The 215,964-nt window shown below is 40.2% G+C and overlaps 10 protein-coding genes and 1 non-coding gene across 26 annotated transcripts; 8 read left to right on the forward strand and 3 right to left on the reverse strand.

Moving 5' to 3' along the window:
* Positions 1–29,981: 29,981 nt before the first annotated feature.
* Positions 29,982–46,503, forward strand: ankrd6a (ankyrin repeat domain 6a). Of its 2 annotated transcripts, none has more exons than XM_035946759.2 (16): positions 29,982–30,172; positions 32,495–32,665; positions 34,747–34,898; positions 35,031–35,129; positions 36,416–36,514; positions 37,976–38,074; positions 39,753–39,851; positions 40,041–40,118; positions 40,300–40,404; positions 40,601–40,648; positions 41,713–41,847; positions 42,060–42,212; positions 43,583–43,696; positions 43,885–44,179; positions 44,379–44,659; positions 45,489–46,503. In XM_035946759.2, exons 3-16 carry the CDS (start codon positions 34,749–34,751, stop codon positions 45,657–45,659), a joined length of 1,926 nt encoding a protein of 641 aa, XP_035802652.1. In that variant the 5' UTR covers positions 29,982–30,172; positions 32,495–32,665; positions 34,747–34,748; the 3' UTR covers positions 45,660–46,503. The 2 variants fall into 2 exon arrangements, with proteins under 2 accessions (XP_035802652.1, XP_035802653.1); XM_035946760.2 differs by having other exon boundaries at positions 43,888–44,179.
* Positions 46,504–47,276: 773 nt separating this feature from the next.
* Positions 47,277–57,598, forward strand: LOC111566494 (gap junction alpha-10 protein-like). The gene is made up of 3 exons (XM_023267105.3): positions 47,277–47,463; positions 51,511–52,981; positions 54,288–57,598. The coding sequence occupies exons 2-3, from the start codon at positions 51,548–51,550 to the stop codon at positions 54,324–54,326; spliced, it is 1,473 nt and encodes a 490-aa protein (XP_023122873.1). The 5' UTR covers positions 47,277–47,463; positions 51,511–51,547; the 3' UTR covers positions 54,327–57,598.
* Positions 57,599–77,873: 20,275 nt separating this feature from the next.
* Positions 77,874–128,728, forward strand: tulp4b (TUB like protein 4b). Of its 2 annotated transcripts, none has more exons than XM_055005533.1 (16): positions 77,874–78,188; positions 111,732–112,017; positions 114,900–115,169; positions 116,338–116,466; positions 116,556–116,717; positions 116,851–117,031; positions 117,124–117,231; positions 118,107–118,273; positions 119,521–119,745; positions 119,994–120,228; positions 121,067–121,190; positions 121,364–121,508; positions 122,479–122,572; positions 122,663–122,806; positions 122,932–126,308; positions 126,519–128,728. In XM_055005533.1, the coding sequence occupies exons 2-16, from the start codon at positions 112,000–112,002 to the stop codon at positions 126,633–126,635; spliced, it is 5,496 nt and encodes a 1,831-aa protein (XP_054861508.1). In that variant the 5' UTR covers positions 77,874–78,188; positions 111,732–111,999; the 3' UTR covers positions 126,636–128,728. The 2 variants fall into 2 exon arrangements, with proteins under 2 accessions (XP_054861508.1, XP_023122884.2); XM_023267116.3 differs by lacking the exon at positions 77,874–78,188 and adding an exon at positions 110,977–111,116.
* LOC111566491 (putative nuclease HARBI1) lies at positions 91,153–93,468 on the forward strand. The gene is made up of 4 exons (XM_055005534.1): positions 91,153–92,270; positions 92,373–92,485; positions 92,571–92,682; positions 92,766–93,468. The coding sequence occupies exons 1-4, from the start codon at positions 91,835–91,837 to the stop codon at positions 93,140–93,142; spliced, it is 1,038 nt and encodes a 345-aa protein (XP_054861509.1). The 5' UTR covers positions 91,153–91,834; the 3' UTR covers positions 93,143–93,468.
* Positions 105,881–110,903, forward strand: LOC111566502 (myc target protein 1 homolog). 3 transcript variants are annotated; one of them, XM_023267118.3, is made up of 2 exons: positions 105,881–106,426; positions 108,789–110,903. In XM_023267118.3, the coding sequence occupies exons 1-2, from the start codon at positions 106,372–106,374 to the stop codon at positions 109,277–109,279; spliced, it is 546 nt and encodes a 181-aa protein (XP_023122886.1). In that variant the 5' UTR covers positions 105,881–106,371; the 3' UTR covers positions 109,280–110,903. The 3 variants fall into 3 exon arrangements, with proteins under 3 accessions (XP_023122886.1, XP_035802659.1, XP_035802660.1); XM_035946766.2 differs by having other exon boundaries at positions 105,882–108,116; XM_035946767.2 differs by having other exon boundaries at positions 105,882–107,292.
* Positions 128,729–130,080: 1,352 nt separating the features above from the next.
* slc18b1 (solute carrier family 18 member B1) lies at positions 130,081–149,535 on the forward strand. The gene is made up of 14 exons (XM_023267114.3): positions 130,081–130,316; positions 130,446–130,585; positions 137,524–137,619; positions 137,700–137,773; positions 138,866–139,013; positions 144,184–144,340; positions 144,435–144,571; positions 144,661–144,762; positions 144,841–144,932; positions 148,107–148,202; positions 148,306–148,380; positions 148,467–148,560; positions 148,669–148,718; positions 148,811–149,535. Exons 1-14 carry the CDS (start codon positions 130,286–130,288, stop codon positions 148,860–148,862), a joined length of 1,344 nt encoding a protein of 447 aa, XP_023122882.1. The 5' UTR covers positions 130,081–130,285; the 3' UTR covers positions 148,863–149,535.
* A 447-nt stretch (positions 149,536–149,982) lies between these two features.
* Positions 149,983–161,890, reverse strand: ahi1 (Abelson helper integration site 1). Of its 4 annotated transcripts, none has more exons than XM_055005762.1 (27): positions 161,746–161,890; positions 160,416–160,494; positions 159,838–159,956; positions 158,939–159,519; positions 158,762–158,850; positions 158,493–158,679; positions 158,063–158,255; positions 157,880–157,975; positions 157,605–157,790; positions 157,296–157,448; positions 156,924–157,056; positions 156,608–156,731; positions 156,091–156,320; positions 154,916–155,025; positions 154,690–154,808; positions 154,380–154,510; positions 154,140–154,280; positions 153,782–154,002; positions 153,667–153,712; positions 153,507–153,559; positions 153,055–153,172; positions 152,696–152,754; positions 152,552–152,617; positions 152,306–152,468; positions 152,137–152,222; positions 150,709–150,797; positions 149,983–150,559 (listed from the first exon to the last, which is right to left on the reverse strand). In XM_055005762.1, the coding sequence occupies exons 2-27, from the start codon at positions 160,423–160,425 to the stop codon at positions 150,379–150,381; spliced, it is 3,684 nt and encodes a 1,227-aa protein (XP_054861737.1). In that variant the 5' UTR covers positions 160,426–160,494; positions 161,746–161,890; the 3' UTR covers positions 149,983–150,378. The 4 variants fall into 4 exon arrangements, with proteins under 4 accessions (XP_054861737.1, XP_023122880.2, XP_023122879.2 ...); XM_023267112.3 differs by lacking the exon at positions 161,746–161,890 and adding an exon at positions 160,884–160,948 and having other exon boundaries at positions 153,809–154,002; XM_023267111.3 differs by lacking the exon at positions 161,746–161,890 and adding an exon at positions 160,884–160,948.
* LOC111566496 (uncharacterized) lies at positions 161,799–168,613 on the forward strand. 2 transcript variants are annotated; one of them, XM_023267110.3, is made up of 13 exons: positions 161,799–162,026; positions 162,331–162,450; positions 163,041–163,160; positions 163,335–163,454; positions 164,721–164,840; positions 164,945–165,153; positions 165,240–165,285; positions 165,727–165,860; positions 165,960–166,091; positions 167,464–167,578; positions 167,683–167,817; positions 167,904–168,029; positions 168,169–168,613. In XM_023267110.3, the coding sequence occupies exons 1-13, from the start codon at positions 161,837–161,839 to the stop codon at positions 168,321–168,323; spliced, it is 1,722 nt and encodes a 573-aa protein (XP_023122878.2). In that variant the 5' UTR covers positions 161,799–161,836; the 3' UTR covers positions 168,324–168,613. The 2 variants fall into 2 exon arrangements, with proteins under 2 accessions (XP_023122878.2, XP_054861739.1); XM_055005764.1 differs by having other exon boundaries at positions 163,059–163,160.
* Positions 168,447–174,214, reverse strand: map7a (microtubule-associated protein 7a). 3 transcript variants are annotated; one of them, XM_023267108.3, is made up of 15 exons: positions 173,744–174,214; positions 172,973–173,077; positions 172,699–172,773; positions 172,437–172,600; positions 172,257–172,356; positions 171,982–172,098; positions 171,632–171,756; positions 171,366–171,502; positions 171,036–171,274; positions 170,786–170,951; positions 170,534–170,702; positions 170,281–170,385; positions 170,100–170,150; positions 169,728–169,956; positions 168,447–169,357 (listed from the first exon to the last, which is right to left on the reverse strand). In XM_023267108.3, exons 1-15 carry the CDS (start codon positions 173,856–173,858, stop codon positions 169,347–169,349), a joined length of 1,908 nt encoding a protein of 635 aa, XP_023122876.1. In that variant the 5' UTR covers positions 173,859–174,214; the 3' UTR covers positions 168,447–169,346. The 3 variants fall into 3 exon arrangements, with proteins under 3 accessions (XP_023122876.1, XP_054861738.1, XP_023122877.1); XM_055005763.1 differs by having other exon boundaries at positions 171,632–171,780; positions 173,744–174,212; XM_023267109.3 differs by lacking the exon at positions 171,982–172,098 and having other exon boundaries at positions 173,744–174,212.
* Positions 174,215–178,671: 4,457 nt separating this feature from the next.
* LOC111566490 (otoferlin-like) lies at positions 178,672–205,402 on the forward strand. 6 transcript variants are annotated; one of them, XM_023267101.3, is made up of 43 exons: positions 178,672–178,893; positions 180,042–180,112; positions 180,539–180,665; positions 180,746–180,800; positions 180,883–181,014; positions 181,111–181,173; positions 181,267–181,351; positions 181,451–181,610; positions 181,686–181,872; positions 181,967–182,153; positions 182,687–182,910; positions 183,256–183,364; positions 183,629–183,806; positions 184,067–184,187; positions 184,276–184,376; positions 184,487–184,577; positions 184,671–184,787; positions 184,881–185,033; positions 185,795–185,984; positions 186,168–186,292; positions 186,397–186,531; positions 188,346–188,507; positions 188,590–188,709; positions 188,801–188,962; positions 189,068–189,230; positions 189,413–189,486; positions 190,560–190,586; positions 190,695–190,826; positions 190,964–191,036; positions 192,034–192,146; positions 192,261–192,398; positions 192,526–192,657; positions 192,779–192,906; positions 192,990–193,160; positions 193,388–193,548; positions 194,402–194,544; positions 194,657–194,745; positions 194,949–195,047; positions 195,216–195,457; positions 195,683–195,861; positions 196,859–196,959; positions 197,652–197,859; positions 199,536–199,667. In XM_023267101.3, exons 2-42 carry the CDS (start codon positions 180,067–180,069, stop codon positions 197,830–197,832), a joined length of 5,376 nt encoding a protein of 1,791 aa, XP_023122869.1. In that variant the 5' UTR covers positions 178,672–178,893; positions 180,042–180,066; the 3' UTR covers positions 197,833–197,859; positions 199,536–199,667. The 6 variants fall into 6 exon arrangements, with proteins under 6 accessions (XP_023122869.1, XP_035802665.1, XP_035802663.1 ...); XM_035946772.2 differs by lacking the exons at positions 197,652–197,859; positions 199,536–199,667 and adding an exon at positions 204,917–205,402; XM_035946770.2 differs by lacking the exons at positions 197,652–197,859; positions 199,536–199,667 and adding an exon at positions 203,227–203,847.
* Positions 205,403–206,316: 914 nt separating this feature from the next.
* trnaa-agc (transfer RNA alanine (anticodon AGC)) lies at positions 206,317–206,389 on the reverse strand. Its single transcript has one exon. It is a non-coding gene; the product is annotated as a tRNA-Ala (tRNA).
* Positions 206,390–215,964: the final 9,575 nt, after the last annotated feature.

Here is a 215,964-nt window from a genome sequence, read left to right on the forward strand (position 1 = left end):
ATATATATATATATATATATATAGAGAGAGAGAGAGAGAGAGAGAGAGAGAGAGAGAGAGAGAGAGAGAGCTTGTCAGAGAGGACAAGCTCCATGTGGCAGACGAGGACGGGGAAAGGTTTGGGACTCGGAGTGAAACGTTTGAATGCTCAGCTTAAACAAACAAAAGAGAAAAAAAAATATTCCTGATAAACAAAAGCCGCATGTCCTGTGACCAAGCATGAACTGTACGTGGTTTCTCATTTCTAATTTAATTGTGTATGTCCCCCATGTTAGAAGGTAAATTAATGTTTTTTTTTACTATATTGATTGAAAACAAGTCAGTTTTTCTGCACTGGGCAGAGCACAGCTACCTCAATATGATAAAAGAATTTTTTTTGCTCATCTCTAGATGCTTTTCCTCAATAGTCTTGCTAAAGCGTAACATCTGAGGTGTGCCCTATTTGCTTGTGCAGAAAACAAAGAACAAAATCTTCCTTCCCTCTTAACATTTTTAAGGATCTATACATATATATATATATATATATATATATATATATATATATATATATATATATATATATATATATATATATATACCTTGTGAACTCACTAGGTCTAGGTTATAAGGTACTAACTCAAAATAATGTGACACTTTATCAAAATAATCACTATCTCAAGTTAGGAACTGTGTCAAAGCAATGTGATATTTTCTCCAAATTATGGCCCATTTTCTCAAACGAATAAGAAACAGTTTCAGAATATTGACTTACAGTCGTTATGTACTGTGAACTATATTCATAAATTTACTTTTCAACTAGATTTTGTTTTAGAACAGTGAAGTTGTTTCATCTGCACCACAATCATCCTAACTCAGAAATACATCATCTCCAACATGATTTGCTCACTAATAAAGAAATGTTCCTTCAATGCAACTTATCATAACATGGCAGATAATTGTTCACTGTTCAGTGACTTATGTCTAAAGCTATACTTTTAATCAACTGTAAATGTATAGATGTTATTCTGAGCTGAGAGTAGATCCCAGGAGCAGAGAAAATCAATATACAGGTATACTATACTTGATACTTCTATACTATGCTGCATTCATTTAACCTCTACTTACAAGCCCGCTAGAGCCTGCTGCTGAGAAGCATCACCAAATCATGATGCTGTCGCCACCATGCCTCATGTGGGTAAGTTGCTGTGTGCACAGTATCTCCTATCTCACAAACTGAAACTTCTAACTTCACAGGAGTCATCAGCATCTTGGTGGCTGTCCTCGCTAGTCTCTTTCTTTCAGTTTTGATAACAGCCTGCTCTTGGCAAATTTAGGTATGTGCTGTATTTCTTCCATTTCATAATGATGGACCCAACCTTACTTCAAGGGGTATCCAGTGGCTTTGATTATTTTCTGTGTCCATCCCCAGATTTATGCTTTTCAATAACATTTTCACAAGAATTGCTTGGAGTGCTCTTTTGTCATCATCCTGTAGTTATAGTCCAGAGTTGATCTTCGAGATACAGGTCTCTTGTTACTAAAATCGCTTAAGACACATTCTTTGCACTCACAGGATAGCCCTTTCACTAAGTGTTTGATGTCTCTCACCACTTGGTTGCACCTCTGTTGATTTATGTCAGTTTTTTACATGAGGTGATTACTTGAAATTAGTCCACAGATTCCTGATGGATCTCGATGGGAACTAGTCTAAACTCTTAATTTTGGCCTAATTCTGCCATTTCTTTACCATTTTTATGTGTGTTTGAGGTCATAGTCTTGTTGAAACACTTCTGCATCCACAACCCAACCTTCTGGCTGATGATTTTAGGTTTTCCTGAAGAATGTGAAAGTAAACCTACTTCTTCATTATCCCATATATTTTGTGTAAAACACCAGTACCACTGCCACAAAAACAGTGTCAGAGCATAATACTAACACTACTATGATTGACAGTTTGTTTGGTGTTTTTCAAGTCAAAGGCCTTATTGTCTAAACATATAGCATAGCATATATGCATAGATGATTTGGGGATTTGTAGCTGCTTTGAAATGGCTCCAAGTGACTTTCTTGACTTGCTCAAGTCAATGATTTGCTTTTTCAGATCTTTCCTGAGCTCCTTAGACTTTCCTGTTATGGCATTTGTGGCAGAATCTAGTAAGTGTATCAGTGGCCCCTATTTAAATTGCCTTAGAGCAGTCACTAGCTGTAGTCAGTTGTCATTACTCAGGAGAAGTTAAGAGACCATGCACTTAAAAAAAAAAAAAAAAAAAAAAAGATTAACACAGCGCTCTACATCACCAAAACTAATAATTCAAGTTGCTTTGTGTATATTTTTGACCCAGCTGATTTAGTCAAATTTCTGCTAGACCTAGAATAACTCTATGAAAAACCAAAAGCAATGAGTGTATTTTTGTTATATAGATACATGTTTTTTGTGACTCCATCATAGAAATTTCAGAGTTGCAGGAGTCATTGGAAACTCAAGACTGCCATGATACATATGGTCTTTACAAGTGTATGTAAGCTTTTGTTCATGACGATATTTTAAAAAAAAAAAGTCCCCCTCTGTTTGTCTTCTTCAGCTTAGGTCCTGGGAGTTGGAGGGCTCTGTGCAGTATCTTAGTTGTACCTTGCACTGCACTCTTTTGGGCAGACATCCCCGTTTGTTGCACCTCTAAATCTGTTGGAGCCACTCTCCCAGTTTCAGGGTCCCATCCACTTATGCTGCTATTACCACTGGGACCACTTTGACAGTTACCTTCCACATTTGTTCCAGTTGTTCCTTCAGCCCCTGGTACTTCTTGATCCTTTTGTTCTCTTTCCCCCTGATGTAACTGACAGCTGGGATAGTCACAACTACCACTACTGCCCTCTTCTGCTCCTTGTCAGCCACCACTATGTGCGGTTGGTTAGCCAGCAGCTACATTTCGGTAGTGTTTTCCCTCCAGGACCTGGGGACTTCTAGTCGATATTCAGCAAAAAAATTTCCTATACACTGCTACAGTCACTGTATTGTGCCTCTTGGTGTATGCTGTCCCAGCTTGCATCTTACATCCTGCTTCCATGTGCTGGACTGTCTCAGGGGACCACTTTGCACAGCCTGCACCTGGGGTCCTGTTTACTGTGGCAGACCCCTGCTTCTATGGAGGCTCTTTTTCCGCAATGATCAGAGCTTGATCTGTGCTGTCATTCAAGCCAGATTTTTATTTTTTTTCAGTGATAGGATTTTTTGAAGTCAGCTCCCAGTCCCTTTCAAGGGGAGGGGTTCAGTCTTCCATATTATCTCCTCTTCTTCCTCATTACCCTCTGTCTTCTGCTGCCTGAGGCACCCTCTCAGCAGGTTATCCAAGGAATCTTCCTCATGTATTCTTGGATGCTTCTTGTTTGATCCTAAATTGTGGTTCTGACACTCATTAATCCTCAACTAGCCTCTACGAAGCGCATATTGAGGCTTCGTTCATTTAGGGGAGGAGCCAAAAATGATGACGTTGGAAGCCTCGCGAGCCGGTTGTACCGCGTGACTGGTTCAGGAACTGGTTCGCAGGTTTGACGTGCAGTTCAAAATATAAGGGGCAGCAAAATGCAATGGATTCCCCGTTCACATTTGTTGGATTTTTAACCTGTTGTATCTTTGCATTCAATCGGTTTGAGACTCTTTTTTTATAGAACCAGCCAGAAAGAGAAGATTTTCCCCTGTCTGGGAACACTTTGACCTGATTTCTCCTAATAAAGTAGGCACATAACAAGTGAAGTGTAATATGAATAACTGTGACAACACCACACACCGCTTGTTCGACTTTCTTTTTTTTCTGGTATTTTAAAAGGTGAAGTGTCTGTTGTGTTCCAAGGAGTTAGAGAAATATTGTCCCAAAAAAAAGAAGCCGCCTCAATCCCAGCTCTGTGGAAAAATTGATATTTTTGAATAAAAACAAATAAAATGTTGTCCCTACTTTTGTTTTACAGGTTGTCACTGGTACCACACGCACAGTCACAAAACAACAACTAGCAAAAGCACAATAAATTTTATTTGTATAGCCCTTATTACAATTAAAAGCATCTAAGCACTTTACAGAAAGCCAGAACCTGACAATCAAGCAGTCAAGCTACAAATCTCAAATCTCTCTCCAATTTGTTTCCATTTCCCCCTCTGTCCCTGCTATCAGGAAAAGCAGACACTATATTAAGTATATTACTTGTTTATTGGCATTATCATTTAAGCATAATTCAAAGCTTCACATAGCAATGCTAGTGTGTCATTATAGGCACTCTGCCTGTTTTACTTTTATTTGTCCAGTTGATGGCACAATAGAGCAAATGAAGCGCCTTGAAGCTTTGAACCATGAGTGAAACAATTGGATGGAAAGCCTCAATGCTTCATGAAACTTCATCTCGCCATCACTACATCTGGTGGACAACTGAAGCCATAGCAAATTCTCAAGAGAGCGACTGAAGCACTGACTGTTTCAATTCCATATCAGCAATAAAAGTTCATAAAAGAATGTGTGGTCATTCATGTGTTTTGTTCATTTATACAAAACGATGATTATATTATCAATACACGTTAAAATAAATGATGCTTGTTAGAAGTACAACTGAGTTCTTTGTTTAAAGGAGTAAAACATTAGGTTTAAAAAAAAAAGAAAGAACCAAAAACTAATATGCAGACACACTCACCCAAACTCTAAAACATATTCCAGATGAAACTAAAGAATAAATCTAAATGACAGAATATGAAGTATTAAATGTTGGTTCAGGTTCATTTGGAGCTTTATGCTTTGTTTTAAAATAATATTTTTGGCTGTTGCAGTGGAGACAGGCAAGGAAAGGAGAGTGTTAGGGTTAGGGGGTTAGGGTTAGAGTTGGGGGAAGACATGTGAATCAAACCCAGGCTGCTGTGTCAAGCACCAACCGCTTAACCTGTTGAGCTATCCAGGCGCCTGGGGCTCTAAGCTTTTTTTAAAAACTGGACTAAAAGTCCGTAATGGGATAAGCGATTCTTCCTGCTTTCCAACTGATCACATATTATTCAAAAATTGTTTCCTGTTGCTAAAATAACTTTTCAAGCAGTTCAATGCTACTCCTTTTAAGCCATACCTTTACAATTTGATATTTTAGGATTTATAGTATCGAATGCTTTTTTAAAGATCTGTAAAAACTCCTTGTCAGTGGAAGTTGTAATTTCTACTGTTAGCCAATAATGCCATTGCTGTTGATCTGTTTCAGTTAAATCCATACTGACTGTCCATTAGTGTTACATTTGTCAATAAAATTGTCTCATCTTTTAAAAACTGCTCCAATAACTTGGAGAACTGTGGAAGCATTGACATTGGCATGTAATTATTAAAAATGTTATTGTCTCCATTTTTAAATAATCCTATTACTTTAGCAATCATCCTTCTATTTGGGTAGATCCTATAGTGAAAAGACATTTCATGTATGTTACGAGGGGAAGATGGAGAACCCAGGCGCAGGCACAGAAGCAGACAAACGGGTTTTGGCAGAAAAGGGAATTTTATTTAGAACAAACAAAAATCTAAGGATACAAACTAAGGGGGGACTAGAAACAGGAGGGATAGCTGGGCAGAGAGGATGGGCTAAAATCTGAAAAACCTAACCTAATTGAGAAAACAGGCAAGACTACAAAAAACAACGAAAACTCTAAACTAACTACAGAGGGGAAATCCAACAAAAACCACAGATGAATAAACTAAAACTGATCCAACAAAACTGGGTACTCACAACAGGAAAAAACTAGACAGAAGGGGTAGGAAAACAGGGTCAGGGAATCTGTGTGTCCATTGTGTCCATGAAGCTGTGGTGGTCAGGAGATGGCGGAGGATATCGGAGTCTATGGTCCGGCGGGGAGTCAGTGACCGAATTGTGCTTATACAGCTGGAGGTGTAATTGTAGACAGGTGAGCTAAATGGGCTGATCACTCTCATAGCTGTAATCAGCAGAGTGCAGGCAGGTGAGTGAGAGAGACAAGTGAGACAGGCAGAAAGACACAGAGACCAACAGATGCAAACAGAGGGAACCAGAGGGACAAGACAAGGAGAGAGAGATGACATGGGAAAATCTTCCTCCTTGGTCATACAAATTGTATGTGGACGACCTGCATCATCATGGACGGACCAGTACTTTGTATCTAGCTGGACAAAGATTCTTCTGGGCTGACATGGAGCATTGATGTCAGAGACTATGTGAAATATTGCAAACGCTGTGTTGTTAGTAAAACACCGGAGCCTGAAGGGAGGGCAAAGCATCAAGACTACAAGCCCATTGCAGCTGGTTTGCTTGGATTTCTGGTCTGCAGAGGACTCCAAAGGGAGGAGTGTGGATGTGTTAATGGTGACAGATCACTTCACCAGAATGGCCCATTCCTTCAAATGCTCTGATCAGTCAGCGAAACAATTTGCACGTCAGATGTGGGATCGATACTTCTGTGTCTATGGTTTCTCCCAGAGGATCCAAGATGCAACTTTCGAAAGTCAATTGATTCAAGAGCTGTTTCAAATAACTGGAGTGAAAAAATCAAGAACCACCATTTGTCACTCAGTGGGGGAACAGCAGCACTGAGAGGTTCAACAGAACACTTTGCAATATGATCAAGTCTCTATCTCACAGGGACAAGCAGAGATGGCTGCAGATGTTGCAAACATTGACCCTTCCTTATAGCTGCACAGCTCACAAGTTGACTGGTTATGCCCCCTTTTATCTGATGTTTGGACAGATCCCAAGACTCCCAGTGGATGTTGTGTTTCACAACTTGGAGATTAATAATGACATCACAGACTATGACAACTACGTGAAGAGGATGAGAGAAGACCTCAAAAAAGCTATTCCTGTGGCTCAAGTTAATTCAAATATCAGCCAGCAGAGACAGGCAGACCAGTACAACACTTTTTACACCACCTTTGACGGTGGTTCTGAATCAAGTCTGAAGCAAAGTGAGGTTGATGGGAGTGTCAGTCTGGGTGAGTCTGAGTTTGATCGGTTGGCACGCACTGCCGTCTGGGTAGCTGAGTCAGTTTCCCCGGAAGACACTCAAGAGAAACAGAGTCATGAGTCTCACTAAATCCCTCTTGACAATACCAAACCAAGCATTTGTGCCTGTGATATGAGACAAACTGTCAATCTGAACAAGATGAAGGCAACAGTAGTGAAATAGGATCTGAGCACAGTTTGAATCAGCCAGCACCTATTGTCAGTCATTCAGAGAGTGCAGGAGCCAAGAGTGATGCCGGGGTTGCCTCAAAACCTGACAAGCTATCACCAAGTAGCTCAATGAGTCATATTAGGACAAGAGTGGGCAGGATAGTCAAGCCGGTTAACAGGCTCATTCAAAACGTGATGCAAAGGCACAAAGGAACAGGCTATTTGGTCAGTGAGGTTGCCAAAACTTTATTCGTGTAAGTTAAATCATGAGAATATTCATAAGCCATTGTGAATGTGCATTATTTTCAGAATGATAAAAATTAAGGTAACAGTCATTCAGACATCAGTATGAGAATGTGTTCACGGCACTTTTTTTTTAGCATGTGAATATTGGAAGTCTGGCCAATTTCTTTGCTTTACTTTCAATTTCATTGGGAGACTTGTGTGTCGCTTTTTGAGATGTATGTTAAGAATAACAATGAGCTACGTTTGTTACCATGATTCCAGCTATTGACCCACATCTGTACAGTTTTGAGAAGTTCAGAGGGGAGTATGTAGCTGAGTAAATAATTGAATAAAATGTATTTTATTTTGGTGAACATTCTCAAAATGTGAATATTATTATTTTGGGTTTTTTGTGTGCGTTTCTTTAGCCGAGTAGTCTGTAGGTTTTTTTTGTATATGGTTCCAGATTACCTGTTGTAGCAGGGGGGTCGTTACTTAGTGACACACACGCCCAAGGCATGTGTGACAAAGCTGTGTGTTCCCAGCAAAAGTTGGACAGCTTCTGCTGTGGTAAGACAAATGGGGATGCTTTCCTCTAATTGTTAAGCTAGCGGCCATAAAATATTGTTTAAGCTGTTTAAAGGCTTCTTCAAACCTTGAGTGAATTATGTAATTTATGACAAAATATGACATTTAAGTGAATTTTAATTATGATTTTAACTGGTAAAACTTACATTTTCAAACATTTTGTATGATAATTACTGCGGAGTTTCATCCTTCGCATATGTGTTTGGCCTGCTACAGGAGAGAGATTACACTGCCTGCCTGTGTGTTTCTGAGTTGTGACCTGTGCCTCTCCTTTATAGGAAAATAAACTTGCTGATCCTGTGAAGCGTGAGCAATCATTTTAACACTGCTACACTTCAATGGATGTTGTTTCACACCGGGCATGTAATCTGACTTTGAGTGAACCACAATGAGTGAGGCTCCTTTGATGAGCCTCACATCATATTTGCGCTTGGCTCACAAACAAATGGGCACCTCTGATAGTTCAGTCATGTCAACAGACACACTCTGACACCGTGTATGTGTGTGCACGTCACAGTGAGCTCAACTGTTCTTTTAACCAACGCTGTGTATGTTACCTGGGTCTTGTATACATCACCCTTCCTGCTGTACAGCGTTTTGGGGTCCCCCTCCATTGGACAGAAATCAGTCATGTTCGGTCTCTTGTGGAGCTCGAGTTCCGGGTCTTTCCACTCCCACTCTGCTGGTTTTGCCAATAGCACATATGGAGCCTCCCTTGGAAACAACTTATCTTGTGAGAGAGAGACACAAAGACGGCAGCAGTAGACCTTGTCCAGAGAATAAATAGCAGATTTAATCTTTCAAGTCTTTGATCATGTCTATACCACTGTTCTTCAAACCTGCTAGTTGGTCTATGTGTCACGTATGCAGTGCAGTGTAATGAATCAGCGGGCAAACAGCTGTGTGCAATGTGTGTGTAAATGATGGGAGATGTTGTAGCAACGAATTACCACCAGATGGCAGCAGAGTCCATTCGAAGGCATACAGCAGTGACTGTGGGCTGAATTTCACCAACTTCAACTTTAACTTCAAAGTCATTTATATCGTAGGAGAACCCCTGTGGGTAGTTAATCAAAGGAGTAAATCCTGCAAATCCAAAGGGCAAAGAACTGCTGAAGAAACCAGCAATGTACGTAGTACACAATTAAACGAAATGACGTTTCTCGCATCTATTTCACAGTGCAGAAATGAGGGTAATACTATTAAAAAAAGTTAAGAATAAATATAAGGTAAAGATAAATATAAGATAATTTAAAAAGACTAAACTAGATAAGAAAACAAAAACAAAAGCACAAGCTTACATCAGACACAATCATACTCACTACTGGGGTGATAATGGGTGAGATTAATGTGACTGCAGTTTTGGGTATGGAGGTGATGGGTGCAGGTCTACATGTGTTGTAGCCGCAGGGTGTTCAACAGTCTGATTGCCTGTGGTAAGAATCTACTACAGAACCTTGATGTGTGGGTTCTGATGCTGCGCAGTCTCTTTCTTCATGGAAGGGCAACAAACAGTCCATGTGAGGGGTGGGAGGGGTCTTTCATGATGGAGGTGGCCCTGCGTATGCAGCGTTCTTGGTAGATGTCTTGGAGAGCTGGGAGGGAGGCACTAATGATCCTCTCCGCCGTCCTGACCACACGTTGCAGAGATCTGCAGACATTTGTGCTGTTAGAGATTTCTAACCCATGATAATGAGAAACCAATATTATACTAAATCTGCACATCAGGCCTCTGCCCATCAGGTTAATTGGACAATGATTGGAAAGTAGAAATGAGCGTTTTCATTGTGGTGTTACCAAGTGCACAACGCAGTGGAATGATGTATGGCTCAGTCACAGGAATACCAGCAAATGAAACAGTTTTCTCTTTTCTGCCACTCTCTTTAGGCTTCATTGATAAGCACCAGAATCCACTATGAATTCCACATGTTCACCTGATACCATTAAGGCCAGCTGTGGTAACTTTCTGAAACCTGATTCATCTGCACAGATGGGGAAAATAGGTTTAGATCTCATTTTTACAATTCTGTCTTTAGCCTCAAGATGACTTTTTGCAAATGGTATTTTATCATGGTCAGAAAAATGTTGACTCACCCATTGTGTCATGTTATGTGTCGTGCATGTAGGAAGTCTGACCCGTCTCTGGTGTCCGCTTCCCCGCCTCCTGCTCCGTCAGATGGTTGATAGCTGGTCTTTTTCCTGTTTCTCAGACACCCTTCCTTCCAGTATCCTTTCTGGCCACATCAGAAACAAGTGTGCTTGGGTGTGTTTCTTTTCTCAGTGCGACATGGCTACCTCTATGTACCCTGGGGAAGACCCACAACTTAGAATGGCGAATGAAAAGATAGCTGACCTGCTGGAAGATGTTCGCCGTCTCTCCGCTGAGCTGAGGGACAAAGACGCTCTGCTGGCCAGGTCTATGGAGTGTCAGCGACTTCCTGCTCCAACGACCCGGCATCCATGGGCCCGGCGGCTCCCCCTCCGCTGCTGGACACCGAGACGGCTGTACACACCGCCGGATCGGCGTCCCCGCCGGTTGCAGTCCCGGATCAGCAGCTGTCATCCCGGGCAGTTTGGTTGACGTCATGCATGAGCATGACGTCAACCAAACTGCCACGTTGGCGGTTTTGATTTTACCCCGTAACTCCACATATAAGAATGCTGCCGCCTAAACTACCCGTTTTTAGATTTCGCCTGAGTGAATACACTTGAGCTGTAGAAAGTGTTGCTTGTACATGTTGAATTATGTGATTATTTGTTTATATTTGCCTGAACGTTAAATATTTCCCCGAAGGTGCCAGCAATCAACACCTGCTGACTGACTGCCCACAGGCCACGCCCACTCACCACACACCTCCCCTCTGCCCACGGAGACACGGGACAACATCACCCATAACATCCCAACTGTAGTTTTTAACAGATCACACAGAACCCGGACTGTTTTTAGACCAAGAACTTTGATTCCTTTAAAACGCCAGGAGGAGCGCGCGTTTGGCACGAGCATCAATATGGCCGTGCTGAACGTGCGCTCTCTTTTAAACAAAACTTTTATTACTAACGACCTGATTTTGGATAATAAATTGGATAGTCTTCTCCTGACAGAGACATGGCTTGGCACTGATGCACCTGCTGTTCTCACCGAGGCTTCCCCACCGAATTTTAACTTTTTATTCTCCACCAGACAGGGTAGAAGAGGAGGCGGAACAGCCTCCATCACTAGAAACGCTCTCACCCCAACTGAAGTATCTTTTAACAGTTACTCATCATTTGAGCATCATGTCTTTGTTTTTAGCAGCACTCAGATCCTCTGTTTAACAGTGTACAGACCACCCCATCACTCCAGCCTTTTTATCAGTGAATTTTCAGAACTTTTATCAATCATTCACACCAAATACAACTGAATTTTAATAACTGGTGATTTTAATCTGCACGTAGTGATGGCTGATCGAGGCTTTGTTGAAGCTTCGACACTTCATTCAAAACATGGTTCATTACTCGAGGCCTCAATGACACACAGTGCTCGAGTAGGACATCTAGTGGTCAATAATATGAAGTGCAATCAAGACGTGGTCAGTTCATGGATTGTTTTGGATTTGATTCGCCATGCACACATTCCTGTTTGACTACACTAGATGATTGTATGGGTTCTAGTGGACACAAAAATAATATTACTAGTAATAATAATGACAATAACTATTGAAGAGCATGTTTCTTATTTGCCATGTTTGTCTGTAACCCCTATATACTCTTCACTTATATTCTGTGTTATGAAACATTAAACGGTGCTGCTACATTCATGAGATGCTCTACAAATACAGACTGATGTCATTTTCACATGGGGCTGGTGCAAATAAAGATTATATGGGTTATTATGGATTTTGGCAAAGTATGTCTTGGGGTTTATTGGTAAAGAGGTCAGTAAAGAAGGTGTGCTTATGTAACTGGTTATGAGTTTTTATTGAGAAATAATTTATCAACAGTTTTGGGATTCAAGCAATTCCTTCTTTTACTCACTATCTCCCCAGCCTTAGAAAAAAAAACCTGTTCACACGGCACAGATGAGGCTGAGGTACACAGGAAATGTTTGGCTCAATTGTACAAGTTTGGGTAAACGGTTTTGTGGGTTGCCCAGTAAGCCAGTGGGTCTGCCGTTGTTTCTACAATTGCATTCGCTGTGGCGCTTTGCATTTGCCAGGCTCTATTTGCATCTTCGTCCAATGGGCTCCACAGTTGAACTGAAAAATATTGAAGATCATCATCATCATCACCAGAAATGTCAGTCATTCCCTATTCAGAAGAGGAAAAAAATACCTGTGGAAGGTGCTGCTGCTGGTGGAGGATGAGGCTGCGGTGGTGCTTGTAACGTAGATGACTGCTGCTTGGCATTCTTTATGTCAATTGTTGTGCATTCTGTTATTAAACATTCTTTCACACTGGCTGCCACTCTGATTGGTGAATCCAAAAGTTTTGAACTGCAGAGCCACAAGTGTTGCAACAGCTAGTGAACTGTTTTTTTCTTTGGTTTGTAGTCTGTCAGCTAAGCACCTGACAAGGTTCTGTGCCAGGTGTTGTGGCATGGGGGTGGTGAGTTGGGAATATATATATATATATATATATATATATATATATATATATATATATATATAAATATATATAATCTATCTATCTATCTATCTATCTATCTATCTATCTATTCTCTACGAGATACGAAATCTGACATACTAGTCTCTCAAAGCAAATCACAGCAACAACAGGAAAGAAAAACAACCTACTCTGCGAAAAACAATTCAAATGAACGACACTAAATAGGGATCTCTTATCCCAGAACACTCGATCCTGCTGAGTGATTCACATAACAAACCGAACCAATCAGGTGATTCGAAGCAGTTCAGTGCTTCAAACGTCACTGAAGTGGTTCAAACGTCATGAGTCACGTGACCAAACCACACCTCGGCACAGTGGCTCGATACGTTTGCTTCATGAGCTACAGCGCATGTGTCGAAGCCTCAGGTATCAGAGGACCATCACTATCTACACGTCGATAACACCTCGGACCCAATGTCAAGAGACTTTTTAAATCTTTTAAACTGCCTTGATTTTAAGCAACATGTCACGCAGCCGACTCACAACAGGGGACACACCCTGGACCTGGTTCTAACCCATGGCCTGTCCATTGGTGTGTCCTCTGTTGTGGACCTGGCTGTGTCTGACCATTACTGTGTGTTTTTTAATATCACCAGTTTTAACCAGCGGGAGGCCCCGGTGAGAATGGTGAGGAAGCACTACCTAACTTCTGAAGTGGCTGCAAATTTTATTGAGATTTTACAAAGCACTCCTGCCGAAATTTTACCTGCACTGTGTGATTTTATCGTTGATAATTTTAACAGCAGACTGAAGTCAACCCTGGACTCAGTAGCTCCACTTTTAACTAAAACAATCAGAAGAAAACTTATACCCACGTGGAGAAAAAATGATAAAATCAATCAATTAAAAAGAAACTGCAGGAGTTCTGAAAGGAGATGGAGGAAATCAAAATTAACAGTTCACTACGAGATCTTATGTCAACAACTCAAAACCTACAATAATGCAATCAAACAGGCAAGAACTTCCCATTTTGCAAAGCTTATCACAGACCATAAAAACAACCCCAAGTTCCTCTTCTCTACCTTTAATGTTTTAGCAGGCACTAATTTTAATAAAGCTTTTAAGACGCCATCTGACGCCTTCTGTGAGAACTTTGCAGACCACTTCAGAACCAAAATCAAGGACATCAGATCCAGCCTTTTATCCCTACAAGTTTTACCTGTTACCACACCTGATCTGCTGTCCTTTCCTGAAGAAACGCTGGAAAGTTTTGCCCTGGTTGATGCAAGGACGCTTGGTCGAGTTTTCTCCCAAGCGAACCCAACAACCTGCCTTTTAGATCCAATTCCCACACCTCTCTTAAAATCATTTTATGGATTCTTTGAGGAACAGTTTTTAAACATTATAAATTGCTCTCTTCAGACGGGTGTCTTCCCCACTGCCTTTAAAACGGCGGTGGTGAAGCCCCTTCTGAAGAAGAGCAATTTAGATCCCAATGTTCTCATTAACTACCGTCCTGTATCCAACTTACCATTTTTAAATAAAATTTTAGAAAAATTGGCTTTTAACCAAGTCAATGACTTTTTAACCAGAATTAACATTTTAGAAAAACATCAGTCTGGTTTTAGAATGAACTACAGTACAGAGACAGCACTTTTAAAGATTTTAAATGACATCAGGTGGAATTTGGATAATAAAAAACTCACAGTGTTGGTTCTACTGGGTCTAAGCACTGCTTTTGATACAGTAGACCATCATATTTTGTTAAACAGACTCAAACACCTGGTCGGCCTCTCTGGTACTGTTTTTAACTGGTTTGATTCCTACCTCACAGACCGTTGTTTTTGTGTAAGTATGGATACGTGTTCCTCAGGAACCCATGAAATTAGGTGTGGGGTTCCCCAAGGGTCAATTTTAGGTCCCATTCTTTTTAATCTTTATATGCTTCCTCTTGGGGACGTCATCAGGAGACACAGCATCAGTTTCCATAGCTACGCTGACGATACACAGCTGTACATTGCCGTGTCTCCTGATGACACAGGGCCAATAGATACCCTTTTAAACTGTATTTTAGACATTAAGTCATGGATGGCAGCGAACTTCCTACAGCTCAACCAGGACAAAACTGAAGTTTTAGTCATAGGTCCTGAAGGCCAGAGAGAGAAACTTTTATCTAAACTACAAGATTTTAAACCAGCAAAATTTGTAAAAAAACCTGGGCGTGATTTTCGACTCTGAGCTGAATTTTATTATTTTGTTATATTCTTATTAAGAATATAACAAAAATAGGTTTTTATTATCTGAAGAACATAGCCAGAGTCCACCCGTTTCTCTCTCAGGCCAGCACGGAGGTGCTAATGCATGCTTTTATCTCTTCTCGTTTAGACTATTGTAATGCCCTGCTCTCTAGTCTTCCTAAAAAGAGTATTTTAAATCTACAATTATTGCAAAACTCAGCCGCACGCGTGCTGACGAGGACCAGAGGGCAGGAACACATTACACCAGTTTTAAAGTCGCTGCATTGGCTCCCCGTCCGCTTCAGGATCGATTTTAAGGTTCTTTTATTAGTTTTTAAATGTCTTAACGGCCTTGCGCCTTCTTATTTGTCTGATCTCCTTTTAACATATCGACCCTCGCGGATCCTGAGGTCCTCTGGCAGTGGCCTTTTATCCATACCACAAGCCAGGACAAAAACCCATGGTGAGGCGGTATTTAGCCACTATGGCCCCCGCCTGTGGAACAGTCTGCCAGAGAACCTCAGGACTGCAGAGACCGTCAATATTTTTAAAAGAAGGTTAAAGACTCACCTTTTTAATCAGGCTTTTAACTAACCTCTTAAATCTTTATGTTCTTATCATTTTGTATTTATTTTCGTATTTATTTTTACTTTTTTTTTAACCTTTCACCTTTTTACTTATGTTATAGGTCTTTTATTCTATCTTGTAGTTTTAAATTTTTAGTTATTTAACTCCAGTGTTTCCTCAGGAGAGTCCTCCACACTGGGGGCTGTATGCGGTTTGCTGCTGAGGGTGCTGTCCATGAGTCCCTTCAGCCGGCTGGTTGGGGGGGCTCCCCACCTCGGTGTGGGGGTCCCCCTGTCTGTCGGGGTCGGGGGGTCTGTGGGTTTGGATGCCGGCACCCCCAGTGGTCATGGCCTGCAACTCCTCCCAGTGTGGATGACCCCAATTGGAGGCGTTTTCCACAATCATCAGTGCCATGCCATGTCTCCCTACTGTCAGTGGTGGGAGTGTGTGTCTGTGGGCGTGTGTACGTGTGCGTGCTTCTGCAGTTGTGTGCATATATGTATATATGGAGGGAGGGAGGGATGGGTTTTCTTGTTTTTAATGTTGTAAAGCACTTTGCGTTGCATTTTTAACTGTATGAAAAGTGCTCTATAAATAAAGTTTGATTTGATTTGATTTGATTTCTTCTCGCAGCCTTTCCCTTTGCCCTGAAACCTCAATGCTGTGTTTTGTTCAGCTGTACTATGTTGTGATAAATAGTCAGCTGAGCCTTCTCCAGTCTGTCCTTCTTATTCTCCCACATGTCCAAGTATCCTTTTTCAGCACATCTTCTGCATACCATGCATGATCCAGGATCAGAGAGAGATATCGACTGATCTCCATCCAACACAGCTTCTTCTTCTCTGCCTTACAATCTTTGGCCTCATTCTCTCCAGAAAAAGAGATTGAAGATATAATTCATAGGGCTCTAGTGGTGTCGCCCCCATTTGTCCATTTTCCTCAACCCACCATGCAGGTCAAATATGGCTGTGAGACAGCCCAGGAATGTGCTGCAGGTCTCACCTACCTCCTGGGTCGTGTCTTTGAATTTAGACAAGATGTGATTATGTTGTGACCAGTGTCAAGCACCAAGGTCTGACAGTGAGTGTGAGAACTCCTCCACTGAGGTGTCTGTGTTGTCTTCATGAGAAAAGCATTGCTGTGCTGTGTGAAGGACAGATACTATTATAAGTTTGTGTTTTAGGTTGTTTACAGGTGTAACAGGCCAGCATAACCCCCCAGCCAAAGTATACCCGAGTATAAACTGTCCTAGACCAAAATATACCCCGGGGTATACTCTGGCCTAGGCCAGTTTATACCCATTGACACATAAAAGATTAAGCATGTTAAACTTTTAATTGTTGAGTTATTTAGGTTGCTTGTTTTTTGTTTTGTTTTTTACAGAGAGTTATGCACAGCAAGCAAATCATTATGAAAGACCATAAGTAGAATGTCCTTGCGCTAAGTGCAATTTTAAAAAGTTCAAATCAAAGCAAAATCTGAATAGCATACTAAGATAAAACTATACTGTGTGCAAAACATTATCAAAGAAGATCAGTATTGGCTGCTGTTCATTTAAAATGTTACTGTATAACTGATTTCAGTACAATATCTATTAAAATTACCTTTGTATTGTGCTTAACCCTTTGATGCGCAACATGGGTCAAAAACGACTCAAATCCAATGGAAAATCGCTATCTCCTGACCCACACTGCGCATCAAAGGGTTAAATAAAGACTGGTTTGACTTGTGCTCCATAAAAAAACATTACATCAGCATAATATCTCATAGTATATTTTGCCTAAAATCCATCTATCTATTATCTAGACCGATTAATCCTCACTAGGGTCGCGGGGGGCTGGAGTCTATCCCAGCTGACTTAGGGTGAAGGCGGGGAGCGCCCTGGACAGGTCACCAGTCTATCACAGAGCTACACAGAGAGACAAGCAAACACACTCACATTCACACCTACGGACAATTTAGAATCACCAGTTAACCTCAGCATGTTTTTGGACTGTGGTAGGTGTAGCGTCCCCGGTTGAAAAGATGGTCTCTCAAACTGATGGTTCACAACCTTTATTTCAGCCTTGTTGTAAACACACCGTAAGAGCTACAATGAAAACAAACCAAATTATACAATTAATAACTAACAGTATGTTTCCTTTATCCCTTTACCTTATTTATCAACCCATTGCTGACTAAGCACGGTTGTTTACCAAAGTGTGCAAGCACCATCTAGTGGTTACAATGCAGCTGAAATACCAAGTAGCAAAACATAAAGTCAGAAAATTATAACTAAATACATTTACAGAACAAAACCTTTAATACTAACCTTGTTCCCTGCTCAACCAGGCGCTAAGAACCGTCAGTAGCTTATATAAACGTGAACCTTTTCTTTGCTCTTGCCGCGAAGCACACTTTTCCATTTCCTGTTAACGCTCCCTTTTGCGTCTGTTTACTTTGCAGCAGTCTCTACGGATTGCAGCGCCTTACCGTCTTTCATCCTTCAAAATAAAAGCATCATTCCATAACTGTAGTAAAATATGAACCAAATCAGTAATACATAAAAATAATAAGGTCATTTACACTCCCACCAAATCATTATAGCCTAGCTGGTGACTAAACGGAGAGATAATGATTTCCTAATGAAGAAATGACCTGTAACCTTTAACGTCTGTGACACACACAGTCCATATAAAAGAATAAACCTTAAACTTTAGGATGTTAAAGAGTCTCTAGGAGCAGAACCAGTTTCTGCACCGGGCGTTCCACGATGGAAGGTTTTCCAGAACATTGTCCTTTCTCCATCTTCCTTTCTCCAAAACGAATCTTTACCTTTCTTACAAGTCCATCTTTGTCAGTTACAGTGTCCGTTACACGTGCTAATCTCCATTCATTGCGGGGCAAATCATCCATCTTCTCCATGACAACATCTCCAACCTTCAAGTTTCTCCTGGGAGTGTGCCATTTCTGTCTTGTTGCGATGTTGGATAGATACTCCCTTTTCCAACGGGACCAAAACTGTTCAGACAAGTACTGCACCTGCCGCCACCTTTTGCGTGCATAAACATCCTCTCTGCTGAATTTACCTGGAGGGGGCAGGGCTGCCTTTGACTTCATTGTAAGCAGGTGATTTGGAGTTAATGGCTCTGGGCTGTTTGGGTCACTGAGATTGTCCACTGTAAGAGGCCTGCTGTTCACAATTGCCATTGCCTCATAAAAGAAAGTCCTTAGAGATGCGTCGTCCATTCTGCCAGATGAAACCGAAGCTGTTGAGCGCAGAATGTTTCGGACTGTCCTGATCTGTCTTTCCCATACACCTCCGGTGTGGCTGGAATGAGGAGTGTGCATTTTGAAATCACACTGTTTCTCAGCAAGAAATGTGATAATACGGTTAGAGTCTATCTCTTTTAAAGCTTCTTGTAGTTCGTTTTTAGCTCCGACAAAGTTACTTCCTTGATCACACCTTATCTCACTGACTGCTCCTCTTAGAGCTATGAAACAGCGGAGTGCATTGATGAACGCGTCGGTAGTCATGTCGTCTAACATTTCTATGTGCACTGCTCTACAGCAAAGGCATGTAAAAAGAAGTCCATAACGCTTGTGCACTTTGCGAGCTTGTTTAGTTAAAAAGGGACCAAAGCAGTCCATTCCACAAAATGTAAACGGTGGAGTTGGATCTAACCGCTGTGTTGGGAGATCAGACATTTTCTGTTCCTCTGTGCCTCTTCGGAGTCTGCGACACGTCACACATTGGTGCACAAAGGTTGCTACTGCTTTGTTTATGCCTGGAATCCAGAATCCATTTGATCTGATCTCATTTATTGTCAGTCCTTTCCCTTGGTGTTGCACTTTACTGTGGAAATGAGCGATTATAAGTTGAGTGACATGGTGATTCTTTGGAATGATCACTGGATGTTTCAGCATGGAGGAACATGATGCATGTTTGAGCCTTCCTCCCACCTTGAGGAGTCCATCATTGTCAAGAAATGTGTCCATTTGAGACAGTTTGCTTTTGTGAGGAAGCGCCTTTCCATTTTTGAGCATCTTTATGTCCTCAAGATACTCACTTGCTTGTATATCCTTTAGAATAACATACTGTGCATTTTGTCTTTCTTGTATTGTACTGTGGCCAGTTGTTTTATCTCTCTTGGCACGGCGAATGAGTCGAGCAACGGCTTGAGTGACTTTGTACCATGAGGAAAACCTTGTTAACTTGTCTGATAATCCTTTCTTTTCTGTCTTGAGCGTGTTCAGTGCATGCACCCTTTTCACCTCTGGATCTCCGAGTGGTACTTCTGTGTCAATGTCTGCAGGTGGAGGTATTTCTTTGTCCCATAGAAACTGTGGCCCTTTAAACCAGTCTGAGGTGATGAGCTCGCTTGCACTTGAACCTCTGGAGGCAATGTCCGCAGGGTTTTGTTCAGAGGGGACATATCTCCACTGCTGGGGGGAGCTGTTGAGCCTTATTTTTTGAACTCGGTTGGAGACAAATGTGTGAAAACGGCGTGCTTCGTTATTAATGTAGCCTAAAACTACTTTAGAGTCTGTCCAGAAATACTCATCAACCTGTGTCAATCCAAGCTCATCCTTTAGCATATTACTTACAGTAATGGAGACGGCAGCAGCTGTCAGTTCAAGTCTTGGTATTGTGGTTACCTTAATAGGAGCAACTCTGGTTTTTGCTGTAACTAAAGCACAGTGTACATTATCATCCTTGCTGACATGCCTCAGATATGAACACTGACCATAACCATATGAGCTTGCATCAGAAAAATGATGCAACTCTGTTTTCACTATTTGGCCAAAGTCTTTAGGAACATAACAGCGTGGAATTTGTATTTTCTCTAGGTTCTTCAAGTCGCCTTTCCATTTGTCCCACACTGGCCTTAGTTCACTGGGAAGGGGATCATCCCAGCCTGTGCCTTGTTTGCATGTCTCTTGGAGCACTCTTTTGCCTGAGAGTACAAAGGGGGAGATGAATCCCAGTGGGTCATAAAGAGATGCAACCATGGACAGAACACCACGCCTTGTAGCAGGTTGGTTGTTGGGGTGAAAGCGAAACCTGAGTGTGTCTGATTCAATGTGCCAGTGTATGCCTAGTGCTCTTTCAAGTTTAAAGTCATTGAAGGCTAGGTCACAGGCTTGCTGTGGTTCGGCACGTTCAGAAGCTGGGATGCTTTCTAACACCGTTTTGTCGTTACTTACAAACTTGTGCAGTCTGAGGCCGCCTGATGCGCAGAGTGTCTGAGCCTCCTGTGCGAGCTGAATAGCTTCCTTGATGCTCGCTGTACTTGTTACACCATCGTCCACATAGAAATCTTTCATTATGAACTGTGCACCAAGAGGAAACTGTGTTTCGTTTTCTTTGGCAAGATGCTTTAAGCCATAATTTGCACAACCTGGCGAAGATGTGGCACCGAAAAGGTGTACCTTCATTCGGAACTCTTGGGGTTCAGTGTTCAGGTTGCCATTTTTCCACCACAGAAATCTTAAATAGTCTCTGTCTGCTTCATAGACATGAAATTGGTGGAACATTTTCTCAATGTCACATAACAATGCAACTTGATGCCTTCTGAATCTGATGAGAACACCATTTAGATTGTTCAGCAAATCTGGGCCTGACAGCAAATGATCATTGAGACTGTTACCTTTGTATTTTGCTGAGGCGTCAAAGACTACTCGAAGTTTGTCTGGTTTTTGAGGATGATATATTCCATGGTGGGGAATATACCACTTTTCTCCTTCCTTTGCTTCACTGTGCACTTCCTCTGCATCATTCCTTTCTATGACTTCACTCATAAACTTTACATATTGCCTTTTGTACCTTTGATCCTTTGACAGTTTGTTCTTGAGGTTTTCAAGTCGCACAGTAGCCATTTGCTTATTGTCCGGTAAGTGTGGTCTCTCCTTAAAGGGGAGCGGCATTTCGTAATGTCCGTTTGTGTTTTTGTAAATGCCTTCTTTTAATGTGTTCAGAAAAAGAATGTCATCTTGAGACACAGCCTTGTTGTCCTTGTTATCATCCTTGAAGTCAGACTCGAGAACCTTGAGTGCATCAGCCGGAGTCACTAGGGGGAGCTCTTTAACTGCAACTCTGTGACACACAGCGGACATGCTCAAAGAGTCATTGTGAGATGATGTGGGGCCTACAATACTCCAGCCCAATGCGGTACGGACTGCATAGGGTTCATTCCCTTCTCCTAAAATTACCTGCCTTGGAGCCAGTGCCTTAGAACAACTGTAGCCTATTAACAAACCAACTTCGCACTCCAACTGTGGAGGAATCTCGTTCACTATTGCTTTGAGGTGATTCCAATGCCTTGCCGTTTCACAGGTAGGAATGTGGGAGCGGTTCACTGGTATACAGTCTTTAGTATAAGCAAGAGGGAGTTCGATCATTTCTGAAGAGTTGTAGCCTCTAACTTTGAGACCTGAAACACGTTCACTTGGCACCACGGCATCTTTACCAAGCATTGTAGTGAGCCTTAACCTTATTGGGGTGGACTCTGCTGCGAGACTATTAGACACATCTTGGTCAATGAACACTGTGTCACTTTGGGTGTCTAAGAGTGCATAAACTAGCCTTTCCATACTTGGATGTGGCTCTGAAGAAACCCATACTGGTACAATCATGGAGGTGCTGACACACTGTTCGTTGGGTTCTGCATAGAGAGACAGGGTAGTTGCTGCCTGTTCTGTGTTGCTCTGAGTTGAGCTTGTAGCTGATTTGTCATAGCTGAAGTCGTGTAGACAAGTAGGGTGTTTTTTGTTACATATTTCACATACAAGTCTGTAACGACAGTTCTTTGCATTGTGTCCGGGTTTGAGACAGCCATAACAGAGTTTTTTCTCCCTTATGTACTTCCTTCGTTCCTCAAGTGATTTGCCTTTAAACTGTAGGCAACTGTGAAGTTTGTGTGAGTTGTCTTGACAGAGCAAGCATGGTGGTTTGACATTTGACCTCTGTTTTGTATTTTCAGTCTCTGTTACTGCCTGCGTGTGGAGAACACTGGAGGTGGGTCTTTTTTCCTTTTGATAACTTTTACCAGTGCTTGTGGTGAAGTCTGTTGAATGGAGAGCATGAAATGATGTGATGGGGTTGCACACAATCTCTGCTTCAGATGACAGGAACTCAGCAAAGTCCTTTAAACTTGGAAACTTCCCCGTTTCTTTCATGAACTGAGTAGCTTGACGATTCTACCTTGCAGCTGCCCAGTCTGGTAACCTTTGAACAAGCCTTTGGTTTTCTTCACAATCGTTTAAAATATTCAAGCCTTCAACGTGGGGCATAGCTTCTTGGCATGTTTGAATGAAATCAGCAAATGCCCTAAATCCTGTAGAGTCCTTCGTTTGTACCTTTGGCCATTTTGCTAGCCTTTCTCTGAATGCTTTCTGTATGACAAATGAATGTCCATAACGTTGGTTGAGGCGTTCCCATGCATTCTTGTATGCATCACTGTCATTCCTATAGAAAATGCCATCAAGGATCTTACGAGCTGGACCTCCTACGTATTTCTTTAAGTAGTGCAGTTTGTCAGCAGGTGAGATGTTCTTTTTATCTATAAGTGTAGTAAATGAAGCTTTCCACTCGATGAACTGTATTGGGTCGCCTGTGAATATGGAGGGCTCTGGCGTTGGCAGTCTGTTCATGCTGATGCTGTCCTGTAGTGCTTGCGCTAAATAAAGGATGTCTGATTGTGGAAGTGAAGTGGACACCACATTACTGTTAGGAGCTTGAATAGGAGCAGAAATTGTGGAAGGTCGCTGGACTTCTCTACTTGCGTCTACAACGATGTGAACACTGCTCTCACTGCTTATTTCTTGATCATATGTCCTTAGTCGAGCTCGAGCAGACTTTACATCCTTTTCTGCCTTTAATCGTTCTAATTCACGTTTTTGAGTTTCTAGTTCCTTTCTTTGCTTTTCCTCTAAAAGCTGAATCTTTTCTCTTTGTTCTTCTTCTTTTAATAGCACCTCATACTCCACTTCTTTGGCTGCTAACTCTGCTGCAGCCTCTGCTCTCTTTGCAGCCACTACAGACTTGGCAGAATATGACTTACTGGCAGTGGAGCGTTTGCTCGAGAGTGTGCAGGAGGAACTGTAGATGGATTGAGCATAGTCTGGGTTGAGAAGTTCACGGAGACGTGTCTTCATATTGTCACCATCATAGTCATCTATGCCTGAGAGTCGTTCGTGTGCAACCTTGATAATGTCTCTGGTGACTGCTTCACATGCATCTATGAGTCGCCTTGTGTCACTGGAGGGAGTAATGCGGTCCCTGATTTCCATATATAACTTAATGACACTGTCCTTTTCCTTCTCTACAATGTCCATGAGTGAAGCTATTTGACTGTTTGATATGTCTCCTTTTAATTGCTCTCGTGTAGTACGCACCTGTTTTTTCCATTCGTCATAAACTTTAAGAAGCCGTTTTTCCTTTCTATGGGTTTCCTCCTCCTGATATGTTTGCATCTTTTCTGTAGGTCTCCTTTGACGAACCGAGCGTGAAGATTCCTCTTCCTTGTGGACCTGGAGGTCCTCCGTGTACTCTGTTTCCTTTTCGGATGCTTCCATGCTGAGGATAGGGCGATGCTGTTGACCATCGGATCCCAGATGACCTTGATTGGAGCTGTGGAGCTGGAACGTTACTGGGGTGGATCTCACTGGGACCTCGATGCTGAGTTGGGTGGAGCTTTTCCTCAGCTTGGGTCAAGCTCTTACTGTAGCGTCCCCGGTTGAAAAGATGGTCTCTCAAACTGATGGTTCACAACCTTTATTTCAGCCTTGTTGTAAACACACCGTAAGAGCTACAATGAAAACAAACCAAATTATACAATTAATAACTAACAGTATGTTTCCTTTATCCCTTTACCTTATTTATCAACCCATTGCTGACTAAGCACGGTTGTTTACCAAAGTGTGCAAGCACCATCTAGTGGTTACAATGCAGCTGAAATACCAAGTAGCAAAACATAAAGTCAGAAAATTATAACTAAATACATTTACAGAACAAAACCTTTAATACTAACCTTGTTCCCTGCTCAACCAGGCGCTAAGAACCGTCAGTAGCTTATATAAACGTGAACCTTTTCTTTGCTCTTGCCGCGAAGCACACTTTTACATTTCCTGTTAACGCTCCCTTTTGCGTCTGTTTACTTTGCAGCAGTCTCTACGGATTGCGGCGCCTTACCGTCTTTCATCCTTCAAAATAAAAGCATCATTCCATAACTGTAGTAAAATATGAACCAAATCAGTAATACATAAAAATAATAAGGTCATTTACAGTAGGAAGCCGGAGAACCTGGAGGAAACCCATGCATGCACAGGGAGAACATGTAAAGTCCATGCAGGGCATCTTCTAGCTGCAAGGCAACAGTGCTAACCACCAGAGAAACTGATCGAACTCCCTTTTAACAAGAAGAAACCTCAACCAAGAACCAGACTCAAGGTGGGCAAACATCTGCCTCAAAGAGCGGAAAGACAAAAGACAAGAAATGAGTACCAAAAGACAATAAACTCTGAGCAGGTTGGTGAGGCCAGTGACTGGAAGTCAGAGGCATGCAGAGGTACAGGGAGACAGAGGACAAAACTCAAACTATGGGAGAGACCAAGCTAAAGCATATAGAAGTATGGAGTGAATGAATAGAGGAGAGGAGCTCTGTGCATCATGGGAAGCTGAGACAGCAACATAACTAGGAGATGCTGGTTTAGAGTCATCTGAACTAACTGTAAGGTTTATCCATCCATCATCTATACACTACTAAATCCTCATTAGGGTCATGGGGGGCTGGAGTCTATCCCAGCTGACTGAGGGTGAAGATTCACCTGGACAGGTAACGGTGTATCATAGAGCTACACATAGAGATAAACAATCACACTTACATTCACACCTACGGACAATTTAGAATCGCCAGTTAACCTCAGCATGTTTTTGGACTGTGGTAGGAAGCCGGAGAACCTGGAGGAAACCCATGCATGCACAGGGAGAACATGTAAAGTCCATGCAGGGCATCTTCTAGCTGCAAGGCAACAGTGCTAACCACCAATCCACTGTGCAGCTCTATTTTGCCAAAAATGTTTGATTTAATTTCCTTGATTTGTGTTTAAATTAAAATAAATAAAAATTAACTTCACTGGTATAATCTCATATTGTATAGGATGTATTTTAGCCTGGAAGGGTATATTCTGGGCAGACTATTTCAGCTACCGGGGTATAAATTGGGGTGAGTAAAGTATACTTTGGCCTGGGGTTTAATCTGGCCTGTTGCATATAGATCAAGTCAGTCTTAGTTTAAGTACAAATCAAAGACAACACAAAGAGATATTATACTGAAATCTGTTGTACAGAAACAATTAAAAGCAACACCAGCCATTGTGGAAATTCATTCATAATGATTTGCTTAATTTTTTCTTGGTTTTAAATTCAATTCTTCCTTTGATTTGAACTTTTTTAGTTGTAATTAGCTCAAGGACATTCTAGTTATGTTCTTTCATAATGATTTACTTGCTGAACATACCTCTTTTGTCTAAAACTAAATAACTTAACAATACAATTATAACAATTAAGAGTTTAACATGCTTAATCTTTATGTGTCTCACTCTCCCTCACTCCAACCAGTCTCTCGCTGTCACTCGACAGTGCCTCCTTCTCTTCGCTACGCCCATGGCCGTGTTGGTAATGTCACACACACACACACACACACACACACACACACCTACACACACACACACACACACACACACACACACACACACACACACACACACACACACACACACACACACATTTATACATTTGTGATTTGTTCTTCATCACAGCCCAAACATTCTTGATTGGGGTTTTTGTCAGGACTTTGTGAAACGTAACTATTTCTCTACTTTGAATCTTTGATTTGTTGGAACACCCAATTGCATCCAAGACCCTTGGGGCTTGCTCTGGGGGTCAGGCGTATGGGTTCTGTAAAGCGTCTTGAGACAATTTGACTTGTAGTTGGTGCTATATAAATAAAATTGAATTGAATTGAATTGAATTGAATTGAATTGTCGTTGTTGTGGGAGATTTTCACCACTGTGATCTCAGGAAAAGCATCCCCTAATATCATCAATTTATCAAGTTCTCCACCAGGGGAAGTAATATCCTGGATAAATGCTACTGTCACATCAGGAACTCCTACACTGCCGTTTCGACACCACACTTTGGGAAATGTGATCATCTTGCCATCCTGCTACAGCCCACCTACACCAAGAAGCTTAAAGCAGACTCAGTCACAATCAGGACTCTAAAGATGTGGACTGAGGAAGCAATGGAAAAAACTGCAGGGCTGTCTAAATGCCACAGACATGAGAATTTTCAAGGATGCTACTGACAATATTCATGAGTACACGGACACAGTGAGTAGTTATATTGACTAGTGTACATCCATGTGTATCCCCTCCTGGACTATCTGTGTGTACCCCAACCAGAAACCCTGGTTCAACACGGAGATTTGCCACAATATCAGGATCTGGTGTGCAAACTTCAAGTCAGGAGACATCGGGGAGTACAGGCTGTCTCGATATGAGCTCCAGAGAGCCATCAAAGCAGCTAAGAGACCATACACCCAAAGACTTGAGCGCTGCTACAGGGAAGATAACACAAGGGGAATGTGGCATGGAATAAAATCAGCCACTAACTACAGGAAAAATGCAGACACTACTGTAATCCGGAGCGAACAGCTTCTATGCCAGTTTTGACCAGCACAACACAGTCCAGTAGACCTAGGAATACCAACACCCACCTGCAAGTGGATACTAGACTTCCTCACAAACAGATCACAGGTGGTGAGGATGGGGAACAAGATCTCCACAGCGCTCACAGTGAGCACTGGAACCCCGCAGGGCTGCTGCCTAAGCCCAAAACTCTTTGTACTTCCACTCAGGACAATAACATCATTATTAAGTATGCAGATGACACAACCATCCTCAGCCTCATCAGAGGAGAGGATGAGTCATCATACAGGGAACTGGTTCACAAAACAACTGTCTACGGAGAGGACAATGACCTTATTACTTATTACTCAACATTGGTGAAACAAAAGAACTCATCATAGATTTTAGGAGACAAGCCAAACGTCTGCAACTACTCACCATCAAAGACACCATGGTGGAACGAACTGACAGCTACAAGTTCCTGAGCCTGAACATCTCAGAGAGCCTCATCTGGGCCAAACACACTGCAATCACAGTGAAAAACGCTCAGCAGAGGCTACACTTCATTAGGGTGCTGAAGAAGGCCAGACTTGGATGCCAGCCTCTCACCCAAGCCTATAAATGTTTGGTTGAGAGCATCCTCACCTGCGCCATCACAGTGTGGTATTGGAATACCACTGTGGCCGAGCGGAAATCACTCCAGAGTGTCATCAGAACTGCAGAGAAAGTTGTTGACTCTGGCCTCCCGTCTGTGGAAACCATAAACATACATCAATGCCGACAGAAAGCACAGAACATTCTGAAGGACAAACTCCATCCAGCTCATGCCCTGTTTCGGTGTGGGAACTCGGACTACGGCCTGAGACACAGCAGACTAGTGAGCATCAGAGCCCGTACAGCGCGTTTTCATAACAGCTTTTTCCAGCCACCATCAGACAAGTGGCATTGGACATCAGGGAGGGGAGGTACTAGAACACGGCATAACATCAAAATATGGTGACATTACGCAAATTCTAATGAACAAATGTGCAATACCCTCACAATGTGCAATAAGTACCTTTGCAAACAAGTATTTTATTGATTGTTGTGTTTATTGTTTATCTATTTATGCTAATATTTGCACTGATAATGTGCTTTAGTGTGATTTATTTCAGGGTTCCTGTTTTTTTTAATTGTTGCCAAATTATTCTTTTGACTCAGAGTCACATACAAGATTTCCAATGTACCTGTACTGTGATGTTCCTGTGCAAATGGCGATAAACTCTATTCAATTCTATTCTATTCTATTCTATTCTATTCTATTCTATTCTATTCTATTCTATTCTATTCTATTCTATTCTATTCTATTCTACTGAGGTGAGTGCACTGGGCAACCAAGTGGGATAAAATGGTCATATACCTATTCATAGCTCCCACATACGTTGCATGTATTTTCTATCCTTGGGCCTGCTGTTGTAGTATCATCCCATAAACTCCATATTTTCAGTCCTCTCTATGTGTGTCTTCTTCAAGAAGCCCAATTTTCAACAGTTTTTTCTGCCATCAATTTTTCAATGTTGTGGTTCCCCATCTGACATGGAATCTGTTAATCTGGATGATCTCTGAGCTGGTGCACCTGTAATTATAGTTCTCCTGCACATTTTCTGAGACTTGTGTTGCATTGTGGGTCTTGGCTTGGGGACCCATAATGGAGGCATCCCTGACTGGAATTCAAACCTCTGACTTGCTGTTGAAGTGACAACAATACGTTTTTCCACAATGTAAAAAAATGATGTCTTGAATGGTACAAGAATGTCCATTATATGTCCATCAGCTCAATGCCTGTATGATCATAATGTTTGAATAGAATAGAATAGAATAGAATAGAATAGAATAGAATAGAATAGAATAGAATAGAATAGAATAGAATAGAATAGAATAATACTTTATTGATCCTTCACAGGAAATTACTTTGTTACAGCAGCATGTTAAGATGCAGACAGCCCAAAAACCTAACAGAACAACAACACTGTCATCAAGTATGATCATATGCATAGGATATAGAGAGATTAGACACATATGCACAGCATGTAATCAGAAGTTAAAATATTAATGTCCATTGAAAAGCCTGACTGTAGCTGGAAGGAAAGTACTATGCTCAGACCTGTGCTGAGGGGCATGAGTCTGAAGGTGCTCTGCCTAAATACCTCCAGTATTATTCTATTTTCTGTATCATGTGCAATAGAAGAATATGTTAAAACAACAAATTTTCCCACAAAACAGATAAGTTACAGATTTCATAGGGGCATCCTAAGGCTAATCCTCATAAAATGTGTGTAAGAAATATTCATGACAGACGTTCTGCAGGTCTGTGTTTATATAGTTTGCATGCAGATAAGTAAGCAGTCAGCTGACATTTCACATCTTAAAACATTTTAGAGTGCATGTGTAGAAGGAGGCTTAAAGGTATTATTGTTGATGTAAATCTGTTGGCAGTTTGAACAGTTGGCGCATTGCGTTTTTGTGTTTCTGTGTGTTTTGGTGCTTGGCTTTTGACTTTTTTCTGGATTTATCGACCACTGATCTTGGATTAAGGACATTCAATAGTATGTGTCTGCAAAGCCGGAGGCTGCACCAAGAGGGCTGCACCGAGAGGGCTGGAACGACAGGGCTGTTTGTTTAATAACGTTATAAACATTTATATTTATGCAGGCCAAAAAGTCACAGAGCTATTTTTTTTTTTAAATCGTCTTGAGACCCACTTGTTCAACCTGGCCTTTGGCTGAGCAGTCACCTTTAATGGATCTTTTTTTCTGTGTTATTTTACTGTTTTATTGTTTTGCTTTTATTGTTCTCGTATTGTTGATGATTTATTTTACTGTAAAGCACTTTGGTTGGTCATAGGCCTTTCAAAGTGCTATATAAATAAATCTGACATTGACATTGACATTGACATGGACAATCCTAATCTCTTCCACTGTCTCGCTCTCTCCCTCTAAGCTGTAATACACAACAACAGCTGGCATCCTACCAGTACATCTGTATTCACGGATCTATCTATCTATTTATGTATCTGCTGTTGCAGCATCACAGCAGGAAATTTTTGGACTTATTCGGTTGGATTTAGCATGGATACTCCTGATCACTACAGAGGGTAACAGAATTTTCCGGGCTCTGTGGACTACAAGGTAAAGAACATGTCATAAGGAATGTCAAAAGGAAAGATCAGTACAGTCACACAGATGTTTTTTCTTTTTATAAAATACAGTGATGTAAAAACCTCTAAAAAAAAAGCCCAATGTGGATATAATAATAAAATTATCATAGGCTTGGCCATAGGGAAACCAAAGGCAACTTGGATTGTTGGGTTCTCTGTTCCTTCTTTCAAATTCGTAAGGTCTTTACCTTACTATGTAAAGTGTTATGAGATGATATATGTTGCGAATTGACATTATATAAAATAGAATTAAATTGGATTATGGCACTTTCAACTGAATTCGGAGTGATTCATGATTATTATTATTAGAGTTATCATAACTACACTGCATATTTACAAAGGCATATTAAACATATTGTGTGTTTTATAGTATGGAACATACAGCAAACTTTTTTAAAATTCCTTCTTTCTGAAATGACGTGAAGCTACCAATATGTCACTGGAAATTGTTTTTTGGGTTTTTTGTTTTTTTTTTTAATAAAAAAACTCACTGCCACTTGGATTACATTTGATTGCAAAATGTTCATGCTGGACACACATTAATGACATGGCATAATGGCATGTTTCATTTGTTTTCTTACAATATCCAATAAGGCTAGGTGGTACAGTAGTAAGTAGTGTCATCTTAGGGCAACACGATTTTGGGTTTCAACCTGTTGGTCAACTGGAGCTTATTTTTTGGGAGTTTGCATGTTCTCCCTGTGCCTGTGCTGGTTCTCTGTAAGTGTTCCAGCTTTCTCCTAAAATCCAAAGACATGCAGAGTAGGTTGGTTGGGGATTCTCAATTGGCTGTCGGTGTGAGTGGGAGTATGGATGACTGTTTGTCTTCTTGTTTTAGCCCTGTGATTAACTGCTGACCTGGCAAGGTATATGCTGTCTTTCACCCAGTGTCAGCTGGCATAGGCTCCAGTCTGCTGCGACCATCTGCAGGACAAGCCAGGTATAGCTAACAGATGGATGGACAATATCTGATAATAGAAGCTTACGCCATTTTTACTTTCGGTTCTCACAAAAACCTCATAGTATTTCAAAGTTAGGAAAAGATAGTTAACATTCCCAGTATCTGGGTTAAAAGGTTGGTCGAGGATAATATTTCACTTGATGGCAATGCTGCAGGTCAAGATCACTTAAAATCTTTCCAAAGGACAATAAGCACATCACACCACAAGACAAAATAGTCTGTAATCAAAAACAAATCAAATAAATCAATCAGAGGCTTCAGGTGAGTTAAACAGATGAGAAATCACCATTAAATATCAGTTTTATTTCAAACACATACACCCAGCCTTTAATGTGTGAGATTACAACAGCTGTCTTTAATACAGAAGGGATGAGTGAAGAGAGTGGCGAGAGAATGTATGTAAACTGTTACTCAGTATGTAAATATGCTTTGTGTTTAAGACTGTTCATAATCACCAGCAAAGATTAAACTTCGACCCCAGCCATAGAGCAAATCTGAAAGCTAAAATAATGCAGCACTGAAATCCTTTGTCATTTGGGTAAGATGCTTAGCAGTAAAGGAGCAGGATAATCTGCATGAAAATGCAGGTCAGTGGTTTTTAATGAGTAAACTAAATGCATGCTAGAGTGTGACAGACAATATGTGGCATTCATGGCTTGAATTTCATTTGCTAGAGATAAACACATTAATGCTGCTTCAGTTCAGTTCCTGAGCCATTTGTGCAGACCTGTCAGTCCTTTCATTTATAGGCTTTTGGCATAGTCACCCGACTCTGCTAGATATTTCATTTATTTGCAAATAACTGTGCTACTATCCATCAAGTCCCATCGATTTTCAGTTTGTAGGAGGCAAACAGCAATTGGAAGATTTAACCCTCAACAACTTAAGCTTTTTTTGGTCACTGTGACCACTGACTCTAATGTAAGGCATGATAACCATATATTAAACTCATAATACTTTTTATCGACTGACCACTGTTTTGTAGTGAAGTAAAGTGTGATTTTTTCAGTGATTCTGTTATTCAATTCAATTTGATTTTATTATTTTATTTTATTTTATTTTATTTTATTTAATGGTGCCAACAACATATGTCATTTCATAGCACTTCACATGGGAAGGTCTTCACCTTACAAATTTTAAACAAAGAACAGAGAACCCAACAATCCAAAGTTATCTCCTTTAAAGGGGTGGGGAAACAAAGAACCTCCATAGCAGGGATAGCAGAATAGCAGATGGAGAACAGACAAACAATACAAACAGAACAATGAATAATATTATTGGAAAAGCTAAAGGCTATCAGAGTATCCAACAGTTTTTAATGGTATTTTCCAGGAAAGTTTGTGTCTGCAGAATCTTCGGGCATCCCGTGTTGGAAACTTCATCTGGAAAACTGCTTTTGCGGAAGACACCTTAAGACAGTGAGACCTAGCCGGTCCTAACTTTTCTTGAGCTTATTGGATATACACTTGACAAGTTATCATCAGTCATCATCAACGGCCTCAGGTACATTTGCAGCACAGTTGTCATAACTATATTCCAGTATCAAAGAAAATGGTTCTTTGAACCAAACCTGTACCTAGATGCAGTGTTGTCATGTTACTGTCACGGTAGTCCAGATAGATACACATGTGTCTACAGTCATGAACAAATGTTTGCATACACTTGTAAAGGCCATGCATATCATGGTAGTCTTGAGTTTCCAGTGACTCCTATTATTCTGAGTTTTCTATGATGGAATTATTTAATTCCATCATTGTCACAAAAAACAATCATGCATTTTGGTTCTTTCTTAGATTTATTTTAGGTCTCCTGAGGATATGATAAAATCTGCAGGGTCAAAAATATACTAAGAGTAATGTGAATTGTCAGTTTTGGTGATGTAGAAAGCTGTCCTAAATACATTTTCTTAGTAGCATTGTCTCTTAGCTTCACATGAGTTTCTACGATTGACTACAGCTGGAGATTCCTCTGAGACAGTCTAAATAGGGTCCATTTGACATACTCATGAGACTCAGCTACAAATATGACAATGAGAAAGTCTGAGGAGTTCAGCAAAGATCTAAAAAAGCAAATTGATGATCAGGAAAGTCACTTGGAGCCATTTCAAATCAGCTGTAGATCCTAAAATCATCTGTGCAAACAATTGTTGGTAAGTATAAAATGCATGGTACAGTTTTGTCACTGCCACAATCAGGAAGAAAACATAAGCTATCACCTGCTGCTCAGAGGCAGTTGGTCAGGATGGTCAAGAGTCAACTAAGAGTCACCAAAAACAGATCTAGAATGAATTAGATGAATTAGCTGCTCGAACATAGGTGTCAGTGTCCATAGTCAAGTATGTGTTACATCACCATAGGCTGAAAGGCTGCTTTGCAAGAAGTAAGCCCTTCCTCTACTAGTAACACCTTAAGGCTTGACTGAAGGTTGCTGTTGATCACATGGGCAAGAAAAGTTCTGTGGTCAGATGAAGCAAAAATTGAGCTATTTGGCAGAATAATGTTTGGGGGAGAGAAGGGGAGGCCTTTAACTTTAAGAATACCACAAAGACTGTCCATCAAGCATAATGGTGGTAGTATTTTGCTCTAAAACTGTTTTGTTGCCAGTGGAGCTTTACACAAAATAAGTTAAATAGTGAAAAAAGAAGATTCATTCCACATTCTTTTGTGAATTGTTTAAATGCTAAACTTCATACATTCATACAGATAAAATATTTATATATGTTAAATATATGTGAAAGAGAGATGATTTTATTTTGGTAAAGTTCATGTGAATGTAAGTACAGGAAGTACATATATTTCATGTGCTTATATTTTTAAGTGAATGGGAAGTAACAATTCTCCAAAAGGCATGAGATCCAGAAGGTCAGGTTCGAATGCTTCTCTGTAACTATACCATTTAATGTTGTCTGAATGTTGATGTAAAATGAGCAGAGTTCTGAACGGAGTGTCTCTGGATTCATTTAAGAAGCTTCCACTTCGCAACACATTCTTCAGGAAAACCTAAAATTATTAGCCAGAATGTTGGGTCTTTGACAGATTTAACTGTTCCAACAAGACAATGACCCCAAACACACATCATAAATGGTAAAGAAATGGCTAAATCGGGCTAGAATTAAGATTTTAGACTGGCTGCTCCAGCATCCTGAGTTAAACCCCATCAAGAACCTGTGGACCTGTGATGATGAAAACAAGTCTGTGTCAGAAAGCCAACAAATTTAGTTGAATTGCACCAACTCTGTCAGGATGGGTGGTCAAAGACACAACCAGAAGCTTGTAGATGGCTGCCAAAAGCACCTAGTTGAGGTAACAATGGCCAAGCGACATTTACGCAAACATTAACATTTCTGTTTGTATATCTTTGATGCAGCAGAATTCCAGAAGACTGAAAAATAAATCTATAAAAGAACCAAATTGTATGAATATTTTTGTGTGACAAAGACGCATGTGTTTCAATGATTCCGTCGTAGACAGTTCAGTTTTAGGAGTCAGTGAAAACTCCAGACTGCCATGATGTACATAGTCCTTACAAGTGTATGTAAACTTTTGTTCACAAATGTATATGCATGAATGTGTGTACACCGGCAGTGATGAGTGAACAGACAAGGGGCCATGTCCCTCCATCATTATGCCAAGGCTCAGGTCACCTAACTGCCCTGCATCAAAGTTCCATGGTGGGGAACAGTGAGACCATGGCAGCACTGATTCAGGGAGGCTGTGCTGTGGACCTGCAGGACAGAGTGAGTGGCAGGCATGCTGTACATGTTAGCACGCAGTCACATAGTAAACTGAATTCATACACATCTCAATTTATGTGGTTATTAAAATGATGATAGTTTTTGATAGAAAAACTATGTCCATATCTGTTTAAGGATGGCAACACTGCGCTCCATGAGGTGTCCTGGCATGGATTCTCACAATGTGTCAAACTACTGGTCAAAACAGGAGCTGATGTACACATCAAGAACAAGGTTGGATTACTGTTATCTTTATACTGATAAATTAGAAAATACTGACAGACCAAAGACACAGCCCAGTTTCAAAATTAATTGTTGTTGAAATGTTTTCCCTAATTTTAATGCAGATGAAAAAGTGCATTGTATTTGTATGTTGTATAATAAATGGAAAATGTCAAAAACACAACAATAGAAAATATTGGAAAATAAAACGTGATCAGAAGAAATTGTCATATTATCTGTACCCTACTACATAGATAGCTGTGGCATGGAGGAGTCAAAGACACTCCTACATAGGTGATCAGAAATGTGATAAAGCTAGAATCACATGTCACATGGATATGATATGATATGGATATGATTAACCCTGTATGAGTGCATTTTCAAAGTGAACTGATGATACTGAATTGTCCCTCATTAGTGAGCTGTAGCACATTTGTCATGTGAATTATCATGCACTTACCTCCCTATTAAAGCAAGCTCAAGTTGATACTGTTGTAAAAGACATTCTAATGTAATAAGAATGTCAAACAAAAAGTTGCTAAATACTACAATGGTAGCAATGTGGACTGTCATGCAAAACTCCCGGACACCATCAGAACACATTGTGGTTTTTTCTTCAGATTTGTGGTGTTAAATAATCATGATGGCTTCTAAATGATGCATCTTAACCATCTAAAATTAAGAATCCCTTTAGCACTGATTTTATTCAGGTAATGAATGATGTGAGAGTGCATATGTGGAAATCAGTAATCAGACTTGAGCAGAGAAAGTGGTTTATTTAAACAATTATGCTTAAATGTCACAATGTAAAAGGGAAGGACTTAATGTTGCTTGATGTTAGCAGCAAGCTCTCAGACAGTTGTAGTTTAGGGGAGCAGACAGTACTTAAAAATGCAGGCTGAATAGCAACATGTAGCTGGGCTGTCTGGTGTTGTACCATGCTGGCACTGTAATATGGAGAATCAAGCTGACAGAGTTCCTGATGAGACTGGCAGTGTGCAGAGTGTGAAAATGAGGCAGAGAGACATCAGACTTTCTTGAGCTGACAAATGCATACTGGAGCAAACAAACTAGAGCAGAATGTTGGCCTTAATGTTAGTACGCCACAAAAGACTCTGATGTGCAGTTGATCTGGCCACATGAGGCAATGGTGCATGACCGCACAAACATACGTAGAGAGAGAGAGAAGGACAAACTAGTGACAGCAGGAGGGACTAAATGCCAGAAACAAAGGAAACAAGGAAAGATGAAGTTGTTATCATGATGTATTCTGTTGTCACAGTATTGTTTTGTTTCAGGCAGGAAACACAGCCCTTCACCTGGCATGTCAAAACGCACACGCTGAGACCACTCGCCTTCTGTTGCTTGGAGGATCCACACCGGACACCAAGAACAATGTCAGTCTTATCCTCATAGACCAAAGGCCTATTCCCACTGAATGTAACATTTGTCAGCCATAATTGCTAGCAAATTGGAAACTACTGCATCCAATTACACTGTTCCCATTGGACACATGTATCTAATGTCAGAATGTCAGAACTCTAGGATTTGTTCTCTTTGCAAGCAAGCTTAAATTTCAACAACCTTTGAGGGCGATAAAACATAGCCAATCAAAATCAGCAATTTGTGTTGCATGTAGCATAAATCATTGATTCTATATCTGATCTAAATGCACAGTATCTAATGGAAGAATAACTACTGTATGCTGTTCTATAATGGTACAATGTTCTGCCTGTGTGGGGCCAGTGTCATTTTAGACTCGACATTAGATAATTATATTGTCCTCATTTATGGAAAATATGTATATGGATTTTTTTCCCCCATCATGTAGCATTAAGATTACTAGATATACTTAATAATAGATAAAACATAATAATAATAAAACATTTCTTTACACTGTGGTTCAGCTAAGTGTCTGCTCAATGATGGGCCTGACAGTGCTACTTGCAGAAAGCACTGAGTTGATGATGTATTTTTCCATTACCTCCATTTTTGACCCCTCAGGTGAGTATTTACATTTAGAAACAAATAGATTTGGTGTTATTGTCTTTCTGAAATGAACCACAGCTATCATCAAATTTGGCTTGTCGACTAAACTGAGCAGAGTAATGTTTTTAGCATCTTTTGCCATGCCACAAGTATTTCTAATATCTTCCATTTGTGTTTTTTTTGTACGTATCTAATCATATTCAGTCACCATCAGCAGTTGTTATTTGTGTCAGCTTTGGTAATTGTAAATGGTCTGCACTTATGTAGTACCTTTTGTCATTCACCTTTTCACATACACACACTAGTGTTGGCAGAGCTGCCATGCAAGGCCCTTGGCTGCCATCGGAAGCATCGTGGGGTTCAGTCTCTTGATCGAAACATAATGACATTTTGGCACATGGAAAGTGGACCAGTTAGTGGACCTCCTTCCCTCTATTTTTTGACCATGTACTCTCACTGCCAGAATGGGGAGACAAAGGTTTCTTTGCAGGTTTAAGTTGTATTCTACATATTCCGATACTGTAGGTGACAGTATGCACTTTAACATTTCAAATTGCTGGAACTGAACTCTCCATTCTAATCGGTGTGTCACGACTCACAAAGTAACATAATCAAAATGGGTATTTTGTGATGTCTTCACCGTAAGCACATTTGGAGGGCTAGAAGCACAATGGAGAACGTATATTACATTTCTTTTTCATGGCACATCCTGTCAGAACATCTAACAGCGTATCTGATTATAAAAGTCGTAAACTCTCTACAACATCACGATGAGCTGTGGTACTATGAAGTGCTTAACAGTATTTGATAATTTCACAATGCACTTTGTGCATCATGGTATAAGATATTAAACTCTGCTTTGGTTCCAGATGGGTGACACCTGTTTGCATGTGGCTGCCCGCTACAACAACCTGACCCTGGTGAAAATGCTGCTGAGTTCACTGTGCTCTGTGACAGAGAGAAACCAGGTTTAGTGTGTTCATGATCAGCATATTCAGACAAATTAAATTTTAGCCTCAACACTGACAAACAATTAACAAACAACTCCACTGTTAAATTGCCTCAGAAAAAATCCCGTACTAGTGAGTTGTTTTTTTTTTTGTTTTTTGTTTTTTAAAAAACACTGAAGGTTTTACTAATGTATATGGATGTATTAGAAGTTATTCAGTTCTAAGTTGTAATTTTTTTTTACTGGATGTCATTATAAAACTATCTGTGGTTTCATCAGTATATACAGTACAGCCAGGTCCATAAATATTTGGACATTGACACAATGTTCAGCGTTTTGGCTCTGTACACCACCACAAAGGATTTGAAATGAAACAATCAAGACGTGCTTTAAGTGTAAACTTGCAGCTTTTGAGGGTATTTACATCCAAATCAGTGGTGTAGGAATTACAGCACGTTATATGTGCCCGTCACCTTTTAAGGTCCCAAAAGTAACTGGACAAACTAACATAATTATAAATCAAATGGTCATTTTACATATTTGGTTACAAATCCTTCAAGTCATTGGATTGACTCAGCCATTGCAGAAAATTGCACTTCTTTGCCTTAAAAAACTCTTTGGTTGCTATCACAGTATGCTTTAGACCATTGCCCATCTGCACCGTGAAGTGCCATCCAATGAGTTCTGAAGCATTTGGCTGAGAATGTGCAGATAATATTGTCTGAAACACTTCAGAAGTCATCCTGCTGTTTTTGCCAGCAGTCACATTATCAATAAATATAAGAGAACCAGTCCCATTGGCAGCCATACATTCCCACGCAATTATACGACCACAGTTCCAGAACTGCACAGGATCTTTTAGATGTTTTGTTTTGGGTTTTTTTTTGGCAAACTCTAATGTGACCTTCCTGTTTTTGAAGCTCACCAATGGTTTACACCTTGTGGTGAACTCTCTGTATTCACTCTGGTGAAGTCTTCTGCTCATTGTTGACTTTGACGCAGATATGCCTACCTCCTGGAGAGTGTTCTTGATCTGGCCAACTGTTGTGAAGGAATTTTTCTTGACCAGGGAAAGGATTGTTCTGTCATCCAACACACTTGCTTTCTGTGGTCTTGCCAGTCTTTTGGCATTGCTGAGCTCACCAGTGCATTCTTTCTTTTTAAGGATGTACCAAAAAGTTGATTTGGCCACACGTAATGTTTGTGCTATTTCTCTGATGGGTTTGTTTTGATTTTTCAGCCTAAGGACGGTTTGCTACACTGATAGCGCTGTTTGGACTTCATATTTAGAGTTGACCTTACCAGATTCCAAATGCAAATACCACATTTGAAATGAACTGTACACCTTTTATCTGCTCCTTGTAAATGAAATAATGAGGGAATAACACACACCTACCCATGGAACAGCTGTGTAGCCAACTGTCCAAGCTGGAGGCCATGTATAAAATGTGTTGTAATTCCTGCACTGGTCTCCTGATTTGGATGTAAATACCCTCAAATTAAAGCTGAAAGTCTGCACTTAAAGCACATCTTGATTGCTTCACTTCAAATCCATTGTGGTGGTGTACAGAGCCAAAATGCTGAAAAGTGTGTCAATGCACAAATATTTATGAACCTGACTATATGTGCAGTATGTATGTATAAAGTTCCTCTTCTGCTTACAAGCAAACAAACAACATAACTGTGTTTGACCGTAGGGGGGAGACACAGCTCTTCATGTAGCTGCAGCTCTAAACCATAAGAAAACAGTTCAGCTCTTACTGGATGCTGGGACTGATTGTAAAATCAGAAACAAAGTAAGTTCTATCTCACAGGTTGTTGTTATTTTTGTACTTATCATGTAAGCAAACCATCTTAATCTGCAGTAATAAAATTTATTTCACAACTGATCTCTCTAAATTTCATCAAAGACAAGACAAGACCTTTTACTGCAGCTTGTAATATGTCACTGTGTTTCTTGTGTTTGTGGCATATTGTCCTTCCAGGCAGGGAAAACAGCCCTGGACAAGGCCAGAGACAATAATCACAAAGAGGTGGCGCTTCTCCTGGCCAGAGCTCCTCAGGTGATGTTTGACAAATGTATCTTGGATTTCATTTGCCTGTATTCCTATTTTAGATTAGATGCAAAAATTATTGTGTTTTTTAATGCATCAGCAAACATCTTATGTGTTTTAATGTCCATTGTTAGCAATAAATACTGAAATGTCATGTTGTAATCATAGCAGATTTTGTCATTGCTTTTAGATACAACACTTCCTTAAAGGAAGAACAGTAAGGAAACGAAGAGTAAAGCTGGCAGCAAAACATAGGATCCAGTCTGCCAGCCGAGTAGAAACACTACCACACAAAGTAAGTAACTACCTGTTTTAAAATATTCCATGGCATTTGGAGATAAGAGGATAGTTTGAACTGAGTCATTTTTATCCAAATTAAAAATATATATTATTTTAATATTTGTTTTGTTTTTTGTTGTAGTCAACTGCAATTTTCATTTAAAGTTTGAACTGAATTTCAGGTTCTTAATCTTTCACGTGTTTCATGATAGGACAGACTTTCTGTGGTGGCGAAAACTACCAGCAGGACAGCGGTCAAGGTGAGTCCTCACCAGCAGGAGAAACAGCTTTATAGTAGTAGCTAACTTTATTAATTATTATTATTAATTATTCAATGTCAGCAAAACTGTATGTTGACAAGCCACAAAGCTTCTGGGAGAATGTCCTATGGACAGACGAGACAAAACTGGAACTTTTTTGGCAAGGCACATCAACTCTATGTTCACAGACGCAAAAATGAAGCATATCAAGAAAAGAACACTGTCCCTACTGTGAAACATGGAGGAGGCTCTGTTATGTTCTGGGGCTGCTTTGCTGCATCTGGCACAGGGTGTCTTGAATCTGTGCAGGGTACAATAAAATCTCATGACTATCAAGGTATTCTAGAGAGAAATGTGCTGCCCAGTGTCAGAAAGCTTGGTCTCAGTCGCAGGTCATGGGTCTTTCAACAGGATAATGACCCAAAACACACAGCTAAAAACAGCCAAGAATGGCTAAGAGGAAAACATTGGACTATTCTGAAGTGGCCTTCTACAAGCCCTGATCTAAATCCTATTGAACATCTGTGGAAGGAGCTGAAACATGCCGTGTGGAGAAGGAACCCTTCAAACCTGAGACAACTGGAGCAGTCTGCTCATGAGGAGTGGACCAGAATACCTGCTGAGAGGTGCAGAAGTCTCATTGACAGTTACAGAAATCGTTTGATGGCAGTGATTGCCTCAAAAGGTTGTGCAACAAAATATTAAGTTAAGGGTACCATCATTTTTGTCCAGGCCTGTTTCATGAGTTTATTTTTTTAAATAATTCTGTTGAACCACGGTTCAAAAGCAATGTCTGATTTTCATTGGATTATGGATTTTTGGCAGACTATTACTTTTTAGCACTAGATATCTTTATAAAACTCAGCTGAGAATTTTGTGGTAATAACCAGATAAACTATGATGATATAACACTACATTTTACCTGTACTAATATTCTCGTGTTGTGACTACTCTGCATGTCATAAGAAAATGGGAATAGCCCATTAAGAGAGCATATGGTTTTATGAAGGAAGACTACACATTGCAAACTTTTGTAACAGTAAATTACTTTTATGCCTTTGCAGGATTTGGATGAAGATGATGACTTCCACGCTAAGAAGGATCTGCTTTGTGATCATGGTCGAGATAGTTCCCAACAGAATGGAAAAACCTATCAGCTTTACACACTATACCGTGACAAGGAAGGCAACATTAGACAGGTAAATTCTTATGAAAGCTACGAACGTGTTTTTGTAATGCAGTGAGTATGCACTGATAGGCTCACTTGCATGGAACTTATCAAAACCATATTGCTTGGAGCAGACTTTAAGAATGTCTTGGTGCTAAGACTATGAAAAGCATTAGCAGGGTACTGCATGGAACCCTCTATTAGCTACATATACAGTTTGTGACTCATAAATATTTTTTTCAGGCACCAGCCAGTAGGTGCCACTGCAAGCCCCTGCTTAAGATGCTGGAGGGCCAGCTGCAAACCATGCAAGGGGAGATGAGGCTGCACATCCTGAATGTCCAAGTGCAGGTCAACAGTAGGCTGGAAAAAATGGACCGCAGGACCAGAAATCAGGTCTGCTTCTTCTCTGTCTCTGACTGACTCACTCAGTTTACTTTCACACTTTCAGAGTCTGAAACAAGTGGTTTACTTGCTCATTACCAAAGATGGCTTTCTATATTTTGTGTCTTTACATTTAAACTAAAATTTAAATTATCCTCACTTTTCAGTGAAGAAATGTAAATTACAATACTACTAATTGTGCATTTTTTCCCAGATTTTTACATGCGGTATCTAAATGTTTTTGTGAAAACTGTGACAAAGCCGAATGCTACAGTAAGAAACAGTAGCAATAATGCCTCTTAGTTCCTAAAATTCACAACAGCAGGTCAATGTGAATTTAAAGCTACTATCACAGTAGAAAAATAACAAAAACTTAACTTTAACTTTTTTCCTTTTAGGAATTACACTTTTGTAAAACAGCACGGGCACATATGTGTTATCCTGCTCCAGCCGCTGCCCTTCTTCCCCTTCTTCTTTTTCCTCCTTTCTCTCTTGGGTCCTGATTTGTTTCTGTTTTGATCTGTCTCTTTGGCTCCCTCTGTCTGTCACCTCTCCCTCATGTCTCTTTCTCTCCCTGTCACTCGTCCTCCTCCTCTCCCTGTTTCACCTGCCTGCATTCTGCTACCTGCTGATTACTGCAATGAGTGTCAGCTGCAGTAATCAGCTCACCCCAGACACCTGTTCACAATTACCTCTTGCAGTATAAAGCTCAGCTCATTCAGTTACACCTTGCTGGATCATAAAGACTCATTCCTTGTCATGGACTCACTGCTTTCTTTTGGACTCTGCTCTCCCACTCTTGGACTTAGTTTTTCCCCCTGGATTTTCCCCACCTGGACTCTGTTCTTCTCAGGATTTCCACCTGCCTTGTTTCTAGTCTCCAGCCTGCCATAGCCCCACCTGGACTCTTGTCACCCTCATTCCTGGATAACTGCCAGTCCCCTCTGTCTTCAGCTCTCTATCTGCCTGTCTTGTTTCCCCACCAACTTCCAGATTCCCCGTGTCTGTCTACCTTGCCCCATTAGTCCTGTCCCCCACTGGTTTTGTAAGTTCTTCGTTTGTTGCATAGTTTGGTTTTTATAGTTTAGCAGTGGGTTTTTGTAGGTTTTGTAATGTAGTTTATTCTAGAATTAGATTTGGCTTAGTTTATCTCGTAGTTGTTTTCTCCTTCCTGTATTGGTTTAGTTTTTGTCTGGGCTAAATAAAGACCTGTTTCTGTTGCCACTTGTCTGCCATATCTGTGCCTGCGCCTGGGTTCTCTCACCACCCCCATAACAATAAGAGTGTGATAATTTTAATAATGGAAAATTCCACAAGCATTACTGTAATTGCTTGATTCAGGATTTTCTTTAATCAGATTTTCTGTGCTTTGGTCTGGATAGATTAAAGTGTTGGATATGCTGAACCAGGAAAGAGTGGCAGCAGAGAGGCAGAGCATGATTTGCATGATGGAACAGAAAGCTGCTGAGTGCAGAGAGGAAGCCCTGATGTCACAGGTATCACTTACAATTTACAGCTGGCACTAGCTTTCTTTCTGTGCACATAAATATTTGAGTTTAAGGTTAACTCCATATCTTAAGGCAGTATTTCTGAAAATGAAGGCCTGAATTTCAGATTAAAAAATAGACTTCTGCCTTCTTTTCGGACAACATTATCATTCATCAGTTTTGTTTCTTATCTAAAGCAGGCAGCAGTGAAACATAAACTGAAGAGGTGGTGTATATCTCACCTCAAAGGCATGGATGTCCACATCCCAGCTGAAAGCCGGTATTACAAAGTTCTGCCATCACCATTGGTGGAGCAGTCAGTGGCAGAAGCTAACTCAGAATTATTCCCCCTACTGTCTGGAGACAGCAACACTTCACTGGCTACATATGTCAACACCTTGCCATCTCAATCTACCTATAGTATGGGATGCCCAGAGCAGGAGCAGATGGGGAGCAGGACATACTTTGAAATGAAAGTGGACAGGTCACCAGGTATGTGAAGAACATGCAGTTTAATGCAGCCAATATTGCGGGGAGGAAAAGATGGCTTAAGTTTTTTTTTTTTTGTTTGTTTTTTTTTTTTAAAGATTTCAAAGTCAAAATTAAAATAAGAATTACATTTTTCATATGAATTAAGGCTGGACTTGACTTATTGAACTTTTGTTTTGTGATCCCTCACCTTCCCTGTCAGATGACTATGAGAACACAGGCCTTTTTCCTCTGCCTGCCAAGTGTGAGGAGGCCTTCTCAAGTAGCAGCAAGCAATCCTGCATCAGCGACCCTGGATCCAGTCAGATCCCACATCAGGAACACAGCTTTAGCAGACAACACAAAAAACACTTTGGAGTGTTGATGAGTGCCAGCAGCCATGCAGGAATATATGCTGACAGCACCACAACACATGACTGCTTCATTGATCATACCTCTGAGCCTACATTTAGCAAGGAAAGGAACAATCTGCACACTATGGAGGTCAGTTCTCTGATGGGTGAACTTAGGAATTGCCCACCACAGCAAGCAATGATAGATTGATAGAACTGGTCCTGTAAAAATATCTAATATGCTCCCAAGCAAACAAGCTTTAGAGGAGAGCATGATGCTATTTTATTACAAAATGGTCTTTATTTATATAGGTTGAGTGTCATTTCTCCCAGCAGTAAAAAACATTTGTTCAAGAAACAACCAGTCATGCAGATTGTAAGCAAACCACCTAGATGAGAACTAGAGGAGAAAATTAAGGTGAACAGTAAATTTATCATTCACTGTGTGTTGGGAACATCTGTCAGAGTTTAAAGAGTCATCTGTTGTATTCAATGTAGTTAATAGCATTTTTTTCTAACATTGGGAATTATTAACAACATTTAAGGTGTGTTAACATTCAATTTGACCTCAAAAATAAAACCGTTTAGCAAATATGGATCTGGTCTGATAATCAGATTTCTTGACCCGATTGATTCTTTTTGATTGCTTGTTTAAGTGATGTCACTATTTCAGCAAATTACCTTGGTTAATTTCATGTGTTTTGCAACTGATAGAAATGATGTACAGGACTACAAAAATAACACATTTTTCTTACATGAATGTACATTATTTTTACAGTAATAGTTCTATTTTTTGGCATGGTATTGTCTTTCTTACTGAGAATATGGTGGAGTATCGACAGCAATCTCAAGTCTCTGCATGAAGTGCAGAACTGGAAATAGGCATGCAGTCTTTAGGTCCATTAGTAATAATTGTCTCGTAATTTAAGTTGATACTAAAGTTTCAAACCATTCCAAGTGTGTTGTTGTCTCTCTGTCAGGTGACTCAGCGTTTCTTTGAGACAGTGTCAACTCAGCTGGAACGTTGGTGTGAGAGAAAGATCTTAGAGGTGGAGCAGCAGACTGAGCTCAGAGCCCAACAGGACCGGAAGAAGCTACTGGAGCGAATCAGCATGCTAGAGGAGGAGCTTCAAAGGCTGAAGACCAATTAAAATGTAGCAAACTGATGCACTCTGACAGGGATCAATGCTGGAGGGAGACAATGCTTTCAACTAGGCTGGAAAATTAAACCCCAAAAACATATTTAAACAAATAAATAAGTATGTAAATACCATTAGTAACATTGTGTAATATTACACATATATCACATGGAATACATTTTTGCAATGGATAGATTACTGTGATAAAGAATTGGTTTGGGTTAATGTGTGAAAGAGTGTGGAAGGGTATAAAATGATGAAGGAGATTTGTGCTGATGAGCAATGTTGAGTCAATCCACTAGTTGTGAGAGTTCTATCTAGAATGACATCACCTAAGTCCACACAAGGATATTAAGACCAGCATGTGTGTGAGTTAAAGTCTGGCGGTAACAAACAAACAAAGAGACTGAACAAAGTCCCACACACACTGCTCAGCTGTCAGTCAGGCAGCTGGGTGGAGATGAAGTCGGTGTTGGTTGTGTAACCCAATGATCCTGGTGTGACATCTGGCATTTGGCCTCAGCAACCACAGCTGTAGCTTCTGAAGGGGAAATCAAATCAATGCTCCATTGACTGTCAGAGCACGATGGAAACCTAATTAAAGCCCCTAAAGGCACAGCTGGTCATTTTTTTGCAGCCAAGCAGCAGGGCTCTAAAATCAAGCTAGTAATATGCACTATTGCTTTGCTCTGTGTAGTGACAGAGAGGATCTGTTGGCAAACATGTATGTGAGACAAGACTTTAACTTTGAGAGGAAAGTAAAAATGAATTCAGTTGAATGACACAATGTGACATCAGATTATGTTACAGCAGTTTTCCCATTAATTTCATTAATAAATGGACAACCTCTGCAAAATTCTGCTTGCCTTCCGTTTTTTTTTAAAGCTACACTCATCAATGTTTGTCTATTTACCACACATTGAAAAATATGTCTAATATTTGAAGAAAAGTGTTAAGACTAACTAACAGCGATGCTTAAGCTTTAAAGTTAAAGCTGCATTTTAGTTTTTGGCCATTTATCAATTGGTATTTCCCAATATTAAAATATTCCTCCTACAATAATCCTATAAGAAAAGCAGCAATGTGACTATTTTGGTTGTTTTTCCACATATTTCACATCAAATGAAATCTATTCATGCCAAGGTCCTCTTATGCTTTTTATGTAGGACTCTTACAGCATTCATGCAGAGTCTTTGTTGGGTTCTTGGAGGGATGCCAGGAAGGCATACCTACATGTACACATGATCACATGCATAACACACATCTCTTAAGTTAAAAGCTGTGTGCGTGATAATAGGTAGGTTGCAATCTAATAAATCACACTGCCCACTTCAGTTAGGTGAAATTAATTCAACAATTGTATTTAAGCTTCCCTGTTAGCTCAGATATATGTACATGTTGGGATCGTCAGAAGAAGGCCCTACATGAAAGCCCAACCATAAACAAATATCATTGCTCTCTGTCAGAAAGGGTGATATTGATGGCACTGGTTGGAGTTGGCACTACTGCTGTAGGAGAAGGGAGTGGGATGGGGGCATTGTCCCGTCGAGAGACAATCAATATTCACATCCTGTGAACCCTGCATGTAACACGGGAGAGCACTCCCAACACATTGGTAACCACAGAACACGCAGTCATACAGTGAGATAAAGACATAGGAGAGCAGATGGATCTGGACTAGAGTTTGGGATTGTCACAAAAGGACCTTCAAACACATCAATGGGGTAGCTATACAGCCACAGTTCACTCCTGGGATGCTTATATAAACACGATGAAGTGTATCAAGAGGCCAAGAGGGAACCCATACCAGTAATATGTAAGTACGTCTGAAATATTTGATGCATTAAATTAAGTAATTTGCTGTCATGTCATGTTCCAAAATGTGTGCAACATGTAGGTCCTTGAATGACTCATGTAAAACAGTTTTCAGACAGCCTAATCAGTAGTTGTAAATGTCATACTTTAATTTCTTCTAGGTATAGTCAAAAGAAAATAACATTTCTAGCTGAATTTCTGATACATTTACATAAAATTGACTATGCAGAGCATTTAGTACTAGAAGATTCAAACATAAAATAGAATTTATATGTTACCACCGAATATGGTTGGAACAGCAGCAATCCAATAAATTCAGTTGGGTTAAGTCATCTTCCTTTTAAACAAATGCCTCTGAACCACACATTGCTGTGATGCTGTTATGGATGTTCTAGGACAGTGATAGTATAAGGCCTATATTGAAGTCCAACTGTTTCTGTGTATTATCTTAAATATAAGCTCAAAATTGGTACCACAAATTCACTTTCACTGAAGGAGTCACCTGATAATACTTAATCCTCCTAAGAAGGAAAAGTTATTATTTTCCTTCTTAGGACTATATTTGTTTCTTGGCATTTTATTCCAAAATACTGTGATATCCTTCTTTTTGACAGCTCGTGTAAATGCTCACACTTTGTTTTGGTTGCATGACAATGCCAAACCACACTTCTTCTGTTCTGCTGTTTGATCTGGTCAAGCTCTCAGGACAGGCCTTGTGCAGGGTTGTACAATGCATGATTGACAGTTATCTCCTTCATTCAAGAGGAACCCTGCTACAACTCATTGGACAGGCACAGCACTTCCACAGCACAAGTCAAAGGATACAGAAATTTTGAAAATGGAAAAACAAAACTTGCACATTTCTCCATAACTAGCCATGTAAATAACTCAGAATTATATACCTAGAACATGTCTCTGACATACAGTAGCTGTGTCACAATATTACACCAACTTCTATGTATATGTATCACAATAAAGTTTGAATGTAAATGTTTTTTCGATGCTGGTGATACTGCAGATTTTTCTTCTCAACAAATCCCACATGCGTATTAAATTAAAACTAACAATGACTGTATTCTATAGCTGCGTATAGCTTATATTTTATTGTTGTGTATCATAAAGCTCAAAGTACTTCACAATGTTTCCCGTTCAAACACACAGAGGTGCTTGCCTGCCGTCAGGAGCAACTCTGGGTACAATGTCTTGCCCAAGGATACTTCAGCAAATTCTGGAGATTTGCGTGGGATCAAACCACCAACCCATTAGTTAAAACCCCTCTACACCTGTGCCTCAGTCACTTTTATTACAGTCATTGCTGCCTCAGTGCCATGGTCAGCTCACACGTAACAGCAAATATGCCAACTATGCAAATCTTTTGTAATAGGAAATCATACATCCAACTGACCACTGGTTGAATTGAGAAAGAACAACACATTTCTTAATTTCTTTAAAATCTGGGGCATAAAAAATGTGGTTGACAACTTAAAATTTTGTTTCTGTGCTCGAAACTGAGTAACAGCAAACTGCAGTATGCATGTAGTGTACAACACACAACATTACACAAGATTACTTACTTTGAAAGCCTTTCAGGGGCCAATAAAACATAGTGAAAAAATAATAAATTAACGTCTTCTTAATTTGTTTTCATGGTCTATATGACAAGGTTTGAACACCTGGGTTTAGCCTTAAAAAGAAGTCTTCTTATCAGAATCTGAAGAGTCACTGATTACATGTACACAAGTTCACAATGACTCAATCTATGTAAACTTATTAGACTGTGGGTGAAAAAAAAATTGTACTGTCGTCAGTATTCCATTATGGTCTCCCTGCAGAATATTGTCCAGCTCTGTCAGTTGTCTGTCTAAAGTGTTACTCTAAATATGTCTTAGGTCATAATTATTTCTCACATTTGTTGCTTTTCTCAAACTAGTTGTGGTTAAGCCTTGTAAGGGAGCATTCTCTCCCTGGACCCAGTAGTAATGTCTAAGCTTGGAAGTCCAGTTTCTGCATCAGCTCTTCTGTTAGCTTCATCTCTTTTTCAAAATAATATCCTTCCATACCAATTTGATGAGAAGCATCTTGATTTTTCTATCCTTGATTGTGCAAGGAAATACTTTAAAACTTTAATGTTAAAAACATTAATCAATTGCAGGTAAATCGACAGGTGAATTCACGTCAGGCTGACCAGCTGACCAGCAGGCAGTTCTAACACTAGAAAGCAAGCAGCCATCCGTTTGTTCTTGTGGTTTCTGAAGAATTGGACTGGGTGTACTGGGTGGACCGATAGAAGCGTGTCACCTCTTACTTGTTTGTTTTTTTTATTTCACATTATAGAACTTTGTTTAACTGTTGTTGTTGTGAATGTTAGACCACCTGAAAAGCCAGCTAGCCTGCCCAGTGACGGGAAATGTCAGCCTGACTGAATCATAGGAACCAATTCTGAACATTAACACAACCACTGTTTCTGCAGTTCCATTTTAATTAGAAATAAATTCAACATACACAAGCCAAATGTAAATCCAGTTCTTGTTTATTTCTTTCCTTCTATTTTTTTTCTAGCATTTATTGTTGCAACATGTAATTTGATCATTTACATTGGTGGGCCAGTGAGTAATGCAGGTCTAGACTCACTGCTGACTTTGTACCTTGTATCAACTTACCTAATGTTATTTCAATGCCTTCTAAATGGGAGCTGTGATATGTTGATATAATTGATATTTATATGATTGACAATATTATCTCATTGCCGCCAAAGCTCACAAATACCCCCTGTTTGTTTGCTTTATATTTATGTGAGCTATGTAGTTACTAGTTTATAAAATAACAAGGGAAGGGACATTCATTCTCTGAGTTTGTCCTGATCACAACATTTCTCCTGAGATTGAGAAGGGAACTTTCTTAAAGGCAAAATTGTGGAGTGAAAATCTGTGCACAGTAAGCACCAAGGATTGCCTTAAACATGACTGATCTTTCTGTGTAAGATGTTCATATTTGTGGCTGTTTTAGGTAAGTATATAGTAAATAACTCTGGCATAGATCTGTGTATACCCCCATTGATGGCGCAATTGTGTGGCATTTTGGGGTAGTGGCTTAACTGTGTTACTACAATGTTCACATTCATCATGTGATGCAGACTGATTATGAGCATTTTTCCCAGCACTCAATCAATATAAAAACGGTTACAGTCTTGACTAAATGACTTTTTACATTATCAAGTCTAACCGCATTTGGAAAGTTTAGGAGAACCATATCATATGGTTCTCCTAAACTTTGCAGGGAACCAGCTAGAAGGAAGACAGCTTGCAGTAATCTATGGCAGTCCATGGGTCTGACAGAGAAGGATGCTCAATCACATTGTCAATGGGCCCAAATTTGTGAAAGCATTTGGAACATGATGGAAATCTGAAAAACCTTTTTAGCATAAGCAACACTTCATCATAATCTTGGGCTCAAATGAATGAGATGCCATCTTGTAATCTGATAGTTTGTATGCCATCAGTGAATTATAACATATCCCTGGCTTGAATTACTCAAGTAATTGCAGAGATATGAGAGATAACAATGCTCAAAATAGATGCAATGGGGAAACAAATACAGGCTGAACTGGCATGAAAACAAATGTGTTCCCAGCTATAGTAAGCTGAATTACAAAGTTTGGTTTTCTCTGCCATCTTTTTGTATAACATTTCTGCATTTTTCTTGTATAATGAAGCCTTATGAGTTGGATTGCTGCTGCACTCACTCTCAGTTTTACCTAGGGATCAGCTGTTAAACTGCTCAACTGTGACCTTGCTGGCAACCTGTCTGATCATCTCATTGCGTGTGTGTCTTGCCTCTTTGGAGTCATCTATAGCATTGATCAGAGATATCAATATTACCTTTAGTGATTATAAGTGATTAGTGGTTATCTAACTATTGTGCAAATTAGAAAAATATAGCCCGAGTTGCAATAACTTGGAGTTCTCCTTTTGAATTTTAATAGCAAAACTTACCAAAATTCCTGCTTTGTGAAAATAATTAATTGTAATTGCACACTGTGTCTCCACAGTTTGAATATGTGGCATTGAAGTGGTAAGAAGCTGACTATGGGTGACTGGAACCTGCTGGGCAGCATCCTAGAAGAGGTCCACATTCACTCCACCATTGTGGGCAAGATCTGGCTTACCATACTCTTCATCTTCCGTATGCTGATTCTGGGAGCGGCTGCTGAGGATGTATGGGATGATGAGCAGTCCGAGTTTGTCTGCAACACTGACCAACCAGGCTGCAAGGCAGTCTGCTATGATCGTGCATTCCCTATCTCCCTCATTCGCTTCTGGGTCCTGCAGGTCATCTTTGTGTCTGCACCCTCCTTGGTCTACATGGGTCATGCTCTCTACTGCATACGTGCAATGGAGAAGGAACGTCACCGCCGACGGGCCCAGCTGAAGGAGGAGATGGATGAGGCTGAGTTAGCATTGGATGAACATAAACGCATGGAGAAGGAACTGCGGAGGCTGGACGAGCAGAGGAAGGTGAAGAAGGCTCCTCTCAGGGGCTCTCTGTTGAGAACCTATATCATTCATATCCTTACACGCTCTGTGGTGGAGGTCTGCTTCATCCTGGGCCAGTATATACTCTATGGTGTCCAACTGGAGCCACTCTATAAGTGTGAAAGACTGCCTTGCCCCAATAGCGTAGACTGTTACATCTCTAGGCCCACAGAGAAGACCATTTTCATGGTCTTCATGATTGCCATTGCTGGTGTGTCACTTTTCCTAAACATTCTGGAAATATCTCATTTAGGCATCAGGAAAATCAAGCATGCACTGAATGGAGAGAGGTACATGGAAGATGACAGTTTGATTTACAAGTCCAAGAAGAAAGCATCTTTACCACACCTGTGTGTAATGAGCAATATATCACCTCAAAATGGGCCTTTGACTCAGACCTTCAAAGTGATTCCAGAGGCTGACATGAAGCCTCCTCATTACAACAGTGGGCTCAAAGCCAACCAGGAAGCACTAAGACACAACAGCCTTGCTCATCTGGGACACACTCAGAGCAGTTATATCTGTCCCCAATCTAGGATGCCACCCAGGTCTGGTCAGAACTGCACAATCCAAATCCCCCAAAGCAATGAAGGTTCAGAGGTCCATACAGCCATGATGGACCACCATCCAGCCTGGACTTCTGTTATGCCCACTGTGGAAGTGAACACAACTAAACATGAGAACGCCCAAGAGACAGAGCACCTTCCCCCTAGCCATTTGGAAGTTCTGCTGTCCAGTAGCACCTTAAGGCCCAGTGCTATCAGACACCTTAATGAAGATGACAGAAGAGAGTCGGTGGGGAGCGAGCACTTGATCCCCAATCCAAGGAAGACCAGCTTCATGATCAGGCCACCATCTGAAAGCTTGTCCTCCGTGAGTGGCTCCACAAGTCCCTCCTTACATACCTCAGAGGAGTCAGATGAACTGGGCTCCCTTCAGGGAGACATGCCCATGATGCCGCCTGCTGGAGGTCGAAGAATGTCAATGGCAAGTAAAGAGCTGACATTGTCTCATAACATAGCACATTAATCAGTAACATAAACCTCAGACATTTAGAGTTCAGAAGCTAAGTTACGTATCACTGTGTACCTGATAAACACAGAGCAGATTATTTTCCATTTAAGCTTGATCTGTCATTGTTCTTGAGACCATAACTGTTTTTATCAGTTACATATACAATATAAGACACAATTACTTGCAATTATTGTGAGAAGTATTTTTTAAACTAAATTAACCACAAAATTTGAATAAAACACTCAGTAGAATTGAATAATTGCATAAAGTAGGAATAGAAGCAGAACAAAGAGAAATTGGGGAGATAAAGCTCTTCTGTTGATCTGGTTGAGGCTCAGTTGGTTTGATTTCTTCTCACAATTTGACAGTGAAATTGTGAGAAGAAATCAAACAGCTCTGAAGTTATTCCAAATTACTCATTTGTGTTGTGACAGAATGTCAAACAAATGAGGCTATCTGAAAAGGAAAACAGCAGCGACAATAGTACAGCATGGGCTGGAATTACAGACAGAGCAAAGCAATGATGGCACTGGACTGGCTTTCATTTTAAATTATGTTTTAAAGATAAGACAGATATTACAACCTGCAATATAAGTCCATTTTAAGACATACCTTATATAAAATAAGGTTTTTGTTTATGACTTTAAGCTTCTCAACATAAGGCATTTAAACACAATTTGGAATCACTAAAAAAAATACAAAATGCACAGTTAGACACTATAAATATCATAGACATTATTAGTCTTTCAAAAATACAGATAGCTACAGAGCTCTTGTTCTCAGATTAATAATTTGTGTGCATAAATTGCTCAACTTTTGAAAACATAGACACAGGCATTAAGCATAGCTGTTAAGCATTTGACATATATTTATGGATGTCATACACACATCTTTTAACAATGAAGATTTGAGAAAATACTTTGAATTCCATCTGCTAAACAACAACGAGTTGTCCTTGACATTCCTACTGACATCTTAAAATGCTTTGACATTATGTTCTCTTAATAAATCAGTTAATCTGTACGTACAGTTTTTTTTTTTTTATTTCTGCACATTTTCCTCATAACACCCGATGGGTCTCACACATTTTGTATTTACTTGTATATTTGGATGAATCATTGCAGTCCAATCCATCAACTATGGCATGACAAATACACTAACAATAAAATTCATACATGATCATCACTACTACATTGTTTTTTGTTTGTTTGTTTGTTTTCCAAATGTGATAAATATATCTGTACTGTATAAGTGAAAGCTGTCTTTTTGTCTTTTTTAGAGTATGTTTCTGGATATCTCCTCTATCATGAAGAAGTGAAGAGAAAAGGCTAACATTGTGGCTGTAGCAGTTGTGTTCCACAGCCTAGTCGAGTGACAAATGGGTGAAACTGTATCAATGATCCAGCCATCAGCATTGATCTACCACTCAAGTCACATGGGGCCAAAACTTGTCAGTTAGCCACGATGAAGCAGTGGACTGAATGCCAAAGCCCAGTATGTTTTGGATTTGAAGCACCTTACAATGTCTACATTTGGGTACTAAAAAGAAACAACTGTATGTTCTTAAAAATGTGCACATTTTCAATGTGTTGACTGAGTCTTTTGGACTGTGCTGAATCAACATTAATAATTATGGAGCATAAGCCTCAGAGGATCTGTTTGCTTCCGTAACATGTACTTGATTAGAATCTGTGTGTATGTGTACATAGACATTTATACAGTCATTTCATGAAAAACTATGATACTTTCTATTATATTCAAATTAAATGATTCTTAACAAAACACAAAGAATTTTCCAACAGGTATTTTATCAAAATCTACACACCAACACCACACTGTGTAATTTTCATGCTTTTTGTTTAATTTCTTAACAAAACTGCCTCAAAAAAATGTTGTATTTTTTACTTCAAAATTTTGCAATATTTTCATTCAGATAAGTAAGAGATGACATGTTGCACAATACTTACAAAAACCTAATCACAATACAGCTCATTTTAACAGTTAAACATAAAACAAGACAATTAAAATTGAATCTGCATGTAACAGTCATGTTTCAGGTCCTCAAAAAGTGAAGTGTAAAAAATGTGTCACCAAAATCTACAAATACAATGATGTAACCACTGTAAAAAGTTAGAAAACACATCACATACACTGTCTACATGTGGATCATACAGTTCTTACCCATAAGAAGAGATATGCTGAATACTGTTGTCATGTGTAATAACTGTTAATTTAAGGTTTCAAAATCCGAATCTGAGATTCAAGTGGTTTTCAATTAATGTGCCCTGTAAACGACTGGAAAAAAAGCTACTTCCACTAGTCTGCCACCATGCACTGTAATTGTAAATTGATGCATTTTATTAGAAAATACTCACTCCAAAATATCCTCCCATATCCCCATTGCTCAAAGTTTAAAGAAATAACTGTTGTGCTATTACCGCTGCATTTAAAGTTATTGGAAAGTTGGAAACTCAAACATTGATTTGGAAAAAACGCACTGCAGTTGGTCAAGTAAAAATTCAAAGTAGAAGAGTTTAGTCAACTTCAGTTTGTTGATTTGAGTAATCTAGTGTGAGCCACTGTTGCTCTTTTATCGGGCACAGTGGTAGAAGAGTCTGAAGGTAGTACTATGTTCCTTTCGATTCTATTTTTCACGACTTTTGATTTATGATTGTTGTGGGGTTACAGATGCTCCATGCTAACTAATACTGTCAGACAATGATATTCTTTGTAAACTTATAAAGTCAAAGTAACACATGCCACTTATTTATCCATAATGTTTCGTAAAAACACAAATGATGCAGAACATTGCAAAAAATAGTACTAAAGAACGCATTATAGTCAGATTAATAGTTTTTGCTTTGTTTTGTTTTAAAGGGATCGATTGCTGTAAAATGATTTGATGCTTCATTTTGATATTTATTCAAAAATAATTATAGCATCTGATTAATTACAGCAAGTAAATATGAACTTTATCCAAGGGTCACTTAGAACACCATTTGGCAAAAAGAAAAGGATAAAGGACAGAAAAAAGATAGGACATTGTATTACATAATCATATGAATAAATACAGAACAAATATTTGATGTAACCATAAAACCAATGAAAATCAAACACATTTTAAAAATGTATTACAGGCCATTTTTCATCGTTAATTCATTTCTCATAGTTATTTTCAATGTTTTCACAACATCATTGGTTAATTATTGTAATTATTATACTTATGTATGGTTACCAAAATATTTTTGCACATTTTTAATCATATATATTGAACACTGGGTCCCCATACGTCAGTATTTTTTCACAGATGAAGGCTTTCTGAATATTCAAAAGAAAAAAATAAATAAAGTCAGACTCTCCTTCTTGAGGCTTGACCTCACACAAATGAAATCCTGATCTTGAATAAAATCCTCACTTCCCTTCTTGCATAGTTGGGCCTCTATAACCTCTAAGGCAAGAAATTGTAGCTGCACTTGCCAGAATACTATTCTTCTCATAAAATCGTAAACAGTTTGAAGTAATATTAAAAAGGAGCTTCATCACCTTTCCTGTTCTAATTTTTTATCAGTTTCAAATAAATCTTTACAAAATGAAAACAAGAAGTGATCCACAAAATTGTAAACTAACTTACACCCTTTAGGTCAAAACATTCCAGCTTAAGTACATGTGTGATCTGTAAACAGAGACTTATTATTCATTAAATTGTCAATAATAAAAAATACAACCATAACAAATGTAGAAATATAAATAAATAAATAAAATCCACACACCATCATAATCTCCAACAAGAGTCCATATAAATAAACATACAAATTGAAATTAAACAATTAGAGGAATCTGACAATCAGTTGAAGAGTGTCTACATGTTTATTATTTTCTAACACTGTGTTGTAGTAGTATTGTGTGTTGGATCTATTTACATTTTCTTTTGATTGACTATACATCTTGTCTCTTAAAGCTAGCATGGCCAAGCTGCCATCATCTACTTTTACTTTTTCAATTTTTTTTTCAATTTCAAAACATCCCCTCCTCTTTCCAGAACAAAAAAAAATGTATATTTACAAAATCTCACAGGGGAAAAAAACAACTCTTTATTTTAAGGGTTATCAATCAATATCTGAACAATCAAGTGCAATGAATTATTGCAATATTATTTTGTATCAAATTCTAATTGTAATTGTCAGCATTCACATGCTGTGGACATGAACCACTGTGAGTATTAGGCAGCGATAAAGCAGACAGCAACAGCACTCACCTCTGCCACGTGCTCAGGAATTGACTTTTCAACAGATTAATTTGGTGTCTCTCTCAGTCAATAATGTGCCTGTGTGTTTGTTTAGATCTTTGAACTTCAAACCATGCACTATTAGGGCTACTGATTTGTCTGTAGAAATTTATCTGTTTGCTTAGTATTTGAAGAAATGCACATATGATGTGTGAATTTTAAAATTTAGGTGTCTAACACCAGTATACTGTACCAAAGATTTTTAGTAAGGCAATTTTTCTTCTGTACAAAACAAGAATAGTGCAGCTAAGTACAACACAACTTTAAGTATAAGCACTATAATTAAGTGAATAAATAAATGAGCTGAAAAGACCACATGCCTTGCTTAAACTGTTGATTAAAAGGAGCATACAAGTGTATTGCAATTTTAGCACACTGAACATGGACAACTGTGATCTAAAATATTATAAGCTCTCAGAGATAAATCCAACGATACTGATTAACAACAATTTCAAGATCTGTAATGGGTTAAACATTAAGTTACAGCAGAACAATGCCTCTTGTTTGTAAGGCATGGTGGATGGTTGAGAACTACACAAGTGTAAAGTCCTCAATGACAAGGGCCAAAGGGTTACAGCCATACAGCTAAGTCAGAAATTCTCTGACACATCAAGGCTGGGGGAGTTTGTCTTTGTCAGCACTCCTATGGCTGCTCCAGCTTACAACAACAACATGCTGCAGCCAGAGTTCTGACAGGATCCAGTAAGAGAGGAAAAAGTCCAGGATAGAATTTAAAATCCTGCTTCTCACATATAAAACTCTTAGTGACTGTCTTTTAGATAGTGACCTTATCTAAAAGACAGTATTTTACCATATTATTGCTCTCAGACTGTAGGTTTACTTGTGGTTCCCAGAGTGCTCCTCTCCTCTTCTCTCTCTTTCTTCCATACAGTTATATATCACCATTACATATCACTAACTCTCTGTTTCCCTCGAGGTCCTGTGTTTGTTCTTTCTGTGGGTGTCTCTGGATCTGGGGATACATGTCTCTGATCTGCAGTGTCTGGCCTCACCAACCTCCAAAATCTTTGGTGTGTTAATCTGCTACAGATATATCCTATTTAATTGATTGACACACTAGTTGAATCAATTTTCATTATTTGTTGTGGTGGAAATGTTTTCTTGTTCTGATTAGTCTTTCGGAGGTTACACCAACTAGCATTGTTATGGAGGCGCCCCCATGATAACATAAACAAGGGCCTTTGGTCTGTATTACTAAGCAAGTTCAACACACCCCGAGTATCTTTTCGTTACCCGGCTTCACTTAACCTAACAGCTGCCGCTGGGATTTTACAAAGCTGTTTATCAACCCAGTAAGTCAACTCAGGTTTTTCAAAATTTAGCTCCGCGCATGCGCACATGAAAGAGGTAGAGCTGGCAACAGATGACCAGTCACATACGTGGACTGGTCTACTGGCATCAGAGTGGCACATTTTACAAATGAAGAGCAAACCATGATATTAGAGAAACATTTTAAACTCATAACATAAACTAAAAATTACACTTCTGCAGCAGTCAAAGCAGGAAGAAAAACTGCAAATGACCGCAAACTGTGTTACACATAATTAATTTGCTTATCAATATCACTGTCCCTTTGTGTACATGCTGCTTGATAAAGGTTTAGTATTTAAAATTCATTTTAATTACTCCACCCCGATGAATCGCCACCTTATCAAAGTGGAGGGGTTTGAGCGTCCCTGTGATCCTGGGAGCTATGTTGTCCGGGGCAATAGCCCCTGGTAGGGTCTCCCAAGGCAAATTGGTCCTGGGGGAGGGACCAGACATAGAGCGATTCAGAAAACCCTGATGACAACACACAAAAGGAAGGCCGCTACCTTGTCTGGACCAGAGAAACTGGGGCCTCTCCCTGTAGCCAGGTCTGGGGGGGTTAGGGTTAGGGGGAGCTCGTCAGAGAGCACCTGGTGGCCGAGCCTTGGGGCTCGGTTGGGCACAGCCCGAAAAAGTAACAACTATGCCAACTAACACAGTAGGCAGGAGCGGGCGTGTAGGTGCACCGCCCCCTGGTGGCGTAGACTAGCCTTGGGGACGTGGAACGTCACCTCACTGGCGGGGAAGGAACCCGAGCTGGTGTGGGAGGTGGAGCAATACCGGCTAGATATAGTTGGGCTCACCTCCACGCACAGCAAGGGTTCTGGAACCAGAATTCTGGAGATGGGTTGGACTGTCTCCTTTTCTGGAGTTGCCCAGGGTGAGAGGCGCCGGGTGGGGGTGAGGATAATCATGAGCCCCCGGCTGAGCACAGCGTTGTTGGAGTTCTCCCTAGAGAACGAGAGGGTTGCCTCTCTGTGACTTCGTGTTGCAGAGGGGAAAACTCTGACTGTTGTTTGTGCTTATGCACCAAACAGCAGTTCAGAGTACTCGCCCTTCTTGGAGTCTCTGGGTGGTGTCCTGGAAGGGGTACCACCTGGGGACTCCATAGTTCTCCTGGGGGACTTCAGCACTCATGTGGGCAATGACAGAGAAACCTGGAGGGAGGTGATTAGGAGGAACGGCCTGCCCGATCTGAACTCGAGCGGTGTTCTGTTATTGGACTTCTGTGCTAGTCATGGACTGGCCATAACAAACACCATGTCCGAGCATAAGGTTGCTCATAAGTGTACTTAGTACCAGAGCACCTTAGGTCAAAGGTCGATGATCGACTTCATAGTCGTATCATCAGACCTGCAGCCATATGTCTTGGACACTTGGGTGAAGGGCGCTGTCAACTGATCACCACCTGGTGGTGAGTTGGATCCGATGACGGGGAAGGCTGCCGGACAGGCCTGGTAAACCCAAACATGTAGTGAGAGTGAACTGGGAACATCTGGTGGAGGACCCTGTCCGTGGGGCCTTCAATTCCCACCTCCGGAAGAGTTTCTCCTGCATCCCGGGGGAGGTTGGAGACATGGAATCTGAGTGGTCCATGTTCAAACCCTCCATTGCGGAGGTGGCTGTTAGGAGCTGTGGCCTGAAGGCCACTGGTACCTGTCGTGGCGGCAACCTGAGAACCCGCTGGTGGGTCTCTACAGTGTCGCATGGGCATCAGGTACGGTACCTGGGGAGTGGCAGACCGGAGTGGTGGCCCCATTTTCAAAAAGGGGGACCGGAGAATGTGTGCCAACTACAGGGGTATCACACTTCTCAGCCTCCCCGGGAAAGTTTACTCTCGGGTGCTGGAAAGGAGGCTCCGACCGATTGTCGAACCTCGGATTCAGGAGGAGCAATGCAGATTCCGTCCTGGCCGTGGAATGGTGGATCAACTCTTTACTCTTGCGGAGCTGCTGAGGGGGTCATAGGAGTTCAACCTACCAGTGCACATGTGTTTTGTGGATCTGGAGAAGGCCTACGATCGTGTCCCCCGAGGGGCTCTGTGGGGGGCACTGCGGGAGTATGGGGTACCAGGCTTACTGTTACAATGGGGGGGGAGTCTATCCCAGATGACTTAAGGTGAAGGCAGGGGACACCCTGGACAGGTAACAGTCTATCACAGGTCCACACATAGTGACAAACAAGCACACTCACATTCATACCTACGGACAATTTAGAATCACCAATTAACCTCAGCATGTTTTTGGACTGTGGGAGGAAGCTGGAGAACCCAGTGTGAACCCATATTGCACAGGGAGAACATGCAAACTCCATGTAGAAAGATTCCAGGATCAGGTCGGGATGCAAACCTGGGATCTTTTAGCTGTGAGCTGACGTTGCTAGCCACTGAACCACTGTGCAGCCCCGCATTACAAGACTGAGTAACAAAATCACAAATGTAGTCTTTTCATGTTGCTTTAAAAAAAGACATATTACTACATTACATTTTATATTACATAATAAAATCTAACTATGTTCATGGTCATGATGTGGTATATGATCTAAGTAATCTCACATTAAGTGTCATTCTTATTGCAAGTAAGACATTTTTAGCCTCCATCTTTCAGATGTTTGTCCTTGAGATCTTCTAGGACCACTAATGAAATTTTTCAAGATAACGAATTGGTCAGTAGGATGATGCTTTTATACAGTGGCGAGAAAAAATATGTGAGCCTTTTGGAATTTCATGGTTTTCTGCATTAATTTGTCAAAAGATGTGAACTGATGTTCATCTAAGTCAAGGGTATTGACAAAGGTAATGTCTTTACTGAACACATTCATTCAACATTCAAAATGGTAGTGGAAAATGTAAGTGAACCCTTGAAATTAGTAACTGGTTATTTCTTTACCTCATTGATGAGTCTTCATTGTGCTTTTAGGGTCATTTTGACTGGGCGCCCACTTTTTGGTAGAGTAGCCGCAGTCCCAAAACGTCTCCATTTGTAGATCATTTGCCTAACTGTAGACTGGTAAATTTTTTTTTGAATTTTTAAAATCACTTTGTAACCCTTTCAAGTTTTATGTAAATCCAGAATTCTTGATTGTAGATTCTTTTTGTCGAGTCATGACTCACAAAAGCGAATTATTCTTGTGCAGAGCAAACTCAAAATGTTTTAGTTGTTTTTATCCATCAAAGTAGCTCTAGTCCATACCTCCAAACTAATTTTCTGAACATGACTCCAGATATGCTAACACCTGACTCCAGTTAGCTTTATTGAGGTCATTAACTCCAGGGTTTGCATATTTTTTCCACTAGCAACAGGAGGTTTTTATGGTTGTTCTCAATAAATACATGAAAGATCAGAATTTTTTTGTGTGTTACTATTTTAGGCACATTATGTTTGTCAATACCCTTGACTGAGATGAAGATGAGATCACATTTTATGACAAATTAATGCAGAAAACCAATGAAATTCCAAAAAATTCACATGCTTTTTCTTGCCACTGTATGTGCTGATCTCTCATCTGGAGTGTTCAGTAAGTTACTATGGTAATGTATGTCAGTAAGACGTGAACCACCGCTGTAGAACCAAAAACCCTGAGGTGACCCTGAAAATACTCCGATAATCTCAAATCCTGCTTCTTATTACAGGGATCTGGAGGATTCAGTCAGCCTCTTTGTAGCAGACCAAGTGGACTGAGGAGAAGAGAAAGCACTCTGGGAATGAGTTGTTCTGTTTGGCTGGTTGTGTTTTTATTTTAAGTTAGTTAGTTTGAGTGGGTAGTGAGCATTTATAACTCTTTGTGAGCACTGTGTAAATAATTATACTATATGTATATATTAATTGTAGCTTTTGGTGTAGTCCCTAACCTTTCCTCCACGGTAATGGGAGAGACTGATGTATTTATATAGAGTGTATTTATCCTGGTTGTGGGTCAGGCAGAACCAGACTTAAGTAAAGGATATACCATTGCTAAAACTGCACAAGCCTCTTTAGAACAGGACTAAAACTAGTGGTTATTTAGTCATGGTGAGATGAACCATCTTTGCAGTACTTTGGGCAGAAAATTTAAAGGCACATTCCAAGGGCAAGTGAGACTTTCATTGTTTGATAAATATGGGCACAATGTGGGACCAGTAAAGTAATTACCAAAATATGGTAACGCGTAACCTAGTAACAATGAAAAAATATTTTAATTGTATCATATGTTTGGTCACACATGGACAGTATTTTAAACATTTGATTAAAAAATGAAGTCTATATGTCATGCATATAGGAGAATTTTTTTCCCCTCAAATACACCACAGCATCTTCTCCTGGGCTTTTTAAGGGAAGTCACTTAAATAACAAAAAATGTTAGTGTACTGTTACTTGTCTGTGCACATCAGACAGAAATAGTAACAATTTCTGTAAAATAAGAAACCAAATATGTGATTCCACAAGTCTCATTGACATTGAATTGTTTTAAAGGAGCTTATATACTACAAAAGCATAACAGAATTCCTGAAATTAAGTTACGGCTTTTGGTATTGTGTGCCACACAAACATTTTCAGTGTCTAGCCCATGAAAAACTTCTGTAGGCACCACGGTTATCCGTTGCTCAAACTTGCCCAAGTCCTGCTTGTGAATCTGTTTCAGTTCACTTGTACAACATCAACAAAAAGCTACAAATCTGGAACACAACAATATTGAATATTGGGGCACCCAGATAGCTCAAGAGATTGCGCAGGCGACCCATGAACAGGCGCTACCCAATGCAGTGGCCTGGGTTCGATTCAGTTTATGGTCCTTTACCACAGGTCCTCCCCCCATTTTTCTCCATGCTTTCCTGTCTGCCTCTCTAATTTCCTACTGAATTAAGCAAAAAAAAAAACCGAACAAACAAAAAATACCAAAACAATATTGAAGCTGAAACTAAGTTGGTAAAAGGTGTGACTACAAAGCTAATATTGGGTGTTACTATCTTCGCGGAATGTTAGACTTTTTCTATGGCTTTTGTGAGATTTCCAGATTGGAGACCTAAGCAGAAACCTATACTGACTTTAGCTGGTAGTGCTTGCTATTGTGATAAGAGGAAATATTGACGTTTGAACACCCTTATTATCAGAAATGACCAGCAAACAATACAGCATGTAGAAAAGTCTGTCTTAGACTTGTCAATAGGAATGTTTTTTTCAGTTTAAGACAGAGCCAGGCTTGCTGTTTTCTTCCTTTAACACACAGACATAAGGATGTTCTCAATCTTCTCATCTCATTCTCACAAAAAGGTGAATGAGAAAAGCAAATTGCCACAATTTCAAGCTATTCCTTTTGTTAACCATAAGTTTACAGATGCTGATAATTAAAACCGACTCAGAGGATAAATATTAACTATCCATTATAAATGAATTATATGCACTAAAGCAATTGTCAAGATAGCAGGACTGAAAAGTAGAGTGCATATACATGTTAACAAGGATTTCAATGTACATTCTGTGGAATTCCTGAGTTAAACCTCCCAAGAGAGGGTGGAAACTAACAGAAAGTAAAAGTTAGATAAGAAAGAGAGAGTAAGCTGCAAATGTGTCTCTTTTATACTAATCCAGAAAATACTAGTTGAACAGTATTGCTAATAAAACAACACCTGTGTGTATTACAAAACAAACAACTTCAAATATCAGGGAATATAAGTATGAAGTATGAGTGCGTCTTGGATCAAGCTATTCTCCACCAGTCTCTAAGGACAGTCCTGTGAGTTCTGTTCCTCTGTTGTGCATTTCTCAGACAATTGCTGACAGAAATCCACTGATACAGTGGGGCTACATACTTCCTCAGTGGATCCAAGCAGCAGTGGACACTCCGGGTTCTCCTGTCCCAGACCTGACACCTCCACCACAGGGTGTCTATCCTCCAGCAACTTCTGAATGACACCCACATCAGACAGACAAGCAGCCTCACGTAGTTGTGACACAGGAGGCCTAGGTTGGACAGAGTCCTCATCAGAAGAAGGTGATGGAAGGTTAGATGTGTGGTTGATGCTGCCAGAAATGGAAGGTGGCTGGCTCCCCTGCACCTCCCTACACACTTGCTGGGAGAGGAAAGAGAGGTTCTGCCATAGCTCTGACATACAAACCTTTAGCTGGTTGCAATCACTCAGTAGTTTCTCTGTACTGTTACACCCAGTGTGACTCCTGTCCTATACTGGGATTCACAGCCAGCTAAACTCTCCCCTGTACCGCATCCTCCAAGGAACAGACCAGCGTTGTGGTTGAACGGATTTAATACAGAGAAGTGTGAAACTGAAACAGACATACAGAAATGCGCTTATCAATAACAATACAAATTGCTTGTGACTTAAAACACATCAGTATTACAGGTAAACATGGATCAGTTTACATAAAAAATTGCCGTAGGTGACTGGTGTATACAGATAAGTAATACGGTAAGTAAATTGAACTAAAGCTAAACTATCCTGAAAATAACCCTAAAGCCTAAAAAACGCTTTTATTATTATAAATCAACTAACAGACTGACGCCCACAACACTGCAAATACATCACAGCAATGACAAATACACATTCTAACAATATTATCGACATCTTTACTTACTTATTTTGCCACTCAAAGGGTTAGGAACGAACCGGCAGACGATGAAAAGAGATTAGCATTCTCGTGCTAATGAAGCTGGACTAACTTCCTGTCAAGCCGATCATTGGCTGAGGCAGCATCACGTGACCATTAACTGAAGCGATACCTAAGACAACCATGCCCCCTAAAGGCCTGGTGGTTCAAATTAATAAGTGGAAGTTACAATACACTCCCCGCCTGGCATTATTATAAAAATGCCACAATAACTTATTTACAGAACATATTAATATCTAATCTCCTGGAGACAACAGAAGGATACAGTCTGAAATGGGTCTGGAGAAAGTCTTTGAGGTCTTGTGACGACTAATTTTGACCTCCACCTTCCTGGCAACTCCGTCTTTGCTTGGGAGAGCCTTTACTATGACTCCCGTCGGCCAGTCATTTCTTTTCAGTTGCTTGTCCTTTAAAAGAACGATGTCCCCTTCCTTCACGTTTGGCCTGTTGAACCGCCACTTCTGACGACTCTGTAGCATGTGGAGATATTCTTTCTGCCATCGAGCCCAGAATGTGTCTGCAAGAACTTGAACCCTCTTCCACTGATGTTTAAACATGTCTGCCTTGTTGAAGTCTCCAGGGGGAGGTGAAACTGCACCAAACTTTTGAGTGAGGAGTGTTGAAGGGGTTAGAATAAGAGGGGCTTCTGGGTCAGAGGAGACTGGCACTAAAGGTCTTGCATTAATAATAGCTGTAACTTCAGCCATCAATGTTGTCAAAACTTCATGAGTCAGTTTAGAGTGTCCTGCTTGTAAAAGCATTGAGTCTAGAATGCGCCGTGCAATGCCTATCATACGCTCCCATGTGCCACCCATATGAGAAGAGTGGGGGGGTTAAACACCCATGAACATCTCTGATCAAGTAAATAGTCACACTCATTTCACCAGGCCTCGGAGGATCTAACTTCAGTTCCTTAGAAGCGCCAACGAAGTTTGTCCCACAGTCGGATCTCAGCTGCTTAGCAGGACCTCTGATGGCAGAGAATCGGCGAAGTGCATTGATGAAGCTGGAAGAGCTCATAGCTTCAATCACCTCGATGTGAACGGCTCTAGTAGACATGCATGTAAACAGAACTGCCCATCTTTTACTGTTGGCTTGCCCTCCTTTAGTGCATGGTGCAACAAACTCCCAAGGTCCAAATACGTCAAGACCAACATAAGAAAATGGGGGATCTGTCTGTAAGCGTTCAGCAGGCAAGTCTGCCATGATTGGCTGCTCCACTCTACCTCTTAGCTTCCTGCAAGTCACACATCTGTGAATGATGCTGCAGATAGATCTCTTGGCTCCCACTATCCATAAGCCACTTGCTCTTATAGCTCCCTCAGTGAAGTGTCTTCCCTGATGTTTTACTGCTTCATGATGATGACGAATGAGTAGAGTAGCAATGTAATGCTTGCCTGGGATCAAAAGTGGATTGGCCTCTCGACTTGATAATTTTGACTCTGCAAGTCGTCCTCCTACACGCAGCAGGCCGCTGTCATCGATTACTGGGAAAAGCTTATTAAGGGAACTGTTAGATGGCAGGTCTCGTTTTGCCATGATGCATTTGATTTCTTCTGCATACACTTCACGATGGACACTAGGGCTGCCACAAACGACGCGTCGACTAATCGCCTGAGCACGATACGTCATCAAAAGCGGAAGTGAGCGCGCAATGCAACAGAAATCACCGTCCGAGTGGAGCGCGGAACACGCATGGACATCCGCGCTGTATCGTGCATATATAGTATATGCATATATTATATACGCACAATACAGCGTGGACATCCGCGTTTACGATACAGCGCGGACATGCGCGCCGCATCGTGCATATACTATATATGCACGATACAGCGCGGATGTCCATGCGTGTTCCGCGCTCCACTCGGACGGTGATTTCTGTTGCATTGCGCGCTCACTTCCGCTTTTGATGACGTATCGTGCTCAGGCGATTCGTCGACGCGTCGTTTGTGGCAGCCCTACTGGACACATCTAATCACTGTATGTTCTGCGCAAGTTAAGACTTCACATGTGAGACTTGCCTTGCAGAGGTGCCAGCCGGCACAACTGGTGTCATTTTTGGATTTGGCCAAGGTGTGAGAGATATGACGAAGGTAAGCTATTGCTTTGATGAGGGAAGTCCACTTTGAGAAGCGCTGAAAGCGTGTTGACCCCATAAGACCTGTAGCCACTGCGGTGGCAAGCACTGTCACATTGGAGCGAATTTCAACATCTGATTCTGGGTTAATGAGTTCAAATGGGCCTTCTTCAGGAGCTGTGTTTTTAGACTGCAGAAGAAATGCCGGACCAGACAGCCATGTAGTATTAGCGAGCTTTTCTGCTGCTACAGACCGAAAGCCATGATCAGCAGGGTTATGCTCTGTTGAGACATATTTCCACTGGTCTGGTAGAGAAGATTGCTTAATCCTCTGCACACGATTGTTTACATATGTGTGAAATCTTCTCTGACGATTGTTTATATATCCTAACACCACTTTACTGTCGGTGTAGAATGTAGTTCTATTTGCAGGTCAAGTTCATCTGTGAGGAGCTCTGACAACTCCACAGCGAGCACAGCAGCGCAGAGCTCTAGTCTGGGAATGGTGGGCTCTGGTACTGGAGCCAGCTTAGCCTTACCCATGATGAAGCCAACTTCATTGTATCCATCTCCATGTGTGACTTTCAGGTAGGTGGCTGCAGCTATAGCTTTGATGGAGGCATCCGAAAACACACAAAGCTCAATAGATTTAGCTTGTGAGATGGAGAAGGAGACATATGTGCGGGGAACATGTAGTGTCTTAAAATTCTGCAGAGAATCTTGCCATCTTTTCCACTGATCATACATGTCCTGAGGTAGTGGGGTATCCCACTCAAGGTCACTGTTAGTTAGCTCTCTAAGAAGAAGTCTTTCTTTAACAGTTACAGGAGCAAGGAAGCCCAGAGGATCAAATAGACTGTTTACCACTGAAAGCACCCCACGACGAGTGAAGGGCTTATGGCTCTGTGGAACATGAAAGGTGAATGTGTCAGACATGGTATTCCAACTCACTCCCAAGCTGCGCTGGACAGGAAGCTCGACTGTAGAGAGGTCCAGGTTTTCGATTTCCTTGGCCCTGTCTTCTGGGGGAAAAGCATTTACCACATCCACACTGTTGGAGGTGATCTTATGTAGACGCAGATTAGACAGTGCAAGCATCTTTTGTGCTCTCTGTAGGACATCCACAGCTTCAGCTACGGTTGGAAAGGATTTCAGTGCATCATCAACGTAGAAGTCCCGTTCTATGAAGTGTCGTGCATCACTGCCATACTCCTCTTCTGCCTCCCTTGCTGCCATTCTCAGCCCAAAGATTGCCACTGCTGGGGAGGGACCATTGCCAAAGACGTGGACTCTCATGCGGTAGTCTACCACATCTTTGCTGAGATCATTATTTTCATACCAGAGAAAGCGAAGAAAATTTCTATGGTCTTCCTGTACAACAAAACAGTAGAACATTTGTTCTATGTCAGCTGTGATAGCAACTGGTTCCTTTCTAAAACGGAGCAGCACACCTAAAAGGGTGTTGTTTAAGTCAGGCCCAGAAAGCAGCATGTCATTAAGGGACACTCCATCAAACTGTGCACTTGAGTCAAACACCACTCGAATCTTCCCTGGCTTCTGTGGGTGATAGACACCAAAAGTGGGCAAATACCATCTCTCTTTATCTTTACCACAAGGTGGGGCAAGCTCAGCGTGTTTGTTATCGAGCATTTTCTGCATGAAGTCAAGAAAATGCTCTTTCATGTCCTCCTTCTTGTCAAGCGTGCGTCGAAGCGACATGAGCCGCTTATAGGCATACGACCGGTTGTCTGGGAGTAGACGTCTGGGACTTCGAAATGGCAGTGGGGCAACCCAGCTGTTAGTTTCATCTTTGAAGACTCCATCTTTTTTAGAAAGATCAAGTCCTCAACAGATGGGGCAAGCTGGTTGTCAGTAAGAGTGCGCCGAAAAACAGTCTCTCCTAAATTCTCAGCAGTGAGCTTTGAGTACAGGGTTGCCGGTTGCAGTTGATGAGGCGCAGCTTTGAAGTAACTCAGACTGAAGTTCTCTTTCACATTGAAGCGGCTGTCACAAGGTGTGAGAAAGCTGGGTCGTCCATTATCTAACACTTGTGTTTTTAGAGCGCTCACTTCAGTTGGCTTGTGAGCGCTGCCGAGGAACACGTCGCCGATGATAACCCAGCCCAAGTCAAGCTTCTGTGCGTATGGGTCATTGTGTCTGCCATTGCACTGTCTCCTCACCTTGTGAGCTCTCAAAAGGTTCCGTCCAATGAGCAGGAGGATATCTGCATCTGGGTCGAGGGCCGGTATTTCAGCAGCTATTGAACTCAGATGTCGGTGATGTTGTGCAGCTTCAGGGGTGGGTATTTCCTCCCTGTTGTTTGGGATGGCATTACATTCGATGAGTGTAGGGAGAGGAAAGCTTATTTTCCCATCTGCAGACTCCACCATGTAGCCACAAGCTCTTTTGCCTGAAGTTTCTGTTATGCCAGCACAGGTATTCAGGGTGTATGGTTCTGTTATGCTCCGAATGTTAAACATATCAAAAAACTCAGTCTTAGCAAGGAACAGATTACTTTGGTCGTCTATGATTGCGTACATCTTCTTTATATTGTGTCGTTTACCTTCAGGAAAGACATGCACCAGGCAAATCTTGGCGCAGGATTTCCCTAGGATTCCTTTTCCACATACCTCAGTACAAGTGGCTGTGACATTCACATCTGATGTGCTTGGTTCCTCCCCGCCATGCTCTTTTAAGGAGGAGAAGGGCTTTGGTGTCTTTGGTGCTGGACCAGGATGCAGAGCTGCCAAGTGACTCTCACTGTCACACTCCACACACTTGATGTTAATATTACAGTGTTTCGCCTGATGGCTAGTGGATGCAAGGCAATGATAGCAGATCTTATTCTCTTTAATGAACTTCTTTCTATCATTGAATAGCATAGCTCTGAAACCTCTGCATCTATTTAGTGGGTGTGGCTTGTGATGAATAGGACATTGCCTGCTTATATCTTCAGTCACATTTTTCACTGTTGTGGCTACATCTGTGGACACATCTGTCTTGTGCACCGTAACTGATGGCCTCCTATTGTAACTCACAGGAGGCTTTTCTTTCCTGGAAATGACAGAGCAGACATGAGTTGTGGTGAAGCTTGGGTCATTTCTTGCTCTGGCCTCTTTCCTCACAAACTCAGAAAAGAAGGAGAAAGGTGGGAAGGCAACATTGTAGTCTTCTTTAAACTTTGACCCAACCATTGTCCATTTTTCTTGAAGGTGAAAAGGCAGCTTCTCCACAATCGGACTTACTCCTCTGGCTGTGTCGAGGTAAGCTAACCCAGATAAGTATCCATCTTGCCTTGCAGCTTCTAATTCACAGAGCAAGTCTGATAACTCACGGAGCTTATAAGGGTCTTTACTACTGAGCTTAGGGAAGTTTTCTATTCTGGAAAACAAGGATCCTTCTATTGCTTCTGGTGAGCCATAACATTCCTCAAGTCTTGTCCAAATCATAGCCAGGCCATCAGATGGGTGACGTATGTTGACTGCTTTCATCCTTTTTGCATGTTCTGAAGACTCAGGGCCTAGCCATTTAATAAGAAGGTTTATTTCTTCATTGGCAGTAAGACCAAGGTTTGCGATGGTACTCTGGAATGTGGACTTCCAGCTTAGATAGCTCTCTGGTTTGTCATCAAACTTAGTAAGTCCTCCAGTCACCAGCTGACTCTTTGCTAAGAACCTGGCGAGGTCACTGATGGTGTTGTCAGTAGCTGCTCGGTTTAGGCTATGCCCCTGCTGTGGTTCCAGCACACTGTGTGAAAGATTTTGCTGATCTGCATCTCTTTGTATTGTTGGTCTACTGCCATCTGGTGGTAAGAAATTGTATTGACTTGGTTCTTGTTTGAAGGAAAACTCTGGTAAAGGTTTCATTTGTTTCTGCTGATGCACAGCACCATCATGCTGTCCTTGATTAAGTTCAGTGCAGTTGTGTTTATTTACGTACTCACTCACTTTTTGCTCTGCAGTTGCTTGGATGGGCAGAAACTCCAACTCTTCGCTATGCTGGGCAATTTCAAGCTGAGCAGCAGCAGACTCCATTACCTGTGCTTTGGCCATGGCAGCATCAGCTTCTTTCTGAAGTTGAAGTACATCAAGAGTTGCCTCTAAGCGGGCCTTTTCTGTTTTAATGTTTATTTCTCTCTCAGCGTAGGCCAATCTGGCTTTCGCAGCCTGTGCTTCCGCTTGCGCTGCTGCCATACTGGCTCTAGATGATATAGATGACCTTCCTGATCCTACTGATGATCTAACAGTCAGCCTTCCTGAAGATTTTGAGTGAGCGGAGAGTGACTTTGTCTCCTCACAGTCTTCACCTTGAGCCTCTGACCTCTCCATTATGCTGGCTGATTAAGGTCTGTGCAGGTGAGTGTGCGTCTGATACTTGCTTCCTTGTCTGTGTCCAGTTTGTTGACGTCCCTCGCAGAGTGCAATAATTTCACTGTACTGTTACACCCAGTGTGACTCCTGTCCTATACTGGGATTCACAGCCAGCTAAACTCTCCCCTGTACCGCATCCTCCAAGGAACAGACCAGCGTTGTGGTTGAACGGATTTAATACAGAGAAGTGTGAAACTGAAACAGACATACAGAAATGCGCTGATCAATAACAATACAAATTGCTTGTGACTTAAAACACATCAGTATTACAGGTAAACATGGATCAGTTTACATAAAAAAAATGCCGTAGGTGACTGGTGTATACAGATAAGTAATACGGTAAGTAAACTGAATTAAAGCTAAAGCTAAACTATCCTGAAAATAACCCTAAAGCCTAAAAAACGCTTTTATTATTATAAATCAACTAACAGACTGACACCCACAACACTGCAAATACATCACAGCAACGACAAATACACATTCTAACAATATTATCGACATCTTTACTTACTTATTTTGCCACTCAAAGGGTTAGGAACGAACCGGCAGACGATGAAAAGAGATTAGCATTCGCGCGCTAATGAAGCTGGACTAACTTCCTGTCAAGCCGATCATTGGCTGAGGCAGCATCACGTGACCATTAACTGAAGCGATAACTAAGACAACCATGCCCCCTAAAGGCCTGGTGGTTCAAATTAATAAGTGGAAGTTACAATACATTCTCCTTCTCACATACCTGGGTTCAGAAGACACAGTATAATCCAATTAATATGACATTACTGATGTGATGCAGAGGTAAAACTGATCACACCAGAATTTTTTGGTAACTCCTCATTTCAAAGGAAAAAAAATTATGCACTTGGCTACAGTAAGTACAGGAAAGCTGAAAAAGAATTTGGGTAGGTAAATTCTGGATGTTTATACTTTTAGAATTTCAGTTAACTTTTTTGTTACAATCTGTTCCACAGTTCCCCTTAGGCATTGTGTCCAGCCCCTGTTCACTTTTCCTAGGGCAATGTTCTTCCCTTCAGCTCTCCAGTTCTAATGCTCAATGTTGCTCTTTGTGTAAGATAAATCACTGAAATGCATTAGTTCTGTCTCCAGTGTCTACATTTGGATTCTTCTCTCTAGATATCTGCTACTGTGCAATCACCACTGACAGTTTTCTCATTTTATGGTATCTGTTGGATATGAATGCCAAAAAGAAACACCTTGGATATAATAAACTGGAATGATTGTTTAACCTATTAATTTCAAAACAAAGATGTAAATCTCATTGGAAAACCTCACTGATAACCCCAAATAATTGTGAATTGGTTAATCGACTTGTTATTATTTGTTATGATGTGGTTAGCTGTTAATTGACAATTAAATTGTGATGGAAGTTTTGGAAATGCATTACTTTGATATACTAGCTATACTCTTGAGACCCAGGAGGGTACTGTTTTTGATTTGAATGACGTGCATGACTGTGCTCATCTATGGCATATGTGTGCATGTGTTTGTGTGTGCTAGATGCCTCTACCAGTTTGCAAATCTCGTTCTCCAGGTTCTGGATGCAGTCCAGCTTCCTCTTGCGACATCGCTGGGCAGCAATGCGATTTTTGCTGCGGCGCCGAATGTCATGGATGAACTCCAGCTGCTCAGAGGTCATTTTATGCATTTTGATGAGAATCTGGAAGTCATTACGTGGCAAGTTGGTGACCTGGTCCACAGGGAAGGGCAGTTTTACCTAAAAGGACCGCATTGTTTCATGTTAATCGATATAATTTTAAACAAAATGAATCCACTTTACACGATGACCAGAACCATCTTGATGGTACCAAAGAAGTCTGCATTTACTAGTAAAGTTGTATTTGAAAGCTCCACAAAAAGCTCATAGGTAGACCTAAATAAAAAATATAATACCTTTCAGCAAACACCATAAGTAAGTCAATGCAAGAAACATGTTTCTCTGTTAAAATTTTGAGTTTGGACCAGAAGTGAATAAATGAATGAATTATTTGTATTTGCAGTTCTTGAAACTGTTCTGGGGTTTGTTGCTTGTTGCCTAGAAAGTGTAACTTTTCCTGTTTTTGAAAAACACCAGTAAAGAGAGGCCCAGCCAAAAAGATCACTATTCCCAAATAGTGATCTTTTATAATTGCAAATGCACATGACTGACTGCTGGGACTATGGTGGAACTTCCTTTTTAAAAAAAAAAAGTAAAAAAGAAAGAAATAAAAAAATTATCCAGGTTTTTGATGCAAAAAATGCTGTTATAGAGCTACATAAACAGTTAACCCTGCAAATGAATCCTTATTGCTCTGATTAAAAAAAAGAAGCATATTTTATTTCCTACATTTGGAATTCAAAAACAAAAATAAGAAAAACATTATTCTAATGATTGTACACCCATTCATTTTGTAATAGTAAATATTAATAACAATAACTTTAATAATAATTATATTAATAATTTGAAAACTTAGAGAACATTTGGTGACAGTGCTTCTGTACTTAAATTCACTTTACATTTTAAGTATGATTTTGAACAATCGTTCTAATTGTAACTCAAACAAGTAAAAGTAAGCAAACTGACAGATCTAAATACTTCATTGGCGATTAGTCAGAAGTTGTCAGATAGCGACCATGTGGAGTAAAATCCACTAGATGTCAGTATTAGTTAAAGCTGTTGGAATAGCAGCTTAGATACAAAAAGCCAGATAGTCACAAATTTCCTCACCAACCTGCCTCTCTTTGGGGTGCTGTAGTTTTGATTTTTAACATTGTATATAAGCTTTAGGACACTCAGTCCTTGACTTAATAGGTATTAGGCATGTTTAACTTTCCAAATACCAAAACCCGACAGTGTGTTTGAAAGGCATGCAATCTTTGAAAAAAGAACACCCATGTTACGCATTTTGTCAACAGCCAGAAAATAATTCACACCATTTACATATATTTGATTGTTTCTCTGCCATAAATCTCTGAGCTCACATCGATAGTAAATTCTTCAAAACCAGCAATATATCTGTTAGACCCCCATCCTGACTGGATTGTTCAAGAACATCTTTCCTTTAATTACAGTTTTTCTCAGTCACTTTGGAACATTTCTCAGATCAGAATTGAAATTCTCAAAACTACTTGTTCAATCTTCACATCATTGTGTCACTTGTGCACATCAAAACAGCAGTTTCTCATTTCTTTGAACAGGTTGCAAATGCTTTGGTACATCCATGCAAATGATTATGTACAATTCTCTCTTTCCTACATTATCAATTGCCGATGTCATGTTGATCAAAATGTATTGTTATGGGTCTCTGTTGAATAGTCTCACCCTCCACAACATTTAGGCATTAGTTCATCGCATAAGTCTTTACATGCAAAATGATTGAACAAGTTGTCATAATATGTCAAGGATGTTTCTATACATTTGCATTACTTTTTTTTTCTAAATCTAATCATGCCAGACCAACGGGGCTGGAACATAAACATGGGTGCTGCTAGCTCTGAGAATGGTGTGCTAGTGCATATTCCCGTTATTCGGCCATACAAGAAAGAGTGTCTTGTCACCTTTGTAGACATTCTCTCCAGGGATCTCATCCCTGAACAAGAGAGGGGTCAGATTGGAGATGGCTTGCCAAAGTACATGATAGTTTGGGACAATTCAGTTTCCATTGCTCCAACATCATCAAGCAATGGTTTGCGACCTACAACAGGATGCTGATGGAGTTCCTCTTACCCTACTCCCCATTCCTTGACCCCATTGAGGAATTTTTCTCGGCATGGAGATGGAAAGTATATGATCGCCAGCCACATACAAAGATGACCCTTCGGCTGCAGTTGATGCAGCGTGTAATGACATCACAGCAGATGTTTGCAGAGGCTGGATAAGACACTGTAAAAGATTCTTTCCACGCTGCATCACAAGAGAAGATATTCACTATGATGTGGATGAGAATTTGTGGTTCAACAGACAGGAACGTCAGGAGATGTACAGTGGGTACGGAAAGTATTCAGACCCCTTTAAATTTTTCACTCTTTGTTTCATTGCAGCCATTTGCTAAAATCAAAAAAGTTCATTTTATTTCTCATTAATGTACACTCAGCACCCTATCTTGACAGAAAAAACAGAAATGTAGAAATTTTTGCAAATTTATTAAAAAAGAAAAACTGAAATATCACACGGTCATAAGTATTCAGACCCTTTACTGTGACACTCATATTTAACTCACCTGCGGTCCATTTCTTCTGATCCTCCTTGAGATGGTTCTACTTCTTCATTGGAGTCCAGCTGTGTTTAATTAAACTGATTGGACTTGATTAGGAAAGGCACACACCTGTCTATATGACCTTACAGCTCATAGTGCATGTCAGAGCAAATGAGAATCATGAGGTCGAAGGAACTGCCCAAGGAGCTCAGAGACAGAATTGTGGCAAGGCACAGATCTGGCCAAGGTTACAAGAGAATTTCTGCAGCACTCAAGGTTCCTAAGAGCACAGTGGCCTCCATAATCCTTAAATGGAAGAAGTTTGGGACGACCAGAACTCTTCCTAGACCTGGCCGTCCAGCCAAACTGAGCAATCGTGGGAGAAGAGCCTTGGTGAGAGAGGTAAAGAAGAACCCAAAGATCACCGTGGCTGAGCTCCAGAGATGCAGCCGGGAGATGGGAGAAAGTTCCACAAAGTCAACTATCACTGCAGCCCTCAACCAGTCAGGCCTTTATGGCAGAGTGGCCCGACGGAAGCCTCTCCTCAGTGCAAGACATATGAAAGCCCGCATAGAGTTTGCCAAAAAACACATGAAGGACTCCAAGAATATGAGAAATAAGATTCTCTGGTCTGATGAGACCAAGATTGAACTTTTTGGCGTTAATTCTAAGCGGTATGTGTGGAGAAAACCAGGGTATTGGGCATCACCTGCCCAATACCATCCCAACAGTGAAACATGGTGGTGGCAGCATCATGCTATGGGGGTGTTTTTCAGCTGCAGGGACAGGACGACTGGTTGCAATTGAAGGAAAGATGAATGCGGTCAAGTACAGAGATATCCTGGAAGAAAACCTCTTCCAGAGTGCTCTGGACCTCAGACTGGGCCGAAGGTTCACCTTCCAATAAGACAATGACCCTAAGCACACAGCTAAAATAACAAAGGAGTGGCTTCGGAACAGGGCTGCACAGTGGCATAGTGGTTAGCACTTTCGCCTTGCAGCGAGAAGATCCCTGGTTCACGTCCCGGCTTTCCCGGGATCTTTCTGCATGGAGTTTGCATGTTCTCCCTGTGCATGCGTGGGTTTTCTCCGGGTACTCCGGCTTCCTCCCACAGTCCAAAAATATGCTGAGGTTAATTGGTCATTCTAAATTGCCCGTAGGAGTGAATGTGAGAGTGATTGTTTGTCTCTGTATGTAGCCCTGCGACAGACTGGCGACCTGTCTAGGGTGTCCCCTGCCTTCGCCCGAGTCAGCTGGGATAGGCTCCAGCCCCCCCCGCGACCCTAGTGATGATTAAGCGGTGTATAGATAATGGATGGATGGATGGCTTCGGAACAACTCTGTGACCATTCTTGACTGGCCCAGCCAGAGCCCTGACCTAAACCCAATTGAGCATCTCTGGAGAGATCTGAAAATGGCTGTCCACCAACGTTCACCATCCAACCTGACAGAACTGGAGAGGATCTGCAAGGAAGAATGGCAGAGCATCCCCAAATCCAGGTGTGAAAAACTTGTTGCCTCATTCCCAAGAAGACTCATGGCTGTACTAGCTCAAAAGGGTGCTTCTACTCAATACTGAGCAAAGGGTCTGAATACTTATGACCGTGTGATATTTCAGTTTTTCTTTTTTAATAAATTTGCAAAAATTTCTACATTTCTGTTTTTTTCTGTCAAGATAGGGTGCTGAGTGTACATTAATGAGAAATAAAATGAACTTTTTTGATTTTAGCAAATGGCTGCAATGAAACAAAGAGTGAAAAATTTAACGGGGTCTGAATACTTTCCGTACCCACCGTATTGGGGCTAAAGAACCCTATCTTTTTGAATCTGGGATCCAGGAGGGTGGCCAGAGCCATAATGCTCATTGATTGTAGTGTGTAGAGCTTCTCCCTTAATTGGTGTGGGGGCTTGAACCAGTGCTCTGCTCTGTGGAGTTTGGAGATTCACTATGTCTTCTTCCTCCAGCGCTCGGTGTAGCATAGTCAAAAGTGGAATGACTTGGGGAGTGATCGCGAGATGCTGTGAGATCGCGAGATTCAGTGAGAGTGACGAAATTCAACATGGCGGCTCCCAGCTGCTAGATGAGAAGTAAACAAATCGCCGTTATCTCGACGTATTTGTATTAAAAATAAATAAATAAATAAAACAACAACCTAACTAAATAGCCTGCTCAAGATCGGAAACGGTAGTGCTCACAGTGGAGGACCTTGAGAACTTTATTGACGACTACTTCGTCCGGTGCACGATGGAAGACGCCAACCCGAGCAAGAGGAAGAAGGCAGACTCCTCGACGGACACACAAGACTTGGAGGTCACGGATATCCAGGTAAGTGTTCTCGAGTCAATTAATAAGAAGCTCGATATCCTTAGTTTGCTTCACCAGGAGATAAAAGACCTGAAAGCAAGCCTGGAGTTCACCCACCAGCAGATAGAGGATCTGCAGAGGGACAACACCGAACTCCGGTCCACGCTGACAGCGGTCACTTCAGAGGTGTGTACACTTAAAAAAGAAAACAAAACCCTGAGGGAGACCGTCCTGGACATCCAGTCGAGGAGCATGCGGGACAACCTGATCTTTTCTGGTATCCCTGAGTCCACACCGGATAACCCAGAGACCCTTGTTAAAAACTTCATGGTGTCGGCGCTTAAAATCCCTGCGGAAACGGTGAAAAACATCACTTTCCACCGCGTCCACCGGCTCGGACCCCGAGGAGGAAACCGACACCGTCCCATCATTGCAAAGTTCGAGCACTTCCAGCAGAAAGTGCTCGTAAGAAGCAAAGGACGGGAGCTGAAAGGCACGTCGTTCGGAATGAACGACCAGTTTCCCAGGGAAATCAACGAGAGGCGCAAAGTATTATACCCCATCATGAAAGAACACAGACAGAAAGGTAAACGGACTGCACTGGTTGTGGACAAACTATACATAGATGGGCAGCTATTTCGGGAACCCTCCATTACCCCCTGGCTCTTCTAAAAAAAAAAAAAAAAAAAAAAAAAAATGGCTTAAACGTTTAATATATCACTTAGTCATTTATGTTAGAAAATGTTATTTTAAAAAAAAAAAAAACAACTCAGATGTAAATGTCTCACTCTCCTAACCTACACTCCCCACTGGAGAACCCCCTCCTCCTTCTACTTTTCTCTCTCTCCCTCTCTATATGTCTCCCTTTAGCCCTCTCCCCCTCTCACACACTCACCCCCCACACTCTCACTCACACTCTATGTACCCCCCATGTTTATTGTGCTTGTATGTTTTATAATGTGTTTGTTGATAGTTTTCCAGGCAATGATGTGCTATTATATAATGTATATATAGATCCTGACCTGCTGTATACATCTCTCTCCAACACTCACAGCTCACAGACAGCAACAGACAGCTCACAAGGACACACACAGATGTTATATTACATTACTACATACTCAGTGACAGAACATCTTCTCTCTGTATGTTCAAGTTTAATATCGTAGCCTGGAATGTTCATGGCATACGCTCACAAACAAAAAGAGTTAAAATCATGGACTATGTCTCTAAATTAAAAGCAGATATTTTGCTCCTTCAAGAAACACATTTACTACAGTCGGAAGAAAAATGTTTATCAGACTCGAATTATAGTATCATCTTTTCATCTTGTTATAACAGCAGACAAAGAGGGGTCTCCATTCTAGTCCATAAGAGAATTCCATTCACTTTAAACAGTACAGTAATGGACTCAGAGGGCAGATATATTATTATCCAGGCAACAATCTTTAATAAATTATATTCTATTGTAAACCTCTATGCTCCGAATAATGATGATCCAGCCTTCTTTCACACTGTTTTCTCTCACTTAGCAGACTTACCTGCTAACTCAATAACTATTATCGGTGGTGACTTCAACATAGTTTTAAACCCTTCAGTAGCTCGATCTAATAGTCCAATACACGTAAAACAGTCACAATCAGTTAAAGTCATACATGACTATATGAAAGATTTCGGACTAGACGACGTCTGGAGACTCAAAAACCCTACAAAGAGGGACTATACGTTTCTCTCTGCGGTACACAAAACATTTTCAAGAATTGACTTTTTCCTCTTAAATAACTCTATCGCACATAAAGTTACTACTAAAATCCACCCAATCATTATCAGCGACCATGCACCAATATCACTCAGCCTGCAAACAGATTCCATCCCTAAACCTCCTCAGACTTGGCGCCTCAACATCTCTCTACTCAAAGACCCAGAATTTGATCGAGTAATAAAGAGTGAGTGGGCAGACTTTCTAAAAAACAATGACTCTGATGACTTACCCCCATCTTTGCTTTGGGAAACTGGAAAGGCTGTAATCAGAGGTAAAATAATATCATACTCCTCATACAAGAAAAAAAAAGATCTACAAACAGAGAAAGAAATTGAAGAAAAAATTAAACAACTTACAGAGAATTATGCAATAAACCCAAGTGATCAATTATGGTCCGAACTACAAAATGCAAAACTAAACCTCGATAATATCCTATCCAAGAAAACAGAGTTTTTATTACAACAACTAAGATATAATGATTTCGAACACAATAATAAATCAGGAAAATTTCTGGCGAACCAACTCCAGCGCAATAAAGAAAAATCCTTCATAACAGCAATTCAGGATCCCTCAGGAAAGTATACTCAGTCACCTCAGGAAATCAACCAGACCTTCTATAATTATTACCAGAGTTTATACTCAGCAGCAGTTAACCCAAACATAGAAGATATACATAATTTTCTCAACAATTTAAACATGCCCAAACTAATGTCAAATTACAGAGACATATTAGATGCTCCATTGACTATGAAAGAATTACAATGTGCATTAGACAGTATACCAGCAGGCAAGGCACCTGGTCCTGATGGTTTCCCTGCTGAATTTCTTAAACATTTCTGGTCAATGTTAGCACCCCTTTTCTTCAGGACAGTGACAGAGATTAAAAATAATGGTTATATCAGTCCGCACATGAATACAGCTGCAATTAAATTATTATTGAAACCAGACAAAGATCCTACGCTTCCCTCTAGCTATCGACCTCTGTCACTAATCAACACCGACATCAAAATTATCTCAAAAGCTCTCGCCTCTAGGCTGGAGAAAATCATCCCATCAATAATTCACAGCGATCAAACAGGATTTATAAATGGCCGACACTCCACCAACAACATCTGACTTTGACAAAGTTAATTGGTCCTTTCTCTTTGCTGTGCTCCACAAATTTGGCTTCGGAGAATCATTTATCCAGTGGGTATCAGCTCTGTACAACTCACCCAAGGCTACAGTCACCACTAATGGGATCACTTCACAAAGCTTCAGTCTGCAAAGGGGAACGAGACAGGGATGCCCACTCTCTCCCTTATTGTTTGCGATCTTTATCGAACCATTAGCAACAGCTGTACGTCAGAACACCGATATCAAAGGTATCTGCGCTCTGGAGTCTGAACATAAAATTAACCTATACGCAGATGACATTTTACTTTATCTACAAGAACTCAAAACTTCAGTAAAGGAAGTATTTAACCTCATCACAACCTTCTCGTGTCTTTCAGACTACTCTGTCAACTGGTCAAAATCAATTATATTACCTTTAACAGAAAACTCGTGGAAGCCCGCAGCCCAAAACTCGCAATATTCTTTTCCTACTGGCAACATCAGATATCTGGGCATAAATATTTCCTCCAAACTCTCAGAATTAGTTCACCTGAACTTCACTCCACTTTTGGACAAAGTCTGTGATGATCTGAGGCGTTGGAACAACCTCCCCATCTCCCTTTTGGGACGAATAGCTACAGTCAAAATGAAAATATTACCTAAAATCAACTATCTTTTCTCCATGATTCCATTTAAACCCACATCAAAGTGGTTCCAATCATTAGACTCCGCTATTGGTAAATTCTACTCAAAGAATAAAAAGGCTAAAATCAGTTTGACTACCCTCCAGAAGAATAAATCCGAAGGGGGACTGGAGGCTCCCAACTTCATGTATTATTATTTATCCAACCAAATACAATATCTCACCAAATGGATACATCCTCATGAAGAATATAACTCCTGGCTGGAACTAGAACAGTTAGATTGTAACCAGATCAAAATCTCTGACCTTCCCTTTATCACTTCTGCCCTTAAACATCACTCCTGCTTCAAGAACCCTATGATCGCTTCCACCTTGTCTGCTTGGTGGAAAGCACTGGAAATCACAGGCTCCCAATTAAAACCCAGTATACTCTCCCCAATCTGGCACAACCCTGATTTTACAAACAACAAAATAGCTCTTTATTTCAGCACATGGGCAGAGAGAGGAGTCACTCACCTCCATCACCTTCTGGATGATGACACATTTAGGACATATATAAACTTATTCCAAACATTTGAAATAAGAAATGGAAATTTTCAGTACAGGTAAAGAAGACTATTACAAGTAGAATTCCATCGCTTCAGACTACTTTACAGCCAACGGATTTACAGCCACCTGAATTTGTCGACTACATTGTGAAACTCTCTCCAAGAAATAAGAAGAATCTCTCAAAAATTTATAGTTTACTCTCAAAGACACACTCTATACACCTACCAACTCAAAAATGGGAAAAAGACGTATCCAAATCTTTTGACTCTGATTTTTGGACCCAAATCTGTGAAAACACATTTAAAATGACTAAAAACACCAACTTACAATTGATCCAATTTAAGGTGCTTCACAGAACGCATATAACGCAATATAAACTGTATAAAATGGGCTTCTCACGCTCAGACACATGTACGCAATGCACCCAAAACATGACGGACACTTACTTTCACGCTCTGTGACTTTGTACACCCGTCTATCAATTCTGGGTAACAATCACGCAGAAACTCTCCAATATTTTGGACTGCGGGATTCCACATTCCCCGAACGTTTGCCCAATTGGTGATCAAACGCAAACAGCCCTTCCAGACATTCATATCCAACCCACACTTGCAGCTATCGCCATTGCCAAAAAAACTATTTTAGTTAACTGGAAAGATAAGAAAGCCCTCAACATCATCCATTGGCTGAACCTCCTCACAGAACACATTTCACTTGAGAGAATATCTGCTATCAGAAAAAACCAATTGGACTCCTTCAAAGAAAAATGGTCTCCATTTATTAAATCAATAAATATTAATCTATAGCCTCCGCTTGTATGTGGGCGTATGCCACTTCCCTCATAAAATTGTAATTATTATTCTGTCTGTGTGTATGGTCTGACTTCTGTCTGCTTTATTTCAGTTTATTAACCCTCTACCTTTTTAAGTAGGATGGCACCCTGGACTTCAAGGCTGTGTGCATGCACTAGTGGTGTCCCTTCCCTATTGCTCTTGGGGTTGCTCTCTGGCTCTGCGGGGCCGGCGTGGCTCGGGCCCCTCTGCCTGGGGGTGGGTGTCCCCGGTGTCTCTCCCTTTGAGCCCTGGGTCTGCTGGGTTTGTGCGCTCTCCCGGGGCCTTGGGGGTGGCGGCGGCTGGTCTCTTCTGGGGCGCCCTGGCTGGCCCTGGGGTTTGGGGTGGGTCGGCCCTCCAGTCGCTCCCCTGTCCTTTCCTGCTCTGCTTCCCTCCTCCTCCCTCCTCTCCTGCCTGGCCGCTCGTCCTCGTCCCTCTCCCTCCCCTGGGGGGGCTGGGGGCCCTCTGCTGCCTGGGGGTCTGGCATGGGGGCCGGGTGGTCTCTCTGGGGGGGTGGCTCTGGCTCATCCGGGCACAGGCCTTGGTACTTGCCTGTGTGCCGCCACTGGAGATAAGTTTCTGCTGGCTGGGGGCTTCTGTCCGGGCCCGGTGCTGTCCTGGGGAGTAGTGGGGTGGGTGGGGTCTCGGTGGTGCTGCGGGGTGGGCGCCCTGCATCCTGGACGTGCCAGCTCCGGGGTGGGCGTGGGGGCTCATGGCCCTCGCTCCCTGGGTCGGTCTGGGCACGCAGGGGGTGTCGGTAGCTGCTCCCTCTTGTTCTCTGGGTTCGCGTCGTTCACGGTGGCCCCGGTGGCTCTCTGGGGGTGCCGCCCTGTGGCTCCTACGGCCCGGGGGGAGGGATGCCCTGTTGACTTGGCCCTGCCTTGCCGTGATTGCTGTTCTGGGCTTCGGGGTTCTTCACACTTGCATGTTTGATCAGGTCTCGCCAGCTACTGCCGAGTCCCATTTCAGCGAATGATGGGTCCCGTCAGAATGTGTTGAGAATCTCTCCAGTCTCTACCCTAAACTCATTCTGCAAACGACGTTGGCTTTATAGACAATTGGAGCTCTTTCTGGGGAAAACCTGGTCTGATTAGGAGAGACGGCATCCATCCCACTTTGGCTGGTGCAGCTCTCATTTCTAGAAATATGGCTGATTTTATTAGAACTCCTAAAGCATGACAACCCAGAGTTCAGACCAGGATGCAGAGTTGTAGTCTTCCACACCTCTCTGCAGTTTCCTCTCAGCTGTCACCCTCCAGTAAATCACTTAGCTTTATTGAGACTGTGTCTGTCCCCCGACCACCAAAATTCAATAAATTAAGCAAATCAAAAATAAACAAAAGACATAGTAACCATAAAAATCTAATTAAAATTAATACCACTATTTCAACTGAGCGAAGAAACAGGACAGTTAAATGTGGTCTGTTAAATATTAGATCTCTCTCGTCTAAATCTCTGTTAGTAAATGATTTGATAACTGATAACCAGATTGATTTGTTCTGTTTGACTGAAACCTGGTTGCAGCAGGAAGAATATGTTAGTCTAAATGAATCAACTCCTACGAGTCATACTAACTGTCATGTTCCTCGAATCACGGGCCGAGGAGGAGGAGTGGCAGCAATTTACCTCTCTAGCTTAAAAATGAACCAGAGACCTAAACCTAGTTACAGTTCATTTGAAAATCTTACTCTCAGTCTCTCTCATCCAGATTTAAAAGCTCAGAAACCAGTTTTATTTGTTGTTGTATATCGTCCTCCTGCTCCTTACTCTGAGTTTTTATCTCAATTCTCAGACTTTTTATCTGATTTAGTGCTCAGCTCAGATAAAGTCATTATTGTGGGTGACTTCAACATTCATGTTGACGTGGACAGTGACAGCCTTACGACTGCTTTTAATTCAATATTAGACTCAATTGGGTTTTCTCAACATGTAAATAAACCAACTCATAGTTTTAATCATACCCTTGATCTCGTTCTGACTTATGGCATAGAAATCAAACAGTTAACAGTATTTCCCCGGAACCCTCTTCTTTCTGACCATTTTATGATAACATTTCAATTTACAACAATAGATTGTATAGGAGTTAAGAATAAATATTACAGTAGATGTCTGTCTCACAATTCGGTGACTAAATTTAAGGAAATAATACCCTCTCTATTTAGTCCAGCACCACTTACTGATATAATGGAAGGGAAATATTATAATTTTACCCCCACAGAAGTGGATTATATTGTTAATAATGCTGCAGCCTCACTGCGTACAACACTTGATAGTGTTGCACCTGTAAAAAAGAAAGTTCTATCTCAGAGAGGACCTGCTCCTTGGTATAATTCCCAGCTGCGGACTTTAAAGCAGGCGTCCCGAAAGCTGGAAAGGAAGTGGTACTCCACTAATTTAGAGGAAGTTTATGTAGCTTGGAAAAAAAGTCTAGTAATTTATAAAAAAGCTCTTCGTAATGCCAGGACAACATATTATTCATCTTTAATAGAGGAAAACAAGAACAACCCCAGGTTTCTCTTCAGCACTGTAGCCAGGCTGACAAAGAGTCAGAGCTCTGTTGAAACTTGTATTCCTTTAGCTTTGAGCAGTAACAACTTCATGAGCTTCTTTACAAATAAAATTATTACGATTAGAGAAAAAATTAATCTGGCCCTTCCTGCAAATGTCACAGATGTATCATCGAGTACAGATACTTTAGAATTGGCTGTAAGACCAGATGGATGTTTAGAATTTTTCACCCCCATACATCTCTCTGAACTCATTTCAATAGTTTCTACATCCAAACCATCAACATGTCTTTTAGATCCTATCCCAACTAGACTGTTCAAGGAGGCTTTACCTTTAATTAATTCCTCAATGTTAGATCTGATTAATCTCTCTCTAGTAACAGGTTATGTACCACAGGCTTTTAAGGTTGCTGTAATCAAACCTTTACTTAAAAAGCCCACTCTAGATCCAGATGTTTTAGCCAACTATAGACCAATTTCCAACCTCCCATTTCTCTCTAAAATTCTGGAAAGAACAGTTGCAAATCAATTATATGAACATTTACAAAGGAATAGCCTGTTTGAAGAGTTTCAGTCAGGCTTCAGAGTGCATCATAGCACAGAAACAGCTCTGGTGAAAGTTACTAATGACCTTCTCATAGCGTCAGATAATGGACTGGTCTCTATACTTATTTTATTGGACCTTAGTGCAGCATTCGATACAATCGACCACAAACTTTTATTACAGCGACTAGAACATTCTATTGGCATTAAAGGGACAGCACTGGACTGGTTTAAATCCTACTTATCAGACAGGTTCCAGTTTGTGCATGTCAACAATGACTCTTCTGAGCATACTAGGGTTAATCATGGAGTTCCTCAGGGTTCTGTCTTAGGACCAATACTGTTCACATTATACATGCTTCCCTTAGGCAACATTATTAGGAAGCACTGTATTAATTTCCATTGTTATGCTGACGACACTCAATTGTATTTATCTATGAAGCCAAATGAAACTAATCAGCTAGCTAGACTGCAAGATTGTCTTAAGGACATAAAGACCTGGATGACCTATAATTTCTTACTACTAAATTCAGACAAGACTGAAGTCATTGTATTTGGCCCCAAACATCTTAGAGAATTGCTTTCAAAGCATATAGTTACTCTGGATGGCATTACATTGGCCTCCAGTACTACTGTGAGGAACCTCGGTGTTATCTTTGACCGGGACATGTCCTTTAACTCGCACATAAAACAAATCTGTAGGACTTCCTTTTTCCACCTGAGAAATATTGTGAAAATCGGGAACATCCTGTCTCAGAGTGATGCAGAAAAACTAGTCCACGCATTTGTTACTTCTAGGCTTGACTACTGTAATTCCTTATTATCAGGTTGTCCCAATAGCTCTCTGAAACATCTACAGCTGATCCAAAACGCTGCAGCCAGAGTACTGACGGGAGTTAGCAAGAGAGATCATATTTCTCCTATATTGGTTTCTCTTCATTGGCTCCCTGTTAAATCTAGAATAGAATTCAAAATCCTTCTTCTGACATATAAAGCTCTTAACCAATCTCCATCATATCTTAAAGACCTGATAGTACCATATTACCCTAGCAGAACTCTTCGCTCTCAGACTGCAGGCTTACTTGTTGTTCCTAGAATCTCTAAAAGTAGAATGGGAGGCAGAGCCTTCAGTTATCAGGTGCCTCTCCTGTGGAACCAGCTCCCAGTTTGGGTTCGGGAGGCGGACACCCTCTCTATTTTTAAGACCAGGCTTAAAACCTTCCTTTTCGACAAAGCTTATAGTTAGGGCTGACTGGGTGACCCTGACGGAGTGAGCTGGTGTTTTCATTTGCACAACTGACTTCCCCTCTTGACGTCCCTTTAGTTTGCCCCTAGTTATGCTGCTATAGGCCTAGGCTGCTGGGGAACCTCTCTTGATGCACTGAGCCCTTCTCTAACTACCTATGTATTTACTATATATACCATTATTGCATTACATTCACTCTGTTTCTTTCTGTGTCCTTTCTCCGAGTGTCCCTGGTCCCAGAGCTGGATGCTGGATGCTTCAGATGTGTGGCTGTGTTTTATGGTCCTTGTGTCCCACCCCCCACCTCTCTATCTCTACCCCTCTATCTGTATCCCTCTACCTCTACCCCTCTATCTCTACCTCTCTACCTCTTCTGTCCCTCTCAACCCGCCCGGCCAGCAGGCAGATGGGTCCCCCCACATTAGAGCCGGGTTCTACTCGAGGTTTTTTTCCCTGTTAAAAGGGTGTTTTCCTTGCCACTGTCGCCTTTTGGCTTGCTCTGGGGGTCAGGCATATGGGTTCTGTAAAGCGTCTCGAGACAATTTGACTGTAATTGGCGCTATATAAATAAAATTGAATTGAATTGAATTCTCTCTCGCACTAGTATCCTTTTCTGGCCTATTCTATTCTATTCTATACTATCAAGACACCCACAATTATGGTGCTCAGTACCGTTTGTTCATTTATTATTGAATCTCTTTCTTTTGTGTTGGTTTGGTTTTCTTTTTTCAAATTTTTCTTTTTTTTTATTGATGGACAGTTAGTAGTTGGGCATAACACACCACCTTACAATCTTTAATTGCAATAGCAACGCCTGTTATTTTCTATCCCTGTTCATCCTGTTCGTCCTGTTCGTCCTGTCCAGTCTTTGTTTCCCCCACACATCACTGAGGTGTAGCACTGCCCTCCCTGGCTCATAATAGGGAATTCTAATAAAGAATATCTGCTTAGCTTTCAGGGAGGGCCGGTGATGGTCACACACATGCACTAAATATTAAAATATTTGGCTGCAAGACTAAAATATGCATCAATCTCATATAATGTTGACTCCCATTTTGTGGAGTTAAACAATGAGAACAAATGCAGACAAAAAAAAAAAAAAAAAATGGAATGACTTTAGAGCCAGATACTTGTTTCTCCTCTGACAGTTCCACTGTTGCATAAACATTGTCAGAGGTGTCAACATGTGAGAAAGCCATGCTTTGCAGCGCACACGTTGTATAGCTGGGATTGCCTTAGTTAGTCTGGGAATTCATTAAATGATCTTCTTACTCAGGTTGGTGGTACTTTCTACAGACTGATTTGATTTAGATTAAGGCCTGGTTTAGTTTGGTGACATGTCAGTTAAAGGTGTGTGTAAAAAAATAAAATACGAATTTCAGTTTCAGTGGTTCATGACTTGATGGCAATGCAGGCAGTTGCAGAAATTTCTCTTAAAACATGCTCAGATCTCCATCAAAGTAGCATTTTTGAACAAACTAAACATATAATTTGCACTCTAAGCTCCTGTCCTGTGGATCTTTTTCCTGGTTTGGGGTCTAAAAGCTTCTTCTGCACTTTTAGGATTAGGTTTAAAACTTCCCCTTTTTTATAAACCTTACAAGGGCTGCACAGTGGTTTGGTGGTTAGTACTGTCGCCTTGCAGCTAGAAGATCCCCGGTTCGTGTCCCGGCCTTCCTGGGATCTTCCTGCATGGAGTCTCCATGTTCTCCTGTACATGTGTGGGTTTTCGCCAGGTTCCCCAGCTTCCTCCCACAGTCCAGAAACATGCTGAGGTTAACTGGTGATTCTAAATTGTCCGTAGGTGTGAATGTGAGTGTGATTGTTTATCTCTATGTGTAGCTCTATGATACACTGTTACCTGTCCAGGTGAATCTTCACCCTCAGTCAGCTGAGATAGACTCCAGCCCCCCATGACCCTAATGAGGATTTAGTAGTGTATAGATGATGGATGGATAAACCTTACAGTTAGTTCAGGTGACTCTAAACCAGCATCTCCTAGTTATGTTGCTATGTCTCAGCTTCCCATGATGCACAGAGCTCCTCTCCTCTATTTATTCACTCCATACTTCTATATGCTTTAGCTTGGTCTCTCCCATAGTTTGAGTTTTGTCCTCTGTCTCCCTGTACCTCTGCATGCCTCTGACTTCCAGTCACTGGCCTCACCAACCTGCTCAGAGTTTATTGTCTTTTGGTGCTCATTTCTTGTCTTTTGTCTTTCCGCTCTTTGAAGCAGATGTTTGCCCACCTTGAGTCTGGTTCTCTCTGAGGTTTCTTCTTGTTAAAAGGGAGTTTGATCAGTTTCTCTGGTCAAAGAGGAAATGTTGAGTTTCTCTTTATTATACTTTGAGATCTTGATTTTTACGATCTACAGAGCCCTGAGATGACATATGTCATGATTTGGCACTACATACACTACTACTATTCAAAAGTTTGGGGTAAACCAGACAATTCCATGTTGTCCTTGAAAATTTCCACTTTTATCCATGTGCTAACATAACTGCCTAAAGGGTTTTATAATCATCAGTGAGCCTTTCAACACCATTAGCTAACACAATGTAGCATTAGAACACAGGAGTGATGGTTGCTGGAAATGTTCTGTTGTGGTTTCTCTTAGCCATCAAGGATGTGCAGATGTTGAAGAAAACGTCCGTTGACACTGTTGCTTAATATAATAATTTATTACATAAATAAGACAGCATCTGAACAGGCACCATGGTCTGCCTGTTGAGAGTTCCCCAGCCAATATGAATCTCCCCCGAACAAAAGGCTGGTGGTCATTTAATATGCTTTGGACAAGAAGGTCAAGTATGAGGTCACAACAAATGGTTTCAGCTAAAAGTCCAAAATAGCAAACAGAGGGCCCCGTCAAGAGCAATGTCAATCAATATCTTTGACATAGGAATCCTTATAAGGATAACTTCTAAAAGGAGAACACAGTCCAGATTCCATATGATAAGTAACACATCAGACACTACAGTTCCTCTGTACCCCTATGGAGATATTCCATTAAAAATCAGCCGTTTCCAGCTAGAATAGTCATTTACCACATTAACAATGTCTACACTGGATTTATCATTCATTTAATGATATCTTCATTGGAAAAAAAAATGATTTCCTTTCAAAAAATAAGGACATTTCTAAGTGACCCCAAAGTGAATGCTAATGTAAGACAGATTAAGATGCGTCCACAGTGTAAAAGTCTAAGTTCATGCTTTAAAAAATGTCAAGCCATTGTATGAAAACTGCCTGTCATCATCCACAGCTCTACATAATAAACACACATGCGCTCACTGGTCACAAACACACAGTCAGAAAGACTCTCCTCATACATACTCCCTCATAAAGTCACACTCAGTCTACCCACCTCCTAATCACAGGGCCACCCACCCCCACATCTACAGCACCCACCATCTCTCCCTCTGTCTGCTGTCCAGCACCTTCTCGTCCTCCACTCCACACACTTAAGCCTCGATGCTTCATGAAGCATCGAGGCTTTCCGTCCAATTGGTTCACTCATGGTTCGAAGCTTCATGGGGCTTCGTTTGCTCTACTGCGCCATCACGTGGACAAATAAAACAGGCAGAGTGCCTATAATGACACATTGGCTTGGCTATGTGAAGCTTTGAATTGTTTAAATGATAATGCCAATAAACAAGTAATATACTCAATATAGTGTCTGTTTTTCCTGATAGCAGGGATAGAGGGGGAGATGGAAACAAATTGGGGAGAGATTTGAGATATGTAGCTTGACCGTTTGATTCGGGTCAGGTTCTGGTTTTCTGTAAAGTGCTTAGATATTTTTGATTTTAAGGGCTATATAAATAAAATTTTATGTGCTTGTGCTACTTGTTGTTTTGTGATTGTGCTTGTGTTACTAGTGACAACCTGAAAAACAAAGTAGGGACAGCATTTTATTCATTTTTATTCAAAAATATCAGTTTTTCAACAGTGCCGGGACTCAGGCGGTTTCTTTTTTTGGACAGTATTTCTCCAACTTTTGAAAATAGCCTTTCACAAGGAACAGATGAGGCCGGGGTACAAAGAATTTTTACAGCGAGTGTGTACAAATTCGGATAGGTCTGCTTTTGTCTATTCCACCAGTATTCGAGAGGGTTCTGCAGTATGTTTATATTTGGCTCTCCGAGGTACATCTGGGGTCCGTTTCACGAAGCAGGTTTAGTGAAAACTCTGAGTTTGTTAACCCTGAAATGAGGGAAACTCAGAGTTTTCCGTTTCACAAAGCGAGGTAACTCAAACCCGAGACAGAGGGGTAACTCTACCCTGTTTCACAAAGAGGGGTAACTTAAACTCTCGGTCAGTTACCGTAGTAACAGACTCTATGACTCTAACCTGGTCGGGACCAGGTTTTTCTCAGTAAACCTCGAGTTTCTCTCAGTCTCCGCCCTCTTTCAGTCACACACGCCATTTCATTTCCTCATTCATTCAGTCAACTGGCGAGTTTTGGCGAAGTCTAATTCTGCCGTGTGTCAAAATGGCATGTCCGTTTATTAACGATCCAGTAGATGAAGGAGCTGCATTACTGCGCACAGAATTAAATATTCGTCGGGAGATTGTTTTCAGACCGCGCATAGATGTTTTGGCGTTTCCGGACAGTTATCTTTTTGAACGGTACCGTTTCACATCACAATCCATAACCTACATCCACAACCTAATCCGTCCTTACATTCACTTTACCAACCACAGTCATGCTCTAACGTCCCATCAGATGTTGTGTGTTGCGCTGCGGTTCTTTGCAAATGGGAGTTTTTTATACAACGTCGGAGATGCAGAGCACCTCAGTAAGGCCACTGTATGCAGGACGGTCAGAAAAGTGTGTCTGGCCCTGAAACGACTTTTACCGATCTTTGTCGTTTTCCCTGGACACAAACCTGTCAGAGCCATCAAGGAGGAGTTCCACAGGATTGCAGGTGAATGATGTTGAGATCTGTTAAATTAATTTTAAATCATATCCAGTTAATGACATTGTGCTGCAACCTCAGACTGTGATTAGTAAATTTAATTTCTTTTAGGATTTCCCAGTGTGATTGGCTGCATTGATGGCACACACATCCCCATCACAGCTCCCTCACATAATGAAGCTGATTATGTGAATAGGAAGTCCATTCACAGCATAAATGTGCAGGTAGGTTAGAGGTAGATTGACTACGGTTTCAAAATGTTAAAGACTGCATCATAGTTCAACATCAGTCATTCTCTGCACTGTCAAGATCATATGTGATGCTGCATACATCATTTCCAATGTGGAGGCCAAGTGGCCTGGGTCTGTTCATGACTCGAGGATTTTTCGAGAGTCTAACCTGAGCAACAGACTGCAACGTGGTAGGCATCCTAAAGATTTTAACAATATAATTCACTTGTCTCCCTCCTTTAATATACTCTAATGTATCCACTATACATTACAGGAGAGTTTGATGGCCTTCTGCTGGGTGACAGGGGTTACCCATGCCAACCTAGTCTGATGACCCCATACCCTGACCCTGAACCAGGCCCCCAACAGAACTTCAACCGGGCTCACTGCAAGACGAGAGCCCGGGTGGAGATGACCATAGGCCTGCTGAAAGCCCGTTTCCAGTGCCTACGTCACCTCAGGGTGACCCCTGAGAGGGCCTGTGATATTATTGTGGCATGTGTTGTTCTTCATAATATTGCCACTATTAGAGGAGAGCAACACCCTGCCGTACAATTTGAAGACCCAGATGATGACCTCATCCACCTGCCAGCTATCCAGGATGGCAGAGCAGTCAGAGACATCATATGCAATAACCACTTTGGAGTTTAAGTCACCATCATCACCACCACAGCAGTCAAATAGACACATGACATACATTTCATTTGGTCTTCTTTATTTCCTACAAATAAAAGAGCTAGTTTAGTTCATGTTCCAGTAGTTAACATAACCTGTGACCTGCACCCACCTCTAACTTGTGCTCCAGTATTTCAATTTCCAGATCTGCCTTCTTAATCTGGCGGTCCAAGTACTGCATTTCTTTATCTGTTTTTTGTATTTTTCTCAGCAAGTGGATTTTGTATATTTGTTTTACTGGTAACTGGGAATACATAAAGGACATTAAATTATACAGTTGCACATGAATTCCATGGACTGAACCTCTGGTGTTTACTGAACATCCATCTCACTGTGTCAATCTGTGCAGTGGAAGTTGAGGGACCATCCTGCTGCTGTCCAGCCATGCTCTGTTAAAAAGGATGAGAATGTGCAATACTTCAGTGTAGGCTAAATGCCAGTCTATATTCCACCAGAATGTTCAGAAATGTGAATGGGAAGAGAACTATCACTAACATACCTCTGTATGCCTTTCTGGATCCCCCTCTGTAAAGGCAGCAGACACAGTTTCATCCTCTTCATCCTAGATGAGTGATATGTTTCAGTGGACTTAAACTACCATTTGGCTAAATCTCTGGAGTATTGCCTACTTACAGTTACAAGGTCTGTTGTGGCGTGAAGGGGCTCCACCAGGCAGATAGTACCATCAGAATCTGTTGGGCCAAAAGAAAAAAAGACCCAAAAGAGAAATGAATATTTGTATGAATATGCTTGAAAACATTCCATATATACATGGGCTAAACACATATTACATTTTATAAAAGCACTTGTATCTTGGGGGGGTGGTCTCAGAGGATGAGCTCCCTCCAGGGATTCCCTCAGCCACTGGCCTTCCCAAATTCTGGCTTAGGACCAGCTCCTCTGCCTCCGTTAGAGGTGGTGGTGCTGGGCCACCTCCTGTTTTACGGGCATCTCCTTTCTTTCTGTTGGCTGAGTAGAAGTCTGTGTTAGTTTAAATAGGCTTAATTGTTTGACAGAACATGATATGGATGCAGACATTTAGGCTATGTGTGGGATAGAACCACTGTAAAGTCAAACAGCCACCTAATATTTAGGCTACTGTACGATGTAAAACATGATCAAAATGAGGTAGCTCCATGAGATTATGCCGACTTCTTACCTGTTTGAACAATGTTTTTATATTTCATCTTCAGCTGCTGCCACGTGCGCTTCACCCCCGCGGGATTGCACCTAAATGAAATAACTTAATAGTCTACTATTCAAACAGTTTTCCCCTGTAATATTATTGCGATTTAAACTTACGCATTGACTCGGGCAGCAATGTTCTCCCACGCCGTCTCCCTCTCTTTTGCAGCCGCAGCGGTGTTGCACTTCTTTCTAAAAACGTGTTCGTAGTCGCCATATAAACGAATTAAGATGTCCAGTTCAAGTGGTGTAAAAAACGTAGCTCTCCGCTTCCCTGTTGCCATGGTGACTCGTCAAATCGGGGTTCCATTGATGCTGTCTTTTTATAGTTGTGGTGCACGCACTTAACTCCGGGTGAAACTACTCCGAGTTGATTTAACCAACTCGAATCAGCCGTTGTGAAACCGAAAACTCTGAGTTTTCTATCTCAGAGTAGATCAACTCAGAGTTCAGGGTTAAACTCAGAGTTTGTTGAACCTGCTTCGTGAAACGGACCCCTGAACTTCTATAGTTGCGTCGTCAGTGACATTTTGGATCCTTGTTTGCTGGACTGTGTTGTTGAATCGCTGCCAGAGTCTGCCACCTAAGAAAGAGCAGGCTGTAACTTGTGATTGCATTCAATAACATAATTACAATATATCCCTTACCCTAGAGTGAAGTTATTGAATTTAAAGACTAATAAAATAATAATAAAATAATAAAAAATCCTTAAAATTCAGATTTTGTATTTAGTATCAAACCAAGAGTTGTAGTATGACCAGCAGGAGACAACTGATGGCTTCAGTGATTTCGGTGACACTACAGTACATAAGAGTGAAGTTATTGAATTTTATGACTAATAAAATAATAATAATATAAATTCTTTAAAATTCAGATTGTTTTCATTTAGTGTCAAATCAAGAGTTGTAGTATGACCAGCAGGAGACAATTGAAGGCTCCAATGATTTTGGTGACACTACAGTACACAAGAGTGAAGTTATTGAATTTTATGACTCATAAAATAATAATAAAATAATACAAATTCCTTAAAATTCAGATTTTTTTTATTTAGCAGCAGTAAAATTTTGCTTCATCTTGATTTTGTGCATCTTCCTCAGGATCATCAGGTGAGTCTTGTGAAACTTGAGTGGTTGTAACTACTCCTGGCTTGAAATCTTTCAATGTATGTGGGTTGTGTTTTCTGTTCTTGTGAGAGTGAAATGTTCTATATATGTTTGTTTGAAAACAGCAACCCTCAAACATGCACGTAACAGTTTCATTACTCTTCAGATGAGTGCCAATGTGTGTAAAATAATCCCTCTCTGTAGAAAGATCACAAGAAGCACACAAATGACAACTGAATGTCGACAGTTCCAATAACTCCTGAGTATTTTCTTGGGGATGGACTCTACTTAAATGAATGTACAAAGCATTCCATGTCTTAAAAGTACATGGGCAGTCAGTGTGTAGGCATGGGTAGCGGTGCCTATGACGGTGCTGTAGTCTAATATGTTTTCGTAGCTTGTATCTACTAGATAAAGATACACTGCATTCCTTACACCTCCACATCCAGAGCAAACTATACTTGGTGCAGCAAGACACAAAAAAAGTAGGGAACTAGGGAAATCTGGTTTAGCTGGAATCTTGGAACTGGAATCCCAAAAAGCAATAAAATGAAACATCCCAGAAGATGCCTTTAACCTGTAGTCACTGATGCAGTTGGACTTCAGACAGGTGCAGCTGGACAGAACACTTGCAGACGGACAGCAAAGTAGAACACCTTGGCAGTAACCAATGACTGTGATAAATAGAACAGACAGATGAATTAGTATCAGTGAATGTAAAACATTATCAAATTAATCTGTTTGTTGTATATAATTGAGCCTTTAATTGTATTTGTTTCTTTTACCAAAAAACTTTTTTTTTAACGCTCATTTATGTCAAGGCCTGTGACACTTTAATTACCCTTAAAATAAATACAGGAAAATAATGAATCCATCTCATCCTATCAATTTAAAGTAATATATTTACCAAGCAAATACTGATGACTAAACTTTGGATTTATAGAGACTGCTAGTGAAATTTCTTAATAATCTTGACAACTTCCTCTGTTCATCAATTTTATCCCCACCTCATCCCTCCTTTACAGTGTTTTCCTCTACATTCATTTAACAGTAGCGGGCCGTTTGGCTTCACCTTGACTACGGTGGGAGACGAGGAAAGACCGGTGTGTATTGTGTCTATGTTGGCAGCGGAGCAGACACCATGAAGACAAATAAATTAAATAACCCTTTATTTACGAGCGTGTCGACGTCGACACGACAGCGCAACCGTCGGTAACCGTCGGTAACGTCACAGCCATGCGGCGGCAATGGCGGACGGTGTTTTTGACCGAATTAAACATTACATTTGGTCGAACAAGAAAACTATCGGGGGATATGTGTCGCTTAAGACGATGGCACGTTTATGCATAGCATTCGTTTGTATTTTGATCCATTTTAAAGGCAGATGATAAAGGATTCTTATCTGTCCATGAGCACGCTTATCGGACAAATTCCGCGTTACTTTCTGCACTCTTCTCGCGTGATGATCCTGTCACGTGTTCTCGCGATATCGGCCATAATTTTCCCGGAAGCGCCGGAGTACTTGATCGTCTCCTGTTATTTCGACATGGTTAAATAAGGTAAAAGCTAAGCAGTTCAGTTTCAAGTAATTCCTGCAGGATTTATTCACGGTCATTTTGTAAACATGAAATTGTATTGTATAAAATGTATTTTACACTTAAGTGTAACAGCCAGCCAATTTCCATTTTTGGAAACACAAGGACATAATCTTCAGGGCAAAATTAGAAAATCATGTTTCAGGAATTAAAAGATGCATCATGTTGATTTCTGTTGCAAAACTCAGCTCGTACGTCTGTGACGATTGTCATTCATCCAGGTCATACTAAGGGGAGAACCCGGGCCATATTAAAGATGGTATTGAAAACTGTTTCCACATGCCCTGAGTTAGCAGGGCAACAGTCTCTGCCCTTATGAACACCAACCTGGTGATGTGAAACCAGAAGTGAAGTTAGTGGTAAAGCTGGACCCCAGTGTCTGTGTGGTCATACCTTTGTCTGGACGCGGTTTGGGCCCCTGAGCCAGAGGACCTGGTCTCCCTCCAGCCCCATCCCATTGGCGCCCTCCGTCAACTCCTCCCCATGCACCTCGCTCTCTGTTTCAGTGTGACTGGGCACGTTCAAGAACCCCAGGTGGGGCATTGGCGTGATTGAGATCACCTGAGGTTCACAGAAAAACAAGTTAAAGACTTAAAGAGACTTTATTGTCATTGTTCAGAAGTACAACGAAATTTGTCTGAAGATCATGACAATTAGCAGCAGTGCAAATAATAAAAATAGTTTAAAAATACCCTTAAATAATAAAAAGAAGAGTCAAAGTACTATATACAAAAGTAAAGTGGTCAGTGCTGATAAAGTGATCCAGTGTTGAAGTAGAGTTCTTATTGCACAGATGGAGGGGGGAATGAATGAGTGGTGGGGAATGGGTGGGGGGTGTGATGGGCAGCGACAACTCTGGGGAAGAAGCTGTTCTGCAGTCTGCTGGTTTTTGTTTTTAATGACCGGAATCTTTTCCCTGATGGAAGGGGGACAAACAGTCTGTGTCCAGGATGGGTGGGATTTCTGGTGATGCTGCTGGCCTTTTTCCTCAGCCGGCTAGCATAGACAGAGTCCAGGCTGGGAAGCTGTGCACCCACAATGCACTGTGCAGTTTTTACAACACGGGCCAAGTCCCTTCTGTTTCCAGCGGTGCAGCTGGAAAACCAGACTGTGCTGCAGTAGCACAGAACGCTCTCAATCGTAGAAGTTCATGAGAAGCTGTGAGGGGAGGTTGGCCTTCCTCAGCCTCCACAGAAAGAAAAGTCTCTGCTGAGCCTTCCTCACCAAGTGGGAGGTGTTGGAGGTTCATGTGAGATCACTGGTGATGTGGAGACCCAGGAACTTGATGTTGCTGACCCTCTCCTGTCATCAGCAAACTTTACTATCGTGTTGGAGGGGTGGATGGGGGTACAGTCATGTGTGAAAAGGGTGAACAGGGCCGGGCTGAGGACACAGCCCTGAGGTGCACCTGTACTCAGTGTGAGTGTAGATGATGTCACCTCTCCTACTCTGACACTCTGTGGTCTGCCGGTGAGAAAGCTGCGGATCCAGGAGAAGAGTGTGGTGTCTAGTCCCAGATGGCCAAGCTTGGTTATCAGTTAGTTAAAAACATAAAAAAACAAAAAAGCTGCTGAGTAGTCGGGAGTAGTTTGTTCAGTTTGCACCATCAAAATGAATCACATGGAAACTGGGTTAGAAATTTTTATCACCCTTTTTTTAAGTACTAGACAAATGTATAACTGTCTCTTTGTTTAATTTTGAATGTCTCATGAATGGGCTTTTGCGTCAGAGTTTTTAAAAAGGTATTTAAAGGCTGCTGCTCTGCTGAATCTTAACAACAACAATAACACACGTTGTCCTGAAGCTGCAGCCTGAGTGCTGTTCACATGCATCTCCAAACCGTGTAAAATAGGGTAGCTGTAAGTTATGTATGCTCAGAGGCGCATTATAATACATAATATAGTTTTGCAACTGGGCCCGTGACTCCAGAATACTCCCATGGGAGTTACCGGTACAAACCAACAACATCCACAAAATTCAGAAATGGAAAGGTAACATAATTTTTAACCAAAATGTGGACAACATTTGTGAAAAGTCATTTCGTCCTGTGCCTGACTTCAGGCTGACCGTCAGCCCTGTGTAGAAAGCACATCATCAGCTACCACAGTGGTTGGTAAGGACAGTTTGTTTGACAATATTTTCGTTTGGGTTCTTCTCCTCTTCTGCTTCCTTTGTTACGCTTATCATTATTTCTATTTTACACTCAGACTTTTTAATACTTTTTTGGTAGTCTAAATACCAGCACAATTTCTCACTTAAATTTTTCTACCAACCTAATTTGCACGATACTTTGCACATTAGTTTCCTTATTTTTCAGAAATGTAAGGTGTAAGCAACTACATACCTTAAATAAAATATCTCTGTCTGTCTGTCTAGACAGACATGGCAGCATCATTAGTTACCTGCAGGGTGAAGGTTCCCAGGACAATGCTGCAGAACATGAGGTTCTTACGCATGTTCTCAAATATGTTCCTCTCTCCATGAATCTTCCTGGCATTTATCTCATTAAAAAGCTGCATCATAATGAATGCATTAAACACGATGGTGTAATACACTGATGGCAGGGAGTCCAGGGGAGCATTGCGGCCACAGTCAATATTAAACAATTTCTCACCTGAGAAGTAATGAAAGAAAAGAACCACAAAGTGAATCTAAGATCTTCTATAATTACACAGATGTCTCTAAACTTGGATGGAGGATTCCCCTGAGCTCACCAGCAAAGACCAGGGTAAAAATAGCTACAAGCTGGTACACGGCGTGGCCCAGAATGTTCTTTATCATGGTCCTGGAGATGAGAGTTTTGTCGCGGCCGCAAGATTTGTGTTGGAGCAGAGACTCCGTCGGCTGGTTGGTGGCAAGAGCGAGAGCGGCCAGAGGGTCCATGATCAAATTTATCCACAGCATCTGGACTGCCTTCAGGGGGGAGTCCTGCAGGATGAGGAGTAGACATCAGCAGTTTAGTTTTATTCTTTTTTGCTTCTACACTTTCACAAATCAAACATGTGTCGACGTGATATGAGCAAATTATTCTTTTGATATTGAACCATTTTCAACCTGCTAAACAGTTAGGTAAATCTGGCAAGATATTCACAGATTCGGACTTCCGGCATCAATAACTCATGAGATATACATTGTAAAAATCATAAACAATGCCTCTTTCCCGTTGTAAGCTAGACAATGTGCTACAAGGCCAGTTTTATCAAAAGTCACTGTCTTTCCAGCTGCAGAAATAATATTGATGTCTATGAGCAGCTGGCTGTGAACAGGGACCGTCTGCAAATAGCAAAACCGCTGCAACGGCGAAGAGAGGCACTACACAAATATTCAATTACTTAACTTTTATACACTGTAGTGTCACCAAATTTAATGCAGCCATCAATTGTCTCCTGCTGGTCATACTACAATTCTTGGTTTGGAGGGTTTCAAAAATTGGAAAAAGTCAACCTTCAAAGATTGGGGACTTTTAGGCCATGCTAAATCCGAAGTACATACTAATGCAATGTTAGCATGGGCCGAATATCAAAAGTCTACAGAAAGCACGTCCTGTCTCTCAGTCTCCTTAAATGCTGAATATAACAAGTTAGTGAGGGAAAACCGAGAATACATAAAAATTGTTGGAGAAACCCTGCTCCTCACTGCTACACAAAACATCACACAAAGAGCACATAAAGAATCAGAGGGTGAGAATAAAGGAATTTTTCCCCTCCATCATGGAGCCGATGGCCAAACACAATCCCATGGTAAAAAAAAAAAAAGACAGGTCAAAGAAACGCAACGTACCTTGGGCATGAGACCCAAAATGAAATTCTCGATTGTCTGGCTGAAATGGTCCGCACCTCAATAACTACTGAAGTAGTCCAAAGTGAGGCTTTTAGTATTTTGGTTGATGAGACCAAAGACATGAGCAAGAAGGAACAGATGCCCTTTGTAATTAGATACTATTACAATGGGTGAGTATGTGAAAGCTTTGCCTTTGAGGCAGAACAGCACCTGGATGCTGCAGCACTTTCACAGAAAATAGTACAAATTTTGCAGAACCATGGCCTTGACTACAAAAACCACCATATGATGGAGCCTCAGTCATGAATGGAAAGAACACAGGTGTGCAAGCACGCATTAAATCAGAGGCCCCATTAGCTTTTTATGTACACTGCAACGCGCACTGTTTAAATTTAGTATTGGTTGACAGTGTGAAATGCATCCCTGAAGCTAACTGCTTCTTTTCGCTTTTGCAGAAACTGTATGTCTTTGTGTCAGGGTCATATATGCATCAAAGGTGGCTTGAGATACAGAGGGAGATGTTTCAGGGCCCCCCAAGAGAGTTACAAAGGCTGATAGACACACGATGGGCATGTAGGTACAATGTTTGTACGACAGTGAGAGACAGACTGCCAGCCATCATCCATCCATCCATCCATTATCTATACACCGCTTAATCCTCATTAGGGTCGCGGGGGGGGGGGGGGGGGGGGGGGGGGGGGGGGGGGCTGGAGCCTATCCCAGCTGACTCGGGCGAAGGCAGGGGACACCCTAGACAGGTCGCCAGTCTGTCGCAGGGCCACATACAAAGACAAACAATCACTCTCACATTCACACCTACGGGCAATTTAGAATGACCAATTAACCTCAGCATATTTTTGGACTGTGGGAGGAAGCCAGAGTACCCGGAGAAAACCCACGCATGCACAGGGAGAACATGCAAACTCCATGCAGAAAGATCCCGGGAAAGCCGGGACGCGAACCAGGGATCTTCTCGCTGCAAGGCGAAAGTGCTAACCACTACGCCACTGCGCAGCCCGCCAGCCATCATGCGTCTACTAAAAGAAATATCAAAGAGCAAAATGGTGACAGAGCTACAGAGGCAAGAGGTTTATTAGCCCAAATAGATCTCAAGTTTGTTGCCCTCCTTCTAACATTTACCAGTGTTCTCGCTGAGATAAAATATCTGTCAGATATTTTTCAGTCCCCACAACTTGATTTGTGCACAGCTGTCACGCTTGTTGACTCTCTTGTTGACACATTAGAGAGTTACAGAGAGGGCTCTCTCTTTAATGACATCTGGGACAATACTCTGACTCTTATTGAACAATGCAATATCAGTGTGAAACATCCTCCAGGCCGTCAGGTCAGACCAAGGTCTAGGCTTGAAGGGCATTACATGTTCAATCCAATAGTTCAAAGACAAGTTAACACAGAGAAGGAGTCATTTCGGACAGGTTCATTTATTCCAGTTATTGATGTGCTTCTCTCTGTGCTAAAGTTAATCAAAACAGCCTTGAGAAGTACCATGACTGATGAGCGTTTAAGCAATTTGGGGGTGCTCATTGTGGAATCAAGAAGGGCTAAGGCCACAAATCTTGATGAGTTTGTGGATGCGTTTGCCAAAAAACACCGCAACGGGCAAATAAAGTTGTTCTGAAAATAAAACTGCAGCACTGAGGATCTGCAACTTGAGAATAAAGTTGTTCTGAAATGTAAGCCTGGTAATGAGAAAGATGATTGGTCCCTGTTGGAAAATTTGTATTGTTACAAATAGCAAAGTGATGACTGTGTCTGAAACATGTCAGAATCAGAGTAAAGGGTTTCTGTTTGTATCTGGAAGTACCTGCTTTTTCTGTTTTGATTGCAATAATGTACACCGTAAATGAATAATGATAACATGATAACTAGCCAATTAAAAAAAAAAATCACCTAACACATATACATAGCAAAATAAAGTAGGATTGTTGTGAGACTCAAAATGTTAACTGTACTGTTATTAGTCTATGCACATTAGATCATTAGTAACATTAAATATAACATAATAAAGACAACAAGTTTATCAATAGGCGCTTCCTCAAGTCTTTCTTTCTGCTAGCCTATATACTACAGTATAAAAAGATAGTAATAATAGTACTAGTAAAATAAAATTCCTGAAATTATGACTTTTTAGTTTTGGTGTTCCACCCCAAGATTTTAAGTGGCCCCACCTGGCCACCCCTATGAAAAATTTCTGCAGGTGCCGCTGCTGGTAGTCGCGTCCCGTCTTCAAAGAACACTCGTAGTTTAGCCGGGAACGGGGTCTGGAAGTGAATGTTTCTCTGCTTTAACACTCGCTTCATCTCAGCATATTCCTTTCTCTTCTGCAGAACTGCTGGGGGGTAATCCTGGTCAAAATATATTGGCCTCCCGTTCAGAAAAACCTTCTTTTGTCCCCAGGCCTTGCGCAGAATTTCTTCTTTAATCTTGTAGCGGAGAAACTTGACTATTATTGACCGCGGCTTGTCTTCCCTTTTTCCAGCGGATCTTGGCACTAGCGCCCGGTGCGCTTTCTCAATGTCAAGTTCCACAGTCGGGGGAATCTCCAGCGTATCCCACAATAGTTTTCCTACAAACTCCACCATAGACGATCCCTCTGCTCCTTCGGGAACATTGTATATCCTTAAATTCTCCCATCTGGATCTCCCTTCACGGTCGAGTAGCTTATTTTCTTGCTGATGCATGACTTTTATCATTTTGCTCACCACCTGTTTCACATTTTGAACCCAGTCTTCCACTTTTTCAATTTGCATCTCAGCTTCCTTTCCTCTATTCTTTGGTTAACATTAGTGATCTCTAATTTAATATCTTCTGGTTGTTTTTTTGTGTCTTTTCGGAAGTCCCCAATCTCCTCCAAAACTCTGCCCAGGCTTGCAGTGTCATTTGCATGAGGATTAGCATTAGCTCCATCATCTTGTGCTTGTGTCAAAGGGCTCTTCTCCGAATTTTCTTCATTTGCAGGCGATGCAGCGGCGCTTTCTTTGTTTGAACGAGTCTTCCCCATTCTTGCCCCTCTTGTCTGTTTAGGTAATATCTAAAAGTCTGGTATTTGATGGTCTAGCGGGGCGAAATAAGTATTTTCACGAGGGAGCTGTTACTTTAGGCTGCCATTCAGGATGATGACGTCACCGGAACCACCTCCATTTAGTTTTTGCTGATCAATCGACTACCTTCATTATAAATTCTGATTGCTACAGAACAAAGTTGGAGTTAAAGTATTTTTTAGCTTTAAATATTTTGTAAATACAGTGGTTTACTTTCTATTAGAGTTGTTTAATCTCTTAATTTACCTGGGCGTCCATCTCTCTGGATGTCCACGTGGTACCAGGCCCCATCGTTCACCTTCGTCTGAGTGGCCTTCACCTTGATGGTCCCTGAGCCCATGTCCAGCAGCAGGTACAAGCTGCCATCCAACAGTTCCACTGCAAAGAAATCCACCTGGACCAGGGGAAAGAGCACAGTTATACAGTGGGTACGGAAAGTATTCAGACCCCTTTAAATTTTTCACTCTTTGTTTCATTGCAGCCATTTGCTAAAATCAAAAAAGTTCATTTTATTTCTCATTAATGTACACTCAGCACCCTATCTTGACAGAAAAAAACTGAAATGTAGAAATTTTTGCAAATTTATTAAAAAAGAAAAACTGAAATATCACACGGTCATAAGTATTCAGACCCTTTGCTCAGTATTGAGTAGAAGCACCCTTTTGAGCTAGTACAGCCATGAGTCTTCTTGGGAATGATGCAACAAGTTTTTCACACCTGGATTTGGGGATCCTCTGCCATTCTTCCTTGCAGATCCTCTCCAGTTCGGTCAGGTTGGGTGGTGAACGTTGGTGGACAGCCATTTTCAGATCTCTCCAGAGATGCTCAATTGGGTTTAGGTCAGGGCTCTGGCTGGGCCAGTCAAGAATGGTCACAGAGTTGTTCCGAAGCCACTCCTTTGTTATTTTAGCTGTGTGCTTAGGGTCATTGTCTTGTTGGTAGGTGAACCTTCGGCCCAGTCTGAGGTCCAGAGCACTCTGGAAGAGGTTTTCTTCCAGGATATCTCTGTACTTGACCGCATTCATCTTTCCTTCAGTTGCAACCAGTCGTCCTGTCCCTGCAGCTGAAAAACACCCCCATAGCATGATGCTGCCACCACCATGTTTCACTGTTGGGATGGTATTGGGCAGGTGATGAACAGTGCCTGGTTTTCTCCACACATACCGCTTAGAATTAACGCCAAAAAGTTCAATCTTGGTCTCATCAGACCAGAGAATCTTATTTCTCATAGTCTGGGAGTCCTTCATGTGTTTTTTGGCAAACTCTATGCGGGCTTTCATATGTCTTGCACTGAGGAGAGGCGTCCGTCGGGCCACTCTGCCATAAAGGCCCGACTGGTGGAGGGCTGCAGTGATAGTTGACTTTGTGGAACTTTCTCCCATCTCCCGGCTGCATCTCTGGAGCTCAGCCACGGTGATCTTTGGGTTCTTCTTTACCTCTCTCACCAAGGCTCTTCTCCCACGATTGCTCAGTTTGGCTGGACAGCCAGGTCTAGGAAGAGTTCTGGTCGTCCCAAACTTCTTCCATTTAAGGATTATGGAGACCACTGTGCTCTTAGGAACCTTGAGTGCTGCAGAAATTCTTTTGTAACCTTGGCCAGATCTGTGCCTTGCCACAATTCTGTCTCTGAGCTCCCTGGGCAGTTCCTTCGACCTCATGATTCTCATTTGCTCTGACATGCACTGTGAGCTGTAAGGTCTTAGACAGGTGTGTGCCTTTCCTAATCAAGTCCAATCAGTTTAATTAAACACAGCTGGACTCCAATGAAGAAGTAGAACCATCTCAAGGAGGATCAGAAGAAATGGACTGCAGGTGAGTTAAATATGAGTGTCACAGTAAAGGGTCTGAATACTTATGACCGTGTGATATTTCAGTTTTTCTTTTTTAACAAATTTGCAAAAATTTCTACATTTCTGTTTTTTTCTGTCAAGATAGGGTGCTGAGTGTACATTAATGAGAAATAAAATGAACTTTTTTGATTTTAGCAAATGGCTGCAATGAAACAAAGTGAAAAATTTAAAGGGGTCTGAATACTTTCCATACCCACTGTAAGTGCTTCGAAAATGTATTCTGTACATTTGTTTTTGAAAAGATTTACACGAAACTAAGTCTGTCAATCATTTAGAGGCAGAAAGACACAGATTTTCTCATGTGCTCAGTTGATGATACTAAATACAGCTCCTCCTAAAATAAGATGGTATTCACTGTCAGGAGTACAATACAGAATTTCAAAATAAAACGTTTCATAACCATCAGATTACATTTTTAGTTTCCACTGTTTATAATAAACTTAAAATATGTCCCACACAGATAAGCAATGCATTTGCTAATTTTAAAGCCAGAAAGGGAAGGAAGCATGACAGCAAAGTTTCCGCCTCAGCAAACACTGCAGGGGGAAAAGGGCCTGTCTTGGAAAAAGCTTAGTGTTTGTCCGTCTGCGGGAGTCCGAGTGGAATCGAGCACCAGCTTATGGTGGAATAATGGCACAAAATGAAACACTTCCCATTTTGGAAATACTGCAATCGTTTAATCTTGGTAAGTGTGTCTATGGTTGTTTCTTCTAAAGATCTGGGGGCTTTTGTGTGCAAAAAACGTAGTCTAAACTATGCAAGTGTTGCATTGTGAAATGAAGATGTGATAGTTCCTTATTTAAAATACCAGAATTTTAATATTAGATTATTAGAGGAAATCTAATCTATTATATAGGTGTTATAGATGTGTCTCCTTGCTGTTGCCATGTCAGAATAGTTAGTATATACCATTTATTTAGAATAAATTTCCAGAAAACAACTTTATTCTTCTAAATCACAGTTTACTTGTATATTTATTATGTTAAATTGAGGACACTTGAGATCCATCATACTGCACTGTTGCATTTCTCCCTCAGTTTGTTATGGTCCTGGTCCAGCCCCTGCCCTTTTTTCCCCTTCTTCCTCTTTTTCCTCCTTTCTCTCTTGTGTCCTGATCTCTTTCTGTTTTTACCTGTCTCTCTTTGTCTCCCTCTGTCTGTCACCTCTTCCTCATGTCTCTCTCCCTGTCTCTCGCCCTCCTGCCCTCCCTGTTTCACCTGCCTGCATTCTGCTACCTGTTGATTACTATGAGTTTCAGCTGCAGTAATCAGTTCACTCCATTCACCTGTTCTCCACCTCACCTGCCCTTATTTAAGCTCTGTCCTGTCATTCACTCCCTGCCGGATCATTTATCCACATGCCTTCATGGGCTCTGTTTTCGGACTCTGTTTTCCCTTCCACTGGATTTCCCTCACATGGACTCAGTTCTTCTTTTGGATTCTCGCTAGCCCTGCTTTTGTCTCCAGCCAGTAGCTCCAGTCTCATCTCTGTTCACCCCAGATTTCCTGAGCCTGCTTCCCTGCCCCTTCTGTTGTCGGTTCCCCCCATCTTGTAAGTACCCCTCCTTAGTGTAGTTTTAGTTTAGTGATCTTCCGTTTTTGACTTCATAGTGTTTGTTAGTAATGGTTTGGTTTAGTTTTGTTTCCTCCCAGTTCAGTTCTCTATTTATGTGTTGTTTTAGTTTTCTGGTGTAATAAAAGCCTTTCCTTAATTCACATTTCTGCCAGTCTCTCTGTCTGCGCCTGGGTTCCCCAGCTCCCCCCGTAACACAGTTTCTTTAGTTTTATCAACTTAAGCTTGCTTTTTTTGACTTTCTAAAGTATTTAGTCATTTTCCAGACACAGTTTTGAGAAAATTGCCGAATGAGATGTGACTAAAGACGTGATTAGGCACAAATAGATTTCTGTTGCCAAATTGACCCATCAATATTATTCAGGTATCTTGAATGTGCTTCCTTACTGTCGCCAGGGTCAGAACAGTTAGTATACACCATTTGTTCAGAGCAGATTTCCAGAATTCAACCTCATTTTTCACAATTGCAGCTTAAAAATCATTATATTTGTATATTTATGAAGTTAAATTTAATACTACTCAGACATCTCTAACTGCTCTGTTGCATTTCTCCCTCAGTTTCTTATGTTTCATCCCCTTAAACTTGCCTTGTTTATACCTTCTATTATATTTTAGCTTGTAAAATTCCATTTACATACAGTATAACTTTCTCATATGTCTTTTAATGTGGCTCTTTGTTCTGCTACAGTATACAATAAACTTCCTATGATCAACTTTTCCTGAGAAGACGGGAACCTTTTGCAATCAGCGTCCATTTACATCATGTCAAGATGAGCAGAGTTATCTTTCATGGGTCACTTCATGTAATTATTAAGATATATCTTACTGCACTGTTACATTTTCTCCTGAGTTTCTTAAATTCTATCCCCACAAACTTGTTTTTTGTATTTTTACATGGCGTTTTCCCCTGTAAAATCCTATTTCTATACAATATAACTTTCCTATGTCTTATATTGTGTCTTTTTGTTATACTGCAGTGTACATAAACTTCCCATGATCAACTTTTCCTGAGAAGACAGGAAACTTTTGTAATCAGTGTTCATTCACATGCGTCATAATTTCAAGATTAGCATGACCCAAGTTATCTTTCATGCTTCACTTTAATTACATGATCAGTTTGTGCTTCAACACAATGATCCTGCTGCACATAGTCGGTGAACCCACACAACAGGTATGATGTAAGGTTTTATGTAATATCGTGCCCAGTATAGCAGCTCCCAGCAGTAAAAAAATCAATACTTAAACAAGTCTGGCACATTTGAGACCTCCTTTGCTGCAGTGATGCACCTCTACCATATTCCTTGTCTATGTTAATAAGATTTTGTTTCCACTATCTGGGGAAATAATTTCCCCTTTTTTCAGAACCACACATTGCATCCCTGCCTCCCGTCCTGCTAAATGTTCCCAACTGCTGTTTTGATCCTTCTGTATTTCCCCTTTTTTCTGAGACTCCGCATTGATTTTTCTGCTTCCAGGCGATATGATTCTGGCCTTTTGTCTGTCAGTGCTGGTGGGCCTGGTGCTGGGCGCTTTGATCTACGTTCTGCTGACCTGGGCGTCGAGGCGCCAGGTCATGGCCAGGATCACCAGGCGCTCCAAAAAGAAATCTGGCACTTCACAAGCATGTGACCCCATAGGCAGCCAGCTGGGCCTCTACAGAAGCACTTTCCTAAGCGTCTACAGACAACCTTCCCTCGAGCCGGTGGGGCCTCAGGGGAGCAAACCAGAAGCAGAGACCTCCACCTTTCGGCCTCTGGCCAAGAAGAGCAGGCCCAGTCTGGACATGGGAGAAGACACCCAGGTGACCGAGGACACGGCAGCTTCGTCTGATTCAACCTCCCTGGTGCCAAACAAGAGACATTCATTCTGGCTGGGCAACAACGGACTGAAAGGATTCCTGCCCTCTCAGACGCCCCCTCCGGCATACGACCGTGTCATCCACGCCTTTGAGGAGACGTGCACTTGAAAGTGTCACCAAGAACTGAGACTGAGGAGAAAATTCAGGCTTTAAAGTGGACTTCTTGGCTTTGTGCTGGCCTTTAAAGGGGCGGCTATCTCAGCTTGCTTGAGAGATCAAAGCATTTGAAGCAGTGTGTCCTTAACTGAAAGGAATGCTTCCACAGAAATGAAGCATCATCTGAGCTTTATATTAAGATCGCAGTTTCCATATTTGATGCACTTGCTCATTATTTTCTTGACTAAGTGCCGAGTTGTTTTCTTGATGCAAAATGTCACAAAAAAATCAGTTTTTGAGAGGTCATAGCAGTTTTTGTGTTTCCCCCCCACAAAAACCCCAAATATTTCATCAGATTCAATTTAATTGGCCAAATATGTGACTTAAAAACAAAACACACAAATAGTTTTATGTGTTAAAGATACAGAAGGAAAATGAGAGTATACCTACTATGTGCAACTATAGAAATGTGCCACAAAAAAGCATATTTAAAATGAAGAGAGTGGGAGTTTAGTGTATGATATAGTTATCAACAATAAATGCAGAGTTATTGTTGCCTTTTATACATGAGATAGGTGGGTGCAATGGGAGAGCATTGATGCAGGGATGAAATGTAAACATGATTGTGGTATATACAGTGTGTACAGTGATTCAGGGTTGAATAATTTGTTCCTGACTGGTTGTAATGTTCATCAGAGCGACGATGGCCTGTGGGGGGAAAAAGCATTTACAGTCATGAAGAATTAGCTATAAGTAGCAAATTGTGGAAGATTAGAAGAAGCAAATGTTTTGCTGTTGCTTAAAACACTCACTTCTTAATTTTGAGTTGATTAACTAATTGAATATTTGTCTAACTGGGACAGTTCTTATATATGATTGCCGTCTGTGACCATAGCAGCCACACAGGTAGGTTTCATTTTAATGTTTTCTGTGCCACCTCTTGCGGGAAATGTTTTCATTGACAGCACAAAATTCAGGCCCTATGCAGGTGACAGGTAAAAATTTATTTGAATATAATGTAGTGTTGCTCTCAGGTGTTCTGCACTGCAATAAAATCCACATTCTCATACATCCCCAATAAAGTCTGCAGCTATGGTTGCAGAACATCTCATACTCCAAGATCTACATTCCCAAAACAGAGACAGTGCTGGTGAAGACAGTGTGTTCAGATGAGGGAACACTGTGCACTGGATAGTTGCATAAACACAATAAAGAATATGCTGATTTGTGTGAGAATGCTTGTGATTTCTGCAAAAAATTAAACACCTAATGGAAATTGCAGTTTATGCATTCAAAAATGTGGGAATCTGCTGCGGTCCTGTTATCTGCTTATATGTGAAATGAAGGAGAAATCTAAAAAAAAAAAAATCAGCTGATTAATAACACTGGACATTGTATATAGCAGGCAGGTGGACCACTGGGTTACCTGCACATTCATCACATCACGGTCTTGTGTCAGAAATGTCACTTGGAGTTACATTAGAAAGCTGGGGTGCGCCTTGTGGGGTTGCCATTGTGACAGAAACCCCCTTTTTAGGTGCAGCGATGAATCTAGTTTCCACTAAATCAGCCATGTGAACCACAATTTGAGTGAAAATGCGCGCAAATGGGATTAAACTTCACATTTTTACCATCAGGGATTCTTAAGTGGCGTTTTTTATGGCTGCTGGCGCTTTCCATTTAAGTGTATTTTGAAATTCGTGGTGTGTTTTCCGTGCTACCTGCCTCATGGCAACCCGTTTTTAAAGCCACAACCCCACAAAGTGCGCCTGCGGAAAGTGTCTGGCAACACTACCGCACCGTGCGCCGACTGGAGCTCCGGATTAAATCGTTCTTCTACCGCTGTCAGGTACGTACAGTCACACAACACCACTGTCTGGTCATGTTCAAATCTCTGCGCTGCCATTCATTCTCCATCCGCAGTTTGTCCGTCTCGGCAGCTTTGTCTCATCCAGTCTGGAGGTGCTGCATGCGGTCAGATGTAAGACGCCTCCGAATGAGGAAAATGCATTTGATGTCTCATACAGATGGAGGAGACCTTTTATTTTAATCTGATGCTTTAAATCAAACCAATATGGGGAATTAGTGGGATTTAACCGCCTTTTTGTTTGAATATTCACCATTTTTAATCATAATTAGCAGCATTTGAGGTCTGTTTCATGTCAAATGTGCAACATCTGAGTTGCTATCTTTGTGTGGCTGCTGTGGTGCTGATGCTGATGAACGGACAGTATCAGTACCCATGGAGACTGCGAGTGCCCTGCTCTCCAATGCAGTGATGCTGTTACATAGAGACTGAGAAACAGTGCGTATTTCAAGGATGATGCACTGAATGACAAGGCTGCTATTTTAAGCAGAAGGAAAAGGGGGGAAAAATCATCTCTCTTTTTTCTATCTCTCTCTCTAAGATTGCATTACTTGTTGAATGATACAGATTTTTTTTATTCTCCCTTCCCTGCAACAGGATTGCACAACTCTCAGGAGCCACATCAGGAAGACATGGGATGGGCCACTGGCATCAAAGGAGCCTCTCATCGTTTCATGGCAAAACTCTGAAATGCAGAGCTGCTCGGATTTGACTGAATGTGGAGCTGGACACCATCTGGCCATATGATGAGTTTTACCTCCCCGTAGGTTATACTGTAAGCAGCAAGAGCAGAGCAGCCATTACCCTTCAGTGCTTCATCTGAATGGAAATATGGACACCTTCAATGGAGGAATTTTGACTCAACATGTCCAGGAACTATGAGGTATTCTCACTAACCTTGCTGCACATTTCCACGTTTATTTTAGCCATACCTTAACACACAGAAGGGCTTCAGTCTGTCTGTTATTTTCTCCATTTATTGATCACTTTGTGGGGCTATATTGCATCAAAAAAATGGTGGAAGATGTTGGTGTTTCTTGTGCTGTTTTGTCCATAACCCAAAGATATTCAGTTAACTGTCATAGAGGCATGAAAAAAACAGGAAATATTCTATTTTAAGAAGCTCAAATGAGAGAATTTTGATCTCTTTCTTTTAAAAAATTAATCAAACAGATTAATCGATCATCAAATCAATCAAAATAGCTGGATTAATCAGTCAGTTGAGTACTCGTTAGTGAGCTGGTCAGTATAAATGCATGTTCTGTAAGCACAGATCGAGATCCCAAAATTTCCAATACTACCAAATAATCCAGGCTAAATTTGGTTGAAATACTAACATTAAGTTTTGGGTTTGCCCAGATTTTACTTGTAAAACATCCTGAAGCTTTAATAAAAATAAAAAATAAGAAGATTTAAATTAGTTGTTGCAATAATGGAGATAATGAGCCACAAAAGAGATGATTTTCAGAAATCCAATGTAATTTAAAAACAATTAGAAGTCAGCTATTTTAATCTATAATTGTTACAAAAGACAACAAATCTGCTGCTCCTCAATACCGTATTGTTACTATATTTCATACTAGGAGATGACTGATGTAGTAACCTATAATATGAAATTACAATAAAATAAAATTGTGGTTGTTAGGTAGTTGTGTTCTTTTGTGTTGTGGTTTTCCTTGTGCCTGGGTAGGCATATTTTTGCTTGCACCACCTCTGGGGATTGTGGAGGTCACGACTCTACTGCACTGTTATTTTCAGGCTAAAAAGTTCAGAAACCCCTGATTTAATAAACCTTGAAGCTGCTTCAGAGGACATAAAAAAGGCAAAACTGTATGTTAGACGAGCTGATGTGCCAGTGTTGAGAAATGTAGGTTTTTTACTTTTAACTGCACATGTGAGGCCAGAAAGTGGGAATCCATGTGAGCAGACGAAGCTGGAAGTTGATACAATCTGAGATATGATAATGAACAAAAATAACACTGGGGAGTTGGTATTTCAACAGACGTTAAAAGCTGCAAACATATGGTTTGCATAATAAGGGGAGAATATCAACCCCAAATTGAAATTCAGGTGTTTCATCCAGAGCTGCAATGATTAGATTAATCAGCAACTGTTTTAATAATCAGTTTAGGTAATTTTGCAAGAAAAAAAGTCCAAATTCTCAGATTTCAGCTTGTTAGATTTGAATATCTTCCTATTCCTTTCCTCTTCTGTGACAGTTAATTGAATATTTTTGGATTCTGGACAAAACAAGACATTTTTGGACATCATCGATGTTTTGTTTTTTTTTTTAACCATTTTTGGGCATTTTATAAATCGATCAAATGAGACCGATTAATCTACAGTGAAAATAATAACCTAGTTTCATGTGTACTCGTCTCATTTTCAGAGTCTGTACAAATACAAGACAGACTGTGTGATGATGTAATCTAGAGACAAATCCTGGAACCGCTCCATAGACAGTGAATAATAGAACAACAGCTAGAACATTATGAGCAGCAGCCATAGATGATTTTTACGGGTGTCGGCGCACGTTTAGTGACTCACGCGGACTGAAGTCTGTTCATTCAAATGCAGCTCATCAGGATGGACGTCCTTTAACAAAGAGCCTGGAAGCTCCTGGTTTCAGACGCTGATTTGATGCTTGTGTGCTTGTTCACTGATATCTGTGTGTACACTGCAGGCAACACCCACACATTATTGGTTTTTCTTTCAGTTTTCTTGAAATATGCAACTTTTCACCTTGGCAGGCAGCAGAATTCTGATCATTTTTGGTCATTCTTGTTTAAAAACGAGCATCTGCAAACCTGTATTTTAATTTTTTAATAGAATAACCTCACCACAAGGCTGTTTGAACGGGTTCACTGTATCACATTGCCAACGTACACTCCCGTTGAAAAGATATTTCGTGTTTTCCAAGAAAACTCACACTTTTATTCATGTGCTAACATAATTGCACAAGGGTTTTCTAATCATCAATTAGCCTTTCAACACCATTAGCTAACACAATGTAACATTAGAACACAGGAGTGATGGTTGCTGGAAATGTTCCTCTGTACCCCTATGGAGATATTGCATTAAAAATCAGCTGTTTCCAGCTAGAATAGTCATTTACCACATTAACAATGTCTAAAATGTTTTTCTGATTAATTTAATGTTATATTCATCGAAAAAAAATGCTTTTCTTTAAAAAATAAGGACATTTCTAAGTAACCCCAAACTTTTAACTGGTAGTGTACATGTTGAAAATTTCAATTTTCTAAGCATTTTAAAGCCTTTCTGTTCTTGTTGGCTTAAAAGTTCATTTTTGGTAGCTCTTCTGTGGCTTTGTTTGATCCTTTCAGAGCTGAAAGATCCACCTCAAGGTCCAAAAATGCTCAAAAAAGAAGGAAACTGGAACTGAGAAAACACCATCTGCTTAGGAAGATCGTGTGATATGACTGAAAGCATCAGAATAACCTTGTGTTGAGATTGTTCTGTCAACTTCTGGTTCCAATGTCTATAAATACCTTTCAGTCTAAACTATTTCACGTTTTACTACACTAATAATCACAGCCCAGCTTCCTACAGACTGTGACAATAGCCCACAGTATACAATAGCATCCAAAATGGCCCGAACTGCACTAAAAAGGCAACTTGTAGACGTAAATGTAAAGTCACACATTGACACAACCTAAAAATGTGCATCATCCGGTTTTATTCAAAGTCCAAGTATGGCTCTAATAAAAGTTGTTTAACTGTTCTTTCGCTCTGTTTTGCCACCAGCCTGGTCACTCAGTAGGGATGTTGGCTGCTGTGGAACATGGTCCCATCCTCTGCAGCGACTCCAACATCCTCTGCCTGTCGTGGAAAGGCCGGGTCCCCAAGAGTGAGAAGGACAAGCCGGTGTGCCGCCGACGGTACTATGAGGAGGGTTGGCTCGCCACGGGGAATGGGAGAGGAGTCGTTGGGGTGACGTTCACATCGAGTCACTGCAGGAGGGACAGGAGTACACCTCAGAGAATCAATTTTAACCTGCGAGGACACAACAGCGAGGTACAGCCTTCACTTCAGCACTATCACTGCATTTGCTGTCTTTATTTTGAAATGCATTATTACTGAAAGCAACTGACATGCATAAAGAACAATTCCATCTTAAATCATCACATTTTTAGGACAGTTTTTGCTCAACCGTCTCTGATTTGCCTGATTTTTTATTGTATAAAATATGGATCTTTATAAAGATGCTTGGGAAGTTTTAGTAGTAGTTTCGGAGATGAAAATTTTGTGGTATTTTAACACGTTTTTGCGCATTGAAAGTTAAGACTATGCTTGAACAACAATATCTCAGGAATTTTTAAATATAAAGCCTGAAAATTTCCCTCTTATTTCTCATTATGTCATTGGTTCAGAATCTGCAATACTGGAAAAGTAGATCAAAAAATCTCTGATTTTGATGGAGTTGAAGTGTTTTTTTAATGATGAAATGTTCCATCTTTGAGCTCACATTAACAAAAAACTTGCTAATGCAGAAGTCAACTAGTGATATTTTATTAACCATGTCTAGCTGCATGTCACAATAATACAAAACAAAACACATATATTAGTTTATAATATGAAATTCTCTGACAGTTCTATCAAAACTAAAGGTAAAATGCCAAAAAAACAAGAAGAAAATAGAAATATAATAGAAAATGAGTAGAAATCCAGCATATCCTTGAGCTACATTGGGAAAAACATATGAAGACAAAAATACAAATGTGTGTAATACGAAATTGTAGCATAAAATTCTTATTTAGAGTATAGGCTGTACACAACAAAGTGCAACTTTAAGTGAGAGCATGTTAGAAAAACTGTAAATTTAGATGTGTAAAGCTTACAGATTGTGCATTAATGTGCTTTACAACACTTCATCTCATCAAATGTATTCAATTTATAGATTCATATAACAGGAATTCTATGTCTATATGCCAAAATACAAATCAAATACAGAGAGAAAATGACAGCGAGTGCCATTGGTAATGTTATTCAAACATATTTATTGCTGTTATAATGATTCTGTGTGCTGACTTTCCTTCTAACTGCACTTTCTTCTTCAATCGCTTTCTGCCTAAAATGCTTTTTTGGTCCTGTGCTCATACAGGACATTAATCATGGATGTTCCTCTATGCCGACAGCCACCTGTGCTGGTGAAAAATAGTGACAGCGTTTTGGGCCTTTGCAGGTTGTGCTGGTGCGTTGGAATGAGCCCTTCCAGAAACTGGCCACCTGCGATATGGAGGGAGGCATTTTTGTGTGGATCCAGTATGAAGGAAGATGGTCCGTAGAGTTAGTGAATGACAGAGGAGCCCAGGTAGAAAGACACCTTATCAAAAAAGAGTATTTCAATAACAGTGTCTCGCTGTATACATACGCAGATGTCTTGTTATCTCTTTCCTCCAGGTGAGCGACTTCACCTGGTCCCATGATGGCACTCAAGCCCTCATTGCGTACAGAGACGGCTTCGTGTTGGTCGGCTCGGTCAGCGGCCAAAGACACTGGTCCTCTGAGATTAACCTGGAGAGTCAAATCACCTGTGGCATCTGGACACCTGATGATCAGCAGGTAAATAAATTAAATGGAGGCTCGAGTATTTTTCTTAAGATGGGTGTTTTTGCAGAGCTTTTTAGGCCAACTGCTCAACGGGACCACGTTTGTCTTGTGAACTGTTTAATTTTAATGTGAAATGTGCCGTCAGGTCTTGTTTGGCACGGCAGATGGTCAGGTGATAGTGATGGACTGTCACGGACGGATGCTCGCCCATGTTCTGCTACACGAATCTGATGGGATTGTGAGCATGTCCTGGAACTGCCCCGATTTCCTGGTCGAGGACAGCACAGAGAGCGACACCGACTCTGATGACAATATTCTGCCTTTAGGTACAAACACAGTTCATCTCTGCTCATAGAAAGGCTTATAGTTAAATGTGTTGCCAGGGGGGAACTCACATACTTTTCTTTCTTCTTCTAAGTGCGGAGAGTCAAACCTTTGCTGACAGTCACCTTCTTGTCAGGAGATATCAGTTTGATGAACAACTACGATGACCTCTCTCCTGCTATAATTCGCTCAGGGCTGAAAGGTAAGACTCAGAGATACAGTATGATCTCAAGTTATATTCACAATTGCGATGTCAGGGTGATCAAGGCGGTTTTTGCCTGATCAGGATCTGCAAGGGCGTAGCCTTGATTCTTTGTTTGTATCCATTTTCAAATGTGTTTACTTAATGTGTGCAGCAATATTGCCAAATACTTAATTCAGCACTACTACTACTAAAGCCACAAACATATGATATAGCCCATAAAACCAGCTGTTACATATGTCAGTAGGATACAAATTCAATATCATATTTGATCTCAATTTAATTTAATATATGTGCTGTGGTCAGAGGTCATTAATCACCACAGAAGACTTTGTCATGGTGCCCTTTACTAGCTACACCTCCTTAATGCCCACTGCTTACTAACACAGAATTTTCCCACGTCCTCCAGAAACGTCAGTATTAAACAATCGAGAGGAAGCAGGTACTACAGCTACTCCACTATACTTTAAGTGTGTATTATCTAGGATAATGGTGTTGGTAGAATACTAGATATTAAATGACTTTGATTGGATTGCATTGGAACCATATGTAGTTGCATGTCACATTTTTTTTTACAAATGATATATAGAATACTTTTTAGTATGAGATACTTGGTCACAAAAAAGAAAAGAAAGTTATTTTTGGAAAATAAATTGAACCTGGACCCCTACTGCATATCATTCTCTCACTGTCTTTCCCCACTTATCCTATTTTAAACTGCTTCTATCAAAAATAACAATAAATGTCACAAATCAGCAACAACAACAAGGGAGTAGAAATGTAATAGAAAATGAGTAAAAATCAAAAATCAACTGATAGGAACATCCCTAGTTTCCAAGTTTGCTAATGAACGCTGTTGATCATCTTGTCTCCAGATATTGAGGCCCAGTGGTGTTCCCAGGGAGACCTCCTGGCTGTAGCTGGCATGGAGAGACATGGACTCCCTGCTGAGTCTGCATGTGCATCCATCATGAGGAACGCCCTCGTTAAGTTTTATAACGTCCAAGGAGAACACATCTACACTTTGGAAACCCCAGCACAGGTTAGTCCTAAACATGTATATTGAAGGGTAGATGTCTTGCTTGGCAATATAGTAGAAAGGTCTTCTGATTTTGTTTGTTTTTTTGAGTCATGGAGATTACCAGCTACTGTCTCTAGCTGAGGTCCATCAAACCAGACAGGTATTAAGTCTTAGGTCTTTCTTGGGAAAACCGAGCTTACTTCATGCACATGGTGCTAATTAACTCTCTGAATCCCAAGCAATTTCTGGGTATTTTTCACTAATGTCTTACTTTTTATTCACTGTCAGCTCATTTTTTACTGTAACATAAAGTCCTGCACTTCTGCGGACACAGCACATTCATGGCTAGAAATATAGGGAACTCAAAAATGTATATTGTACAAAAATTAAAGAGAAAAAAATGGATTCAACATATACTAGATTATTATTATACTAGCCCTACATACTATAGACATTTTACTACATACATTACACTACTTACACCTTTAATTTGTTTCCATTCTTGTTTACTCTCTGTTTTGTGCAAACACATCCTGCAGTTTAACCCAGTCAAGTCAAAAAGTCCCTGGATTTTTTTGTTATGTGTCTGTTGGTTGCAGCTGAGTCATATGTCTAATGGCTATAAAGTTTACTGAGAAACAGAATACAGAATATGCCGAGAGCAAAATGTTTGTTTTTAGCATTTTTTAATGAGACCTGCAGAATAAACTGACTTGGATAAAATATCACAGTCTTAAGCCTAGATTTGGTCAACCAAGGAGTACTTCAAGAATTGTCAATCCAACGATTCTTTATATTTTTACAGTTTCTGGCTCTAATAAATGGTGCATTTTTGGTGATTTTAGTTTTAATTTTTAAAGGCAAGGTGCTTTTCAAAGGTGCTAACAGGTTTGGGGGTTCTTGGGGTTAAGACAGTTAAATTGTATATAGAAATGCAAAAAATCACATGTCAAACAACAAAACAATGTAGTTTATCATCTAAGTGAGAACTGAAGTGAAATGCAAATGGTAGAAATGTCCTTCAAATGTTGGTGTTTGAATACATTTTCCAAACTTTTTTCTAAAGTGTTGAGGAGACTAAGACTAATGAGTGATAACTTTTATTTCTGTTAAACTTCTCAAAGCAAAAGTGCTTCAAAATTAAGAGCTTGAATAAATGGATGAATAACACCGGCACAGATAAAAACTAATATTTCTAGAAATGGGTACAATGACTGGCTGAGAATCGAGACACCACAGGAAGTTTGATTTGAATGGCTGTCTTTCAGAGGCCTATCACCACCATCTGTTGGGGTCACAGAGACTCTCGCCTCTTCCTCGCCTGTGGACCGGCGCTCTATGTGGTCCGGGTAGAACATCGGGTGGCCAGCCTCCAACTCTTGTGCCAGCAGGGCATCGCCAGCGCCCTGCGAGAGGAGAAAGACGTGGGGAAGCTGAACATGCCCTCGCTGCTCTGCTCTTATGTCACCACCGCTTTCATACCCACCATCAAGGTACTACTTTAATGTGCGATGCTCCGCCCTCTACGCCTTGCTTGGCACAGCAGATGGTCAGGTGATTGATGGACCAATGCTTTCATCTCCTCCGTCAAGGTGCATTGATCCCGGCTTAATTAGTGTGCAGAGACAATCAATTTCTCACCGGCTTTGCTGCACGGCTTCTGAAGCCAAAACTGCTGACAGTGACGTGTTTTCATTTGATTGTCCAGCAACCCCACAGCTCTTTCCTTTCTTTGTTCCAGCCTCCAATTCCCGACCCCAACAACATCCGTGACTTTGTCAGCTATCCCACAGCTGGCAACGAGAGGCTTCACTGCACCATGAAGCGAGCAGAGGACAGTCCGGAGGCCAGCGGTCCCTGTTACACTCTTTACCTGGAGTATTTAGGAGGACTGGTGCCAATTCTTAAAGGAAGGCGCATCAGTAAACTGCGGCCAGAGTTTGTCATAATGGATCCAAAAAATGACAGCAAGGCAGGTGGGTTTGGACTTTAAAGAGCTGTTGCACCTAAATGATTCCATGACTTTACACAGTGAGGCATTTTGTTAAAGCAGAATCCTATTTTCTTTATGGCTTTTTCCTTCAGGCATCACCACAGTGAATAATCTGCTTCCATCTAACCTTGACATCTGCATCCTCTTCTCTCACACCTCCTCATTGGTCTTCCTCTAGGTCTCCTGCCTGGCAGTTCAAAACTCACCATCCTTCTACCAATATATTCACGACCCGTCCTCTGTTGATGTCCAAACCATCTCAGTCAATCCCAAAGAGAACTTCAACATTCTAATCTATGCTACCTCCAGCTCTGCCTCCACTGTCTCTAAACCATACATCGCTGGTCTCGCCACCATTTTCTACACCTTTTCTTTCATTCTTGCTCATTCTCTTTTATCACACATCACACCTGACACTTTTCTCCACTCGTTCCAACCTGCTTGCTTCTTCACCTCTTTTCCACACTCTCCATTGCTCTGGACATGTTGTTAAAGCACTGAAAAGCATTAAGGTTGGGTGAAAAAACAGACCTGCCTAGGGTTAGCTTGCCTGGTTGCTGTGCACATGCATACTATGTTCCCTTCATGCACCTGGAGGGAAGACAAACACACTCTGGTGGTGAGGCTTCTCTCTGATGTAACATGGTCTGAGGCCTGATGCAGGAATAGTGTGCTTTATGACTTTGGGTTGCTTTTAACCTGTTTTCCCAGCGAAGTTGCCTTTAAAAATGTTCTTTATTCAGGAAAGTCTAATGTCATGTTAGTATGTGTGCAGAGTAAATATTCTTCTAAACTTCATCTTTGGTGCTTTTTATTTTCAGAGGAGGTGTGTGTGAATCCCATGATCTCGTATACTGACAGCTGTAACTGCTCTGACTCCAGTGACATTGAGCTGAGCGATGAGTGGGTTGGAAAAAAGTCACCAAAGCTATCCCGAGGAAACAGGTCACTTAAACTCCACATGACAGACATTATATAAATGCTCTTTTTTAACATATAACTGAGATTTTGCACATAATTTTATAGCATTTATTTCACCCTTTCAAAAGATTTAGCAATTATAATGTGAACTGTAACATAAAAGATAATAAAATAAAAATTATCTCTGTGTTTCAAAGGTTAACCATGGAATCGAGAAAATCTCCCAAACTTTCTCGTGCCAATCAAGAAGGTCAGCGGTCGCCGCGGTTACCGACAAAGAAGCCTCCAGTTCGGTCGCCGAGTCTGACACGCCGAGAGTTTTCTATGGATGGAATCACAGAGGTGATATTTATTTTTTTAATTTAACCTATATTTTACCAGGAAAAGGATTTATGTGGTTAAGAATTTCTTTTGCATGAACAAATTAACTGGTTACAGGGATAAAACTATAAAATAAGGCTTACCTAAATATTAAAAGTGTATCACAGTGTCAGAAAATAGCAAAAATATATGTTACAAGACTAATCTGAGTCCATCATAATATCTACATCCAAATGTGTCTGCCTTGTTGTATTGGTTATAATTAGAGATCAGCTATTTAGGAATCAGGCAACTCTGCAAATGATTCTGAGGAAAGGAGGCTTGGAATGAAATACGTGTTCTTTTCCCTGTTCAATACAAGTTCTGGGAACAGATAGCAAGAATGAGTCAGTAGCCTCCTGTACTTTCTTGGCTGATATAGAGCCGTAGATATGATAGAGGTAGTACCAAAATAGCTTTGTAAATAAAAAAAATGCCAAAGATTGAGTCTGTGAGTGCACAATGCAGACCATCCAGCTCAAGCATATAACACACAAAACATGAGTAAGATTGTGAGATGTAAGATTTGTAATAAATCTCAGCGCACTGCGGTAGACTATATTCGAATGCATGTAGGCACTGGGAGGAGGCATACATGTGTCATCACCATAATCCTGCACAGGCATAAAGATGGTGGAAACAAGCCTTGTGGGCCTTAAACAATAGGCAGGACCTAATTCTGTTATAAAAACTTAATGTCGACTTAAATTTTTACCAACTTCATATATGCAACTGCAAATAAACTTTATTTTATTACATTGTAATCAAAGCAAACATATAAAAAGTTATACTTTAATGTCAATATAATATAATATAATTAGGTTGTCTTTGTTACAACCTAATCTAATAAACCGATAAAACCTGCACGTTGGTGACAACTCTTGACTCATTTTCTTCTTCTCATGCTAATTCACATTTTTTCCCATCTGTCTCCCCTTTCTTTGTTTTGCAGCACAATTATCTTGCACAAGTCACATCTAACATTTGGGGGACAAAGTTCAAAATTGTTGGACTCGCTTCTTTCCTTCCTGCCAATCTTGGTGCAGGTAAAACTCCCCAAAACCACACGTATACATACGCTATGCCTACCTGAGCAGATAGCACATATTGCTTTGTTCTTTTTTCTTCTGTTTCAGTCATCTATAAGACCAGTTTGCTTCATTTGCAACCGAGACAGATGACGATCTACCTTCCAGAGGTGCGAAAGATTTCACATGACTTCATGAGCTTGCCAGTGTTCAACCCCAATGTGTTCAGCGAGGATGAAGATGACTTGCCAGGTATGAAAGCAAAATATTTTAAAGCCAGAAACATACTAAAATATTGATAAATGATTGTATGTGTGTTAATTTTCAGTGCAGATCTTCTATATGCTTACCCAGTTCTTCTTTGTGTTCTTATAAAGTGATGGGGCCGTCTGGAGTGGCAGGAGACAACCCTCCTTGTACCGTCAACATTCCTATTGCTCCCATCCACAGCCCAGCTCAAGCCATGTCTCCGACTCAGAGCATCGGCCTGGTTCAGTCTCTTTTGGCTAATCAGAATATTCAGTTGGATGTCCTGACCAACCCGACAGCAACTGCAGCAGCAGCAGCAGCAGCTGCAGCGGCAGCAGCTTCTGTCCCTGTTACTGATCATGGCCAGGACGCGGTTGCAACACCGTACCCTGTGCCAACTAGATACTCAAACCCTGGTCAGGTGATCTTCAATGGGCTGGAGATGGGTCCTCTTCTGCCTGGTACTCTACCTCCTCCGCCTCCACCTCACCATCTCCCACCACAGCCTCACCCACAGCGGTCTCATTCGCAGCAGCCTCGCCCACCACCGTCCAAACAGTCCCAACAAATGCAGACACAGCAGCAGCAACAGCAGCAGAAAATGCATCATCATCTACAGCAGCAGCAGCTACAGCAGCAGCAGCAACAACACCATCATCAGTCGCAGATGCAGCAGCAGCAACTACAGCAGCAGCAGCAACAGCTACAGCAGCAGCTACAACAGCTTCACCATCAGCAGACACTACATCAGCAGCAGCAACAACACCAACAACACCAAGTTCAGCAGCACCAACAAATGCAACAAGCTCAACACCAAGTGACAAGCCAACAGCTGCACCACCAACAGCAAATCCAACAGCAGCAGCAGCAGATGCAGATGCAGCACGAGCAGATGCAGCAGCAGCAGCAGCAGATGCAGCAGCAGCAGCAGCAAATCCGGCAGCAGATCCAGGAGATGAGGCAGCAGCAGCAGCAGCTCCAGCAGCAGCATCAGCAGATCCAACAACAACATCAACAGATGCAGAGGCAGCACCAACAAATGCAGCAGCAGCTGAAGATGCAGATGTCGCTGCCTCCTCCTCCATCTGGCTACCCGACCATTTCCTTACAACAGATTCATCTTCTGCCTCAGATGCCTCCTCCCATCACTGACCCTGGGCTCGACAGGGGCGACCACGGACACACTCTGAAGCCAAGTCTGCCCCGGACTTTACCCCCCCCCTTCAATGACACTGACGGGCCTGTGGAGATTCAGATGAGGAAGGTGAATCCTCCTCCTCCATATCCAGGGACTGTGGTTTCTGCAGCAGCAGCAGCAGCAGCAGCTACAGCTGCTGCCACTCCTCAAACTCTTGTGACAAACTGTGACAGCCCAAGTGTCCTGGCGCCGGACCCCTGCCTGAAGAAGGATGAGTTTTTGCTTCACCCTGTCACCCTGCAGTATCCAACACCTCTGGGGTATGAAAGGATCACAACCTTTGACAGCAGTGGCAACGTGGAGGAGGTCTGTCGGCCTCGCAGGCGCCTCATTCGCAACCAAAATGCCTACGCTGTCCACAGCATCGGGGGCTCAGCCACACTCAAAGTCACCTCCTCAGAGAATAAAAAAATTCAACTTCCATACAGCTCTGCAACATTAAGTCGCCTGTCTGTCCCTCGTTATTCTATACCAAGTGGAGACCCTCCTCCTTACCCTGATCCAGCCAATCAAGTCACTGCTACACTTCCTCCCCCTCAGAGGATCGATAGCAGTCTGATTCATGCCACTCTGCGTCGTGACCGCAGGGATGTGGGGCTCAAAGTGCCACAGATGATGGAAAGTTCAAGAACCCTTCCCACAAAGGCTAAAATGAACAGCGCATTAGCACTTTCCTACCAGCAGAGGGTGCCGACTGCTTTGTACACTTGCACACAGTGCAGCAGTAACAGCAGCAGCACCAGTGTGAGTGTCAGTGGGGGTGGAACTACAAGCAGCGGTATTGCAGGAGGCACGGTGGTGAGGCAGGACTTCCCACCAGGAAAAGGTGCACATCACAGTACCATTATAGTGCACTCAAAAAGTGCCTCACCGATGGCCTCTCAGTCATCGTATAGCCTGCTGGGTGCTGTTGATAACAGCCGGGACAGGACAGTGTACGTGAACTCCGCCTTCACCGAGGACGAGACTTTAAATCAGCAGTGTCACCTTGAAAAATCTGTACGTCAGCTGACTCTCGGCGACGTCAGTTTGACAGTTAAACGCCCTCCGCCTTACCAGTGGGACGCCTCCACCACAGAGGAGTTCTGGCTCACCCCAGAGCAAACCATGTTAGCCCCCCCACCAGGTCCTCACAAACCGCCTCCACTCATCATCAGTCAGGCTCAGCACTTGGACGTGACTCGACTTCCATTCGTGCTCACGACTAAACCTCCAACCAGTCCGAGCACGAGCACCCTCACTTTCCCGTCAGGTTACCAGATATCCTTGTCGCCTTTTCCTCCAGGTGTTGGTCACAGTGGACCCTCGCTCCAGACCTTGCAGAACCCTCCTCCACAGTGTTCCCCAAATGAAGTGGTCACTTCAGTCCCCTTCGCTCAGCAGGACCCCAACCTGGTCTTACCACCTGGTTACCCTCCAAATCTGGCCAACTTAGCCTGCTGCCCTCTGCCTCCACTGTACCCAGGAGCCAGCTCGTGTGCCGGACTCCAGCTGCACCCCATCAGCCTCCACCCCTGGAACCCTTACCCCTGCCCACCGCCCATGCAAGACCCTCCTGCACCTCCCCTCCCCACTAAAACCCACCAGATCCTAGAGAAGCCAATCCTCTCACCACCCCCTCCTACTGCGCCACCTCCACCACCTCCCCTTCCACCTCCTCCACCACCGACTGAGTTGCCACCATCCAAAAGTGCCGCAGAAGATCTAGCTGAGTCTGCCAACAACTTCCCGGAGCCATCGTCACTGAATGAAAGCCCCGTCCCACAGGAGTCTGAGCGCTTCAACAAGAAGAGCCGCAAAAGACTTGACAGCAGGGCCGAGGAGGCCAACATGCCCACCGTGTCCGAGGGCAAATCCAGAAAGGAAGGCCGAGCACTGTCCGACTTTAACACTCTCATTTCCAGCCCGAGGCTCGGTAGCAGAGAGAAGAAGAAGCCTAAAGGCCAGAGAGAGCAGCTCAATAAAACAAAGAAGATGAGCAGGACCACAAATGAGTTCCAGGATAGCTCCGAGAGCGAACCAGAGCTGTTCATTAGCGGCGACGAGCTCATGAACCAGAACCAGAGCAGTAAGAAGAGCTGGAAGAACAAGAGGAGTATGCGCATGGCGAGTGAACTAGAAGAGATCAAATGCCGTAAGGCGAATGAAAGAGAGGACCGGAGTTTAGGTAGCCAAGGATTCGTCTACGTGATGGCCAATAAACAGCCATTGTGGAACGAAGCCACCCAGGTGTACCAGCTCGACTTTGGAGGTCGAGTCACGCAGGAGTCGGCAAAGAATTTTCAGATAGAACTGGATGGTAGACAGGTAACATGATCTGCAGTCATAAAAATCTTATCTACAGATGGAATGATTAGTTGTAGTTCTGCAGATGTTTTGGTTTTACTCAGACAAAACAAACCCGAATGTCTTGTTCTGTCTTTGCTTGTCCTCTGATGATCAACATGCTTCAAAATGAAATAGAACTCTACGCAAATTGCATTCTTTCTGAAATTTCTCCTCCTGTTTTTCTTTCAGGTGATGCAGTTTGGAAGAATAGATGGAAATGCTTACATCTTGGATTTCCAGTATCCTTTCTCAGCAGTGCAGGCATTTGCTGTCGCCTTGGCCAATGTGACTCAAAGGCTGAAATGAAAGCTGTTGTTGTAGATTAATTCAAAAGAAGCCACAACGGGCTCACGGTCCAATTCATGGGACTCTAGCTAAATAAATAATTTTTAAAGAAGAGATTAATGTACAAGTTGGTGTTGCACATGCAGGTAATTTACAATCAGTAGGCTGAAGGTGAAGTGGAGGTCAGTGATCCTGAAAGTTAGATCAGTTAGTCCATAATTTCTATTTCATATCTTGAATGTAGTGGATCTGATTTTATTATTAGAGTAGTATTTATTGGAAATCTCTCTTGGAAAAACAAAAGGGAAACTAAACATGTGTTACAATAGATTTTAAAAGCAACCTGGAGGTTCAGTGCCATATGTAGTGCCAAAGACATCTTCCCACCCTTCTATTGCAAATTGATGACATTTGTGGTGTTTATGAAATAAAATGACAAATATGTGAAGGTACAGTGGCATTCAAAATTGATAGTATATTTTCACTAAGCCATATCATGTCTTATACAAATTCTGCACTATTTTAATTCAGATTTAATTAAGATTTAAGTAAATAAATTGAAGTTTTATTATTTAATAGTATTGAACCTATTGTTATTTGCACATTTCTTCATTCAGAACCCATTTTTCAAGGTAATATGATTAGTTTTTGGTGGTCTTTTATATTATGTTGAAATTGCTTAACATGCAATAGAGGAATATATTGATTTGGTAACTGCAACATAAAGAGTTGAGAACAGTTTACCACAGTTTGTATATTTTCTATCCATGTTACTTCTATGAAGTGGTGCAATGAACATAGTCAATCGTATTCTTTTTGGGCACAGTACTGCAAATCATTATGCAGAGCCATTGAAATCCTACATTTTACATTTGTAAATTTAAACATAATTTGTTTGTCAACCATTATTGCTCGTATATATTTTAAAAACTTCCCTGTATGATGGTTGAAATTGTTAGAAATAGTCTACAGTAAGTCCATGAGTGCCAAATATACCTGAATGTTTGGTTGAGTGTAAGTTAGTGAAGGGAATAGTTGAAAATAGTGCTCCCAAACAGAATAATTTTATACAGAAAAGGTCAATATTTTCTCTAGGGGTCAACCGATAATGTGTTTTCCGGGCCGATACCAATAGCGATTATTAGTATTTGGGGCTAACATTTGCAGTAAAAGTGAAAAACTTGATGTCAAAACATAGTAAAACACAACTCCAGCACAAAATATTATTAAATGTTTAACGAAAAGAGAAATTTTCTACACTTATCCAGATCAAAGCCAAAATAGTTAATTTTTAAATGCGTTTTTTAACAAACAACAATGTGGAAAATCCCAAAAATGCTGGATCCAATAATCGGTCGACCCCTAATCTTCTCGATCAGTCCGTCTTGGTTGGCTCAGTTTTGTTCTCATTGAGTGTTTATGATACTACTTGAAATCTGCATTTGAATGTGAAGTACAGTAGTTTGCCTATTTGGAAATCAGTGCTGCTTTAGATAGATAGAGCTTGTGTGCAATAACGCTAAATACATAGAACTGGTGTTGTACTTGCAAAAAAAGAAAATATAAAATGCTGCTTGCACTGTGTAATTAGTAAGTGGCCTAACATCATTATACACTTCGAGAAATGTGGCTATATGTTGCTAAATTTCCATAATTTTTGTACATCACCTTTGCTTTGACATGTTAAGAGTTTTTTGATGTTGACACTTGTAGAAAAAAAGAAAACACAAACTTGAAAAGGTATCAAATACAGCATATTCAAAAGATTAACTGTTAGTGAGATTCATGTAGATTTGGTGCTAATATATAAAGAAACAAATGGGATAATGTCGGGACATTTGTCATTTGTTCTTAGAAGTTTATTTTAACCAGAAAGTATTTTGGGAGGAGCTAAAGGAAATTTAGTGGAGAGATTTCATTTAAGAGCTTTTTTTTTCATTCAATGCAGCTTCAGAGAATTCGGTGTGTGTCAGCTATCAGCAATACTGCCTAATGAATAGTTTTCTGCCTGATTTTTTTTGTCTTATTTTGTGATGGAAACAAAAATTATAGGACCGTAGGTTTATGAGGACCTATAGGCTGGACAAAATGTAATAAAAAATCTATTGTTCCGAGTCTTTTGTTGTTATTTTACGCAGACTTTCTCCTTCAGTTTGTGTTGCACTTATGGAGGAATTGGTTTAAGTGCTCAACAACAACAACAACAAAAACTGTTATCTTTATTTTATTACATAAATTCAGAATCTTCAGAATCAGAGGCCATGTCTCTAAAATGTGAACAAGAATTATTAAATTTATTTTACTCAGATCGATACTGTACATAACTGTGCAACAATAGTAGTCAGTTTGTATATTTAATGTAATACAAATTATTTCAAAATATCATTAAATAAATGATTATGCTTCTGTTTAAATATAGTGAGATATATGAGAATATATTAGATGAGAGTCTATAAAGTACAGCTTAAAAAGCAACATTTTTTAAATTATTTAAATACAGAGGGTTAGTATTAACAGTTGTATTTCCTTACATAGTAAGAAAGTTATATAGTATATGATTATGAAATATTGCACATGAAACTGAAATATTGCACATGATAATGACATGTTGCGCATGAAGTGACACAGAGTTAGAAAATTGCAGATTAAAATTAATTATGGGATATGACATTGAAATATTAAAAATTAAAATGAACCGTTGCACATGAAATTGAACCTGAACATGAAGTTGTAATATTACAATGATTAAAAAAAATATTGCATATGAAATTGGAAAATTGCATCAAAAATTAAATGCTGGACATAAACCTGAAATGTGATTCATGATGATGAAATATTGCACATGAATGTTAAATATTACACATGGAATCAGAAAATTGTACATTGTAATTAAATATGAGGCATTAAATTTAAATATTCAATATTAAAATGAAATATTGCACTTGAAATTGAAATATTACACATGATATTAAAATATTTACACTAACTTTAAATATTACACATTAAATTAGAAAATTGCACCTGATAATTAAACATTAGACATTAAATTAAAATATTCAACATTAAAGTGAATATTACACATGGCAAAATATTTTACATTAATTTTAAATATTACACATGAAATTAGAAAATTGCACATTATAGTTAAACAACAGACATTCCATTTAAATATTGCACAGTGAATATTGCTCATGAAATTTAAATTTAAAATAAAGTACACACTAAAACGCCATGGTCTTACTATAGACTATCAGAATTTATTATTATTATTATTATTATTATTATTATTATTATTATTATTATTATTATTATTATTATTATTATTATTATTATTATTATTATTATTATTATTATTATTATTATTATTATTATATGCGACTGACCTGTTATAGTAGCTACTCAACATTTGCGGATCTTATTGTGAAGTTGCGGGCTTTTATTCTGAAGGCGGTGTGTTGACGGGTTGATTTGATATCAGACACGTTCATGTCTTCGAGGAAATGTGCACGGAGCTGCCCAGTGTGAGTTTGTAGTCGCTGACCGGGCGGTCGGAGGCTCTTTTCCGGACTCCGGACGGTGTTTTCGGGGTTTTTCGGCCTCCTATGACCGACGTTATGTCTCCGTCCGCTGCGCCTCTGAGCTGAGAAAAGTCGAAACCAAACTGATCGAACATGGAGCAGCACGTCGATGTTCAGCATGAAGGTTGGTCAACTCTACCACTCTGACAGATCATAATGAACCGGAGGCTCCTGAGCTCACCTCAGATGAACCTAGAGGGGAATAAACATGAACTTTCTGCTCTTTTAAACTGTTTATTTTGATTTATTCCAGATGAGAACCCTCCAGCTGAGCCAACAGAACCCTCCAGGAGGATGAGCAGGAGACAGGCCCTCACTTTAATATCTATGGCTTCTGTCAACTTCAGCTCCATGATCTGCTACTCAATATTGGGCCCTTTTTTCCCTGCTGAGGTAAAAAAAGTCCCATCATGGGGCTCAGATTACATGTTGCAGCAGGTCAGAGGTGAATAAAGAGCTTTGAATGGAGGAACAACACACTGGTTCTGATCAGTTACACAAACTGCACTCATAATGAACACAGATTTCTCTAATAATGTTTTAGCTCCAAATATTAGCATTTATTATTTATATTTAGGTTTGGAGGTTTGATTTTTTTTGCACACAATCAGGTACAAATGTCTATTTTTTGCGTTATTTACACATTTTCTCTGCTTTTTTAAATCAAAATACACTAATTCTAGACGCTGTCAGCTTTGCTTCAGTCCTTCAGTGGAAAATGACTTTTTTTCCTCCTTCCTTGTCTTGTGCTGTCTGTAAAAGTGACTTATTGCAGTTTCCACTGCATTTACAACATTAAAAAATGTCCTTTTTTCCCTCCTTTTTTGCCATTTTAACATCACCTTATTGTGTTTTTCCCCTTATTTCTTTAAATTTGTGTGGTTTTGATTTATTACAATTTCTATTGCATTTATAGCATGTTACTTTGCTTTTCTATTTTTAATGACTTTTTTGATATTACATAAGAACAGCAAAACTGGGGAGTTTCCTCTGCCTAATCAAAATAAATTAGTCTTTTGCCTTGTTAACATCAACATTTTTTCAGATTTTTTTATTTTTTGGTTAGAAAGAGTTACAAAATTTTAAGGCTTAATCTTTGCTTCACTTAAATGTTTTCTCTGTTTTTTTTTTAATTAAAATAAACTAGTCCTAGTTGCAGATAATCAACCATTTTAACATCCCCTTATTGTTTTGTTTTTTTTTTTTTTTTTGGTTTGATAAATCAACTCTTTGTAATTTTCGACACATTATTTTAGGAAGAAAACTAAAAAAATAATTTTTTTCTTTTGCTTTCTTTATGTTTTTCTTTTTGGTTAGAAAAAGTAAGTTACTAAATTTTTTCTAGCATTAAAAAATGTCTTTGTGACAATAGCTTTTCCCAAAATCTTTATTAATAAAAAAAAAAAACAAAAACAAAAAAACACAGCAGAACAGTGGAACTGACTCTTTGTAATGATCTTCACATCATTTTAAAGTATATTTATCTTGATTGATTTGGATGTTTTCTCTGCTTTTTTGAAAAATTCATAATAAAGTAGTTTTAGATGCTAATATTTAACTTAAAGAAACATTTTTATGTCCCCATGTTGAGTTTTTTTTTTTTTTAAAAATTTAATTTTTGTTTTGAAAAAGGAACTTCTTACAATTCCACTGCATTTACAACATTAAATTTGTCTTTATTAATTTTGCTTTCCCAGTTTTTTTAAAATCTTTTTTTTGATATTACATAGGAAGAGCAGGACCAGAGAGTTTTCTCTTTGTAATTATCTTAACATAGTTTTAAAGATTTTAATCTTTGCCTCATTTACATGTTTCCTCTGCTTTTTTTTTTAAAAAGAAAAACAAACTAATCATAGATGCTGATAATAAACTATTTGTTTCGCCTTAACATCGCCTTATTATTTTAAATAAAATTTCTTTTTATTTGGTTTTAAAAAGCTAATTATTACAATTTCCATTGCATTTACAGCATTAGAAATTGTCTTTATTATTGCTTTCCTTAAATTCTCTTTTGTTAAATCACCCTTTTGATACTTCATAAAAAAACAGCAGACCCAGAGAGCTTACTCTGTAAATATCTTCACATCACACAACAAAAATAGATAGAGCCAGTTGTATCTAATTACAGGTATGTTCAATAGGTTTTACATACTCAGTCTATTTAATCCAGATCTAATAAAACTTAACTTTTTGCAACTCTGAAAGGCAAACGTCACCTTTTCCATAATGTAAACCTTTTGTAAAATGTCAGTCCATTCCTCAGTAACTGGTAGTTCTACTTTTAACATGTTTTCGTGATGTTTTTTTAATTCGCTGCAAATAATATACCATATTAAGTAATTTCTTGGCATTGATGTTGCAGTTTTTAAACAATGTATCACCTAAATACATACATATTGTGATCTTTACATGCTGGAAAGTAGCAGTCATCATGATGCAGCATTTCCACCTTAATACTACTGCAGACACGTGACAAAAGCACTTGTGGGATTTCATTTGCGTAAACCAAAGGAACCAGTCCTGTTTACTGGTGGAGTGGGACTTTCCGTGTCGTTATTCTTCTTCAGAATCAGGTTGTGGTCCAGTATTCATACTATCCCACTGTAGAGTAGGCCAGAAAAACACTCATCAAATGTGCTGGGATAAAACCACCAGTGTGTTCTACTGCATCCGGTCAGATTTTGCCGTGTTTTTCTGGCCTCCGTCCTCTGCACAGCTGCGTCATGGAGTCTCGCACAAGTATAAACAAGCCTAAAACCACTGAGAGCAGATGTCAGCTCATTTTACTCCACAGACAGAAACGGATGTATATGAGGAAGTAGGACGTGTTACTGGGGGACTGTAGTCTAGACCTGAAGTCAAAAGACCAACATGTATTGGAAAGTGACCCTAATATTGTAACAGTGTTTGAGTAGAGTTGTAGGTGAGCTGGAGATGTGCATGGAGAGAGAGGTGTCTAAATATAGGTCTAATTATTCTACTTTAAACAACAATTTAGACCATTTTATGAGGGGATTATTTTAATGGGAAAAAAGTTGCTAAATATGTAAGTTTGATAAACAGAAGCAAGTTTTTAGGGATTTAATCAACAACTAACTGAAGCTGATATATGTTTCAGGTATACAACGTTAATGTTCAAATGGCTTTAAGCAAAAAAAAAATGCATTAATTGAAGACATGTAATAAGAATAACTATGAATATGAAGAATATGAAATCATACAAACACTGCTCTGTATGTACAAAATGTGGATTCAGATCCATGAATATTTAAAGTGAGAGATGGCTCACGTGGTTCCTGTATTTGTTTATGAAGCCATGCATGGGTTTTAGGTCTCTTAGGTCCTCAGAATAACTGCTGTTAACCGATAAATCTGGGTGAAACATAGTGGCTAAAAGGGAGATCGAAGCTTTGGATGACTCTTCTCTTTTAATCAAATGTTTATTTTCCATTCAGATTTAAAAAAAAACAAAAAAAAAACAAGAAAAGCACTCAGAGAGCGCAGTACTCCGCCAAAGCTGCTCAGTCGTCGTATCATTTCCGATGGCTGAAATCTTTTTAAAAAAATTTGTGGCAGAAATCACGGCACCATAGAATGTGTCCATTTAATATACAGTGGGTACGGAAAGTATTCAGACCCCTTTAAATTTTTCACTCTTTGTTTCATTGCAGCCATTTGCTAAAATCAAAAAAGTTCATTTTATTTCTCATTAATGTACACTCAGCACCCTATCTTGACAGAAAAAAACAGAAATGTAGAAATTTTTGCAAATTTATTAAAAAAGAAAAACTGAAATATCACACGGTCATAAGTATTCAGACCCTTTGCTCAGTATTGAGTAGAAGCCCCCTTTTGAGCTAGTACAGCCATGAGTCTTCTTGGGAATGATGCAACAAGTCTTTCACACCTGGATTTGGGGATCCTCTGCCATTCTTCCTTGCAGATCCTCTCCAGTTCTGTCAGGTTGGATGGTGAACGTTGGTGGACAGCCATTTTCAGATCTCTCCAGAGATGCTCAATTGGGTTTAGGTCAGGGCTCTGGCTGGGCCAGTCAAGAATGGTCACAGAGTTGTTCCAAAGCCACTCCTTTGTTATTTTAGCTGTGTGTTTAGGGTCATTGTCTTGTTGGAAGGTGAACCTTCGGCCCAGTCTGAGGTCCAGAGCACTCTGGAAGAGGTTTTCTTCCAGGATATCTCTGTACTTGACCGCGTTCATCTTTCCTTCAATTGCAACCAGTCGTCCTGTCCCTGCAGCTGAAAAACACCCCCATAGCATGATGCTGCCACCACCATGTTTCACTGTTGGGATGGTTTTGGGCAGGTGGTGAGCAGTGCCTGGTTTTCTCCACACATACCGCTTAGAATTAACGCCAAAAAGTTCAATCTTGGTCTCATCAGACCAGAGAATCTTATTTCTCATAGTCTGGGAGTCCTTCATGTGTTTTTTGGCAAACTCTATGTGGGCTTTCATATGTCTTGCACTGAGGAGAGGCTTCCGTCAGGCCACTCTGTCATAAAGGCCCGACTGGTGGAGGGCTGCAGTGATAGTTGACTTTGTGGAACTTTCTCCCATCTCCCTGCTGCATCTCTGGAGCTTAGCCACGGTGATCTTTGGGTTCTTCTTTACCTCTCTCACCAAGGCTCTTCTCCCACGATTGCTCAGTTTGGCTGGACAGCCAGGTCTAGGAAGAGTTCTGGTCGTCCCAAACTTCTTCCATTTAAGGATTATGGAGGCCACTGTGCTCTTAGGAACCTTGAGTGTTGCAGAAATTCTTTTGTAACCTTGGCCAGATCTGTGCCTTGCCACAATTCTGTCTCTGAGCTCCTTGGGCAGTTCCTTCGACCTCATGATTCTCATTTGCTCTGACATGCACTGTGAGCTGTAAGGTCTTATATAGACAGGTGTGTGCCTTTCCTAATCAAGTCCAATCAGTTTAATTAAACACAGCTGGACTCCAATGAAGAAGTAGAACCATCTCAAGGAGGATCAGAAGAAATGGACCGCAGGTGAGTTAAATATGAGTGTCACAGTAAAGGGTCTGAATACTTATGACCGTGTGATATTTCAGTTTTTCTTTTTTAATAAATTTGCAAAAATTTCTACATTTCTGTTTTTTTCTGTCAAGATAGGGTGCTGAGTGTACAATAATGAGAAATAAAATGAACTTTTTTGATTTTAGCAAATGGCTGCAATGAAACAAAGAGTGAAAAATTTAAAGGGGTCTGAATACTTTCCGTACCCACTGTAGATGTACCCACTAACAAAATTACTTTGCGCTGAGCACAGGCATGTGTTATGCATGTGTACGTTATGTACGGATACCGAATCGCGTGATGTAAATATGTAGCGGGTGGCGGGAATTGATGGGACTCGTAAACACATCCGTAATTTCATCAAATGTTCCTTGTATCATTTCCGACAGATAAAACCCGATAAGTCTGCAGCGGTGGATTTGTAGTAGGATCGCAATCGTGTGATCGTCAGCAGGCAGCTGATGTAGTGTTCACCTGTCATAGTTAAAGTGCCGCTTTTTCGCAATGACACAGAAATCTTTAACAAATCCATGGATTCAGACTATGAGCCACATCACTGCCAAAATCTAATCAGTTGGTCCTTGTGTCTTTTCTGACCTTCCCTGGAAATTTAATCTGAATCGGTTATTCTGTTTTTGAGTAATGTTGCGAACAGACAAACGGACGCCGATCGTCACATAACTCTGTCGTTCCTTGGCGGACTAATAATTCCATATATGTGAAATCTTACAAACACTGCTAATCCATTAATTATTAAAGTGAGAGACGGCTCTGTTTATGTTTATGAAGGCATGCATGGGTTGACATCTAGGTATGTCTGCATTTAGGCAGATTAACTCAGAATAACTGCTGCTAACTGATACATCTGGGTAAAAAAAAAGTGGATAAAAGGAGACTGTGCTTTTGAAGTAACAGATCCATAGCTTTAGATGGCCCTTCCTCTTTTAATCAAATGTTTATTCTCCACTGACACTTTTAAAATAACTTTCAAGACATGTTTTTAGTGACTTTTTATGCTTTTTAGAGGGTTTATCGATGGCTGGAGAGGGACCTTAATATTGATTTAAAATGCAGTGATCAATTACAGGTACTTGTTTTAGCTGTCTTACAAATATTGTGTTGACTGGTCGTGCAGAATCCTTTCTATCAACACGTTTATTTTTTATTTATTCATTTATTTTATCAGGGACCATGCAATTACCATAGAACACATCTGATGCATTACATAGAGTGGATAGCATTGAGCTAATTTTCAACTCCTGTCCCTGGTTGGGCTTTTCAGTAAAAGTAAGAGTTGAGATGTGTATTTTTAATTTATACCACATGTTACAGCTCTTTAATTTACATTGAAAACAGCAAGACAAATATTTTGAAATGGGTGTTTTTTGGGTCTATTTACAAAGCTACATATTAGCTATGTGGCTGCTGTATAGAAAAGATAAGATAGGATTATTTGGATATAGTAATAAGGATATAATGCCTGAGAAGTGCTTTAGGAGTTGTTTCCAATCAAGGATGTGTCCAATACTTAATTATATGAGTACATGAAGGTGCCAACAGTTGTAAACTGGAGCTGCAATTAAGGATTATTTTCATTGTTGACTGTTTTTTCAATTAGTTGTCAGGAAATGGTGGAAAAAAGCCCCAACATTGCATCCTTAAAACGTCTTGTTTTGTCCACAACTCGAAAATATTTAAGTTTGCTGTAATAGAAGAGGAATGAAACAAGAAATTTTTTTAATTTAAGGAGCTGAAATCAGAGAATTTTGACTTATTTTTCTGAAATAATTACTCAAACTGAGTAATCTGTTAACAAAATTATTGGTTATTTAATAAGAATTGACACCTTTTTATTGCAGCTTTACTATAAACTGACGCTTTTCTCAGGAAGTGGAAGTAAATAATAATAATAAACCCTGTAATCATTTATGTGCTTCACATCATGGTACAAATCAAACAACAATCCTTTTAAAAAGTTAGGAGTAGTGTCGTCTCATGGGAGTGAGGGAGTAATCATGTGCTGAGATCAGAAAGCCTCCCTGAAGGCCAGTGAATGACTGTTTGTCTTGTAACCATCCAGGTCATGCAGGCAGAAGGTCAGAGGTAAAACCTGCTGACGTTCATTAAATCACGGGAGCTGATCAATGATAACTGCCCTCATTCCTGCTATCTGCCCCCTTTATTAACCTGTAATGGTACTGGCTTTACATTGTTTATTGTTTTATTGTTTTTTGTGTTATAGATGATCTGTTTTCATATTTCTATAAGACCCATAAATACATAAATGTTCCCACACAGGCAGTAAAGAAAGGAGCCAGTCAGACTGTCATCGGTCTCATATTCGGCTGCTACGCCGTCTGCAATTTGATTGGTTCTTTGGTGCTGGGGAGATATGTAAGTATATGTTAATATCAGGTCCTGTAGTGTGATTTGATGCACAAGTGTAACTGATTTCCTTTTTTTTTTTGCACCAGATTGTCCAAATTGGTGCAAAGTTCATGCTAATTGCAGGACTTTTTGTGTCGTCAGGTTGCACCATTATGTTTGGGTGAGTGTTGTGCTGATAAGACACAGAAACATCAACATTCCTACAGGTGGATAATGTTTTGAAGTTTTTCTTTTTTAAATTTCAGAAAGCCCTACTGAATGTGAAATGTAAGAAAAATGTCATTTTCAGTCCTTACGTTGGTGTACAGGTTGATTTGTCCTCCATTTTGGTTTAGCACCTTGTACAAAGAGAATGTCATAGTTTGTCTTGATCGTTCTCTGCTGCAATTGGATGGCTGGTTAAAAAGTAACAGCGTTTTACCCAAAGCTGAACATTTTTAACCCTCAGTGATCAGATAAAAATGTACCAAATAGTTGCTCAGCATGTGAAATAGCATTTAAGCCTTTGACACAGTGTAAATACACGAGTCTCCCTTTGCAAACAACTGAATCATCGCTTTGGTGGACACACCCTCTTCGGCCTTTTACTCTTTACACATTGCATTTAACTGACAAATACTTGACTTTGTCTGGCTGAATCTTTGTATAAAGGTCTTTCCAGGACAAGGTTGGAAATATTTTGCATTCTTACTGTCAGAAAATGCCACGAAAAGCACCAAGTATTGTTTTTCTATGTCGTAGAGCATCCAAAAAAGAACGAAAACACATTCATTCATGACTTTGTTGCACTTTAAAATGACCAACATAGTATATTTTAAGCCATTTCTGTACACATAAACACTCAGAGCAGCAAGTGTGTATTAATCTGCAGATAAAAGTAGTCCCAGCAAACACACAATTTACCCTTTTTTCAAACATAACTGCTAAAAACTACAGCTTTTTATTAACAAATAAAAACATGTAATTGTAACCTATGTGCAGCTTTCGTAGGAACAAATGGGCTCAGAGACACAGACAGGGCAGGAAAGATGTAAAGTATTAATAGATATACTGTTGTATTGTTGGTTTTAATATAGATAAACCAGGATTTGTGGTTTCAAATGGTGTAATTGGTGACTCCTGTTGTGTTCATAGTGCATTCGTCACCTTTTTTTTTTTTTTTTTTTTTTTTTTAATAAATTACAGCCTATTTAGAGTGTCTGCAACAGAAAATGTGACAATAGCTGATTGTTTCCTCTCTGTTTTCTTGCAGGTTACTTGATCGGGTTCCTTCAGGACCCGCGTTCATCGCTCTGTGCTTCATAGTGAGGTCCATTGACGCTGTGGGTTTTGCCGGTGCGATGACCTCCTCTTTTGCCATGACAGCAAAAATATTCCCAGACAATGTGGCAACTGTTTTGGTGAGAGTAGAGAACCCCTTGTCTGACTGGCATGTTGTTTAGACATTTGAATCACGAGAAAACAAAAAAAGCCTTGTAAGGTGGGGTTGCTATGCGTCTCCCGCCATCATGGAAAAGAATCAGCTTTGGTGTATTAAAGCTGAGAGAGCGTATAGAAAAGAGTCCGTTTGCTGGTTTATATAGAGGTGGAAGAAAGTTTTTGGACACCCCATACATTTGTCAAGTATTGGATTAAGAATCACTCTTAGTGCACTCTTCAGGTGTAATTTCTTTTAGTACAGTCACAGCCATAATACTGAACAAATCCTTAAAAAAAAAAAAAAAGCCATTAAAAACTTAGAATTGATTGGTTCCATAAAAATAAGAAATTTTGAGTTACATTGGTCCCTCGATGAAAATCCACGAAATAGCAACCATATTTTATTATTTTTATATATATATATATATATATATATATATATATATATGATTCGTTTCTTAATTATGCTGAACATTTGTAGCAATAAAGCAACAGAGTGGTTGCATGTGTCCAAACTTGGCAAATAGCTGCCAAGATTCAACTAACATCGCTGCTGCTGAGTCCACAGCGCTCAATCAGATAAGATCCATGAGGATTTCATCCTCCATGACGCTGGAGACTTGGGGCATCCCAGGCTGAGGAACGGCTCCTCTCTGACCTCCAGACATCAGCATCGGACCTGCCATGGGCTGCCTCCACCAAAACGAGGATGGCTCTTTTAATCATCGTCAACATTCTGTTGTAAAAGGAAGTTGCGACCTTATCGTGGTGGAGGGGTTTGCGTGTCCTAATGATCCCAGGAGCTATGTTGTCCGGGGCTTTATGCCCCTGGTAGGGTCACCCAAGACAAACAGGTCCTGGGTGAAGGACCAGACAAACAGCAGCCCAGAAGACCCCAATGAAGATTAAAAACTTTGGAACCACGAGTCCCTTGCCCGGATGCGGGTCACCGGGGTCCCCCCCTGGAGCCAGGCCCGGGGGTGGGGCTCGATGGAGAGCGTCTGGTGGCCGGGCTTCTTCCCACGGGGCCCGGCCGGGCACAGCCCGAAGAAGAGACGTGGGACCCCCCTCCAGCAGGCCCACCACCCGCAGGAGGGGCCATAGGGGTCCGGTGCCATGTGTGTTGGGTGGTGGCCAGGGGCGGGGAGCCTGGCGTACCGACCCCCGGCTACACAAGCTGGCTCTAGGGACGTGGAACGTCACCTCTCTGGCGGGGAAGGAGCCTGAGCTGGTGTGCGAGGCTGAGAAGTTCCGACTTGATATAGTCGGCCTCACCTCGACACACAGCAGGGGCTCTGGAACCAGCCCTCTCGAGAGGGGTTGGACTCTCTTCCACTCTGGAGTTGCCAATGGTGAGAGGCGCCGAGCAGGGGTGTCAATACTCATTGCGCCTCGGCTCGGTGACTGTGTGTTGAAGTTTACCCCGGTGGACGAGAGGGCGGCCTCCCTTCGCCTTCAGGTGGGGGGACGGTTCCTTACTGTTGTTTGCGCCTACGGGCCGAACAGCAGTTCGGAGTATCCGCCCTTTCTGGAATCCTTGGAGGGGGTGCTGGAGAGCGCCCCTTCTGGGGATTCCATAGTTCTGCTGGGGGACTTCAACGCTCACGTTGGCAATGACAGTGAGACCTGGAGAGGCGTGATTGGGAGGAACGGCCCCCCCGATCTGAACCCGAGTGGTGTTCTGTTATTGGACTTCTGTGCTCGTCACAGATTGTCCATAACGAACACCATGTTCAGGCATAAGGGTGTCCATATGTGCACTTGGCACCAGGACACCCTAGGCCGCAGTTCGATGATCGACTTTGTTGTCGTATCGTCGGACTTGCGGCCGCATGTCCTGGACACTCGGGTGAAGAGAGGGGCGGAACTGTCAACTGATCACCACCTGGTGGTGAGTTGTCTCCGATGGTGGGGGAGGATGCCAGTCAGACCTGGCAGACCCAAACGGATCGTGAGGGTGTGCTGGGAACGTCTGGCGGAGTCCCCTGTCAGAAGGAGTTTCAACTCCCACCTCCGGTCAAACTTCAACCATGTCCCGAGGGAGGTGGGGGACATTGAGTCCGAGTGGACCATGTTCCGTGCCTCCATTGCTGAGGCGGCTGATCGTTGCTGTGGCCGTAAGGTGGTCGGTGCCTGTCGCGGCGGCAATCCCCGAACCCGTTGGTGGACACCGGCGGTAAGGGATGCCGTCAAGCTGAAGAAGGAGTCCTATCGGGCCTTTTTGGCCTGTGGGACTCCGGAGGCAGCTGACAGGTATCGGCTGGCCAAGCGGGCTGCAGCTGCGGCTGTCGCCGAGGCAAAAACTCGGGTATGGGAGGAGTTTGGCGAGGCCATGGAAAACGACTTCCGGACGGCTTCGAAGAGATTCTGGTCCACCATCCGGCGTCTCAGGGGGGGAAAGCGGTGCACTGTCAACACTGTGTATAGTGGGGATGGTGCACTGCTGACCTCAACTCGGGACGTTGTGAATCGGTGGGGGGAGTACTTCGAAGACCTCCTCAATCCCACCGACACGCCTTCTGATTCAGAAGCGGGGCCTGGGGTCTCGGGGGTGGATTCTCCCATCTCTGGGGTCGAAGTCGCCGAGGTAGTTAAAAAGCTCCTTGGTGGCAGGGCCCCGGGGGTGGATGAGATCCGCCCGGAGTTCCTCAAGGCCCTGGATGTTGTGGGGCTGTCCTGGTTGACACGCCTCTGCAACATCGCGTGGACATCGGGGGCAGTGCCTCTGGATTGGCAGACTGGGGTGGTGGTCCCTCTTTTTAAAAAGGGGGACCGGAGGGTGTGTTCCAACTATAGGGGGATCACACTCCTCAGCCTCCCCGGGAAGGTCTATTCAGGGGTACTGGAGAGGAGGATCCGCCGGATAGTCGAACCTCGGATTCAGGAGGAGCAATGTGGTTTTCGTCCCGGCCGTGGAACTGTGGACCAGCTCTACACCCTCAGCAGGGTCCTTGAGGGTGCATGGGAGTTTGCCCAACCAGTCCACATGTGTTTTGTGGATCTGGAGAAGGCTTTCGACCGTGTCCCTCGGGGAACCCTCTGGGGAGTGCTCCGGGAGTACGGGGTAACGGACCACCTAATACAGGCTGTCCGTTCCCTGTATGACCGGTGCCAGAGCTTGGTCCGCATCTCTGGCAATAAGTCGAACTCGTTTCCAGTGAGAGTTGGACTCCGCCAGGGCTGCCCTTTGTCACCGATTCTGTTCATAATTTTTATGGACAGAATATCTAGGCGCAGCCAGGGTGTTGAGGGGGTCCGGTTTGGTGACCTCAGGATTCCGTCACTGCTTTTTGCGGATGATGTGGTCCTGTTGGCTTCATCATGCCAGGACCTCCAACTCTCACTGGATCGGTTCGCAGCCGAGTGTGAAGCGGTTGGGATGAGGATCAGCACCTCCAAATCCGAGTCCATGGTCCTCAGCCGGAAAAGGGTGGAGTGCACTCTCCGGGTCAGGGATGAGGTCCTGCCCCAAGTGGAGGAGTTTAAGTACCTCGGGGTCTTGTTCACGAGTGAGGGAAGGATGGAACGAGAGATCGACCGGCGGATTGCTACGGCCTCCGCAGTAATGCGGGCGCTGTACAGGTCCGTCGTGGTAAAGAGGGAGCTGAGCCGAAAGGCGAAGCTCTCAATTTACCGGTCGATCTACGTTCCTACCCTCACCTATGGTCACGAGCTTTGGGTAGTGACCGAAAGAACAAGATCGCGGGTACAAGCGGCTGAAATGAGTTTCCTCCGCAGGGTGGCTGGGCTCTCCCTTAGAGATAGGGTGAGAAGCTCGGCCATCCGGGAGGATCTCAGAGTAGAGCCGCTGCTCCTCCGCGTAGAGAGGAGCCAGATGAGGTGGCTCGGGCATCTAATTAGGATGCCTCCTGGACGCCTCCCTGGTGAGGTGTTTAGGGCACGTCCCACTGGGAAGAGGCCCCGGGGAAGACCCAGGACACGCTGGAGAGACTATGTCTCCCAGCTGGCCTGGGAACGCCTTGGGGTCCCCCGGGAGGAGCTAGATGATGTGGCCGGGGAGAGGGAGGTCTGGGCTTCCCTCCTAAAGCTGCTGCCCCCGCGACCCGACCCGGATCAGCGGTAGAAGATGGATGGATGGATGGATATATATATATATATATATATATATATATATATATATATATATATATATATATATATATATATATATATATATACATATATTTTTTTTTTTTTTTTTTTTTAAGGCTTTATAAACCCTCCCCACACAGCAGAGCAACACTATGCAGCGATCTGTGTGAAATGAACAAGGCCAGATGCTAAACACTGCTACATATTGGAGGCAGGAGACTGACGCTCTGGTCACTGAGCCAATGAGAGCCCAGCGCTGTACGCTACACATTTTATTTTCATTAAATATTCTTTTAATATGTTTTAATTATTACTTTTTAATGTATTTTTTATATTGTTTTAATTTCTTTCAGGCTAGAAAATGCTTATTTTACCACAAAAATAATTAAAGCTAATGTAGCAATCGCAGAGCCGGTCGCTGTGACTGAACTGTTGTGCTGCAATGCACCATGGGAGTTCAGGGTTTTGGGGGTTTAAACGTCATTATTGTGGTTTATGTTAGTGTTACAGTGTTATTAGTGTTTGTTTTGTTGTGTTTTTGTGGTTTAGTCAGCCTAGTTAGTTTGGTTGTGTTATCTTTTCAGGAGCGTGAGTATGAAGTGTAGTGCGTTTAATGACTTCCTGCCACATTTATTATAGTGTTGTTTTTTTTGTGTTTCAAAATAAAAGCATCTGTCAGTTGCAGAGTGCATCAGAGGCAGATATCCTTAATCCAGTGCCATTCTTCAACACAATTTAACACAATAATAAATGTGTAAAAATACCTGTATACCATAAAATCCCGTGATATGGCTAAAAACCCGCGATATAGTGAGACCGCGAATAGTGAACCGTGATATGGTGAGGGACCACTGTATTAGGTCATTTTGGTAGAATTGTTTTGTTAGTTTTTCTTGTAAACCATAACCCCCCCCCCCAAAAATCATTTGTATTTGTTTGTGTCTGTCTTTTGAAACACAAAAAAGATTTGTCCACAAATATTTCATGATAATATTTGTTTTATTGTGTAAAATTTTAAACTTTTTTCCACCACGGTATGTTGTTTTATTTATTTTTTAGGGTAGTTTGGAGATTTTCACAGGACTCGGTCTTATATTGGGGCCACCAGTTGGAGGATGGTTCTACCAGTCATTTGGATACGAAGTCCCCTTTATGCTTCTCGGATGTTTGCTGTTGGTTATGGTTCCTTTCAACATTTATGTCCTGCCAAGCATTGGTAAGGAATTTTAAGATTTAACCACATCATTTGTTCTTTTTTTGCTTCTTTGACTCTAATTGTAAGCTGTACTTTGTGCTTCTTTTCCGTTCAGAGGCAGATCCGTCGAAGGATTCCTTCTTTCACCTACTCGGTCACGTAAAAGTAGTCCTTATCTGCTACGCCATATTCACTCTCAGCGCAGGTTTGGGCTTCCTGGATGCCACGTTGTCGCTGTTTGCAATCAACAAGGTAACATTCCCACCTATGATGACGTCAACTTATTTTACAGTTATTTTGTGCATCGTGTGAATGAGTTTTTTCCTCTACGCTCCTCTTAGTTTAACCTCTCGCCCGGCTACGTTGGACTCATCATGCTCGGTTTGTCGTTGCCGTATTGTCTGGCGTCGCCGCTGATGGGCTACATCACAGATAAATACGCTGTAAGTATGTTAAAGCAACCAAAATGATAAAAATGTGTGCAATTTTCTTGTAGTTAACTAAATTTTGGTGCTAAACAGAGTAGCAGGATGGTGTTCATGGTGACAGGAGCCGTCATCACTGCCAGTGGTTTCTGTCTGCTCGGTCCCGCCCCTTTCTTAAACATCTCCGGGTGAGTGAGTGCTTCAGGTGGGAAGTAATTCAGATGCAATGCTGACATTTAACAAAATGCATCTTTTCCATTTCATAGGAGAGTCACATTAGAGCGGTGACACATCTCTGACACAACATGTAGATTAGCATAACTCTATCTAAATGTAACAGAATCTTGCAGCATCACTCTTAAAAAACTCTGGGGTTGTAGTTGCAAATACAACGCATCCTGTATTTTTTTGTTACTTTTCTTTTTGGAGAACGTTGGAAAAGTTCATAAGGTCATAGAAAGATGACCACAAAGGCCAAAGGACACTTGCAACGGTGGATGTTGTTGAAGTCAGTCTGCCGGAAGATTTGTGGGACGACATTATTTCCTCTCCCTTCATAAAGATCGGACCAATCTGTCCTAAGCTAAAGGAGATTAAAAAAGGAAGCACTGGGGCACTTTCCTTATCATTTTTTGAATTGGACCAGCTCTTATCAACCCTTGTCAGCCATGTGAAACATTGCTGGCTTCATTAGTCATTCAGTCAAAGGTCACTTCTACGTTAACGTTTGTCTAGGCTTCATTCAGACACAGTGATGCAGAGAGTGATGTATAATGCAAATTAACGCACTAATAAACAAAACACTGAATCTAAACTAGTAGCAAGTTTATCAAGCTGTCCAAATAGGCTTAAAATAAACTGAAATGAGTTAATCTAATTATTTATGAACGGTAAATGGGTCTACGCAACAGATAATTTTACTGTAACTTATCAACTGTGACTCTGTGACCGATGTGTAAGTCAGCGGTGTCAAACTCATCTTAGTTCAGGGGCCACATTCAGCCCAATTTGATCTCAAGCGGGCCGGACCAGTAAAATCATAACATAATAACCTGTAAATAACCACCATTTTTCCAATTTTTTCCTTTGTTTTAGTGCAAAAAAGTACATTCTGAAAATATTCACATTTAAGGAATTATCTTTTTACAAAACATTATGAACAACATGAAAAAGAAGTTCAATTTCAGCAATATTATGCCTCAGTTTATCATTCACATAAAATATATTACACAAATGAGACACAAAATGACAAAAATGAGACACCAAACAACAAAAAATGAGACAAACGACACAAAACAAAACAACAAAGAGACAAAAAAATTAGACAAAAAAGTTACAAAGTGATAAAAAAATGGACAAACGAAGAAAACGAGGCAAACAAATGACACAAATGACATCAAAAATGACAAAAGTGAGAAACAAAACGAAAAAAGTAGACAACACAAGCGAGACAAAATGACACAAACAATGCACAAAACAAGGAATAAAGCGAAACACAAAATGATAAAAATAAGACAAAAAGACACGAGGGAGACAAAAGGAAACACAAAAACGACAAAAATCAGGCAAAAAATCAAGACAAAATATTACAAAAATGAGACACAATGACAAAAGAACAATGAGCAATATAATATTTTACTTTATGATAAAAAAAAAAAGGTTATGATCCAGAAATGATTTTAAATTTATAGTTTTACAAATGTACAATCTGCAGTTAATGTCTTCTCTTTAATTTTTATGCTTTACTACGTCGGGCCGCATGTTTGACACCCTGCTGTCAGTAGTAACGAAGTTGCTGCTGTTGTTCCACACGTGTAAATGTGTGTACTCTCGCTTTAGATTTGCTTTTATAGATGATGCTGCTGTTTGATGCTGCAGGTACTTAATAAACTTAAGAGGAAAGACTCCTACAAACAACTGGAAGCAACAAACTGGACTCCAGCTCCTGCTAACCTGGATTACATTCATTATCAGTTCATCTCATGTATATGTTACAGCCTCTGTTTTCATTAAGCAAAGCTTTAAAAGCTTAATCTCTAAGGACAATTTCAGTTTGTAATGGATGTGAAATCGTAGGGCAAAATGAATTAGACAGCAAATTGTATCTTCAACACTTTGTGATGTCTTTAGATCAGTATTACTGCTAAAATGTGGAGAAATCCCTCTCTGAATCGCTTTACACAACTTAAATACTTAATTTATGTGCTTATCTGTTAATGTGACTGCATGCTGTTCAGACTTGGCCGTGTTAGAAGTGATAAAGAAATCTTACTAGCTCTGACCTAATTAGATTGCCATTGCAGCCTTTATCGCTTGAAAACTACCAGGGCAGTCATTCAGACATGAAGCCGACACGTTCAGCTGCTGTCGGATTAATGGAAAAAAGCGCATGCCTTAAAAGGGACTTGAGATACTTGTGGGTCATTTCATTCACTTGGGAAACAAAGGAAAGGAATTCACTGCACCTGTTCAAAAACCAGTCCCACCCATAAAACCCTAGGAATCCTTCAATAGTTGTTTGTGTACTTTGGTTAGTGTATTACTTTAACAATCGAGATATTATAAGTCATCCGTGGACAGAGTCTGTCTGACTGTCTCACCTAGTTTCCCATCATTATGCTAAGCTAAGATAAGCAGCTGTTGGGCTTCAGCTACCTAAATTACCTACCTACCAACCTAAATTACTTGGCTTCAGCTACCTAAATTGCAATGCATTGAGACTAAGACTAAGTCCTGCAATTTGTGATTTACATTTATTACCAGAACCACAGTTTTGCCATTAAAATTTGCTTTTCTTTGCTGTCCTCTCTTAAAATTTTTAACAGTAGCAACAACAAATCAAGTTCTTTGTAGATAGTTTTAGAGAGGACAAACAAGACTTAAAAAATAAAGAAGTTATGTTTAAAACAATGATCAAAATGAGAGGAAGAGTGTGTCATATTGCAAATATCAATGAACTTCAAGACTTTTATTTTGAAATATTATTTATCCAATGCAATGGTGTTTATTTTCTTACATAAAGAACTTGAGTATATCGTCTACCACTTGTTTTTTAACTTTCAAGTTAAAATAATTTAATGGTAAGTAAAATTTTTAGTAATTTCGACTTAGTGCCTTAATTTTACCTCATAGTGTTTAGTCAAAGTGATTAAAAACTCAAAGTTCTTAATTTAAACATTGTGTTTTGTCATTTTTTTTAGGACTCATGTACTTTCCATAAAAGCATGTTAAATTATTATTTGTATTTAAATATTTTGACCATTTTTTTTTACTTTGGATAGCCGGTGTGTTTACAGAATTAATCATTTCATGTTAACAACATTAACTGATTTTTTTCCAATTTTTTTTCTTTACGTATTTAGTCCACTTTGGTTGCTGGTCGTCATGCTTGGTCTAATTGGGTTTTCTCTGGGCATGACTGCAATCCCCACCTTCCCCGAGATCATCACATATGCATAGTGAGTGACTTTGCATGTTGTTCTATGTTCACAACCCGCAGTTTTTAAAAAAATAAATACAGCACTGTGAAATGCAGGCTCTAAATGAATTCCTTCTTTGTAGTGATCAAGGATTTGAAGAGGGGCTGAGTACTCTTGGGATGGTGTCTGGGTTGTTTGGTGCATTTTGGTCCCTGGGGTGAGTTCAAAAGCTTCTTATTTAATGCCATTTGATTTGTTTTCAGTGTTGTGATTTGGATTTTAATGTAAGATTTTGTTTTTCAGGATGTTTTATGGCCCGACAGTGGGCGGTCTTATCACGCAACACCTGAGCTTTGAGTGGGCCGCTACAGTCCAAGGAGGCTTGGCGTTTTTGGCGGTAAGTATCAGTTATTGCGGTGGTTAGCTAGTTTATAATCCCAGTTTACAACAATATAATCAAGATTATAGTTGCACACATAAAACTGAATGATCACTCTGTCCTTAGGCCTTCTTCCTCTGTGTGTACTCTCTCTGCCATACGCCACGACAACAAAGGTAATTATTAACTACATATGAAGATTTGTCAAGCGTTGCTATCATCTAGTTTGGGTGTTAACACTCACTTTTACTCACTTTTATGTTTTAAGGAATCGAGAAGATAGACAGACAGATGAAAACACTCCGCTCCTGAATGAATGAATGAATGAAGACCTCAGCTACACATGGAAGAAGGTCTTATTGAACAAAATGTGATCTTATTGTTAAAGCTACTTGTTGGCCACACAAATTGTTCTGTTATAATGTGCTTTTTAACACTTTAAAATTATGTATTTTTTGTGTTCAAGAGATTATAATGATTTACTTGGGCCATTAAACAAAACATGTTTGTCGCCTAGTTTCAGGTAATTGTAGTATTGTGCTTCAGTAAAGGTTTTAGTTCTTATCGGGTACTGCCTTGACTTTGAGTTTAAAAAGTCAAAGCATTTCATACTGTGGAACAACTGTGAACGTAGTTAAATGCTGTAAATTGCAGACACTTACAAACTAACCTTGATCACACACTGAATGTGGCTTTTGTTCTGAAGCTCTTCTGTATTAATGATCTTTGTTTTCTACGTCACTCTCAGATTAGTTGAGTCAGAATCTGCTGATCGCATTCAAAAAAATCTAAAGTAAGGAAACCACTACATTACAACCAACTACATTACAAAAGTCTTAGTGAGCCTCACATACTGGGGAGGATAAAGCAGATTTCACTGCCGTTAATGTTGTATATGTTTCATATGTTCTGTAATGTGCCTGTTTTCTGGCTACAGAATTTTTAAACATTTACAGATTTCAACGAAAATTATAAATATGTAAATGAAAAGCAGTTATGTGCCGGTTTATTTACTTGACACAAAGCATTTTTGTACACAATGTGAAAGAGACATGAAAGTTAAGATATAATGACCTGGTAGCATGCACTGCATAGAGTGCTTACACTTTGATATATTAGTAGTGTTATAGTACTGCAGTTTACTACTACATAAAACAAAAAAGATTAAATATTAAAAATTAGCTGGATTTGAAAGGAGCTCCCAAGTTTGCCACATTAAAACTAATCAATCCTCTTAATATGAAAAATTTGCAACACTTATGTGTCCCAAATTTTATACAGATCAACATCACAATAATGCTAATTTTAAAGTTCACCGAAGGCACTGAACACCACCATCCTCAAATATGACCTGAAGAATATTATTTTAAATTGTTAGGTATTAAAAGTGTGTCTATATATGTGTGTGTATGTATGTTTTGTAGAAATACCAACAAAAAGTTAAATGAATAATACTTTTAATGTTGCAAAGTGTTTTATACAAAATTTGCAAATCTCTTACAGGCTACAAAAATGGGTCTAATATTACAGACATTTTTCCCCCCTATATCAACAGCAAAACTGTATAATAGCCAATTTTCAATGATCATATATGAATTATTTTAAACTGTAAAACATACAAAAAGTTGATTGCATTTGTACATTCTTGATGTGAGCAAAATCTTTGTATAAGCAAATTTACTGAGCAAACTGTGTTAAATACAATACAGAATACAAACATAGTGGCTGTTCAAATATTACAAAAAAGCATCTAAGAACCAAACAGTAAAAATATAACAAACCTGCAAGACAGAATTGGTTTCTGCGTGTACACACAGAATTACCACGTCCATGAGTTTATGCATCAGGCTCAAAGGCACCATTGGTCTGACCCATCGGCCTCTTGGGCAGAGGTCTGCCTGTCGATCTGATTCTCCTCCTGCTGCTTATGGAGCCCGAAGCATCTGCATCTGAAAATGTGGCCTGAGACAAAGCTGCAGGGACTCCCGGCTTCTTCACCTTCTTTTTCCTTCTAGTTCTGTGAGGAAAACCAGATTTCACAATCGATACCACAACGTGGGATGTCAGTCATAAACCAGTTTTGCTTTTCCTTTAGAGGAGTAAACCCTTAATCCCTGTGCAGTGTTCAGTAACCACGGCCCATGTTGAGAAAACAGAGCCACTTACTTGGCATCAGTCAGCTCAGGCTCGGTGTCAGAAAGTGTCGGCTCAGAAAGAAACCTGAGTTCCCCAGAAGAACTAATTGCAGCAGATACCTTGGAGATATGAGCATTAAGAGAAGAACAGGAGAAGATAAACCCCCCTACAGACACCATAAGTTACTAAGTACACCATCTTCATGCATTGTTTGAAAGTACATATTAAAGTGATACTCCTAAAATACGTTACATACCATACAGCCACTGTAGGCTTCAATGTGGCTCAGAACTTTTCATACGTTCACTAAAATATGGCTACTTTCAGCAGAACACGGAAGTTGTATTTATCACAGTGTTGGCTGTTTTAAACATACTGAGCATAAAAGCAGAGAAGGGTTTTCTGGCACCAGTTCGTATGTAGAGAAGAGAAAAGGTCAGAATATGTAAAAACCCAAGAAAACAGTCGGATCAGGGTCATCCTGACCTCTGCTGTGCCAGGAATCTCTAATCTGCTTCCACTGTAAACAGTGCAGATAAGGGCAATGAGCTGAAATGATTTAATGTGGCAAATAGAGTGTGGACCTAATATACAGTCATGGAAAAACATATTAGACCACCCTTGTCATCAAAAACAATGGTTATGCAGTCAAGTACTAATTCCTGTGTGTATCATGTTACTAAAACAGACAGAAAAGAAAACATGGAATGCCTAAAAGCAATGCCATAGCTTTCAATGGAAGAACTTAAGTGATTTTGGTTGTCAAGAAAACCAGGGAAAATGTCTAGATATCAGCCCTTAAATTTAATTTTTCTTTTTTCTTTTTTCTATTTTTGTTGTACCAGGCATTAAAATGAACAAAATGAACAGCAAAACAAGGGTGGTCAAATAATTTTTTCCATGACTGTCCATATTTACTCTAGATTTTATGGCTTTTGTTTCTGTTAGGAAAATGTCTCACAATCCTCAAAATATCACCAGATGTTGCTTAACAATTATCTCCAGAAAAAAACAATCAATCTAGAATGAAGCTACATTTGGTTGCAAAGACAAAAAAAAATAGAGAAACACTACTATTTTACTCCAGAATTATTCTTCTATTCTTAAGCATGACAATGTTTTGACCACAAATAATCTTTCCTGGGTGGCTTGGGGGGCACAAAATGTGAGCAAAAATGTTGTCTCATCTACCATCTGTACAGTAAATAAGAACTGGGAAGAAGATAGCAGCATGCATCTCATTTTTGGTGCTTTTTTTCCATCATAGCTAACATAAAAAAAAATTTTTAGAGCCACATTTCAAGCCTGCAGTGGGCATTTAATGGTCAAAAGGTTATATTTAAGCCAAGAGAAGAGAGAAGCACCATAGGCACAGGAGATAGAAAGTGCAGAAGATACATCTGAATCCCATTTCACCTTTTAACCTACATACTCTACCATATTACTTTGCCTTCTTACCCTGGTTGGTGTCGATCTGTCAATAGTCCCCTCTGACAAAGCTGCCTGTGCCTCTGCAGACTGACTTAACTCTTCACTGAAATCTCCTACAACAGCAACATAAGTCACATTTAGAAGTTTTATAAGTATTAAATTATATATCTAGCACGCGGAAATATAAGCCACTCACTCTGATCTGCTACATAAGAAGCAAGAAAATATCCCTGCTGTCCGTTGACCAAGCGTCCAAACCACCAGTTGTCGTTGTCTTTGTACAGCACTTGGATGACGTCACCGCGGCGTACCGTCAGTTCATCCGAACGATTGGCTCTGTAGTCATAGAGGCAAACGACCTGGAAGATAAACAAGAGGCCGAACAATTGAATATTACACGAGAAAGGCTGTAAATGAGCTCAGAGTTAGAGTGGATACTTACTACTTGTTGAACAGGGGCAGAGTCTGTTTCCACATTTGAGCCTGAAGAGATGTTGTCAGGGAGGGTCTGAAGGAGACACACGACAATATTTGAATCATGTAGTAACAGTTTTAGAGACAAAAAAGATACCGCACAAAGCCTTACTGTCTGTAGCCTCAAAGAGGAAGCTCTTTTTATACGCTGACCAACTGGCATGAACCCGCCTGAAATTACAAGAAAAGCAGAAATACTTCATCTTCCACAATAACACAGTCCAATTACTCATATTATATTCTATACTTACGGACACAAGTATAAATTACAAGTGGTCCATCTGTGTCTCTGTGTATCGTGTACATGCTTCAGAAGAGTCTAAAACACAATGCTTGGAACATTCGGTCGAAACATGCTTTACTTTGTGCAGCTTTAATCTTTGGAAATATTTGACCCTCAGGTGTCACACAGCTCCAGTAAAGCCACTTATTAGTTACAGAAAAAAATAACTGACTAAAGCAGCCACTCACGGTTCTGTGTGATCAGAGCCGCCTGAGGAATAAGCTGCTCCGCTAGAGAACCAGAGAGCTGCAGCTTGGAGTGCGGCGACAGCAGAGATGGAGGCGGCAGTGAGGCATTTAATCCCGTCTGGGGGAAAAAAAAAAAGGTGGACACATTGGTAGTAATTTAATAGTTATGATGTATTTCACTGTAGGTAAATGCAAGGAAAACCATGTTAAAGTCAGGATTAAATTGAAATGAAAACGTTTCCTTCATATACAGCAGGTTCGCCTTAATAACAAAAGTCCAAGAGTTAGGCATTTCCTTCCCTGGCAATTGAGAAATGAGCTGTTTCATATATCAGGAAACAAATCAATGCTGATATAAACTGCTCATAAAGATTTACTCACCCTGTCTGACCATAATAGTGTATAAAGCATACAAAGGTATGTTCATGGAGCATGGAAAATAAAAAACTCACCGTGACAGTGTCTGATGAAAAGCTCCTCCCCATGTGAGTCATGCTCATTTTGTCTGCAAATCCAAAACATAACAAAAAATATTCTTTTTGTAAAGACAGAACAGAGACAGAAGATCATCCAGATGTAATCCAGTAAATCAGGTGAAACTGCAAACACTACCTGGCTCATAGATCAATCCAGAAGTTGAAGATCTGTGATGTGTTTCCTAAAAATAGTGCAAAATGTTTAGTTTTTGCTTTTACGACTGTATTAAGATTCATATTTTAAAGTATACCTCAAGTAATACACAATGAGGATTTACAAGAACTGAATCCAGCTGTTCCTTGACACTCTGCATTTTCAGTGCAAGTCTTGCTGCGTGGGCAAAGTCATCCATGGCTGAAGATGCAGATGTGTCCTGCAAGGCTGGAGGGTCTGGAGTGCTTCTGACGGTTCTGGTGTCTGTAGAAGTCAGTATGCTCGCCGCTTTTATACTGTGCACCTCCAGCTGGGAAACTGCAGGGAACAGAGAGACACAGTTGTAGCTCAGGGCATCTCAAGTACTATATTTCACTACTGAGTGACTTGAGCTACATAAAGATGAAAACAAAAATGGCAAAAAATGGGTGTTTTGTGTCAAAGAAAACACAAACCTTTGCGATCGTACAGGTACACGTGTATAGGCTGGTTCTGACCGAAGGCACTGAACGCCACCATGTTCTCGTGAGGATGGAAAGCGACGCCGTGGAGAGCAGTGCGGTAACAAAGCTCAGAGTACACTGCAACTTGGTCACCTAAGAAAACAAAGTGAGCTGAACCACCATGCAGAATATTTTCTAAAATGTTAAAAACTAACTTGTCTCTTTATGATAGAAAACAAACATGATGCTCACCTGTGTCGGTATTCCAGACGTACGCCATCCCATCCTCACTACCAGAAAAGATGAAGTTCCCACATGGAGTGAAAGTGCTGTAAATCCTCTCTCTGTAGTTTGTGGCTCCAGTGTACTTCTTTACAGCCAGACTGAAAGAGGGAAAATGATATAATACTGTATAATAAGACACCAAACATGATGATGCCACACACTTACCATCTAAAAAGTGTTATATTTTATTTTAGGAATCCCTATTTTGTCTCCTAATAATATTTTTTTTGCTTTATTATATTCTTGATTGTACGTTTTTAAGCTTTCTCTTACTTACATTCTCAAATCCATCATCCTCAGAACGCTGTCTTTGGCATGTATGAGCAGGCACCGCCCGTTTAGATGAAGCTGCAGCATGTTGATGGGGACACCGCTGAGGTCAATCTCATCAATTTTCTGCCAAGAAACAAACCCAGGATTAGGAATATATTTGTGTAATTCCATTTAATTTGACCAACATTTGACAAATCTAGACTACATTACATAATTACCAACTCTTATACCTTCTCTATGCACCAGTTGTGGGATGGCTGCTGCTGCTGTCTGCTCTCATTTACTGAAGTTTTCCATGCGATGATTAAGCCCTTGTTGTCTGCAGAGAACATTCTCCTTCCTGCACGAAACAAAGGAAACAAAAAAACATCAGCTATATGAAGATATAACTAAAATATCCTTAATTCGCATTACAAGAGCCTCATATTCAGTACACAGAGCAAAACTGTTTTACTATAGACTATAAAAACTTAACAGAACTCTCTTAAAATAAATACACAAATACACAAAAGATACACATGTAATGGTGAGATCTCTCTCGTCAAGAGTTTTTCATGTGATAAACAAAGAGAGCAGCTTCCCCTGCTGCTGACTTAGTCCTTGAAATAAAGACACTGCCCACAGTGTTAGTGCCAAAAAAAACATAACAAAGAAAATAGTTCAAGGCGAAGTAAATGTAAATCACATACACAAAAGCTAGACAGACAGGCAGCCACGGGAGAAGGCTTCATTTGAATAGTGGGGAGATGCATTAAACATAGAGGTCTGAGGGTCCTCCCTAAGGAAAGTTTGAGCATTAAACACTTAAGTTCCTGCATTTTGATGAATTTTTCACCACCTACGTGACTTTTCTGAATCAGTTTATGGTAGGAACGTCTTTGTTTATGTTAAAGAAAACAGAAAATTCAGGCACCAGGTTACAATTCAGAATACAATGCAGTATTTACAGGTGGAATTACCCTTTCCATGAAAAAGTAAATGGTTGTATGAGCTCATAATTCATATTTTGAGAGTAGTAAAAAGACCAACCCCTGTCTGAGGCATTTTTTGATCTATTATGTTTAAGCAGTAGGGGACGTATTCCCTGTGTCACCCTGGATAAGTCTGGATCTATATAAAACCAAACTATATGCAAAGTTTATATCATCCAGTACTTCTTAGACATGTATGCAGTTGATTCTGTTCATTGTCATATTGTCTGCTCAGCCCTACTTCATGTCGGGCGGCTTATAAACATGATAACATTCACTTAAATGTACATGAGAAACAACATTTTTAAGTGACTGAATTCATTCTTATCTTGTGCAGCATTGTGGGTCCCTGTGGGCCTTTCCCAGCATGCACTAGCTGAGAGCTACACAACATGAGGATTACACACAAAAACTGAACGCTGAAAATACAATACCTTCAGAGTCAAAACAAACAGTGTTGATGAAACTGCCGTGACCCTCAAACTCCTGCAGCAGCTGACCATTCACATCGCCGACATCGAGCCTCCACGTTCGAACCAGACCGTCGTAGCCCCCAGTGACCACCAGGTTCTGGGATGTAGGGTGGTACTGAGCACAATACACAAAGCAGGGGTGAGGGAGAACCTTCTGGGCCGTTCCCTGAAGCTTCTCCACATTCCACTCTCTGGAGAAGAAGAGGAAGGGGGGAGAAAAATTATCATAATCAATACAATTTTAAGAATGAAGACAAACGTGTTCTTTAAATGTACTTGTTAATAAGACATTCACCACTAAAAAAAGACTACAATCCAAGACAGTTTGAGTCACCTACTATAGGAGGAATAATGACTCCCCCTGCAGGTTTGACCAAAGAAGCTATTACAACAACTGAACAACCAACAAACAACAGTGATACCTCATTCACTTCTAATTACTTCTATGTATTCTTTAAACTCACAAACAGAAGCTCACCTGACAGTTCCATCTGAGGAGGCAGACAAAAGGCTCCGATCATCTCTGGACCAGCAGAGGTCGTAAACTATTTTCAGATGGCCGCTGAAGGCAGCTAAAACCTTGCCAGAAGGAATCTCATACACTGGAACAATAAATATGTTATTTCAATAACAATACATTTTCTTTTGCTTGTGCACGCAAGTTAGAAACTCCTGAGGGCATTGCAGAACTGTTGATGACTATGGTGGATAAACAGCAGGTTAATTAGCTGGAAATTTTTGCTGAGGAGTCAAAAGGAGCATCAGGAGTTTTACACTGATGAGGCTTTGCTTACCTACAACAGGGAAAGCATCTCTGTCAGCACAAGCAGCAGCCAATATAGTTCCAGCATGAGAGAAGAGTACAGTGAAGCAGCCCATCTGACCACCACGGAACATCAGCACGGATTTATTAGGAATCCGACAGATCTGCAACAGATAAACTCTTGTAAGACTTGAATCAAGGGGGCCTCAGATCAGCAAATATTTTAGCTGATTTTAGCCTTCTAAAGAAAGAAGTAGTACAATAAAGAGCTGTGACACTTCTGAAGTTTCAAAATCAAACATCTTATGGTGCAAACAGGCAAAAAAAAACATGTAAAAGAATGATTTGTACATACTATTGATCAGAGCAGATTAAAATGAAACTCAAAACTATGTTTAGCTACCTGACCAGGCAGCCTGCTCCATCTCAAGACTGGCGGTTTGCTATCCAGAGGCTGTGTCAGGGTTCTCTTGGTGACTTCATTCTGCAGTTCACTGTAGGAGGTGCTGCCTCTTTCCTCCTGCAGTGCCATCATAGATCGGATACTTGGATCCACCTGCAGAACAAACAACAGCTCAGCTACGACATCTACCTGAATCTACTTGTTGCTTGACTTAAACTTTATACCAGAATATCTGCAGTGTAATTAATGTGTGAAAAGGTAAACAGAAGTATTCACTTTCTCACAGCGAGAAAGTAGTAACCAACTTACATGTTCAGGGAGTTTAATGCCTTTCACTGTAACATAGAGGGTGGATGCGTATTTGATTCTCGGGTGCTTCCTCCACCACTCAACCACCTCCACCGTTTTAGGTTGTCTCTTTGCCCGAGGTGGAGGGCAGAAGAGTTGGAGACGAAGTTTACTGTCAATATTCAGCACGCCATTTGTGCCAACAAGCTAAAGGATGGAGGGAAACATGAAATAAGTAAGTGGGTATTAACAAGAGCAGTTCTATTCTTTCTAAATGAGCAGGAAAAACACATCACCTTGAGAAACGCCCATGCAATCTTTTTGAATCCTCGCTCGTGCTTGTCGACATCAACATTGGCTCTTGCTTCTTCCATAGTTACAAAATCCAAGATCTTTACGAAAAAGTTCAATAAAAAACATCAATGGCAACTAAAAACGTTTCAATGTTTTAATTAATTATTAATTAAAATATATCTTACTTCAAAGAGGAGTATGACTTTGGGGCTGTCCTCATTTTGCTGAACAAAGTAACCAAATCGCTCGTTGAAGATGATCTGTTCCTGCCACTCTGGGATGATTGATTTGTTCTTCTTGAAATCAAAAGGCTGAGTCATGATGGGGATAATGTGGTCGACGTTTTCATGTTCATAAAATGAGGAGACCTGCCTGTGGCTGTGAAAAACAAGGGAATGACATTGAATGTTCAAGCCAATACTATAAATGAATAAATAATAAATACATAAATAAATGTTAGAAAGACTGTAGAGCATGTCTAGATTTAATAAAAAGCAAGAAACTGTGGTCCAAATGTTTTAAATATCCGAAGAAAAAGTGTATCTTGCAATGAAAACACAACTCTGTAACAACATTATTTAGCACTGAACTGTAATGTGCAGTAATCATTCTTACCAGTCTTCTTTCTTCACATACTGCCCTGTGTTTTCATCAACAACATGGATCTTCACCATGGGGTGTGAGATCAGTATGCCTGTCTTGAGGTGATCTGTTCTGTGGATAAACACTGCCAGAACAAGGCTGTCATCAAATGTTGGTTTCTCTGGTGCTTCCGGCTCTGTGTCACTCTCTTCTTTGACAACTGATGATTGAAAAAGAAAATATTACATCCATTACATTCATATTCGGAACTTTGTAAATCCTGAAAACTAACATCCAATTACCATGCTTTTTCTTCTTCTTTTTCTTTTTTCCCTTGGATTCTGCTTCGTTTTCCACATCAGCATCCTGAGCTGCCGCTTCATCTTGATCCCTGTGGAAGAAAAGTATTAAATCTAATTTCAGTAGCCTGAATATAAAAACAAACAACAAATTCATATTATATGAGAAGCCATACACACCCCACATCTGACTCTGTGACGACAGATTTCAGCTTTTTCTTTTTCTTCTTCCCCACATCATTGTTCAGCGTAATGTTTTGCGAGACAACACTCTCTTCTTCGGCTTTGACCCTCGTCTTCTTTGAAGTCCTCTCCTCCTCCTGTGCTATTTGCTGCTGGTACTCATGCAACAGCTTATCCTCTGCGTCTTCCACCTGACTCTCTGCTTTAGCCTCTGTATCTTTTTTACTTTTTCCCTTCTTACTTTTCTGCTTTGATTCTTTTCCACCAGCAACATCATCTGAGTCCAAAGCAACCTCAGATTTTGAAGTATCTGCATCCTTCTCAATGTAACTTATGATGTCCTCGGGTGCAGGAAGGGAGGGAAGGTCCCTCTTACTCTTCTTCTTAGCTTTGGGTGTTTTAATCTCCTCTTGGTTCCTGCTGTTGTTGACATTAACCTTTTCTGCAATTTCCTTTTCTCTCCTTTTGTTCTTGGTGAAGCGAGGGCTGCCACGCTCGGGGTCATACGTATTCTGGAGGATGGTCTCATCATCGTCTGTGTCCTTCTCAAGGTTGAGATTCTTTTTTAGATTCTGAAGCTAAAAAGAGTCACAGGGGTGATTACAAAAATGTCAGCATTTCGTGCATATTGTTCCTTATTAAGATTTCAACTATCAACACTAGTTTGCATTGTCTGTCAGTATATTTTGGAGGAAAGACATTGTGTATATGTAGTATGTATTTTCTGCTGCATACTAAATGCCACATATACAAGGACATGTCTTAAATTGTAGAAAGACATGCTCTGAAAGTTCTTTATGCCTTTCCAAGCATTGCAGCATAAAACAATCATAGTGGACAGCTAATGTGATGTTCTCTACCACTGAATGTGGAAATGCACACATTAAAACACATACCACAATAGTCTCCTTTGCTTCAGTGCTTTTATTCTTCGACTTCCTCTTGTCTGGTTCACTGTATTTCTTCAATACTTCATCGAATCTCTCCGGGGTCTTTGCCCGGTCTTCACTTTCACCTATAAAAGGTTATAAAATCCTTAAAAGGCAAAGTGGTGATGCTTCGTAATTATACACTGTCCATAGTACAGTTGTAGGGTACTTTACTTGAGTATTTCCATTTTACTACCATTTCACTATAGTTCAGACTGAAAATTTGTACCTTTTTTTCACAGCGTTCATTTCTATACATCCAAACGTGATCAACAAAGAAAAGGTGGTGTACTTATACAGATTAAACAACCATGCTCTCTAAAAAATGTAATAAAGCCCAGCCTTAAATAGTTACAACATTACAACGCTTCTTCCGCAATAATCCATAACAAATACTGATACTACTAATCTTATTTATGCTGTTGATGATACCCCTGTGCAGTTTTGACAAGTTACCTGTAGCAGAGAGCTTCTAGTTTTATTTAATTAAAAATCAGAGTGCATCTACCAACACTGGTGTGTTCAGGGGACAACAGGAAACTCACCTGCTGGCATTCTCAGGCAACGTAATGTCTCTCATTCTGAGGACGAAAGAAGACTAATTCAAGGACTAAGGTGCTCATTCTAAAAACACAGAACACAGACAAGGTTAACGTAGCACAACAAGAACTCTGCTGGATGCTTCACACTGATGGTTTATCAAGCTGTGTTTCATTCCAGTTTAGCAATTTGGATCACAACCCGAAAGAAAAGCCGCGTTTTAAGTAGTAACTGCTTATCCGAAGAAGTGATGTGAGAAAAAGTCTGTGAGAAGACAACAGTTAACACCTAACGTTAGCAACATTAGCAGCTAGCTTGCTAAGGGCTAACAGCAGCTGTTAACTTACTACGCTTGTTACGGTAATATTTTGATTCTTCAACAATTACTCTAAGACCTCATATATACCAAACTCCGCAGAAATGCATTTAAAAGGCGGGATAAGGTCTGTTTTAGGGTAACTGCGCGTATCTACCCCGCAGTGATTGAGCTATCCTCCTCCAACTTCACCGACGACGCTGCGACGGTTTCCAAGTCAACAGGAATGAACGAGGAGGCGGAGCGTGACGACCATGTTCGTGACGTACCAATACAAACAACGAATTGACCAATGGAGTTTGAGAAAAGAGGATACGTAATTACGTAACGGAAAGCCCTCTCAAGCGTAATCAGCATTTGGAAGATTTAAATTAATTTTTACATTTCATTTTGTTGTAATAAATTTTATTTTACTTTTATGCACCGTTATCGTTTTGCTATGTTTTGTAGACTGTTCATTTGTAAAATAAATAAATCACTTTCAAGAAAAAAAAGAAGCATACCCACTGTAGAAGCACTAATTACATTTATTTAAGTATGTAATCAAGGCTTTCAGGGATTAACTGAATATTTACCTTCTGTGCAGCTTTCGTTTTATTTTATTTAATTTTGTTAAGTTGGTCCTGACTTTTAGTTCAGCAGGTACCACTAACGAATTTACCTTTTGTGCAGCTTTCAAAGGCTTTATTATTTTATTAACTCTTTCTACTAGCTGAGTTTTAGTTATGCAATTCAAAACATCATATATATAAATCATGTACATTAGAGTTATACATCACAGGATGGACCATACATAAATAGTACAACAAAACAAAAACAAACGAAATATATTTATATATTTTAGCCATCATGATAGAACTATTTTACAAGCAAAACATGAACACGAAGCAATCAGATTATTTCTTTTATTTGAATACTATTTTACAAGTTATTCTGTTCGCAGCAAATAAACCGAATTTTTCCATGTCAATATTTCTCCGTTTATATTAAAGTTTATATAACAATGAGCAGTAATTTACCTTTCAATCACGTGACAGTCCGGTGGGCGTGTCTCCGTGCAGGTTGTGTGAAACAGGCAGGTGTGACTTCTTTGTGCTTCAGGATGCAGTCATGGCTTCAGGCCTTTGTGACACTTGCTCCCGACTGCTCGGAGAGTTTGCGGATCTTTGGAGGAAAACTTGGGGAGAACTGGAGCACAACATGAAGGAAGTTTTCAGAGAGATCCGTCGCTGCACCTGCTGCAAGATGACACCTGAGAGGAGGACGGATCATGATTTACCGACTTTACACCTGATGTGTGGTAGGAACACTGCAGCCATTCATTGTCTTTGTCTGCAGACTGTGTTGCTGTGGAGGAGAAACACAACCAGTCGATATGATTATGTAATTCAAGTGTAGATTCACAGAAGAAACATCACAGCTTAACGAAGTGTGTTATCTTGTTAATTTACTTGATTTAACTAAATCTCTGAAAATAAAGAAGAAGAAACGGTTGCTTAATATTTACACAAATCATTCACATAGTCAGAATAGAAGAAAAAATGTTTTATGTTGGACTGATCTGCTCTTAAGTTTGGAAATTAATCCTTTTATTCTTCTCTTAGACAATGAAACCCAACTTGTCAATCAGGAAACTCTACAAGCGCTGAACAGACTTGCAGCCTCAGAAAACTCTGATCTACAAATGACTGCTGCCGTGTATTATTTACACCTCAGCCATCACTGTGAGTAAAAATTTTTCTGTTTTTTTTATGACAATTTCACTCATAACAGATGAGTGGCACATAAAATAAAATGTGAGTATTGTTTGCATTGGAGATAAGCCCTCTAACGGGTCTGACCAGTATCATGCAAATATCCAACTGTAGTTCTCCTCCAGAGCTGGAAGGGTCATTCTGAAGACCAAAAAGAGATAATATTACAATATGTTTTATTGTATTGTATACGTGGTTCACCGCTAGAAGTATGGCTAGTATAGATAATTTGTAGTTCAGACTTCTTTTCCTCATATCACTGTAGAAATACGCTCAACAGAACAGGTGATGTTCTGTAGTATGTAAATGTTGGACTGCGTATTTTGCTTATAGGTTGTCAGATTCTTGTGTTTTTGTTGGATTTCGGTTCATTAAACAAAAGAGAGATGTCTCTTTTAGCACTTGAATTTACAATCAACTACCAGCTATATAGTGCTAATCTCTACTACTTAAAATTGAGTTCAACTTAAACATCATTATGACTTATTCGATAAAGAAATGATAAGAACATTTAATAACTCCTACATTTGTTTTTTTCCACTGGTAATTGTGTGTTACAGTGAAATCTCCTTTACCAGATGCCTTCATGGAGCCTTTCATGGCTTTACTTCTATCAACTGACCTGGATGTGCAGAAAACTATCTCCCTGTCCCTCGTCAACCTCTTGGTCAAAAATAATGGTAAGAGATAAGATCAGTGAGATTGATTTATTGTTTATTCATAATCCTGAACCTCCATTGTGTATTGGAGTAGTCACATTAGGTAAAATCAACATAGAATGTCAGCGTTCGCTTCAAAATTGATAGTTTTTGGGGATCAGATGGCATAGTTTTTGTTGATGAATCTGATTCCAGTGTGCAAAGAGCTGGTGATTGGAATGGGGATGCTGGTGCCGATACTGGAGCTGTTCCAGTCTGGTGATCCCACCGCTCAGTGTCACTCCTGTGCCTGTGTTGCCATGCTGGCCTCCTCAGGTTTGTGCAGAATTCTAAATTATTTTCACATCCGAGTAGAAAGTAAATGCTTGGGAATTGAATGGAATCTTTAAAGAAAGGAAAAAACATATATAAGCTATGATCACAATATATTTTATAGTATATTGTTAATTCTACCATCAACTTGTGGGGTGTTACAGTATGAAGCAGCAGTGCAGTGTGGGAGGAAGTATTCAGATCCTCTACTTAAGTGAAAATACCACTGCAAAAATGTAAAGATTCTTAAAGTCAGGTGTGAAAAATTCTACTTAAGTAAAACTATGAAAGTATTCGCAGCAAAATGCAGTTAAAGCATTAGAGTAAAATTACTGGTTTGGTCCCTTTCAATTGATCTATTATTATATATGTCATGATTAGATTATTAATAGTAAAACATCAGTGTGTCAGCAGCATGTTACAGTTGTAGCTGCTGGTGGTGGTGGTTTGAACTACTTTATATACAGTTTTATAAACGGGGACAACAGATAAATCTCCAAACATAATTAATGGGAGAAGCAAAAGAAAAAACAAAATTCTTAGACACAAATCTGGCTCCAGGTTTTGGACATTTTCTCATATTTTTGGTGAGATATTGGATAATCTGAAAATTTATTGAAATGAAATTACATGAAAAGTTTAGAAGGGCAATTGTTATTTAACATTTGAAGACTTCAGATGCCAAAAAGGTTAAAACTACTGGTTTAATCTTTAATATTAGGTTGTATTTGCAAAGCTTGTTGCATTTTTCATTGTACAGAATCTTCCTCTTACAAGTATCTAGTAATTGGAGCTGTCAAACAAATGTAGTGGTTTAGAAAGTACAATAATTTGTTCTAAAATGTAGTTAATTGAAAGTGTAAAGAAGTATAAAATGGAAATACTCAAGTATCTCAAAACACAAACAAACATACACACACACAAAACAAATACACTACTTGAATAAATGTACTTACTTTCCACCACTGTAGCAGCGTGAGAAGCCGCCTTCTTCTGTTTTCTGTAAATGTGAAACCTGCACACTGACAAACACTGGAAAATGTTGTCAAGAAGCTGTTTTGTATTGGCAAGGTAAGTGGGAGGAGTTGCTGCTTTGTGAGAAAAGTGATACAGATCAGGACGAAACTGTATGTTAATCCACATGCTTCAAATTCTTCTGCTGTGTGGTGGTGAGCTTCTGCCTGTTGAAAGAACTCCAAAATGTTCCTGTGATTACAAAAAGTGACACCTGCCCAGATCAGGTGTTCTTTCTGTTTTTTTGTCATGCAGAGTCAAACGGAGAAGCCCTCATGGTGGATGGAATCATCCCACTATTGGCTTTAGCGAAATCCTACGATCCAAAGGTACAGCGGAACGCGACCTGGGCTCTACTACACCTCACACAGTCAGGTGGGTCACTTCCTTTAAATGTCACATATTTCTACACAAGCTGCTTTGTTCGTATTATATCTAAACGTTGCTTTGCCTGAAAGAACTTTAACTTCTATTTCCAGATTGGTCAACAAGGATTTTATGCCAGGCCGGAGCTGTTCCTGTTTTGGTTCTTCTGCTTCAGTCGTCAGACTCAGAGGTTCAGTTTTACAGCTGCTCTGCTCTGTGCAACATCGCTGCTGCTGAGGAGCATCACACAAAGCTGCTCAGCATCGGAGCTCAATATTTAGCAAAGTCTCTGCTGACTCTCATGTCTTCTTCTGTGCAAAAGGTAAATGTGAACTGTAAGTAGGTGATGACTGAATTTAAAGGTAAATCAGCCGTAATTTTTGATGAAACTCTGTATTGATTTTGCAGAATTCAGCTCAAGCGTGCAGATGCCTACAGATTCTTTCAAAGCACGGTAAATACAATATAGCAGTAAAGCCAGGATTTACACTGCTGTTCAAAAGTTTGGGGTCACTTAGAAATGTCATTTTTGAAAGAAAAGCATTTTTTCCAATGAAGATGACATTAAATTAATCAGAAATACAGTTTAGATATTATTAATGTGGTGAATGACTATTCTAGCTGGAAACAGCTGATTTTTAATGGAATATCTCCATAGGGATACAGAGGAACATTTCCAGCAACCATCACTCCTGTGTTCTAATGCTACATTGTTTTAGCTAATGGTGTTGAAAGGCTCATTGATGATTAGAAAACCCTTGTCCAATTCTGTTAGCACGTGAATAAAAGTGTGAGTTTTCATGGAGAACATGAAATTGCCTTGGTGACCCCAGACTTTTGAATGGTTGTATATGTCTCACCTGAAGCAGATGCTTTTTGACATGCTTATGTGCAGTACTGATCCAGGAGCAGCTGTTGGAGCTTGACTGTGTGCTGCCTCTGAAGGCTCTGCTGAAAACATCAACTCCTGAGTGGATAGAATTAGGCCTCGCTCTGCTGTCCACGCTGTCTGCACACCCACATAACAGTGTACGATCCCCCACACAGCAGGATCATGATGCGTTCTGTGACTGCACAACTGTCTGTTTACATCTTCATATTGCTTATTTTGCTATGATTTGATTGCAGGATATCCTGGTGGGTGAGGGACTGTTGGAGGAGATCAGTGAGCTGCTTCATCATCCCAGATACACCGCTGTTATAATCACACACTGCTGCAAGATAATCACTGACCTGTGCAGTTCCTGCCTGGATGAGCAGGTACGGCAAGAATAGAAATCATGATTTATGTTATGATTTGTTTGTGCACAGAGTCTGACATTGACATATCTTGATAAAGTCACAGTTAATCCCATTAAAGTTAGTTAGTGGAGTCCAAATATCTTGAAATCTGGATCAATGAGATGCTGAAATGTAATCATGTGACTAAAAACTGCTTATTGAAGCAACTTTTCCTCAGTCCTGCATTATGGTGACATTTTATTCATTTATGCATCACTGGTGACTCTTAAGCTGTCACTGTGAGCTCTGCACTAAGGTTGGATGACGGCTCAGTCTTATTTATTTATGAGGCCCTTACTGGTTTTTTTCCCTTTCACATTACATCATTTCTGTCTTTTACGTGCTCTGCAGATCACAGCCAATTTTTACTGAGCTTGGAAAATTCAGTTTTACTCACTGTGCACCTGCAACCTGCAATCACATGCAGAACAATCTAAAGCTGGACTCATTTGTATTCATAGGGCCGTTGAGATTTTTAATTTTTATCTTATTTTGTTGTTATTCAGCTGCTCTTTTTGTGGTTGATTCATTTGTTTTGTATCTCAAATGCTTTTATTATTTTAGTTTTCCTTTTGATGTTCCTTCTGAAGGTTTCTTATTTATCTTCAATAACTCGGTAAACTCAGAGAGTTTAAATAAAGGCTGAATGAATGAATAACCAAGTGTAGGTGCAATCACTCAAGTGCTGTACATAAATACAAATCTGAAGTACTTGTACTTTATTTGACTTTTTCCTGTTTGATGCAACTTTCTAGATTTACCCCACTACATATCAGAGGTAAATATCATACTTTTCACTTAGATTACATATTTTTGGATCATATCTGTCTATTAAAAAGCATATATTTTTAAATTAGGTGATTTTTTTTTTCTCAGTTTGGGAAAAATTCAAAGATTAATAGTTCCTTTATGAGTTGGTAACAGTCTCCTTTTAAGTTATATAAACTGTTTTTACAAATTCTTACTAGATTAGGACTGTTTTTTCTTGGCTAATGACAGTGAGACAACAAATATGTGATGATCTCATAGAATATAATGTATTGTTGTACTCAACAGTGAATAGTTCAAATGAGCTCAGCTTTAAACATGTGCAGCAGTAAAATGCAATAAATGCAGCAATTATTATTACTTTAAAAACAATCATATTCAGCAGTAACATACTGCACAATGAGTACTTTGATTTTCATAGTTAAAGCTCATAATACTATTTATATATTCCATATATTACATGGCTTTACTGAAGCAAAGTTTTGAAGGCAAGATATCTGCTTGTAGTAGAGTATTTTTTACAGTTTGTTACTCGTACTTTTACTAAATAAAGGAATTTCTACCAGTGATGTTTTCTTTCTAGGTTGTCATGGAGAGTCTGTGTTTATCAGGACTCCTCTGGGCACTTCTGTCTCCCAGCCAATCAGATGAGCCGTTGCTACATGTGACATCATGCTTAAACCACCTGATGACCTGCGGTGAGTGGCCTGCACTTAAATTTATGTGTTTGCTCTGTTTTGAATGTTTTCTGTGGATTTTAACTCAAAAATCTGCTGATAAATACTTTATTTTCTTTTTCCAGATGCACTTAAGTCTAAGTTTTCTGCAACAGTGAAACCAGAACATGTTTCAGAACTCGTAAAGCTGTCTGGACAAATAAGAAATCCTCAGCTGTCATACAACTGTGCAGCTATTATCAGCAAATTAGAAATGATAGGTAATATAATGTGCAAATGCTACAGAATAATATCAAATAACTTGTTTTTTTCATAATAAAAATGCTGCTCGTGTCTATTTACATAGAGGAGATGTTCCAGATGCTGAAGCCTCACTACATCACCATGTCCAAGTACCTGTTGGCATTTCTCAAGAAGAAAGATGTGAAATTCCAGCAGCTTGGCATAGCTACCATACTCAACCTCAAGAAAGGTTTGTTGTGGCTATGTTTGTTTAGCAACCGAAAGAGCTGGAGCCACTTTGTTTTTCTTATCAGACCAGATGTCTTTAGGCAAACTGGAAACAATCAGGCTTTGTATTTGAGCTTGATTTGTGCTGTTTTCCTCTGTAGATGGAGACTTTTCATCGCTGGTGGCCAACAGTGAGCTGGAGGCTGAGCTCTGGAAGGTTCATGCACAGACAGAGGAAACCAGACAACTGCTGCAAATGATTGAGACTCTTTCTCCTTGTTCTGTTAACCCTGAACTCTCACAGCACAAATACTGACAGATGTGCACTTGTGTGGACTGTATAAGCATTTTTATATTGTGTTTTAATGTCTTAATATGCTCATTTTATAATGTTTTTATATTTACAGTTGACAAAATTAACTGAAAAACAGGGCAGAGATGTGGCATAGTATCAACTTTAATCAAATCTGGCATACAGTTCAACTGTTTAACAGGTTAACATGTGATAGTCATAGGCAATATTTAAACTATTAGATCAAATATTGATGATCGGATACATTTGTTTTTTTTTTACGCTTTTATTATAATAAATTCACTTAACCTCTAGGCTTCAGACTTTGCTTTGGAAAGTGAAGGCGCAATGATAAACAAAGCAACAGTCAGTGCAAGAAACGCTTTGTGCATCGTATCGTCTAAAACAACACAAAACTGAAGCAGAGTCTTTAGGAACTACGTTCCTTAGCAGCTTTGAAATACATGATTGCTATATTTTACAAAATTCAAGGATAAGATAGGAATGCAGGAAGTCGTCTCTCACTAACACACTTGTGTTTCTTAGCGCAAACTGCAACTTGAGCTATTCTAATTCCACAGTGACAAAACTGAGGAAGGAAAAGTGCTTCGATAGCAAGAAATATCAGGAATAAGCAAAAAGCATCTGACATGTGGCGACTGTTGAATGGCTATTCCTAGTATTTCACACAGGCAACACTCTCCATAACTGATACACAGCATTTGCCAGCAAACTATCAGCACCGTCTACATCTACTGTTTTTTTTTTTTTTTTTTGTATTTTTTTTGGATGGTAATTATTAGATCAGAAACCTGCTGTACTGAAGAGAAATGTTTAAGTAACTTGCTTAATATTTGTGCCACTAGTTATACACAGAAGAGTGACCAAATGCTGATGTCCTCGCTGGGAGGGAAGGCTGTAATTTTACATGCTCTTTCAAGGTGCTAAAGGGTAGCAAGATGGCTGTGCTGCAGTAATTCCTGTGTTTTACAGAGAAATCGCAGCGCTCCAACAAAGGTTCTGCATGTCTGCCCACTCTGCAGGTCCTCAGATGACCTCTAGAGAATGCAAAATAGGAAAATTAAAGCTATATTGTTAAAAAAAAAACTACCATTTTTGATTCGTTGTGGCTTGACACAGGCGTCCCCAGGGTAAGAAACTTATGCACCAACCAGAATACTGTTTTTTCTCCCTTGTTTACAAGCTGTAATTTTTTTGTGTTGGTTTCCAGGCTGACGCAAGACAGTCTGCCTGCATGTATCAGTGTTGACCATCAGTAATGAACGAGTAATCCTCATTGTGTGGGTTGTGCAGCTACTTTGGAACATGACAAATGATGGATAGCCTAAGCCTAAAGTTACCAGAACGAGGCTGGTGGTTGGTTCCGATTTCCCACCCTGAGGACAAGTGTTTTCACGTGATTCTTACCTGCCCGTTGGTGTGTCTGGATCTCCTCCAGGCCGGTGAGTGTTCTGAGAGACCTGCGCTCTTTGAAGGCCACTACAGGTACCATGTCCTCCTCATTGTTCAGCCCCAGCTGTGCGCTTTTGGTCCCCAAAGGGAGCTTGACGGCATCTTTTATCGTTCCATTGTACACAGGCACTGTGTTTTCCTTTGGTTGGGCTTCATTTGGCAGGATCCTCGCCGGTACAGATTTCTGTGATTAGAAGAAAAAAACAAAATTAACCATTTTAATCAAGGACAAGCTGCTTTAAAAGACCAGCTGGTTAGTTGAATGCTGCATGTGCGTCATAAGAGACTAGGGGCAGCTGACTTCAAAAACACAGCACTGCAGCTCACCGTATCTGGAGAATCTGTCCTTCTGGTTCTCCGCATGATCTCCTCAAGTCGCTGAGAAAGAAAACTGCTTTTATTGAAAACACTTTAACACGAGGCTTCAGGAAAACATGCAGTAACTTAAAAAAGAGACCGAACTTTTGATGAATATAGATAATGAACATGAAGAAATCTCTTGTCAAACCTTTTTTCTGGCTTGGCGCTCTGCCTCTTCTTTTTGTGCGAGTATCTCTCGCTCTTGCTTGATCTGCTCAGCTCGTGCTCGCTCTTTAGCTAGCTCCTCCTCTCTCTGCACGAAAGAACATTTAGTCAGAACATCAACATGATTAAAAAAAAAACAGACATTATTTTCCAATATAATACATTTGTACAAATATGCATGAAGTGAAATGATGAGGTTTCCTTCCTTGTACAGAAGAAGATGTTGAATTTCCCACCTGTTTCTGCAGAAGTTCAGCCTCCCTCATAGCCTGAGCTCTCTCTTCCTCAGCTCGTCTCTGCTCCTCTTCCTCCCTCTTCCTCTTCTCCTCTATTAGACGCTGAGTTTCGACCTGCTGTCGTGCTCGCTCCTCTGCCCTCCTGCGCTCCAGCTCCTCGCGGCTCCGCCTGGACATAAATTGCAATACAGCATTCTTAATGGTCCTGCCAGTGCAGTATTTTCTGTCTTGTTCTTTGATGTGCTTCTTTACCTTTCAGCCTCCTCTCTCTGCAGACGCTCCTGTTCTACTTTCTCCCTCTGCAGCCGGGCCTCCCTCCTCTTCTCAGCCAGGAGACGTGAGGCCTCCTCTGGGTTCGTGGTCCCGGCTGAGGGCCTGGATGTGACTTCTGGAGCCTGTGGAGCCATTTTGGAAGGACCTAAAAAGAAATCTAATCAATTCCATATTCTATATAATACACATATTTAAGACACTTCTTGTTACGAAAACTTTGTAAACTTACTTCCATCTCCTGCTGTTCTGGTTAAAGCCTCCTTCTCTGTGTCAGGCAGGTTTGAGCATGAAGTCTCTGGTGTGTTTTCCACCCTCGTTTCCTCTTGCTGACCTTCATCTGATGTCCTGACAGGCCTTGAGTTACCAGGAGAGAGGGCAGAGCTACAAACAGCAACATCCTCCTCAGGGACAGACGGCAGCTCGAGCTGCAGCGGGGTTGCATGTCTGCTGATTGATCTTCGGGCGGTCCTTTAACATCGAGCAGAAGACAGCAGACATCCCACTTTGTTTGCATTACTGTCACTATAACATGAATGTACAGTGTGGTTCTTTAACCTACCGATCTGGTGAGGGGGGCATTGTTCTGCTTTGCGTAGCTGTGGCCGGTTTTATGCTGTTGTTGGCAGCAGATGATCTGATGCTTGAGCCACTGTTAGAGTTATTCTTGATAGTTTCTTGCTTTCTTGCTGCTTTAATCTAAGTCAAGTTAAGCAGAATTAGTTTTTGAACACATTTTAGATCTGATTTAAGCATTTAAAGCTAAATAAAGGGGACAGCTGTGCGACTGTGACAACATTTAGCAACAAATATGTTACGTAGACTTACCTGCGCCAGGTTGATGCTTCTGTGCTGGCTGTTGCTGGGGGAGGCAGATGCCCTGTGGTGGACTGAGCTGGAGTGGTGCTGGGGTTTGTGAGGGGTGGGGGTGGTGTTCATAGAGTGGAATGAAACTGCACGGCGACAAACATGGACAACTGAGCCAGTGTTTTGTGCCATAATTATGGGACATTAGGAGAAATATGCACAAATGGTGGGAAAAAGGATGGAAATATGAGCCAGCATGTCAACAAAGAGGTAGAAGTAGCAGCATTAGTGACTGAGGGGGTTGGAAAACTTGCAGCCAAAGTAGTGCCTTAATATTATTTACAGCAAATTATTTTAATGGGGGAGAGTACCTTCTTCTCCTGACTGACAACCAGCGCTCTTGCTCCTGGCCAGATAAGAGCATGTGGGTGTCAGGAGGCGACTGACCAGATTCTTCTCCCATGTTGTCAGTGGCAAGCGACGTGGAACTAGCGTATTGATCGGTATAATGTTTCGAGCGCAGCAAAAACAGAAGATAAGGCATGCCAAGAATCGTTAGGATAAGCTACACAGAGAACAGACACTGGAGTTTAGAGAGATTATGGCAGAAGGGAGGAAGAGCAGAAAGCACATTCATTATTTGTACCATTTTTGGTGAGCTTCCTTCCTCTGGAGTTTTGACTGAGGTTCTGTTGGGCCTTCTGGCTCTTCTCCAGCGTCCTCCGCACTGCAGATTCATGTCGCTCCTTGATTCAGAAAAAACAGACGCTCAACAGTGAAATCACCGGCCTCACTGGATGCAAAAGTTTCCACTATCAACACTCACTTTCTCCTCCTTCAGCCTCTGCTTGCGCTTCTCCTCCACGGCAGCTCGCCTCCTCTCCTCTTTGATCCGCTGCTCCAGGAGTTTCTTCTTGCGCTCCTGCAGTTGTTGTTCATAGTAGCGCCTGGCTCGCTGTTCCCGCTCCAACCTGTTCAGTTCCCGAGAGGCTAAGGATGAATGAACCAGTATAAATAGATTTATATGTATGCTAATGTCATTAGAAATTGAGGACAACGTGCTAACGGTGAATTGTGCCACCACATACCGAGCAACCTCTGATGCTCTTCTCTTCTTTCTCGAGCTGCTTTCAGCCTCTCATCGATATTTAGCCCATTAGCAGCTAAAATACCAAGATGAGAGTTTAGATTAGATGATTTGACTCCGTTAGTAACATCAGGTAACACTTTTAATTACATTAAAATATGAAAACCCAAATTAAAGTAGTGTTTAAAAGGAGAAGTACTTTTAAAAAAAAAACATGGCAGCTGTTTGGTGAAAGGCTGAGTGTGGCCTCAGGTAAACAGAGCACTTTAACAAACCTGCAGTGGCCCGAGGAGTCACTGTGTTGCAGATTTGGGCAGACTTGTTGACATAAGAGGCGGTTTTCTTTGTCTGTGAGTTTGGTTTGATATAAGAGCCATTTTCTGCAAGTGAAGGGAAAAAAATTTGCATGTTATTCAGAGAATAAGAGCAAAAAATAGCTATGAACTTTTCAAAGATTTAGATTTAGTCATCTGATAGCCAATATCCTCCTGATATTTTCCTCAATCTGTAAACAGACATGAGATTGTACCCTAAATTGATTTTATTTAGTACAACATGGTGTGAAACGGCTGCTATATTTAAGCCCAAAAACTAATCAGCTTGTCCCCAACAATGACTGTTATGGACTGGGTGGCCTTAGGGTCAGTTCCAAATAAAAGAGCCATTATTAAATGCCTGCGTATACAAGGCAAAGAGAACATGCTAGTGCCTGACCGGTCCACATGAATATGACTAAAAAAGACCAAGAAGAGAAAGAAGAGAGAAATCTGTGTATATACACAAGAAGACACAATCACATGGTCATTTTCCTTCAGGGTTAAACAGCAGCAAGGATACTGCTTATTTTATGTGAATTATGTAATCTGTGCTCACAAATGTCACATGATTTCCTCATTTTTATGAGCGACTACAGATGATTTCTCACAGGCAATGTATCTATATGCTCCATTCTTGATCTTGTATGTGTGATCTATAGTCAAAGGCTTGTTTTGATCCGATAACATACAATCCGTTCTTAAAGAAAAGCGCAGATAAAAGCTACTAACCTGCTCCGTTTCCCTTCCTCTGGCTCTGGATGGTACGTGTAGAAAGTGGCCCCTGCGATGGAGGGATGACACTCTGTTTCTTCTGCACAGCCATGCTAGGTATTGAGCCTGGCATACCAGTGCTCTCGCTCAAAACCTCCTCTTTTCTCTCCTCCTCCTCTTTTGAATTTTCTATTTCAAGATGCCTCCGGGTCCTCGCTCGAGTGTGCTGTGCCGAGATCTGCCTCCTGCATCAGCTGCTTATCCATCTGTGCCCTTACAAATGAACAGAGAGGAAAGCAAGACAACAAAGCATCTCGTTATACTCCTGTGCAGCAGATAGGAGATTTTTAGGGAAAGGTCATCCACACAGGCAATCTCCTCCAGTCTCCTTTAAGGTTACGGAGGTCTGGAGAGATTCTGAGCCTCGTCTATAAAAAGGCTACTCCCCCTTTAAAGATCTCACCCTTGTGGGCTGCTCTGCTTTACTTTCACATAATATAGCTGTGTCACTTTAATTCCTCCACCACACTGCCTGCTTGCTAGATGGAGGCAGCTAGAGGGATGCAGCGTTTCCTGGAAACAGAAAAAAAATGGATGCAATGCTCCCGGCCTGCCCTCATAAATAATTGCCATGACAACAGGAGTGTAATGTTCAATGACATACATTACTGGGATGCTAACTCACTGTGATTAAGTTGGTGTCCTTTATGGAGGAGGCTTTTTTTTTTTACCAATGATTCCTCCAAGATGAGTGAAACAGTCTAACCACTAGGTGGAGGCCTTTCTACAGTCAGAGGTGCCACTAATTAGGAATAATCTACATCAGGAGTGTGAAATTCATTAGTTCAGGGGCCACATACAGCCCAATTTGATCTTAAGTGGGCTGGACCAGTGAAATCAGAGCAAAATAACCTATAAATAGCAACGACTCCAAATTTTTCTCCTCGTTTCAGTGCAAAAATGTTCACAATTAATGAACCATCGTTTTTACAAAACATTATAAACTACCTGAATTTTTTTTTTTTAAAGAAAGGTGCAGTTGTAACAGTTTTATGCCTCAGTCAACCATTTGTGCATTACAACTTACAGATCACAGCGTATCTACAAACTAGGCACAAAATATTTAGCCGCAGCTATCTGGAACTGAACAATGTAGTATTTTACAACTTGTCAAGAGCTAGAAATCATTTTTAAACTGGCATTCATTTCCACATCTGGGTAGTAATCCTGACCACCACATCATGCAAACTAAAGTGGGAACTATTAAGGAAAAAGTCCATTAACAACAAAAGAACTCAATCTTATAAATGAATGTTTCATATGCTACAAAACTGGATGAGCAATCAGTCTTACCTGCAGAGCTCATTTGAAGAACACATTGTTGGATACGACACAAGGTCATGTCTGCTCACAGAATAAAATACTAAGTAGAAGCTAGTTTAAGTAGCTGAAAGGCTTAGGACAAACAATAAAATCACTGATGTAACTTTGGCAGTTATAATTAGGCACAATTTGAAGCACTATAATGTGCAGCATTAGCTAGCTTATTTTCCTTCTTGCTAATGATTACTTGTATTACTAGGCCACTGTGCAACTCAATGTTTAAGTTACTTTAGCATCAAATTTAGCTTTTCTAATAATATCAGCATTGATATAACCAATTTCAGAGCATGTCTGGGGTAAAAATGTGTCCTTGTTCAACAGTTAAACGGTTTAACAGCGTTTACGAGCAGAGAAGCGACTAGAGCTAACTGTAGCTAACGGGAGCTATCTGGAGTTAAAAGAAGCTAACTGGAGCTAGCCTTCTTTAGATACCAGGAGCTATCCGGGGTTAAGAATAGCCAAGTGGAGCTAATAGGTGCTAAATGGAGGTAACAAAGGTCAGAGGAGCTTTGTTAAAGAAAACAAAGAAGCTACCAATAGGCACAGAGCTTAGACAGGCTGTAGAGTTATCTAAAGGTACAGAAGGTGAGCTGCCTATCTCCACACAGTGTGCTGAAAAATGAGAGGCAGTTTGAATTAAACGGGTAACACAAGTTTTGCCAAAATTGCCAGTCTCTGTAGTATCTAAAATACTCACAGCTATAGACTGTATGTATGATGTTTTATTTTCAGTCTGTTTGGCCAGCAGGTGGCACTTTCATTCATTATTGCTGCCACAGCAGGTGAAAATGGTTATTTAGGGGATGTGGGTGTCCTCTCCCAGGAAGTTCTGAATGTGAAACACTTAATTTACTGCATTCTGGTGGATTTTTATGCAGCAGTTTTAGTCTTTCTGCATCAGCTAATGAATGTTTGTGTGAAGAAAAATACAAAATGCAGATTACAGTTTAAACTATAATAGAATGTAATGAAGAAAGACTCTCAGGTATCTTGTATTGTTTTCAGGTATTTCTTCTCTGACAGATCAAATTTTCTTATTAGACATTATCCCCACTGATTCAACACACAATTTTCTCATCTGTGCTTTATCGTGTCTTGTTTGAGGGAATAACCTTTTAAAATTTGCATGTGGCACATTTTCAGGAAGGTTAAATGAATGCATTTAAATTAGTTTATGAACTCCGAGACTTTAATAGCTCATATGTGTTTCAGCATGACTCCTGCTCATGTTTACGTTTACGATCTCTAGGTCCATTAAGTTTATCTATACAGACTTTCTTTTTACTATAATTGCTTTAAACTTGTAACTATTTTCATCAGTAGTGGGTGATTAACATGGTTAGGTTGACTAGAGTAGATCTGTGTAAGAGTTTGAGTGCACAAATATGCCAATCTGTCCTTTGTGCATTAAAGTAGCATAGGTCTTATAGAGATAAGTAAACTAAACATTAGCATTTTGGTTCATTATTTTTAAGTTTCTGGGGTCACTTGAGGTTACATCTACCTGGGCCCTACGTGCTCGCTGGCTAGTGGATGCCCCACTTGACATGACCAACAACAAAGCCCTCTGGCTGTGTTTCACTGGCGACTCTTGCCAAACTCCCCCAGCCAAATGTGCCATAATGACACACTACACCGCAGTCAGGTGGTGTACCCACAGAGTCACTGGAGCACAAATAAGATGTTGATAACCAGTCTACAACCAACAGCCAAAAAAGGCCTCTGGACACTGGACCTACGTGGGATAAGATTGCATGGTTGGTATCAAGTCATTCTTTGGTTCACCCTAGACGACATTGTCAAAGGTGTCGGTTTAAGGGCTTGGTTGCTTTCTCATGCATATTCATAAGTGTTACCTAAATATTCATCTATAATACAAATAATGTCTCTTATTTTTAATTGCAAAGACGCTAGATGCTTGAGGTTTCAAGCTGTTGTTTTGTGTCTTCTGTTCGGAGACACTTGACTATAGAATAGTATTGCACACAGTAGTCTTATAGTGCTTTTTGTTCTTTTTTAAACCAGAAAAATCCACCATGGCACCTTGGTTTGCTGGTGGATGTCAACTTCAGTACTTAAAGCTGAGTTTGATGACAACACCCATCAGAGGAGGAAGGTTAGTATATTAGACTACAGGGGCAACTGGTAACTGTGCACGATTGGTGACATGGTTACCGGCTATCCTGGAGGAAGTAGGACGTCTCCTCAACCCCTCTTAGCTGGTATTGAATCATGTAATTAACGGCAGAATCCCTCAACAGGGCGGCCAGGTTGGTGTCACCGAGACCATCACACACTTCCAGTCTAGTAGACAGGAAAAGGATGAATCTTTTCTCAATAGGAGCCAGAAAGCAGTTACAAGTTGTTAATGTCACAGTTTTGTTTGAAGAACATTAAATATGGCTTTATATATGCAAACTGGAGCGTAATCTGTGCTTATTTCCATTAGTGGAAAAAACAAAAAGAAATTTTCTCAATGTGATACTAATAATAACACATTTGCCTGTCATTCCATCTCTGCAAAATCTATTTCTCTTGTTGTGAACGGCGATACCTTCCCATAATTAGGATGCCACATTCAACACTGACTGGGCCGCCTAAATAATTCAGAGCCTTGTTTCATCGGATACCAGCAACTTTAGACTTAGACGTATGGCTTACAGACTGACAGTATGTGTAATTGATGAGATGATGAGTTGTACTTCAGCATTCAATAGGAGCTGCATTGAATAGAAGTTGCTAAAGCATGCCTCGGACCAACAAAATAATGCATCTAATCAATGGTTTAAACACAGCATTTGTTCACTTCATGCAAGGACACATCCCACGCTGTTTCTTTTATTCAGTCCTTAACCTTTCATGTAAATATCTTTTTTCAAATAACATCAATACAACTTGTGTGACCCCAAATTTGGCTATATTTTTAATCAATACACTCAAATTTGGTAGAAATTAAAACACAAGGTGCTGCAAATTGGATTTGACACCATTTAGTGATGCCCTGACATAAGACAATGTGTCTGCCTGAAGACCCAGTTTGGAGCAGCAGCCTGTTAATGATTTAAAGGGAGCATTCTTCCAACTAGGCTGGGCTTACTTTTTGTTTACTTCCATGAAATTCTATCACTGGTGACATGGTGATATATTGATTACCTCATGCACATTTGGACGCTTTTGTTGTGTTTCGATACAACTTTTACTAAAGGATGTTAAAACCCTTTTGAGCACAAGAAGAACATTGATTTATGACTTTTTTCACTTTGCGGTATGTCAGATAACTTTCAATCAATGTCTAGTAGCTTGTGTATACTCATTTTATCAGCATGAGTGCTTTTGAGCTATATTAACAATTGGATTATTAGATCGCCTGAATACAAGTCGATGATTTTGCTTTTTAGTGACCATTTAGCTCTTAAAATCATACCTAATTTATATATCCTTTTGTATTCAGGGCCTGTTTCGATTGGCAGACTCTGCTCATAGTGACGTCTCTCAGCAGTCCCTAGTTATAGTTACCAGTCTCAGGTTCAACACTCATGCACTATTCATTGGTGTATCACATCACTCCAGCCCAACTTCAGACTTGGACAAACCCAATTCTTTTCTGAACAACTTTACTTTGTGGCCTTATTCTTAGAGCTGTGTAAAAGTCTAAAATGTTTACATAGAGTGTCTTCCATTATCAGAGAGAAAAAAAGAGAGAAGTTCGGGGAGAGTTTTCCTCCAAAGGAAACTGCTTGGAGCTACTTGGAGGAGGGAGACAAGAGAATCCTTTTTCTTGTATGGTATGTACGATCAGATTATTTAAATTTATTAACAACACTCAGATCAGCAGACAAACTTAGTTGTTTAGACCTCTGTGATTTGTGGTATTCTTGAAAGGCTGTCTTTGAGGAGGGAATTTGATGACTAAATTATTTTGTTTGGCTGTTTTGGCAGAATTTCTTTCTTTTTTGGATACTATAGAAATATTCAGAAATCTGCTTTTTAGGTCTCTTGCAGTTGTTTTAGATTGCGTAGATTATTGTGAACTTCCTGAGAAAGTTCTTTTTTTCCTTTCGACATGCAGCTCATAAGCTTATTTCATTATTTATCTGAGAGAAATTCATTTTAAATAAGTTTTAAACATTGTAACGTGTTAAAAACATATATGATTGGCCTTGTTTTGACTGTTGCATGCAGCTCTGAATATGTAAAATGTTTTTCACATGTAATGGAAAAGTTGCAGCTCCCTCACAAAGAGCAATGAGGTGCCAACACTGGAACTAGTTAGCGCACTTGATTGTGTCCAAAAAAATTATTTTAGATTGAAGCTGTGAACCCATAAAGAATGCACTTTGCTGATTGATTTCTTGCAGATTCATTATTTTAAGTGCATTATTTTTCACAATGTGTGTGAAATGTATCCTCTTTAATTGATGTATTAAGGTCAGCCGATTTAAATAATTGAAAGGCTCCTTTTAAAGGCCAAACCAGGGTGTGGTGGCACACTGACACCTCTCTTAAAATGATACTGTATGTGCTGTACTGTACTTCTGTTCTCACACTTTCTGTCATGAATTGTTTCCTCAGTCATATGTTTTGGTATGCATTACATGATGCAAATGCTCTCAATAATTCAGGCTTGTTTCCAGTCCTGTCTTTTCTAGATGGCAGTTAGCTTCCATCTGTGTGCAACACATTTGAGAGTCATGTCATCATTTAGTCTTGCGGTTTTGCAGTTTTGTTTTTGAGTAACATGTTTAAGAAGATGTGTTTTAAGTGCAGAATTTGCAAAAAAAAAAAAAAAAAGAGATTCTACTTGCACACAAAATGATTTAACATCTTTAGTTATTTATTACTGGAAAGTTGTTGGTAATACTGACCATATATTACCATTTTTTTCAAACCCATTATCTATGAAGTAGTAAATTATTATACATTTCTTTCACAGAGCACACAAAGAATTGTTTTGAACCATGAAGCGCAGTAAGCACCGTGGACACAAGGAGGACAGAAATGGAGGTACCAGCTAAGATGGATGATTAGGATGAGGAAAAATTCTTGACTGATGTTGCTGCTGGTTTACAGCCAATTTCAGCCTACTAGGAAACATTTAGGCAAGCTAGTGCACCCAAGATTTCCTCTGAATTTACTCTTATCCTGAAAAATACAAATGCAGCAGCCACTTTTATACTTTGATCTTGCTGTTTTTTGGTAGCTGTTTGTTAGTCAGTCCTGCAGTAGATTAAAGTACATATAGTGTTATAAATATTGCACCTTTACTTCTGCTTTAAAATGCTTTATTATGTATTGTCACTGAATTTCAGTAATACTAATATCCCATGAAACACACACCCATGATGCTAGTGTTACTTTTAAGTTTTTAGTTTCATACATTTCTAATTCTAGTACAGTTTGTACTAATTGTGTCTTTTATATGATCTCCAGATGAGCCAGCTATTTTGGAGACAGAGAACCTGGATCGTCAGGGCATGTTCATGGGAGGAGGCCCTGACCCCGACACCATCTCACTGGCCTCAGTCACCGCTGTCACCACTAATGTGTCCAACAAGAGGCAAGCATGGTTCCTTTTAAAAAATCGTGTGAATTCATATGAAGATTCCCACTGATTTCTGACTCTATGATGTCACACAGATCAAAGCCAGACATCAAGATGGAGCCCAGTTCTGGAAGACCAGTAGATTACCAAGTAAGAGTACAGAGTATATTAGTGATATTGTACTAGCTGTGGTAGGTTCGGTCAATCAGAGAGCTTCTTCCTTTAATTTCAGATCAGTGTGACTGTGATCGAAGCCAGGCAGCTGGTGGGACTCAACATGGATCCGATGGTCTGCGTGGAGATTGGGGAAGATAAAAAGTACACCTCAATGAAGGAATCCACCAACTGCCCATACTACAATGAGGTGAGTTCCAACATTTCTCTGTCTCTGTTTTTGAGAACAGACAAAAAACAAGGTTTATATTAACAATATCACCAAACGTTTTTCTTTTTTTCCCAGTACTTTGTGTTTGACTTCCACGTCCCTCCAGATGTCATGTTTGACAAAATCCTGAAAATATCTGTGAGTCGTCACATAAAGCTATTGATGTCAACCAACTGGTTGTCAAAAGGTGAATGTGATTAATGTTTTAGTGTTTATATTTCCCTGTTCTAGGTTATCCACTCCAAAAATCTTCTCCGTAGTGGAACACTGGTTGGAACTTTTAAACTGGATGTTGGCACCATCTACTCCCAGCCAGGTAAAAAAAATAAAAAATCTATGAAAATCAGCTTTATTGTTATTGTTTTATATAAATTGCTCTGATATATCAATTAATTTGTCTTTTTTTGTTTTGCAGAACATCAGTTTTACCACAAATGGGCTCTGCTGTCCGACCCAGACGACATCACAGCCGGCTGTAAAGGCTACGTTAAATGTGATGTTGCAGTCGTGGCTAAAGGAGACACTATAAAAACTCCACACAAGGCCAATGAGTCTGACGAAGATGACATTGAGGGGTAAACACAACTTTATAATCCATCTAAATTTTCACTGATGTGGAAAACTTATTGATAGAAACAATTCTGTTTCAGCAATCTGTTATTACCGGAGGGGGTCCCTGCAGAGCGACAGTGGGCTCGTTATTACCTGAAGATCTATAGAGCTGAAGGACTCCCCAGAATGAACACCAGCATCATGGCTAATGTCAAAAAGGCCTTCATAGGAGAAAACAAGGACCTGGTTGATCCTTACGTCCAAGTACTGTTTGCTGGGCAGAAGGTGAGTGTTAGTAAAGATCACAAATATAAGCTGTTGTTCTCTTGAACCACATCCATGATATGATGTGATTTATGGTTGCAATGTGTGATTTCAGGGGAAAACATCAATTCAGAAGAGCTGCTATGAGCCCATCTGGAATGAGCAAATTGTCTTCACTGAGATGTTTCCGCCACTCTGCAGACGCATGAAGATCCAGATCCGTGACTCAGATAAAGTGAATGATGTAGCTATAGGAACGCACTTCTTAGACCTGCGGAAGATTTCCAATGATGGAGATAAAGGTGATTTATTGTTTACTCATTAATGATGTTTGATCAGAACATAAACTAATGTTCAGTAACTTTATTGTTAGAATAGTAGAATACAGAAGAGAATAGAAATACTTCATTGATGCCCATGGGGAAATTCTGTTGTTACAGTAGCAAGCAAAAACAATGAAGTGACCAACACCACAATAGAAGAATATAACATGTAGTAGAAATATAATAGAAAATAAACGAAGATAAAAATGCACAATAAAATGTAAAATATACTATGAATAAAAATGTACTAAATGAACTGCTAACAATAAAAATACACAATGAATGAAGAAATCAAAGTCCTGTAAACAGCGGTGCAACACGACATAATATGTATAATTTTATTTATTTATTTACATATTAAATAATAGATCATACAAGGATGCATCCTCCATATAAATGCATTTAACTCCAATTCCTTTTATTTTCCCCTTAAAATCAGATCCATCAGGCACCTTTCTATCCTTTTATTTGCAAATTTCCACATGCAAACCTGTTTATTCTTTATTTTTTAGGCTTCCTCCCCACGCTGGGACCCGCCTGGGTGAACATGTACGGCTCCACTCGTACCTACACTTTAATGGATGAGTACCAGGAGCTGAACGAAGGCCTCGGGGAAGGGGTGTCCTTCAGGGCCCGCCTGCTCATCAGCCTCGGCGTGGAGATCCTGGACCCATCCTCACCTGACATAACCAGCTCTACTGAGGTGCAGCTGGAGGGAGTGCCCAACATCTCAGAGGTGGGTCCCTGCCTGGATGGGCAGCCATGCAGAGGATTTCAATTGTTGCTCCCACTAACAGGTCATTGTGCTTCAGTTTATGTGAATTATTAATAGTCTGTATTTAGCCCACCTGTTGCATTATTAATAGCTGTTTGCATTATTATGGCTCCTTATTGTTGGGGGACAATATAAGTCACACTGCAAATCCAGCTGAGCACTATGGCGCTGGATTAAAGTGATAGCTGTTAATATTTCATGAATTAAAGTGCTTTGGAGAGTTTTTTAACCTTTATTTCACCAATTGAAATGACGGATAGCAGTTTTTCTCACAGTCAGATACTCACACTGTGTATTTTTTGACAGACTGCTACTGGGAAGGTTGAGGAGTTTTTCCTCTTTGGGTCTTTCCTGGAGGCCACGATGGTTGACAGAAAGATCGGTGATAAGCCGATCAATTTTGAGGTCACCATAGGTATTTACCAATAATTTTTCATAATTTGGACTGTTATTTTTTTAGTAGAATTTAGTGAGAATTAAATATGCATACAGCTAAACTGGCATTTTTTAAGAGTCTCAACATGTAAAAGTTGCATAAGATAGTTTAGGAGTCATAATTTATCGTATTAACTGCTATTTCATATGAAAGCAAACACTTATAGACCAAGTGTATTTAAATTTTTAGATATACAGCAAGTGCAGCACCTTTAATGGCCTCACTGTTAACTGCTGTTGCCAGGTTATTATGGAAACGAGATTGATGGAGTTGTCCAACCAAAAACGAAGGGTAAAAAGGGCGACGGTGATGAAGAGGAGACTGAACTGATCCACAATGACAGCGAGGAGGAGCTGGAGGATGACGGAGATCTGACTTCAGTGGCGACTACTCCACCCATGAAACCTGTCATCACTGACCGGTCAGAGCAATAATATCATATATCTTATTCTTTATTTTTTTCTAGAGCAATGGTGCAAACAAACTACACTATAAATGAACAAATTGATGAGCTGATGACATAAGATGAATGGATTATAGTTGCACTTTGGACATCTGAATTTGCTAGTCCTTTCCTAGAGAGCAAAGTAGTTTATAAGTAGTTTAATAGATTGGAAGTATTGTTTTCGGCCAGCTTTCCTAGTTAATATTTAATTGTTATTCTTATTTAATTGTCCACAGAAACTACTTCCATCTGCCATACTTTGAGAGGAAGCCGTGTATTTACATCAAGAGTTGGTGGCAGGATCAGAGGAGGAGGCTCTATAACGCCAACATTATAGACAACACTGCTGACAAACTGGCAAGTCATTCACTTTATTACCTGCTCAGTGAGTCTTAGTAGGTAGAAAAATAATCCTTTTTATCATTATGTTGAATTGCTTCTACAGGAGGATGGACTGAATGATGTGCAAGAGATCATCAAAACAGAGAAGACCTATCCTGAGCGCCGACTTAGAGGAGTCCTGGAGGAGCTCAGCCAAGGATGCAGGTCTGTAATTGCATACTTTAGCCATAGATTAGGAAAAAATAGTTGTGTAAAACACTGAATCTGATTGATAAATTAAAATATTCACACTGACCAAGCTCCAATTCTTCCAGTCAGTTTCTTTCGTTGGCAAACAAGGACCAGAATCAGTCGGGGAGAACCAAACTGGACAGGGAGAGACTGAAGCTGTGCTTGGCAGAAGTGGTATGTTGATTAAATAAAATCTAATTTCTTCCGCTTTTTGATTGTAAATGTTTGTACTTTCTTGCTAAGTGCTGCGTTTCTTTCTGGTTTCAGGAGAGCATAGGTCAGCAAGCTAAGGCCATGAGGTCTCAGGTGAAAAAGAGCACAGTGAGAGATAAAATCAAACTGGCTCAGAACTTCCTCACAAAGCTGCGCTTCCTGGCTGTCGAAGTAAGATCCACAACATGTGTGATGATTTACTGCACTTACATGTAAAGTACTGCTTATTTTGTGTTTAATATGAGTGTTCTTTTGTATTTGCAGCCTCAACACAGTGTTCCCGATGTTTTCATATGGATGATTAGCAATGGAAAGCGTATTGCTTATGCTCGTGTCCCTTCCAAAGACATTCTTTTCTCCAGCACAGATGAGGAGAGAGGAAAGGACTGTGGCAAAGTCAAAACAATCTTCCTCAGGGTGAGTTTACAAGGAATAATCAGAAAGTAGTTAATGTACTCTGCAGCAGTGGTACATTTACTTATATACTGTACTGAAGTGCAAGTACTTGTACTTTACGTGAGTTTTTCCATCCACATAATTCTGCCCCTCTACAAGTCTATAGTTCTTTTTTACTCAGCTACATTTATTTGATGATTTACTTTGCAGATTTAGCTTAATAATGCAAAATATAATCAAAAAAATAGTTATGAATGAATATTAGTGACTGAGACAAAATGTTACTGATCTCCAGGCAATTCACAGGCAGCAGAGAAACTAATTAAACCACATTTAGCAGCTGCAGTATTAAAGTGATGAACTCATGAATGCATCAGTAAATGCAATCCAGTATTATACATTATTCTAAAATATAGACCATTTTGCATTATGAGAACTACTATATTCTAAAATATATACCATTTTGCATTATGAAAACTACTATGTTCTAAAATATATACCATTTTGCATCGTGAAAACTACTCTTTTTACTACTATGGATAAAATAACTTTTGGTACTTTAACTCTATTTCAATGCTAATACTCTTAAACCTTATATAAATAGAATTTAAAACCATTTAACTAAGTATTTCTATATCGTACTATTGAACTTTTTTAAGTACTTCTTCAACCTTTGCTGTTCTAATTGACACTTGGAGTTATTTTTATGTATTTTATTATATATTTTTGTAGCCATGTTGGTCTACTGTAGTAAAAGTGTTTTATTTTCCCCTCATATAAAGATTCCCGGTAAGAAAGGCTTCGGGCCTGCTGGCTGGACAGTTCAGTCCAAGATAGAGATTTATCTTTGGCTCGGTCTGAACAAGCAGCGTAAAGATTACCTGAGCGGTCTGCCCAACGGATTTGAGGAAAATAGGTTGTCTAAAGGACCTGGACTGCCGATGTCACCTCCCATCAGCCTCACATACATGAGTAAGACGATCAGTATTTCTCACTAGCTTTTTTTGCCAACACTTAAAAAATCAGACACCTTTTTAGTTTTAGATTTCTTTCAAGTGACAGAACAACTATATTTTATTTTTAAAAAATGTCTTTAAATGCACACTGCACATTGTAGACCAACTGATGGATATATGAGGATGTTTATCTCTGCAGTGAAGCAGATTTTCCAGCTGAGAGTCCACATGTATCAGGCCCGAAGCCTGTTTGCAGCTGACAGCACCGGTCTGTCTGATCCCTTTGCAAGAGTCTTCTTCTCAACACAAAGCCAAGTCACTGAGGTGAGCCCAATCATAAAGCTTTCTAGGAGTGCACCGGTCAACTTAAAGTATGATTTACTGTGAAGTAGGTTCTGGATCTTGATAAGTCTTTTGTTTCCTTGCAGGTGCTGGCTGAGACTCTCTGTCCTACATGGGACCAGCTGCTGGTTTTCGAGAATGTTGAGCTGTTTGGAGAAGCCAGCGAACTGAGAGACGACCCTCCTATTATCGTCATTGAAATCTATGATCAGGACACAGTGGTAAGGGTTGTTGTTTAGAAACAGAGACATCTGTCTGTTTCCACTTGTATTAATGTGAGCAAAAACTCTACCTTCCCGCAGCTCGAATTTCCGGATAGCAGCTGCCTTATCGTGCTCCTTCATCTTTGTCAGCCTAATAATTTAACAGCATCTGTCTTTCACTTGAAATGTAAAACTAAACATGTCACGTCCAGAGATTTAAAGCAGCATGTGATATGTCTTTAATAACGTGTTTTACAATCACTTTTTATTTGTAATATGAAATTTTGTCTTTGTTTGTGTCAATAGCAACCTGATAAGAGTTTTATTATTTGAAAGAATATGTTTGCTAACTGATAATTTTATATTTGCTCCTGACAATAACACCATTGTTTCGGATGACGCTTTGGATAAGTAGAGTGTGGACTGGCTTGATGTACAGTAGCATCACTGTAATGTGTGCAGAGTACATTGTATTAAAAGGCATGCAAGAGGAATAAGATACGTCCATAAGCGCAGACAGTTGGACCCTCCACGATCAACTTAACCCTGTTGCATTCCTTTAAATTAAAATTTGTGCTTTTTTTTGTATGTGGCCAACAGGAATTTAAACTCTTCATAACCACTAACTGCAAGAAAGATTTAGTTGAATATATTTTTTATATTATCTCTTTGACACTACATAAATACGTATCTGTTTTGCAGTTCACTGGTTATTTTAGGGATCTTTCTCTTCTTTTTCTTGGGGCTCTTTTATCTTTTTTTAATCTAGAAGTCTGCTTTGAAACATGTGCATCTTAAGCCATGTTTCTTCTTGCTTATAGCATATATTGATGATTAAACCATCACCAACTTTCTTTAATTGCTTTTTTAATAACACAGTAGTAATTTAACCAGTAATATACTGGATGTGGTAGGCACAAAACAGGGGTTAAATTGGGCTGGAGCCCACCAGACTTAAGCTCTGTCTCCATTAGTATCACAGCATTAAGAGCTGGCACACAAATCTAGAAATCTGCTGTCTCACAGCGGACGTAGAATATCGCCAACCTATTTTTTTTATTTTACTCGTTGCTTCATTGCACAGCAGCAGAATCCATACTGTCTGCACTCTGAGAGAGGGGCTGTGCAGCAGTCATAACTTCATCATATCTATTTATGACATGTTATTATAATGGAACGTAGCTTTATTAAATTAAATGCTTTTCTAGTAGCAGCCAGTTAAACTAAATGCATATATTCACAATTTCTATAGTTAAATCATTGTAATTAAACAGTCGGGCTCAGGATGAACACAGAGTTTTTTATTTTGAGATTCAATTCAAATGTGGTTTCTTCTGGAGAATCGCAATATTTCTTTCCGGTATTTCTGCTTCACATTGCTGAAACTTTTTTGGAAGCAACATTCTTAAAAATTACTTAGAGATACAGAAAATATACTACAATATGAACATTAAAAAAGGGGAGATTTTAGTGGTTACTTTGAGATATCTGACTCTGAAATGGAATTAATTTTAGTTTAAAAAATTACTTTAGAAGAAAATATTAATGTAAAAGATTCAGCTGCACCATTTATTTCTAGAAACAAAACTAGTGTTACCTTGGATAATCCATAAGTAGCTACAGAATATAATATTTACAGTTTTCCTGGAACTAATTTCTACTAATGACATGGTTCCTATCTCTGCTGTCAGCAGCATTATCTGTGAGGCCTGAGTTCACTAAACAAGGGCTCTCCCTCCTCTTAAATCCCAATTTAACCCCTGGCCGAAAACACAGTTCTTTCAAACATTCAAACCAGATTTCATGTTTCGTTGTGTGTCCGGGGCTTCCAGGGTAAAGCCGACTTCATGGGTAGAACTTTTGCTAAGCCCATAGTCAAGATGGCCGACGAACACTACGGTCCTCCACGTTTTCCGCCCCAGCTGGAGTATTATCAGATCTACCGTGGAAACTGCACTGCTGGGGAGATGCTGGCAGCCTTTGAACTGCTGCAGGTCAGTTTGTCAAAGTAGAGACACCATCTACTTGCAGACCTATAAGTGCAGCTGTTTTATAACTGTTTGTGCCGTCTGTTAGATTGGCCCCAATGGGAAAGCTGACCTTCCTCCCATCGATGGTCCAACAGACATGGACCGCGGACCCATCCTGCCCGTACCGCTGGGGATCAGACCAGTGCTCAGCAAGTACAGGATTGAGGTGAAGACTTCATTTGAGCAGTTAAATTCAAGGAAGTGTATATGAAGAATGTAAAACACCAATAAACCCAGATGACATCCCTTTCCTTTAGGTGTTGTTCTGGGGCTTGAGGGACCTGAAGAGGGTGAATCTGGCTCAGGTGGATCGACCTCGTGTGGACATTGAATGCGCCGGCAAAGGAGTCCAGTCTGCCCTGATCCCCAACTACAAGAAAAACCCCAACTTCAGCACTCTTGTCAAGTGGTTTGAAGTGGTACTGTACTGTATTTCATCATTTAAAGCACTCTCTTAATATCTACTTTAAATGGCCTGTAAGAAATAAACTTGTAAGTAACTAACTCTAGATTTTGTGTGTCAGGATTTGCCTGAGAATGAGCTGCTTCACCCACCGCTCAACATTCGAGTTGTGGACTGCAGAGCTTTCGGACGATACACTCTAGTTGGTTCTAACGCCGTCACCAGCCTGCGGAAGTTCATCTACAGAGGAGCTAACAAGCAGGCCAACAACTATTCCACTACAGGTATAAACTATAGTCATATAGCAATGTGATGCATTATTAAAACTTTGGAAAAACATACATTTTAATCATGCAATGGATAAGTAGAGTATACAGTATGCTTGTCTATGCAATAATATACTTTCTAGAGATAATAGTTTATGATGGTACAGGTCACACATTCACATTATCTTTTTATCTTTCAGAGGAAATTATTGTGGTCAGTATGGAAACTGAGTCTGCTTTTAAGAAGATGGAAACTGTGGTCAAGCTGGACTGTGTAAGTTTCCTTTAAAATTTGATGAAACCTTCATTCAATGACTTAGACCAGTTTCATGACCCCCTCTGATCAAAATTATTTTTTTTCCCTAGTTATTATGTACATGTGGTGTTTTTTATATGCTGGAGGACACATAATGAATTAAATAAGCAGTTTACACCATGGTTGAACAGTTCCATCATAAAACAGCAGGGTACTCACGATAGTCTCAACAACACAGATTTAAACGTCCAGAGTTTCTTCCATAACAAATCTAAGAAACCAATCCTGTCAGTTTTCAGGGTGATGGTTTTCATATCGTTATTTTTCTTCAGAATCAGTTTCCAGGTCAGACATGTATGGCTAAATAACTCACATATTCCACCTTACCGTTGTACAGCACATACTTTTACAGTGTTTGAGCAGAGTCACTGGTGAGCTGGTGTGCTCAAGCTGCTGCAAGTAGGGGAGGAAACAACCGTGCAGGGTTACATCTAACTTTTTTTGACATGATGGAGTTATTTCAGAGGAAAAATAACTTGCAAATATGTAACCGTGATACACAAAGATGTGTTTTCAGGAGTTAAATAAACAACCAGTGAGAGACTAAGTAATTCTACATGAAGTCAATGATTAAAACACTCAGCTCTTGACAATGAAACTGCAATGATGAACTCCTTAAACAATTTCTTGTTAGCTATTTATTGAATGGCCAACAATTTTGAAAATTTAGTCATCAATTGTTTGAGTATTTTCTATGGAAATAAATTAAAAATTCTATGATTCCATCTTCTTAAATTTGAATATTTTCTGGTTTCTTTTCCTCATCTATGACAGTAAACCGGGTTGTAAATAAAACAAGACGTGAAGACGTCATTTTAGCCTTCGAAAAATACTCATTGACATTTTTCACCATTTGCTGACATTTTATAGACAAAGCAAGTAATCCAGTAATCAAGAAAATAATCCATAGCATTGGCAGATTACTAAGCAATAAAATGTAAAGTAAACTGTCACAGGGATAATGACTGTTTTGTATTTGTACAGAAATGTATTGTTGCATGATTTCACATCCATTCTTTGTTCATCCACAGGGCTCTGATGCTGTGGTCAAAGTTGAGGTGAGCTGAGCTCTGTGGCTGCTTTAAAACTTATAAATCAAACTGAATGATTTCGTGTTGCATAAAAAGATCTGACAAGACCTATGACAATGTTTATTTTATGAAAAGGATGATGACAAGGATGGAAAAGGGAAAAAGAAGAAGAGAAAGAAGGGCGATGAAATGGAAGAGGAGGAACTTGATGAGAGCATGTTGGACTGGTGGTCCAAGTATTTTGCCTCCATTGAGACTTTGACAGAGGTGAGTCTACTTTTTATTATACTGCCTTGACAATGGATAAAGTTGAGCATGCTGAAGAAACTTCATTCAGTGTTTTTTAAACTTCTTCAGCTCAGATCTTGATAAATACAGTTGAAAAAAAGCTTCTATTGTTTTAGGCACTCAAGGCTCAAGAGGCAGCTCTCTCAGATTCAGAGGACAAAGATGAAATGGACACTGCAGATGGAGGAGGTAAAACCAGATGAGATTTTAAAAGATGTTAAGTTCGTCTCATCAGTTACTTTGATATTGTTCATTATGCTTTCATTTGCCTCTGTGTCATCCTGAACCAAGTAGTATCTGTAGTAGCTGTAGCCCTAAAGTAGTTGCATTTATGTGGTCGAGTATAAAATCTGTGTTGTTGAAATTGTAATGTGTGTAAAATATATACAAACACTGACAAATTAGCTTTCTTTCAAATGCTTTCCATTGATTAGCTAAACTTCCTGGCATGTCTAGTAATCAGCTACCTTTTTTGGCACTGAACTCCTCAATGAACCACTGTGTTAGTGCTTATAGGACATATATTTTTTGGAATAGTTTGCATTCATGCATGTTTATCTTTTATAAGCTTACTAATTCTGTTGTTTTCTTCTACAGTGCAATAGTGAACCCCGTAGCCTGAGAATGCCTCCATGTAGATGCTGACATGAATCCAAATTTCTGTTTGTGGGACCGCCGCTTTTTCTCTCCCATACATGCATATTTAGTCGTATGCTGGCCATGAAAGTTGTCAATAACAATACAGAGAATAAAAATGCAAAGATGGTGCAGTCCAATGACAGGATTAAATTTAGTGATTTAAAGTAAACATGTTTGATTCTCTGCTGTGCCAACCAGGCTGTACAGAATCTATCATATTTATAATAATAGCAGCAAATACTGTATGTTTGCTTCCAAATGTAGCCTACACTGTATCACATTGGGTTACATGTACTTTGACATAACCAGCAACGGTCAAGTTTGTCTACACAGCTGCCTGCCTGGAGGATCCTGTTGCATCACCAAGTATGCCCACTGAACTGTATACTCCAGTAGTATACAATTCAATGGTATGCTTGTCGTATAGAGTAAAAACTGGTTTTGGCAACTTTCATGTGGTATTCATGTCTCGAGTGCTCTGCTCCTTCGTCCCCACCTCCCCACTCCCCATTCTTCTCCCTCTTCCTCAATGCTAACCTGTACTCAGATATCAAACCTGATGAATCTCCTGTGAAAGGCACCAAGAAAGGAAAAGGAAAGAAGAAGAGGCCGGCGGTCGACTCGGTTGAGAGGAAGAAGCCAAAGCTGGATGAGCTGAAGGTACAGAACAGTTTCTTGGTTGTACATGATGATACAGGTGGAAGTGTTATCCTGAAAAAAAGGATAAAATTTAAAAGCATTTATATTTTTGTATGTTCTGTGTTCTCAAACAAGGTGTACGCCAAGGAACTGGAGAGTGAATTTGACAACTTTGAGGACTGGCTGCACAGTTTTAACCTCTTCAGGGGAAAAGGTGGTGATGATGATGACCAAAATGTGACAGATGAGGACAGGGTTGTTGGAAAATTCAAAGTAAGAAAGAAGGAATATACATTAGACGTTATATATTTGCACGAGACAGTTTCAGACAGTATGGAGTGCTTTGTTTTCCTAGTATTTTTGCTCTATATTCTTTTATTGTTTGACTGTGTCAATTTAGGGCTCGTTGTGCATGTACAAAGTGTCGGACGATATGTCCAGAGACATGAGCTTTGACTCCAACATGGGAATGTTTCAGAACATTCCTCACAATGATCCCATTAACATCCTCGTCCGTATCTATGTCATCCGGGTAAGCTGCAAGTTCCGCACTTGGCTGCATTATAATTTTGTAGATAACCTTAGATAGTGGTCAGATTCTGCATGGATTATGATTATCAACTTCACAGTGAAGTTATGCTACTTTTTGGTAGGCGACTGATCTGCATCCAGCCGACATCAATGGGAAAGCTGACCCCTACATTGCTATCAGACTGGGAAAAACAGAGATCAAAGACAAAGAGAACTACATCTCTAAACAGCTGAACCCTTTGTTTGGGAAGTAAGTAAAAAAGGCTGTATTTATATGAAATTTTAACTGTTTTGAACATGATTAAAAACTTAACGAATCTCAATGTTTCCCAGATCTTTTGATGTGGAAGTCACATTCCCGATGGATTCCACACTAACGGTGTCAATTTATGACTGGGACCTGGTGGGAACCGATGATCTGATTGGAGAAACCAAACTTGATCTGGAGAACCGCTTCTACAGCAAACACAGAGCCACATGTGGTGTTGCATGTAACTACGCCATGTAAGAAACAAAGACTGAACAACTTGTAGAAATTAGTGAAAGACTGCAGACAAAGTGTAGTGATTCATGTAATATAAGATGGTTGGAGCATCAGGATGATTCAGGTAGCTATTGTTTCTATCCTTGACTGTAGAATCAAAGTTTTCCTTCGAGCAGGTACACTGTTGTTGTTTTTTTTAGTGTATTACTTCTCAGGTAGCTGTAACCATGTTTGCTCTGTTCTGTAGCCATGGTTACAATGTGTGGCGAGACCCGATGAAACCCACACATATCCTGGCTAAGCTGTGTAAGGACGGCAAACTAGACGGGCCCCACTATGGCCCTGGAGGAAGAGTGAAGGTGGAGAACCGAGTCTTCATGGCACCAACTGAGATAGAAGATGAAAATGGTATTTTACGGCCTTCTGTTTCTCCAACTCCAGTAATCGAGAGATTAATCCTGATACAACTGCTGTACTTTCTCTGGAGCAGCCTGCTAAATTCCAGCATCCTAGAAACTTCAATAAAAGCTTCGGTAAAAAAGTAACTGAACTTCTTATTTAAGTTCTTAAAGACGTTTTAGCTCTTATCCAACAGGCTTCTTCAGTTTCTTCAGTTCTTCAATTTAAAACCCAATAAGTCTCTTAGATAAGAAGTGAAACATCTCCAAAAACATAAAAGAGAAGTCTGGTTTCTTTTCTACTGAAGCTCTGAGGATTAATAGGATGAACTGGACGAACAGAGACTTGGCGACATGTTTAATTAGAAAATGTGATTGGATATTGTTCACTTTGTTTTTAGTACTCTTCTGAAAAGGGGCACATGAATAACAAAAGCACAAGATTTAATCAAACAGCAACATAGATACTACAGTATACAATAGAGTATTATAGCAAGTAAGTAGCTTCTGTGGATGAATTTATGCTCAGTCTACACAGGAGCAGTGAGGCCTACTTAAAACCCAAATTCTGATTAGCATTTTGATAGACTTGGGTACAAAAGTGTTCTCAAGTCTGTTCAGTCAAGCCTGTGGGACTGAGCTGATATTCTTAAAATTAAATATGACAGAGCTCCGACGTAATATTTCCTGTCAGGCACAATATTCTTGAAAACCTTGACCCTTAATCTTTGAGCCAATATGCAGCAGTATCTGGAGAGACAACTATACCATGCAGTGATTCCACACTGCTCGACATTATAATATAGTGTCATCAGTTGTACATTTTAAGATAAATTACACAGATTTGCGATGATGTTTGTCAGGTTTGAAGAAGCAGACAGATGAACACCTCGCTCTCACTGTGCTGAACCACTGGGCGGAAATCCCTCGAGTCGGCTGCAAGCTCGTCCCAGAACATGTGGAGACCAGACCACTGCTGCACCCTGATAAACCTGGAATTGAGCAGGTATTTTAATGTAATAACATAAATGTCAGCAAAACAAGTACCTTTGTCTTACCTCCTCTTGTTTGTTTGCGTCACGAAAAGCAATATTTTCTTGTGTTCAATTGTTTTGCAGGGAAGGATTGAGATGTGGGTGGACATGTTCCCGAAGGATATGACTGCTCCAGGCCCGGCACTTGACATTTCACCAAGGAAACCAAAGAAGTACGGGTCAAATAGTCAATTCACAGCTCTAATTTACACAATTTAATTTATCATTATCCGAAATACCACTGATAAAAGCCAGACCCTTGAGAATGTATCTGAATAAATGATGAGGTCTAATCTGAAAATATTCTTAACCACCATTTCTGATAATAATATACATTAGTGTTTCATTATATGTGACCACGTTTGCTTGTGTGCAGGTTTGAACTGAGGGTGATTGTTTGGAATACAGATGAAGTCGTTCTGGAAGACGACGATATCTTCACTGGCGAGAAATCGAGTGACATTTTTGTTCGCGGGTAATCAGAAGCTTGATGTATTGCTGATTTGTTTCTTTTCATTTGTTTATGTGCACGGCTAGAAACACACAAAATCATCTACTTCTTAGATTCAAATGAGAAAAAACAACCATTTTCTCGGTGTAAAAAGAACTGTGAATCCATTCTACACCTTTATTTCTGCCACAGTTGGTTGAAAGGGCAGCAGGAGGACAAACAGGACACTGACGTCCATTATCACTCCATCACTGGAGAGGGAAACTTCAACTGGCGCTTCGTCTACCCCTTCGACTACCTCATGGCTGAGGAGAAGATTGTCATCTCAAAAAAAGAGTCCATGTTTGCCTGGGATGAGACCGAGTACAAGATCCCGGCTCGACTTAATCTGCAAGTGTGGGACGCTGATCATTTCTCAGCAGATGATTTCCTGGGTATTGTGGCTAATCATTTAAAATAATTTAGCAAAGTTTTGTTCGCCAAATACAACTCTTACAGATTTAATTCATTATGTTTCAGAGACACTAAATGAAAGTCAAATTTTGTTGTGAAATTTATGAGGTCCCTTCAGTATTAAAGACATAGAGCAGCATTCTGTTTTCCCACTTTGTCGATTAACTTGTGTTGTGTTTAATTCAGTTAAAAAAATGTCTTTATAGGTGCAATCGAGCTCGACCTGAACCGTTTCCCACGTGGTGCAAAGACTGCCAAGCAGTGCACTATAGAGATGGTGACAAACGAAGCGGAGATGCCCATGGTCTCCATCTTCAAACAGAAGAGGATCAAAGGCTGGTGGCCGTTTGTGGCCCGAAATGAAGAAGATGAGTTTGAGCTCACGGTGGGTCACAACAAATAGGCACCTAAAACACCACAGCGGGAGCCTGGCTTAGCATAGCCACGCAAGTATTCCGGCTAGGCTATGCTATTTTATTATCTGAATGACTAATTTTATGTATCTTGATCATGTGTAAAATGAGACTTATGTGTGGTTCATGCATGAGGATGATTTATTCCATCACCATCAAAGCATGGCAACAAAACATAAACTTCACTCACTTTATCTTTAAGATCAGAAATAAACCCTTCTTGATGCTACCCACCATTAAAAAATAGCAACAAAAAAAAGCACAGCCCTAACCCTCTGTGGTGCTAAAAGCAGGCTATAAAAGCAGTGGCTAATGTTTATCTGTTTTGTTTTTCATACAACCATTAACAGCAATAATAGTAAGTAAAAACTAAATCAAGTGTTCCATAAATGTTATCTGTCGTTTCTGAACACAAAAAAAGTGAAAAAAATGAGCTCTCCCTGCTATCATGTGCTATAGTGCTAATACTAATATGGTAACATGCTAACTATGACATTGCTAACTTACATCTTTTCCAAATAAAATATTTATGATGTTCACCATCCTAGTTCAGCATGATAACATTTGCTATTAGGCAATAAACAGCTGAACTACAGCTGAAAAAAATGAATGAAAATTTTAATGCTAAAGACAAAGTAATGGAATATCCTCCAGAGAGCTTGAATTTTAAAGCAGTCAATTCAGTTTTTGCTGAGATATTTCAGTCTGGAGTAGACGTTGTCATCTATAGAGCTAATGTGTGCATTAGCTCTATAGATGACCTGTGTGACTAAGAAGTATCTGCCTGTATTAACATTGTCCATTTTGATCGAACTCCCTCCAGATGAAATATTGTCCATCTATTTATCGTTGTGCATCTACCTTGAGTTGTTTCCTTAGTGGTGTTACTCAACTTTGTGACAAATCAGGTTGCAGTCTTTAATGTAAACCCACATGATGACTGACCGAGATGCTTTTTTTGCTTTGCAGGGAAAAGTGGAAGCAGAGCTGCACCTTCTGACAGGAGAGGAAGCTGAGAAAAGCCCAGCTGGTGAAGGACGCAATGAACCAGAGCCGCTGGAGAAACCCAAGTACGAAGGATGTTTTCCCATCCAATTATGTTATGGCTGGATGGGAAATCTATAAATCTTAATGAAATCTACTGGTCTTACCATTCTTTTGATCTATTCCTCTCGGTGGCATTGTCCAGTTTACTCTTTGGCTTCTACATTTACCCCTCCTACATATAAGGGAGACACACATTTGAAGGTTTATGTGCATGTATACATATATGTACACACATATTTAGGTTTAACAAATCCAGCTTGATTCCAAATAGCAAGCAAATGCAAAACCATTTAAAAATCTAATAAAATAAACCCTGCAATAAATTAAATTAGAACAATAAATTTATAATTAAATCAGCTATAAAAACTCAAGTGTAAAAGAATCATAAAAAAACCCTAAATTTGCATAAACAATAATAAGTAAAGCAATTTTGCGAACTGAGAAAAGACATTTTTACGGATTTACTTCAACCAAGCTCTGGACTTCTTTCTTTACATGGTAAGTTGCTGTTTCTTTGTCCCTTTCATGTATTTCCACCTAGAATCATCTTTAATTTCTCAAAATATTGTGATTATTTCTTCTTTTTTTTCTTGTTTCCGTAATGTCAGCTACATTTATGTTTGAATTAAACTCAGAAAACGAATAACAACACAATACAATGGTTTATAGCACTTGACGTCTGTATTACTGAACATACCCATTTCTGTCCTTCCAGCCGTCCAGACACCAGCCTTCTGTGGTTCCTCACTCCCTTCAAAGCCATAAAACATTTGGTCTGCACCCAGTACAAGTGGCTGGCCATCAAGATTGTCACAGCTCTCCTGCTGCTGGCTATGCTGGCTCTTTTCCTCTACAGCATGCCTGGTTACATGGTCAAGAAAATGCTGGGGGCTTGAGATGTTGCTCAGGCACTTCTTCAGAAGGTTCCAGCAGTTTCATTAACCAGATCGCTTCTTACTGTCTCTCCTTCATACTTTCTATCTCTTCAATTACAGCATTTTAAAATAGAGGCATCCGAGTACATTAAGATAAAACAACAGAAAATTGCGTGCTTAGAAATGCATATTCTCCCAGATATTACCTTTTTTAACTGAATATTCTTATACAGAGTGGCGTTTTTAATATAACAATGTTAAAAGACCACTTTTACAAATTTTATGTCAGCTGAACACCTGTTGAGGTTAGGTGAGAGGTAAACATTTGATTGAACATGTTTCGTTTTCTATAGATAAAGATATTATTTTAGCTAAACTGCAAGTTAGAGATGAGGCAGCTAGTCTTCGCGGCACAGTAAAGTATAGCAAGAATGAAAAAAATCTTTGAACGTGCATGACAATTTGTCCTTTCCAAAAGTACAATATACAGAGTTTTGTCAACAAATAAACATCTGCTGCAGTGGAACACGAACTGCACCCACCGTGAACCTGAAGAGTAAGTCAGTAGAACTGTGAAGAAAAATCAAGAGCGCCACTTCAAGAGATTAAACCTGCCTTCAAACCTTAAAAGGAGAAATAAAGCTACTCAGAGAAACCTGCCAAACAAAACAGTGTTCAAAAGTCTGTACAGCAGCAGAGCAGATGCTCAGACCTAAAATTGGATTTAGATGAATGTAGAAGTTACGTTCAGGAGTTGTGGAAGCATGTTTATCAGGAGGTGAGAGAAAATGCTTCTGTAGCAATGATGCACAGAACAAAGAAAGAAGAAAAAGGCTGCTCAGGTATACTTTTTCTACAGCACAGCGATGTGGTGGAAGGATTTCAATGTTCAGTCTGCTAATCAGAGTAAAACAACATCCCCAAAAGTATCAACTGAGGCTAATGTGACAAGATAACATCAGTAAAAATGTGACAACAGTTGATTCAGAGGATGAGCCTCTTGATGACATGGAAATGAAGATAAGAGAACGAAAAGCAACAAAAGTTTGGAACCAAATCACCATGGGTCATCTGGTTGACCATCCCCGCAGCAGTACTGACTGCTTTTAAAATAAAAAAAAAAAATACATTGTGGTGATATCGAAATTTTACTTTTTAAACTATTGTTGTTTGTGTTTTGATAAAGTTCTATACATTTTTCACCTTTAGTGACAATGGTATAACTTCCCAATGCATTGATTAAGATTTGATGCCTTACTTCATAAGAATAACTATTTTTGTGACAAATAATATCCTAGAAACATCAATATTTTCTATAGCAGTCGTTGAGTTCAACAAAGTTAGAAAAACAAAGTTAATATGTGCAAAATTCTACTATATTACTTGTGTTTTGTATTGTTTTTTAAATGTGCTGGGCACAACATTTTCATGATATATTAGTAATTAATTGTCCCAGTAATTGCTCTGCTACTCCTTCTCATTACTCTATATGCTTTTGTATGTTCTATGAATTACAGTTAGTGTCTAATACGTGACACGTGACTCTTTAACTTTTGAAACCTACGCAACATGAGTATAAACTGTGGTGCAAAGGTGAACACATCTTACATCAGGTCACATCAGTATGTGAGCTCTTTCTCTGTAGAACTACTGAACTGATTATTTTAACTTGTTGCTTGGCTTTGCCCTCTTTAACATCTGTTTACATCTCTGTGCTCCACCAGTCGTCCAGATGTGGCCCTCCTCTGGTTCCTCATCCCCCTCAAAGCTGCGAAACACCTGATCTGTGACCAGTACAGGTGGCTGACCATCAAGATCGTCACAGCTCTCCTGCTGCTGGCCATTTTGGCTCTTTTCCTCTACAACACACCTGGATACATGGTCAAGAAGATGTTGGGAGCTTAAAAAAACACTTTTTCAATGGTGTTTCTTCAGTAAGAATTTATATTGTTTCGTGGGAGTTTTTCCAATTTATCATTTCTTAAAGTAATTGTGAAGAGCACTATTCCATTAGCAGTGCTGGTAATACATCTTGAGTGTATCTATTACTGGTTATTAATGTGTACAAATCTCATATTTGCTTCTGTTGTTGTGATATTTATGTAGTTTATCTTGTTTCTTGAAATGTTTTCCATAATCCCATTCAATCCATCCAATGTTTACTGCTCATGTTTGTGAAAATATATTACCATTTAACTGCTTTTAAATGTTTCATTTGTGAGAAAAAGTGAACATATTTAACATAGTTGATGTGTTGGAATTCAGATATTCTTGCTTCTGTGTCAAATAATGTTTCAAATTTGTGAATAAATTGACCTCTGAAACATTCAGTTGTCCACTGTTTATGTTATATCTGTTTACATGTCCTCATTTTTGTGCTGTGGTGGAAAATAACACATTTACATTTCCTTAAATACTGCACTTAAGTACAAATTTGAGCTGCTTCCATCAGACATTCTTCTGCTTATTCAATTTGGCATCGAGTCCAAATGTCCGTCTCCCCAACCACCCTTTCTTGTTCCTACTGAGGGATTCCAAGGTGTTCCTGGGCCAGATGAAATATGTGGTAAGCCCTCTATTGAGTGTTGGGTCCATTCTGAGGTCTCCTCCCAACTGGACATGCCTGGAAAACCTCCAAAGGAAGGTTCCCTGGAGATATCCTGATCCGATGTCTAACCACGCTACTCTTAATTTTCTATGCATGTCTGAGATCCTCTAAGGCTGAGCCCAGCATACCTATGGAGGAATCTGATTTCAGCCATTTGTATCTCTAACCTTGTTCTCAAGGTCACCACCCAGAGGTCATTAGTGCTGGAACAGAGACTGAGTTTTAAATCAACAGCTTCACTTTCACCCTGATGGTTTATTACAACACTTGCATTACTACTGGTAGCGTATCAAACCATATGTCCATTTCATGCTACATTTTTCAGTCACTCATGGACAAGATCCCAAGATACTTCAACTCCTTCATTTGAGACAAGGGAGTGATCCACTGGTTTTTAGTACAGAACCATGGTCTCACATTCGGAGGTGCTGACTCTCATCCTGGACGTTTCACACAACAGAACCACATCTTCCTGAGGTTCCCAAACCAGACACACTACTCACCACAGCTGATGCCTTGACCACATCTTGAGATACTGTCCATGAATGTTACAAACATGATTGCAGACAAAAGACAACCCTGAGTCCAACACCCATATCAAACATGTTTCAATTTGGTTGTACAATGACTTGTAACAATGGCCCCTAGTACCCCATACTTTCGCCATACCCAACAGGGCCTTTCGGGGACTGCAGTCGTAAGCCTTTTCCAAATCCACAAAACACTTGTAGACTTCTTGGTCAGGCTCTCATGATAACTCTCAGCAGCTCTGCAAGGGTAAAAACCTGGGCCACTGATCCACTGTTCCACGACCAAAACAGGATCTGCATTGCTTCTCTTGAATCCAAGGTCTGACATTTGGTCAGAACCTCCTTTCCACCACCATGGAATTACCTTTCTGGGGAGGCTGAGCAGTTTGACAGCCCAACAGCTGGAGTACTCCCTCCCGTCCCCCACTTTGAATTTGGGAATCATCACCGCTGTCTGCCACTCCAGAGCTACCGTTCCTGATATCCCAGTCAGATGCATGACAGACCAACAATGTCCATACCCTTCATCATCTCAGGGTGGTCTTGTCTACACCCCGTGCATGGAGTTTCTTGACCACCTCAGTGACTTCTACCATGGATATGAGTCAAGCTTCCCCCGAGGCTTCCGACTCTGCTTCCTCAGCAGAGCATATGCTAACTGTGTTAAGGTGTTTCTTGAAGTGCTCCTTCCACTGTTTGACAATATCCTGAGTCCGGTTCAGCAGTTTGCCCCCCAGTTGTACACAGCCTGGCCAAGCCCTGCTTCCCCTTCCTGAGGCATCAAATGGTTTGTGAGAACCTCCCTGAGGCCAACCAAAAGTCCTACTGAGTAGCCTCTCCAAACTCCTTCCACATCTGCATCCCTTTCGGTCTCCTGGAGGAGGAGCAAACCGATGAGGCGGACCGTCTTATCGATGTTCTCAGTGAGGCAGTAAGGCGTCGAGTTCAGTCTCTGTCTTTTGGTTTACAAGACCAATCACTTCTTGCTAATGACCAGGCCAGTGTTGCTATACTGTTTTCAGGAGGTATTGATTCAATGGTGCTGGCTGCTTTGGCTGACCGTCATGTGCCTGCTGATCAGCCAATAGACCTTCTTAACATAGCCTTTAAACTTGTGGGTCTTCTAAAGCAACAGATAGGTATTTGTTGCTTTACAAGACCCACAAGCCATCCAGGCCCGAAAGACCCTCTTCTTCACCATGATGGCCTCCTTTACCACAGGTGTTCACCAGCCTGTTTTCAGGTTGCCACCAAGACAGATACCATTGACTTTTGACCACACTTCCAAACAGCTGCTTCTGCAATGGATGCTTTGAACATGGCCCACTTGGATTCCATGTCCCCAACCGCCTCTGGTATCCACAAGAAACGTATCTAGAGGTGGGAGTTGAAGACCTTACAGACAGGGGCTTCCACCACACATTCCCAGCTTATCCTCACTAAACGTTTGGGTTTACCCCATCTGTCAGCCACCTTTCTTTGTCATCTGATCCCACCAGGTGGTGGTCAGTGGACAAGTCTTCTTAACTTCACCTGAACGTCCAAAACCTAAGGCCGCAGGTTTCATGATACGACTATGAAGCCGATCACTCACATTTGGCTGACAGTAACAGTTTTACCTGTAGTATTTTCAACTATTTACCGTCTTTTACAGATTGTCTGAGTTTTGTTACAACATTATCTGTACAGATGATGAACAAATAAAATCATAAAAAAAGAAATAATTTACATAACTATAAAGATACAGATTTTGTTAAAATGCAAATAATATCATGTGAAATCACAGAAAACAGGTATTAATTTACATGTTGAATGTAAATTAAATCAAACAGCCCAAAACTATACATAATGTCCACATAAAAAATAAAATTTAAAAAATAATAATTTGTTTTTTTACGTTTCTCATTAAAATTACAGTGGTTTACCGTATTAAATCCCTTAAAAAAAAATTTACAGACATTTGCTGTTGTTGTTTTGTTTTTGTTTTTTTTTACAGTTTTTGAATGTTTAAGTATTTGATTGTTTTTAACATTTTTTTTCTGACTCTGTTGCTGCCAAATTTTCACAATTTTTTTTCCCACAAATTGGGTTTTTACAGTGTTTACTAGAAGTAAGATTTCTTTTTCTGAAAACCTGCCAAAAGCCAAATGCTGTGTGCTTGTAATCTTTCCAAAATTACACCCAACAACAATAAATTATGTTTTAAATGAACTTCTTATCAGATCTTACTTTGTGTTACTTGTCTAACACACTTTTTACATCTCTGTGCTCCACCAGTCGTCCAGATATTGCCCTCCTCTGGTTCCTGATCCCCTTCAAAGCAGCGAAACACCTGATGTGTGACCAGTACAGGTGGCTGACCATCAAGATTCTCACTGTTCTCTTGCTGCTGGCCATCGTGGCTCTTTTCCTCTACAACATGCCTGGATACATGGTCAAGAAGATGTTGGGAGCTTAAAGAAAACAGCTCAGTTTTTCACTTTTTCCGATGGTGTGCCTTCAGTAAGAATTTGTATTGTTTTGGGAATGTTTCTTTTCCAATTTACCATTTCATAAAGTAACTGAAAAGAGCACTATTACAGTAGCAGTGCTAGTAATACATCCTGAGTGTATCTGTTAGTAACTAATAATGTGTACAAATCTCATCTGGATTCTGTTGTTGTGAAAATTATGTAGTTTTTCTTGAAATGTTTTCCATATTCCTGTTAAATTCATTCAATGTCCACCGCTCCCCTTTGTCAAAACACATGACTATTTAACTAGTTTAAACATTTTATTGATAAAAGAAATACAAGAAAAAGCATATTTAACATAGTTGATATGTTGGAGTTAGCAACTTCTTGCTTCTGTGTTAATGTATGATATTTCAAACTTGTGAATAAATTGACTTCTGGATTATTCAGTTTTTTGGTGTTATATCTGTATGCATCTCATTGTTTATGGAAATAACCAAAATTATGTATGGAAGTACACTTTTGAGGTAGTTTTACTGGCTTATTTCTACTTCATGCTTCCACTCCACTACATGTCAGAGTGAAATATTATACCTTCTACTTTGCTTCATTTATCTGACAACTTTCATTGCTTTTAAGATAAAAATTTTACAAAATAGAACAACTTGAAAACAAAATACATCGTTAAATGTTGTTGTTTAATTTGGCCAGCAAGACACTGTGATTAAAACCAATAATCTGTCAAAAATCTATATATTTTATAATTGGTCATTTGTCTTTTTAAAACAATGTTTTTCTATAAAATTACACTATTTTTGCTGTATTTAAATCAATAATAAAATCAAATTTTTAAAAAAATGCAATTTTACATATATTTGCCATTATTTGAACAAAACATTTTGTATCTGTAGGATTTTTAAATTATAAATATATTTTTATGGTGTTTTACAGATTTTTTTTTCCTGTTTTGCCTCACAGAAAATGTGTCCGGTTGACTATAAAACACGCAAACAAACAGGCCCAAACTGTTCATAATATCCATATAAAAATTACATAAAAAATAACAAATACTAACTTGTTTTTTACAGTGTGTGACTTTAAAATGAGGCAGTTTTGTTGTGTTTAAATCAACTAAGAAAGTTATATTTTACTGATATATGCTGTAGTTTTCACTGTTGTTACAATTTTGAAATGCTACAGTATTTGCTTGTTTTTTGCATAATTTTTCTGCACCCTTGCTGCCAATTTTTTAAATGATTTATTCTTTTTTACAGTGTGTAATCTCGTAGAAGTTACCTGACTTTTTTTTTCTGATAACCTGTCAAAATGTTTACATGCTGTGCTTAGAATCATTCCAAAACTAACAAAAACCAACTAATGTGTCCTATGATACTACTGAAAGCACAGACAACCTCTAAAAGTTCACAGTAAATTACTTATTAAATGACCTTCTTCTCACATTTTACTTGAAGTTCATTGTCTAACACACTTTTTACATCTCTGTGCTCCACCAGTCGTCCAGATATCGCCCTCCTCTGGTTCCTGATCCCCTTCAAAGCAGCGAAACACCTGATGTGTGACCAGTACAGGTGGCTGACCATCAAGATTCTCACTGTTCTGTTGCTGCTGGCCATCGTGGCTCTTTTCATCTACAACATGCCTGGATACATGGTGAAAAAAATGTTGGGGGTTTGAGAGATCTGCTGGATTTTACAGTTTTACACTGTAAAGAAGTCATTTTAGTTGTTTTTGAAAGTGTGTTTTGCCATTTGACAAAAAAACAACATCAAGTTGTAGATTATAAGTGTTATGTAGTATGACTCCAGTATACAAAAAGTCAAACTTAATCCCATATTGACATATAAGATCCATTACTGCAATGTAGTGGTGGAATTTATTGTTATTTCACATAATGGGTAACTTTATTTTGCTTTGAACTCCTAATTATCAGGCGTATTGTTGTGATGGTTGTGGTTGCTGCTTTAAGATAGAAGTTTGTTTTGATTTATTGTGTTTATTGTGAAGTAATTTATGAATAAAAGTTTCTAATCTTAACATCATCTGACAGTTGGCATTAAACTTTTAAAGTTATGACAACTTCTGTTAAAACTACATTCGCCCCACAAACTACACTGAATTAGCTTTTTGTCTACAAGGAGTAGTAGCATAAAGATTTGAGTTGGTTACTCATAAAAATTAAGTTGTTCCAAGTAGTATTTCCGTTCTATTTATAGGGAGTTTTTAAGTGTTGTATACTTCATTACTATAGCTATAAACACAATCTTTTAAGTTGGCAAACAAAATACATTATGTGTTGGGTAGGAGACTTGAAATTTGTTTTCAAGGTGAAGAAAAAAATGGGCTATCAAGCCAATTTCATTTACTTTTATCACACTGCATCAACTTTATTTTAGTTTTTGATCAACTAATGCAGAAATTTAAGTTTGAAATATAAACAATATACTTTTTGTTTTCAGTTACCAGCATTTTAATGTCATTTTAATGTAATGTCAACAATTATGATTGCAACTTTCGAGGTTTATCTAAATATAAAAAGTTGATTTTAAACTTTCTTCTGCAACCATGCATTTTATTAAGTGGCAGAAATAGGTCCCTCAAATTACGTTTTACAGTGTGGAGAAACAATCCTGATTCTTCTCGAATGGTCCATGACTTGCAATATAACTGGCTATGATACTGAGCATGTGAAATTGAAGACTGATTTGTGGAGTCATTTTCAGTCTAAACATCTGTGTCCTCTCTTGTCATCTTTGCTTGCACCTTCCCTCTCACCTGAAATGTGGGCTTGGGAGTGAAGGAGGAGTGGAGAATGTATGTAAAGAAAGAGAAGCATGGCAGATGCAAGTGAACCACATTCTGTTACAATGCATAATATGAAAGGTAAAAGCGGCGTTGGAGGATGCGGGCATCGATCCCGCTACCTCTCGCATGCTAAGCGAGCGCTCTACCATTTGAGCTAATCCCCCTGTATGAAACATAGTCTAGGCAGGCGATATCATCCAATTGGACACCATCCTCCACCGTATTACGTCGTCTAAAATTATTTGAGGTAATCTGCACTATTTCACACTTCAACTGTTATTTTTAAAAGTCTTTAACGTGTAATTTGCATTCGCTGTCTCATAACACCTCTCAATGTATTTATTGTGATGTGCTGTCATCTGCTGGTGATCGTGGGGAATAACACTCAATAACGAGACGAATAGAATAGAATAGAATAGAATAGAATAGAATAGAATAGAATAGAATAGAATAGAATAGAATAGAATAGAATAGAATAGAATAGAATAGAATAGAATAGTTTCGTTGTATATGAATAGTGTACAACGAAAGTAAACGGCAATCCTCTGCATTTGCGCCAAATTAAGTTGCTAATAGATACTTCTGTACAGTTTTGTTTTTTGTATTCTGTCATGATCACGTTATATTCCATTAGGTTCTTTAAATCAACGTGTATTTCTTGCTAATTCATGTTGGGTTAAATTTAAGGCTGCTTGCGGATTACAGCAAGACGTTGGATTGCTTTCTGTACAATACAAATGCACTATATTTTCAGTAGAAATAGTCCATACCAGATCGGTCTGTATGTAGTCACAGGAGTGCCACAATAAAAAATAAATAAATAAATGTGGAAATATAAAGAGAAATAAATAAATAAATAAATGTGGAAATATAAAGAGAAATAAATAAATAAATAAATAAGAAAATAAATTTGTAAACAGAGAAATAAATAAATAAGGAAATAAATGTGTAAATATAAAGAGAAATAAATAAATAAGGAAATAAATAAATAGATAAATAAATAAAAAGGTACATTTTGCTTTTCCCTTTTTTTTTCCTTTTCTAGTTCCTTTTGTCATTGCCTTTTCCTTTTGTCATTGCTCAGTCCACCAAGTATAAGCAAAGACAAAAGCCTTTGCTTTCACTTGGTGGACTGAGCTGTCAATCAAATGGCTCTGGGCGTGGCTTTCTGTCCTACCTGATCACAGGATTCCTATCTGACCTCAGCTCCTAACACGGCTGAAGTCAAGCGTGACGCTTTGGCTGATTCTGCCAACAGACACTGAAAGGGCTCTGATAGTTCAGTAAGTTAATGTTTATTTTCTTATTGGGGCTGGTTTTAATGCACTTTACATACACTTGTAGTGTCAGATATAATGTGTGCCACACACTGCAGATGTCAATGGAGTTTATTTGTGTTTGTGTTGACCAGGGAAGAGAGTTAGCATCCAGTGTTGTGTTCATGTAATGTGGTACATTTAGTTAATAAAACAGTCAGTGGAGACGCTGGTTAACATTAATGTAACGTTTAGAAAACCTAAAACAGTAAGGTTAAGGTTCTGTGTTGTCAGTGGTCCTGAATATCTGCTGTCTCTGAAGTTAAACTGGAGAAAACAGTAAATCTGCTCTCTAGTCGTTAGCATTGTTTAATGACTGATTCACATGTTTAGTACGTATTCCTGCAGTGTAGATTGGAACAGTCTTCCACTAAAAAAACTGATGAAAATAAGTTTGCATGGGTTCTGACTGATAACAGATTATTAAATATTCAAAATAATCATTTAAATATTCCTTTAAACAATCCTTTTAGGTCTACATTTCCTTTACACTGACTTCTTGGTATATGTACAAGTATTTTGGGTGGAATATACCATTAAGCCCAATGTTCAAGGGTTCTTCTGGGAATATACCATTAAACCAAGCTTTTAGGTAAATGTTCCAGGATGTTGGGTAGAATATACCATCAAATCAACCTTTTAGGTCTACATTGGAAGATTTTACAGTAGAATATTACTCCAAACCATCCTTTAGGTCTACATTTAAGGTGGAATACTCCTTTACACCAAGATTTTTTTGGTCTACCTTGAAGGATTTTAGGTGGAATATTCCTTTGAACGAACTTTTTAAGTTTATGTTCAAGGATGTTGGATGGAATATACCATCAGACCAACCTCCAAGGTCTACAGTAGTGAATTTTAGGTGGAATATACCATTAAACTCACATTTTAGGTCTACATTGGAAGATTTTAGGTGGAATTTTCTTCCAAACTGTTTTTAGGTTTACATTTAAGGATGTTTAGGATGGTATAGTCGTCCAAACCAACTTCTCAGGTCTACATTTCAGGTGGAATATTCCTCCATACTTACTTTTTTGGTCTACATTGAAGGATTTTTTCTAAACGACTCTTTCGGGTCTATATTTGAAGTTTTAGGTGGAATACTCCTTTTAACCAGCTCCTCAGGTCTCTGAGGATTTTGGATGGAATACTCGGTTAAACCAACATTTTAGGTGCATGTCCAAGGATTTTTGGTGGAATGTTCCTTTAAGGTGGATGTGTGAGGACCTTCTAGGTAGAATACTTCCTGAAACCAACCTTTTAGGTCAACATTCAAAGATTTAAGGTGGAATATTCCTTTAAATCAACCTAAATTTCATGTTTTGATCATTATCAAGTGAGAAACCTCAATCCAGACTCTTCATAATGACGTTTGAGATTTATGCTGCTGTTTTTTGTTTAGTCCAGACTAAATGAGAGAAATCCACAACTGTAATTTTATTTCAGGACTCGGTTATTAAATGTCAAAACAATCCATGTGACTCTAAAAAAACAAACAGCTGTACAAACTCTAAGATTAAACTATCCACAAGGATCCAAAATAAGCTGGACTTCTACATGAGAGCTTTAATTATTCTTCATCTACTTCCTGAAAAGTTTGGTCAATAAAATAAGACAAAAACTAATATTTTCAGCTGAACTAATGACAGACTGTGATTTTTCTGCTCACGTGTTGTTGTAAACTTACTCTTTCAAATAAATACCCGCCTATCCCCTGGAAACCAGCGTTTGTCCTGTTTTTGTGTTGCTCCTCGGCGACCCCAGACAGTCGGGTCGTAATGTTTTTTGAGCAACACACCATACTATGACGTTTTTACAACAATGGTTCTACTATGAAACCAGTTTGACATGTTCAGGCGTTCTTTGTGTGAAAACTGAGATTTCAGGTATCAGAAGGTGGTTTTCAACTTTCTTTGTTCACTTTCTGCTTCAACTTTAAACTAAATTTATTTCACTAACCCAGCCCTCTGGACTTCCATTAAGCTGTGTTCCTGTTGGCTGTCCAGGTGGCTGCTTGGTGTTATCAGGAACACCTGAGCAGCTCAGTGTCTTCCTTTTTTATTTGGCTGCCATCAAACATTTCCTCTGCTTCTCGTCACCACTGCACCGGGTTTGGCTTCGTTGTTTTAGTTTGTTCTTTAGGCGTTGGCTTGCAGCTTCCAGCAGTAAAATCGTTTTTAATGTGTTTCTTGGTGTGTTTTAGGGCTTTGTACCGGATAGTTGTCTTGGTAAATGTGGTTCTTTAGCCACAGTTAGCCCATGGTGCTAATGTGTGCAGTGATTAGTGGGTGTGGTGCAGCTGAGTTGTGTCTTTATCTTGGCTGTAGTGAGTCTTTAGAGGTTTTTGGTCAGACACATTCTGTATTCTTGTTTATGAACCAACGTTAGTTGTCCAGAAGGTAAGAGTTCCTGTCCTGATTCTCTGTTCTCAGAGGTTCTCTGGTAGGCTGCAGGAGACTTTAGTGTTTGGGTTGTGCTAGTTTGGTTTTTGTACGGTTTCATTTGGACGACTATCTTGAGGCCCCTCCATGTGGTTTAGTGAGGTTTTCTGGAACAGTTCTACAAAGCAACCTGCAGCAGAAGAGACTTTGAGAGTTTTTAGGAAGTTCTGGAGACCAGACTTTAGAGCAGTAGAAACATTTGTCAGCAGTTTGAGCAGGAGAAGGTGAGCTTCAGAGTAGAAATGAGACGGAAACCTTCTTGACCCATGTGGTGAGGTCCTGTACGAGGAGTTTGAGCAGGTTGTGAAGAGTCTGTAGTTCCTTGGTCTGAAAGCACAAGAAGAGTCGACTCATTAAAGTAGAAAACAGCAGATATTGTGGGTTCTTCTGTCGCTCTGCAGTTTCCAGTTTCCTTAGACTGAATATCAAGTTTATATTTTAAATGATTTACCATGTGAGCCCAAGAAAACTTCAGCAAACTCCCTCCATCCCCTGGACACAACATATTTTATTACAATGTTAAATCTTTTTTTTTTTTTTTTTTTTAATAGGTTTTTGAGTTTTAATAGTTTTAGCATAGTTTTTTCTCTTTGCTTGTTTAGTTTTGCCATTTGTGTGAAAGGTGGTAAGGGTGCTTGTTTTTTTTTTTCTTATTAGTATTACTTTTTATTAAGGTCTGTGTATTGTTTGATTATGTCTTATCTTTGCTATCTGCATGTAAGTTTGTTCTTTTCAATCTATTGTCTACACTGTCTTGGCTTTTTAACCTTTTAACTTTTCTCTTGTGTGGCCTTGTCCTGTGTCATTTTAACATCTACCTGCCCTGGGACTACAGATGAAAATTAGCCCTCGAGGCTAAATCTGGCATATTTACATGTGGACATTTCTTGACTCATGTTGATTAATATGCACTGTCCCATCTTAAATAAATAAATAAAGTTGAATTGATAAACTGAATAATTGACTAACTCATGATTGTGACAACAGAAGTATTTTCATTGTGATTTAAGGGTTTGTTTGTTAAGGGTTTTGTTTCATTTTTAAGGTTGGGGTTCTCAGTCCTCAGACTGAGATTTTAAAAGACTGTTCAAACTAACAGAGAACTGCTCAAGAACTATTAGGGTTTCAGTCCTCAGACTGTCTGAAGATTCAAACTAAAAGAGAACTACTCTGGAACTTTTAAGATTTCAGTCCTCAAACTGCCTAAAAGCTCAAACTAACAGAGAACTACTCAGGAACTTAGAAAATTTCAGCCCTCAGACTGTCTGAAAGCTCAGGTCCTGAGGACTAAGGAGGTCTTGAGGCTTTGGAAAGTCTTGGAACTGAGGGTTCAACCGTCCAGCACAAAGGCTGAAGTCCAACCTCCTGAGAAAAACGGTCAAGACGAGTCTCAATTTAAAAAAAAAAAAAAAAAAAACTCGAAAACGACAAAAAATAGATGATAAATGCGCAAAAAAAAATAGTTTTAGTATCTGAGCAAGTAGCTCAGGGGTTTAGAAGAGCGATGACCAAGTGGAAGGTAGCAGGTTCAAGACCCATCAGTGGCCTTTTTTTCCTTTGTGTTTGTCAGGATTTTGATCAAATTTAAGAAGGGTCTGGTCTTGAACCAGCGACCTGCAGCGCCACAGGTAAGCGCTTAACTCACTGAGCTACAGATCAGACAAAAGAAATATATGGAAGCAAATCAGACTCATCAGATTCTGAATTTTAAAAGCTGCTGAATTTCTTACTTTGAATTTTTTTGCATCAAAATTCCGTATGTGAATATTTTATGCCTGAATTTAGCTCATCAAAATTCTAAAAACCAGTTAAAAATTCAAAGTCTTCAAAATTCGCCATCAAAGAAATTCAATGTCTTCAAAATTCGCCATCAAAAAAATTCGATGTGTTCAAAATTCACCATCAAAAAATTCAATGTTCAAAATTCGCCATCAAAAAATTCAATGTTAAAAAATTCGCTGTCAAAAAATTCGTCAACCACGGTTACCAGCATGAACCACGGTGCTTCAGTGAGTGTATTAATCCTTTTTGTCCTGTATGTGGATTGTTTTTGTGAGAATCAGTAACCTGTAATGCATGCCGTTAGCTGCGCTAGCACAGCGATAGCCGCGCTTACAATGCTAGCACAGCGCTAGCACAGCGCTAGCCGTGCTAATACAGCGCTAGCACAGCGCTAGCACAGTAATAAGGTCATACAGACAGCACGTTCTGCAGCTGGGTAGTTAACAATTTTATAAACGCACAAATGGGTGGAAGTGTGATTTATGCGCCCGAAAATGCAGTTAAGTCACAGAGCAGTGTCAAGAAACTGGTCACCTAGCAAACTGAATTAGTCTAGGTAACACTGTTTATTATGTGTATTTTCTGCTCAAGTTAATGTTCTGGTTTGTTTCATTTTAAATTACTCCTGATCTTGAAAGGTTTTAAACTGTGCAGTCAAAGTAGTTACAACTGTGAGCGAATAGCTTGAAATGAACTGCCCTAGACTGCTCTGTTCATAGCCGACCATTCTTTCACAGCATGCTATATCAAGAGTTATTGTGCAATGATAGATAAATGCAGCCCATTTTTCAACTGTTTCCTGTTTAGTATGCGTACCCTAGATTGTTTTAATAATTTTTTGTAGCCATTTATTTAATCAATTTTAATCCACTCCATAGCAACACCGTCTGAACTGACCAGTCTGGTGAAATTCTGGACTGGATGGGAGACTCTACCAAGAACTCTCTCCGCTGAAGTAGTGAATGGCAGATACCCCACAGCCACCACCTATGAGACCTTACATTCCCAGGACGTTACAAGGACTACACATCATTTAAGACTGACATCCTGGCCTGTATTTGCACTTGCCAGTCAAGATATGGCTGGATTTCCCTGCTGACGTGTGACGTTACGGTGAGCGTATTGCATATTGCGTCACTTCCTGTTGTAGCGCTGTGTTGTGTTCTGTGACTGTTGTAGCTTATCCACTCCATCTAATTTGATATTCATTAAATCTGTGTAGCGGTAATATTTGAATCGTAACATACACTCGTTTTCTTCACACACCCTCTCAGTACTTAATTCTAAGTTAACCTGTTATCTCTGTCCGCTAGCCTAGCACTTAGCAGTTAGCATGGCTTCTCCCTCTTCCTCTCCTTCTCTTTCCTGCTCAGTGTGTCACATGTTTAGTTACTCCTCTGCCTCCTTTAGTGATAACGATACCTGTAATAAATACAGTCTCTTTGTAGCTTTGGAGGCGAGGCTCTCTGAATTGGAAGCGCGGCTCCGCACCATGGAAAACACCCCGCTAGCTGTTAGCCAGGCCCCCTTAGCCGGTGCGGACCGCAATAGCATAGCTGCTAGTGTAGCTTCTGCTAGTGTAGCTTCTGCTAGCCGTACCCTAGCAGCTCCCGAGCAGCCGGGAAGTCAGGGTAGCTGGGTGACAGTTCGTAGGAAACGTAGTCCTAAGCTCAAGCCCGCTGTCCTGGCACACCACAAACCGCTTCACGTTTCTAATCGTTTTTCCCCACTCAACGACACACCCGCTGAGAAACCAACTCTGATCACTGGCAGCTCCATAGTCAGAAACGTGAAGCTAGCGACACCAGCGACCATAGTAAAATGCCTCCCAGGGGCCAGAGCGGGCGACATAGAAGCAAATTTGAAACTGCTGGCTAAAGATAATCGTAAATACAGTAAGATTGTTATTCATGTCGGCGGTAATGACACCCGGTTACGCCAATCGGAGGTCACCAAAATTAGTGTAGCATCGGTGTGTAACTTTGCCAAAACCATGTCGGACTCTGTAGTTTTCTCTGGACCCCTGCCTGATCTGACCAGCGATGATATGTTTAGCCGTATGTCATCGTTTTGCCGCTGGATGTCTACGTGGTGTACTGCAAACGACGTTGGCTTTTGAAGTATCTGATCTGGTGGTTGTTGACCATAGAGTGAACTCTTAACTAACAGGTGGTTCTGGTGGTTGTTGACCATAGAGTGAACTTTTAACAGATGGTAGTAAGTACTGAAGATGTGTTTTCAGGCTCCAGAAATCCTATGCTGTGTTGACTTTGGGGTCCACTGTTAACCTATAGCTGATTTGTGACCCTTAGGAATGCACAGAAGGGGAGTCTTGTCTGAGGAGTTGTCACTCTTTAGTGGGGTTGTAAACCAGATGCTGTAATTTTATACGTTGCTAGAAGGTATAAAAACTGACCGTTGGTCTTTGTTCGAGGAGGATCATTGGGCCACATCCTTCCAGACAGCTCCTGTCTGTACGATACTGTTCTTTCTTTTAATAAAGTTCTTATTAAGAAAGTCAGTGTCAACGGGCGTTTCTTCTCCACCTGCACATCACGGACATCAGAGAAACAACGACAAATTTGTGGCGTCACGAACAGGATCAGATGCGGAATTCGTCGGCGGCTGGCAGCTCCCTTGGTCGCTCTTCACCGTCCTGATTCGACGCGTCAGGTGAGCTGGTTTCTCACTTAATTGGGACGCTGATTTGCTCATGGGGGCTGTGGGGCTTTTGCTGATGTGCTGCACTGTTAGAATTATGTGCGCTGATGTTCTGTGATGTGTTGGTGTTTGGAGCGATGTTCCGTCTAAATTGGGGTTAATTGCGCATAATTAGGTAAAGTGGGGATAGAATAGAGTAGATAAATGTTGGGATAAGAGAAATAGAAGTTGAAGTGAGATCGTAGGAAAATAGTATAGAAACCAAAGCAGTAGATTTTATCCCTGGCCAGGGTTAGTGATTGGCATAATAGAGAATAGGAAAGAAGAGAAGAGCAGAGGATAGAGTTTGAGAAAAGAGACAAAAATAGAGGGCTCGAGGAGCCTATGAATAGATGTGTTTTTACTGAGTTGAAATGGAAAGTAGTTAAGGACAAGCCGCAGATTTGGACAAAGCCCTCTGGGAGGCAGGTAGCACTGGCCACAAACCCTGTTATGTGAATAGCCTACATGTAGCAGGTCGGTTCATAGAACTGGGGATATAATGATTATATTCAATCGTCAATAAGTTCCCTCTCAAGTTCCCACCGAAAGACGTCACGGTGTCCGAAGCAGCTTCTCGATTGGATGATTTATATCCCAGAATGGTAGCACAAATTTAGATGATAAGAGAAAGAGTAAAGTTAAAGGAGCGGCTCAAGCATGCTTTTAGGATATGTGTGAATGATTTGGTTCCGGGATCGATGGTTGACTGTGTTTTTGGATGATGTTAAATAGGCCTGTATGTTTTATTTTATGGATCTGATTTGTTTGTTTGTGGGTTGATTGATTGCTTCTGGTTTGTGCTTGCGCCAGTAGCTGCGTCTGTGTCTTGTCAGCGCTCTGTCTTAGCTGCCCCCGCCCTGCGTGTGTGCGTGTGCTGCTGTTGTGTGTGAAAGACTGGTATGTGCTGTAATGTGTGAATGGATTATATAAGAGATTTCTTGTTAATGAATATATACATATAGGTTGGGATGTAACCATTTAGAAGGAGAGACATTGTCGTTTCTTTAGTGTTAAAATGTATTAGCCTTTTTGTCTGCTAATATATATGAGCCACATTGAGGACTTTCTGTAATATTGCTAATATAATGAAATAAATGAGCCTTATAAAGGACTATTGTGAATTGATAATGTGTATGAGCCTCATGGTGGACGTTTATATATTTGATGAGATATATGAGCCTTGCTGAGTCCGAGAGACCAGTGAGGACATTCTGTTTGCATAAGCATAACTAAATATTTTAGAGGGGAAAACACACATAGGGAAAGAAAACCAATAAAGTTCTTTAGGGTCAGATGGTACATTTTGATTTTGTGGATGGTACTGGTGGATTGATTGGTTGATTGTGTGGTGTGTAATCTCGCATTCTCTTTTCTCTCTTTCTGGATGAGAGAAAAAGAGAACTGTGGTTGAGAACTTACAGTTGGATTTGAGCGCACTTCAATACTCCCTCGTTTGATTTTAAATTGATAATACATAATATAAATACAATTATGATA

This window comes from Amphiprion ocellaris, chromosome 20 (assembly GCF_022539595.1).
Source record: "Amphiprion ocellaris isolate individual 3 ecotype Okinawa chromosome 20, ASM2253959v1, whole genome shotgun sequence".
NCBI lineage: Eukaryota > Metazoa > Chordata > Actinopteri > Pomacentridae > Amphiprion > Amphiprion ocellaris.

What these genes read in the sequence shown, in the direction of transcription:
- slc18b1 (XM_023267114.3), top strand. Translation starts at nt 130,286, where the DNA reads ATGGAGCAGCACGTCGATGTTCAGCATGAAG. An exon ending in GCCCTTTTTTCCCTGCTGAG is followed by an intron (nt 130,586 to 137,523) that starts GTAAAAAAAGTC and finishes GTTCCCACACAG; the next exon opens with GCAGTAAAGAAAGGAGCCAG. An exon ending in CTTTGGTGCTGGGGAGATAT is followed by an intron (nt 137,620 to 137,699) that starts GTAAGTATATGT and finishes TTTTTGCACCAG; the next exon opens with ATTGTCCAAATTGGTGCAAA.
- ahi1 (XM_055005762.1), bottom strand. An exon ending in AAGCAAAGGAGACTATTGTG is followed by an intron (nt 159,520 to 159,837) that starts GTATGTGTTTTA and finishes GACTCTTTTTAG; the next exon opens with CTTCAGAATCTAAAAAAGAA. An exon ending in AGGATGATGGATTTGAGAAT is followed by an intron (nt 154,511 to 154,689) that starts GTAAGTAAGAGA and finishes TCCCTCTTTCAG; the next exon opens with TCTGGCTGTAAAGAAGTACA.
- LOC111566496 (XM_023267110.3), top strand. Translation starts at nt 161,837, where the DNA reads ATGGCTTCAGGCCTTTGTGACACTTGCTCCCGACTGCTCGGAGAGTTT. An exon ending in CCTCTTGGTCAAAAATAATG is followed by an intron (nt 163,161 to 163,334) that starts GTAAGAGATAAG and finishes ATCTGATTCCAG; the next exon opens with TGTGCAAAGAGCTGGTGATT. An exon ending in TGTCTTCTTCTGTGCAAAAG is followed by an intron (nt 165,154 to 165,239) that starts GTAAATGTGAAC and finishes TTGATTTTGCAG; the next exon opens with AATTCAGCTCAAGCGTGCAG.
- tulp4b (XM_055005533.1), top strand. An exon ending in TGACAATATTCTGCCTTTAG is followed by an intron (nt 117,032 to 117,123) that starts GTACAAACACAG and finishes TCTTCTTCTAAG; the next exon opens with TGCGGAGAGTCAAACCTTTG. An exon ending in CTTTCATACCCACCATCAAG is followed by an intron (nt 119,746 to 119,993) that starts GTACTACTTTAA and finishes TCTTTGTTCCAG; the next exon opens with CCTCCAATTCCCGACCCCAA.
- ankrd6a (XM_035946759.2), top strand. Translation starts at nt 34,749, where the DNA reads ATGAGTGAACAGACAAGGGGCCATGTCCCTCCATCATTATGCCAAGGC. An exon ending in CTGTGACAGAGAGAAACCAG is followed by an intron (nt 38,075 to 39,752) that starts GTTTAGTGTGTT and finishes GTTTGACCGTAG; the next exon opens with GGGGGAGACACAGCTCTTCA. An exon ending in CCAGCAGGACAGCGGTCAAG is followed by an intron (nt 40,649 to 41,712) that starts GTGAGTCCTCAC and finishes ATGCCTTTGCAG; the next exon opens with GATTTGGATGAAGATGATGA.
- map7a (XM_055005763.1), bottom strand. Translation starts at nt 173,858, where the DNA reads ATGCCAGGCTCAATACCTAGCATGGCTGTGCAGAAGAAACAGAGTGTC. An exon ending in CAGAGAGAGGAGGCTGAAAG is followed by an intron (nt 170,703 to 170,785) that starts GTAAAGAAGCAC and finishes ATTTATGTCCAG; the next exon opens with GCGGAGCCGCGAGGAGCTGG. An exon ending in AGCGCCAAGCCAGAAAAAAG is followed by an intron (nt 170,151 to 170,280) that starts GTTTGACAAGAG and finishes TTTCTTTCTCAG; the next exon opens with CGACTTGAGGAGATCATGCG.
- LOC111566502 (XM_023267118.3), top strand. Translation starts at nt 106,372, where the DNA reads ATGGCACAAAATGAAACACTTCCCATTTTGGAAATACTGCAATCGTTT. An exon ending in ACTGCAATCGTTTAATCTTG is followed by an intron (nt 106,427 to 108,788) that starts GTAAGTGTGTCT and finishes TTCTGCTTCCAG; the next exon opens with GCGATATGATTCTGGCCTTT.
- LOC111566490 (XM_035946772.2), top strand. Translation starts at nt 180,067, where the DNA reads ATGAAGCGCAGTAAGCACCGTGGACACAAGGAGGACAGAAATGGAG. An exon ending in GAAGACCAGTAGATTACCAA is followed by an intron (nt 180,801 to 180,882) that starts GTAAGAGTACAG and finishes CTTTAATTTCAG; the next exon opens with ATCAGTGTGACTGTGATCGA. An exon ending in AAGATGAGTTTGAGCTCACG is followed by an intron (nt 195,862 to 196,858) that starts GTGGGTCACAAC and finishes TTTGCTTTGCAG; the next exon opens with GGAAAAGTGGAAGCAGAGCT.
- LOC111566494 (XM_023267105.3), top strand. Translation starts at nt 51,548, where the DNA reads ATGGGTGACTGGAACCTGCTGGGCAGCATCCTAGAAGAGGTCCACATT. An exon ending in GAGGTCGAAGAATGTCAATG is followed by an intron (nt 52,982 to 54,287) that starts GCAAGTAAAGAG and finishes TGTCTTTTTTAG; the next exon opens with AGTATGTTTCTGGATATCTC.
- LOC111566491 (XM_055005534.1), top strand. Translation starts at nt 91,835, where the DNA reads ATGGCATGTCCGTTTATTAACGATCCAGTAGATGAAGGAGCTGCATTA. An exon ending in GGAGTTCCACAGGATTGCAG is followed by an intron (nt 92,271 to 92,372) that starts GTGAATGATGTT and finishes AATTTCTTTTAG; the next exon opens with GATTTCCCAGTGTGATTGGC. An exon ending in TTCACAGCATAAATGTGCAG is followed by an intron (nt 92,486 to 92,570) that starts GTAGGTTAGAGG and finishes TGCACTGTCAAG; the next exon opens with ATCATATGTGATGCTGCATA.